Source organism: Anolis carolinensis, chromosome 3, assembly GCF_035594765.1.
Source record: "Anolis carolinensis isolate JA03-04 chromosome 3, rAnoCar3.1.pri, whole genome shotgun sequence".
NCBI lineage: Eukaryota > Metazoa > Chordata > Lepidosauria > Squamata > Dactyloidae > Anolis > Anolis carolinensis.
Window position 1 is genome coordinate 41,673,888 of NC_085843.1, and position 203,512 is coordinate 41,877,399.

Consider the following 203,512-nt stretch of genomic DNA (forward strand, 5'->3'; position numbering starts at 1 on the left):
AGCAGATTCCTCTCTGCTACCAAAAAGCTACAGATGAGTAACTCAGGCTGTTACTCCTCCGTGCAACGAGCGAAATCCGGGTCCAGGCACATCAATCAGGATCACGGTGGTCAGCAGGGTCCCAGTCCGGTCCGAGGTCGAAAGCCAAGTGCGGGCGTCTAAAGTTCCACGAGTTCCACCGATAGCCACAGAAGGGATAGTCCAAGGTCGTAGTCAGTCAGTCAGTCCAGCGTCAATCCAGAGTAGGTAATTAATGTCCGTCAAAAAGACGACGGAGGTCCAAGGCATCCAGCAACGAATCACACCCGTCTTCAGGAAGTTCCCCAACAAGAGCCCAAACGTTCGTCCAGATTACCTTGCCCAACGCAATTAGCCATTGATCCTAAACCCCATTTTATCCCAGTTCATAACTCCTCATCGCTGTCAGCTGCTATCCTAATTCCAGGTGCCTCATCATCATCATCCTCATCAGAGCTAAAACACCTTTGACTACGCCCCACAGCATCCCCAGCTGCGGATCCCGCTCCATCCCTCCAGCCCGTCCATGGGTCTGATCCTGCAACCCGCCAATCGCCTCCCATGCTATCAGTGCCGGTGACACCCAAATCCTCCCTCACACGAGTCCACTCCATGTCATCCTCCTCTGAGCTAACCATCTCTTCCTCCATTCCCTCGGTAAAACCCTCAAATGAGTCTTCATCTGTTGGTTCTGCAAATAAGTCCCGGAGCCGTTTCCTTTCACGCTCCTCAAAAGAGTCTGACTCTCGAGGAGTCTTACGACCACGTCTCCTAGTACCGGAGCCAGAAGGCTCAACCATAACACTATCCCCTCTCACAAAGGCCTCCTCCTCCAAAGGTGGGGACACAGCAGTGACCTCCTCGGCTACAGCGTTACGGTGCCCAGAAGTATCCAACTTCAATAAAGAGCGATGAAAGACGGGGTGGATCTTAAAAGAAGGTGGCAAGCGCAATCTAAACGCCACAGAAGAAATCTTCTTAACAATAGGGAAAGGTCCCAAATACCGTGGTGCAAACTTTCCCCCAGTATGTTTAATATATTTAGAGGATAACCAAACCAGATCCCCCTCATCTAACTCCTCCCCTGCTTGTCTATGGTGGTCTGCTTGAGTTTTCTGCGCTGCCTTAGCTTCTAATAAAAACCGACGAGCAACATCATGTAAGGCAGCCATTTCAGAGGAGCGGTACACCGGATCAGGGGAAACCACATTAGTCGACGGCGCCACCCCTCCCCGCGGATGGAAGCCATAAGTTAACTCAAATGGTGTGTGTTGACTAGACGTATGCACAGCGTTATTATAAGCAAACTCAGCCACCGACAACCATTTAACCCAAGCACTCGGTTGTTCTAGACAAAAACAACGCAAATACTGCTCCAACAACCCATTAACTCTCTCAGATTGTCCATCCGTTTGTGGATGAAAAGCAGAGGAGACATTCAACTTGGTTCCCAAACACTCATGGAAATGCCTCCAAAAACGAGACACAAATTGAGGAGCTCTGTCAGACATAATAACCTCAGGAGCCCCATGCAAACGGAAAATATGCTTGGTAAAAAGTAAAGCCAATGTAGGAGCTGCTGGAATCGTTGAACAAGGTATAAAATGAGCCATTTTAGAAAATAGATCCACCACCACCCAAATACATGTATAACCCCCTGACCTAGGCAAGTCAGAAATGAAATCCATAGAAATAATCTGCCATGGTCTCTCAGGAACAGGCAATGAAGATAATAATCCCCTAGGGCGCCCGACAGGCGTCTTGCTCTGCTGACATACTGCACAGCTATCACAATAACGGAGAATGTCCTGTCGCATTTTAGGCCACCAATAATTTCTGGTAATGAGTTGTACAGTCTTAAACCTACCAAAATGCCCAGCCATCAGTTCATCATGATGTGCCCTAATGACTTCCAACCTGAGTGCACCCGCCGGTACATAAACTTGTCCATTACGTACCAATACTCCCTCCTGGTCCTGTAAATGAGGCAGCACAGTACGAGTCCCTACCGAAAGCAATATGAGTTGCTCTTGAGTCCAATTGTCGTTCTTTTGAGCCTCTAGAATTTGAGTGTGTAAACCAACCTCATTTTCTACCACGCATAAAGAAGCAGTAGGCAATATTGTCTGACGCACTGTTTGCTCGCAAGTTTTAAACTCAGGTTTACGAGATAAGGCATCCGCCCGTAGGTTTACCTTCCCTTCCACAAACTGAACCTTAAAGTTGAACCTAGAGAAAAACAAGGCCCATCGAATCTGGCGTTGATTCAATTTCTTGGCAGTTTGTAAATGTTCTAAGTTCTTGTGGTCAGATCTGACCACAATTTGATGACGTGCGCCCTCTAACCAGTGCCGCCACACCTCAAAAGCCACCTTTATAGCCAACAATTCCTTTTCCCAGATGGTGTAGTTTTGTTCAAAAGGTGTTAGTTGTCTGGAGTAGAATCCACAGGGACGCAAGGTCCCTGATGAATCCCTTTGAGATAATACAGCCCCCAACGCATAACTAGAAGCGTGTGCTTCTACTATGAATGGTTTATCAATGTCTGGATGTATTAGTATATTATCAGCTTGGAAACTAGATTTCAACTGTATAAACGCATCGTGAGCCTCCCGTCCCCACACAAACGGTTGCTTCTTACGTAAGAGTTGTGTTAAAGGCACAGTAAGTTTAGCAAAGTTTGGAATAAACTCCCGATAGTAATTAGCAAACCCCAAGAATCGCTGTACATCTTTTTTAGACTTGAGTTCCTGCCAAGAGTTGACTGCGTCAACTTTGTGCGGGTCCATTTTTAGCTCCTTTCCCGAAACTACATGTCCCAGAAACTCAACCTCAGACACGTGAAACACACATTTGGAGGCCTTAGCGAAAAGCCCATTATTCCGTAAATGTTGTAACACCTGCCTTACATGCTGCTGATGTTCCTTTTCATCCTTAGAGAAAATTAATATATCGTCCAAATAAACCACCACAAATTGATCAATTAAATCTCTAAATACATCATTTATGAATCTTTGAAAGACAGCAGGTGCATTGCATAATCCGAAAGGCATCACACGGAACTCGTGACATCCGAAACACGTGTTAAATGCCGTCTTCCATTCGTCACCTTCCCGTATTCTAATCAAGTTATACGCCCCCCGTAGATCAAGCTTAGTAAAGATCTTAGCCCCTTGCACTCTCGATAGTAATTCTGAAATCAAAGGTAGCGGATATCTATCACGAATGGTGTGCTTGTTGAGAACCCGATAGTCGCATACTAATCTAAGCTCCCCTATCTTTTTAGCCACAAAGAACACAGGTGCAGCAGTTGGAAAGCTAGATGGGCGAATAAACCCTTTGGCTAGGTTCTCGTCAAGAAATTCTCTCAAGGCTTGTCTTTCTGGTACCGTTAGAGCGTACAACCTTCCTGCTGGTAACTTAGCGCCTTCTACCAATCTAATCGCACAATCGTATGGTCTATGAGGCGGCAACTTATCCGCTTCCCTCTTACAAAACACATCTTGAAATTCCCTATATTCAGTAGGTACGCCCTCCATGTCAATCTGAGAAGTATTTAACGCAAAACATCCCTGCCTTTTAAAAGCTATAGTACGCTTCACCCAATCCACCTGAGGATTTACTAAAGTTAACCAATCCATTCCCAGGATTACACTGTATCTTGGTAACCGTGTAATGTCCCATACAAATTCTCCAGTTACTCCTTGTACCTCCCACGTTATTTCTGCGGTTTCACGATTAACCACCCCAGACTGCAGTAGTTTCCCGTCCGCTCCTTCCACCCATATATCGCATGCTTTACGTACTGTAGGAAGCCTATGTTTCCTTGCAAACCCAACGTCCACATATGAGACCGTAGCCCCTGAGTCCAGCAGTGCCAGAGTAGAAGCAAGTTCTTTTCCCCCAACAGATAAAGAAATGGGTACAAAAACATGTTTCTTCCCCTCAAGTGACTGCTTTATTAGCCCTAATGCGTTGGACTCACGTCGCACTAGGGCTGACCTTTTCCCGAAAGCTGAGAAGGCTTAACGTTACAATTTCTAGCAAAATGCCCAGCAGTCCCGCAATATAAACATAATCCCAATTGCCTTCTACGGTCTTTTTCCGCCGTTGACAATTTTCTAAACACCCCAAGTTCCATAGGCTCCTCCCCCTTTGCCACAGGTGCCCTAGGCGCAGATACAGATGGCGCATACATAGCCCTAGACTGTTTACGAGATTCAAACCGGGCGTCCAAACGCAAAACCTTAGCCACCAAGGCGTCCAACTTTCTTTTCGGGCGTTGGGCAATCTGTCATAGACAGAACGCCACCAAATAGAGTACAACACAGTTTATTAAAGTTACAGAACACAAAAATGCCCGTAGAAAACAAAGGACTAGGCAAACACTTGTCTTCAGTGTGAAAAGTAACAGAAACAGCTCCGTTTGAACTAAAACGGTTTGAAGGAATAAACCGGATTAAACAGGAGTTTAATCCGGATTAACTCAAAAGTGCTTACTTCAGCCTGGCAGTTTAAACAAACAAAAGTTGGTAAACAAAGGTCAAAATGAACATCAAAAGCTGGCAGCAGATTCCTCTCTGCTACCAAAAAGCTACAGATGAGTAACTCAGGCTGTTACTCCTCCGTGCAACGAGCGAAATCCGGGTCCAGGCACATCAATCAGGATCACGGTGGTCAGCAGGGTCCCAGTCCGGTCCGAGGTCGAAAGCCAAGTGCGGGCGTCTAAAGTTCCACGAGTTCCACCGATAGCCGCAGAAGGGATTGTCCAAGGTCGTAGTCAGTCAGTCAGTCCAGCGTCAATCCAGAGTAGGTAATTAATGTCCGTCAAAAAGACGACGGAGGTCCAAGGCATCCAGCAACGAATCACACCCGTCTTCAGGAAGTTCCCCAACAAGAGCCCAAGCGTTCGTCCAGATTACCTTGCCCAACGCAATTAGCCATTGATCCTAAACCCCATTTTATCCCAGTTCATAACTCCTCATCGCTGTCAGCTGCTATCCTAATTCCAGGTGCCTCATCATCATCATCCTCATCAGAGCTAAAACACCTTTGACTACGCCCCACAGCATCCCCAGCTGCGGATCCCGCTCTATCCCTCCAGCCCGTCCATGGGTCTGATCCTGCAACCCGCCAATCGCCTCCCATGCTATCAGTGCCGGTGACACCCAAATCCTCCCTCACACGAGTCCACTCCATGTCATCCTCCTCTGAGCTAACCATCTCTTCCTCCATTCCCTCGGTAAAACCCTCAAATGAGTCTTCATCTGTTGGTTCTGCAAATAAGTCCCGGAGCCGTTTCCTTTCACGCTCCTCAAAAGAGTCTGACTCTCGAGGAGTCTTACGACCACGTCTCCTAGTACCGGAGCCAGAAGGCTCAACCATAACATACCATATAATAATATTAATTGTATATTACATATAATATTACAGTATAGTGGTATAGTTTAATATAGTAATATATAATGCTAATATTATGTTATGCTAATAATATAATATATTGTATATACATACAGCTGCTCTGAGTCCCCTTCGGGGTGAGAAGGGCGGGATATAAATGTAATAAATAATTGTAGTAAATGTAAACGAATTTGTTCGTTTTTTTTTTCAAATGATAATTCGGCCCCTCCACAGTCTGACGGATTGTGGACCGGCCCTCTGATTTAAAAGTTTGAGGACCCCTGTTCTAGATGGTCCAATAAAGCCTTTCAGCTGGATTTCTCTGCTGATAAGCCATAGCAGTTTTACATTTACAGACCAAGGGGAAAACGGCTTCGCTTTCTGTCTGCTAGTCATCAGTGGCCCCAAATAGAAGTATCTGCTAACTGTGTGTGTGTGTGTGCCTTTTGTTGGTCATTCAGCAATAAATGCTTAAGATTGGAAGTCTGACATATGATTCATAAGCAGCAAGAGAGCACAGCAGTACGGAAAAGCTGATAGCTGTAGTTATGAAAGCTGAATGAGTCACAGCTGAGCTATTTTTTCATAAGCATTTGCTACCCCCCAAAATTGTTGTTTATATTCTCCTTGAGGATTGGGAGAGGAGAGGTCATTCAGCTGAATAATCTAAAAGGCCTACTGACTTGCCTGGAATGTGCTAAAATGATATCAAATAGCAGGCAGATTATCTGGTAGTTTATTCATTCTTTGCATGCCGTTTCTACCTCATCCAGCATCACATTTGTTCCCCCCATTCTTCTGGAAGCATTCCAAGTTTCAAAGGGGAGCACTCACTTCAGGATCTAGGAAATCCATGAATTCAAAGGATTTAGGTAGCATCACTGCACATATGTCATCCTGATAAGCTTGATGTGGGCCAAAAGTTACATTTAAAAAAAAAATCACAATACCATAGCAGTATACTAGGAAATAAATATTCACTGTGTGTGAAAAATCAAATCCAGTAAATGGGGCCCAAAAACATAGCATAATATACAGTATATATCAGACCCCTTTGTGATTTTGACCCACCCTGTAGAAAGATTTGCAAGGGTGGGAAATATTTGATCTCCAGGGGTTTGGGAAGTCACTACCTGGAAACCCAGCCAATATAGCCAATTATAAAGGTAATGAAATCTATAAACTGGAGAGAGGAAGACAGAGAGCATAAAACTAGAGTGGGGTGGGCCAAATAAGAACAAATATTTAAATATTATACAATACAATACAATAACTTTATTACAGTCCATGGACCCACAGCTGTTATATATTAATAGCAGAAAAGAACAACATAATTTGAAACTCCTATTGGGCCAGGCTTTAGCACAGCAGGTTAATCACCAAGCTGCAATAATCTTGCCAACCAGAAGGTTGACAGTTCAAAGCCTGGGTCAAGGTGAACTCCTGCTTTTTAACCCATCTTCTGCCAATGTAGCAGTTTGAAAACAAATGTGAGTAGATAAATAGGAACTGCATTAAAAAGCAGGGAGGTGTTTATTTAGGCTCAGCATTTCAATCAGAAAAAGGAGGAAGTTTACGAACAAAAAAAGCTCTCGGCAGGAAGATGGAGCAACAGCAACCCCAGTGGACGGAACAGAACACAGCCTCCAAAAATGCCGAAAGATGAGAAAGCCTATATACCTCTATCTGTTATCTGTCTTGTCATTGTTATAATTGGCACTGAATGTTTGCCATATATGTGTTCTGTGATGCTCCCTGAGTCCCCTTTGGGGTGACAAGGGCGGAATATAAATGCTGTAGATAAATAAGTAAATAAATAAATAAATGAGTAAAGGAACATAATGCTAAAGCTGGCTGCAACTGAATGTTAAGAAAATAAAAATAATGACAACCTATGATTGACATAACTTTAAAGTAAGTGATGAAGACATTGAAATAGTTAACTTCTTGCTGTACTTTGGCCTGGTCATTAACCTTTTCATTGGCCACCCACAACTATGGAACCACCTGCCGTCAGCTAGATCAGGTGTCGCAATTTAAGACACAAGTGAAGATCTTTCTCTTCCAGCCAGCCTACCCTACCCAAACAGTTTTAATGATTAATTTTAAACTTCCACGCATGTCTAACTTTTGTTTTGTGTATTTTGATATGTATTTTATGTAAATATGTTTTAATATGTATATTCTAGGGAGTGTTTTTAAATGATTATGTGTTTTGATTATGTGTTTTAGCAATGTTGTAACCTGCCTTGAGCCATGAGGAGAGATGGGTAAAAAATAAAATTATTATTATTATTATTGTATGACACAGCAAACAAGATAGATATGCTGGTTTTCGTATCACAAAATCACAAGTCGAACACTTCCCAAGTGTCTAGGACTGTGTGATGTATTTTCGGATGATGCGTGCAGATCCCAGTAGGGTGGCCTTTTGCAGTTGGCAGATCATAATTTTGTCAATGTCTATTGTTTCCAAATGCCGGCTGAGGTCTTTTGGCACAGCACCCAATGTGCCAATCACCAACTGCACTGTGATTATTATTATTATTATTATTATTATTATTATTAAAATGGAAACTGCAGTCAATAAGTCAGAAGACCAGTTATAAAGGAGCTAGATAGAATGCACAAGAGTACAGATATATAGTTGGGCCTCAATTTCCACAGGTTTCACGGCCACAGTTTTGATCATTTGAGTTTGAAACACAGCCACCAGATGTTGTTGGATTCCAGTTCTCATTAGTTACAGCCAGCAGAATCAGTGGTCAGGGTGATATGGAGTCTACAGTTTCTTTATACCCAGGGTATCAAATAGAATAGGATGCTAAATAAATAAATGAAATGTGTTTGCTAACTGCAGGATATGTACTAAAATATTATATGTAGCATATTGTGTTTCTATTTCCTTTTCCATATGTTGCTGTCTGTTTTCGAACTGTGAAGCTGGTTTCCTGTTTGTTTCAATGGAGCTCCAATTGGCTTGTACCACGAAACTACCATTGGACCACGTTATGGCCAAGTTTTATGCACGCACAAAACAGGCTGCAAACCTCACATGTGCACCACCCAATCTCCTGGTTGTTGTTACTGATAAAACTTACCAGATGTTTTGAAAAGCTGTTTTCCTAGTTTTCCTGTATTTGAAAAATTGAATTGATTGAAGTTAAAACTTAATTTTATTTTTAGTGCTCAACCATAAGAATTTGTCAAACATAATTACATTGAGACCCCCCCCCCCCCCAAATGCTGAATTCCTTCTCTATGGCTCTGCTCTCTGATTGGTTTACATTTGTGTGCATATTTTTTCAAAGATACACAGAAATGTATGCATTTTCCACATATACAAAGTTTTGTATGTTCCACATGGATTAAAATGTGCCAGGGTACTTTTTAGAAAGCATGGAATTTCTTTTGCTGATTTTTCAAATGTATACATGTTCTCAGAAACGCTTTTTTATCTTTTGCGGAATACATCACAAGCTCAAAAATATATATGAATTTCAAACTACAGACTATGTAAGACATTTTTAGATGTTTGCACTGCATAGATATGTTTATCAAATATTACTGCTGATAGATACAAAAATGTGTATTATCTCAATCATATGTACTTTATGCAATCCATGTTTCATTTACAATATTCTCTGAAGAACACTCATCTTTCAGAAACACAGAGTTTCTTGTAAATTTGTTCATCATTAGATATTGCATTTGCTGAAGATCCAACCATCTGGCAAAGAAATTTGAAAGAAAGCCTCCAAATGTACAAATGGAACTCAGATTAGTGAGAATGAAAGTTGCAACACACACAGGGTGGAGTGTTTTTGCCACGTAATACATCAGAGTGGAAGGGTTACTGCTGATTCAATTGGGATCATATGGACTTTGAAAAGTGGGAAAGGAAAGATAGAACTGAACTAAGTAGTTCTACATCTGTCTTTGCCGGAACCGGTAGGCCTTTAACTGAGGAAGTACCCATTTCCATCATTAAAATGCATGATTACAGGAAATGCCCTTTTCCCTTCTGCTTTCTGGATATATAAAGTCATGAATCCCAAACTAGCACTGTGATGAAAGCATAGCTACAGAGTATGTTGTATTGCATGGAGTATAATTTTAGCTGATTGTACAATCAGTATCTGTTTGTTCTGGGGTTTTTTTAAATTTAAGAAAAATACAGTTGTATTATATAGAGAATAACATGATGCTTTTTTCATGTCAGGAGCAAATTGAGAAACAAGTAGCTTCTGGTGTGAGAGACTTGGCCATCTGCAAGGACATTGCCCAGAGGACACCTGGATGTTGGATGATTTACCATCCTTGTGGGAGGCTTCTCTCTTTTTCCCCTCATGGAGCTGGAGCTGACAGAGGGAGCTCATCCACACTCTTATCGAGTTGGATTCAAATCGGCAACCTTCACGTCAGCAACCCAACCTTCAAGTCAGCAGTCTGCCAGCACAAGGATTCAACCCATTGCGTCACCGGGGGCTCCTAACATAATGCTGCTTACATATTATTCATGGGCAACTTCAGGTGTTGTTCACTAGAGCTGCCATCTGCTGTAGACAACATTATGAATGGTGAGGGACTATGGGAGCTGCAGCCCCTACACATCTGGTTAGTCAGGCTTGTCTACCCAGCTGATTGACTGTTTCCTGTTGAATATATATCTGTAGGATTTCCTCTCGTTTCTGAAGATCATACAAAGAGGCATTTCTGCTAAAGCAAAAATACTTGATAACTGAAGTGAGGGTATTTTGTACAGCATACTTCAAAACTCGTAAAATGAAATTGTTTGATAAGATTATTCACCTCAGAGGCAAAGGAAAGAGCATTCAGTTTCTTGCTATCAGCCAAGAGGATCAAAAACCTGTGAGAGAACCTCTCTCCTCCCTGGAAGAACACAATATGGAAGGCCAGCCTTGTCTCAGTCTGAAGCTATGGATGAGTTGCTATAAGTACCTCACTTCCCCCTTTCTCTGCCAGCAAGAGCATGCCTTCCATTGCCAGTTGACTGTTTGGATTCACTACAGGGGTGAGCAGAAGATGAGTAATTCTTGATATTGACTTCCATAACTGGATCAGTTCCATTCAGGTTTCTGAATTGCACTGCTGGAGTGTAAAACTCTATCAAATGTAACCTCTCCCCTCACTGGTCACCCTCCACAGCTATTCAGTGGTAAGGAAATAATGAAGGGCAATCAGGCAGGGCAACTATGGCACCACCCAAGATGTCTCATAGGTCTTCTGGGGCTGTTTGAATGGCCACTACTATCCCTCTGCCATCAAATGGCCAAGAGCAAGTGTCCCAGTACCAGGACAAGTAAAAGCACAGAAGGACAGAACAGATGGTGGTCCTGAATGCTACCATTTGCACTGATCATAGAAATGCCTATGAAGGTGTACAATATTTCACTACAAAAGCCATCTTGAGGTTTAGAGGAACCAAGTTGTTGCTGGACATATTTTGGTATCAAGTTAAGCACTTTGGACAGTTCCTTCAATGTGAAAAAAGGACTAAAATCAAGAATGGGCTCACAATCCCACTCGTAAGGAAATCATTGATTGTCATTGTGTGAGGGATGGGATTATTGTGTGTGCATTCTTATTTATGTTTCTCATCAGCATAGTATATTACATTCTAATTGATAGATGCTGAATTTACAGAATTTAGGCGATCCCTCATTGTCCAAGTATGATGGCTTTCCAATTGTAGTGTCTTGGCAGTGGATCCATAGACGACTGTGGAGCCCTATTCTTGACCTGCATGTTCTTTCACAGTGAGGGCATTGGTTTCCAGGTGGAAGACAGTCCCGATCAAGGTTGGCATGACGTGCCTTCCTCTTGGCATATTTCTCCCTTTTGTCCTCCGTTTGTGCCTCTTTGAATTCCACAGCACTGCTGGTCACTGCTGACCTCCAGCTAGAGCACTCAAGGGCCAGGGCTTCCCAGTTCTCAGTGTCTATGCCACAATTTTTAAGGTTAGCTTTAAGCCCACCTTTACATTTCTTTTCCTGTCCACCATCATTCTGCTTTCCATTCTTGAGTTGGGAATACAGTAACTACTTTGGGAGCGATTGGGCCTTCGGACAATGTGACCAGTCCAGCGGAGTTGATGGCGTAGGAGCATCGCTTCAATGCTGGTGGTCTTTTGTTTCTTCTACATAGCATGCTGACATTTGTCCGCCTGTCTTCCTAAGAGATTTTCAGGATTTTTCAGAGGCAATGCTAATGGAATAATTCCAGGAGCTGAGTATGACGTCTGTAGATCATCAGTGTTTCACAGGCATATAACAGGGTTGGGTTGGGAGGCCAATAGCTTTATAAACAAGCACCTTGGTCTCCCTCAAACACTCTCTCTTCGTTCGGAAAAATGCTGCACTCGCAGCGCTCAGGTGAAGTTGTATTTCAGAGTCAATGTTGACTTTTGTGGAGAGGTGGCTGCTAAGGTAGTGGAAATGGTCAATGTTTTCTAATGTTACACCATTAAGCTATATTTCTGGCATGGCAGAGGGATTTGCTGGTGACTGCTAGAAGAGCAGTTTGGTTTTCTCAATGTTCAATTTGAGGCTGAGCGTCTCGTATTCTTCTGCAAAGATGTTTAGAGTGGCTTGTAGGTCTTATTCTGAATGTATACAGACTATGTTATCATCTGCATATTGTCACTGTGTGGGGGATGGGATTACTGTGTGTGCATTTGTTTTTATGTTTCTTACCAGAATTGTATATTACATTCTAATTGATACCCACTGGATAAACACACACACACACACTGTATATTTGTATGTTGTCACATTGTTCCATCATATGAAGGGTGAAGGGCTATGCTTTCTTAAACCCTGAAACATTCTTCTTATTAAAGGCAAACCTTAACTGATTATCCATGAGGGAGACTCTTGGCTGGCTTGGTGTGTGGCCAGGGGGATAATGCTGTTGGCTTCCTCTGTCTTTGTTCTCTAATAGAACACATCTGCTGAAGACAACTGAGACTGCAGAGGTCTTTCTTGGACTGTCCAAGCTGGATCCTAAAGCTGAAATTGAAGATTTAACCATTTCCAGCCTAAAATCGTGAGCAAGGTTGTCAGTGCTTTCAAAGTTACCCATGAAGTCATTAACTAAAATGAAGCTTTTGAATGAAATAGAAGTTTAAGTGGCCAGTACCTAAAATTCTTATAAAGGGATATCTGTCTTGATTTCTTCGGCCTTTTAAGCTTCCATACCTCACAACCTGTGAGGATGCCTGCCATAGATGTGGGCGAAACGTCAGGAGATAATACTTATGGAACATGGCCACACAGCCCGAAAGACATGCAACAACCCTTTTAAGCTTTTCCTTAATTTTTTAAAAGTGCTAAAGTTACAGAAGTAGTTACGACTGAGTCCTCCTGAGAGCAAATTGTGGCAACTTCTGACTGGCTAAGGGGCAAGCAATAACTACAGTGATATAGTACAACCAAGATTCATAGTGTCAAAAGTACCAGAAAGTATTTGATTAGCTAGGATTTTTTGCTCTGTTTAAATTTCTTTGCACACACTCTCTCTGCCTATGTGCCTCGAGTCTCCTGTTGACTCCAAGAATGTCATAGATTCCTTAGGCTAGAAATACTCAGATGTGGTTTTGCCACTTCCTTCCCCTGAGATACAACCAACAGCACCTGGTGTTCACTGGCAGTCATCTGTCCAAGTACTAATCAGGGTTGCCCCTGCTTAGCTTCCAAGATCCGACAGGATCTGATGTTCTTAGTGTGCTACCAACATAGTAGCCTTTTGTGTTCCATTTGGAATCATGGATATTTATCGTATCAGAAGCAGACCGAGAGTACAGTTGTAATGTATTTAAATACACAAACAAAGTTAAAAACTTGGCATTATACTAAATGTCCTTTGACCAGTAGCTGGCCACTTGGAGTGTCTCTGGTGTCACTATAAGAAGGTCCTCCATAGTGCATGTGGAAGGACTCAGACTGCATTGTAATAGGTGGTCTGTGGTTTGCTCTTCTCCACACTTGCACGTCATGGACTCCACTTTGTGGCCCCATTTCTTAAAGTTTGCTCTGCATCTTGTGGTGCCAGAGCGCAGTCTGTTCAGCACCTTCCAAGTCGCCCAGTCTTCTGTGTGCCCAGAAGAGAATCGTGGATGATCAGTGGGCACAATCTAGTTTGCCATAGAAATCTTATCTTAGATCCCAATTATTCCAATAGAAATACATTGAGAAAAGAGAGTTGTATCCAGACTAAATCAGCTTAATTTAATTTCTCTTGAAAGATATGGGACATTGAATCAGAGTTACTAACTTGTACTATCAATTTCAGTTGGATCTAAATTCAACCATTTTAGTTCAGGTACAGCTCATTGTTCCAATGTTGCCAAAGATTCTGGGTGGGAAAAGAGGGGAGACTTTTGTAATTCTGTAATTGAAGTACTTTGATATCACTTTAACAGCCATGGATCCATCTTATGGAATCCTAGTATTTGTAATTTCAAGAGGGGAATTTAAAAGTCTTTGCAGGAGAGTTCTAGTGACTCATAAAACTCCAAATCCCAGGTTTCCATAGAATGGAACCATATCCACTATAAGACTGTATAGTGTGAAAGACAAGGCACATAATGCTTTAATAGGGTTTATGATTTATCTCAAATGTTTCACTATAATATCCCTAATAGGTTATCTGCATAGGGATTGGTCTCAGTCGCATCTGTTGATCTGGTGTGTGGGTAGTACTTCCTACTGTCACAGTTCTACCCTATTTTGTTTTGCTTTGTTTATTTGGCAGCCTACCATGCTATATATTCTATTTTAAGTAGTTCATTATAAGAGTTTGGCCAGAGGTGCATGTGAGTTTCACAGAGAAGGAAAAGTTTGTTCAAATCCAATCCTTCTAAGCAACCTCTGTTGCTTATGCATTTTAATTCCTTTTAAGTCACCTTTTAAAACATAATCTAGGTCATCTCAATCAAGGATGTGGTCTTTTTTCACCAGAGAATGTCTGCTCAGAGCTGCTAGAAGGTATGACTAGCGTCTGAGGCATTTCAAATATACGCTCCCCTTGGGAAGAGAAGTAAAACTCATTGAGGTCTGATGGAACTCAACCTGAGTCAAATTTGTGCAGCATGATGTAATTAAACCAGACAGGATTCTTCAGACTTTTTCTTTTAGCCTCTTAATTGAATCAGGAGTTACTCACATACATATTTGTGCTTCCCTTGTAAAGCCCAGGAAAAGGTGATAAACTCAAGAAAATTCTACTGTAATTGTCACCTGAAGAATTCTAATTATAATGGTGTCAAACTGCATTCATTTTACAATGTACATGCACACTAAGTCTGATTTTCAGGACCCCCCCCCCCCCATTTTCCTCTGCAGAGTCTCCATTCTCTAAGGCTACTCACACTATGTCATTTTCTGGATGTGAGTTAACTAGTGTTGTAGTACTTTGGGGAGTACCTCAAAGATGCTGCAGTTTTGTCTCCATAAAAACATCTGGCTTCTCACAATTAGAAAATGCTGCTTTTGACAAAGTAGAACAAGAAGACAATACCCCCCCCCCCTTAAAAAATAATTATTGATGCAGTAGCTCAGACTTCCAAAGCAATTGCCCTTGAATGCCTGTAAGACTCAAGAGACTATACAGTAGTGTAATTCCTAGCCAGTGAAGTCAGCACGTAACCATAGCAGCCTTGCTGGGAAAGCCGCACTATACAAAAGAACCCAATTTGAAAAAGTCTATTGCCATGTATGACACATATAGAACAGAGGGGGAGAGCAGTCAGTTACCAGATGAGCCATAGTGTTAGAGGCAAGGTTAAGAGACTTTAATAGGGCTGGTGTAATCATGAAAAAATAATAAAGTAGTAATTCCAGGAAGCACATTCTGAGTGGGTGGCAGCATGGTAGTAAAGGAGAAAGTACTTGGAACACCTACCTTGAACCCACATCCCTAACCAAGCTAGCTTCTGGCTTTGTGATACAAAGCAGCTAGATTTTTACGCATATTCCTTTTCTTTTGGTACCTTCGGTACTTCCAGGAGCCCGTAATGGTAAGTGTCTTCCTGGTGCAAAAACCTATCTGCAGCTAAAGCAAGCGGGAGCTGATCTCAGCTCCTCTGTGATGTCTCAGGGACCCATGACCCCGCAGCCATCATAGATCAAACTGAAGATGATTTGGGCTTTTTCCCATCTCAGCAAGATTCTGTTCCATTCCAGATGTCCCCTGTTGACATTTTCGTGCCAAAGCCAATTACAGACGTCCTTAAAACAGAGCCTGGTTCCCCGGAAAGTGTTGTGTTTGATAGGAAGGCCTTTCTCAAAACACATCGCTCCCATAAGCAGTTTCTAAGACGAAGCGCGAGATTAGCGGAGAGAGATGATTGTAATTAAACCGTTTCCCTTGGGAAGTTTTGGGGAGGCAGGCATGTTGAAACAGCTTCGTTCTCTGGGAAGATTTGGGGAGTTAAACACCTGTTGGGGGAAGCTCTTGAACTTCCATAAAAGTTCTGCACTGAGCTTTCCCTATCGCGGTGTCAACGTGACTATTCAAAGAAGAACATCGACTCTTGTTTCCGAGCTTCTAAGCGGCCCTCCGGTGCGCTTACTCACGAGTAGACTGGGAGTTGCGTTTCCACTCCTGATCCAGTTTGGACTGCGTTTCAGATCCACCACGAACTTACCTTGTCTAGCCTCGAATCCTTGTCTGGACTTTACTTCAAGAATCTCCCTGTGAATCCTTGCTCTTTCCCCACTCAAACTTCCAAAGAGTTTGAGTGTGTTTTGGTTATTGGATTATAGACTTTGGACTCTAATACTGGACATATAACTTCATTTATTTGGACTATTTTTGAACTTTTCTAAAAGGACAATTGCTTGACTATATACTCTGCATATTTTTGTTTTATTCTTTTATTGCATTAATAAAGATATTAGATTGATTATTGGCCTCCGTGTTGGTTTCCAGTGATTGCGCTGCTTAGGGGTGTTACATCCTCCCCCCATTCTGCATCACAGTTGAATCTTTTTGATTTTCCTTTATTTTCATAATTTTTTTATTTAGCGGGACTGACTGAGAGTTGGAAATCTGAGGGACAGTAGGTGGTGTGTGCACACATGTGTTCGGGGGCTTGGAAGGTCACTCTTTTAGCTTCGTTTTCTCCTTCCCTTCTTCTCCTTCAGAAAATAGTTCTAAAAGATAATAATTATAATTATTAATAGTAATCCCAGAAAACCTTCTACCTCTCCTCTAGAAAAGAAAGTAGAAACAGTTTCAAGGAAGCAAAACCCCAAGCAGAAAGGAGATTACAGCCTTGCAGGCAAGTGAGGGGATTTTTAAGGTAGTCCAGGGAGGATAGCCTGGCTGAGCTCCAGGTCATCGCTCTTCCTTCCCTGGACCTCCTTAAAATGCCTATGTTGGAAAGCTGCTCTTCATGCTGCTGGTACTGGCCCTGGGAGAGAAAGGCTCGCGCCTACCCCTTCTCTAGAGCAGAACAGCTTTAAGAAGCAGTAAACCCAGTCTTCTCCTTTACAAACAGAAGGGAAAGGATCTAGAAACTTAAGAGTGGTAACTTCGATGTTTTTTAAAAAATCCAAGTCTTAATGAATAATAGTTCCCTCCATAATGGGCTGGATAGAGTGCTTTCTTAACTCTGTTGCTGACAACTAGTTTCCCTTGGAATCATAGAGTTGGAAGAGGCCTTGTGGGCCATCCGGTCTAACCCCCTGCCAAGAAGCAGGAAATCGCATTCAAAGCACTCCCAACAGATGGCCCCCCAACCTCTGCTTAAAAGCCTCCAAAGAAGGAGCCTCCACTATATTTCGGGGCAGAGAGTTCCACTGCTGAACAGCTCTCACAGTTAGGAAGTTCCTCTAATGTTCAGGTGGAATCCCCTTCCTCTCTTTGACTTCCCCTCACATATTTATACATGGCTATAATGTCTCCTCTCAACTTTCTCTTCTGCAGGCTATGGATATGGAGGGCTCCCGGTATCCGACAAGCAGAAACAGATAGTGATTCACCCGAAATGCACAAGCCTAGAAGCAGCCACTATCCTATTGTCAGTGCTGGAGAACAAGCCCAGTTGAGTTGCCTCTTGTATGCGAAAAAGGGGGAACACCATAGTCATGTTCACCACAGCAGCAAAATAATTTGGGTTGGCCTAGGGACTGACCTTGGACATTTTCCCAGCAAACTAAGACAATTTTATTTAGGTAGAGCTTTGATTTTTAATCATAGAATCATAGAGTTAGAAGGGACTATAAAGGCACTCCTGTCCAATTCCTGCCATGCTGAATACATACTACAAGCATTCCCAATAGGTGACTGTCCAGCCTCTGAAGGAGGATATATCACACACTGAAGCAGCCTATTACATTATTGAACATTTCATGGTAGTACAGTGTTTAACAGTATACTGCGTTTTTATTCTTCTGTGTTTTAAATTATATTTTAACTATCTTAACCATGTGCCTTTTAAAATAGATTTATTTTATTTTATTTTATTTTATTTTAGAGCTTGAGGCTGAATTTTTATTATAAAGTTTTGTAAGCTATTGTGAATCCCATCCTTGGAGAAAAGCAGGGTAAAAATTGAACAAACAAATAAGTAAATTGGACTACATCTTCCATATCGTCCTGCTCCTTTGGTGATGCTGGATAGGCCTTTTGTGGGATCAGGCCAACAACATCTGGAGAGCCACACGTTGCCTGACCATGCTGAATGGAATGCATTAGTGAGAGAAGAATCTATTCACTGCCAGCTAATTCTGGCCTATCTGGCCAATGTTATCTTAAAGGAAAAATATTTATTCCAGACTTGATGTGTTCATATCATTAGATCAGTTTCTCCTGGAGCAGAGATCACATTGTGTATTTGTGTGTTAGCAACCTGAGTCCACAAAGCTGATCTCATGCACCTTTTATAGTGAGGGAAAAAACCATCATCTACCTTTTCAGTGTTATAAACCTAAAATCAGTTGAAGTCTCTGAGTGTCAAAAATTCAATGGACAGTTTATTTTGAAGATCTGGAACAGGCAGACCTGAAAACCTAATTTATACCTTTTGAGATATATGGAACCAAAGTTCTAGCTGTATAAAAACTGGGGTACATGCCTACAGCTATGTTTCAGTTTTTAAAAGTGTGTCAAAATGCTTATTTTTAGGGAAGCTTTTGACACCAGCACAGCCTTCCCCCTCCAACCCCCCCCCCTTTTCCATCCTCTGGGTAGTCACAAGGGTTTTTTAGTGGTATCAGCATTTGAGATACTAAAGGGTGGTTGGGGAAACACACAATTTTGATATTAGAACAGCATATTTGTAGTAAACTGTGCAACAGATAAACTTTGATTGGGAGAGCTTAAGATTGTACTTTGATGCTGTGATAGTCAAATACTTGTCTACAATAGACCAGGTAAACAGCAGCTGCCTCCAAAATCCCTTCCTTTGAATGTGCAAATAGCAAAGCAGAGAGAAAAAGGGGAGAGAGACAATCGACTTGGATCAAAGTCTCCCCCCAGTAAGTTAAAAGTCTACAGAGCTGTAAGTTTGGTCACCAAAGTGAAAATCATAAGAAAAGTGGAGTCTGATTAAAGAAAAAGTCATCCCTGGGTATTTTCCTGCTTCTTGCAGGGAGTTGGACTGGATGGCCCGTGAGGTCTCTTCCAACTCTATGATTCTATGATTCTATGTACATTTTGGAATCAGCTTTTAACTGGTCTCTAGAAGAGCCCCTGGTGGTGCAGAGGGTAAAACTTCTAAGCAGCTGAACTTGCGAAAGGCCAGCAGTTCAAATTCGGGGAGAGGGGTGAGCTGCCACTGTTAGACCCAACTTCTGCCAACCTAGAAGTTCAAAAACATGCAAATGTGAGTAGATTAATAGGTACCGCTCTGGCAGGAAGGTAATGGCACTCCATGCAGTCATGCCAGCCACGTGACTTTGGAGGTGTCTATGGACAACGCCGGCTCTTCAGCTTAGAAATGGAGATGAGTACCAACTCCCAGAGTCAGACACGACTAGACTTAATGTCAGGGGAAAACCTTTACCTAACCTTTAGAACAGCGTTTCTCAACCTGGGGGTTGGGACCACTAGGGGGGTCGTGGGGGTTCAGAGATGTCGCCAAAGACCAGTATTTTCTGTTGGTCATGAGGGTTCTGTGTGGAAAATTTGGCCCAATACAATCATTGGTGGAGATCAGAATGCTCTTTGATTGTAGGTGAACTATAAATCCCAGGAACTACAACTCCCAAATGTCTAGGTTTATTTTCCCCAAACTTAACCAGTGTTCACATTTGGGCATATTGAGTATTCGTGCCAAGTTTGGTCCAGATCCATCATTGTTCACAGTGCTCTCTGGATGTAGGTGAACTGCAACTCCAGAACTCAAGGTCAATGCCCACCAATCCTTCCAGTATTTCCTGTTGGTCATGGGAGTTCTGTGTGCCAAGTTTGGCTCAATTCCATCATTGGTGGAGTTCAGAATGCTGTTTTATTTTAGGTGAACTATAAATCCCAGCAACTATAACTCCCAAGTGACAAAATCAATCCCCCAACCCCACCAGTATTCAAATTGGGGCATATTGGGTATTTGTGCCAAATTTGGTCCAGTGAATGAAAATACATCCTGTATATCAGATATTTATATTGCTATCCATAACAGTAGCAAAATGACAGTTATGAACTAGCAACAAAAATAATGTTATGGCTGGTGGGTCACCACAACATGAGGAACTGTATCAAGGCGTTGTGGCATTAGGAAGGTTGAGGGCCACTGCTTTAGAGTATTCAAAATGTTTTTATTTGCTTATTCAATGTACTTCTGAGGACCACCTCTTTATGAGTCCCACAGTTTATCCAACCAATTGGACTATGCTGGCCTCTATGCAGAAGAAATCTGGGAGTGTGTTCCAAAAAAGTAACTTTTCAAGCTCTAGAATGGTGCGTTGGTAGGATTAATGATTGCAATATCACTTCTCTTTTATGTTTTGTTTCAAAATTGAGATTTTAGGAAGAAATCAATGTCTGAAAGGCCATGGGAGGGTTTCATCACATGACTGCTTTAAGTATTGTGAACTGTTCACGTGTAAATGAAAAAAGATAAAACTTGGGGAGTGTGGAGTATTCGTCTGACTTCAGATTAGGTTTGTTCTCTCCCCCACTCATACACATGTAAAGCTATTTCATGCGACTGGAATGCATAGTAGTCTAAAATTGCCATACATTGGGGATTTTAAAATTGCCAATGCATTTTTGTGTTTGAAACAGACTTCTGTAATATGCATCTATTTCCCCACACCCCCGTGACTGTTTAAATGAAACCCTTCTGGTTCAGAATGGAATAGTTTCACAATAACAATAATATTTTTAAATATCAGAACTTTTCACGGTGGTGTGGAAAACATGTACGTCTTCTCAGACATGATATCTGTTCTCCGTTTTCTCAACTGAGCCATTCTTCAGTCCTCACGCAAGGTCATTAATTTTGTTTTAAAAGCACCTCTCACATAGTTGTTGGGTTGGAACCATCTAAACAATGTGAGTTGGCACAGCCAGGCTATAAATTTGGGGTATAGGAGGCCTAGACCATATCTGGTTTTCTCACCTGGCCACATTTCTTTCTATTACATGCCAAGCTACTATAACCCTCTATACTCCTCATCCTGGCTCTATCTGTACTGCTAGAGGAGAAATCTAACCATTAAAACAAATGGGATTAGTTTTGCTCCAGATTGTGAGTCAATCTGAAACAAACATTTTGGACATGTTTGCGTGCTCCCTTTCTCCCACCCTGCCTTGCATTCAGTTTTGTGGAATCATTTGTCTCCAACTTTTAATTATATTTTCTAGTAGATTCCAGTGATTGCATCCAAGCAAATCATTTATATATTGCAAGTTTATGTACATGTGTGCACATGAGAGAGGGGAGTTTTTAAAGTGGATCATCCCCCATCTTCATTGAGTTTGCAAAAGATCTACCACCTAATCTTCAGTTCTTATTTTTTATGTGGAAGGCACTCCTGCCAGTTGTGAAGCTGTGCTTTTTGTGCCAAACCTGAAGTGGCAAGGGGCCAAACATTCATTTCTAATATAAAGTTCAGGGATGGTCATTTCTCATCAGAGCCGGTCCAACAATGAGGTGAATTAAGCAGTCACTTCGGGCGCAAAACATATGGGGGCGCAGTCGAGACTGCTTTTTCTGTTGATTTCTTGTAAAACATGATGTTTTGGTGCTTAATTTGTAATATCTTAATGTAATTTGATGTTTAATAGGCTTTTCCTTAATACCTCCTTATTATCCAACATTTTCGCTTATCCAACACTTTTATTTTTCAGTGATTGGTTTGGGGGGGGGGGGGGTTGCCAAAATTCTGTTCGCCTACACTTGAAAAATACCTAGGGCCGGCTCTGTTTCTCATTCTGCTCACTGGAGAAGCTAATATCCCTAGAAAAGGATGGAAGAGATATGATGTAGAGGATTGGGGATTTTAAAAATACATAATAGAGAGGATTTTTCAAATTGCCAGAATTGCAGAGGCTTTTATTTCTGCTGCCACCAAAATATAGAGGATTCGAACTCGCTACCTCTACTAATGCTGCTACCAATGTTTTATTCTGGAGCCTCTTATATCTTAGGATATTGAGAGAGACACATGAGACACTTTATGTGAGAAAAAAGTTGTTTATTTGTATTTGAACTAAATATGCATAATGGTTTCATTAACGTTGAACAGTAAGGATGCTTAGCAGTTTCATTAAAGGCTTTTCTCTTCAAAGGATAGTTTTATAACTTGGTTTTTGTGGAAATATGTTGCTTCACAAAGGAAACACAAACAAGACAATTTAAACTTTTAAATCCCACTTCTCCTGGGATTTAACACCGACACTTTAGACCAGGGGTCCCCAAACTAAGGCCCGGGGGCCACATGCGACCCATCGAAGCCATTTATCTGGCCCCTGCAGCGGCAGCTCCCTCCTCCTCCGCCCTCCCTTGCCTTTGCTTGTTTATAATGGTATTTTAATTATTATTTAATTAATAATTAATTATTAAGGAGTGATTTCCTAGTGCTTTTGGTGCACAAAAGCAGAAGGGGGTGGACTAAATGGCCCAAGGGATCTCTTCCAACCATTATTATTATTATTATTATTATTATTATTATTATTATTATTATTATTAACATTGAGACCGTATTTATTCCTTTTTTTTTTTTACTTCAAAATAAGATATGTGCAGTGTGCACTGCATAGGAATTTGTTCATTTTTTTAAAACTATAGTCCAGCCCTCCAACGGTCTGAGGAACCATGAACTGGCCCCCTATTTAAAAAGTTTGGGGACCCCTGCTCTAGACGATAGAGCCACATATAGTCCTCAACCCTTCCTTTTCTGAAAGCTTTAACTATATTCCACAAAGAGGCTTCCTTTTAAAACACAGTTCCCAAAACTATATCTCTATCTTCTCATTTCAAACGTCAACCCCCAGCTGGCTGAATTCCAAAAACTTACTCCCAACCGACTGACTTTTAAACTCTAACTGAATTATGTCTCTAGGACGGCGTGATTTTAATTGACTGTTAGGTTTTAATGTTATTGTTTAACTTTAATTTTGTAAAAATGTTAATATGTTGGATATGTGTTTTATATGTACTGGACAAGTGCCTGTGTAAGCCGCCTTGAGTCCACCTTGGAGTTGAGAAAGGCAGGCTACAAATGTAGTAACTAAATAAATAATAAATAAAATTCTCCTGGCTGCCTAGCTCCAACTGTCACTTTGGCTCTGCCCATCTCCAGTTGCCAAGCAACTTCTCCTCATTTACATCAGTCAATCAGACTGCACCCACTGCGATGGCTGCCTAATCGCTCCTCCCCCTTGTTCTGCTGAGCTGTTGCAAGTAAGGCCTGCCAAATGGCCGCATACCAGCACTGTTTGCCAAATGGCCGCACACCAGTCCTGTAAGGTAGGCCACTTACCAACCCTGTAAGATAGGCAAGATCCATTACATTTGATATCTCTGAAACAGGAAGAATGTACCTAAAATCTTCTCCATGGACGGTCCTACCAATAGGTAGAGCAGTGGTTCTTGACCTTCGTAATGCCGTGACCCCTTAATACAGTTCTTCATGTTATGGCAAGTGACCCCCAACCATAAAATTATTTTCATTGCTACTTCATAACTATAATTTTGCTATTGTTATGAATCATAATGTAAATATCCGATATGCGACAGTATTTTCATTCACTGGACCAAATTTGGCACAAATACCTGATACGCCTAAATTTGAATACTGGTGGGGTTGGGGGGTGATTTTGTCATTTGGGAGTTGTAGTTGCTGGGATTTATAGTTAACCTACAATCAAAGAGCATTCTGAACTCCACCAACAATGGAACTGAACCAAACTTGGCACACAGAACTCCCATGACCAACAGAAAATACTGGAAGGGTTTGGTGGACATTGACCTTGAGTTCTGGAGTTGCAGTTCACCTACATCCAGAGAGCACTGTGTACTCACACAATGAGGGGATTGATTTATCATTTGGGAGTTGTAATTGCTGGTATTTATAGTTAACTTACAATCAAGGAGCACTCTGAAATATGTGTTTTCTGATGGTCTTTGACAACCCCTTTGGCACCCCCTCCAACCCCCTGCCCTCAGGGGTCCCGACCCCCAGGTTGAGAAACGCTGAGGTATTGTGATCATTTTGGGCAGCAAATGCTGAGAAAGCTATTCTTCCTGGGCTTCATACTCCCCCTCCCTTCAGTTCATGGATGAAAAGTAGGGCACATATGCCCAGTCACATCAGAGGATGGTCAAGATGGCAAAAGTCATAAAGGAGTTAGAACTTGCAAGCTAATAGAAGCTGCAACTGTTTGTTTTTGCCCAAACCTACTAGGAAGGGAAAGATTCTGCCCCCTCCAGTGAGTTAATAGACTGTAAGTTGACTATGAAGGATGTAAGTGGGATGTGGAGAATTAAAACAGGAACATTTTTAAAAAGCAGCTGAAAAAAATGGGATGACAGAAGATTAATTGGGACTGTCCCTGCCAAATTGGAAGAGTATGAGACTTCATAGTTGAACCTTCTGACACACAAATTGTGCTAGATTTTTCTAAGCTAACCTTTCCTCCCTTGTGTATTGTAGGCTTCTCCAACTGCCAGTGTTGAAAGCAAGATTAAACTGTCAGTCTAGCTAGCTTTTCTTTATGACGAATGGAGAGATTACCAACTTATCCTTCACCTCATGTGTGACAATATCATGGGCTGGTCTTCATCTTCTCATAAGATTTTTTTCCCTTCTAAGTGTACTGTTATTCCCACATTTTTACATTTGTATTAACAACGCAAAACATGCACTTTGGCAGATATCTTGACAGTAAGCAAACGAATATAGTAAAATTCCAATAACTTCTTCCTACAGAAGACTCATTGGGGAGTGAGGACGTGGCTAAAGATGGGAATGTGTACTTAACTCCTTCCTTCCTGCCATTTCCATGGAATGTTTTTAACAATCCATTTTATTTGTTGAACTCTTCTCAAGGCTAAAACATACTTGGAAGCCTGCAGTACAAGAGTGGTCAAAAGAGAAAAAGGAGAGGGTGGAAAAGAGGGTATGCATTTCTCTCTTAACCAGATCTGCATTCAGATTGATTCCAGCCACAGTAGCACGTCACAAATAAAAATTGCCTGTGGGTTTCATATTTGCAGACATTGTAATGTTTAGATCAGCAGGGAGCAACGCATGGCCTGCTGGCCACATGCACGCCTCCAGCCTTTTGTGAACTTTTCCTTGAGTTCTTACCATCTTCAACTTTCCTCAGGTAAAACGTGTGTGCCAGCTGCACCTATACCTTGAAAGGTCTGATCTGGTCATGGTGGTCCATGCCTGTGTCACATCTAGACTGGATTACTGTAATGCACTCTATGTAGGGTTGCACTTGAAGACGGTTCAGAAGCTTCAGCTAGTTCAAAGATCTGCAGCCAGGCTGCTTACTAGAGTTCCGTTCATTCCCCTGTTGCGGCAACTTCACTGGTTACCAGTCCGCTACCAGAGCAATTCAAGGTGCTGTTTTTAACCTTTAAAGCCCTGAATGGTTCAGGCCCAAACTATTTGTCTGACCGCATCTCCTGATATGAGCCTTGCCCGAGCCCTACAATCTGCTAGAGAGGTCCTGCTCTTGGTCCCACCCCCGACTCAGGTGTGAATGGTGGGTACAAGGGAGAGAGCCTTCTCGACAGTGGTTCCTTGGCTCTGGAACTCCCTCCCTAACAATATCAGAATGGCCCCCTGCTTTCCTTTAGAAAGCAAATAAAAACATTCCTCTGGAGGGAAGCTTTTGGGGAAGACAATGAGCAATGATAAAGCATATTAAATGACAATGGATTTTGACATTATGGCAATGAGTTGAAGCTGGAGTTTAATTACAGCTGGTTTTAATTATTGTTTTATTATGTACTATAGTTTTATATGATGTGTTAAATTTTTGTATCTGGTTTATATTTATTTTGTATTGTCTTAAACTTGTACGACATAGAACTGCTGCCAATATTAGCCGCTCTGAATCCCTTAATAAGGGAGAGTGGGTTGGGCATAAAACAAAGTAAATAAAATAAATAAATAAATAAATAAATAAATAAAATCTTCCTCACATTTCCATGACTCATTATTGAATAAATGGCCACTGTTATAAAAGAGAAATTTGAAAAGATGATGTGATGGCAAAACACACATTTTTGGGAAATACTAAATTGAAGTGACTAAAGTTACCCGTGTCATACTGTTGAACTTACACTCCACATATACTTGGCAACAGATTTTAATTATTACTCAAAAACTGAAGTTCTAAACCATATCCTGGGATTCAAAGTAGTCAACATTGGTTAGTGATGGTAGGGGGATACTTTTTGGCCTAAAAATTGCACATCCCTCCATCAGCATGGCCAATGACTATTGTAGCTGAAGAAATCTGGGAACTGTAGTGCAAAAAAAAATCATTTTGGTACTCTGTGAAAGTCGTGCTATAGTGTAATGTGAGCATTAATCCAAGATTATGCTGATCAGTCTAAATCAAAGAAAAATGCTAGGTACAAATAAGAATAAATATAATGATTACAAGGGAACAACAGCAAATTAAACAGAGTTTAAAAAGCATTTGAACTGTGGTGTTGAAGGAAAATTCTTGAGAGATCCAATAAGTCTATACTCCAGGAGATAATGCCCGGCTGTTCACTGAAGGGAAGGATATTAGAGGCAAAGATGAAGTACTTTGGCCACATCATGAGAAGACAGGAAAGGTTAGAGAAGAGAATGATGCTGGGGAAAATTGAAGGAAAAAGGAAGAGGGGTCGACCAAGGGCAAGATGGATGGATGGTGTCCTTGAAGGGACTGGCTTGACCTTGAAGCTGAGGATGGCTGATGGCTGACAGGGAGCCCTGGAGTGGGCTGGTCCATGAAGTCATGAAGAGTCGGAAGCGACAGAACAAATAAACAACAACAAAAGAGGTACAACTGTAACAACAAAGCAGCAATAATAATAATATTTAGAGACCAATATATTCTCTCTAGAACTCTGTACTGAAGTCCACAGTTTGCGGTTTCCCATATTCTTGCTCTTTGCTATTCATGGACTGATTTGCTAGGAAAAATAATACCAGTACAGCTTCTAAAAAGTAAAACCCTGGCATGAGCAGAAAGTGGCTATGCTGTTCAATCTCAGACATGACAAGAAGAGTTTTGCCAGAGTGGAGACTACGGATTCTTGTAAATAAGTTTACAGTACATCTTAATGCTCTCAATTTTCTGCACTTCATTGTCAGTCAATAGGATTCCTGGATCACAGGCAGCTGAATTTTGCCTAGCTGGCTGGATATTCTTTATACAGTGGCTTGGCACTCTCAGCTGTTGACTACTGTGCATCTTCACTTTTCTTTTAGATGCTTCCAAAAAGGGAGGGGAAAGCTTTGCCCTCTGGTCACCTCCAAAACCAAGCTCTGCTTGAAAAAACAAACAGAGGAAAAAGTGTATCTTGTTTCAGGTTTGAAATGCAGCTTTGATTCTCCTAGGATGTTGCGAAGCAGTATGGCATTAAAGAAAGAACTTTTTCATTAGTTTATTACAGGTACCTTTAAACGACACAGACTAGCCAGGCTGACCTCAATGCAAGAAAAAAAATAGGAATGATTATAAAGAATTTTATCTTCAAGTATCTTTATGACAATGCAGTGATCAGTAGGAACCAGCATGTGTTTCTCAAGAAGAAAAATCCTGCCAAACTAATTTTATGTGCCCCCCCCCCCCCCGCCCCCAGTTAGGCCACTAGTTTAGTAAATGGTAAGAATGCTGTGAATATCATTTACTTGGATTTCAACAAAACATTCGGTAAGGCCACGTCCCCCATAATATTTTGATGAGTAAACTGATTGCATGTGGACTAGATGAGAACTCTTTCAAATGTGTCCATAATTGCTTGGAAAGCTAGGCAGTTACCTGCTAGAAATTCTGTCGAGTAGGGAGTTGGATTCAATTTCAAATACTATTCTAGCTCTATGATTCTATCTTAATATTGATAGGAACTAAACAAAGTTTTATGCTATAACTCTTCCTTTTAGCAAAGTGTCACTTGGTCTTTGAAGACAGTTGATGAGAGATCGCTATGTTTCTAAGCTTAGATACAAAAAGAAAAGGAAGAAGTAAACTTTAGGTTGGGGAAAATGGTGGGATATATATTTAAAAAGCAGCATCATGCAGACAATATAATTTCTGGTTTCTATGCCTGGATATGAAAGCCAGGCAGGGAGAGAATAACCTAATTTGAAATATAGTACTGGATGAGAGTTCTATGAATAAGGTGACAATTTTGTCCAATGTGAAATGTCTGCATTTATTTCAATATTGTGGCATATGCATCCACTTCAGATGCACCCACAGAGTGAATTTGGTTGCACAGTCAGTGTACAGCCTTGCCGTTCCAAACAAGTGTTGTGTAGTACAATCCATGCAAAGCGCCAGATGCAGAGTCTTGCTCTGCACAACCCCAATATCATCATCATAGGTAACCAATCTGTAGTTGGCTCTGTAAATTAATGTGATTTTTTGTGCAGACTCTAAGTCATCATATAATTTTTGTTTGACTACGTTTGGTTCAATTTATTGATGTTAGGTTTAATTCATTGATGTTAGGTTTAATTTGATGTGAGGTTTTAACGTCATTTTTATAATTGGGGTTTTTCATATATTAGATTTTCTGGGATTTTATGTCGGTATTTTTTTGTTTTTCTAGAGCCATTTAATGTTTGCCATTGTATATTGGAATCCGTCCTGAGGCCCCCTGGGGAGATAGGGCAGAATCCAAATAAAGTTTTTGTATTATTATTATTATTATTATTATTATTATTATTATTATTATTATTATTATTGTTGTATGACACAGCAAACAAGATAGACATGCTGGATTTCATATCACAAAATCACAAGTCGAACACTTATTATTATTATTATTATTATTATTATTATTATTATTATTATTATTTGTTGTTGTTCAATTGTGGCCAAATATAATTGTCTTCCAGTGGTGGAGTCTTGGCAGTGGGTCCGTAAGTGACTGTGAAGACCTATTCTGGATCTTTCCCATCGAGGATGTGTATTTCCAGAAGAAAGGCAGTCATGACAAGCATTTGCTTAGCGCACCTTCCTCTCAGCATTTCTTCCTTTCGCCCTATATTCATACCTATCTCCTCAAAACCTGTATCACCATTTGTAACCACTGACTTACACTTACAACACTTGAGTGCCAGGACTTCTCAGTTTTTTGGTGTTTGAACCAAATTTTACTATGCTGCAAATCTGTTGCAATTACATACAGATGTGAAATATGCATGAGTTAGAACAAAATGAAAATGCAATGTTTCCAGCAATTAAAAAATAAAACATCTGATAAGAACTCCTGAGCTATTCAGGTTCAAGAATTACTATCACCCGGTATTTGTTATGAAATCTGAAGCTTTTACAAGCTGTAGCAATCAAAATTGGAGTAGAATCATATCTTGTACATTCCAGAGTCTTAGGTGAACTTGTACGGGTTCTTGCAAAGATAAGAGCTTCTTCTTGCAAAACGGATATCAATTTTGAATAAACCAAATGAAAATCACCTTTTTGCACTCAAGTCCTTCTTCTGTTTCTGACCGTCTATGTCCCCAAACCATCCATGTTTGCAGAAAAGAAGCATGGGATTTATTATAGCATCCAATTGGAAACACAAGTGACTTGAGGATATCAGCAATGGTGCTTGCCCTGAGCATCAGGTCACATGTTAAAAGATGCTTTTGTAACCAGAAAGAAACAGCTGCTGTGACTAGACAGACAACAAACGGCATGTTTCTGAATTCAAGTCCTCAGAAAAACAACAGCAAGTCAGCAATCCTAAATTAAAAAAATCCTGAAAAACAAACAAGAACGATTTGGTTTTGAAGTCAATCAGGAACAAATTCTTCTTTAGCAGTGGACTTCACCTCCTGCCAACAGCAACATGATGAAAATGAAATGAGTCTTTTCATTTTTTGAAAGGAGTCATCTCAGACTGGAGCAGTCAGTGCCATACTCCCTCCAGTCATGGGATTAAATTAGATGGGTGCATCTGACACCACTTTCCGCCTCCAGGTGTTTGAAAAGGATACCATGGAAATCCAAAAATAGATTTCACATTCCAATCCAGTTTGCTTTTAAGGAAAGAAACAAACCACTGTAGGTGGGGAAAGGAGGGAAATGCAAAGAGACTTTTCAAACCCAGGGAAAGGAGTTTGTTTACTAATGGATGAATGTAATTCTCTGTTGTCCAAACTCTGACACTGACATGATGTGCTGAAAGACTTGTATTGAATGCTAATGTCTTGAGGATTAGGCTTCAAGTGATGATGCCAGAAAAGGTTTGCATATTATAATAGTTGGTGTCCCTTTGATGGTGAGTGCATGTGTGCAGTGGCTAGCAATTCTGACTGAGGAGTAAAAGTAGCAACTAATGTTTTATTCTAAGAACTCCATAAAAGTTGTGATAGCTGTCGAAGGGTGCATCTACACTATCAAATCAATGCAGTTAGACACCACTTTAACTACTTCAATATGGAATCATGGAAGTTGGTGGGCACCAACAGTCTTAAAAGCCTGCAAAACCACAATTAAAGTAGTCTCAAACTGCATTAATTCTACAACATAGGTGCACCCGTAGTGTGCTAAATGAACAGTGAGCTCAGTTGTTTCACTTTTACTAGAAGTGAAAAAATAAGAGATCAGAAGGAGTGGGAAGATCCTTACTAGCTTGCATGTCAGAGACAGATGGATAAGATCAGGAGACTCTGGATCACTGAAAGCTACTTAACCTATCACTTCTGAAGACATCTTTAACTCTTTTATGTGCTGAATGTTGCTACATTTCCAACAGGCTTTCCCACCATTCCCTTATGAGAAGAGGCAAAAAAAACCAGAATGTATATGGAGGATTTTTTTTTAATCACAAAAGGGGGTGGGGTGAAATGTCTATGGACAGTATTGCCATACATCAATATAATAACAAGCCCAACTAACCAGAACACTTTCTAAGCTCTGTATCCCACCTGAAACTGATTTCCGGAATTCTTAGGTAAGCATGGTTAAGTAATTGGTAGCATGGGAGAAAGGATGCTGGCACTTTCCCACAAGACCAGATCCAATGTATAGAAATCAAAATATTTTTAAAAGAAAAGGCATTATTAGTTCATTATCATTCATCATGTGTACCTACCAAGAAGATCAACCAAAATGGTCAAAGGTTTAGAATGAAAGAGGAACACAAGATGTGAAATAATGGAATAGTAATGCATTTTCTTTTGAAAATTGTAATGCCCAGAACTGGACACAGCAATCCTCAAATGGAATACTGCATCCAGTTCTGAACACCATAATTCAAGAATAATAATATTCTTTATTATATATACTTTATTTATATTCTGCTCTATCTCCCAGAGGGGACTCAGGACGGATTACAGAACATAAACATAGCAAATATTCAGTGCCGTTATACAATTAACAAGAACAGACAATACATAAACAGAGTTAACGGCTTTTCTCATCTTTTCAAATTCCGGCATCTGGTGGCTGTGTTCGATTCATGCCATGGGGGCGGGGGGGGGGGGGCTCCATCTTCCATGCTGAAGAGTTTTGTCGTCCTTAGACGTCCTCCTGCTCAAATCACCGGCATGTCCTTATGGGCGCCTTTTATTACCTCCCCGCTTTAAATTGGTACCTATTTATCTACTCGCATTTCCATTTTCAATCAGTTAAATGGGCAGGGAGCTGGGGCTGATGGCTGGTGCTCACCCCGACCTAGGCTTGAACTGCCAACCTTTTGATCAGCAGGATTTTCTGCAGCTTATAGAGCACATTGCGGTAATCCAAACAGGATGTAACCAGAACGTGGACCACCGTGGCCAAGTCAGACCTCCCAAGGAACGGGCGCAGCTGGCGCACAAGTCTTAGTTGTGCAAATGCTCCCCTGGCCACCGCTGAGACCTGGGGTTCCAGGCTCAGCAATGAGTCCAGGAGAACACCCAGACTGCGAACCCGTGTCTTCAGGGGGAGTGCGACCCCGTCCAACACAGGCTGTAACCCTATTCCCTGTTCAGCTTTGCGACTGACCAGGAGCACGTCTGTCTTGTCTAGATTCAGGCCCCTTCCACACAGATGAATAAAATCCCATATTTTCTGCTTTAAACTGGAATATATGGCAACATGGACTCAGATAATCCAGTTCAAAGCAAGTATTATGAGATTTTCTGCCTTGATATTCTGATTTATATGGCTGTGTTGAAGTGCCCTCAGAGGATGAAACTGGCAAAACTATTTCTGAATATTCCTTGTCTAAGAAAACTCTACAAAAGTCATAGAATCGCTGTAAGTCTACAGTTAACTGGAAAGGACAAACACACAGTTTCTCACATGTTTCTGCACATATTTGCAGAGATGACACGATAGTATGGACGGAGGTTCAGGAACTGCTGTGTTAATGATGTTGCTATAGCAGAAGGGACTCTTCTGTAAAGTAATGAACTAAACTACAGCTATGTACCATGTTTTTTGCGTGTGCATGTTTTTGGCAGAGGAAAAAAATGACCGAATTTGGAGGAGCAGCCAGAAAAAACAAAAGAGGAGCCAACTCAGCATATAAATCTCACTAGTAGGTTATTTTAAGTGAGATGATATCAGAATTTAACAGAGGAACAGATTAACAAGGCATGATACATTCTACTTTGCAACTATGAAAGTGAGTACACTGAAAGATTTGATGCAGATGGATTTAAGATTTTTTTCCCTCCCTTTCATTCATGGGTTCTGTTCACATTGGAACAAAAACTGAATTATTCGTCCTTCCTTATTGAAATCACTACAGCACATACTTCAACAGAAATTTTGGAGGTAGTTTACATAAAAATATATTTAAAAATAGATATAAAAATAATGAAAAATAAAAGTAAATAAAATATCAAAAAGGCAAAAAATACTGATTCAGAATAATTATAAAATACAAAAGGGCTTAATGCAATATTTCAAGAATCGAACTTTCAGAAGTTTCATCTTTTCCTCCACCCTCCAAAACACCATTCTTGATGGATTTGCAGGCCTCTAAAGTTGATTTTAGGATTGCATTATGAATGGACTGCAGTGTGTGAGAGATTTATTGCCAAAAAAAACCCTAACAGATAGATATTAGGGTTCTGCAGTTACCAGGGTTTTACTGTAATGCAAACCTACAATACAAGCACAGACATAATCTAAAAGAACATCAACCATATTGTGTTGTCGAAGGCGTTCATGGCTGAAATCACTGGGTTGCTGTGAGTTTTTTGGGCTGTATACAGACTGGAAAACCCACAGCAACCCATCAACCATATTGATTTGATTTTGAATGTAGACTCCTGCCATGATAATTAGAGTGAAGGGTCTTGATTATTTCTCTGAGCTTAATCAGTCCTATATAGGGATAGAAACTCCTTCAAGTATGACTCCTAAATTGTTAAGAGTTCTCTGTTAAAGGAGAAATGATTATATGAAGTTCTGCTATGTTTGCATTTTTAGCCTTTGCATTATTTTATTTGACTGATAAATTGCTGGAACACTTAATTGTTTGGAACTGTTTTTTGTTGGCAATCTGTGCCATTTTGATGGTCTCTCATTTGCTTGAGAGTTTCATTCTGTGACTACTTTTGCTTGATTTCAAGGATTTCTCCTGAGTTGCTTCAGCGACACACAATTGTTTTAATATATAGTTTATAAACTTCAAGATTCTATTGCTGATGTGCATTCACTTAGAAAATGCTAGATATGCACAGCACAGTTTACTATTGCTTTTTACAATAATCATTCACAATTGTGTCTATTGCAGTTGATTATCCCATACTCCAAGTTTTCATGGTTCAAAATTGGAATGAGCAGCTTGTCTATTTGGAAATGAAGAATGGAAAACTCCTGTACATGGAAACCTGGTACGGCTGGGTTTCTTCTCACAGGAGATTTGTAACCATGTTAGGTTGAGAAGACTTTGGACCTTCTTGTTCAATGTGAAAAGGTCTAACTGACTTCCAAGCACTTTAGGATAAGGTGTTGTACTTTCCTTGGAGGAAACTTGTTTGGATGAACCAGAGGAGGCTGTCAGCTCTGTTGTGATAGACAGAGAGCTTGATCCACCCTAGGCAGCACCTGCAGATCTGGAGAAGGAAATTGAGACTTTGCATCCTCTCATATGGGGACAGCTTAAGTACCAGAAACAAACACCAGAAATGTTTTTTCCACCTTACATAAACAATGCCCATCGGTGAAGCCAGCTGAGGCAATTTACTGCTGTCTATAAATTAGCTCAGTCAAGGGCATTCTGGCAAGAGGGACAATAGACCCATGCCTCTTGCTGATGCTATGTGATTTCCCTGGCTTCCTGTAACTCTGACACTTGGGTTAACTTTTGACTAATCTCTGTGACACCTCCCTTTTTGGTTTGGACTTGTCTCAGGACTGTCCTTCATTTGAATTTGGGGTGCTTTGATGATCCTTCTGCTTATGATCAGTGGAAACCTGAAGCCACCATGGGCCTGTTGTAGGCCACTTCTACACTACCATATAATCCAGAATATCAAGGCATATAATCCATATTATCTGCTTTGAACTGGATTTATCTGAGTCTACACTGCCGTACAATCCAGTTCAAAGCAGATAACCTGGATTGTATACAGGTAGAAGGGCCCTTCTCTACTGCTCCTTTATTCCAGGTTCAGATACCATATTATCTGTTTATCCCAGGTTATCTGGCAGTGGGGATTCATATATTCCAGTTTAAAACAGATATTTTGGGATAAGATTCTAGGATAAAGGGCAGTGTGGAAGGGCCCTTAGTCTCTGGTGTCTGGCCTCTTTAAAATACAACACATTGGGAGCTGGGTCTAAGTGTGTACTCATGTCCATGTCACCAATGTTAGCTCTACAAATGTATAGAAGCAGGGCTTCTGTATCCTTACTTGCACCAAGGAGACACCTAAAAATGTCTTTACAATTTTCTGATTTAAAGAAGGCAAAATGTGCTGCCATCTATAACTCATTTTTCATTTTGGGGAGGATTTGTTACCTTTTGGAAACAAACTCCACATTAGTGTTAAAGTCTGCAAAGGGGTTTGGAACAGTCATTCAGTTGAATCCAGCTACAAACCCCTCTGCAGACTTTCACACTAAACGTTCAAGGAAATCTGATGCTATGAAGTGTGTGTGAATATTTGGAGATGGGTCATACACCCACATCTGTACCACCCATTTAGTCCTCCACAGCTTTCACATCAATACCTGAACAAGGGTAGTAGTCTGTGTTTTGAAGGCAGTAGATACGGTTGTACTGCTGGATTCCTGTGGAGAAGAAAACTATATTGCACTGACTATGGTGGAAGGACTCCTTATTGTTTTTTCTCACAAAAACTGTCAAATAACATTAATGTCAAATAACATAGCTTGTAAAGAGACAAAAAACATTACATCAGTTTTTGTTCAGCTTCTGCAGGAGAAGGTTTTCCTTGGAGTCATACATTTGGCAAGATTTTGTGATGGCAAATTGGTGTCCCATTAGGGGTAGATTTATTCATTTTGCATTTCCCTTTGCTTTTTTTTTTTTACACACTTTGCCCTCTTTAGATGTGTGTTCTTGGAACTTCCTTAAATGTATTTTCCTCTCTGTATGTGTAACTGTCTCTCAGCTTTACTGAAATCTTCAGTAAGACCTCCTCTGTTGAGGCTGTTTTAGTGCCTTCTTTAGACAGCCATTGCTTCATTACACTATGTAACACAATGTTTATTCCTGGGTTATAAATGTCATTTCCTAATTGGTTCTATCATAAAAATTTGAGAAAAGCTTATTAAACTGTAAAAAATAATTGCACTGTTTTGAACTGGATTTTATGGCAGTGTAAACTCATAATCCAGTTCAAAGCAGATAATGTGGAGTATCTGTTTTGATAATCTGGGTTATATGGCACTGTAGAAGGGGGCAGATGGTATTTCTCCAGCCTAGCATACAGAACAAACTGCTTTCTCAAGGTATATCTACAATGTAGAATTCGGTTTGACACCACTTTAACTGCCATGCCATCTATGACATGATGACAAGTCTTGGGCAGCAATGGCTCCCAAAGTTACCCATTTAAGGTGGAATCAGGTAACAAAGAGGGATGTGTTATTGCCCCTACCTTATTTTCCATCTTCATTATTATGATACTTCATCTTGTTGGTGGGAAGCTTCCCACCGGAGTGGAAATCATCTATCGGACAGATGGCAAGCTATTTAATCTCAGCAGACTGAAAGCCAAAACCAAGGTCACAACAACATCTGTTATAGAACTCCAATGTGCTGATGATAACGTAGTATGTGTGCATTCAGAAGAAGATCTACAAGCCACTCTAAACACCTTTGCAGAAGTATACAAGAAGCTCGGCCTCTCATTGAACATCGAGAAAACCAAAGTGCTCTTCCAGCAGTCATCAGCCAATCTCTCTGCAATGCCAGGAATTCAGCTTAATGGTGTAACATTAGAAAATGTTGACCATTTCCGCTACCTTGGCAGCCACCTCTCCACAAAAGTCAACATTGATGCCGAAATACAATATCGCCTGAGGTCTACGTGTGCAGCATTTTTCTGAATGATGCAGAGAGTGTTTGAGGATCAGGACATCCGTAGGGACACCAAGGTGTTTGTTTATAAAGCTATTGTCCTCCCAACCCTGCTCTACACCTGCGAAACCCCTGCTATATGCCAGACATCATTCAACTCCTGGAAATATTCCATCAACGTTGCTTCCAAAGAATCCAGCAAATCTCTTGGGAAGACAGGCGGACAAATGTCAGCATGCTGGAAGAAGCAAAGGCCACGAGCATTGAAGCGGTGCTCCTACACCATCAACTCTGCTGGACTGGCCACGTTGTCCAAATGCCTGATCACCATCTTCCAAAGCAGTTATTGTACTCCTAACTCAAGAATGGAAAACGGAATGTTGGTGGACAGGAAAAGAGATTTAAAGATGGGTCAACCTTAAAAACTGTGAGTGGAGGGCTTAAGGGAGAAATGTGCCAAGAGGAAGGTTTAAATGGGACTGCCTTCCATTTGAAAACCGATATCTTCACTGCAGAAGAACATGTGAGTCATGAATAGGTCTCCACAGCCACCTACACATCCACCGCCAAGACTCTACACTTGGAGGACCATCATCATCAAGCTACGAGGGGTCGCCTAAGTAAGTAACTGCCATGGCTTAATAATAGGGAATCTTGGGATGTGTAGTTTGGTGTGGCACTAGCACTCTTTGACAGGCTAAAGCAGGGGTCCCCAAACTTTTAAAGCAGAGGGCCGGTCCACAATCCTTCAGACTGTTGAGGGGCCGAATTATCATTTGAAAAAAAAATACAAACAAATTCCTATGCATACTGCACAGGTCTTATTTGTAGTGCAACAACAACAACGAAAGAACAATACAATATTTAAACATGAAAACAATTTTAACCAACATAAACCTATTAGGATTTCAATGGAAAGTGTGGGCCTGCTTCTGGCCAATGAGATAGTCAAGTTAATTAGGATTGTTGTTGTTGTGTGCCTTCAAGTCATGTCAGAATTTGGCCGAGCCTAAGTCTAAAATTAATTATTTATTTACTGCATTTATTTACTACATTTATATCCCACCCTTTTCATCCCGAAGGGGACTCAGAGCAGCTGTATGTACATACAATATATTATATTATTAGCATAGCACAATATTAGCATTATATATTACTATATTGAACTATACCACTAAACTATTATATAATATGTAATATACAACATATAATTAATATTATTATATTGTATTACTATTAGTATTATATTGTATAACATAAGATTATTATCAATATTATATGTACATACAATATATTATATTATTAAAACTGATATAAAAATATTATATTATAAAACTGAGGGCGGGGGCCAGGTGAATGACCTTGGAGGGCCGCATCCGGCCCCCGGGCCTTAGTTTGGGGACCCCTGGGCTAAAGTCTAAAAATCTTGCAAAACAACAATTCTCATGACTCCATAGCATTGCACCATGACAATTCAAGTGTTGACAAAATGCACTAATTCTACAGATACACCCTCAGATCTCCAGCAAGCATGCTATGGTACTTTAGACCAACTATTATGTCTTGATTAATGTTGTAAATGAAATTACTTCAACTGAGTATCATCTGTAGACCCAGAATTACAGATTTCAGGTCCCACTTGGATCTTTTGAATTTAATTGGTTTTATGAAAATCATGCTAGCAAGCAAACTGAAACACAGGTCTGCAGCAGGGTTTCACCTAGCTCAGTGGTTCTCACCCTGTGGATCCCCAGATGTTTTGGCCTTCAACTCCCAGAAATCCTAACATCTGGTAAACTAGCTGAGATTTATGGGAGTTGTAGGCCAAAACACCTGGGGACCCACAAACTGGGGGGGGGGGGAGAGGGAAAATGGAGTCTGGATTATATTTAAGGAGACGGTATGCTGTGCTTGACTGAATGCAATGCATGCTCCACTACGGGAGATTGTCTGGGAATGAAATTGCATACAGGAAATATCCATGAATATGAACACTCAAACAATTGATATGCAACCATGTAAGACCACAAAAGTTGGAATAGAGGTAACACTGAAGAAATGCTGCTTGAAGAGTCAAGCCATCCCCTATGTGATGCATGTGATGTCTGAAAGCACCATCAGGGTGTTTTCCGGTGTAAAGCTAAAACTGTCTCTTAGTTAACCTCATGGCAAACATAAAATGCAGAGCATTCAGGATATATGTCTCATTTCACTTCCACATCCCACCCACATCTTAATAATAACAGCACAAGAGGGATGCTACAGAGCCATTTACCATTATGTGTGAAAGGTTTCAAACTATAAAACTTTAGGTGAATAAAAGGTCAGATCTGTCCAAATCATTTCCTTCCCAAATGGACCAAGGGTGTTTCTATTACCCTGTGCTAAAAATTGAGGTGATGTAACATTGAAATCTGTAAAGTAATTTGCAATGTTTTTGGTCAAGCCTGTTATCGAGCAATTTAGGGCAGCATTGAATAGTGAGATCCAAGCAGCTGTGAGGTAAGCCTGGTGAGAAAAAGAAGCCAGTAATTTCCAGAATATATCTCACCAAGTCCAAGCATAAGCCACTGAGGTATTTTATTTAATTTCAGCTGAAAGTGATGCCAGCCTGCGATAGTTCGCCAAAATAAGCTGAGACACATAACATAGCAAAGTATGCACTTTTGTACAGTTTTTTAGGTTCAAAATTCCCACCGCCCCTGGCTGGACCCAGCCTTGCTGTGATTGGCAGTGGCTCCCTGGAGAGGTGGGAGCTTGGCGTGCCTTGTCCAATGAGAGAGTGCCTCCTGCCTTTAATATAAATTCCTCTCTGTCCAATGATGAAAGAGAGGATGGCAGGTCTCTGAACAATGGCGGAGGTGATGGCTGATGATGAGATTAAGTTTCCCTGCTGTGAGGGGAACAATAACCCTGAGGAGTCTATTGAAACTCTTATTGTTCTTTTACATGTACAGTCTCTGATGAAGCCCACTGTCCCAAACACTAAAACTCTCAGATAAGTACAACAGAAAATATTGCTCATATAAATGTCCATGTCAAAACTTCAAAAAGTGTGGAGGTCCAATTGGGACAGCAGATCCGTTTCTATATTGCACACCTTCAAAGATTTCATAGATGTGGCCTACTAACATTGGTATATGGTCAAGATAGTAAAAAAACCCATTAATTAGGAGGAACACACAAGCCAAGAGATCTTGCAGTAGTTTGCTTTTGCTTGCATCTTCAGGGAAGAACAAGATTTTGGCCTCTTTTCTTCCCCCTTTACACTCTGACTCAATTTGCAGCAATTGAAATAATCTGAGTACAAATGGGGAGAGGCGAGAGAGAGAGAGAGAGGGAGGGAGGGAGGGAGGGAGGGAGGGAGAGAGAGAGAGAGAGAGAGAGAGAGAGAGAGAGAGAGAGAGAGAGAGAGAGAGATTCATTTTCTTTTAAAGCAGCTGAAAAAGCCGAACAGCAGAAGGTCAATAGTGACTGGACTTGCCGAATCTGACAGTTGGAGGATATGATGGTTGTCATGCTGCAGAATCACTTCCCGGCTTGAAATGTAAAACTCAAGTCTAGTCCAGATTGAGAGATGTTTTTAATCTCTGATTTTTTTAAACCAGGAAATATGAACTAGACAAAAAAAACAAAAACAAAAAAAAGCGCACATACACAACAGCAAAGTGGATGGGGAGGGCACAGCTTTTTTGCAGTGGCAATGCTCCTGCCAGTGCAAATGTCCTAGGAGAAAAGAAGGGAAATACAAATAGTTTCAGAAAGCAGAGTTAGGTTACAATCTTGCCACAGGATATTAGGAGCTTTCCTGCTTCTGCCCAGAAATTACTGCCTTGCTTTCAAACAGAAAGCTTTCATTATCTTTAAAAGAAATATTTAAAAAGGCACTAGGACTAGAAGGAATGGGAGTATCAAAAATGAAATGTCGGGTGAACAATGAATTCATTTTCACCTTTAAAAAAAAAAAAGCTCTGGGATATTTGATTTGTGTCTGCCAAAATAGCAACACACAAGTGTCTATGTGTCAAAAGGGAAACTGAATTTCTCCCATCGCCCACACTCCCCCTTTTAAGTGTTATATCATTCTAGTGCTGAATCCAAAGAAACTTGCTTATGGCAGCCTTGTTTTCCGAGTACCCTTAATGTCTTTGGATGGTGTCATAATATAATATGTACACCATGGTGATGCACAATGTTTAAAATTCACAAACACATTAAAATGTTTACTATTTTATTTAAGCAAGCTTTTAATGTATATGCTTTTTATTGACCATGTTTTATGTACTTTAAACTTTTGTATGTATTAAAATGCATTATATAACTTTAATTGTTTCAACATTGTGTGGTATATGTTTTAACTTATTGGTTTTGGAAGCTTCCTTGGGTCCTGCTCAGGAGAAAGGCAGTGTCAGAACCCTGCTACTAGAGCCTGGATGTGGCTCTGAGTTTCAGGGTCACTGACATTGATAAGACACCTGCGTCCCAGGACTCGGAGGAGAAACGGCTGATGGACTTGGCGGGGAATTTGCGCGGGGTTTTACTGAGCGGGAAGAGACTGTTCAAATGAGGGGGAGGGTATATAAAGGAGGGTTGGCCGGAGCCTCCCATTCTTGGCTTTTCTGATGTTCATGTTTCCTACAGTAAAAGTTCCTGGTGATACCACAGAGAGTCTCGTGTGTTCATTCAGGAGCGGCTGTGGTGAGCTGACACTAAGCCAAGAATACGGACACCATCCCGCTGTAGCGGTGAGGTGTAACATGCAAGTGGAGGATGAAGAGCTCTTGGGCGCCGGAGGAGGAAGGTCGGAAAGGGCCACTCCCGAGACGGACGCTGAGTTCCACCAGCTGGCGGCCCTGGCGTCATCCACCGCTTATGCCCAGCCAAATGGGGTAACCCAGAGGCGCGGAGTGGTGCGGGGAGATAGCACCGGAGGAGAGGAAGGTTCACCTTCCCCAGGCCCGCAAAAGATGGTGTTTCTGGAGGAGAGGATGTCGGCGATGGAGACCACCCTGGCAGTGATGTCGAGGGCGATGGAGCGCCTGGCGGTTTTGGCGGAGCCGGAGCGAGGAAGGGAACTCCGGGCTAGCTCAATGTGGGACGTGAGCATGGGAAGCAGCCAGGGCTTTGCAGACCTCCCAGCACCGAAGGGAAGGGAAATGCGAAAGGAGCCCGGTGCCCGGCCCAAGATCCAAACGAGCCTGACGCGGGTGGAGGAGAGTGACGACGAAGGGGAAAAGCCTCCGAGAATCCCGGCTACGCTCCCAACTGAGACCCTGGTGCCCCTGGCGAATGCCGGGCGTGGCACAGGACAAAGGGAAGCAGCAGCGGGGCCCACTGGCCCGCAAGGGGGCTTGCGACGGGCGGAGAATTGGGGATTGCCACCACAGGGACCCCTACCGAGACGAGAGGAACTAAGGATCGAGTTTGGGGGAGAGTCCTCTGAACTGGATTTTTTCCTGACCACGGTGAGGGGCTATATGGAGGACAATGCCCACACTTTTAGAACGGAATCCAGCCGGGTACGGGCCATTGGTGCAGTGTTGAAGAGGGGAGCGGCCAGCTGGTACGTTCAACTACACGCGCGGCGCGACCCATGTCTGGGGTCACTCCGACGCTTTATGGGGGCCCTGGAGACCCGTTTCCGAGATCCACTGGAGCAGATCCGGGCGAGGGAGGAGTTGAAGACCGTCTCCCAGGGGCAGAGGTCGGTATCTGAGTATGCGGAGGAGTTCCAATGCCTCGCTGAAAAGGTGCCGGAATGGTCTGCAGTGACAAAGATAGAACTCTTCAAAGAGGGGCTCAGGCGGGAGATCCTCTCCTGGGCGGTGCATCGTGATGAGCCTGACACACTGCACGGATGGATTCAGCTGGCGGGGCGCATCGAGACATCGCTGGCCCAGGCGAGGAGGCACCGAGGAGGGCTACAGCAGCGGCCGCAGATGAAAGAGGGGAGCCGGAAGGAGGGATCAACCCCAGCCGGGAGGAGAACGGAGCCGACAGGGAACGTGAGCACCAGCAGGAGGGGCTGCTTCGTGTGCGGCCGTTTGGGCCACAGGGCTGCCGAGTGCTGGCAGAGAAAAGGGGAAGGCGGAGGCCCGCCCAAACCAAGAGCCGTGGCAGGGAAACGCGCCGAGGAAGAACCACCGATGAGGCACCACTCGGGGGGGTTGGTAAGTCAGGACAAAGCCATGATAGTGGTCCCCATTCAGCTGGAAAGTGGCAGCAAGCAAGCAACCTGCAAAGCATTTGTGGATTGTGGATGTTCCAGGAACATCATCTCCCCTGAATTAGCCGAGGGATTGGGATGCGAAAGAACGAACCTAGAATCCCCAATAGCTTTTTCGCAGTTGGACGGATCCACAGCATCGGGATCATTAGCTAAGTACAGTGCCGAAGATGTAAAGTGCAAGATAGGGAGTTGGGAAGGAAAGGTGTCATTTGTGATATCACAAATAGCCAGCTATAATGTTATACTAGGCATGCCATGGCTGGGGCAGGCCAACCCGCAAATCAACTGGGAGGATAAGAGCATGATCTTCAGGATGAAGTTGGAAGGAGGGAGCCAGGAAGTGGAAAGGGAGCCGGGGAAAAGGGGGGAGGAAGACTCTATCAGGATAGCAGAACTGGCAGATAAATTACCCCCAGAGTATCGGGATTTTGTGGACGTATTTGATGAGAAGGAAGCAGACAGTTTCCCACCGAAGCGGAGAGTTGAAGTGAAGATAGAGCTAGTCCCAGGAGCAGAGCTTCCTAAGGCAAAAATATACCCAATGTCGGCTAGGGAAAAGGAGGAACTGAGAAAATACATTGATAAAAACCTAGCGAGGGGTTTCATAGAGCCTTCAAATTCCCCTCTAGGGGCGCCTGTGTTGTTCAGGCGCAAAAAGGACCAAACGCTGAGGCTCTGCATTGACTACAGGGGCCTGAATGCAATCAGTTCTGGAAATAAATACCCCCTACCTTTAGTGAAGGACTTGATCGCCCAGTTATCGGAGGGACAGATATTCACTAAATTGGACTTAATTGAAGCGTACCATAAATTGCAGATTAAACCAGAGGACAGGTGGAAGACGGCCTTCTCCTGTGCATTCGGATTATTCAATTATCGTGTGCTCCCGTTCGGTTTGTGCGGCGGAGGCGCCGCGTTCATGCAATTAATCAACGAAGTGTTGCATCCATTGTTGTACAAGGGAGTCTTTGTTTTTTTAGATGACATATTGTTAGTATCTCGGACTAAGGAGCAACACATAGAACTAGTCAGGGAAGTCCTGCAAAAGTTGAGAGAAGCAAAACTGTATGCGAAGCTTGCCAAGTGCGAGTTCAATAAAGACCAGATAGACTTTCTGGGGTATAGGATTTCCTCCCAGGGAGTGGCGATGGACCCTGCGAAGGTAGAAGACGTGAGGGGGTGGGAAGCCCCCAAAACACGGAAGCAGCTGCAATCCTTCCTAGGGTTCGCAAACTTCTATAGAACATTTATCAAGGACTTTGCGCGCCTCACTTTGCCATTAACGGATTTGTTAAAGACTAAAGGTAGGGGAGAAACAGCCAAAGTGAAGGCCCCAGGGGCCAAACTGACCTGGACAATAGAATGCCAGGAAGCTTTCGAAGCCCTTAAAAAGCGTTTTACTGAGGAGCCTGTCCTACAGCACCCTGATATGTCTAAAGCCTTTGTATTACATTGCGATGCGTCAGACCGGGCATATGGGGCAGTTCTGCTACAGAAAGACGAGGGGGGGAACCTGAAGCCATGTGGCTATCTGTCAAAAAAGTTTAGCGATACAGAAAAAAACTGGCCGATTTGGGAGAGAGAAGCCTTAGCGATTCTAAAAGCACTAGAGTGCTGGAGACACTTTCTGGAAGGAAGTGGAACACCGTTTGAGGTGTGGACTGACCATAGAAATTTACAGTATCTAAGATCCCCTCGTAAACTATCAGCGAAGCAAATTAGATGGGCCCAATATTTCAGCCGTTTTGATTTCAGACTCAGATTCTTCCAGGGGAAACATAATATACTCGCTGACGCTCTCTCTCGGATGCCTCAGCACGGGGGAGGAATTCAGGAATCTGAAGGGAGTATTTTTCTTGATAAGCAATGGGGCCTGGCAGTACTAACTCGAGCACAAGCGGCCAAAGAAAACAAACGTACTGCCATTTCCACGGGGGGAGGAGAAATATGGGAGGAAGAGTTGAAGCGAGCGTATGGAATGGACAAATGGTTACAAACAAACAAAGAAAAGGGAGAATTGTGTGGGGATTTGGTGTTTGTAAATAAGAAATTGTATATTCCTGAATGTTTAAGACGAGAAATGTTAAGGAAGTACCATGATAACAAGGGTGCGGGTCATCTAGGCCCCACCAGGACTATTAAACTGTTGGCCAAACAATGCTGGTGGCCCGGAATGAGGAAAGACGCCAGGGGATACGTCACGCAGTGTGAATTATGTGCAGAGGGAAAAACACCACCGGGGAAGCCCCAGGGGCTATTGCAGAAGGTGGTGGAGCCCATGAGGCCATGGGAATGCGTAGCCATGGATTTTGTAGGCGAACTACCCCCCAGCAGAGGCCACAGATACATTTGGACAATATTGGACCTATTCTCAAAACAGGCACACTTTGTAGCTCTGCCAAAACTCCCTTCAGCTGAAAAACTTGCTGATTTGTATGTGAAGCATGTATATCGCCTACATGGGTGTCCCGACAAGATAATTAGTGACCGGGGAGTCCAATTTACTGCAAAATTTTGGGGAAAATTCTTACAGCTGTTAGGAGCAGAAAGGAACCTGAGCTCGGCCTTTCATCCCGCGACCAACGGGGGGGTCGAACGTACCCAACAGACACTGTGCCAATTCTTAAGGATGTACACCAATTATAGACAGGATGATTGGGCGGACCTTCTTCCGTTTGCTGAGATGGCTTTTAACGGGGCCGTACATTCGGCCACAGGTCGTGCCCCATTCGAAATAGTATACGGACAGGAGGTGGCACCTTTCCCCAGGCTACCCGAGTGGAAGGAAGGGGAGGGCCAGACCGACGAGGAATGGCCGGCCAAAATCAAGCAAGGGTGGCAAACCGTGGTAGAGGCATTGCGGGAAACACAAAAGAAGTACAAGCTCTTTGCGGATCGTAGGCGCCGAGAGGGGGACAAATTGGGCGAAGGAGATCTGGTTTGGCTGAGCACAAAAAACCTGAAATTGGGGTTCCCATCCAAGAAATTGGCTCCACGCTATATAGGGCCATTCAGGGTAGCAAAAAGAATAAACGAAGTGACCTATGAGCTGAGGCTACCAAAGGACCTAGGAAAGGTACACCCGGTATTCCATTGCAGCCTGTTAAAAAAGTATAAAGGAACTCTGGACAGCGGAGAACAATAGTTGTGTTTAATCTTTTCCTTCCAGGACGAAGGGGAGGAGGACGCCATGTCAGAACCCTGCTACTAGAGCCTGGATGTGGCTCTGAGTTTCAGGGTCACTGACATTGATAAGACACCTGCGTCCCAGGACTCGGAGGAGAAACGGCTGATGGACTTGGCGGGGAATTTGCGCGGGGTTTTACTGAGCGGGAAGAGACTGTTCAAATGAGGGGGAGGGTATATAAAGGAGGGTTGGCCGGAGCCTCCCATTCTTGGCTTTTCTGATGTTCATGTTTCCTACAGTAAAAGTTCCTGGTGATACCACAGAGAGTCTCGTGTGTTCATTCAGGAGCGGCTGTGGTGAGCTGACAGGCAGCATATAAAATACTTAAATAAATAAAATATTATATGCAAGACGTAATAAATATCCCTGCAGCAGCACTGGTAAATGGTGGTGGTGATGATGATGGATTGTTTTTCCTGGAGGTCACAGAAAATGGTCTCTGCATGGCTTCTTGACCTTGTCACATGTGCTGCCAAAATTGATGTGAATAATCCCATCCTGGTGGCAGTTGCACAGGGGTCTGAGGACCAGCCTCATCACAAGCCTGTTTTCAGTGGCCCGACCCATCTTTCCTTATAGAATGATAGGGAGACTGCCGTTGTGCGCCACCACTATTTTTTTTAGCAGTGGTGGCAATTCAGCCACATAAGTAGTTCTCCAGGATGTGATGGGAACCATTAGGTTCCATAGCTGAAGACAAAAAATACAGTTGCTGCTGCTGAGAGCAGATACGTGTCCAAACGTCCTTAGTACTGTTCAATTGTGTTTACTCACTGTTTATGGGAGGGTGGATATTTACTTAACTGTTGTTTTGCTTTAGTATTAGAATTTACTCTTGGCAATTGTTTGGCCCTTTCCTTTTCCTAGAAATCTAATTGATCTGATGTTAAATTAAACATAAGTGCTAAAATTGACTATTAATTTTGGCGAAGAAAAAGCAGACATATGGTCCTGCCCTAAAACACTGCTTCTTAAACTAGGGTTCCTGATCCTAAATAGTGTCTCCTTAGTTCAATATGGGGCCAAAAAAAAAATGGCAACAGTGAAAAAAATTGAACACCATCTAGACATTTACACAAATCTGTTAGCAACAACTTGTGTTTACAGTGGGCTGGGCACCTCAGGAAATGCTTCAGCTCTACTTCTTACAAAGACAAATCGGCCTGTTTAGCAAGACTTGTAAATGTTGATTTATTGTCAGTAAATGTTTGATTTATATCCCTATTATATATATCTATCATATTTTTTGAATGATAAGATGCCATCAATTGTAAAATATACCCCAATTTCAGCACAACCACCAACAAAAATACATAAGATAAGAACTGCAATTCTAAGATGCATCCCATTTTTAGAGATGTTTATCTAGGAGGAAAAGTAAGTCTTAGAATTGAAGAAGTATAGTATATACCCAGGGCTGCATGAAAAATGGGGATGATAGGAGACTAACTGAGATTGTTCAAGATAATTGCAACACCTGTGCAAGGTGCCTCCACAGCCCCCACTGCCTCGCCGTGTGGCTACTTCAACGTCCTCGCTGCACAGTCGTTGCAACACCTGTGCAGAATGCCTCCACAGTCCCTGCTGCCTTGCAGTGTGGCTACTTCAACAGCCTTGCTGCCCTCCGCCTGGCCGTTGCAACACCTGTGCGGGGAGCCTTCACAGCCCCCGCTGCCTTGCCATTGGGCTACTCTATCATGCCAGCCTGCTGCGGGGAGTCTCCACGGCTCCACCACCCTGCCGCCCGGACCATTTCTGCCCCATTGTTGGTGCATCAAGTTCAGGTGTGTAACTTCGTTTTCGGGGTTGCCCTTCTCACCTGCTGCCTGCCACTTTTGGCCTCTTTTATTCCATCAGCCTACTTCGGTTGGGATTGAATGTATGCTTTTAAGCTGTTTTATTGTACTTATATATTAACTGTTTAAATTGATATGTTATATTTATTATTGTATGTGTAATGCGGCATTGAATTTGCCATGATCTGTAAGCCACCCTGTATCCCCCCGGGGTGAGAAGGATGGGGCATAAATATAGTAATAATAATAATAATAATAATAATAATAATAATAATAATAATAATAATAATAATTTTAGATGGTTGGAGAGCATTATGTTGTATAGACTGGACAAGTTAAATTCAAGAGAAAACATGATTTCATCTATCTCACACTGATAGTCCTGTAAAACCGTGCCACTCTCTATTATTTCTACTGTGAAGTGCCAATCCTCATCTCTTGAAAGAGAGACAGTTAAATCTAGGAGCTTCCAATATTCCTCCTAGTTCTCTTTAGTGTATGTTTGCCTTTGTTCAGTTCTTCCCACTAACCTTTGGCTCAACTTATTAAAATAAATTCCTCTACCTTCTTAGGTTTAGACCGCATCTCTCACTTAGTTGTCAAGGAGCCAAAGTAAGCATATTTAATTCTTTTCATCTCCCCTCATAAGTCAGTCCTCAAGTCATTCAATTATCTGTGTGGCTCCTTACAAAATGAGTTAAACCCAGCACTTTAAATAGTTTTGGCTGTTGTTTTCAGTAACCCCCTCCTTATGTCTTATTGTGTAGTTCTTCCCCTGATAAACTATACTTGCAGATTTCCAAAATTTAAAACAAATTTAGCAACCATAAATACTTTTTGTATATGGAAAACTTTGATAAGCACAGTCTGAAAGAGAAGGGGCTTCTCCATATGATTCCACAATATTGTTACTGGTAGACAGTTCCTTCTATAGAATCTTCTGAAACTCGCTCTGAAACTCATTTTAATTCTTCAATTTTAACGAGTATATGTGTTTTAATAGTAACTATGTTTATGTTTTTATAATGTTGTGATGTATGGTCTTCTTTGTTGGTATTTATTGCTTTACCTATATTGGAAACTGTCCTCAGTCTCTTCCGGGAAGATAGAGTGATATACAAAAAAAGTTTGATTGTAGTTGTTGTTCTGTTGAATTCCTCAACAATGTCAGTAATACAGAACTTTTAAAAAGACATGAGAAGACCAGGGAAGAACATGGTCTTCTATGGTCTATGTGGCATAATACTTAAGAGCACTGGACTGACATTTGGAAAATCCAGGTTTTAGTTGTCTACTCCATCATCATATCTAGGACTTTGGGATAGCTGCTAATTCTCAGCCTAATATTCTGCATACAATTGCTGTGAGGATAAAATTGAGAGCAAGAGGAGTACCATGTAAGCTGAAGGAAAAATGGAATATAAATATAAAGGGCCGGGCTGTGGCGCAGCTGGCTAGTAACCAGCTGCTATAAATCACTACTGACCGAGAGGTCATGAGTTCGAAGCCCGGGTCGGGTTAAGCCTCTGACCATTAATAGCCCCGGCTTGCTGTTGACCTATGCAGCCTGGAAAGACCTGCACCTGTCAATTAGGGAAATTTAGGGACGCTTTATGCGGGAGGCTAATTTACAACACCATAAAACTGCCAGCAAAACACGAGGAAAGGAATGAGGAAGTACAGCCACTACTGGACGATGAAGCAACAGCTCCCCCTGTGGCCGGAATCGTGAAGCTGGAAAAATGTTAAAAATGCCTCTGAGTCTGTCTAATGAATGTTGTTTGTCTGTTGGCATTGAATGTTTGCCATATATGTGGTCATTGTAATCCGCCCTGAGTCCCCTTCGGGGTGAGAAGGACGGAATATAAATACTATAAAATAAATAAATAAATAAATAAATAATACAACTATCATCTAAGTATGGTTTAGTCTGAGCTGCTAGTATTAAGGATTGTAACTTAGGGTTACAAACTTATTTCCTATGTTGTCATGAAAAAGGGTGGGGATGAAGTAGAACTCCCCATCAGAGAATTCTGAATACCTCTTCCAAAACTACAAATTTCAGGATTCCATAGGCTGAAGCCCTGGCATTTAAAGTGGACCCATAACATTATATGTGTACAGCATGAAAAGGCCCTGGTAATAATTGTGTGTGATTTTTCACAATTAGCTTTATGAAACTCAGATAAATGGGACAATGAATGAAATAAGCTGCCAACATTGCAATAGTATATTCTGTCTACATATATGGGACATGCAAACATATACCCTTATATGTGAGACCTGGGAAATTGACTCCTTGTGCCCTGCTTTCAATAATGCAATAATGGCTTCTCCAGGGTCATAAATTGGGAGCAGTCATGACTACGATGGTCCAATTTCAGCAGGAAGCGCCATCCTTCCTTGCTTCGTTCTTTTGAACTGAAAGAAGGGGAAATGTTATTAGTCACTTAGAATTTCCTGTCTTGTAATTATGGCTGTATCTGCCATGCAGGATGTGATTTTTTTTTTTGGGGGGGGGGGGGACAGAGAATGTTCTCATTACACAAGAGGTGTGTTATTATTCAACAACATTAAACAACAGAGAATGTTATTATTAAACAACATTTTAACCTGTATTTTTAGACCCATGTTCTTAAAAATACAGACATTTCCACAAGCAATATTTTTGGAGTAACAATCAAATTTTATTCATGAAATACACATAAAATAGCAATTTCATTCATTTAGTTCCTTTAAAAATCATTGTTATTATTTTGTTACTCCACCCTCCAGATAATGCATTGTGTATAATGATGAGTTCTGAATATGTAAATCAGTAAAGGAAATGAAGGAGAATTTTGTCTGGTCTGCATTCTAAAAAACGGATTAGTATGTGAATTGGAACATAGTAATCCTTTGGCCATTTCATGATACGACATAACTCACTAGAAAAAATAATACTGCTTGATAAGATAGAAGATAGTAGGAAAAGAAAAAATACCACATTCCAGATGAACAGGAAGCTTATTCAGATGGATAGGACTCATCCCTGAATCTGCAAAACCCGAACAGTGCTGTTGATGATAGAATGACATAGAGGCCTCTCCATCCATAGGATCACCATTACTAGGTGGCAGTTAACAATCACAGACCAGACATTACTTTCAATTTTATAATGTATACCTTGACTCAAATTGTGTACATAAGTGCATACAGTTATTTACAAAATGTATATATTAAGGAAAATATATACAGTGAGTATATGGACAATAACAGCACAGTAACTCAGCTTCTGAGAATCCTTCTGGGTTTTCTACAAGGCAATATTCAAACAGTGACATATGGAAGCAGCCAGCTGAATGAGAGTATGAATGGCCCATGATGAATTTATGTATGGTTTGTGCTTTCTTCCAGCTGGGGGTTGCTTGTTCACCCTCTCTGTCAATTTGCACTTTGGCAAGTGTTAGTGGAAATAAGCCAACAGACACTTACCAGACTTAACTTGCTTGCACTCTTTTATTCTGTAGGGCATTGTAGATGTCACACAAGCATGTCAGAAGATTGCTAATGTTTAATTACCATAAAACAGGAGTGAAAAAATTGAAAATCCAGCCCAGGCAAATGAAATGAGGTTAGTGAACCTGGAGTAATTTTAGCTAGGACTGCAGATAAGAAAGGCCAAGTCTGGTAAACTTTGCCAAACCAGATCAGCTGGGACAGAGAACAAAATACTCTGGGTTGAATGCGAAGTACAGAGGTTTATTACAAGTTGGCAAAAAGGAATGCAAGTACCAAGCAACATCTCAAAATGTACAAGCATACCTTTTATACCTTTTTGGCAGCTATTCAGACTTTGCATGCCTCCTCCTGATTGGCTGAGAAACAGGCTAATGCAGGGATTGGACTGAGGTTTCTCTGACATCACAGACAAGAGGGGGGATCCCCATGGCAGGAAGAAAAACACCTGATTATTGGTAGGTTTAAAGGTCCAATCTGTTGTAGAGACACCCTGTGTGGATGGTATGAAACTGAAGAGGATGATGACGTGGGTATGCAGATGATTCCTTGATTGATTTAAGTGTCCAGTTCTGAGAAGACAAAGTTACAAGATCTGGAAAACAAAAGGTGGTAATCTTGGGTGATCAGAGGCTTGGCTGCCCTTTCAGAAGGCTAATGTATTCATATTTGTTTTAGCCTTCCCTTCAGTGAGAACTATAAGCCTCCAGTCATATTTAAACAGACAAGCATCATGAAATAAACCCATCCCCGGTGATAAAGGGATTACACTATGTAAGACTATTTTTTTCTCTGGATTATAAATGTCATTTCCTAATTGGTTCTATTATAAAAACATGGGGAAAGTTTATTAAACTGCAAAAAACTTTGTTTTCGTGGGACATCCTGAAGCAAATTTTGCTATTGTTTTCCAATGAATATCTCATAGAATCTCAACCAATTCAACATAGTTTGTAGCAGCCACAAAATGAAATTTCTGGAGTATAGCAACTACCTTCAAAGTAAGTACTGCACAATTAAACAGTCAAGTGAAGTCACTTGTCAAGTCAACACAATTAAACAGAAAATAACATTTTCAAATCAGGAATGGATTTTCCCCCAATTTTGTTACATAGTGTTTTCTGTCTCACATACATCCATAAAGAAACTGATATTATCTAGTTTGGAAGACCGCTGGAGGGACATTTCTGTTTGATCTCTGTTCTCAGAAGCTTATGTAAATGGGGGGCACTGGGGGAAGTAAATGCCTTGATAGTACATTTGATACAGATTTGTATATTTGATACAGAAATGAAGGCTGAGACATGATAGCCATGTATCAATATGTGAGGGGAAATCATAGGGAGAAGGAAGCAAGCTTGTTTTCTGCTTTCCTGAAGACTAGTACGCGGAACAATGGCTTCAAACTACAGGAAAGGAGATTCCACCTGAACATTAGGAAGAACTTCCTCACTGTGAGAGCTGTTTGGCAGTGGAACTCTCTTCCCCGGAGTGTGGTGGAGGCTCCTTCGTTGGAGGCTTTTAAGCAGAGGATGGATGGCTATCTGTCATTGGAAAATCGATAAAGGATCTGCATTTCGCTTCAGGAACATTACTATCAGCCAAAAGAACATGTATAAAAATGTCAGTTTTAATGGAGAGTTTCCATACCTTCTCTACAGAACTGAAGAGAAGCAAGAGCTGATGGAAAATGAAATAGCATCCAGAAAAAAATGAAACAAAGATTTCAAAAGTGAATGTTTACATTCCTTAAAGACATGAAAGTGTGGGATCTGCTAGAAAGAATAGAAGTAAGCAGATCCTGGGAGAAAAAACAGACCACATTGAAAAAATATTAAAACATATCTCTATAAAAGTTGCACACCAAAATGTATCTCTATAAAATAAAAAAGTAAAGGTTTTCCCCTGACGTCAAGTCCAGTCATGACCGACTCTGGGGGTTGGTGCTCATCTCCATTTCTAAGCCAAAAAGCCGGCGTTGTCCGTAGACACCTCCAAGGTCATGTGGCCAGCATGACTGCATGGAGTGCCGTTACCTTCCCGCCGGAGCAGTACCTATTGATCTACTCACATTGGCATGTTTTCGAACTGCTAGGTTGGCAGGACTCTATAAAATACATATTAAAATACACAAAACAGAGATTAGGACACACATTTAAAATTCATGTTTAAAGACTCTCTAGGTAGACCTGCTGGAAGAGATAGGTCTTTACGTGGTTTTTAAATTCCAACAGTTTGTTTAGCTGTCAGAGTTCTTTCTGCAGGATGTTCCACAGTCATGGGGCGGCCGATGAAAAGGTCCTCTGGGTGACGGTTGCCAGTCAGGTTCTGGCTGGTTGAAGACTGAAGTATACGGGATAGATTGTATGGAAGAAGGTGATCCTTTAGGTAACCTGGGCCCAAACCAAGTAGGGCTTTAAAGGTCAAAACCTACATCTTGTACTTTTATCCATTTTGTGTGTGTGATGGCAGAGCTTTTACTTATAACAAACTTATACTTGTTATAGAAGCTTGTACTTATTATAACAGCGCTTAAACAAGCATGCAATCCAAGAACAGAGCAATTTATCAATACATTCTTCGTTGACTGCATGTCTTTGGCAGATAGTACTGCTCAGCTGTAGGCCACAATGGAGAATGAAATCCAGATCTCTGCGGTTGACAGAATGTCTTTTTTACAATATTATGAAAAACACCTCTCACCAGTCCAATGATAAGGCCAGGAAATACATGAGCATAGATTCTTCCATTTTGCAGTGAAATAGTTCTCATCTTGGGAAATAGTAAAATAAAATCCCCCTTATCACTGAAGGGATAAGCAAGTTGTACTTTTTGGTTGGAATGTATTTTAGAAAACAGTCTTGGGTGAAGTTCTAATGCACATATTACAGGTTTTATATATGATCGAAAACTGGAATGGAAATTGTGCCACTCATCGCCAGAAGAAAAACTGACCTAAAATTAACCATTACAGACAATCATGCTACGAATTGTCAGAAGAATTGTCCATTTTAGTGTCAACATTTTTATCTCTATCAGTTAAGCAAAATGTATACATGTTTCTGCATTGGATTTCCCTGATTTTTTTTTTCACATCAGGAGCAACTTGAGAAACTGCAAGTCACTTCTGGTGTGAGAGAATTGACCATTTGCAAGGACATTTCCCTGGGGATGCCTGGATCCTGTGGGAGGCTTCTCTCATGTCTCTGCATGGGAAGCTGGAGCTGACAGACGGGAGCTCATCCCGCTCCTCGGATTTGAACTGCCAACCTTTCAGTCAGTAATCCTGGTGGCACAAGGATTTAACCCATTGCGCCACCAGGGGCTCCTATTTCCCTGATGAATAGAGAGCAAAACTGTAAATATTTTCCCCTTTAGCCTTCAGGAAGAAAGTTAAAACATGGCTATTAGACCAAGCTTTTGGAGAATAACTGCAGTGCAATAAATGAACAATGAATTTGTGCAATGATAATTTGGAATGGCCCTGGACTATGACTTTGGATGTATGTGATTTTAATAATTGTTGTTTTTATTAGTTTTAATTCTTTGTTTTAATGTGTCTTTACCAATTGTATGTTTTTTAAGGCATCGAATTGTCGATATGTGAAGCTGCTCTGAGTCCTTCTCAAGGTTGAGAAGGTTGGGGTACAAATATGGTAAATAAATAAATAAATATTTGACAACAGACAATTGACAAAGGACTTGTGAGTAAATTGATAGTGTCCAAATTGCTGGTGTAAAGCTACAATGCTTAATTAGGCTTTCCTGTGTAAAGACATTTGTACTTATGAGTATGTTGTGGAAGCAAAATGATAAAGCATCACATGACAGAAAGTAGGGAAATTACTTCTGTGTCTATATACAGGCAGTCCCTGAGTTACAAACATCTGACTTACAAACGACTCAGGGTTAAGAATGGGGGTAAGACAACAGGAAGTGAGAGAAATCTACCCCTCAGAAGGGAAATTCGCTCCTGAAAGAATTATCATGGGGAAAAGAGGTCTCCACTGAGGCTTTCGCACCAATCTCATTTTCACAATAAGCCATTTTTTTCAAAATCCAATGATCACAGGGACAGAAAGTGTTGTCTGTGAAAGTCTCTGTGTTGTCTGTCCTTGTTAATTGTATAATCGGCATTGAATGTTTGCTGTATATGTGTTCTGTAAGCCGCTGTGAGTCCCCTTTGGGGTGAGAAGGGTGGGATATAAATACTATAAATAAATAGGATGGTGGCGGGATTGAAAGAAAAGCCTTCTACAAAGGCAGTACAGCCTGGGTCTCTATATCCAAGGATTCAACTATCCACTGCTTGAAAATGTACACATGTATTTTATCCTGGGAAGTAGGCTTTGATTTTGCCGTTTTAAATAAAGGCACCATTTTACTACAGCCCAGTCCTGTCCATGTATACTTAAAAATAACTCTTCCTCCGTTTTTTTTAAAGTTGATTCCTATTAAGTTGTTACTTGCACTCAAGTGCACTATGCTGTTTTAAACTAGGAGGCAACCCTGTTTAATTGGTTTGAAAACCACAGTCATGTTTCCAAAATTGGAAAAAAAATTCAACCAGTGTTTATTCATCTTTCTGATACTTTGGGTGTATTTTCAAATAAGGGACCCTCTTTGCCTGTTGTGTGACTAAATATTTATATAGTTATCTTTGCTTCCCAAATACCACATTCAAGTTGTAGCAAAAGTTTCTAACAGTCCTGGCCAAGAGACATTTTGTTCTCCCTACTGACATCACACTTCCAGATGTCAAACAGATGCCAAGGAAGAATGCTGTTCGTGCACAAACACCATCTATGCCAGCAAGCATAGAAACTTTTAAGTCACGTGGTCACCGTAAACATTCATTTTCTTCTATTTATTAATTTAAATATTTATATCCTGGCCCATAGCTGAGAATTTCAGTGTGGCATTTACCAAGAATAATGCCCAGACAGGCATTGCTATAATGCAATATCTACTCTAATGGAGCCCCTAATAACGCAATAGGTTAAATCCTTGTGCTGGCAGGACTTCTGACCAAAAGGTCAGCGGTTCAAATCCAGGAACAGCTCCAGCTTCCCAAGTGGAGACAAGAGAGAAGCCTCTGACGGGATGGTAAAACATCTGGGCGTCCCCTGGGCAACGTCCTTGACAGCCAATTCTCTCACACCAGAAGCGATTTGGAGTTTCTCAAGTCACTCTTGACATGAAAAAAAATCTACTCTAATATTATAGAGTTGCAGAACAGTGGTGGTGTCACTATTGGTGTCACACAGTGTCATCCCCATGAACATTCTTCTGTACCAAACCAGACCACAAATTTTAAGTAAAATACCATCAAATATGACAAAATCACTGACTATTAAAAATAGCAATCAAAATAACAGAATTACAGGGACTGCAGTTTAGCAAGACCCAAGAACTGTCTGGCTCCTAAATGTCCCTTCCTAAACTGCAAATCCTAGGAGTCCACAGGATGTTGCCCTGGTAAATAAAGTGCTATAAAACTGTCATATGATAAGGACCTATATGTCTACTTAATTTGCTGTCTGGATACTAACTATGAGCAATCAAAGGATGGACAAATCTCCAAACATTCTTGACAAAGTAGGAGAGCATCCTGCATAATAAATGTGTTGGGTAAATGAAAATATTAAGAGTACGAGACAGGATCCAGCTGGATATATTTGGGGCTGTTCCACATTACACAATGATAGTCTTATAGTAAAGTTCCTCTTTAATTGCATGAGGTACTACAGTGAACCAACACACATGATGGGGAGAAGGGCACATTCTCTCACCATCAAAGGAAGGCAGTGGTAAAACCTCTCTGAATAAAGCTTACCAACACCTTATGGTATGGTTTCCATAAGCCAGAATCAACTTAAAGACACATAATATCAAGGGGCGTTAGATCTCTCTTGCTGCACATTAATTATTACACATTGTAAGATTCTCCAAGATGTTGTCATGGCAGTTAAAATGGAACTAAAGCACTATAACTGTGGAGTGTAGATGAGCCTTTAGTGAAGAACTCCCTGAGTGTTGGAAATAGCAACCTTCTCAAGCCTCCACTAGTTATACATCATGTATATAATTGAGATTGCTTATTGTATTGTATACGTGTGTATTGGTATGCAATTTTACTTTCACTCTACTGTGGGAGAAGCTACAGACCATGTGATGAGAACTGAGCTTGTTCAGGACTTAGACTCCATTTTAGAACAGTTCAATTTAGACTTCACTAAGAACTGTATGCTTCAGACTTCAATGCAGAAACAGTATGCTGTACAGAAGCCATTAGACTCCATTAGACTATGGACTGCTGCTTCTAAGAATGATGTCCTGTGTTATCTACACACAGAAAGTACTTCAAATCTGGATTAATAAGCAAAGTACCTGTATCCTGAATACATAAAGTCTGTGAGTAAACCAACTATGCTACTTTTAAAGAAGTCTGCTTAATTTTTGTCTCTTGAGAGCATGATTTAAAGGCAAGTATGTTTTAAGGAAGAGTAGGTGTTTTGGGGCAACTAAAAAGAACACTTCTGAAACTCTGCTGATTATATATATGTTTGTGCATTGGCTTATCTTTGTCCCTAACCATTAAAAGGCATACCTAGATACATCGGTTTAACAGCTGAGAAACCTAGTTGCCTTGCGTGAATGCTGGAGATTTCATTTTTCCAAAACTGAGTAGATTCAGGAGGTGATTTTCCTTTCTTAGCACCTCCTGTGAGGCCACACAAGCTGTTCTCCTGATCTCCATACCTTCTTCTTTGCACTGAAATTTTCTGTGGAGGATGTCCTAGCTCCCCAGAGGAAGTCTCCTCCTGGATCTGCTGTGGGAATTCGTCTATCAGCCAACCAGATCCTGGCAACGGCACAGTTGGTCCCAAGACAATGTGTTGTGATAACCAAACAGGAGTCTTCACACTTGACATTAAAAAGCTCCATCCTCCAAGACTGCATCCCAGCTCATGTTAAGTGAGAACATAAGGAATGCGGTGTTGTTTTTCCATAGGACTTGCCAATTTAAGTGAAAAAATCCAGAAAGAAGGAGATGGGGGAAGGGATGGGGAGCGGAGATGCCAAATCAGCAGGGCTGTGAGAAGAAGAGAAACAGAGGACATTCTTCTGTTTATAAAGGCCAGCTTTCAGATCTAATGTAGTTTTAAATCTAGGATGTGCGAAAAGAATAATGAAACCTGCAATAAGAGGTTTTCCATTTGCATTACTTTTCCAATACAGGGTGTTATTGAATGGTTTGAATCCAGCCGCTTTTGTTCACTGTGACTGGAATTGGCTTTGCAGCACACACACAAGTATACTCTTTTACACTGCTGTATGCTGTAGGCTGTGTTTCAGAGGACCATGCCTAAGAAAAAATTCATGAGGTTGCCATAAATCGACAGGTGACTTCAAGGTACATATGCACATCAAGAAGCTGATAAGGTATGACTTAAGATATACATCCACGCAGAAGGCATTAATCACTGGTAGAAAAACACCCTTTAACATCCCTTTAATCCAATTGTAAACAAGATGTATGGCCAGCAGAGTTTTGGTTCACTGAATGGAATAATGAATACCAAAATGGCCTGGTAAGGCAACTGCCTCAAGTTGATGAACAGAAGTGACAGTCTCCAGCCAAATTACAATCACCTGGATTTCATAGCAGTGAAAGTGGAATCGTAGCACTATCATGGTGGCATGTAAAAGGATCATACTCTAAAAAAGGAAGGAAAAGACTGGTCCCAGGATATTTGTGTTGGATTTCTCTTAAATTGTGACAACCTCTTTAGGTTCCTGCTAAGGTGTTTAGTATGTTGCCTTCAATAAAGTTGAATATTTCAGAAGTGGAAAGTAGCGTACACACCTTCAAGTCAAGGCAGAGTGTGCCAAAATCCAGCCAATTTTTTTTGGCATCTAAGGCAGCATGCAGAAACACACCACAACTCAGGCAGTAAAATTACAACAGCAATAATTCATTAAATAGCTAGGAATTTGCTACCTTTCCATGGTACTTAAAATCAGATTCCCAAGGCTGCTGCTCTCTTGCTCTGCAAAAAGTTGTACTGTGGCCCCAGCTGAAGTCAATTTGAGGTCCTAAGCTCTTGTACATGAGCACTACCTCCACACATGTCCTTGTAAGGCATTTCACACACTGTTATTTAAATTCTCCTATTTGAGCAAGTGCACCTTATCAGGAAAGCAGCCAGGCGAAATAATTTAACATGCCATCTGGGTGTTCCAGTGCAGCAAGTTACTTTTTTTGAGACTACATCTTATGTCTTTTTGGACTCAAAACCATAACTCTTAATGGTTACAACCCTTAGAATACTGTAGCAAGCAAAAGCACTCATCACAACCGTAGGGGAATTTGAGAGTTGTAGTCAAAGTAACTGTGAAAATATTTTGCTTGGAGAAGAGAAGGTTGAGAGGGGACATGGTAGCCATGTTTAAATATTTGAAATGATATCATATTGAGGAAGGGGCAAGCTCATTTTCTACTGCTCTAGACACTAGGACATGGAGCAGTGGATTCTGTCAGGAGGACTTTAATGGTTTGTTCCTTCATGGCAGGGGATTGGACTGGATGGCCCTTGGGATCTCTTCCAACTGTCTTTCCATGAACTCTTCTAGGTTCTGTATTGTAGTCCCTCCAGCTTTCATGCTGCTGCTGCTCAGTCGTTTAGTCGTCTCCGACTCTTCGTGACCTCATGGACCAGTCTACGCCAGAGCTCCCTGTCGGCTGTCACCGCCCCCAGTTCCTTCAAGGTCACTTCAAGGATACCATCCATCCATCTTGCCCTTGGTCGGCCTCTCTTCCTTTTTCCTTCCATTTTCCCCAGCATCGTGATCTTTTCCAAGCTTTCCTGTCTCCTCATGATGTGGCCAAAATACTTCAGCTTTGCCTCTAATATCCTTCCCTCCAGTGAGCAGCCGGGCATTATTTCCTGGAGGATGGACTGGTTGGATCTTCTTGCAGTCCAAGGCACTCTCAGGATTTTCCTCCAGCACCAGAGTTCAAAAATGTCTATCTTCCTTCGCTCAGCCTTCCTTATGGTCCAACTCTCGCATCCATAGGTTACTATGGGGCATACCATTGCTTTGACTATGCGGACCTTCGTTGCCAGTGTGATGTCTCTGCTCTTCACTATTTTGTCAAAGTTGGCCATTGCTCTCCTCCCAAGAAGTAAACGTCTTCTGATTTCCTGGCTGCAGTCTGCATCTGCAGTGATCTTTGCGCCTAGAAATATACATTCTGTCACTGCCTCCACGTTTTCTCCTTCTATTTGCCAGTTATCAATAGGTGTAGTTGCCATGATCTTGGTTTTCTTGACGTTTAACTGCAACCCAGCTTTTGCACTTTCTTCTTTCACCTTGGTGATAAGGCTCCTCAGCTCCTCCTCACCTTCGGCCATCAGAGTGGTATCATCTGCATACCTAAGGTTGTTAGGTATCAGATTAGTCTGGCATGATTTGTTTTTGATAAATCTGTGTTGACTATTAGCAATGGCTGCATTTGTTTCTAAGTGTTTGCAGACCACTTCCTTAACAATCTTTTCCAGAATCTTGCCTGGTATAAACGTGAGGCTGACCGGATGTAATTGTTTGGGTCGTCCTTTTTCCCCTTCTTGAAAATAGGGACCACATTTAGTAAAAGGTAAAATTAAAGATTTCCCCTGACGTTAAGTCCAGTCATGTCCGACTTTGGGGGTTGGTGCTCATCTCCATTTCTAAGCCGGCGTTGTCTGTAGACAACGAAGCCGGCGAAGAGCCGGCGTTGTCTGTAGACACCTCCAAGGTCATGTGGCCAGCATGACTGCATGGAGTGCCATTACCTTCCCGCCAGAGCGGTACCTATTGATCTACTCACATTTGCATGTTTTCGAATGGCTAGGTTGGCAGAAGCTGGGGCGCTAACAGCGGGCGCTCATTCCGCTCCCCGGATTTGAGCCAGTGACCTTTTGGTCCGCAAGTTCAGCAGCTCAATGCTTTAACACACTGTACCACCGGAGGCTCCTGGGACGACATTTGCCCTCCTCCAATCTGCTGGGACTTCTCCCGTTCTCCAAGAACTCTCAAATGTGATTGCCAGTGGTTCCGAAATAATCTCTGCTAGTTCCTTCAATACTCTTGGGTGTAATTGATCCGGCCCTGGAGACCTGAATTCATTTAGAGCAGCCAAGTATTCCTGGACTACTTGTTTCCCTATTTGGGGTTGGATTTCTCCCAATCCTTCGTCCACTCCATGTTGCTGAAGTTGAGGACAGCTTTCTTTTTGTGAGAAGACTGAGGAAAAGAAGGCATTAAGTACTTCTGCTTTTTCCCTATCCCTTGTCAGCATTACCCCATCTTCTCATCGCAGAGGCCCTATCGCCTTCTTGTTCTTCCTTTTCCAACCGGTGTAAGCAAAGAAGCCCTTTTTCTTGTTTTTAATGTCTCTGGCAAGCCTGAGCTCGTTTTCTGCTTTAGCCTTGCGGACCTTTTCCCTACAGGAGTTGGCTATTTGTTTCATGGCTGAATAAGAGTCATAGGACTTTATCACATGCTCGCGCCCTCCCCCCAAGTCTTGTTTTGCCAGCAAGTGTGGCGAAACTACAGATGTGGTGACGCTTCCCCCATTACACGGGAGTAATGTCGCCCTTCCCCTGTTGACGAAGAAGCATCCTAGGACACTTCCATGCTGGTTGGGGGCGGTGCCTCTTCCAGAAGTTGAGGGACATCGGGTGTACCCATCCGTCCTTCAACTGGCTGGCAAGTGTCCTAGGATGCTTAAATTGGTAAGTGTGATGAGGCCCTAAATATATTGTCTCTTTTCTTCTGCCTTAAGAATAGACAGGATGTAAGTGCAATATGATAGCAATTGTATTCTATCTATACTTAAGGTGTTGGACTACAACGCTGGAGACCAGAGTTTAATTTCCTACTTGGCTCATAGTAACCCACTTTCAACTGCAGAAAACTCTTTTAGACTCACCATAACAAATTGTACTGTAATTTAAAGTTTATACTCCATTGGTAATCTTGGTTTACTATCAAATTAACATCTGAAAAGACCCACATATAGAATATTGTATAGAGTATGGTAGGTAAACAAAACACCTGTATAATGCGGCATGATCTACAATGGAAAACATTAAAGCAAACTGAGGGCCACACTGGATGCATTATGAGCAATGCTTGGAAGAAATCTATCATGTTAGTTCACTATGTCTAAATTGTTGTACTGGTTTCAGTAGGTCTACTCTAACTTGGCAAAATGACTTATTTATTTACAGTATTTATATTCCGCCCTTCTTACCCCGAAGGGGACTCAGGGTGTATCACATTACACATATAAGGCAAACATTCAATGTCTTAACATAGAACAAAGACAGAGACAAACGCAGCTCCAAGCTGGCCTCGAACTCATGACCTCTTGGTCAGAGTGATTTGTTGCAGCTGGCTGCAGCTGACTGCTCACCAGCTTGTGCCACAGCCCGGGCTTCATCATTTTTATCTTTTGCAGCATACTAGGATGTTGACAGGGCTACTTCTGGTGGGGCTCCGTCTTGGCTTCACCCTGGAAGCATCCTAGGATGGAGCCCTGAGAACATGGGAGGCTTCCCTTGTTCTTATATGGTAAGTTGGGGAAAATGTGTTGAGGGTGGGGAGCCAGACAGCACTGGTTTCTCTTGTGGGATGGGTAAAGAGGCAATGCAAGAGATACAGGGTATGGGGCGATGGTTTCCTCTGCTTCCCCATGGATGCCCCGGCTGTTTCCCAGCTTGAGGATCTTAATGTGATGAGGGCCAAAGTCCGGATTGAATTTATACTGGGCAGCTGTACCATTAGGCAGAATGAGGCAACTGCCTCAATCAATAGTTTCCAGCACCATTAAAATGCAGCAAATTGTTATTGTTGTTGAATTGTCACTGCCAGAAAAGTGGAGAGGTTTGTGTGAGATTTCCTGCCTCACATGGCAAAATCTTCTGGGTACTTTCCACCTTGATCAGTTTAAATTCCCTTCTTCAGACACAAGAAGATTGTGGGACAGCCCTCACCCAATCCCAAACTCCTTAATATTTTCCTTGCGCTTGGGTCCCTTTATAAAACATCAAAAAGAAGGAGAGGGATTCGGAAAAGGAGCCAGAGAGGGGAGAAATGTTTCTCAAGTATAGTGTTCCCAAAAGTGATTGATGAGGGTGCGCAGTCTTTGAGACGGCCAAGAAAACTCTCTCCTTTCTCCCTCCAAAAGTGTGTGCCAGTGGGAAGGGACTGGCATGTTCTGCTGATCTGAAGCTCATTCGCTCCCTTCCCCCCCCCCCCCTTTCCTCCTCCTCCTCCTCCTCCCCCCCCCCCTCCCCACCACAACCCCATTTCCATTTCCAGTGGCTGGCTGCTGCTGTTGTTTCAGTTTGGGTTAGAGCTGGGCTGAAGTGATCCTGACATTTCTGGGAGGTGATCCAACAAAAGAAAGGGGGAGTGGGTGAGAGAAAAGAGTGAGGCAGGAGAAAGGAGATCAGTCAGCTCAGGGAGAGCTAGGTGAGGAGAAACTGTTTGCTCAGTATCACGTTTGTCTCTCTCTCTCCTACTTCTGTCTCACTTCTGCCTGGAAAACCTATTAGCATTGATGCTCAGCCTCTCTGGAGACAAAGGAGCCCCTCTCCATAGAAGAGGCCAGTACTGATGGGGAGGGTCGTGAAACTTTAAAAGAGAAAGAGCGAGGGAGAGACCAAGCCACCAGCATCCACAGCCCCAGCACTCCTCACACCAGAGCAATGTGCCTCTCTGTGGCTGCGGAGGAGAAAAGGCAGAACTGTGGCTAGATGGAGAGAAGCAAGGGTCCTTTAGGAAGTTCTCCTTCACTGCCCCCAATCTGGTGAAGAAGAAAGAAAAAGCAAGCCACAGTGAGCTGCACTTTCCCTGGAGGAGCTTGTTCCTAGTGGAGGGGAAATTGTTCTGTTGCTGGCATCACACCCCGATGGCAAAGCTCTTGGTATAAGGAAAGTCTCAGGGAGGAATCGCTTTTGGAAGGAGGCATTTGCTGTGTGGGTAAGTCTGGACACCCCTTTGTTGCTTTTGTGAAGTCAACTGATGCATACAAAAAGCAGGAGTCTTGTGGCATCTTAAAGATGAATAAGGTTTCATGGGCTTTGAACTATTTTCTCAAGTGCACACGTCAGTTTGGTATCGGGTTAGATTTTGGTTCCAGGATCTCATGTGCATCATAAAATCTGTGGGTGCTCACTTCCCATTATAAACCATGGTCTAGTGAAATTGCAAGATCAAGATATGCTTTTTAGATTTTATTTGAATATTTTTAAGCTTTTTTTTCATGTCAGGAGCGACTTGAGAAACCGCAAGTGGCTTCTTTGTGAGAGAATTGGCCATCTGCAAGGATGTTGCCCAGGGGACGCCCAGATGCTTTGATATTTTACCATCCTTTTGGGAGGCTTCTCTCATGTCCCCGCATGGAGCTGGAACTGATAGAGGGAGCTCATCCGTGCTCTCCCGAGAATCAAAAAGGGCAACCTTTAGATCAGCAACCCAACCTTCAAGTCAGCAGTCCTGCCGGCACAAGGGTTTAACCCATTGCGTCACTGAGGGCTGAGGAGGAAAAGAAAGGGGCCTGAGGCTGTTAGGAATTGTGGGAGTTGAAGTCCAAAACACCTGGAGGGCCCAAGTTGGCCCATGCCTGGTATAGATTCTATGGCTATTATATCTGTGGGATGTCAACAGTTGTCCCTTGATTACTGCATCAGACATTTTTCTTCTAAGACTCTTTGGACAAGGAAGCTTTCCTGTTGTACCCCTTCATTTGCCTGCACGCTGAGAGAGAGCACAAAACAGACCTGATTTCATAACCTAATCTGAATCTAGTCAGTTAGTCTCCATGCCTATATGGCTTTGTTAGAGCTGTTCCAGATGTGGCTGTTGCCACACCTTTGCCCAGTCTGTATTACAGGGAACAACACCTCCCCACTTTGTAACCCTCCCTTATTTTTCCACAATTTCCTTTTCCTTGCCACAGAAATGTCATTAAGGAAGAAAGTGAAGGGAACAGCCTCACCACACCTTCTAATAGCTAGCATGAGGCCCCTTCCATCTGGAAAAGCTTTTCAAGACAATGTTCTTGTTTTTTATAGGTGTTATAAACATTTCAGAAAGATCGGCAATCTTTTTCCTGAGGAGAATTCATAGATTAATCACTGGATGCATGTAATTTATGCAGTACCAGTTATGCAATGGTAGCCAATGGCTTTAATATCAATTGGGTAATGAATCCACTCCAGTCTGAGTCTGAATTTTAAGGCAACTATCCATTGTGCTGAATCCTATTCCCTGAATAGATTCAGTCCCTTACATATGTCCATTGAAGTCTGTATTAAAACCTGAGAGAGGTTTCACTTTCCCATTGTCATGGGAATGATCAACTGTGATTGCTGGTATTGTCAATAACATTATTCTTCCCCATCCCCTTTCTATTTTTAAAGCGAGTCCCACCATGAATTGGACAGTGTTTTTGAGCTTTGCGGTACTTTGGGCAGCATGGCTAACATGTGGCTCAGAAAGACCACTGAGGCAAGCTGATAGAAGGAGTCTAGGAGTCAAAAAAGTACCTCAAGGCCACAGGGGACGTAATACTACTAGACTGTCTTTGCAGACAAGAACTGAAGCATCTCACAAACTGTTTAGTCCTTCTGGGAGGTTTCGCCAGCGGCCCCTTGTCAAAAGGGATTCTTTGGAGCCCAAGAGCCCACAAGCAGGCCCCATGCACCCATCTCCTGCTCAGGCAAAGTATGCCAGGACTCAATTACGGCCAATTCAAAGACATAAGTCAGAAATGGTTAGGGATGAGAGCGCATCCAGCACGTTTCGGTCACGCATGGTGCGTTTCCCATCAGGATCCAGTTCTCCCAACATTCTTGCTAGCTTTGCTGGAAAGAACAGAGTCTGGATCATCTCTGCTCCTCACGCCTCTGATGGATATTATCGGCTCATGATGAGCTTGCTGAAAAATGATGTGTACTGTGAACTGGCCGAGAGGCATGTGCAGCAGATCATCATGTTTCACGAGGCAGGTGAAGAGGGCGGCAAAGTCAGGAGGCTCAGCCCTGAAGGAAAGATTATGGAGCAGCCTCTAGATCCCAGCCTCATTCCCAAACTCATGAACTTCCTGAAGCTAGAGAAGGGGAAATTTGGCATGGTTCTGCTGAAGAAGACACTGCAGGTTGAGGAGAGATACCCTTATCCAGTCAGACTAGAAGCTCTATATGAGGTCATTGACCAAAGCCCCATCAGGAGAATTGAGAAGGTCCGTCAGAAGGGCTTCATCCAGAAGTGTAAAGCAGCAGGAGTAGAGGGCCAGGTTGTTGAGGAAGGCAACAATGGTGGTGGTGGTGGTAGCAGCGCGGGAACGACATCAAGTGGTGGGCAGACCCAGACTTTCTCCAAGAAAGAAGAAAACAGGAAAAGCAGCATCCAGCCAACAAGGGTTAAACTTTCAAAGAAAGTTGCAGCTACCACAGTGCCACCACCTCCCCCTACAACTAAAGCCACTGCCTTCCCTCTCCTGACCACAACTCCCAGGTCAGTCACCAGAATAACAACAATTGCAAGCAGGCCTGCACCTACCACCACTATCACTGCTCCTGTTACCCAGAGAACATGGACCACAAAATCACACACATTGCTTCCCACGGCGCCTGTGGCTACTCCTGCTCGAGTCACAGAGAATTTCTACTCTCCTGTATGGAAAGAGAACCGCAGAGAAAGGCATCCAGGCCACACACAGAGAAAGCCAACAGCTACTAGGAGACCCAGCAAAGCTGTTCATTATGACACTTCCACGGAGATCCCGACACCCTCCTCAGAGTACTACACAAGGGCAAGTGCTGGACGCTATAGGGACAACCGCACAGACAGGAAGGAGTACAGCACCAGGGATCCCAGTGTCACATCAGGTCAAAACAAGCCTGCTAAAAGCAAGCCACCTAAAAAGAAAGCCCAAGACAAACTGCTGAGCAATGAATACGAGGATAAATATGACGCAGGGCAGCCTGCTGTTCCCCGCTTAGAGGAAGAGGTGCCAGGGAGGAATATCCCACCCAAGAAAGGGAAAGATCCCAAGAAACACGATCGCTTAGATAAAGCTGAGAAGAAGAAGAAAGAAAGAGCTGACAAGAAAAATGAGAAGCAGGCCAAGAAGGACAAAGCTGCAAAGAAAAACAAGCAAGAGAAAGAGCGTAACAAGAAAAACAAGAAAGCAAGCAAAACGGAGAATGAGGGAATCCTGAAATCCAATGCCAAGTCTTTCACACAGACATCCAGGAAGTCCGTCTTAAACCTTTTGGATTTATTTGAAGGCAAAAGACGTCTCCTGGTGAGTAGATAATACATGAATAGCACTCAAAGTCTGTCTACAAGTTAACTTCTTAATGAACCAACCTCTATATTGACAGAATACCCTTCTCTTGTCCTGATTCTGTCAACCAAAAGAGGAAACCACTGTATGGTTCTGAAAGGTTGTGGTGGCTTCTTGACCTCATTTCCTTCCTTTTGAAAGCCCTGTTCTTCATTTGGTACCCTATGATTTCTCCTAATTACACTCAGGAGAAAGTAGCTGCTACTATAGCAAGCAAGTTCAGGAAGACAGGAAGCTGAGAGGCAGATTGAGTGCACTGGTTGCAGCAGCACCAACATATCAGTAAACTCATGAGGTTGGAGTGCAAAAGCGTCCTGCAAATTGGTGTTGAATTGTCCCTTAATAAGTCATCTGTTGTTCTTTAATAGAGTATATATTTTCTTTTTCATACAGAAAAATAGTAGAATTTCAATACTGAAAAAGAAAGAGATGGGAGAAAATTTAGGGAAAAATAAATTCTGTGGAACAGAAGTTAACTAGTTAGGGACAAAGGTGGTTCATTGTTAATCTTAAACCAAAGATTAATCCATTAGTGCTAGCAAAAAGGAAGAAATGGGACAGAAGGAGATGAGTTTCATTAAAATAGTAAGGGTCTTTACTAAAAGGAAGTTACCGTAGTTATGATTAAATGTTATAGAAGGATCTTGGCTGCTTGGAAGCACATTCCTGGATAATAGTGTTACATTAAGTGCAGTGTCGAAGCTCCAGTTTAATTGAGCAATCCAGAGAATAAAGTGGAGACTCAATAGTAAAAGAATTGTTCAGTGGGTTGCTGTGATTTTTTGGGGGGGGGGGGGCTGTATGGCCATGTTCCAGTAGCATTCTCTCCTGATGTTTCAGCTGCATTTGTGGATGGCATTTTCAGAGAGGCCATACAGCCCGAAAAAATAACAGCAATCCAGTGTTTCTGGCCATGAAATCCTTCGACAACAAATTGTTCGGGTTTACTTAATGAGGACCTGAAGCCCATTTTCTCAATATCACTAGCACATCAATAAATATAGGGGCAATTATGTTTCCTATTATCCACAAGCTCTCTATGCTTCTTTCTGCTGCCATACTTAACCTGGATTAATTATATTTCTAAGGGTACATCTACACTGTAGAATCAATGCAGTTTGATGCCACCTTTTCTCTGCTAAAGAGTGGCGGTGGCTCAACGAACTACAGCTCCCACAATTCCACATCATTGAATTATAGCAGCTACAGCAATGTCAAACTGCATTAATTCCACAGTGTAGATGATTCACCCTTAGTATGATACAGTTTAGGCTCTAGGCCAGACTGAAGATGTTACTGTGGTGTGATGAGATTGCATATAAAATACAGCTGTCCTGATTTATGACCTGAGATTTTTTTTAAAAAAAGATAAAAGCCAACTGAAATTAGCAAATTAGTAATCCCATTCCCAGATGCTGGACATGTTACATTAACAATGTGCTGCTCCATTAGAAGCATATGGGCAAATGCAGAAGTATCAGATTTCAGGCAAGAGGAAGAGTGCTGTTGTGGCAAGGAATAGTCGGAGTCTTGGAGAATCTAGAACATTGCTCAACAGTGATGCCTTTTGACTTGCAGACTCTTTTTGTCATATTCCAAATGTGGGCAGGTTAATAACATGATATATTATATAGGTCTCCTAAGACATGTGACAAAACATTTCTTTGTTGCAAAGGCTTTCCCGAAAAGTATCCCTATGACCCCATAAATGAAACCCGGTTTCATTGTATTAGAGTTCCTGGTTGTGTTGTCACTGTTTTTGTATATGTTTGTACTCCCAGTTATTCCAGCTGACATCTGTTCACAGTAATGTTGATAACTTCTGGATTTTGGCTTCATGTCAAGTGTTTTTGGCATTCTTCCTGAGCCTGAGCATATCTGTTTGCAAACATATTTTTTACAGTTTTGTCTGAAAAATCCATAGAGTTGCTCTTCTGCTTATATTTATGATGAATATTTGCATTTTAAAAGTTGAACAACCTGGGTTTTGCAACTTTCAAAATGTAGAAATTGTACATATATTAGCCAAGCCATCCACAAAATTGTTCGAAAAGGACACAAACCAATATGCCCAGATGTTTTAATTGGTAGAGAAATTTCAACTTGATATCATGTTATTTGGAGCTTATAAAAAAATTTTGGATCACAGCTCCCAGACTCCCTAGTCATAATAGCCACTAGATATGTTTATTGGAATTGTGGTGTCAAATATAACTTTTCAAGCTCTTACATGGACACTATAAATGTTAACCTTAGCAAGAACCAATGTCTGGGTTGCCAAAAAAACAAAAAAACAAAACAAAACAAAAACAGGTTATAGCCCTGCAGCCCTTTTAAAAAGATGTCTCTGCCAATTCCACCAGTGGCAGAATTGGCTGAATTCCTATATGTGGCTTTACCGCTTAATTAAGTGGATTTGTAAGTAGATTTAAATTGCATGAGCTTGGGATCTATTAATATTAAAATGAGTGACAATCCACTTCATATTCTTAGCCTTGTCTGCACATGCTACTTCCCTTATCTCACAGGAACAATTCCCTTCCATTTCAGACACCTTAACATATTTTAATAAATTCAATTCATTTTAAATTTTGAATTTGCCTCTTCATTGTTGTTGACATTAATCCCCAGACAAAGTCTCCACGTTATTAGAAGCTGCATGAAAGGCAGACATTTCAGTGGGTTTCCAGGCCTGGTTATATAAGGAACCTGAACCTATTGGATTCCTACCTTTCAACAAACTGTCTAGGACTGGATCTACACTGCCGTATAATCCAGTTTCTGAATCCATATTAGCTGTTTTGAATTGGATAAGTGTCTACACTGCCATATAATACAGCCCAAAGCAGGTAAACTGGATTCAGAAATGGGATTATATGGCAGTGTATATGGGACCAAAGGTACTTACTTACTTACTTACTTAGTCAATCCCTCGTAGCCCGAGGTTAATGGCCCTCCAAATGTAGTGTCTTGGCAGTGGATAGATAGGTGGCTGTGGAGACCTATTCTTGATCTGCATGTTATTCCGCAGTGAGGACATCGGTTTCCAGGTGGAAGGCAGTCCCGGTCAGGGTTGACTTGATATGCCTTCCTCTTGGCACGTTTCTCCCTTAAGCCTCCATTCATGCCTCTTTGAACTCCGCAGCACTGCTGGTCACAGCTGACCTCCAGCTAGAGCACTCAAGGGTAAGGCTTCCCAGTTTTCGGTGTCTATGCCACAGTTTTTAAGGTTGGCTTTAAGCCCATCTTTAAATCTCTTTTCCTGCCCACCAACATTCTGTTCTCCATTCTTGAGTTGGGAGTACAGTAACTGCTTTGGGAGACGGTGATTGAGCATTTGGACAACATGGCCAGTCCAGCGGAGTTGATGGCGTAGGAGCATTGCTTCAATGCTGGTTGTCTTCGCTTCTTCCAGCCCACTGACATTTGTCCACCTGTCTTCCCAAGAGATTTGCTGGATTCTGATGGAATCTTTCCAAGAGTTCAGTGTAGACAGTCCATGTTTCGCAGGTGTATAGCAGGGTTGGGAGGACAACAGCTTTATAAACAAGCACCCTTGTATCCCTACGAATGTCCCAATCCTCAAACACTTTCTGCTTCATTTGGGAAAATGCTGCACTCGTAGAGCTCAGGCAGTTTCAGCATCAATGTTAACTTTTGTGGAGAGGTGGCTGCCGAGGTAGTGGAAATGGTCAACATTTTCTAATGTTACACCATTAAGCTGTATTCCTGGCATTGCAGAGAGTTTGGCTGATGACTGCTGGAAGAGTACTTTGGTTTTCTCAATGTTTAATGAGAGGCTGGGCTTCTTGTATGCTTCTGCAAAATGTGTTTAGAGTGGCTTGCAGGTTTTGAATGCATTCAGAAAAAGACCAACAAGCCACCAAAGGTGGAAATACTTTTAGGTTACAATTAAGGGTGACTCCATGCCCTGAGGTTTCTGAGCCAAAACCTGAGACCTAGGAATTACTACAGTGATGTCATTAAGCATTATGCATTAAGTACCAATGACAGTTGCCTTCAATTTGTCATTTGAGCATGGGAAGGGGGTATGCTTGGAAATTAAGACAGAAGTCTCCACTAAAGAGACTGGCTCCAGGTCAAGATAAAATGCCAAGATTGTTTTCTTTCTCACCTAATTAGTGACATGGGTCTTACAGCATTTAATCTAGTTTAGATGCTTCTAGCCAGAAGGGGCATGCAGAGCAGAATGGAGGATCAGTCCTGGTGCAACCTGTGGAGGAAGGAGGAAGTGTCTTTGCAAGTTGCAGCAACACATTTCTAATGGCATGGCTATTGTGATTGAGATTTTAATAATTAAACTGGAGATTTGCACATACATAGCCCTTTCCTCTTGTCTTGAGCTAAACCTATCAAAACTGGAGAGTTTACACTGTTGTTTCCCAGTTGTAGACCATGAAAAGTGGGGGACTCAGACCTTGAGATCTGGCAGCTCTTGTAGGAAGTTAATTCTTGAAACTTGTGAATTCACATGCATGTATGTGAATTTACGGACAAATTCATTTCTTTGAATACTTCTAGCAGACGCCATTCTCAAGAAACTGGTCTTGAATTTCAATCTGTAGTCCCAGCATTTAGAGTTGATGATGGGTTCAGATTCAGATGAAGTCTTTAATCAGTACAGAAAAGAGTTGTCAAATGATCAGGAAAAGAAATATCTCGCTATGCATGAAGGCTGAACTGTGGTCTGATTAACCAAATAATATCAGGGTAATTTTTTGAAGAATGAATGCAGTTCAAGACCCTATTAAAGACATGGGAACAGAGGCCAGACAGTAGACTTATCACTGGCTTTGACTTCCTGACTTCCACCTCCTGTTTGTGTCTGCGGTTTTCCTTCAGGCCCATCTTTTTTGGCTCAGATACATAGCTTTGTTTGCTACTCTGTTGTGTGGAAAGAGTTGAGCCTGGAATTTTATGAGTAGCCTTTTAATCCCACTTGGAAAGGACAAAGCTGTTCTGTAGAATATCTTGTAAAACCAGAGCTTGGAAAAGTTACTTTTTTGCGTTATAATTTTTAAAACTTCACAAAACTCTGGTCAGCTGTACTGGTTCAGTGATTTTGAGAGCTGTGATCCAAATAAGCAAATTTTGAAAACTTTAATTCCCAGAAATCCCAGCCAGTTTACCAGCTGTTAGCATTTCTGGGAGTTGAAGGCCAAAACATCTGGGTACGCACAAGTTGAGACCCACTGCATTAGATGGTACCTGGAGAAGAGACAGCTGGAGAAAGTCCATGGAGTCCTGCCTAAATTGCTTGTCCCTAGGTTCTCAACGACTGGAAGTGTTCTGCACATATATTTTCCTTGTGCCCTGATTTCCACAGCCTCTAAAATGCTTTGATCCACATGCTGCAAAGATAGGTCTTTCGTGTCACATTTAGTCATTCATATCTGTAAACATGAATCCCCAGCATAAGATCAATTTATGGTATCATTGCTAGAGAGGATGACAGCCAAACTTGTTAATTCAAGCCTTTGCACAGAAGTTTCCAACTTACAACTCTAGAAATTCAAGGTAGCTTTGCTAGTTCATTGATTTTTAAAAGAGCCAGATTTGGCACCCCAATATGTCTGTAATTTAGAGATACTAAAATTGACCTTTTTGGATCATAAGCTCCCAGGTCTGTCCATAATAAGGAAATTTTCCAATTTCTGGTTTACTCATGTATCTTAGGTAATTTAGACTCACGTCATCTGATGTAATCTAGACTTTTTAAAACTTAATATCTTATCTTTTTATTGTGGTATTTCCATGCTCTGTATTATTGCCTGCCTTCCAAAATCTGACCCCTGTTTGATCATGTTATATTTGCTTTATAAATGATAATTAAATGGATGTGTCTCAGGCGTTACCCAGATTCTGGCTTCAAACTCATTACGCCTCAGCAGATTTTTAATAATCATCAGTTTTTGGTGAGACCCTCAGCCAGGATTTTGATTTGGGGGGGGGGGGGGCTGGGATTGGGTTCGGGGGGGGGGGCTAAGTCTGAGTGAGTAAGTGAGGATCTACCCTAGCAAACCTTTTGTATCGTTATCCCAATAGCCCCATGCATATGGGATATATTGAGCATGGTGATAAGATCATGATATGAGTAAACATAACAGTTTAAATAATAAATGTAAGGCCTTCTCTCAGACCACCCTGAGAATTCCCCCCCCCCCCCCCCGCTACATGCCTGGGTGACACATTAATGTCTGATTTGCTCTTCTCTTAAGAGGAAGTAGGTACTTTACTTTGCTGCTGAATGAGAAATGAAAGCCAGAACTGATAGTGTAAATCTCTAATTGCAAAAAAGTCAATTGCAATGACTGGTTAAAGTTTAAACATGTGTTGAAACATTTTCTCTGCCATCTTATTAGGTGATCACGGCACCCAAGGCTGACAACAACATGTATGTTCAACAGAGAGATGAGTATCTGGAAAGCTTTTGTAAAATGGCAACAAGAAAAATTTCAGTAATCACCATCTTTGGCACTACAGACAACAGCCGCATGAAGATCGACCACTTCCAGCTAGGTACATTTTAATATTTGTTTAAAAAAAACCCATATTTTTGAGTAAGACAACTATGTAAAGTAAGGTTACAAGACTTCAGAGAGTCCTTTTGTTGTGGCAGACTACTTCCCTTTCCCCCCTTTGTATTTATATGGTTGGATGGGGGTATTTCTCTTGTTTACTTTTCCAAGGCAGCACATTGGCATTCATGGAGTAGTTCTGCCAGTTTATCAAGTCAAGGAAGGAGCAGAAAGCAGAAAAAGTATGACTTGATCACACCAGGGGTCAAAAGGGCATTTGGTTCACAGCTACAAACATCTCCTTTCCCCACATTTTTAATGAAAGAGTAGCCTGTGTCACATGTTACTCACATGAATAGTTTAAGTAAGTTGGAAAAAGCTGTGGATTAACACTTTGACCCCACACCTTCAGTGCATGGCCGCTCCTCCTGGCCTTGTCCTCAACACTAGCATGTTACCATGGCCATCTGAGATAAAGAAGCCTTCCCATATTGGCCTCTATGAGTGGAAGCCTTGCCAGAGTTTGGAAGCATATGTAAACAAAACTTTCATGCTTATCCAGAGACACGTGGAAAGCACCTATAAGATTGACCATGCTGGTTGATAGGAGTGGTAAATTTTGATGTTTGTGGTTCTTAACCTATTGTGTACATCCATACAGGTTAATATCTCCCATCCAAAAAACTTTGGGCTAGAAGTGTTCCATTTCCCATATTTCGGAACACATAATGAGATGTCTTGGAGATGGGGCCGAAGTCTAAATATAAAATTCACCGTTTTTCACATACACAATACACAAAAATACTTCAGAATCCAAAATTGTCCACATGGGTGACAGACATTATTACACCTTTCTGCTTTTTCAGGAAAAAAAACCCCCATTTTTTTTGTTTGTTTTGTATCCCAATTGTTCACCTCTCCCATTTTTCTCCAGCCTTTTAATTTTTTAAGAAATATCTTAATTATTCATCATTGTCTATAAAAGCTTATGCTACAAACTTCATTCTGCCATGAGTCTCAAAGGTGCCTCAAGAGCCCTTTGTATCCTGGTACAGACTAACACAGCTATGCCTTTGAATAAATAATACACAGTTAACTATAGAGATTTTATTTGAGTTAGTTAACAGTTACACAATTAATAATACTAACCTGATTTCAGTTGAAACATTCCATTGAACAGTGCTTATTTAGCTCATTCTTTTAATAGCTTAGTAGTAATACATGAAAAATAGCACTGTGTGCGTCTCTCTTTTTCTTTTCTTTTGATTTTTGAATAATCAGTGCAACAACATTAAAATGAAACAAATCTTATTTTTCCTATAAAAATAATATTACATTGCAGAAGTATTACATGTGTGGAGCATTTTTTTTTAAAAAAACTGAGTGTCACGTTTATAACAATTCACATCATTTGTTGCTCACAAGGAATGAGTAATGCATTTATCATAAAAAAAATTAACAACCAATGAGTAATGTGTTGCTTTGTAAAATAATGAGTCCAAGCTCTGCACAAGCCTTACAGATGTGGTTCGGCCTTTGCTGCCATATAAGCTGTAAATAATTATTCTAGGTTTTGAAAGCAAACCCTTAAAGGAGAAAGAAAACACTGGGTGCCTTTTAAAAGTTTAGCTCGAGTTACAATGCAGTTTTGTGGAACTTGGGAAGTCCCTTCCATAAGCAGAGAGGGAGGTCCATCTTTGAAGGTCCTCACTGGACAAGAGTGGAGCTTTCCGCTAGGGTGACCTAGTGCATCTACACTTTAAAATTAATACAGTTTGAAACCACTTTAACTGCCATGGTTCATTGCTCTGGAATCTTAGATATGCAGAAGCACTCTTCTTCAGAGCAGGCAAAAAGCCTTGTAAAATTACAACCCCCATGATTCCATAGCATTGAGCCACAGTAGTCACAGCAGCCATGGGCAAACTTCAACCTTCCAGGTGTTTTGGACTTACTCCCACAATTCCTAACAGCTGGTAAGCTGTTAGGAATTGTGGGAGTTGAGGTCCAAAACACCTGGAGGGCCAAAGTTTTCCCATGCGTGGATTAAAGTGATGTCAGACTGCATTAATTCTACAGTGTAATTCACTCCTTGTTAGTTGTAAATGTAGAACGGGGCATTCTAATCTTGTATCAGAGAAGCCTTGGATTCATGGAGCTAGAGCCCTTTCCTTTTTTGGCCATTTACATTCATAAGATCAAGAGAAGACAATGTCTCCTCCTCTGGGGCTGGTGTGGTTATTTTGAATCTTGCTGGAACCCATTGAAATTTAACAACACAAACAAACATTACTAATTTGCTCTCCACTTTCTGCCTTGGATAACACTAGCGCAGAAAGCTTATGGTGACCCTATGGCCAGTGTAATGTAGTGGTTTGAGTGTTGGCAGAGGCGGTCCAACCGCCAGGCAATCTAGGCATTTGCCTGTGGCACCATCGTCCCAGGGGCGCCATCGATGCCCTCGGGAGGGTGGCGCCACCCCCGCCTCCTTCACCTTCGGGACGGGCCTTCCTGCCGCGGCCTGGGCCTTGTCGCCAAGTGGCCCGCGCAGCCTGCCCCCACCATGCAGCCCACGCGGCCTGGCCAAGCCTCCTGCCCCATGTGGCCTGGCCCTTCCCACCGCGACCTGAGCCTTGCTGCCATGCGACCCGCACGGCCTGGCCTGGCCTCACCATGCACCCCATGCCACGCGGCCCCGCCTCCCATGCCACATGGTCCCGCCCCCTGCACCACGTGGGGGGAAGGCACAAAAATTACCTTTGCCTACTACATTAAAATACCTAATGACGGCTCTGAGTGTTGGACTAGATTTGAATCATCACTCAATCATGGAAACGCCCTGGTGACCTCGGACAACTCACACTCTCTCAGCCTCAGAGGCAGGCAAGGTTAACCCTTCTGAATAAATTTTGCCAAAAAGGAGGGAAAAAACATTATATGTGTTGTCGAAGGCTTTCATGGCCGGGATCACAGGGTTGTTGTATGTTTTCCGGGCTGTATGGCCATGTTCCAGAAGTTTCACCCACATCTATGGCAGGCATCCTCATATAGGTTTTGCATAGGAGTGCTTTAAGTCTGAAATGATTTGAAGGCATACAGCAACAAAAAAGGTGAACCTATCTTGCCAAAAAGAAATGTTTCTGGGTAAGGTGTTTTTCAGAAGGAGTTTGTCTTCGCTTTCCTCAGAGGCTGAGAAGGTTGTTTTACCCAGAAGCAAGCACTGAAGCATCATTTACAAGGTACCTTCATGTAAACAATGCTTCAGTGCCTCTTTCTGAGAGAGTAACTTTTTTAAACCTTCATTAGTTGTGATAATGGAGGTGATAGCCTTGGTGGATGCATCTGAGCAAGAGGCAAATTGAAGAAGGTGGATTTATGCCCCTTTTCCAGCTATCATCATTATTTATGGAAATTGGTGGTAATGTTGATTTGTTCAGAATTTTGGATTTTTCAACAAACATTTCATTTTCTTTTCAGACAATGAGAAACCTATGAAAGCAATAGAAGACGAAGATCTTACAGACCAGCATCTCATTAATGAACTGAGGAGAGAATATGGGATGACATACAATGATTTCTTCATGGTGCTGACAGACACTGATATGAGGGCCAAGGTAGGAGCGTATTAGCAAAATCACAATAGCTGGGCAGTAACTCTCATAATCTCTTACAATTAGTCATTTTGACTTGGGAATCTGGGGAATGAAGTGTTAGGCCAAAGATCTTCCACTCCTATTGTAGATAATGGAAGATTCAATACACAAGTGATAATAGTCTAGGATAGAGGAGAGCATATGACCAAATTCTATTACCAAAGCAGGAGAGAAGAGTTGAGTTGAGAGAGAGAAAGAGAGAATTTTGTCCTTCAAAGCATTTTCAGAAATGTTCAACTGTACTCAGATAGCATATGTTCAAGCTGTGGCCTTGAATTCTACCCCAGTGGTCTTACAAAATGGCTGAGGGTGCTCATGAAGCCCTCTACAGCAGCATGAATTTGGCTTTATATATGGATTACACTTCTATTCTTTTTTCCACCATAGAACTTAAGAGATCCTGGGTGACCACCAGTTCAGATACTGACTATTATTTCAGCCATTGGTGATTTTTCACATGTCTTCAGATGTCTTCAAATCATGGGAACATTCAGTGTTAATCTGTCACTATGTATTATTTTTCACCAGTGCACTGTAATAGGAGAGAAAGGAGCTAGATTTGTTAATTTTCCTAATATTTCTTTTTGCAGCAATATTATGAGGTGCCCATAGCTATGAAGTCTGTGTTTGACTTGATCGATACTTTCCAGTCTCGCATCAAAGATATGGAAAAGCAGAAACGTGATGGCATTGTCTGCAAAGATGACAAGAAACAGTCACTGGAGAACTTTTTGTCAAGGTATTTCCTTAAAGCTAGTCCAAAACTGTTGTCTGTTTCTTTTGTAGCGATTAAAAGCTTGGCACACTTTGGATTTGCGTTCACCTTGGTCTATGCTTAATCAAGATCTTTGGATCCCCAAAAATGCCCCATTATCCCAAATGTGTGTCTCCATGGTGTAGAAGATGGATAGGCAGACTTTTAGCATTGGTGTATTGGTCAATTCTGAACTGAGGGTGTTCATTGTGACAGTCTTCAGAGCTCCATTACCACAGAGAGTCCAAAAGTGCAGACTGTTGTGTTGACTCATGCCAATAGGTTTTGTGAAGTTATTGAATCTTATTTATGCATTCAGGATCAAAATTATTTGAATTACAATGAAAATAGCTCATAACAGTGCACTGTTGCTGGGAAAATCCCCCTCCTCAGCAACTGCTATGTGGATAACAGCTAAGCTCATAGGAAACAGAAAATCTTGAGGCATGGTGACTGCTGTTGTCATATTCCCAGCTCATCAAAACCTGACTCCACTCCCTATTGGGTTTCAAACTCACAAAAATTACTTTTCCCCGTTAAAACTCAGAGGTCCCCCCCAATGGAAGTCATGGTGGACACATGGTAAGAGTTAAAGAACAGTGTGCTTGCCACTGATGATGAGCTGAGCCCAGGAATTTGTGGTCAGTACCAGAATCATATTCATTTTATTTTTTCACCAAAAATCCACTTCTATGATGAAAGCCTATTGAATTTATATGGCTTTTGCATTACCCACATGTGGGATCACTGCTGCTTGCTTTTGGACACGTGGAAAAACACAGCTTCTACTTGCACACTAAGGTCTCAAATACCTCAGTAAACACACATTGAAAATAATCATTGAAAATATCATACCACCCATGTCAGGATCCATTGGAAAAACACAGCTTCCACTTTTACAATACGATCCTGAATGCCAGGGTCCATTGCTCTCAATTCTGCTGTTAGTTTCAGTTCCGTCAGTAGTGCTTTGCTTGTCTATTTCCACATGATAGGGGATTAGACTGGATGGCCCTAATGGTCTCGTCCAACTTAATAATTGTGATTCTACAGTAGACCTGTCTAAATCAATGTATTTAACGATGTGTTGACACAATATTTTTGTGAGGCAGAGTAAAAAATGTCATTGCTTGCCTTCAGCTTGGAACATAGGGATAAATCCAGTATAGTAATAGCACTAAAACATTGGCAAGCCAGAATCTCTGGGGTTCAGTGTGGCTCTCCTCACCTTTCGCCATTTCTATTGGATTCCACTGATAGACCAAGAAACATCTGGCCCTGAATTCTGCCCATAGTACCCCAAGAGCATTCAGGTTAATTTGGCTCTTGAAGCAAAAAGTCCTAATAAGCACCTCCTTCCTTTCTTTCTTGACAGTACAATACAATACTGTACCAATTAATCCAAAACCTGAAAGCAGTAACCTGAGAGAGCTGGCTTTCTCTAGGTTATTAATAAGCCACAATGGTTACATTACTAGGTTTTATATCATCTCATATTATTTCAAGTGCAATGTTATTTTTCCAGTAGAAGCACCTCTAACATTGTCAGGTTTTCAAAATAGCAGTATGTGGCAGCTGAAATTCAGGGTGTAGGGGGTTCTCAGTCAGGCGGTTGCTATTAACAAGAATGTGTCCTATCTACCATCTATACTTGTGTATAAGTCAAAAAACATATTTATTTAATTATTTATTTCCATCATTTCTACCCCGCCCTTCTCACCCGAGGGGACTCAGGGCGGCTTACAAAACTGGCAATTAATATCGATACACTATAATACAATAAAATAGAACATTAAAACAGTTAAAACAGTTATAATATACAATATACAAAGTCTAATACAGTGCAAAGTGCTTATGCCATTCGTCCACCAGACCTTGTACAAAAACCTTATTCTAGACCAAGGCGAAGCCAGTAAAAACTTATTCTTTAAACGCTTGTGTGCATAGCCAGGTCTTCAGTTTCTTTCTGAACCCCAGAAGGGATGGAGCCTGCCGGATGTCGCTGGGGAAGGGAGTTCCACAGCAGAGGAGCCACCACTGAGAAGGCCCTGTCTCTCGTCCCCACCAGCCGCACTTGTGAGGCGGCTGGGATTGATAGCAGGGCTTCCCCAGATGATCTTAAAGTTCTCGTAGGCTCGTAGGAGGAGATACATTTGGACAGGTAACTTATTCAAAATTGTCACTGCCATTCTGATCCACTTCAAGCGCCCCAAATAGCTGGTGCCCCATATTCTTCCACCTCCCCCATGTTGCTGCTAAATGCCTCTTGGTCTGAAAAAGAAGACGAGGAAGGATAGAAGGCTGCCTTTCTTTCTCCAAAATCCAAAATAGTCCATATGGGTGGCTGGGATAGTGCCACCGTTGTTTTCTGATCATTCCATGTACACAAGCTTTGGTTCAGGCACAAAATTAGTAAAAAAATATTGTGTATAAAATGACCTTCAGGCCATGTGCATAAGGTGTATATAAAACATCAATTAGCTTCATGTTTAGATTTGGCTCCCATCTCCAAAAGTATCCCATTATGCATATGTAAGTATTCCAAAAATCCAAAAAACACATCTGGTCCCTAGCATTTTGAATAAAGAATATTCAATCCGTATGATCACATAACACCCAGCTGCCCAGATTTAGCAGAGACAGTCTCATTAATTTTCTGTCTCCCCACTTTTTCAATTGCTTTTAAATTGTCCCATTCTTTCTCCCTTTCTCCTGCTTTTCCATCTTTGTCTTCAGATTATTTAGCTTCTGCAAACTGAGTTCAAAGAGGAAAAATAGACTGTACTTCATTAACTGAGCGAGTGGAGGGTAGGGTAGAATCTTATTCTTCCCAGTAGCCTTAGGCAAAAACAAACTTCTACAACCTACTTTGTTCTTTTTTATTAATCACTTTTGCCATCTTCACACAATGATGTTGCTTAGTCACATGTGTCTGGTTTTCATCTATGTAATATTATAGTATATGCTGAAAGAACTTGGGAAAAATACTTTCCAACCAGCATGGCCTTGGTGGAAAGGAATGGTGGTGTGTCAGTGCTGTAGTACAAAATTGTTGTTGATGTTGTTGTTGTTGTTTTCGTCATCCCAAAGTTCTGGCTTGTTCTAACCTGCTTTCAGAAGAAAAGTGCTTCATACTTGTGGGAATTTTCTGTTTGTGGTATGAAGAGCCATCTATAATCCTATTCTATTTACTTTTCAAATACCAGTCTTGGGTAGGGATGAGCAAAACATTCTTATGCTTTTTATTTTATATTGTGGCATGCCTTGAGTCCTATGTGGAGAGAAAGGGAAAATATAAATGAAACAAAATTTAAAGTGAACGTACATAATTTGCTCTTTCAAATCAATGTGCAAGCTAAATTACACTTAAACTTTAATACTGATCACTTTCCCCACAATGTCAAAATGTAGTTTTTCCAGCCCTAAAACGCAGTTAATATATTATATTATATTATATTATATTATATTATATTATATTATATTATATTATATTATAGAACATTGCACATACAATGTATAAACTGGAAAATACACATTTTAAAAGGCATAGTATTTTTTGTGCAGACTTAAACATTCATGTACTGATGCCAGAAGAGCAGGCTACAAAATTAAGATTGTAAACACAAGAAACTGAGCACAATAGAAATTGACAGACTTTTCAGTCTCTAGTCTTTTGAAGAAACATAATTGGGCGACAGATATCTGACCTAGACAATAATGAGCCTGTGTTTCTAGAAAGAGGAAACAGAGAACACTGTTTAGAAATCTAATAATTAAACTAAAGTGCAAAGAGAAGGAAATACAGGAAAAGAATGTCTATAAATTAAAATGATAATGATGATGATGATGATAATAATAAAATAATAATAATTTTTCCTATACAATGGATATAAGAGGATTACACATAACCAAGATACTTCCTTGCCATTTTCAGGGGCTGGCAGTGCTAAATTGTTTTCTTTAATTACCTCTTCTTTTTGAATGGAAACAGCAGGAGTGACAGCATTTCTCAGCCTCCACTTCTCAAGACACAGAATTCAAAATAAATGATGTTGATTGTTCTTAGTTTGTATGTCAAACCCTAGTAAAAGGAACAATTTTGAGGACCTGCAGGACTCATGAAGTACCTGCTGGACTATTTTAATTCCAAATATACTGCACCATGCATCCTATTCCAAAGAACAGAGGTTATCATCATTTCACAAGATGGACGAACCTAACCTGTTGTTGTATGCCTTCAAGTCATTTGCAACGTATGACAACCTTAAGACGGACCTATCACAGAATTTTCTTGGCAAGATTTGCTAAGAAAGGATTTGCCCTTGCCTTCCTCTGAGACTGAGAGAGTGTGACTTTTTATGGTCACCCGAGAGATTTCCATGGTTGAATGGGAAATTGAATCCTAGTCTCCAGAGTCATAGTCCAACACTCAAACCACTACATCATGCAGGTTGCTGATGAACCTATGACCCTCTAGATATTGGTAATCTTCAGTTCCCATTAACCCTAAACAACTTGATCACACATTCTCTTCTGTTGCTCTACTGTTATCTATAGACCTTATCACATGCCTTCATGCAATTTTGCCAGCAAGAGTGACTCCGGTGCCCCATGCACCATTTCCCTCATCACACAGGGGAAGCACCGCTCAACTGGCACAAAAGTGTGGTGGCTCCATTGGAAACAGCATAACACGAGAGCCTTCCTGTGTTGATGAAGAAGCGTCCTAGGGTGCTTCCACGCCAGTTGAGGGCAGGGCCTCCACTGGAAGTTGGGTGATGGGCTGTGTGCTTATCCATTCCTCAACTGGCTGGCAGGCATCCTAGGATGCTTAAATTGGTAATTGTGATGAGGTCAGAAGAGTAATAGTTAAGTGTCAACTCTTATGGAACTACTGTGGATTTTCTTTGACTGTAATAGACATTAATGGAAATGGGTGGTACTCAACTAGTATAACTAATAATACTACCTAGGCGATTCTGGAACCTATAGTCCAAAAAGCAACTTTCCCCAGTTCTGATATGGTTTATCTCAGCTGTCAATGCTCTTGTCTGTTTTGATGTGGGTTTAGCTCTTCATCCTTTCCAAGTTCTCAAGGAGTCACCATTCATCTTTTGTATGTCACTTTTTATCTCTACTTCATTTCCTGAAGACATGGGAGGGCAATGGAAAATTAAACCCCCAGAAAAACTAGAGAGCTTTGAAAATACCACCTTGCTTGCTTTCAAGGAAGGGAAAAAAGAAAACATTGTAGAAGGCCAACACAGAAAGGATTGCAAAGGCGTATCGTCTGTAAGGATAGCAACATCTGTAGTCATTTAAGAGGCCATTTCCTGCTATGGAAGTCCTCTTGTAGCTCTATACATTTCTCTAAACCTTGTTAGCTTAGGTTATTCTATGGAAATTGAATATTGTTTTGAAAGTATAAAATAACTTCACATAGGCTTTCCAGTCTTTTAGCTACAAATGTGTCGTCCCACCTGCCAACTTTTTCTCAGCCAGGGAAAGAAAAGGTGATCCAAGTGGAGCTCATGGGGCCGAGTCGAGCCAGATGGAAAAAAAGTATCTTACATTCAAATTAGTTCAGCCTGTCTAGGAAAACTTGATGTATTTGCTGTTTTTACAACAAAACGTGATTACCTGAAACTTAAAATGGTTATTTTTAAAAGCATTTAAGAGTTATTATTTCCTCACATGTGCAATCTGATCCACATCCCTCTGAAACTAAAGAATTTAGATTTCATAGCCAGGTGTTATACTCAATTTAATATTATTCAAAATTGTTTATTGGAGAACCATCTGAATGTTTAGCATGGTCCTGAATACTATTATAAAAGCAGCTTATGATCAAAAGTAAAGCTCATAAGATTGGAAGCAATAAGACAAATCCTGATTGTTGCACAATTAAGTTCAAAGCATTTAAATCTCTTCAGGTTTCAAAAGTTGAATCATTATTTGAAAAAGAGTTTTCTAGCTGTATTTAACTGTGGTTATAATTCATTCTTCTTATTTATTTATTTATTTATTTATTTATTTATTTATGATATTTCTATCCCACCTTTGTCTATCCCGAAGGGGACTCAAGGCAGCTTTACATATAGGCAGCTATTCGATGCCTTTAAAACAATACAAAATTAAAATCAACATTTAAAATAGAATAATGAAATACAATTAAAACAATTATAGACATTTTAAAAAAACGCATACAATCACATTTAATCACATAATCCACAAGCATATTCTGGGCAGTTCCTATAGTCATTACACGTTATTCCATATCTGTTTATTGCAAGTTATTCTTGATTTTTAGCAGAAAATAGCTTTCTGAATGTGGTTTACCAGGCTTGTTCTAAAAAAGTAATTCAACTCCAGTGAAATTCATTATTTTATGGGGCAGTGTTTTAGGATTCCAAATGTTGCTTACCTTCTAAAAACAAAGTTCAAACATCCTGTAAGTAAGCTCATAGAGGAGTTAATGGACATAAAGATAACCTGCGGTGTGAGATGATTAAATAAGAAGTCAATGAATTTTTAAAGTGTGTTTGTATTTCATGGAAAAATCATTTTGTAAAAAAATATATAATTAAACAATTAAAAACATCAAAATAAATATAATACAAAAAATCAGGATGCTAAGAAATAGTTAAGTCATTTTAAGGGGCACTGTACAACCCCACCTTCTCTATCTGCAAGATAGGTATCCATGGGTTTTGTTTTTTCGCAGCCAACAAAATATGTTCTCTTTAGACATTTTCAAAGTTCTCCGACATAACTCTGTAGAATTCTTGGGCCAATCATGCTTCACTATTATCCATGGTTTTCATGTATCCACATAAAGTTGAGGAACATCCCCCTCATAGATAGAAGGATTATGTTGTTGTTGTTGTGGTTGTTGTTGTTGTTGTTATTAGATACACAACAAGATTAGTACACAGCAAACAAGATCACTATGCTGGCTTTTGTATTGGCTCACACGTTGGACACTTCTCAAGTGTCTAGAATTGTGTGATGTATCGGCGAATAGAGCGTGCAGATCCGAGTATTATTGTTATGTTTATTTATAACCTGCTTTCCCCCCCTCATATCCATAACCCACAAACCCCTGAATTTGTTTTTTTTTAATAGAAAAGCAGAATTGTGGATATAAAGGGCATAATTCCAAAGATAATGTTTGTTGGGGGAGCTTCTGGACAATGAATAAAATAGGGTTGTTGTATGTCTTTCGGGTTGTGTGGCCATGTTCCAGAAGTATTCTCTCCTGACGTTTCGCCCACATCTATGGCAGGCATCCTCAGAGGTTGTGATGCCTGCCATAGATGTGGGTGAAACGTCAGGAGAGAATACTTCTGGAACATGGCCACACAACCCGAAAGACATACAACAACCCTGTGATCCCGGCCATGAAAGCCTTCGACAACACAATGAATAAAATGCTCACCTCCCGCAAACACCTAGTTTGCTTGGCCTCCTCTTTGGCTGGCTTTGAACGTTCCCACTCTTGCCCTCTATCTTTTCACCCTACAAAGCTTCCCATACAGCAGTCTCGTGTCCTGCCTGGCATAAGGCTTGGGAATGAGTTGTCTGAGCATGTTCTCCCTTTGTTTCAGATTCCGATGGAGGAGGAGGCTGCTAGTGATATCTGCTCCTAATGATGAGGACTGGGCTTATTCTCAGCAGCTTGCTGCCCTCACTGGGCAAGCCTGCAATTTTGGTAAGTAATGGTTTCCTAGCCATTCTCTGTTCTTATTAAAAAATAAATAATGTATGGTTGTCTCTCCACATATTCAGGTTTAACTTTTGCAGATTTGATTATTTGCACATTTCATTATATTCTCTCTGCGAATCTCTGGGTCTTCCAGCACAACTCTGTGGTCAACTGCTATTGGAAACTGACTACAAAGTCATGCTGGAACTCAAAGAGTGCTCACCAATGCTTCCGCTTCATCCTGGAAAGAAGTGACGAGTGGAGTGGCGCAGGGTTCCGTCCTGGGCCCCATTTTACGCAACGTCTTTATTAATGACTTAGATGTAGGGCTAGAAAGCATGATCATCAAGTTTGCAGACGACACCAAATTGGGAGCAATAGCCAATACTCCAGAAGATGCAAGTAGAATTCAAAATGATTTAACAGATTAGAGAGATGGGTCAAAACTAACAAAATGAAGTCCAACAGGGACAAATAATTAGGCAGAAAAAAATGGAGAACAAGCTCTATGAGGAACGGCTTAAAGAGCTGGGCATGTTTAGCCTGCAGAAGAGAAGACTGAGAGGAGACATCATAGCCATGTATAAATATGTGAGGGGAAGTCACGGGGAGGAGGGATCAGGCTTGCTTTCTGCTGCCCTGGAGACTAGGATGCGGAAGAACGGATTCAAACTACAGGAAAGGAGATTCCACCTGAACATTAGGAAGAACTTCCTCACCGTGAGAGCTCTTCAGCAGTGGTGGAGGCTCCTTCTTTGGAGGCTTTTAAGCAGAGGTCGGATAGCCATCTGTTGGAGGTGTTTTGAATGTGATTTTCCTGCTTCTTGGCAGGGGGTTGGACTGGATGGTCCACGAGGTCTCTTCCAACTCTATGATTCTTTGAAAGATGTAAAAATAACTCGAGAAAACATATCTCTAGGAATTTGTAATTCTCCCAGTGTGATTCTTTAGTCACTTTCCAGGAAAACGTGGTCATGGAGCTATCCTGTGGGACCTACAAATGCTTAGAAAAGTATTATCTCAGGTTAAAAAAGGCGGTATTGTTTTATAATCCGGGCGGCAGCTAAAAGAGGGTGCTAGATAGTGAAAGATAGTTAATTTCATGGAGGGGGGGGGAGTTGAAGGAGGGTTAAGAATCTTTCAACCATGGGACTTATCTAATACCCACTTTATTAAAGCAATGATTGGCAACTACACTGCTGATACAGGCCACTTTTGGCACAATGCTCCTTCCGATGACTTCAGAGTTTATTCTTCCCAATGTAGGAGTGATGTGTTATAATTTGCTTTTGTTTGTTTGTTTGTTTGTTTTAGCCAATTGAGAGGTTATGGCTACTAAGAAAAACAAGACTGCCACTTGGAGCTTAGAAAAGTTACTTTTGGGACTCCTACTCTCAAAATACTACAACTAGCATAGACACTGACTAGATTCTGGGGGCTGTAGTCCCATAAGTGACACGGCCAAGTTGTATAATGAGTGCCTAGTAGGAGAGCAAGATGCTTAGATGACTTCAGCAATCCCCACAAGTGGACTCCAATGTACAAAGAAATTAAAAGATTGGGAACTAAGCTGCATAGATAATTCAGGGGCTCTCAGCATTTCTTTGTCTATAACATCTTAAATACCAGCAACTTAAGAAGGGATCATGACCTTTCTTTCTGCCTGTAGTTTTTGTGTGAACAGCTTGAATCAAGTAATGAAGATTGAGAAGTACCTTATGTTTGACCCTTGCAAAATAACAGTTTCTAATTAGTTATCAGTGTTTGGATTATGAGGGAATCTTAGAGAGGACATAATTAAATCCACAAGTTCTCTAACATTCACTAAGGTCAGTTTCAATGTAATCATAGTTCCTCTATGACCTGTTGAAAACAAGAACATTTGAGATGGGAGTGTAGCCAAATCTCTAATGCAAAATTCTTAAATCAATGCCACATTAGTTGCATGTATTGCATGCTGGAAAAAAGAATAATGGTGGTGAACATGTATCTGACTTTTGAATTACAACGTTTACTTTTCATTTAACAGATATGTCTTTTATTACTGTGATTGACTTCTTCCTTTTACAGGTCTCCGTCATATAACTGTCCTCAAACTTTTGGGCCTTGGAGAAGAGATTGGTGGAGTGTTAGAATTATACCCAATCAATGGTGAGAAATGCTTTACAACTTGTAATAGCCAATCGCAAAAGGCATATCTCTGTATTACTTTTGAAGTGTACTACTACAGTGTGGATATTTTTAGAGTCAATACAACAATATATTCGAAAGCAGTGGTTACTAAAACAATCTTGGACTGTAGAACGTAAATAGCAGCCATATATGATGCAAAAACATAACCACATCTCATTCAAGTGCCAAAAATACAGCCCATTGTAGCAAGAACTAAGAGTGTCTCAGCTCTGGAATTTTTCATAATCCTAGTTTGTCTAGCTATAGTAAACAATTAGAAGGAAACAAAATATGCCTCTTGTCGCATCCCAAGGCTGCATAGGCACCTTGAAAACCACACTGGAGCCCAGAATATAAGCAATCAAGCTGTTTATTGTAGAATATAAGCAAGCACAAGCAAATGAAGTTCAAAGTCAATAGGGTGGATTAAAATATAGTTCAAAGTCAATAGAGTGGACGAACCACCCAGCAATATACTTATCTGTCCTTAAACAGAAGTACAAGAAAGTCTATCGCAGATATAATCCAAACTGGAACTGTGCTTAGTCCCACAAGAGTTATCAAAGGTAGTCCGCACAGAGTTCCCTGTACAAGCAGGAAACAGCAGGAAGCCACAAGAAGCAAGAACCAAACTCAAGGTAATCCAAGAAACTATAATCCACAAGGCAAAGAATCAGGAAGGTCCAACTGGAAACAAGGTTGACAAGACAGGAGATACTTGAAATCCACAAGGCAGGAACTTGGCTTGAAATTCACGAATGCAAGAGCATGAAGAGAGATCTTTCTCACTTGAATTGCAAAGTTGACACCTCTGCCAAGCAAAGGAAGCAAGGAATATTTGAGTTTTCAAGGCTATCATTCCAATGGGAGCTAGGGAGTGCTGTTCTTCTCATGAGAAAATGCCTCGTTAGTGAGTCTGTGAACCAGACACTGACTTCGTCTCAGAAACTCCCTTTTGGTTCGCCTTTGCGTAAACATCCTTCTCCTGTCAAAATCATCAATCTGCTCCTCCGGGCTAACAAGCCCATCTGGCTGAACTGTCCTTGACTGCCCATCGGAATGTTCATCCCTGGTTTCAGAGTCCTCTGTAGAAACCAATTCAGGTGTCTGCAACTGCATTGCAGGCCTACAATCAAAGTCTTGGATGGGGCCAAAGTCTGATTCTGACTCCAGCTCAGGCTGAGCTATGCAACACCTCTACTGCAACTTTTAAAGCTCATTTTGTATGTTATTTATTTTTCTGTCTCCTGATGGCGCTAAATTTATCTAACTTGATTAAAAGTGCACTCCTTTACCTCCTATCTATTTAAATGTGTAAGTTAAATTGGACTTATTTCCAGAGAAATGTACACTCATCCAAATTGGTTATTTGTGCCAATTTAATGTTGCTTCTTATCACTTCCCTGTCTTCTGACTTAAAAAAACAACAACCTTGATTAGAAAGGCAGCATATTTTGTTTAATTTGTGGATTCCTGTTTGTAAGGTGGGTTTTGACATTAGATGTGGGTGTGTCCGACCCCTTGAGATGCCCCAATTATGTGTTCATATTACTGCAGTTTTATTTATTTGTTTATTTACCCCATTTGTTTCCCGCCTTTCTCCACCCCAAAGGGGACTCAAGGCGGCTAACACAGGCACTTATTCAGTGCTTACAAAACGCATATCAAACATAAAAATATTTAAAATATTGACAAAATTAAAATTCATACAATAACATTAAAAACCTGACAATCAATTAAACTAACGCTATTTTCACATGGTGTTCTGCTTTCCCCCCTTCCATCAGTGCTGTCTTTTTTTTACAAAACTAAAGTTATGGTGGTAAATGGAAAGGAGGCTATTGCTATATTTGTTTCCTCAAGATCATTGAACACATACACTACTCACAACTAACGTCTGCCTCATAGATATTTCAGAACTGGAATGGAAACTCACTTGCTTTAAGCATTTTTGGAAAGGCAAAGCACTGGGATTCGGCGTTTCGGTTCCCATGGTGCTAGCAACCTTATCCCATGGAGGGGCCAGGACTGTTTCTCAGTGAGTTTTGGTCTCGTTTTCAGAAAGACAATCATTTTTCCATAGGTAATGCTTTCTCCACCACTGGATTGACTTTCCTATTAAAAATCAGAACTCGGTGTAAAAAACAAATAACAGAAACCCTTGTTCCTTTCAGAATATGGTCAGCATAGAATAACAATGCTAAACAGGACAGAACAGTATGCTTATTGACATAGCAATGTTTTTTGACTGCTAGGAACAGCAGATTATTGAAGAAACTCCCTTGACAACTAGGTTTAAGTCCACCATGGTGTGAAAATGACCAAAATAGAGATACTGTATGGTGTAGGAATATAAAAGAAGTGTTGAGCACATTTCAGAATAACACCTTGCCTGTGTATAATTTAATGCTGATATTATTTCTGATTCCCACCTTACCTAGGGAGCTCCAGTGTAGACAGAGAAGACCTCCCTGCTCATTTGGTGAAAGACATCCGCAATTATTTCCAGATCAGCCCTGAATATTTCTCCATGCTTTTGGTTGGAAAAGACGGGAATGTCAAGTCCTGGTACCCTTCCCCCATGTGGTCGATGGTGATCGTCTATGACTTGATTGACTCTATGCAGCTTCGGCGACAGGAGATGGCGATCCAACAATCCCTTGGCATGAGATGCCCAGAAGATGAATATGCAGGGTATGGCTTCCACGGTTATCACCAAGGATATCAGGACGGTTACCAAGACGATTATCGTCACCATGAAGGTTACCACCATGGATACCCTTACTGAAATTAGCAATTTAACCTTTGACTGGACAGTGCTTGGAAATCTTAAACTTCGCGCCATGGAAATCTTTTTATGGCCATTGAACAGTTTTCTTGCATTCAGTCACAAGATTTCATAACTATTGGACTTTGGCCTTCTCTATAATATGCATATCCGTGAAGCAAAATAGGTCAAACTAGTATCACTGATGGCTTATGGAATAAAGACTCCTTTGTATTTCAAAACCCTTTTAAATTGAGGGTTTTATCAGGTGCTGTGTATGTATAGACCCCCCTCTTCCCCCCAATCCAATGATGAACATTGTACTGTAGGCACGATATAAACTGTACAATAGACACTAATACTTATATAAGCTTTCTTTCTTCATTTGAAGAGGGAAGATATTTATTGGAAAGTTGTGATTTGTGATTTTTATTTTACCTCTGAAGAAGTGAAATAGATTATATTAGAAAATCTACCCTCCCCCCCAAAAAAAGATAGCTTTTGAGAAAGGAATGCAGAAGAGATTATTTAGAAAACTGAGTGCTAATTGATTTTAATGATTTTTTTTACTAAAAGGTTTGTGTTTATAAAATTCACAGAATAATAGTTTTACCAGCAAAATATCAACATGCTAACATCACTACAGCAATACTGTGGAACATTTTCACAGTCTCTCGATTTACAGATACTGTTTTTCTTCCACTGTAAGCAGGAAGAGAGTCAGGTCAGGGAAGGGTTTGCTTTAGGGATAACAGAGGTGGGGCTGAAAACATTTCCTGAATAGGCATGATTCCTCCCTAATGACTATCCTGCTTCCATATGGAAAGCTTTTACAGAGCTTCTTTTGGGAACATATTGCACACAAGAAACAAAACAAAAAGGGATAGATTAGTGGGAGAACAAGGGGGCTTTAAGCAGGAGTGGGCAATTGTAAAGGGAATAGGGTCCAGTCCTTGCCACATACAGTGGCATATGAACATTGTGTTGCATTGTACCAAAATCAATGTCACACCAGTTCTGGGCACTATTTTCAGCAGATAAAAGATATTGGGTTTCGAGGAAGAAGTGGGAAAGACAAATCACCATATTTGCAGATAGTTTTCTTGAGCTATGGATCGAAAAATTACCTAATTCAGTTCAAATGAATTGAATTATTCACGAGCACAATCATGCACTTTGCCTGTCCAAAATTTTAAACCTCATCTTAGGGCCTTTCTACACTGCCAGATAATCCACATTATTTGCTTTGAACTGGATTATCTGAGTCTATGCTGCTATATAATCCAGTTCAGCAGATAATCTCAATTTTATACAGCTGTGTAGAAGGCGTCTTAGCTGTGCTTAAAGAGCTGCATTCCTTGGATTTTCTCCAAGAGTTATCATGTCAACTCGTTACATATTAAAATAGTGGAGTTCAATGGCCGAGGTAATACTTTATATGCATAAATACAAAAGTTCAGTCCATGACCTAGTCACTCCCCTTTTGAAAAAAAGTGGCAGACAATGGGAAAGACCTTTGCTAGAAAATCTAGAAAGCTACTGCCTGCATTAGTTTAGATGAAAAGATATTCTGATCTGTTTTAATACAACTTTTTATGATTGTTGTGTGTCGAGACTCAAGGATTATTACAGAGGGTGTGTCTACACTGTAGAATGAATGCAGCTTGACGCCATTTTAACTGCCATCGCTCAGTCTTTAGCACTCTCTGCCAAAAAGTGCTGGTGCCCCACCAATCTAAAATCTCAGGATTCCATAGCATTGGGGCATAGCAGTTAACATGGTGCCAAACTGCATTAATTCTACAGTGTAGATGCACATTTGGCCTCTCAATAAGTAGTGCCCTGCTGGTTGATTGTGCTGTATCAGGGGTCCCCAAACTAAGGCCCGGGGGCCGGATGCGGCCCTCCAAGGTCATTTACCTGGCCCCCGCCCTCATTTATAATATAATATTTTTATATCCATTTTAATAATATAATATATTGTATATACATATGATATTGATAATAATATTATCATTATATACAATATAATACTAATAATAATACCATATAATATTAATTATATGTTATATATTACATATAATATTACAGTATAGTGGTATAGTTCAATAATATATATAATGCTAATATTGTGCTATGCTAATAATATAATATACTTTATGTACATACAGCTGCTCTGAGTTCCCGTCGGGGTGAGAAGGGTGGGATATAAATGTAGTAAATAAAGCTAGTAAATGAATAAATAAATAATTTTGGACTTAAGCTCGCCCAAAGTCTGAAATGACTTGAAGACACACAACAACAACAATCCTAATTAACCTGACTATCTCATTGGCTAGAAGCAGGCCCACACTTCCTATTGAAATCCTGATAGGTTTATGTTGGTTAAAATTATTTTCATTTTTAAATATTGTATTGTTCTTTCATTGTTATTGTTGTTGTTTTGCACTACAAATAACATATGTGCAGTGTGCATAGGAATTTGTTCGTTTTTCCCCCCAAATGATAATTTGGCCCCTCAACAGTCTGAAGGATTGTGGACCGGCCCTCTGCTTTAAAAGTTTGAGGACCCCTGTGCTGTATAATAACTTAGCACTTGTCCATCAAATATACTCTTTCGACTACCCCGTAAGAGTGACATCCTGATGTACAAAGAAGCATATCAGAAAAGCTTTGGTAAATTTCTGCTTTTTAAAGTAGGGAACACATTCTGCCAGTGCCACTCAATGACACATCCCATGTGAATTTGTAAACTGCATAGTAAGGAAAGAATAGTTAAATTTATCTTCTAACCCAGTGCTTGCCAAGGTACCTTATATGGGGGATCAACGATTCTGTTTTTCCAGTGTGCCAGAGGCCAGTACCATATTTGGGTACATTGGTTACAATTGCTTGCTTTCTTTCCTAGAAATTCTCCAGGGATCAGCAGCTGATTATTGATTTGTAGACTGGCATTAGTCCAGAGATGCCATTTTGAGTTGTGCTATTCTTACACATTTTGGATTATATATGACTGTCTTTACCAAAACTGGGTTAGAAGCTGAAAGGCCTATCATGGTACAGAAACAGCACCAACAAGGTAGGAAGTAGAGACTGTGGATGTGTGAAAATGCACAATAATCCATACAGCTTCATTGGAATTCAGAAACTCTACAATGGCCTGCACATGCAACTTATGGGAAAACTCTTTCCTGATTTGACATTACACACTTATGTTCTTGTTTGTATGCACATCAGTTGTTTGAAAAACAATTTTCATTACCTTCCCAAATTACCAATTTAGCTCAGATTCATCCCCTCAATTACTGCATCCTATAAAACACCACAATTTAACAGGAAAATGTTTCCCAGCTTCAACAGGCCACCACCAAAGTACGAGATTCAAATTCTGCATACAGTATCTATTGTAACTTGCCAAAAGAGTGAAAACACCTTTTGTTTTTACAACTGAGAAGTGATGATTTTAATGTTTTTCATTGGTTTCATGCACAATTCACAAGTAGGGAGGCTTTATATATGGTTTCAAGTTCTTCCTATAGTTACTTAAGCAGCAAAACGTGCTAGACAATTATGCACATGACCATTTATAAGAGGAAATTGTATGGAAATATCTAAGGATAACATCTCTGCTTTACTTCCTTAACTGAATGAAGAAATTATGCCAGTGAGGATAGCTATACTTCTGGCCAAAGTGAAGAGACCAAAGCAATTAAAAAAAACACATTACACATGCAGTGGGAAGCACTAAAAGCTTACCGCACTATAGTAGTCCTAGTTCTGAAACTTTAAAGTTTTTAGTACTAGCTATTTCCTTTGCAAAACATGCTATACTGTTATAATGAAAGCAGCCAGAGTTGCAATTTGCAAGTAATGTATTTTTGCACTCCAGGTGAGATAATCACAACAGAATTCTCTTACAAGGCTGAAGTATAGTATATCCACACAAAGAAGTGTTACCTAAATAGGTCTTCCAGTAAATGTGAATGCAGGAGGGGACACACTCAAGGCAGAGAATCATAGAATCATAGAATCATAGAGTTGGAAGATACCTCACGGGCCATCCAGTCCAACCCCCTGCAAGAAGCAGGAAAATCTCATTCAAAGCACCCCCGACAGGTGGCCATCCAGCCTCTGCTTAAAAGCCTCGAAAGAAGGAGCCTCCACTACAGTCTGGGGAAGAGAGTTCCACTGCCAAACAGCTCTCACAGTGAGGAAGTTCTTCCTGATGTTAAGGTGGAATCTCCTTTCCTGTAGTTTGAAGTCATTGTTCCGCGTCCTAGTCTGCAGGGCAGCAGAAAACAAGCTTGCTCCCTCCTCCTTATGACTTCCCCTCACATATTTGTACATGGCTATCAGTACTTAGAAAGTACTTAGCCTCAATACCTAATTCTCCCTAACACAGGCTCCCCATGATTGCCCCCCCCCAGCTGCCTAACCACTGCTGGACTTGTATAGGTAGAATTATTATTTTTTAATGTCCAATAAAGCATGAAACATGGAGACATTTGCAGGGAAGAGTTAGGCACCAGAAGGATGCAGCAGTTCCCTCTCACTTGACAACTTCCCCTGCAAATGCCTCTGACCCATATTAGAGGGAAACAAGTCTCTGCCATGTATTCTATTCACCTTCCTTTAATTAACAAGCTGCAAAGGTGATACAAAACAAATACAAGCAAGTTAGTTCAAAGCAAAATCTTATTTTTACTTTGTTTGGGTTATATCCTGGTCTGAGCAAAGGAGGAAAAGCACGATACATTCAACTGAAGACATTGCTACAGATTTTAGGTTTCCTTTGCCCCATGATTAACAGAGTTGAAACCTATCTTGCAAGTTGTGTGTAATCTTCAGGACAATTTGATGCATCCCACAAGAAACCAGTGCAATTCATATATTATCACTGAAAACATAAATCTACTTGCATCATTAAGAAATTGCCCCATGAATTTCACCTTTGTTGCAGAACTTTGGAAAAGGTATATTAGTCTAGTCCTGTTCACAACTACAACGGAAAAAAACCACAAAGCCCATTAATTTTGTTCAGACATAGTGATTTATTTGATTTTGTGGCATAGTAATCTGGAATGTAAAACATTTCAAACAAAATGCAAAAGTATCCCATATTAAGTTAATCCCAGGCACTGGTAAAGAGTCAGACAGAGTTCCACAGCAAATTCAATATACCCTATGTTAAAACAATGGTAAGAGGTCACATCTTGTTATATCAGCAAGTATTGTATTTGCTCAATAATCAGTAGGCTATCACAATATTTAAAAAGATCAAAGCACACTTAAGTTCTATTACATAAATACAAACCATTTCAAAGTTAGTCTTATTAAAGAAATAAACTCTTATTTGTAATAGTATTGTTGAAGAAATACTGAGGCAAATTAAGGATTACTCTATTTAGACAGATGTTTTGTAGAATAATCAAAATCTGGCCTTTTCTACCAACCCACTGAAAGATAGGTGTCATCTCTGCAATCAGCAGCTGCACTTTATTTTGTTAAATATTACTTACTGGAGTGTTTATGATAACTGTTTTCAAGCATTCTGCCCCTAGAGATAGGAAGGACTGGAGGAAAAACAGAAAAATGGGGGGGGGGGGGGGGAGGAGGCACCAGAAAAATGCAGGGGGGGCTTCCCCCCCCCAGGACTTCCCATTCTATCCACTCCATAGGATTTCTGCAAAATAGGTAGCATTCTCCTGTAACTTCTTTTACAAATGTGGATAAGCAGCTTTATTATTACCATTATATATCTCCTCAGCTTCAAAACAGCTTATAAAACATTACATTTCACTCATCATACATACCAAAATACTTGCTGCATTAATACAATTTTTAGAATATGTTATTACAACTGTTCTTTCTTGCACTGAATTTTGTTCTCACCCTTTCTATTGTCTCCTTTGTAGTTTGGCACTGAGAAGTGAGGATCATAATGTTTGTTATTGGTTTCATGCACAATTCACAAGTAGGAAGGCTTTATATTTCAAGTTCTTCCCATAGTTACTTAACCAGCAAAAAGAGCTAGACAGATTTATGCACACAACCATTTATTTATAAGAGGAAATTGTATGGGAATACCTAACCCTATTTTGGACTTTAAAATCGTCCAGCTAGCATGGACAATGGCAATGTTTTCTTGAAGAAGTGAAGAATTGGAATAAAGAATTGTAAAAAAAAGAAGTTTTCCAAGCTCTAGTTTCAATACACACAGCAAGAAGAGCCGTGTATCACATACATAAAAAATAATAAGCAACACAACCAGAGGACAAAAGCCAGACTTGGATATTGCAAAAGTCAATCCAATCACCAGAGGAGGCTCTACAGCTTGTCCTTTCAAGTGGCAAACATTCCTGAAATCACTCTTGCCTGCAGCATATAGACACAGTGGCAAAGACAAGTTTAGCACGTTTAATGGGCAAAACACTCTGAAAAGTGATGAAATAATAATAATTTCATCCCTATATTTTATGTCATACAATAGTTCAAATACCTTTGTACCTTTGTAATGTTATAAGATGGGCACCTTAATAGCTCTTTGTATCTATTCTTTACTCATATCAGCTCTCAACTGAGGCATCAAGGTTAACCCCAACAGCAAGGGTATGACAGAATCAGTAGCCTAAGTAAAGTGCCGAAGAGTCAGTAGGTCTAATACATGTAGATGAAATTGTTCTTTCTCTGCATCAAAAGCCTTTGGGACTCCATTCTGTACTGATCATTTCTGTACTGATCTATGGAAAGGTCACAAGCAGCACACGATAAAGGTTGCCATCTCCCATTATTGCTTCACAGCATAAAAATACTTCCCAGTAATTTGGTGACCGTGGAGGTGGTATATACTGGTATCAGTAATCAGTAAGCCTCACCCTCAATTTACTTAAAACACTTAGATGTATACTGAGAAGTACAACTTATGAAAACCAAGTCAAAGCCCACCTTTGTGTGGAAAACATTTTAAAAATCCATTCTACTTGTCCGTCGTAATTCCTTGTCTTCACATTTCAAACTGCAAAACGTGACAAGAGCTGCCTGGACTTTGAGAGTCCAACCCTTCCTATAAGGCCTCTTCCTCTGAATCATGATCACTGTCTGGTTTGGTAAGTCTTTCAAGTTCTTCTCCATCCTACAGAAAACAAGAGACGAGAGTCAAAAGTTGACATCTAGATTTGGATTTGAATTTAATATATATTACGAAAGGTATCCAGCACTTCCTAAATTGATATTGAATCCTTTTTATGACACCTATTCTCCTTTTTCCATAATAATGGAAGTGAGGCTTACTAATAAGCACTGGTGACCTAAGCTCAATGGAGTATTTTTAAATACTTTTAAAGTTATCCAAGTTGGTCTTCACCACCACATTTTGTGAAGCAAATTCCAAAATCTAACAATATGCAGCATGAAACCACACTGCTATTTATCTGTTCTGAACTGCTCACCATTTAGCTTCAGCAGTTGCTCCCAAGTTCCAAGGTTATAAGGAGAGGAGAAAAGCTTCCCCTTACATTTTTTGCCATATTTCAGACTTGATGGTCCATGAAAAGATTCATTACAGAAAATCAAAGACTTGGGAAAGGTGTCCTTTTGGACTACAAATCCCAAAGCTTTCAATCACAGTCATGCTGGTGGGGATTCTGTGAGTGATAGAAAAGTAATGTTTTCAAATGCCAAAAACCATATTTAACCTAAACAACTTTTGGAGAAATGTACCTGTGTGTTGAACTCAACAGAAACCTAAGATTCCATTTGCTGATGCCAATAGGAATGAGTGCACAAACGTTAAAGAACTGCTTTCCTTGTCTGCACTGCCCTCTAGTGTCCAATATTTACAATCATGTACATAAAGCACAACTAAACTCAGTTAAATCAACTGGTTGAAATCAACATTACCTGTGAAGTGGACTGTGGGCTTGTCTCAACAGTGTATTGCCTTTTCTCAGCTCCACAGAATACAACGGATGTTCTTCTAAATGTATGCTTTAATAAGTATTTTTGGAAAATAATATAAGAATTCTTAAAAACCACTTTTTTTAAAAAATCACTTTTAAATCTCATTTTAATGTGCCCACCACAGTTATGACACAAAATTAACATTTTTGGGGCAGCTACAATGCTGCAGTTGAAAATCTTACATGTACAAAAGTCAAAATATGTTTGTTTGTTTATATGTATGTATATTTGAACAATTGTACATGGATCTGGGCCAGACTTGAAACACATACTCTGCATGGTCCAACTTAAAATACTGATGGATTTTGGGGAGGTTTGACAGAAGATAATGGGAGTCGTAGTCCACCCACATCTGTAACTTGTGTGAATCCCACTAATGATGGACCTAGATCAAACTTGCTACACATGCCCTTCATGACCAAACTTGAAATACTGATATACTTCATGGTAGAGGCTGATGAGAGCTGTAGTCCACCCACATCCAGAGAACCACACGATTTCCTGCCAAGACTGAGGGTGCGGTCCTCCTCCAAAATAGTAAGACAGCTCAGCCTACATGCTAGAATGCATCTCCCAATATCCTTGCCCCTCTGCTAGGCAGGTGGGAATGATGGGAGTTTCAGCCCATGAAGAAGGTTGAGCTATCTAATCAGTTAGGAGGACAGCCAGAACTTGCAGCACAGCCAGATGTGGGGCTGATGCAAGTTGCAACTGGCCAGAACCAAATGCAAGAGGCCAGTAGAACCATTAGTTTGCCATGAAATCCTATATCCCCAGAGGTCAGGATTTGAGAAACAGAGAAACTACTGCTTTGTGTTTTCTTCTGGTAAATAAGTTTACTCATTTACTCAAACAAGGTGACTGTGAAATACCTTTTTAAAAAACCATGGGACAAAGTCAATCCAAAAGAAAACACAGTACAATTGCTGCACGCATGTGAGGCAACTTAGAAATTAGCAGGAAAGATCCAGATGTAACCCCAACAGTCTACTAGAGGGTTGCCATGAAGATCATGGTTACTACCTGAGGGACAAAGAAAATATTGCTTTGTGTTTTAGTATGGTGATAAAACCATCCCCTACAATAATAAAACTAAAAGTTCTTTTTACTAATAAATACCATTACAAAATGCAATTCTGGAAAATGTCAGGTACATATGCTAGTATTACAATAAAATCAAGCGCTCTAAAGTGCTTTAGTTGGCAGCAGAGGTGGGAAAGGTGTTGCCTAGTGATCCTCAAGACTTTTCTTGAACTCCAGCCAACATAGTCTCTTTTGCACTTCCTTTGTTAAAGAGTGAATTGATTATAACAACTGGTTCGCTCACTCCAGTAACACAAACTATATTGGATATGGTCTCCTTCCTGAATCAGTAGGCATCCAGGGAGACTGCAGGGGAAACTAACACAACTGGGTTCACAAGCCATTATTTCCTTTCCCCTACACTGCTGGCCAGTTCTACAACAATGCATTGGCATTCTAGAGGTACTTCTTCAATGCAGGGAGAGAGAAAAAATCATTTCTGATGGTTTCTTCCACATCCTAACAACTATAGCTACAGTGTTTCTTCTCTCTGTGTTACCATTGTTTTCAAAAATAGATTCACTACAGTGAGGAAGTTGGTGGTGAACATTTGTAGAATTGATTGAAGGCCATACATTCATAGGTCAACGGTACTACTTAAACCACTGAAGGAAAAATTTCTATTAGTGTTAACAACAGCTATTCATATAATGGGGTCCTGAAGGGGACCCTTTCAAAGCCTTACCCCGCTGGAGCGCTCCCATGCACCTCCGCTGTGTTTGCTCCTCTCCCACTGAGCTGTATACTCCACACATCGAGGGCTGCTGGAATGGTAAATAAATATGGACAAAAGGACAACAGGAGCTTCCAGGAAGAACTCCAGAGAAGGTTTGAAGTCAAAAACAAAGACTGACACTGTGGTGATGATGACAGTTGTAACCTGGGCTGTCAGAACGTGAAACATGTTGTCCCGGAACTTCAAGATAAAAGCCACTGAGAGTCCCAGGAAGGCAGTGACAAAAATCAGGGCCACAGAGAAGGCATTGTGGCCATAGAAGAAACCACAGTATTCTATGCGACGCCTGTTTTCAGAACGCAAACTCAGCATCAGGCCATTAAACATCGCTCCAAAGAGGTACAGCTTGGTGTTTTGTACAAAGATGTTTTCGCTGAACTGCCCTCCTTCTTTCAATATCTTTTCATTGTAGATGTTGGCCAAGGCAGAGATAAAGCACTGTACCAGTATGAGCAGATGTCCTAGGCCAAGGTGAACTGTTCTTGAGGTGCCTATACCAGTTGTGACGTTCCAGCTCAAACTGGGGAAGGACCACTTTGCCGTACAGTTTCTTCCCCAGCATTCCTCCTCTGGGTTGGTGTATTGCAAGCAGCTGTTTGAATGGCTGAAAAAGATGTCATGATGAAAACCATGCACAGCCAAGCTATCCTTGTTGCTCCCTGTTCCTGTAGTCAGGGCTACAATAGACAGGAACAAAATCAGCAGAGAGGCCCATTGAACCCAGGAGACTTGCCGCCTGTGTAGAGAAGAGACTCATTCAGCATGTATGGACCAGAATGAAACGGCACTAATAAATCAATAATGATAAATACACACAAATGTCTATACAATGTCGAAGAGATAAGCAAACACTATAAAGGTTCAAAACATAAAAAGAGATGTGACATGTAAAGGCCACAGAAATAGTCAGGCCTCTCTGAGTATAGAGCTATCTTCTTTCTATGTGAAAAAGATAAGCAAATACTATAAAGGTTCAAAACATAAAATGTGCTATGTAATTTAGAGCATCATGTACAAACATTATAACCTGAGAGTTAACAACAATAATGAAAATAATAAGTACAGTCAACTGTTGTAATTCACAGTAGTATCTTCCAGACTGTAATGTTTAAAAGAGGGGAAGGGTTACCGCCCTTATAACATTTGTTTTCTTGACTGTGTCCCTGTTCAGAAGATTTCATCTCATTTTCTATCCCTGTGACAACAGGATTTTGAATGTTTTTGGGTTGTTGTGGAAACAAGGATTGGTGAAAAAAATCAGCAGAGACACCCTTGCTCCAGGATAACTCTTTCAGGAGTGAAATTCCTATTCTTACAGGGGTAGGTTTCCTCTCACTTCCTGTTGTCTCACCCTCATTTCTAACTAGAAGTTGTGTGTAAGTTGGATGTTTGTAACCTGGGAACTGTCTGTAATAGTTTTTATAAGAATATGGCTGTACTTGTTTGAGTATATACAACTCTTGTCTAAAATAGCATGACAGAGTCCCTCGAAAGCTACACTGCTGAATTTTAGTGACAACTAGAAGAAAAAATACTACAGTGAGTTTTAGTAAGGGAGGGGGCAAATTCATCCCTGGGCCTCCCAGAGTTTTGTACCTTGTTTTACAGGGGCAGCCTGAAGTTCTAGAATTAGATTTGCAAAGTGGTTAAATGAAAGCCAAAAAAAGAGCAAATAAGAAAAATGCACTCAAAATACTGCAGAAAACACACTACTGAAAATTAAGGGAATTATTAAGCCAAGTTGGGTCTGATTTAGGTTCAATAGGACGGACACACAAATAGATGTGTTCTAAACTGTAGCCTTAAACACCAGCAATCAGCATGGAGGGAACGGAAATTACTTTGATTACTTTGGCCTTACTTTATTATTGCATTAACAAGAACTAGACAGAATTTATTACCAAGAAAGGAAGCAGCAAAATGCCATCTCTATAGCTACTTACTTCAGCACTATTCTGAACAGGAGAGCCGTCGTTATAATGACAAAATTTGAGAACAACACAGCCATGGCCTAGTAAAATAAAAGGGAGGAGTCAAGGTACAAGCCAAATGCAACTTAGCAATAGAAAATCCACCAATCCAATCCAATCCAATCTTTTTTTAAAAAAAAAAATCAAGACAGCTAGCACTACGACTAACAGTATAACCATGATTTATCAACCTAATTAAAACTCATAATTGGAAAACCATTTCTTAAAAAAAAAAACAAAAAAAACCTCAAAATCAAATTGGGCTTTGATTTACTGAAATGGCTTTCTAGAAAGGCCCAAAAACTCTCACTTTGGAAAAATGGGGGAAAGAAGAAATAGAGCATTCCTCATGTTTTTCCTGAAATCTCTTTTTCCACCACAAATATGTTCTGAATGATGAAAACCTCTATGAAAGGAACAACTTCAGTTACTGAGACACTTGGGATCGCTTCACATTTACCTCACCATTGCTCCAATTTTGCTGGCAATCATCCTGCATGCCCTCCAACCCCAAGGAGGGAACGGAACAAGGTGGGGGAAAGGGCAGAAAAATACGGGTAGCTCCGTTGAAGCTACCCAAAACACAACTTACTTTGCATTGGTGGCGAGGAAGCGCCTTACGACGCTTCCTCGTCACTTCAGGGTTCAATGGGGTGGGGCCAAGCCAGCATCGTCTGAATGCCTTTGGTAGGTCCCGTCCCAAAAGAGGAGAAAGGGGCCAAAAGCCCCAAGTGTGATAAGATCATTAGTGAGGACAAGCAAAAACACTTGAGAAAGACTTGACTTTCCCAAGTCCTGGCTTGACTGTAATTTCACAGAGGCTACTTATAGGCACTGAACAAATTATCTCCTGATTAACTCTGGGGACAGATAGTATTTCTTCATTGTTGAGGTGTTACTTACTGGTGCGAGGTAGGACAACACATAGAAGACAATCAGATTATCGAGAAAATAAAGGAAGGCAGGAATTGACCACTTAATATAGCTATACAATTGCCTCCATGAGCTGCAGCCAAATCCACTATGAGAATATCCTCCTAGAAAAAGAAAACATTAAACAGAAGGAGGAAGAAACAGTTATGAGCACTTAGTGGCTAACATTTAATATTATTGTAAATTGCTTTATTAAAATACAAAGCATTAAAATTATCAGAAATCAGATATAACCTCAAATATTAAACTCTAATATGTTTTTCTCAAAGGATATTTCACCTGCATGAATTAAGCTATGATTTCTGAAAGCTGTTCTCCATAATGCTTTTGCTGGGGAACAAGAAGGTGCTATTGCATTTGTGCCCTGCTTGTGTGTATCTTGTTGGGATAAGGTTAGTTACTGCCCATAGATGGACTTTTGCTCTGACACGTACAGCTGATCTTTTTTCTTAACTTCACCAAACAGATTTGCACATTTAAGCATCTAATGAAAGTGCTCCCATCTAAAAACTTGGGAGATGCCAAAAATCGATTTTCAAGTACCTTCACATTAAGTATAGTACTTTTTCAACAACGTCAGAATATAAACAATGGTAAAGTGCAACTGGACCTCTAAGAGGAGGAAGAATGAAATACATTTATGGACGGGTCCTTCAGTGACAGGGAATATTTAAGTTTAGGTAGCATGCTACTAGTTACCAAAGAGACATAGTGGGAATTAGGCAGTAAATATCTTTGAGGTATGTTTCTCCACTGTAGGAAACTAGAATGGATGGAGATGTAATCTAATCCTACAGGGCCTTTTCCCATGCTACTAGGCTCACTGAACCACCTCTATTGGCTGCTAATCATGGGTAACAAGGGGGAAATATATCAATATGTATAACTTGTGAAATGTAATATGTATTTCATAAGAAGGATGCTATATTTGTAAAAGATTGAAGGTTACAGTTCTGCACATACTACGGCACTTATTTTGAAGGAGAAGTAAACCAGTAACCTGCTTCACACATCAAAGAGCTAGCAAGATAAATACTAACTGGCATGTTTGTTGAGTCAAAGAGGTTCTCAAATGTTAATCATTTTATTTAAAAACACAAACACATATCAATGTTAGGCCAGAAGAAAAGAGGGATTCAAAGGGGTAGAAACAAGTCTTTTATTATTTAAATGAGTATCCAAAAGAAAAAGAGGGGTGAAATATGAGCATTAAGCTTCATTGTCAAACAAAAAAAGCAGGAAGCAAATGAAACATTTAAGTGACTTCAAGGATTGTATTTTTTTAAAGTTTGTACTTCTCGAAGCAGCTGACCTTTACAACATGTCACTAACCACTTTTCTAAGTCCCTCTCTTTCAGAAATCTTCTATGACTAGAACAAGAATGGTATTCAAAAGACATGCATGAAACCTTAGATTCATGAACCGCTTCCACGTTTCTTTGGAATCTGAACATTTTAGCTACTAGTATTTGATGAAGTAATGAAAATGACTAGCAAGCATTTCACCTCATAGAATAATCATCTCTATTTGATACTTCTATAAATATGCATCTTATGATCATTTTATGTAGCCTACTGACTAGAAAACAGTATTAGTAATACACATCTAGAAAATCTGTGTAGCCCAGACAACTGTTAAAACCACTGAAATCAAAATGGCTCCAAAGGAAACATGGTAATCAAAGTGGTGCACTGCAGCCCTTCAGAGTGGATGAAAATTAAGTAGTGTGGTCTCTAGGCATCATTCATTTTTAAAGCAGGCCCATCCCTGCTTTAAAAGTTAATGTCATAGTGTGCTGCTTGTTATAAAACTTAAGGAAATAACATGGATCACTCTGTAAAATATATTTAACACAAAATCATAACTTGAAAAACAGATCGGGTCATTATCATCTTAAGATTACACTGCTTATAACTAATTAACTCCAACCTCTTAAGAGTTTTATAGAAATGTCATTCATTTGGTTAAAGGTAGGCTGGTAGACAATATGTTTGTATTAGGGGCACATGAACTCTAAGCTACAGAATGTTATATATTTTATTGTATTATGTCTTCTTTGAATTTGCAGTCTCATAAAGCACCACACATTCATTAAAACACTTATTGGAGATTTTAGAAACATTTTGCACAGGGAGAAGGGGGAGGAATTGCAAATATTAATTGCATGAAGTGGGCTTCTTCGGACCATAAAAGACATTTTAAGCACAACAGAAAATTTAGAATGTTGCTGCAGTTTTCAAAGCAAATGGACTGCTTCAACACGGTCACTTTGTACTGGGAATAAAGAACAAAGCCAGACTGATATATGTCATGCATTTCATAAATTACACTGACACACATCCAGCAAGTACAGAACCATGCTAAACATCGTCTAAAAAGCTACATGTAACAATTTACCTTTTCTAGTTACCCAAAGTGCCATTATCAGACAGAGCAGCAGTTTAACTAATTCTGAACACACATTCACAGTTGCAGGAAGGTAATCATATTTATTATCTGAAGAAAAACAGATTAAATTACTGTCATTAGAAGAATTGCTGTACACTTCTTATTTGCAAAGCAGCAACAGTTCGATAAAATACAATAATAAAATGTATGAAATATTTTGGTATTGTTTCTGAGTACAGAAAGTCAAAGTAAAAAAGATACTTTTTGATGACGTCAAAAAAGAATAGCATTGAGGCCTGATATTCAGCAAAAGGGAGGTTATTTGCCTAGGTTGGAACAAAAAGAAAGAAGGGATATTTCTGTGTCTACAGGACATGCCATGAAGAGCAGGGCATTTTCCTGAAGACCCGTAGTGGTCTGGAAGACTACTATGGGAAAATGACATTCCTTGGTAACCTGGTCCACTGTTCGACAGCCAATTAGTAGTTAGCACAGATCTTTTAGCATTGATATAATATGGGGTGTATATGTTTATGATGCAGGTTGAACATCCTTTTTTTGGAATTCCTAGATCCAAAATACTACAAAATGGTTGGCTGAGATAGTGATACCTTTGCTTTCAGTGGTTTAATTCACACAAAATGTTGTACATAAAATTACCTTCAGGCTGCGTGTATAAGATGTATACGAAACATTACGAGTTAAATCATGGGTCCCATCTCGAAGGTATCTCATTATGTACATGCAAGTACTTATTCCAAAAGCTGGGTGGAATCCAAAAAAAAATGGAACACTTCTGACCCTAAGCTTTTTGGATAAGGTTTTTTAACCTGTAACTGAGGCCAGTTGCTAACAAAGCTGCTGCATTCTGCATGACCTCTATCTTTGGAGGCAGCCTTAGTAGTGGGGTGTTAATATTTGATGTCACAGAAGGTTTTCTGGGTGCCTAAACTGGCCAACCACATGAAATAGGAGGCACATTAGACCGCCATCACCACCAACCCACCAGGATCCAAGTGAATGAAAATAAATGAAATGAATTCCCACAACAGTAGCTTTTGAAATGCTGTGTCTCTCTATGATGAAGAATAGCGGCAGAGTGTTACCCTGTGCAATAAAATCTTACAGAATAGTACGGCTTTTTATGGTTTTTGGAAAATATGTGGATTTTCGTGGCCCGTGAGGTCTCTTCCAACTCTACGATTCTATGATTCTATGATTCTACTGGTGGCAACAGCTAATGTTAAGAGAAGGGCATATACAATTTTCAGGTCTTGTAATACTCAATCCTACCCTACGTTTACTTAAACTGTTCTTGCAGAACGGTGCACTGAGGAAATAATTAAGATTAGTACATAGTTCTAATAGATTAGGACTACACAGTCTGATAACAAAACCTCATATCATATGCTCACAGAGAATCTGAAGGTCATATCTGCATGCTGACAAATGCATACCTTCATTGGCAGAGTATTTCATCAGAAGGATACGACTTGACCCCAAGGCAACAAAGGTACCTCCTAACAGGAATGTATGTAGAGTTGATCTGAACAATCGCGTAGTCTGACTGCCACACTTGGACTCCATTCTGTTGCCTTGGTGTCAGTGGCCTTTGAACAGTAAAGAAGAAAACTTATCAAGTAGGTCTTTTCAGAGAAACAACACTATACGTTTTATTACTTGGAATGCTAATTAGGATCAGGGAGGGTTCAGGGGCTATTTTTCATACACAATAATCTATTGCAGGTTATTACCGGATTTGTGTTCACTAAAATTGGAGGTGATTGGAAGAGAACGTCCAGTTTCTGAATCATTGGTTTAAAATCTAAAACAAAGTGTAATTGTACAGAAGAAAGAATTGTTTCAGGCATGGATGATTATGAGATGGGTACAATGTGAAACTGAACAAAATTCAGCAAAATGACATGTCTTTCCATGCATCTGTGTAACTACACAACCCAAATTACAATACTTCTATACATCTGTTTAACTGCAAAACATAAATAACATTACTTTCCATGCATCTGTTGCAGAATTACTTTTTTATTTTTTCGTGTCAGGAGCAACCGGAGTTGCTTCTGGAGTGAGAGAATTGGCCATCTGCAAGGACGTTGCCCAGGGGACGCCCGGATGTTTTGATGTTTTTACCATCCTTGTGGGAGGCTTCTCTCATGTCCCCGCATGGAGCTGGAGCTGATAGAGGGAGCTCATCCACACTCTCCCCAGGTGGGATTCGAACCTGGCAGCTTTCAGGTCAGCAACCCAACCTTCAAGTCACTTAGTCCACTATGCCATCTGGGGGCTCCTTGCAGAATTACTAACACAATGAGATGATTTTACATGGATAATAATAATAATAACAACAACAACAACACTTTATTTATATTCCGCCCTTCTCTCCAAGGGGACTCAGAGTGGATTACACTATATAAACAGATAAGGCAAACATTCAATGCCTTGTTACAATGAAATACAATGAAACACAAATACGCAGACAAATGCAAAGGCTTCTCCTTTCATTTCCAGCTTCTGGAGGCAGTGCTCATCTATGGCTCTGGGGGAGGTGCTTATCTCTGTTTCCAAGTCAAGGAGCCTGCGTTGTCCGTTGACACCTCCTGGTCATGTGATCAGTATGACTGCATGGAGCGTCTTTTTGCCTTCCCGCCAAGGCAGTACCTATTGATCTACTCACATTTGCATGTTTTCAAACTGCTAGGTTGGCAGGAGCCAGGGCTAACAGCGGGAGTTCACTTCGTCCCGCAGATTTGAATTGCCAACCTTCAAATCAGCAGTTCAGCACCACAAGGGTGCCACCGCAATGGGTTAAAGTACTATGAATGTGGAGACTTGCTTTCACACATACAGTTTTTCTTATTACCTTGTACATTCATGCATATATCAATCAGTCAATCAATCAAAACTTTATTTGTATCCTGCCCCACCTCCCCGTGGGGACTCAGGGAGCCTAACAACATGAAATAATAAACAAAGCAAATAGACATTATAAACAATCAATCATAAAATAAATCATCATAAAAAGTCAATAATACACAATTACACACACAACATTAAAACAATAAAACAATGTTAAAAGCCATATCCAAGGTTAAAAGCCACATCCAGAATTAAAAGCCATCTGTCTAGAAAATGTAGTAAAAAAATAATACTTGTGTCAACTTATCCATGGGTCAATATATTGTACTATACATCACTTTTTATTAAAAATAGGAACAGCCCCCTTCTCTGAATAGAGGGGGAAAAGGCAAGAGCTTAGTCTGTCTTGGGAGAACTGTGCTGTCGAAGGCTTTCATGGCTGGAATCACTGCGTTGCTGTGAGTTTTCCGGGCTGCATGGCCATGTTCCAGAAGCATTCTCTCCTGACGTTTTGCCCACATCTATGGCAGGCATCCTCATAGGTTCTGAGCCTCTGAGGGTGGCTGCCATAGATGTGGGCGAAACATCAGTAGAGAATGCTTCTGGAACATGGCCATGCAGCCCAGAAAACTCACAGCAACCTTGGGAGAACTGTTTAAGCGATATTTATTTCATTGTTTTAAAAATGCATTTTAAACAAATTCTTTTAATAACAACTATAGTTTAATTCTAATTTCAGTATTTCAAAAATGTTTTTAATTGCATTAGGTTTTAGGTTGTGCACTGCTTTGGGTCCCAATCTTGGGGGGAAAGCAGTGTACAAACAATAAGCATAAACAATAAATATAAACAAATACATACCATAAAAACAAATAAGTAAACAATAAATAAAAAATAATAAACAAATCTGTCGTCTTCCCAGCTCTGGGGCCTTGTGGCTTGCCACAGATACTTTCTTATCTTCCATTTGGACTTCTGGAACCCCATGAATTGAACTACAAAATGGGTAACAGCCAAAACTTGTCTATTTTCCCAGGCTACTGAAGGTGAAACTCCTCCAAGAGAAAGACCTTCTATTATTGCTTAACAACTGAAATCAAAGGGGAGTTTATATTTCATAACATCCCCCTCTGTGACTTTTAAGGGCTTGGTTGGTTACCTGACAGCAGCGCCTCTTCTCTCTGTATACATCGCCTGCATCAGCCTTGGCTGGTTCTCACTTATCTACGCATGCGCGGTAAACTTCTCTCCCCCCCCCCCCCCCACCACACGCCTTTTTCAGTTCCCCCTTTTCATGTACGCATGCGTAGAAATGGGGAAAAGTCAGTTCTACTGAAGCCGGAGAGTGCCTAGTTTATAGAGGTAGTAAAATATAGAGTGACAAACTTGGGAAAGAAATTGTCAAATCAGATATGGGCAAATCTGGGCCCTCCAGGCGTTTTGGACTAACAATTCGGGTGTTAGGAATTGTGGGAGTCGAAGTCCAAAACACCTGGAGGTCGGAGGTTGCCTCCGCCTGAACCACTTTGTTCCTATATCTATAGTGACACCCATGCTAGCTGCGGTCTCAAATGCGCAGGCGCAATCCTTTTCCAGCCTAGCCAGAGGGATGAGGAAGCCGGCCGGGTCACGTGACGCCTCAACTCGTCAAGCAGGCGGTGGGCGGGGCTTCGCGCGCGGCGGGGGCGGGGCCGCGCTGGGTGCCTGCCTGTCTGCGCTTTCCCGGAAGGAAGTGGCCCTCAGCGGCTGAGAGTGGTACGGAGGAGTCGGTGCGGCAGGATGCAGAGCGTCATCAACACGGTGAAGGGGAAGGCGCTTGAGGTGGCCGAGTACCTGACGCCGGTGCTGAAGGTAAGGCCCCGCCCCACGGAAGGGAGGGAAGGACGAAGGCTCCTCACCAGGCATGGGCAAACTTCGGCCTTCCCTCCAGATGTTTTGGACTTCAACTCCCACAATTCCTACCCCTGGAGGGAAGGCCATAGTTTGCCCATGCCTGCTCTACATGGTCTAGAGCAGGCATGGGCAAACTAGAATGGCAGACAGAAAGCCAAAACCAAGGTTACAACAACATCCATTATAGAACTCCAATATGCCGATGATAACGTAATCTGTGCTCATTCAGAAGAAGATCTACAAGTTACTCTAAACGCCTTTGCAGAAGCGTACAAGAAGCTTGGCTTCTCATTGAACATTGAGAAAACCAACGTGCTCTTCCATCAGTCATCAGCTAATCCCTCTGCCATGTTAGAAATACAGCTTAATGGCATAACATTAGAAAATGTCAACTATTTCTGCTATCTTGGCAGCCACCTCTCCACAAAAGTCAATATCGACACTGAAATACAACATTGTCAGAGCTGTGCAAATGCAGCATTTTTCCGAATGAAGCAGAGAGTGTTTGAGGATTGGGACATCCATAGGGATACCAATTTGCTTGTTTATTAAGCTATTGTCCTCCCAACCCTGTTATACTCCTGTAAAACGTGGACTGTCTACAGACGTCACATTCCTGTGGCCTGATTCCACAGAAAGGTTTTAACTTGTGAGCGAAAGGCTAGTAAGCAGGGGGCCATTCGCACCTCTCTGGGAAGGGAGTTGCAAAGCCGTGGGGCCACCACCGAGAAGACCCTCTCTCTCTCGTTCCCACCAACCGCACTTGTAATCGTGGTGGGACTGAGAGAAGGGCCTCTCCTGATGATCTCAGGACTTATGTGGGCTGGTAGGAGGAGATGCGTTCCCTCAAATTTTATGCAGCCAACATGGAAGGCTGCCAATGGAGGAGGCTTCTAGTAGAAAAGGCTCCTCGTCTTCTCATTTATTTATATGATGTCATCACTATTATAATCATCATCATTATCAACAACAACTCAAGAAGGCTATACTGGAAGAGGTTTATCTCCTCATTTATTTATATGTCATCATTTTAATAATATCATCATCACCAACGCAGGAAGCCTATCTTGGAAATGGTTCATCTCCTCCTCCTCATTTATTTATATAGTGCCATCAGTCTTAACAACATAGTAATGTGATATGACAGGACAGTACACTAATATATATTGTTTTAAATGCCTATTTATGTTTTATCTTGATTGCTTACAATGTTTGACTGTTGTTTGATTTATATTCTTAACATGTTGGAAGTCACTGGGTCCCCACTGTGGGAGAAAAGTGGCATATAAATAAAGATTTATTATTGTTATTATTGCTATTATTATTATTAATGGTAGTAATTGTTCCTTACCTACCTCTCCCCATGGACAAAAGCAAAGAACAATAGTATATTAAAATATAACATATACAATGAATTAAAACATGTACAGTGTAACCCAACTAAAACATCATTTCATGCATGTATGTATGTGTTTGTATAGGGGAGGGGGGAGGGAGTGAGATAACATATTAAAACAACCACTACATAATTTAAAATTCATAAATTAAACATAATCTGAATAGGCCTGCTGGAAGAGACTGCTCCCTGGCCCCATTTACACTGACGTATAATGCAGTTTCAGAATGTGGTTTAACTTAATTAAACTGGAGTATATGAGCCTTGTAGAGCTACATAAAACTATATTTTCACAACGGCCTCTGTTATAGGTGGAAGAAATATATTTGTGAACTCTAAAATCATACAGAATGGATACTAGCTGTAATTGATTTTCAAAGATGGGAAATATTCTTTTTCTTTTTTGAAATACAGTTCTCAGAAATGTAAGTGACTGACTAGGATATTCTGGAAAATGTACCATAATCCAAAAAAAGCAATTTTCTCACCTCTGATGGTGTGTCATTTAAAGGAGACAACACCCCTTTTAGGGAACAAATAACAGCCATTATTTTAGTCAAACTTTATCTAGAAGGTGGGAAGCACCCTGGTGAAATGGGTGCTTGAAACTTTATTTTTTTTGCCCAAAGCTAGCATTTCTGAACATTATAGACACCTGATATGTTTGGTCGGGGTTGTCAAATATTTCAGATTGACCAGATTTTATAAAAGAGAACTCCCAGTACAGAAGCAACAAACATCTTCCTGTAATGCTTCCTCTTTTTTTGTTTTTTTTTTACAAAAAAAAAGCATTCTCTTTTCATTTTGCTCAGTCTATAGAATGCCCATAACCTTAGTTTTTAAAGTTGTGAGAGTAGAGGATAACTTGAACCAGTATTTAAAGGCAAGAGAAAAATGGATTAGAAGCTACATTAGTTGAAAAATGAAGATGATGCTTTGAAAATGACAAAAAAGCAGAATGAAAGAAATGTGGAAATTGTGTTGCTGCTGGATGATATGGGTATAAAGACTTTGTGGTTTGGAGTCTTTTCTCTGAATTATTACAGGGATCTTGTGACTTTGTCATAAGATACAATGGGAGTGAGACAGGGATGCACGTATCTGCAGTGTCTGTGATATGACATCCATGCAAAGAAGTGTGCTCTGCTTTTTCTTTTTCTTTTAAATTGAAATATGAGGATGGGTCAAAAGGTTTTCCTCCTGTGTCATAAAAACGTTATGAATGAACATATAACAGCAGAAGTTGCTACATATCATAGCCAGAACTATCTTCTACACAAAACTACCATTTAATATAGTCACCATCAATTTGGACCATTGTTCAACCCAGGCATCAAAACCATTTTGGAAAAAGTCATGGTCTTGCTTCGTGACCCATGATTTTAAAGCTGTTTCAGCGTCATTCAAGTTATTGAATCTGAAACTACATAGGTTGTCCCTCTGGCATAAATATGGTCTAAAATTATTATGGCACTCCTTGTAAATTGGTGTAGGAAAACGGTGGCCCTGGGATTCCTAAGATACTGTACTGTCTTGAAGTCCCAGACCCATCCTATTTGTAGCTTTCAGAAATCATCTTGTTTTAGAAGCTCTGTTAAACAGATCCTAAGGACCACATGCACTGCTTAATATAAAAATATTCTTTTCAAATATAAAATGTGGACATTTCTGGTTCTTTGTGGTTGGGTTTTTATGGGACAGTCTGTGTCTACCAGAGGAACCAGGGGCAGAAAACTGACCTGTGGATCTACCAAAGTTTCTTCTTTTGTAGCTTCATAATTATCTTAGATGTAATGAACAACAGATCTTTTTAGGATACATTGTGATAAATCAGGTTTCACTTTATTGTAATTCAAGTGAAAAGTATGAGTAATTGTATATCCCAAAGGGACCAGATGTTCTCTGATCTTCGAAGCTAAAGAGGTCAGTTCTAGTTAGTACTTTCATGGGAGACTGTTAGTGAATACCAATTGCTGTATGCTATATTTCAGTGGAAGGCCTCTGAGTATTCCTTGCCTAGTGAGAGTCATGGGTCACCATTGGTTAACAGGTCACTTGAAGGCAGATACAGTGTTCCCTCACTACTTCGCGGTTCACTTTTTGTGGATTCCCTGTACACAGAGAGAGAGATTCCACAAGTATAACATATTGTTTTCCAGGAAATGCTTCAATGCCCATTTAGAAGAAACTGCACATTTATGTTTAGAATGTAACAAATCGGAAGTATACACCTCCAAAAGATGATGTAATTCTTCAGCCATTCAACAAACCACTAAATTGTTTGAAAACTGACATAACAGCAACATGGAGGGATGTGCCCTTGTCAGCCATCTTACCATATTTATTGACAGAGTTAATAAATGTGGGCCGTATAAGTCCCAACAAACATATAGAAACATCTTAAACCAACAGTGAGTTAAATATTCTGCCCAATTCATTTTTTGAATATTGTTAAGTAAAGCACAGCTTTGATTTGATTTGTTAACCCTGATGAGAATAGTTTCCTTTTGGAACCTGTTTTACTGAATAGTTACCAGAAAGGCTAAACATTGAAGCTTTTTTCCTCATATGTGAAAAACCCAACTTTACAACAGCATGCAATGGCTTATATTTCCAACAGGATTACCAAGACGATGTAGGTTTCTAAATATGTTTCATAACATCCTAGAGATAAGACATTGAGGTTTTACATTACATTGTATGACATGCTCCTTCTCACATTTGAATCGCAAAGCTATGAACAAGGACCTGGTCCAGGCTGGAGGGGATGTTCAAAGGTTTGGCAAATGTGTTTCAGTATCTGCTAAAATGAACTAGAGACTATTGGATTAGCAATTTCCTAGGGGGCTTTGAAATTCTATAATGATTTCATCGCTGGCTTTGATTACTGTGATTTTTGGAACACCAGCGATAAAGATACTGATAACTAGCTACTCTCTACTGAATTGGAGAAACTAGTTCTGTTTCTGTGATATAGGTATTATTAAATTGTATGATGTATGATATCCTTTACTTTTCTAAAGTAAGCTCTACAATTTGATGACACTAAAGGAATCCCTTGTCAGAAATTATGGACGGAGGCATCCTTTCTCCAGAAATCTTTGGTTTGAAATGTGTTCAGATATCTTACTATTATTGTTTTCTTTTGCTGCAGGAATCAAAGTTTAAAGAAACTGGAGTCATCACTCCTGAGGAGGTATGTGAGTAATTATTCACATGTTTGCTGAAATAACTTTTGAAAGTAGTGAAATATTTACTACTTGTGAAAGTTGCCAAATACTTTCTACTTTTGATCCTCAAAATGCAGTCCTTGATTTAAGTGCATTTTTCAAGTTAGAAAAACTTAAAGGCCCTGTTACAGAATCTGTTAGCTCCTGTTAGTGCAACCTAGAATTGGGGCAAAATTCTAAAATCTGAATGATAGTTAACAGCATATTTTCCTAGAATACCCAAACTATAAAAACAGCAATTATTTCTTTGCCGCTGCTAAATGTTCTATGCTTCTTTCATTAATTTTGGGGAGGTAGGATTAGGGGGACTGCAGACTAGTTTGTCTATGAATGATGATTAGACCACAAAACTATTTTAGTGTTACAACTATTTTAAAATATTTTATTGATGTTAGAAAAAAGCTGACTTCACATGGCTTAATCCTATCAGCTGTTTATGGCATAATGATAGAAGTTTGGGAATGAGCTCACTGAAGTATTGCAAAATCCCAATCTGTTTTCTCTTGAAAGTTCTGCAACATCAGTTAGCATCTATCTTGAGCAATACTGTCTTAGACATTCTTCTACCAAATCCTATACTTTCCCCACTGTATTTGCACATCACAAATGCCAATGTGTGGTTGGGTGAAATTAAACTTGATGCAGTGTCCAAAACCATTTTTGATAATACAGTAGAGTCTCACTTATCCAAGCTAAACGGGCCAGCAGAAGCTTGGATAAGCGAATATCTTGGATAATGAGGGATTAAGGAAAAGCCTATTAAGCATCAAATTAGGTTATGATTTTACAAATTAAGCACCAAAACATCATGTTATACAACAAATTTGACAGAAAAAGTAGTTCAATACGCAGTAATGTTATGTTGTAATTACTGTATTTACGAATTTAGCACCAAAATATCACGATATATTGAACACATTGATTACAAAAATGGCTTGGATTATCCAGAGGCTTGGATAAGTGAGGCTTGGATTAGTGAGACTCTACTGTATATCCCATAGTTTGTAGTTGGATTCTGAGATTGGGCTTGTTTGAGCCATGGTGTGTTGTGACTTCAGAACTCAAAAATGGCTTGTTTTTCCAACTACCTTATTTGAATCTCTTCTCACTAAGGAAATCATTGCTAACCCTTTCCTTGTAAGCATAGAAAAGCTTCACAAACACAAGCTCTTGCCCCTGTGATTCTCCCCCCCCCCCCTCTCCATTTAGAGATGAAGAAAACAACGTTCTAATAGAAGCTTATTTTCCATCTAGAAAAGATAACTGGGTCTTCATTTAGATTCCTTAACCCCAGAATGAAGCAGCTAGCCCCATAAAGAATGTATTTTAATGTGAAAGGTTTGAAAAAAGCAAGATTTTAAAAACGTAAGTCTGTGTACATTTGCTCCTTTCAGAATACAGTCCGCCATTTCAGTGTCTTTTTCAATAGATCGGAACATCACCTTGAGGCATTATGTTACAGCTTTAGTTTTCACTACAGGAACTTAATATATAGGACAGTACATCTAGGTTTACTTTTAATCTATCTGCGCATGCCAAGTCAATGGAAGATCTTTCTCTTTGTGCTAACCAATAAGCTTGTGTCAATTTACTGACTTGCCTCTCCCCTGTTTGTGTGCCTCTTAGGGTGGGCCCTTGCTACTTTGAAATTTAACCCACAGTTTCCATTTAGAGAACTAAATTGCAGCAGTTTAGCTTTGTTTGTTTTGCCTCATTTTTGGTGATAGCAAGATCTTATATTAGAGAAGTAAAATCTGTTCTTATCCAAACATTTCATTTTGTGATATGTAGTGAACTGTTTGAATAAAAGATATGTCCCTATCCAGATCTGGGGCAGAAGTAGCTGCATATGACTTTCAGAGATAGTTGCCACTGCAGTAAACAAGAATATAAATAAATGGTGTTTCTCTCATTTTAAGGCAAAACAGAAAATAGAACACATTATATGTGATCGGGTTATTTGCTTCATGGTTATTATAACAGACGTGCCCAAAAATTCATGATTATTTCTGATTAAATTTTCAAAATATTTAATGGATATTAATAATCTGTTCCTCTTGGTTTGTATACTAAGTAAACAGAAGAGAATATGTATGAGTAGGGGAGACTCACTAGTTCATGAAGGAAAAGTGAGAGAAACGCAGAAGGAAGAACTGAATTATCTGGCATATGCCTTCGCCTCCTTGTACTGGGAATGAGAACACCTGAAGAGAGCTTTGGTGTCAAGGACAGAACGCCACAAGATTCAAAGTAACAGAGTTTATTAGATTACAGAACTCAAAAATGCCCGTAAAACACAAGGGCCAGGCAGTTTTTGCCTTTAGGAGCAAAAAGGGGCAAAAGTAAATGTTCAAAAGATAAACCGGATTAAACCGGAGTTTAATCCGGGTAAAAACAAACTGCTTGCTTCAGCCTGGGTATAAACGAAACGAAAGCCAAGGAACAAAAGATACAAAGAATGCAACTAATTGGCAGCAGATTCCTCTCTGCTGCCAACACTGTGCTTAGAGTAACTTGCGTCGCTCCCCCACACACACAGCAGACAGGATCTCCAACACGAGTAAATCAGCCAAGGATTGTAGCAGTTGAGTAGACCAGTTCCGTTCCGTAGATCAAAGCCAGAAGCAGACGTTTGTAGTTTTTCCAAGTCCAAGAAGGGGGGAAGACAAGCCGTGGTCAGTTCAGTCCGAGTTCTCAAAGCAGGAGATGGCGTCCGTCAAGAAGACGACGGAGGGTCAAGCTAATAAGAGTAAGCACAGGTTTGCACAAACAAATGCCCACACAATCCCTCCCGCCGTCTGACCCTGGATTCCAATCAACTTACGTCACAGCACAGGAAAGCACACAAGTCTTCAGGGAAGCGTCCCACACACACACGGATCCCAAGCGTTTGCCCAGATTACCTTGCCCAACGCAATTTGCAATTGCTCCCAAGCCCCATTTTATGCCAGTTACAAATCTTCATCACTGTCAGCTGTCCTCCTTAACCCGGGCGTTTCCTCATCACTTTCCTCGTCAGAGCTGGAACACCTCTGACTACGCCCAACAGCATCTCCAGCTGTGGATCCCGTCCCATCCCTCCAGCTAAACCATGGGTCTAATCCTGAAGGTCCCCATTCATCTTCTGTCCCATCATGGCCAGTGGCACCCACTTCCTCCCTTACCCGAGTCCAATCCATCTCATCCTCCTCTGAGCTAACCAGCCCCTCCTCCATTCTCTCCGTAAACCCTTCGAAAGACTCCTCGTCAGATGGTGCTGCAAATATGTCTCGCAGTCTTTTTCTCTCTCGCTCCTCGAGAGTATCTGACTCTCGAGGAGTCTTACGCCCACGTCTGTCAGTAACAGAGCCATGAGGCTCAATCATAACACTATCCCCTCTCACAAAGGCCTCCTCCCCCGATGGCGGAGAAGTGGCAGTGATACCCTCCGCTATAGCACCACGACGACTAGAGGTATCAAGTTTCAACAGCGAACGATGAAAGACTGGATGGACCTTTAAACTAGACGGTAAACGCAAACGAAACGCAACAGAAGAAATCTTTTTAACGATAGGAAAGGGACCCAAATACCGAGGCGCAAACTTTCCCCCAGCCTGTTTAATATGTTTGGAAGATAACCACACCAAATCCCCTTCTTCCAACTCCTCCCCTGCCTGCCTGTGGCGGTCAGCCTGAGTCTTCTGCGTTGCCTTAGCTTCCAACAGTAAGCGACGGGCAACATCATGCAATGCAGCCATTTCCGAAGAGCGGTACACAGGGTCCGAAGAGACCACATTGGTCGACGGCGCCACACCTCCCCGTGGGTGAAAACCATAAGTTAGCTCAAATGGCGTATGCTGACTAGACGTGTGCACCGCATTGTTGTAAGCAAATTCCGCCACCGGTAACCACTTTACCCAAGCCGTGGGTTGATCTAAACAAAAACAACGCAGATACTGCTCTAAGAGCCCATTAACCCGTTCCGACTGTCCATCCGTTTGCGGATGGAAAGCTGAAGACACGTTTAACTTAGTCCCCAAACACTCATGGAAGTGTTTCCAAAAGCGTGACACAAATTGCGGAGCCCTATCTGAAATAATCACCTCGGGTGCTCCGTGCAAACGATAGATGTGCTTTGTAAATAGTAAGGCCAACGTAGGGGCCGCCGGAATGGTTGAACAAGGAATAAAATGAGCCAGTTTACTAAATAAATCCACCACCACCCAAATACAAGTATAACCCCCAGACTTAGGCAAATCTGAAATAAAATCCATGGAAATGATTTGCCATGGCCTCTCCGGAACAGGTAAAGACGATAACAACCCTCTAGGGCGCCCAACAGGCGTCTTACTCTGCTGACAAACGGCGCAGCTGTCACAAAAGCGCAGAATGTCTTGCCGCATCTTTGGCCACCAGTAGCTCCTGGTGATAAGCTGTACGGTCTTGAACCTGCCAAAGTGCCCAGCCATGGGTTCGTCATGGTGGGCTCTAATCACCTCCAACCTGAGGGTCCCCACTGGTACGTAAACCTGCCCCCTACGCACCAATACCCCGTCTTGATCCTGGAGATGCGGCAGTATGGTACGGTTACCTGCAGAGAGCAGCATCAGTTGCTCCTGAGTCCACACATCATCCTTCTGAGCCTCAAGGATCTGGTCATGTAACCCAAGCTCATTATCTACAACACACAGAGAGGCAGTAGGCAAGATGGTCTGACATACTACCTGCTCATTGGTCTTAAATTCCGGCTTGCGGGATAAAGCATCGGCCCGCAAGTTTGCCTTCCCCTCCACGAACTGCACCTTGAAGTTAAACCTGGAGAAAAACAAAGCCCAGCGGATTTGACGCTGGTTTAACTTCTTTGCTGTTTGCAAGTGCTCTAAGTTCTTGTGATCAGATCTGACCACGATCTGGTGCCGTGCCCCTTCAAGCCAGTGCCGCCACACCTCAAACGCCACCTTAATCGCCAACAACTCCTTCTCCCATATGGTATAGTTCTGCTCGAAGGGTGTTAGTTGCCGCGAGTAAAATCCACAGGGACGCAAGGTCCCTGAGGAATCCTTCTGAGACAATACAGCCCCCAACGCGTAGCTAGAAGCGTCCGCTTCTACCACGAACGGTCTGTCAACATCAGGATGGGTTAGTATGTTGTCCGATTGAAAACTAGACTTTAGTTGAAGAAACGCCTCGTGAGCTTCCCGCCCCCACACAAATGGCTGTTTCTTGCGCAGAAGCTGCGTCAAAGGTACCGTGAGCTTTGCAAAATTCGGAATAAACTCCCGGTAGTAATTAGCGAAACCCAAGAACCTTTGTACATCCTTCTTAGACTTCAGCTCCTGCCATGAGTTGACGGCGTCAACCTTATGTGGGTCCATTTTAAGTTCCCTACCTGACACTACATGACCTAGGAACTCCACTTCAGGCACATGAAAGACGCACTTGGAAGCCTTGGCGAAAAGCCCATTAGCCCGCAGTCGGTGCAGAACCTGCTTGACATGTTGACGATGTTCTTTCTCGTCCTTAGAAAAAATCAAGATATCATCCAAATAAATCACTAAAAATTGGTCAATTAGGTCCCTGAACACATCGTTCATGAACCTCTGGAATACCGCAGGAGCATTACAAAGCCCAAAAGGCATGACTCGGAACTCGTGGCATCCGAAACACGTGTTAAATGCCGTCTTCCATTCATCCCCTTCCCGTATACGGATTAAGTTATAGGCCCCCCGCAGGTCAAGCTTGGTAAAGACCTTAGCCCCTTGCACCCTTGATAACAGTTCCGAGATTAAAGGGAGCGGGTACCTATCCCGAATGGTGTATTTGTTTAGGATCCGATAGTCACAGACCAGCCTAAGTTCCCCAGTCTTTTTGGCTACAAAGAATACTGGTGCCGCAGTTGGAGAACTAGATGGGCGAATAAACCCCTTGGCTAAATTTTCATCTAGAAACTCCCGCAAAGCTTGCCTTTCCGGTACAGTCAAGGCATACAGCCTCCCTGCTGGCAGTTTCGCACCTTCTGCCAACTTGATGGCGCAATCATATGGCCTGTGCGGTGGTAATTTGTCCGCTTCTCTTTTACAAAATACATCAGAGAACTCCCCATACTCAGCAGGCACTCCCTCCATATCAGAATGAGTAACATTTAGAGTGCAACAATCCTGCCTCTTTAAGATCACTTTACGTGTTGCCCAATCTACTTGTGGGTTTACTACAGCTAGCCAATCCATCCCCAGGATCACATCATATCTAGGCAAGCTCGTAATATCCCACACAAACGTTCCCGTTACTCCCTGCACCTCCCACGTTACTGCTGAGGTTTCATGGTTAACCACCCCAGTCTCCAGCAGTCTCCCATCTGCTCCTTCCACCCACACGTCGCATGCCTTGCGCACTCTAGGAATGCCATGCTTCTTAGCAAACTCAATATCTACATAGGAGACCGTAGCCCCTGAGTCCAGCAGTGCCAAAGTAGAAACAAGTTCCCTTCCCCCAACAGATAATGTAATGGGTACGAAAACATGCTTCCTCCCCTCAGTTGACTGCTTGAGGAGCCCTAGTGCGTTGGACTCACGTCGCACTAGGGCTGGCCTTTTCCCGAAAGCTGGGAAGGTTTCACATTACAATTTTTGGCAAAATGCCCAGCATTCCCACAGTACAAACACAAGCCCAGCTGCCTCCTACGGCTCTTTTCCTCTGTAGACAGCTTTTTAAAGACCCCAAGCTCCATGGGCTCTTCCCCCATCACCACAGGTGCCCTGGTTACATGCATGGGTGGCGCACACATTGCTTTTGAGTGTTTACGAGCCTCGAACCTTGCGTCTAAACGCAGCACCTTAGCTACTAAGGCGTCCCAGCTTTCAGCCGGCTCCAAGCGTGCTAATTCATCCTGGAGCATATCACTTAACCCGGCAGTAAATAAAAGCATGAATGCATTTTCCCCCCAATCCAGCTGGTGGCGATACAGGTTAAACTTATTTAAGTAATCCAAAACAGTCCCCTTTCCCTGTTTCAACCGATACAGAGCCCACCCAGCGTTCTCCGTGCGGAGAGGATCCCCAAAAGTATCAGTTAACAACTTTTTGAAATTATTCAAATTGTCCTTGACTGGGTCATTTCCCAAAATTAAATTAGTGGCCCATTGTCCTGCGGGACCGGTCAACAAACTCAAAATAAAGGCCACCTTGCTAGTGTCTGTAGGAAAAGCATGAGCACTGAGCTGAGAAAAATAAAGCTCCACTTGTGCCAAAAAGGTTGGCAACTTGCACCTGGTTCCGTCAAAGCGTTCAGGAGTCAAAACATGTCCTTTCACAGCCTGAGCTGTTTGGCTAACGGTAAAAGCCGTTTGCAATTGGTCTACTTTGGCCCGTAACTCATCCATCGTCTTCCTGACGGGTTTATTGCTGCAATAAACTTTTTATGGGCGTTGGGCAATCTGTCAAGGACAGAACGCCACAAGATTCAAAGTAACAGAGTTTATTAGATTACAGAACTCAAAAATGCCCGTAAAACACAAGGGCCAGGCAGTTTTTGCCTTTAGGAGCAAAAAGGGGCAAAAGTAAATGTTCAAAAGATAAACCGGATTAAACCGGAGTTTAATCCGGGTAAAAACAAACTGCTTGCTTCAGCCTGGGTATAAACGAAACGAAAGCCAAGGAACAAAAGATACAAAGAATGCAACTAATTGGCAGCAGATTCCTCTCTGCTGCCAACACTGTGCTTAGAGTAACTTGCGTCGCTCCCCCACACACACAGCAGACAGGATCTCCAACACGAGTAAATCAGCCAAGGATTGTAGCAGTTGAGTAGACCAGTTCCGTTCCGTAGATCAAAGCCAGAAGCAGACGTTTGTAGTTTTTCCAAGTCCAAGAAGGGGGGAAGACAAGCCGTGGTCAGTTCAGTCCGAGTTCTCAAAGCAGGAGATGGCGTCCGTCAAGAAGACGACGGAGGGTCAAGCTAATAAGAGTAAGCACAGGTTTGCACAAACAAATGCCCACACAATCCCTCCCGCCGTCTGACCCTGGATTCCAATCAACTTACGTCACAGCACAGGAAAGCACACAAGTCTTCAGGGAAGCGTCCCACACACACACGGATCCCAAGCGTTTGCCCAGATTACCTTGCCCAACGCAATTTGCAATTGCTCCCAAGCCCCATTTTATGCCAGTTACAAATCTTCATCACTGTCAGCTGTCCTCCTTAACCCGGGCGTTTCCTCATCACTTTCCTCGTCAGAGCTGGAACACCTCTGACTACGCCCAACAGCATCTCCAGCTGTGGATCCCGTCCCATCCCTCCAGCTAAACCATGGGTCTAATCCTGAAGGTCCCCATTCATCTTCTGTCCCATCATGGCCAGTGGCACCCACTTCCTCCCTTACCCGAGTCCAATCCATCTCATCCTCCTCTGAGCTAACCAGCCCCTCCTCCATTCTCTCCGTAAACCCTTCGAAAGACTCCTCGTCAGATGGTGCTGCAAATATGTCTCGCAGTCTTTTTCTCTCTCGCTCCTCGAGAGTATCTGACTCTCGAGGAGTCTTACGCCCACGTCTGTCAGTAACAGAGCCATGAGGCTCAATCATAACATTTGGTCTAACTTGGGAATCCAGCTGCAGTTTACAAGGAAGTTGTGTGGCAGGCCCTTTCAGGCAAAGTTCCATGTATGTGTTCAGATCTGTGGAATTTATTTCTGGAAGTGGAAATGCATAGACCGATCTAGTATTGTTAGGTAGTGATTTCATATGCTTTATAAATGTTGGTGAAACTCTCCATATGTCAGATTAGGCAGCATTTTCCCCTTTTGTGTTTGGCAGTTTGTGGCAGCCGGAGACCATTTAGTTCACCACTGTCCAACTTGGAAATGGTAAGTACAAATATCAACAGAGAGCTCATCACAGACGTTTGCAGATGACTGAAATGCTCACTTTTTGGAAACCAATAGTGTTTCTCTCACCATGTCTGAAGCGATGTGTTATATCTAGACACCAATATCCTGCTCCACATTTGAGAGAGAAAAGTGTTGTGATTCAAATATTGGAATAACTATGCTAGGTTAGACCAAAAGCCCATTCACACACTGATAATCAAGCTGCCTGAAGAATCCCAGCTGAACGTGAATGCTGATCAGGGTCCTTCCACTTGAGCTTCTCAGAACTGATACATAGAGGCTTATATACTTAGTAGTACTAAAAGAAACCCATCACAATGCCAATTAGAGCTGGCCATCAGTTTGGATGACTTAGAAACAAATTAATGAAGAATATGATTAATGACCCATAGAAATAAAGTAAATAAATATCCAACTACTATTTAAACTTGCCTCTGTAATTTTAACTTTGTATTTACTAGCAACATAATAATAACATAATAATAATAATAATAATAATAACAACAACAAAAACAACAACACTTTATTTATATTCCACCCTATTTCCCGAAAGGGACTCAGGGCGGATCACAGTACACATACACGACAAACATTTAATGCCGTTTGGACAAACAGGACAGAACAGACAGAAAGGACGTATGTTGTGTCGACGTCCAGCTATGGTGTCTTGGAGGTTGTGCTCGAATCCAGCCACGGTTGTGCTGTCGCTCCATCATCTATGACAAAGAACCATCAGGACTTCCTCCTTCCTTTTGGTCGCTGGGCATTTTCTGATCTTTTTCTTTTATGGTGTCATAAAATATTTCCCCCGCTTTTTTTTTTTTTTTAAAGGTAAAGGTTTCCCCTGACATTAAGTCCAGTCATTTCCAACTCTGGGGATTGGTGCTCATCTCCATTTCTAAGCCGAAGAGCCGGCGTTGTCCGTAGACACCTCCAAAGTCATGTGGCCGGCATGACTACATGGTGCCCTGCTTTTTAGCGGTACTTATTTTGAACTGCTTATGTAAACAGTGAGCTGGGCTGGCAGTTGGGTACTCACTCCGACCCAGGGCTTCACACTGGCAACTTTTTGGTTGGTAGATCTTATTGCTGCTGGTGATTTACCAGCTGTGCTAAAGCTGGTGATTTACCAGCCCTGTGCTAAATTAGTAATTTTACTAATACAGTAACAGTGGTGTATCAGTAAAATTGGTTTCCTTTTTGTGTGTTTTCAGGGCAACTGGAGAAGAATTAAAGGTCAAGGCTTATCTCCCAGCAGATAAACAGTTTTTGGTCACTAAAAATGGTAAGTCGAGTGTTAGTTTTGTTACTGTCACTGATTCTCCACCAACCATAGGCCTGCTCGAATGTGTCCTTGTATCCAGAGTTGCAGCTGAACTTTCTGCAAATTTGTTGTGCTTGGTGGAAAAATCGTTACTTTTAATGAGCAAACAAGGCATCAGGAATCATGGAAGGTTTTCTCTATATTCCTTTTTAATGTGATTTTTTCACAGTTGTTGATGGTAAGAGTGATGATGACTCTTAGTGGCCTTCGAGAAATACTGCACCATAATGTGTATGTGGTCTAAGAGCCATGTGTAATGTACTTGTATCATTCATGCTAGATCTTCCTTATTTCTCTGTAGTAATCACTGCTGTAATCATATTACGGAGTGTTAATGTTTTCCTAAAACACTGCTCTACTCCAACTGTTCTATGACCTTGCAAATGCAGCTTCCAGTGATGCATGCTCTGAGTCCTAGGTATCCATTACTGTTTCATTCAGCTGTCAGCTAAGTTGGTTTGAGCTCTGTGTGTGGCATATTCAAATAAAGAAACATCTTTGATCTCCAGAGCCGTTGCCTGTATTTAATTTTGACTAAATGCATCCCGCAGAAACATGTGCTAAAATAAATGACATGCATACATAAGGATTAGGCATTTTCAAACTATCCAAAAACATTACAATAAATTCTTTCCAGCTGATTGTGTGAATGAATGCTATGTCCTGGTTTTTTTTTTCTAGTACCGTGCTATAAGCGATGTAAACAGATGGAGTATTCAGATGAACTGGAAGCCATTATAGAAGAAGATGATGGGGATGGAGGATGGGTGGACACATATCACAATGCAGGTAATATAGTTCCTTTTTTGTATATTTCTGTGTCACATTGAGCTTATAAAGTTTCAGACTGTAGTTACCATTCTTGCATACTATGAAAATACATTGATGTCCAACTATAGAAATAATTGTCATTATTTAAGTAACTTCACTGAACTTTTATGCATTTTTAAAAAGTACCAACCAAAAATTTAGAATCATGGTTCCCAGTAGTTGGGATTGAGAGGATGGGCAGCCGTGTGTGACATCAAGGTTTCAACATTATTATCCCTCATTCGAACTGTCTCTGTGCTCTCAACAGGCATTACAGGAGTTACAGAATCCATTAAGGAGATCACGTTGGAGAGCAAGGTATATTTTATGGCGGTGACTTATGTGATAGAAAGATTGTACAATAAAAATCTTAAAAGCATAGTTTATTTGTCAAGAGCAGCTTTTCTCCTTAAAAGCAAATTGATTATTTTCTATCTTTAAACAGTATACAAATACTTAATCTGAAGGACAGCAGTGAGTCCACCATATTCCTATGAACTGAAGACACTTGTTTACTGCAGTTAAATCTCAAGCATATTAAATATCTGCGATGTTTGAAATGGTTAATTCAGCATTTGCACACTATGGAAGTGTAGAAAGCTAAAGTATATTTTGGGCCACATATTATAGTTAAGTAGTAAAAATCCACAGGCCCAGCCAACCAGCTAACTTGTATCCTTAAGTGTGTATACTCGAGAACTACCATTGTATGAGAGATGCCATTGTATATATTGAGACTTGTTTTGGTCCTGGAAATACAACCTCAGTGGACGCCAGAGGCCCGCTGTATTTCATTTTAAGAGTCTTTCTGCTGGTGACAGCACAGTCTGGATTCAAGCTGTGCTTGATGCCTTCATACATTTCAATTACCATATTTATCAACTCACTCCCTGGTAGTGTTCAGAAAGTGTGTTGATCCCTCTTTCTTAAATGTCATACAATTTAGGAGGCCAGGTCTATTGTAATTTTCGTTAGAAATAACTATCTACCAAAGAGGGTGGATTGGAGTTCGTTTGGAAGGAATAACAGATGGAACATAGTAATAGAAACAGTATTTCTGTAGGAATCAAGTTGTATTTTCTGAAAAAAATATTTTTCTTTTAATGAGCCTGGTTGAGAAAAAATAAGTAATTGTATGCATAGTCAGCTGTTGCAACATGGCTAGTTCTAAAATAAAATAGAGCAGTACATCCATCTAGAGTACACTTTTCAGTCCTTGTGTGTCAAGGACAGAACGCCACAAGATAAGATATAACAAAGTTTATTGGAGTTACAGAACCAAAAATGCCCGTAAAAGACAAGGGCTAGGCAAACATTGGCCTTAAAAGTAAAAAGACACAAGGAAAACGTTCAAAAGATAAACCGGATTAAACCGGAGTTTAATCCGGGTTAAACCAAAAAAGCTTACTTCAGCCTGGGACTAAAACAAACAAAAGCTGGTGAACAAAAGGTTCAAAGGAATACAAAAAACTGGCAGCAGATGCTTCTCTGCTGCCAAAAGCTATGTTTGAGTAACTAAGAGGTTACTCCTCCACACAGCAAGCAATTTCCAGATACAAACGCAGCATTCAAGGGCAGAAGCGGTCAGCGAAGTTCCAATCCGGTCCGAAGGTCGTAAGGCAGGTACAGACGTTTGTAGTTCACCAGGTCCAACGATAATCACAGGAAGGAGAGTCCGAGGCCGTAGTCAGTCAGTCAGTCAGTCAGTCAGTCCAGAATAAACAGATGGCGTCCGTCAAGAAGACGACGGAGGTCCAAGCTATTAAGATTAAGCACAGGTTGCACAACAAAAGCCCACACAGTTCCTCCCGCCGTCTATGCCCAGTGTCCTTGGTAACTTACGTAGTCAGCAAACGAATCACACCCGTCTTCAGGAATTTCCCACACAGAGCCCAAGCGTTCGTCCAGATTACCTTGCCCAACGCAATTAGCCATTGCTTCCAAACCCCATTTTATGCCAGTTTACAGCTCCTCATCACTATCAGCTGTTACCCTAATTTCAGGCGTTTCCTCATCACTTTCCTCATCAGAACTGAAACACCTTTGACTACGCCCCACAGCATCCCCAGCTGTGGATCCCGTCCCATCCCTCCAGCTTGTCCACGGGTCTAATCCTGAAGGTCCCCAATCGCCTTCCATACTATCATTGCCAGTGGCACCCAAATCCTCCCTTACACGAGTCCATTCCATGTCATCCTCCTCTGAGCTAACCATCTCTTCCTCCATTCTCTCAGTAAAACCCTCAAAGGAATCCTCGTCAGATGGTTCTGCAAATAAGTCCCGCAGCCGCTTCCTTTCTCGCTCCTTGAGAGTATCTGACTCCCGAGGAGTCTTACGACCACATCTCCCAGTATCGGAGCCATAAGGCTCAACCATAACATTGTGTTTTGATAATGTAATACACGTCTAGTTTGCTGGTTACTTCCATTGTTGAATTCTACCCTTGAATAGCATTTATGTGTCCTTTCTCATGTTTGCCGCATGAACTCTGAATCTGTGCATTTCTTAGGTTTGTTTTTGTTTTGCTTTTATTCAAAGGACAATGCAAAATTACCAGAACGCTCTGGTTCTTGTGAAGATGAAGAGGACGACGAGGGCGAAGCAGCTGATATGGAAGGTAGACATCTTTTAAATGCAATGCATGCTTTGCAGAGACAATATTTCTGTGCGGTTCCTTCATTAATTTGCTATCATAAGAAAAACACTTTGAATTTGACTTGTACATAGGTGTTTTTCTCTGAAATATGTGAATTGGTTCCTGATATCCAGTTGCTTGAAACATGATCTCGAGAAGAGCATCAATTGTATGTCTTGTGAGCTAGGTGTAAATTAATGGGTTAAGAATACAACTGTAAAGTTATATGATTAATATTTGGAGAAATGTTACTGCTAGGAACTGAAGAGGGTTTAACCAAGAGATAGTGATGAGGAAACACAGAAGGAGGTGAGATGAAAATTTAGCTGGGATTTATTTTATTAGGTTTAATTTTATATCCGGATAATTTGTTTCACAGGTCCTCTTGATTTCCAGAGAATTGCTAGGTCTGGTCTCTAATAGTTCTTGTGTCTTGCATTCATGCTTTAAAATGCAGGAATGTGAATGGTACAGCACTAGCTAGAGAGGACTGCTGTCCAATGTATTAATCATTGTGATTAAATATCATTGCCAAACATGTTGAGGAGGAATGGATTCAGATATGGTAGATCAGTATGACACATATTTTGAAAAAATATAACTGCAAAAAGTCAATAGAATGGAAAAGAAAAAAAGTTAAAAGATCTTGTGCTAAATTATTTCACCTAAAATTGGGATTTAGTAATTTGGTGATGGCTTGCATGTCAATGGGACACTTAAAGTGCTAGCAGATAAATTAGACAAAGAAAACTCTTATGACAGTTATTCTAGAAGACAGAGCAACTAAGGCAGATAATGTTAACAATGACATTGTAGTCTTCATATGCTACGAAAACTGTATTTCACTGATAATTACCAATGGAGGTAGTTTCCAAACATAATAAAAGGAAGTTAATTCAAAGATACACAATGCCCAGTTGTTGTGAAATTGTTCTAGAATTTATTATTATTATTATTATTATTATTATTATTATTATTATTATTATTATTATGTTTATTTATGCCCTACTTTACCTCTCCTGAAGGAAACTCAAAGTGGCTTACATTAAAAGTATGACCACATTTAATACATACACATATGCAATTATTATAACAGAATTAAACATAACGGTATTAAAAATGTACAGTTAAAATCCATTAAAAGCTAAAAACTAAAAATTGCCCTTTATATATTTTAAATATAGTACAGAAACTAATTCAAGAAAACATTTCCAGTAGAGCCCTGGTTAACCGAGGCTCTGGGTTTTCCAAGGCGCCGCCGGGGGTGCCCCTCCCTCTCCCTCTCCTCTCAAGTTCGAGAGAAGGAGAGAGGGAGGGAGGAGGAAACGCCTCACGATAGCTGCTGCTTAGCAGCGATAGCGAGGGGCTTCCCAAGGGGCGAGGCCTCATGGAGGGACGTCCCTCTGCGAGACTTTGACCTAGGCAAGCCCCTCGCCATCGTTCCTGTCTAGGCAGCAGCGATGGCGAGGGGCTTCCCAAGGGGCGAGGCCTCACGGAGGGACGTCCCACACAAGACCTTGGCCCAGGCAAGCCCCTCGCCATAGCTCCTGCCTAGGCAGCATCGATGGTGAGGGGCTTCCCAAGGGGCAAGGCCTCACGGAGGGACATCCCTCGGTGAGACCTCGCCCTATCCGAGCCCTTCAGTTATCCGAGATGGAGCCCACCCCTTTATCTCAGATAACAGGGGCTCTAGTGTACTTGAAATGCTAAGAATAGTACTTCCTTCATATTTAACCATTTTTTAAAATCCATAAATTAATATGTTAGCCTCCTTAGAGGTTGCTGTTCCATAACCATACACACACCCTGAAGCCTGAAGTGTTTGCTTGTTCATTTATTTGAGCTTAGCATCTTTTTGGGCCCTCTACTTCCTATTTCCTCAGCTCCATCTTGACAAGTACAGTAGAGTCTCACTTATCCAATGTAAACGGGCCGGCAGAACGTTGGATAAGCGAATATGTTGGATAATAAGGAGGGGTTAAATAAAAGCCTATTAAACATCAAATTACATTATGATTTTACAAATTAAGCACCAAAACATCATGTTAGACAACAAATCCTCAGAAAAAGCAGTTGAATATATGGTAATGTTATGTAGTAATTACTGTATTTATTAATTTAGCACCAAAACATCATGTTTTATAACAAATCCACAGAAAAAGCAGTTCAATAAATAGGGCCTCTGGAAGTGTAAGGAGTCAGATATGGAGAAATAAAGCAGCATTAACTCAACAGTTTTTCTTCAGGTTCAGTCCTACTTTGTGAGCATACTGTAGTTTTAATCTCATCTGCTTTCCCACTGCCCTGGGGTACTTGAGTGCTTAGGATATGAATGCCTGACCATAAAGCAGAACCAAAATAAAGGACAGGTATTATTTCTCTAAAAGGGAAAGAAGCAATATTATGTGAACACTAGAGTGAAAACAGCCATCCCTTCCTATAAGATGAATGCAAGAATGTTTTGTAGCTCATTCAGGGCTCTCACCATTTCCTGTTCAGCGCCTGGCAAATGGAGCAGCCGACTAAGTGTTGCTGCTTAGAGAAGTTTCTCTATGCAGTAACATGCAGAGCCCCCCCCCCTCCTGGCGAGTGGAGTAGCTGGCTGCGTGTTGCTCGGCAACAACATGCAGATGGCCTTCCACTCCTCCCAGCGACTGGGGAAGCCAAGTGTTGCTGCTTAGAGAAGTTTCTCTAGGCAGTAACATGCAGGGAGCCCTCCGCTCCCAGCGACTGGAAAAGCCGAAAGTGTTGCTGCTTAGAGAAGTTTCTCTATGCAGTAACATGCAGATCCCCCCCCCCTGCGCCTCCCGGGGAGTGGAGCAGCTGCCTGCGTGTTGCTAGGCAACAACATGCAGACGGCCTTCCACTCCTCCTGGCGACCGGAGAAGCCGAAAGTGTTGCTGCTTAGAGAAACTTCTTAGAGAAACTGCTTAGAGCAACATGCAGAGGGGGCCCCGCTCCTCCCAGCGAGCAGAACAGCTGATTGAGTATCAGCAACATGCAGAGGTCCTCCCGCCCTTCCCAACGAGTGGAGAAGCCCGCTGCATTTTGCCAGGAAGGGCGAGACGCGGCAATGCAGGCTGGATGCTCCGATGGGAGAGGCCTGCTGTGCTAGAGCAACCACTGAGCTGACTTGCGTCGGATAATACGGTACGTCGGATAAGCGGAAGTCGGATAAGCGGGACTCTACTACCATCTTTGGTGATCTTCTCAGCCTTCTGGCTTTTTCCTAAAACCCACCATTCCCACTACCAAATGTTTGTGAGCATTTTGTCAAAAGCAGCTGACAATATTTTTCTAAATATGCATATTATATTCACCACAGTATCATGGCCTAATGGCTTTTTATTTGTTTTTAAATGTTGTGGCCTACCCTAAGAGGATTAAAAAGCAGACGTACCTAAGCACTGAATAGTAAAGTCATTTCTTTATATTATTCTTTCAGAATATGAAGAGAGTGGATTATTGGAGACAGATGATGTAAGTGTGCCCTGTTCACTCGGCTGTAGTTGTGCCTCTTTTGACTTTACCTTAGGTTTTGTAAAGCCAACCTTAAAGTGGTATCTGGGACAAAGTTTTAATAATATAATATGATTTTATATCACCATTTTAGTGTTGAACTCTGTGGGAAATGGATAACTGCCAATTTCTGAGTTAAGTTGTTTTTTTAAATCTTTCATAGGCAACACTGGATACAAGAAAAATAGTGGAAGCTGCCAAAGCTAAAGCTGATGTTGGAGGGGGAGAAGAAGTTATTCTACAGACCAGGACGTATGACCTTTATATCACATATGACAAATACTACCAAACACCAAGGCTTTGGTTATTTGGCTATGATGAGGTATGGTTTGCTTTATCCTTAATAGTTAAATAAGGGCAGGGAAACTGGCCACGCAGGTTAGGTCTCATAAAACCTAGCCAGTATAGTCAATGGTGAGGGATTATGGGAGCTGCAGTTCAAAAACTATTGGAGGAAGGCAGTTGTCTGCCCAAAGTTAAATGGATTAGAGGCAAGCTATAATAAGGAAAACTAAAATAAAAAATGAAAGACTACATCAGAGATAATGAACACTTTTGGCAACAGTTGTAAACAAACTTTCTGTACATCTACTTCAGTGTGCAGTATGCAATTCCATTCTGTAGTGGCTGGTTCAGACAGACACCCTGTGAAATCCTGTCAACTTCAAGTGTTATTTTTGTTGCACATCCAAAGGATAACTTCTCACCTATGTGTGGGGGTTTCCAGATGTGTCTAAACTACATCTAAACTATATACTCTTATATATAGTTTAGATGTAGACTTTACAATAAATTATGCTTGGAGTTCAAGTTCTGTATAAATTGTTACTTTACTGGTGTATTTGAAGACTGTCCTCTTTCATGTCCTTTGTAATATGTTACTAATATTGATAATGTTTATATTTCAGTTTTTTTCTCTTGCTTTTTCTCTTTTAGCAACGGCAGCCATTAAGTGTAGATCATATGTATGAAGACATTAGTCAAGATCATGTCAAAAAGACTGTGACAATTGAAAACCACCCCCATCTTCCTCCACCTCCAATGTGTTCAGTTCATCCATGCAGGTATTTCTTTAGGCTGCATTAAAAATCACCTGTACTGTATGGGTTTTTAATGAAAAAGTTTGGTTGCAGTGTTTATCTAAATGAGAAGATTTGTGTGCATATGTGTTTAGTATGATTTAGTAACCACAGTAGCTTTTTAACACATTGTTTTTTCATAGGTTTCACTGCTACTGAAAGTCTTCTTTTTTCAGTATGTAGCTCATGCTGCACATAGCTCTTGTTTATTACAGGACACTATTTCTGAAGGTAAAAATCCTTCGCTCTTGCTGTTTGAAAGACTTATTGAAGTTCAACCACTTGGGATCTTACCCAGTAAACTTGTCTTTCTGGTTTCTCATTTATCCAACTCCCCAGAAGGTGGCAGAAAATGTTATTTGGGTTTTTTTTCCAATTCCGCATCTATTAACACAAGTTGTCACACCTTTCCAGATATCCTGGCAGCACTTGCATTTTGTTGTCTTTCTAAAGTTTTGATACTCACATGGAACACTTCTAATATACTGCCACTGACTGAAAATGCCACAATTCTACTCTTGAAAACAAACAAGCAGCATTTAAAAAAAAAACTGAAATAATCAGTTTTCCTGGTTTGGTAGAAATTAATTAAACTACTTTTTGCTTCACTTTTGAAGTTGAACTCCATGTGTCTTTACCTTACCATTAGGAGTTGTATTTTCTTGTCATTGTGATTGCAGGAATAATCAGTTCATGTGTGCTTTAAGGAATACATTAATGTGAACACAAGGGTGGAAAATGCTTACTCTAAATCTGTTAGACTCACACTTTCTGACCATAGGCTATGCTATCTGAGATTGATGGGACTCGGATTACATCTGATTTGGATAACTGTAACACACACAGTTTGTGGGGCTGCCTTTGGAATGTGTTTGGAACTGCTGCTCAAGGATTATATTCTGAGCAGAATTCAAAGGCTTTGGCCTCTATGCCCTACACTGCTTGGGGTCAAGATGTGCAGGGGAAGACTTTCTCTTGCTCTGACCATTATCTCAGGCACATTTGCTAAGGACACAAGAGAAATCCCTTCCCCAGGAGGTCTGGTTGTCTTCCTACTGGCAGGTAGAGCCCTTTTTGTTTTAGGAAGCATTGGGGTGTTGGTGTAGTATATATGACAAATAAAATTTTGTGAAGCAGATATCGTGTTTTCATTTTGTGTGTGTAAACATCTTTTAATCTATTTGTTTTTAATGTGATTAACTTTCGAATTAATTTTTAAAATTATGTTGTGCTTTTAAAATGTACTGGATTCTGTGTTGCGAGAAAGGCTGGATATAAATTGCTTCTTGGTATCTGTTTTCAAAATTGTAAAAATGGTTTCTGCAGTGTGCTTCTTAAGAATTCTGCTGATAATATAGTCTGTGGTAGTTCAGGTAAAACATGGTGACTTCCTTTCTGGAATTTTTTTGGGTTTTGTCTGAATCCTTTGTCACTCCTCAAATGCTCTTAGAATTCTTGTTTTTAGTCAGCTGTTTTAATATAGAACACTAATGGGTTTTTTTTTTTACTCTAACGTCACTCTGTTTGCATTAGTCTATTGCCACAATTTGCCCTTTTATATTCTGAATATTTTGCTTACTAAATACATGAAGAAGGGAACACACTAGCTGTGCTCCTTCTTTGTATGCTTCAATTGCTCTCATGGTAAACAAATGCCTCTTTCAACTTGGTTGCTGTTAGCAGAAGTGCCTACATGTTGCCTGTTGCCTTACAGCCACTGTATGAATCTTAGAGCAGATAGAGAATACTCAGAGGATGTTTGCTATTGCCTTCCTCTGAATATAGCCTGTCATATCTGATATTTCCTAGAGTTTTCTCTTCCAAATGCTAACCAAGCCAAAAACTTCAAGTAAAAAGGTGGCATTTTTGGTCCCACTTTTTTCCTTTGGCTTCAATCACCACTGAAATGCTGGCTTCAAGAACTCTGAAACGGAATTCAAACCTAGGGCTATTAGACAGAAATTTGGTCTTACTAAAGTGTACGTTGATGGTTTTGTTTTCAGGCATGCAGAAGTAATGAAGAAAATAATTGAAACGGTGGCAGAAGGTGGCGGAGAACTTGGAGTTCATATGTATCCTTTTATAAAATCTCACTACTGCTTCAGTAAAATGAATCATTATTCCTTTTTTCTTCAGACATCATCCAGGTAAAGTACAACATTTTGGCTCTAAACTCTTTCTTCCCTGTTCCACGTATCTCCAGCGACTTTAATGTAAACATACAGGCAAATAGCTGCCCTTGGGAGCGTGTTAACTGAAAGGATGGAGAACTGCTTTAGAAAAGGTTTCAGGATTCATTTTAAGCTCATAATTGCTGCTGAATGGCATTAGATACTACCATCTAGGAACTCTTCAGTCAGTCCAAGGTTTCTATTCCTCTTGACCAGAACTGGACTAGTCCTGTGTCTACCCTTACAAGGATATTAACAGAAACAATGGTAGAGGAGAGAATCTTCAAAGGAATATGTGTATTGTTCAGCAAATATCCAAATGCTTTACTAGTTGCAGTATCTAATAAAAACTCATTGTCAAGTAGACTTGTCTACACAATGGAAAGTTCTACATTGCCTATACAATTATTGTACTATAGATAGTGTTATCTTGATTTTTCCTATGAGATAAAGTAGTGCTGGATTCTCAGAAGGGGCAAGATGCTGGAATACCTGCAGTAAGTAGTAGAAGGAGAGGTTGCTTTGTGGCCTTGCAGTCCAAGCAGAATTGTAGTTGTGAATCTGTTGTGTTTCGTTTCCTTAATTAAACAATCAGGTACCTTCTAATTTTTTTGAAATTTGTACAAGCAGTCATTCCCACAATAGAATATGACTACACAAGACACTTTACAATGTAACTGAGGGAGGGAATGTTTATGGTAATTATTGATCTTAATTTTTAAAAAATTACCCGTACATGTGACTCATTTGTTTATCCACCATTGTATACAATTTCTGTAATGTACCATTTCTATCAAGTTTATGCATCAACATCAAATTCCACTACCAGCCTTACTTTTTAATAAAGACCTTTATGTGTAAAAATAAATCACTTTCATTCCTGTTCCGTGAGTACAGAGGTGTTTTGTTTTTATTTTTGACACAGTTCAAAGACAGCCCAATTGTGTTAGTCATCAAAGCTATCTGTTTATTTATTTACTTACTTACTTCACTTGTATACTGCTTTTCTCACCCCAGGTGGGGGACTCAAAGCGGTTTCCAAACATGTTATGGCATATTATGGCAAAATTCAATGCCTATGTAAAACTGCAATGACATACAATCAGTTAAATCATAAAAACGCAATAACATTAAAACATTGAGTTAAAAACATATTATTTTAAACATTAAAAGCACATAATCCCAAAATCAAAGTCCAGTAATTTAACAACTTCAATCAAACAATTCTAAATACAATGTGCATTTGTTTACAATTCAAAATCTGACTGTATTAAATCAATGCACATACTAATTTTATTGTATTTGATTGCTATTGGGATATAATTATAAAGATATACTAGAAAATACATACCTTTAATTGAAGTTGATGCAGACAGGAATGGTGGTAGAGAGCGTGAAAAGGCAAGAACAAACAATCCTGCAGCTAATAAACGATGTAAATCTGATACAAAAAAGTGTTGCAAATGTTTCAGACAGTTGCTACAATTCAAGACAAACCTATTCAGTAGATTTTAAGGACCAGAAGAAGTTAATCACCACAAGCAAATGTTACTGTTGGCTGCTGTACATCCAACCCAAGATGATTGTTTCTTAAATCCAGGCAACATTGCAGACCAACTTGTATGATTCTTTATGGGTGATTAAACTGAGTTGCTTGGGCTTTTCTCCTCTTCTTTGCTGGGTGAGAAGTGAATGCAAGTTCTTTTATACGAGGGTTGAATGAAAAGTAATGCCTCCCCTTCATAACTTCAACAGATGGCAGTACTGGTATGCGGCAGGTACTGGCTTGTTCAGTAGACTCTCCTCTACAGTTCCACTTGGCTGGAAGCCTTAGCATTGAATGGTTGTGTTGTTAAAGTGTGAAGTATGGAACCCTGCGCAGACGGTTGGTCTATGCAACTTAAGCAACGTGCAGTCATTGAATTCTTGACATTGAATTCTTGTGATGCACATTTATCTGGATCGTTAGTCTTCACTATAGTCTTCTCTCCTCTTTCCAAACATGAAAATGCACACTTGATAGGAGAAGAACCAAAACAACATTCTCTTGAATAGTCTGTGCAAAGATATCTACCATCACTTGTTCACTGCTAAGCCATTTATATCATGCCATCATGGTGCTATACAAAAATTGAATTAAAACATATATCCTCACTGAAAGTTCACGATCTAATCAAAAGGGAATATGGAAGCAGGAAGAAATACAAAAAGTTCAGATATACATGGGCTGAATGTATAAAAATTTATAAGGATAAAATGAAACCGGAATTCCAAAACCTTTTGAAAACAACTTAAGTTCTTAACAAAATTAAAATAATTGAAGGAACCATTCACAAATATTTGGGACTATTGTTCCAAGAATATGAAGTGACTTAAAAAATGGCAGGCAACTAAGAGAGGCAGCATGGTGTCAGAACCCTGCTACTAGAGCCTGGATGTGGCTCTGAGTTTCAGGGTCACTGACATTGATAAGACACCTGCGGCTCAGGACTTGGAGAAGAAACGGCTGCTGGACTTGGCGGGGAATTTGCGCGGGGTTTTACTGAGCGGGAAGAGACTGTTCAAATGAGGGGGAGGGTATATAAAGGAGGGTTGGCCGTAGTATCCCATTCTTGGCTTTTCTGATGTTCATGTTTCCTACAGTAAAAGTTTCTGGTGATATCACAGAGAGTCTTGTGTGTTCATTCAGGAGCGGCTGTGGTGAGCTGACACTAAGCCAAGAATACGGACACCATCCCGCTGTAGCGGTGAGGTGTAACATGCAAGTGGAGGATGAAGAGCTCTTGGGCGCAGGAGGAGGAAGGTCGGAAAGGGCCACTCCCGAGCCGGACGCTGAGTTCCACCAGCTGGCGGCCCTGGCGTCATCCACCGCTTATGCCCAGCCAAATGGGGTAACCCAGAGGCGTGGAGTGGTGCGGGGAGACAGCACCGGAGGAGAGGAAGGTTCACCTTCCCCAGGCCCACAAAGGATGGTGTTTCTGGAGGAGAGGATGTCGGCGATGGAGACCACCCTGGCAGTGATGTCGAGGGCGATGGAGCGCCTGGCGGTTTTGGCGGAGCCGGAGAGAGGAAGGGAACTTCGGGCTGGCTCAATGTGGGACGTGAGCGTGGGAAGCAGCCAGGGCTTTGCAGACCTCCCAGCACCGAAGGGAAGGGAAATGCGAAAGGAGCCCGGTGCCCGGCCCAAGATCCAAACAAGCCTGACGCGGGTGGAGGAGAGTGACGACGAAGGGGAAAAGCCTCCGAGAATCCCGGCTACGCTCCCAACTGAGACCCTGGTGCCCCTGGCGAATGCCGGGCGTGGCACAGGGCCAAGAGAAGCAGCAGCGGGGCCCACTGGTCCGCAAGGGGGCTTGCGACGGGCGGAGAATTGGGGATTGCCACCACAGGGACCCCTACCGAGACGAGAGGAACTAAGGATCGAGTTTGGGGGAGAGTCCTCTGAACTGGATTTTTTCCTGACCACGGTGAGGGGCTATATGGAGGACAATGCTCACACTTTTAGAACGGAATCCAGCCGGGTACGGGCCATTGGTGCAGTGTTGAAGAGGGGAGCGGCCAGCTGGTACGTTCAACTGCACGCGCGGCGCGACCCATGTCTGGGGTCACTCCGACGCTTTATGGGGGCCCTGGAGACCCGTTTCCGAGATCCACTGGAGCAGATCCGGGCGAGGGAGAAGTTGAAGACCGTCTCCCAGGGGCAGAGGTCAGTATCTGAGTATGCGGAGGAGTTCCAATGCCTCGCTGAAAAGGTGCCGGAATGGTCTGCAGTAACAAAGATAGAACTCTTCAAAGAGGGTCTCAGGCGGGAGATCCTCTCCTGGGCGGTGCATCGTGATGAGCCTGACACACTGCGCGGATGGATTCAGCTGGCGGGGCGCATCGAGACATCGCTGGCCCAGGCGAGGAGGCACCGAGGAGGGCTACAGCAGCGGCCGCAGATGAAAGAGGGGAGCCGGAAGGAGGGATCAACCCCAGCCGGGAGGAGAACGGAGCCGACAGGGAACGTGAGCACCAGCAGGAGGGGCTGCTTCGTGTGCGGCCGTTTGGGCCACAGGGCTGCCGAGTGCTGGCAGAGAAAAGGGGAAGGCGGAGGCCCGCCCAAACCAAGAGCCGTGGCAGGGAAACGCGCCGAGGAAGAACCACCGATGAGGCACCACTCGGGGGGGTTGGTAAGTCAGGACAAAGCTATGATAGTGGTCCCCATTCAGCTTGAAAGTGGCAGCAAACAAGCAACCTGCAAAGCATTTGTGGATTGTGGATGTTCCAGGAACATCATCTCCCCTGAATTAGCCGAGGGATTGGGATGCGAAAGAACGAACCTAGAATCCCCAATAGCTTTCTCGCAGTTGGACGGATCCACAGCATCGGGATCATTAGCTAAGTACAGTGCCGAAGATGTAAAGTGTAAGATAGGGAGTTGGGAAGGAAAGGTGTCATTTGTGATATCACAAATAGCCAGCTATAATGTTATACTAGGCATGCCATGGCTGGGGCAGGCCAACCCGCAAATCAACTGGGAGGATAAGAGCATGATCTTCAGGATGAAGTTGGAAGAAGGGAGCCAGGAAGTGGAGAGAGAGCCGGGGAAAAGGGGGGAGGAAGACTCTATCAGGATAGCAGAACTGGCAGATAAATTACCCCCAGAGTATCGGGATTTTGTGGACGTATTTGATGAGAAGGAAGCAGACAGTTTCCCACCGAAGCGGAGAGTTGAAGTGAAGATAGAGCTAGTCCCAGGAGCAGAGCTTCCCAAGGCAAAAATATACCCAATGTCGGCTAGGGAAAAGGAGGAACTGAGAAAATACATTGATAAAAACCTAGCGAGGGGTTTCATAGAGCCTTCAAATTCCCCTCTAGGGGCGCCTGTGTTGTTCAGGCGGAAAAAGGACCAAACGCTGAGGCTCTGCATTGACTACAGGGGCCTGAATGCAATCAGTTCTGTAAATAAATACCCCCTACCCTTAGTGAAGGACTTGATCGCCCAGTTATCGGAGGGACAGATATTCACTAAATTGGACTTAATTGAAGCGTACCATAAATTGCAGATCAAACCAGAGGACAGGTGGAAGACGGCCTTCTCCTGTGCATTCGGATTATTCAATTATCGTGTGCTCCCCTTCGGTTTGTGCGGCGGAGGTGCCGCGTTCATGCAATTAATCAACGAAGTGTTGCATCCATTGTTGTACAAGGGGGTCTTTGTTTTTTTAGATGACATATTGATAATATCTCGGACTAAGGAGCAACACATAGAACTAGTCAGGGAAGTCCTGCAAAAGTTGAGAGAAGCAAAACTGTATGCGAAGCTTGCCAAGTGCGAGTTCAATAAAGACCAGATAGACTTTCTGGGGTATAGGATTTCCTCCCAGGGAGTGGCGATGGACCCTGCGAAGGTAGAAGACGTGAGGGGGTGGGAAGCCCCCAAAACACGGAAGCAGCTGCAATCCTTCCTAGGGTTCGCAAACTTCTATAGAACATTTATCAAGGACTTTGCGCGCCTCACTTTGCCATTAACGGATTTGTTAAAGACTAAAGGCAGGGGAGAAACAGCCAAAGTGAAGGCCCCAGGGGCCAAACTGACATGGACAATAGAATGCCAGGAAGCTTTCGAAGCCCTTAAAAAGCGTTTTACTGAGGAGCCTGTCCTACAGCACCCTGATATGTCTAAAGCCTTTGTATTACATTGCGATGCATCAGACCGGGCATATGGGGCAGTTCTGCTACAGAAAGACGAGGGGGGGAACCTGAAGCCATGTGGCTATCTGTCAAAAAAGTTTAGCGATACAGAAAAAAACTGGCCAATTTGGGAGAGAGAAGCCTTAGCTATTCTAAAAGCACTAGAGTGCTGGAGACACTTTCTGGAAGGAAGTGGAACACCGTTTGAGGTGTGGACTGATCATAGAAATTTACAGTATCTAAGATCCCCTCGTAAACTATCAGCGAAGCAAATTAGATGGGCCCAATATTTCAGCCGTTTTGATTTCAGACTCAGATTCTTCCAGGGGAAACATAACATACTCGCTGACGCTCTCTCTCGGATGCCTCAGCACGGGGGAGGAATTCAGGAATCTGAAGGGAGCCTATTCCTAGATAAGCAATGGGGCCTGGCAGTACTAACTCGAGCACAAGCGGCCAAAGAAAACAAACGTACTGCCATTTCCACGGGGGGAGGAGAAATATGGGAGGAAGAGTTGAAGCGAGCGTATGGAATGGACAAATGGTTACAAACTAACAAAGAAAAGGGAGAATTGTGTGGGGATTTGGTGTTTGTAAATAAGAAATTGTATATCCCTGAATGTTTAAGACGAGAAATGTTAAGGAAGTACCATGATAACAAAGGTGCGGGTCATCTAGGCCCCACCAGGACTATTAAACTGTTGGCCAGACAATGCTGGTGGCCCGGAATGAGGAAAGACGCCAGGGGGTACGTCACGCAGTGTGAATTATGTGCAGAGGGAAAAACACCACCGGGGAAGCCCCAGGGGCTATTGCAGAAGGTGGTGGAGCCCATGAGGCCATGGGAATGCGTAGCCATGGATTTTGTAGGCGAACTACCCCCCAGCAGAGGCCACAGATACATTTGGACAATATTGGACCTATTCTCAAAACAGGCACACTTTGTGGCCCTGCCAAAACTCCCTTCAGCTGAAAAACTTGCTGATTTGTATGTGAAGCATGTATATCGCCTACATGGGTGTCCCGACAAAATAATTAGCGACCGGGGAGTCCAATTTACTGCAAAATTTTGGGGAAAATTCTTACAGCTGTTAGGAGCAGAAAGGAACCTGAGCTCGGCCTTTCATCCCGCGACCAACGGGGGGGTCGAACGTACCCAACAGACACTGTGCCAATTTTTAAGGATGTACACCAATTATAGACAGGATGATTGGGCGGACCTTCTACCGTTTGCTGAGATGGCTTTTAACGGGGCCGTACATTCGGCCACAGGTCGTGCCCCATTCGAAATAGTATACGGACAGGAGGTGGCACCTTTCCCCAGGCTACCCGAGTGGAAGGAAGGGGAGGGCCAGACCGACGAGGAATGGCCGGCCAAAATCAAGCAAGGGTGGCAAACCGTGGTAGAGGCATTGCGGGAAACACAAAAGAAGTACAAGCTCTTTGCGGATCGTAGGCGCCGAGAGGGGGACAAATTGGGCGAAGGAGATCTGGTTTGGCTGAGCACAAAAAACCTAAAATTGGGATTCCCATCCAAGAAATTGGCTCCACGCTATATAGGACCATTCAGGGTAGCAAAAAGAATAAACGAAGTGACCTATGAGCTGAGGCTACCCAAGGACCTAGGAAAGATACACCCGGTATTCCATTGCAGCCTGTTAAAAAAGTATAAAGGAACTCTGGACGGCGGAGAACAATAGTTGTGTTTAATCTTTTCCTTCCAGGATGAAGGGGAGGAGGACGCCATGTCAGAACCCTGCTACTAGAGCCTGGATGTGGCTCTGAGTTTCAGGGTCACTGACATTGATAAGACACCTGCGGCTCAGGACTTGGAGAAGAAACGGCTGCTGGACTTGGCGGGGAATTTGCGCGGGGTTTTACTGAGCGGGAAGAGACTGTTCAAATGAGGGGGAGGGTATATAAAGGAGGGTTGGCCGTAGTATCCCATTCTTGGCTTTTCTGATGTTCATGTTTCCTACAGTAAAAGTTTCTGGTGATATCACAGAGAGTCTTGTGTGTTCATTCAGGAGCGGCTGTGGTGAGCTGACAGCATGGTGTAGTGCAGGTATGGGCAAACATCTGTGAGGAATGAAGTACAAAAAAGTATTGAAAAAACAACTGAATGCCATGCATTTTTTTCACACGATAGAGAAAAAAATAATAAATCGTAATAAATGCATGTTGGCAAGAAGGCCTTGGAGAAAATGAGCAATTCTTTCCTTGCTCTGTTAATGTTTCACAAAACATTCATTGCTTGAACCTGTGAGAGATGCATCATAACAGTAACAAGAAAATTCTGGAATTAAAACATACTGGATTACTTAAAAGGAATAGATAGATATCACCTTTCTTATATGCCCTGTTATATAGCAACAAGAAAGAAATATTATTACAGTACTATGTTCACTATGAACCACATTTCAAGATTACAAGCTTTGGGGATTTGTAATTAAGAGCCCCCTTTCTTTCCAATTCAAGCCAGGCCAGCTTCTTTGAATTAGGAAATGAGGTTACTCAAAGGAATGCTGACTGTTGAGAAGGTTTCCAGGAAATTGGCCCCTTCTCCCTCTTCTTGCACCTTGAAAAAAGAGGAAACAGCTGTCTTCCACCAACTTGGCAACTAACGTCAATAGAAAATACATTGCAATACGTGAAAATAATGGTCATTTTGGATGTCTTCTAACGGAATGATGAGAAAAATCTTATTGGCACTGCTTCTGCCATGGCAAGGAAGTAATCATTTCATGATCAGTGAAATAAGTGGAGCAAATGCAAAGGCAGATTAATGCTCTGGGTCAGTAGAACTTTTCCATGGAGGTCAACAGATTTATATCCCCATGACTGCCAAAATTTGACATAAACCAGGGACAGAGAACTATACCCATCCAGACCTTGTTGGATTACAACTCCTATCAGCCCTAGACAACACAGCCAGTGGCGAAGAATGGTGGCAGGTGTAGTCCAACAACTGGGTGACATACAGTACATATATTTGAAGACTACTAGCAGCAAAAATTAAGAACCTCAGTATATGGACTGATTTATGTATTTAGTTCAACATGTACTGCTATGTGAAAGTCTCAAAGAACAGCAACGGAGAGGATCTATACCTGCTCAAGCAGTGCTTTTGGTAATTTTCTTGGCTCTTAAAATACTTTTGGAAGCATGAAGTCTGTAGACTGGAAGGACTACTGATTTTTTAAATTAGACCAACCCACATATGTTATGTTCCTTCAAAAGTCCTACCTAGACTGACAGTGCTTGATAAATATTAACTTCTTTATGTTTGCCAAAATGATAGGGAGGAAATAAAACTATCTTTTCCGCCTTTGGCCAGAACAGAATGTGCTCAGTGGGCACACTGCAGTCCCAATTGATTTTCTGAGCACTAACAGAAAACATTGCACAGTTGTCGTTTTTACTAAACTATTACTTTATTCTATGAAATTTTTGATGATTTCCCTTTTTACTTATGCATCCATCTATCTACCATATATATTGAAAAGAGCCAGGATTAGGAATAGGTAAAGGTTTCCCCCTGACAATAAGTTGTGATCAACTCTGGGGGTTGGTGCTCGTCTCCATTTCTAAGCAGAAGAACCAGCATTGTCCGTAGGCACCTCCATAGTCATGTGGCCAGCATGACTGCTTGGAACCCGTTACCTTCCCACCAGAGTGGTACCTCTTTTTCCACTCACATGTGCATGTTTTTGAACTGCTAGGTTGGCAGAAGTTGGGGCTAACAGCGGGAGCTCACTCTGCGCCCTAGGTTTGAACTGCCAATCTTTCAGTTAGCCAGTTCAGCAGCTCAGCAGTTTAACTCGCTGCACCACCAGGATTAGGAATACTCCTTTCTTATTCCAAGCCTTTGTAACTTACAGATAATGAAAAGGCTTCTCACTGTCATTTAATCCTTTTTCAAAGTTTTATACAATTATAAAGTACTGTCATGCTGATGCAGGACTTGTAAAAGCTACAGCAATTCCCACAATTAATCAAATGGCATGGTTAAAGTTGGCTATGCTGGATGGTGGTACCGAGAGTTATAGTAAAAAAAAAAAGCTGGGGATGAGACACATATCTGATCATGTTTACCATGGCTACTAGCAATCATTTCTCTGGAAATTGTCTTGTTTTCTCACAAGTGTGTGTTTTGGCAACTTGAGCAGTACTTCACAATTTTTATTTCTGTGTAAATATTCAGACTCCTCTGAGAAAAAAAATAATCATGGCCTTTTAAATTTAATTCTGAAGTTTATCAGGAATTATTTGCATTCACAATTGTGCAGCCAAAAAGCTCATCTTGCCTTCAGGCTACTGTTTAAAGCAGGCATGGACAAACTAAAACCCAATGCGCCCCCTGGGTGCTTCCCTCAGGCCCTCCTCATTTTCCCTATTCTCTCGGCATAAGGACATGGTGGCCAGCTGTATCCTCATGTCAGAAAGACTGGGGAGGAAGACATGCAGCAACGGTGAGCCCTCTGGAGCATGCTCAGCCACTGCATGTCTCGCCCTCCAAGCATAAGAATGGTTGGACTGTCCAGGAGGACGGTTCGATGAAGGCATGCGGTGACTGAGAGCCCTCCAAAACACTTTCAGCCACCACCTGTTTCACCCTCCTCTCTCCGGGAATAATGGCAAGAGGATAGCCCGAGGACTGGGGACTGGGGGAAGGGGATGGGGGGATTGGGGCAGTCACCGCAAGTCCTGCCTTCCTTCTGGCATAAGGATGTAGTGAGCAGCCCCGTCCTTATGGCAGGGGGACAACTTGAGGATGACCGAGGCCCTGCTCTGCCCTCCCCTGCCCCCCCCCCGGGCCCTCCCTCTTCCGCCGGGCCCATAGCCAAAAAGCCAATAGCCAAAAAGTTTGCCCATGGCTGGTTTAAAGCAAATATGAATAAGGCATATTCCCCAATGATGTTCTTGTGACTGTTAGGTAAAGGTAAAGGTTTCCCCTGACGTTAAGTCCAGTCATGTCTGACTCTGGGGGTTGGTGCTCATCTCCATTTCTAAGCCAAAGAGCCAGCGTTGTCTGTAGACACCTCCAAGGTCATGTGGCCAGCATGACTGCATGGAGCTCCATTACCTTCCCGCCAGAGCGGTACCTATTAATCTACTCACATTTGCATGTTTTCGAACTGCTAGGTTGGCAGGAGCTGGAGCTAACAGCGGGCACCTCAAGCTGCTCCCGGGATTTGAACCTGTGACCTTTCGGTCTGCAAGTTCAGCAGCTCAGCGCTTTAACGCACTTCGCCACCGGGGCTCCCACTTCCATAATCCCAAACTGACCTTTTTACTAGCAAAAGGATAAATTGCTATCCCTGAGGTCTCCAGGTACCTTCTAAATAAGATACAAGACCCCTGCAGACTTTTTAACAAGAAATAATACAAAAGCGGGATTTCAGCAGCTTTGGGATTTCTTTGTTTTATCATTCAATATTGCAAGGGTTCTTGGGTATAAAGTGGCACCAGACCAGCTATATTTGCCCATTCTTGGTTTAGAAAATAAAATAGTCCCTCAAGTCAGCCCTTTCCTTCAGTATTGTGTCCCACATCTTTTCTAAAGAAGGCTGTTGTGCCTGCTGACCATAGAAAAGCTTGCCATTGCCTTGCATCCCTTCCAGCTCATGTGGTCAGTGGTAGGACTAAGCCACCTGCCCTGCCTTGTAGGCTGGGAGGAGCTCCTTCCCATTCATTGGCCATCTGAAGAAGCAAAGCCCTGCAGGAGGGAGGAGAACAAATCCAATTCAGCTGCTGCTTATCTCTTCTGGGAACCTGTCAGCACTGGGAGGAGGAGAGCAATGACCCAGGCATTACTAAAGCCACTGTCCCTTGCAACACCAGCAACAGAAGAGTCTCTGAGGAACTTGCAAGCCGCAGCAGTAAGAGTTGCCCAAGCCTCATGTGTCTCCCAGCACATCAGCATCATTGGGAACTTGTACCATGGCATTTCTTCCTAAGTATCTCCTCTTGATGTTCCTGGGCTTTAGTTGGCCAGGTCTGAAGAATTCCAGTGTATTAGCAGCCCGGATCAGAGAGCACTACATAGCAGCTCAGGTTGCCAGCTGGAACTACAGTTCGCTGCTAGAGGAGCCATCCAGGTAATAAAATGCGTGGTGGGGTGGGATCAAGGAGGGCTGATGAAGCTAGCTATATAAAGGAGAAGGCATGCTGTGCATGATCTATGATTCTGGCTTTTAGATTGGAGCAGTTTTAATTGTTTTATTTTAATTGTATTTTCTTAGTTCAGGTAGAAAAACAATATGTATGTGTTACATTTACAATTTCCTATGTGCATTCCCCTTGCTTGGCATCATTAAAATTACTCGGCACAGGTAGTTTTATATGTTTGATGGTGTGTTCTTGTGTTTGTGATGATTGTTTATATAGCACCACCAATGTACATGGCGCTTTACAAGTAAACCAGCAAAAAAAGTTGGTCCTGTCAAAAGTTGTACAGTCTAAAAAATATGTGTGTATCCACACATACATATTTTATTCACAGAAAATGAATAATAAAAATATTAAACTATACAATCCATTGTAAAACAAACTATCCATATAAAATATAAAAATGCAATATAATATAAAGCAAACTGGAAAAAATGCAAGATTGAGGATGATGCCCAGCCAAAGAAGAGGAAACCCTTAACTGGATGAGAAGCCTAAGCTTCCTAGAATGCAGTCTCAAGCAGCTGGTAAAAAGAAATAAGGGCTGAAAGGGGAAAGCTAGGTTATGTAGGGCTTTGAAAATTGAAACAAGCTTGTAAATTGTAAAAGCAATGAGCAGTCAATGAAGAGATATCAAAAGTGGGGTAACACTATTGAAATGAGAGGCCAAATAGGTAATCTTAGTAGCGGGAGGGAATGTTGAATGGAAGCCACAGGAGAGAATGGAAGACCAGTTAAAAGACAATTATAATAAGACAGGGAATGACCAAGGCATGAACTAAGGTTTAGCAAAGGAAGCAGAATGGAAAAAAATGCATTGTTATAAAGGGAAAAAAATGATTTCACTAAAGCCTTATTGTGAGGAACAAAAATCAAAGGAGACTCAAAAAGAAAGCTGATGTTACATGCTCATATATTTATATAATAGCTTGAGCTATTACAGTGTTATACTCTCCTGTTCCTTTGTTTTGTAACCCAGTTTTGATTTATATCATTTAATTTACTTTCTATTGTGTTTTTAATTTGTGTGGGTTTTTTAAAAAAATTGCACACCACTTTTGGTGTATAGATTGGATATGGATGGGAAGCACATTCAAAATTAATAAACAATAAAGTACAATCCAGGAAAAAAAAGTTGTAAAAACTGACCAACAGTCTCATCTTTGGGATCATTTTTTAATTGAAGAGTGGCATTGTATTCCCTTAACCAAGCTACCAAAATTCTTTCAATTTTTTTTGTTTGCCAATGCCTCTCCAGCTTTTGCCCTTTAATCTCTCCACTGTTTACAGAACCCTCGTCCAATAACTTAATTTCTCCTTCTTTCTTGCCTTGTATCCTGCTGGTTGCACTACTGGAACATTTAATTCAATTATTCTACTCCTTATCTATATTATTATTATTCCCACCTTTCTCCCAGAGTTAGGGATCAAGAAGGAAGGAGGACAGACAGAAGGAAAGCAAGCAATCATAAGATGCAGAGTTTTAAAACAACCAACTCTGCATCATTTGTAGTAGCAACCAGTCAGTTTCTGTGTACTGATCAAGGTCTTTCTGTATTTTCATAAATGATTCCCTCAGGAAATAATATTTGCCTCCTTCTGCACGTGACTCTTGTCTATTTCGAGGTTCATTAGATGTCTATTGCTTTGTCCCTTCACCACATGAATTCAACCTTAGCAAAGAGAAAGGATTTGAGGCAAGGGGAAATGATTACAGAAACTGTGAAATAGCCTCCTAGAAGTGGTTGATGGAAACAAGTTTCTGACTCCCTTCAAAAGTCATTTCTAAGGACTCATCAGATCAGTGTAGGAGTCTGTTTCCATGCATTGCGGAAACAGAGGCCCATGGGAATCCCATGGAGGCCGTCACCTTATATCAGGGCACTTTCAGTAGGACTCCATGGGGTTCACTTTCTACAGTGCAATGAAACAGAGCTCTATATCCGTCTTCAGGAGTTATTTTTACCCAACTCCAAACAACTCTAAGATGGGAAAAAGCAGAAGAAAGACTGGCAAAACACAGAAAGGACTCAGGGTGGCTGGCTATCTCAAAAAATGGAGAAAGATGGGAGGGAATGGGGTAAGATGGTTCCCTCCATTTTCCCCTGTTTCCCCCCTAATCCATCTTAAATCTGTTTCTTCCCTGTATGGGTTTTTTATATAAAGTTTAAACTACCCTTTTCATTTTAGAGCGTCAGATTCAGATTCCCTGTTTAAGAAAATTATTTACACAGAATATGAAACAGATTTCAAAAAAGAAAAGCCAAGAAGTGCTCTGTCAGGTAAGCACAACAATATTTTCGGACTTCAATGCCATCGTTGTCATAGCGTAATCTCTCTGTTTTTAATACATTCTGATTAATCCACTGTCTCCCTACTTTTCCAAATACTTTTAAAATATAAATTTTTCTTTCACCACTTTCCCCCTTTCTCCTTTGTTTACTGTAGTTGTTGCAAACTAAATTCAAAATGCAAAAATACTTTGCACCCAATTAACTCGCAGATGAGTTAATTTAGCCTTTCCTAGTAGGCTCCGGCAAAAACAAACAGCTGTGGCCTCTCCAAACTTGTGTGTTCTTCCTCATTAACAATACTTGATATTTTAACTACAGTCTGATGGTGTTTGGATATCTGTGTCCTAATTTTCATTTGGGTAATGTTGAACACTATGTAGATAGCCTGCACTACTTTTTTCAGGTTGATGGATTGACAATGAAAGTGGTGATTCTTTATAAATTGATTCAAGCTATAACAACCAAGAGGACAGTATTATTTTCTTGGACAATAGTGTCCCAAATCTTCAGCATTAGCAGTTCATTTCAAAGGTCTTGTGATCACTGTACAGATCCCTGGAAAAAGATATTTCCAGTGCTTTTTCCAACCATACATCTCTACAATAATCCAGTTCAGAAGAAAGCACCCCTTAGTATTGGCATTATTATAATATATAATATATAACATGAATGATAACACTGACCTGTGATGAAACCCAGGTGGGAATTGAACATCTTTAAAACCTCTCACAACAAATGTTCCAAATCTATAGAGACTTTTAAAATTATCAATGTCACAGATAACCAAATTTATGTACTCTAGCAAAATACTTTGTTTGAATGTGATTCATAAATTCAGACAAATTGTCTTGTCATAATATTGTATACATGAAAACATAACTAGCCAAAATCTTCACTATTCATGTCTTGCTGTTGCTCTATGTGTGCCTTTCTTAAAGGTTCTTTTGTATATTACCAAAGAAATTGGGTTGTGGTTTCCTCTTTTCACTTCTACATTGTTCTAGAATGTCCTGTGTTTGTAGAAAGACAGAGTGAGTGTGCTTTGCAATGACTAACACATTACACTGTTCTCCAGAGTTCAGAAGTGTATGTTTGAATAGTAGGGTACAATTACTAACTAAATAAATGAATAAAATACTAATTAACGTCCATACAATTTAACATATTATATGATGCAGTTTCAGTTAGGACCTGTGAGGTGGCTACAAGATAGGCCCTGCCTATCTTTGCGATCACATCTCCCCATATGAACCAGCGTGGGCTCTAAGATCTGCCAGGGAAGCCCTCCTCTCACTCCCACCACCATCACAAGCGTGGTTGGTGGGGATGAGGGAGAGATCCTTCTTGGTGGTGGCCCCCTGACTTTGGAACACCCTCCCCAGAGAGATCAGGCAAGTTCCTACACTGTCCTCCTTCCGTAGGGACCTGAAAACCTGGTACAGTAGAGTCCAACACTCGCTTATCCAACGTCCTGGATTATCCAACACATTTTTGTAGTCAATGTTTTCAATACATCGTGATATTTTGGTGCTAAATTTGTAAATACAGTAATTACAATGTAGCATTACTGTGTATTGAACTGCTTTTTCTGTCACATTTGTTGCTAAACACTATGTTTTGGTGCTTAATTTGTAAAAGCATAACCTAATTTGATGTTTAAGTCTTTTCCTTAATCCCTCCTTATTATCCAATATATTCGCTTATCCATTGTTCTGCCGGCCCGTTTATGTTGGATAAGTGAGACTCTACTGTAGTTCCAGCAGGTTTTTGAGCATGATTACTCCCTAGGCCCCTCCCTTGGTTGCCAACTAGGGCCCAGCACTGCACTTTATCCACTTCCCTGGCCCTATGATACTCTGTTGCACTAGTCTTTGCCTAGCCCTTCAAAGTTGACCATATCCATTTTGAAATTCTGGCCATTGGTATTTTGAGCCCATCTCCTGGAGTAATTTGAAGCTGGATTTCAAATTTTTGTGGTTGCTTTAGCAGTATTGAAGGTTTTGTTTTATGATGTTTAATTTTGTTGTATGATCTCCTTTTTGGCAATTGAATGTTTTGCCTTATGTTGGAAACCGCCCTGAGTCTTCTTGGGGAGATAGGGCGGTATATAAATAAAGTTGTAGCCCATCCAGATCTGGGGCTGACTGAAGTTTCAGCCGGCCAGATGTGGACTTGTTGGAAGTTCTAGCTTTCTTCTTGGCTACAACTACCATAATTCCCATCCTACCTCACAGGGTAACAAGGATGTTGAGGGCATTCTGGCATGTAGGCTGAGCTGTCTGACTGGTCTGGAGGTTGGCTGCACCTTCAGTCGTGGGTGGGAATAATGTGGCTCTCTGGATGCGGGTGAACTACAACTCCCACTATCCTCTACCATGGTCTGAAGTCCACTAGTATCTAAAGTTGGGTCATGAAGGGCATGTACATTAAGTTTGGTGCAGAGCCATGCCCTCAGTCACAGGTGGGATTCACACAGCTGTTCAGATGTGCATGGACTACATCCACTGTCAATATCTCCCCCCCCCCCCCCCCGCTAAAAAAACCCTCATCAGTATTTTAAGTTAATTGTGATTTGTATTTGTGTCAAATCTGATCCAGCTTCATCAAGCCATGTAGGAGCCTTTGTGGTTATAGTGTATATATGTGTGTGTACACACACACACACATTTTTTGACTTTTATATAAAGAGGTTTTTTTTAAAAAGCTTTTATTTGTGGGGCTAGGACTTATGGGGCCAACACTACGAGCTGAAGTGGGAGACACCCTCATCATCCATTTTAAGAACCTTGCTGAGAAACCACTGAGCATCCATCCACAAAGCACAGCATACCACAAACACTCGGAGGGTAAGTGCTACAACCACATTGATAGATAATTCGGTCACTTTCTGCCTCTCGGTTAATCTAGATACAATTTCATACATGAGACTAAACTTAGCTTTTAAGACAGGTTTGTGTTTAGACAGAAAATATCTTAAAGCAGTAGAGTGTTATCAGAGGGAATTAAGTATAATACATGTGAAAAAATGGAAAATGTTGCTTCTTGATGATATTCAAGTTTACCTTAAAATAAACCAGGGGAAAGAGAGAGTTATAGAATAGATCTACACTGCCATGTAATCCAGTTTCTGAATCCAAATTATCTGCTTTGAACTGGATTATTTGAGTCTATGCTGCCCTATAATCCAGTTCAAAGCAGATAATCTAGATTCAGAAACTGAATTATATGACAGTTTAGATGGGGCCATAGCTGCAAGTTCTGGGTTTAGCACAAGTGGGCTAAACTACATGTAATACTTAACCTTCATCTACTATATAGATCAAAAAACCATATTTCTTTGCGTGAATTCTGATATATTAAATGACACCCTTTGGAACTGAAATGTATTTGAGGGGATAAAACAGTACCTTATATCCACAGGAGTGTGGGTGTAGAATGAAAGGTATTCCATAATACTCAAACACCCAGAGCCAGAAAACATGTTTATCTGCGGCAGAACATTTGTTCTGAAGTGACAAACTTCCTTTTCTCCAAAATAAATAAACAAAACCAATATAATGTCTGAGTCCAGCAGTGCCATTGTGATTCCCAACTGAAAACAAAATAAATCTTTCCATGAAACCCCCCTGCATTGGAAACAAACATAACCCCTGAAGGGACACAGCCCTCTTTGTATATTTTTTTAGGAAAGCCTAGCATTAAAGGTATCATGGTGTGATTTCCCTCTGCTGTAGTCCCTGCTGCGGGAAATACGGGAAATACGTTCAAAGGCAGGCAGTTAATCAGCATGAAATGCTAAAACAAATGGGAATCAGAGTTCTTTAGCCATACAGTTTTTAGCCATACAGTTTGCCTTGTGACTTTCATTAAGCCCTTTAATCTTTTTCCATTGTTTTGAAGGCTGACTCAAAATATCATCTCGTATTCTACCAAAACTCTACTAATTTTGCAGCAGTGTTTGTCATATGGACTTGCTCCCTAATAGATTTTCAAAAGAATTTGGTAGACTAGTGTTGGGGGCCTTAGATAACATGTTTCAAGAAGAAGATCAATACAATCATTTTATGGACTTGAGAGCCACAGTTTCATTTACACTTGGCCCAAAAATATTTTCCTGAAAGTGTTTGTGAGCCTCCCTAGGTTCTGCAGTGCAATTATATGAGATACTTATAATATACAGTACTTATATAGGGTTTGCTCTTATCCATGGTATCAGGTATCCACACAGGGTCTTGAAAATCATCCCCTGTGGATATGGGGTTGTCTTGCTCTCTCTGAAATACAGGCCTTGAGATAAAAATGAGTCATGTCATCTTCTTGGTTTGAGGATGTAGGTACCAATGACACCGCTAGGCATACTTTTCAAAAGATCACAAATGATTTTCGAGCTCTGGGAACAAAGCTAAAACTGTATAATGTACATGTGATCTTTTCATCCCTCCTCCCTGTTGTAGGACACGGCTCTACAAGGGCCGGAAAAATAGTACAGGTCAATAACTGGCTCAGAAAATGGTGTCAAGAGGAGCATTTTGGCTTCCTTGACCATGGTCTACTCTTCCAAGAGGATGGACTACTGGCAAGCGATGGGGTGCATCTCACACAAGTAGGAAAACATCTTTTTGCACACAGACTCACAAACCTCATCAGGCGCACTTTAAACTGGATCCACTGCGGGAGGGGAACAACAGCCTGGCGAACACTATATTACCCACGACCACAGGGAACCACCGAAAGGCTAAACGGAGGGCTGCACAAACACAGCAAGGACCAAGTACAGAGAGCACAATAATCCCAAATAAACAGTTCGAGGGGAGGTCACAGGGGCTTACATGTCTTTACACTAATGCTCAGAGCATGGGAAATAAGCAAGACGAACTCCAACTCCTAGCACAGCACCACACATACGATGTCATAGGCATCACTGAAACCTGGTGGGATGACTCCCATCACTGGAATTTAACCATTGAGGGCTATAACCTCTTTCACAGAAATAGAACAAAGGGGAGAGGAGGGGGAGTAGCTTTATATGTCAAAAACAGTTACGTTGCAGAAGAAATGCAAGACTGTAATCCGGGAAACCAGCTTGAAAGCATCTGGATAAGAATCAAGGGAACCGGGACTCAAAAAGATCTTGTCGTGGGTGTCTACTACAGACCTCCGAGTCAGGATGAAGGACTTGATGAAGCCTTCTGTCAACAGCTGACGAAACAGGCACAAAGAAGAGATATAGTAGTCATGGGCGATTTCAATTATCCCGATATCTGCTGGAAAACAAACTCAGCCAAGAGTACAAAGTCCAACAAATTCCTCACTTGCCTTGCAGATAATTTTATGGTCCAGAAGGTAGAAGAGGCAACAAGGGGATCAGCAACTCTTGATCTAATCTTAACAAATGTGGAAGACCTGATCAATACAGTTGAAGTGGTTGGATCCTTAGGGGCAAGTGACCATGTGCTCCTGCAGTTTGCAATACAAAGGAATGCTGAAACTAAGACAAGTCAAACACGCATTCTGGACTTTAAGAGAGCTGACTTCCAAAAAATGAAGGAATTACTGAGCGGCATTCCATGGACGCCGATATTAAAAAACAAGGGAGTTAAGGATGGATGGGAGTTTTTCAAAAGTGAAATACTCAAGGCGCAAATGCAAACAGTGCCAACAAAGAAGAAAAATAAGACAAGTGCAAAGAAGCCAGAATGGATGTCCAAAGAACTTCTAACTGAGCTAAAGCTCAAAAGTGACATGCACAAGAAGTGGAAAAGGGGAGAAATCACCAAAGAAGAATTCAAACGTATAGCCAACACCTGTAGGGAAAAGGTTCGCAAGGCTAAAGCGCAAAATGAGCTCAGGCTTGCCAGGGACATAAAAAACAACAAAAAAGGCTTTTTTGCTTACGTTGGTAGAAAAAGGAAGAAAAAGGAGGCGATAGGGCCATTGCAAGGAGAAGATGGGGTGATGGCGACAGGGGACAGGGAAAAGGCAGAACTACTTAATGCGTTCTTTGCCTCGGTCTTCTCAGAAAAAGAAAGTCATCTTCAACCTCAGCAACACGGAATGGACGAAGGATTGGGGGAAATCCAACCCCAAATAGGGAAACAAGTTGTCCAGGAACACTTGGGCTCTCTAAACGAATTCAAGTCCCCAGGGCCAGATCAGCTACACCCAAGAGTACTGAAGGAACTAGCGGAAGTTATTTCAGAACCACTGGCAATTATCTTTGAGAGTTCTTGGAGAACGGGAGAAGTCCCAGCAGATTGGAGGAGGGCGAATGTGGTCCCTATCTTCAAGAAGGGAAAAAGAACAACCCAAACAATTACCGTCCGGTCAGCCTCACATCAATGCCAGGCAAAATTCTGGAAAAGATCATTAAGGAAGTGGTCTGCGAACACTTAGAAACAAATGCGGTCATTGCTAATAGTCAACACGGATTTACCAAAAACAAGTCATGCCAGACTAATCTGATCTCTTTTTTCGATAGAGTTACGAGTTGGGTCGATACAGGGAATGCCGTGGATGTAGCATATCTAGATTTCAGTAAGGCCTTCGACAAAGTCCCCCACGACCTTCTGGCAAATAAACTAGTAAAATGTGGGCTAGACAAAACTACGGTTAGGTGGATCTGTAATTGGCTAAGCGAACGAACCCAAAGGGTGCTCACCAATGCGTCGTCTTCATCATGGAAAGAAGTGACAAGTGGAGTGCCGCAGGGTTCCGTCCTGGGCCCGGTTCTGTTCAACATCTTTATTAACGACTTAGACGAAGGGTTAGAAGGCACGATCATCAAGTTTGCAGACGACACAAAACTGGGAGGGATAGCTAACACTCCAGAAGACAGGAGCAGAATTCAAAACGATCTTGACAGACTAGAGAGATGGGCCAAAACTAACAAAATGAAGTTCAACAGGGACAAATGCAAGATACTTCACTTCGGCAGAAAAAATGGAAATCAAAGATACAGAATGGGGGACGCCTGGCTTGACAGCAGTGTGTGCGAAAAAGACCTTGGAGTCCTCGTGGACAACAAGTTAAACATGAGCCTACAATGTGATGCGGCAGCTAAAAAAGCCAATGGGATTTTGGCCTGCATCAATAGGGGAATAGCGTCTAGATCCAGGGAAGTTATGCTCCCCCTCTATTCTGCCTTGGTCAGACCACACCTGGAATACTGTGTCCAATTTTGGGCACCACAGTTGAAGGGAGATGTTGACAAGCTGGAAAGCGTCCAGAGGAGGGCGACTAAAATGATTAAGGGTCTGGAGAACAAGCCCTATGAGGAGCGGCTTAAAGAGCTGGGCATGTTTAGCCTGCAGAAGAGAAGGCTGAGAGGAGACATGATAGCCATGTACAAATACGTGAAGGGAAGTCATAGGGAGGAGGGAGCAAGCTTGTTTTCTGCTGCCCTGCAGACTAGGACACGGAACAATGGCTTCAAACTACAGGAAAGGAGATTCCACTTGAACATCAGGAAGAACTTCCTCACTGTGAGAGCTGTTCGACAGTGGAACTCTCTCCCCGGGGCTGTGGTGGAGGCTCCTTCCTTGGAGGCTTTTAAGCAGAGGCTGGATGGCCATCTGTCGGGGGTGCTTTGAATGCGATTTCCTGCTTCTTAGCAGGGGGTTGGACTAGATGGCCCATATGGTCTCTTCCAACTCTACTATTCTATGATTCTATGATTCTATGTGAATTAGTTGAGATGAATGTGGAAATGGTTTCATAATTGCTCCAGTGTGAACTTTGGGGATCACCACAATATTGAGCAACTTTATTTCATGCTTTCGGGGGTCAATCTGGTGACCTGAGAGATGTCACCAGAAGGCTCAATGAAGAACCACTTCCTATGCGCAGCTTCAGCATTTACCACAAACACTGTAAAGAACGTATATCCTGAGAAGGCTGTGAATTAGCTCATAAACAATTCATGCCTTCCTCTAATGAAGGACAGAGTATTTCAAACCACACCAAAACTCCCATGATCCATCATCCGAAGGGGAAATACAGCGTAGAAAAGCAATCAGGGTCAAGGGGTGACGTTCCAAGCCTGACATTTCTTTGTTCAAAATAATTTCCTCTATACTGCAATCCTATCTCTGAAAGGATGTTTACTGTTTGAAATGTTGTGGAACAAACAGCTTTCACAGCATTTATGAGATGGACCTGAGAAATGGGAGGCAATGGAAGGGCTATCATGGTTTATGGGGATGCATATACAATCAACTCTCCACATTCACTGGAGCTAGGGGTGAAATACCCCCATGAAAGTAGAAAAAACAGTGAATTTAAAAATGATTTTTTTCACCTCGGGCTGAAACTACACTGCCATATAATCCAGTTTCTGATCCCAGATCACCTGTTTAGGACTGGATTATATGAGCCTATACTGCCATATAATCCAGTTCAAAACAGATAATCTGGGATCAGAAACTGGATTATGTGGCAGTATAAACGGGGCCTGAGAGAACACCTCTATAAGAATCTCGAAATCTTTCAGGACAACTCTACAATCAACTTCTGCAGTCCATTTTAACCAAATCCATGAATAATCCAGTCTGCAACAGTTAAACCCACAAATGTGGAAGGCTGACTTTGAGTACATAGCCAAAATTCAGTTTCAGAAGCATGCATCATTATTATTATTATTAAGAAACATCATCATCACCATCATCATCATTTATATCCCTCTTATATAAATTGTTATATAAATTGGCACTGTATCTATAACAGCATCCAAGTTGGAACTGATCTGAATGACTTTATCTACAAAGTGCAATGCAGATTCTTCACAGTGGGGAGGACCAGTATGTAATAGCCCTCTGACCATTTGAAACAACTCAGCTGGGCAGTTATTTGCAGATGCAATGGCAGCGGAATAAACTATTTCTCTGCTACCTCCATTGCTGCGGAGTAGTATTTCAAATACTCTCTAGCCCATGTTTGGTCTGATTTGCTTTGAGTTCTCCACCAACGTCACTCTAGTCTCCGTTTCACTTGCTTCATCACCACCAACTCCTTGGAAAACCATGGGGCTGGTTTGGCTCTGCTCTGTGAGAGGGGATGTTCAGGAGTGATTGTGGCCACCTCCCTGACCATTTCCCCATTCCAGAGATCAGTCAGAACTTTGACAGAATCATCTGCCAAGGCGACAGGAAAATCCCCAAGAGCCATCGGGAATCTATCCAAATCCATAAGCCTCCTGGGGCAGACCATTTTAATCAGTACTTCACCCCTGCAGAGGTGAAGTCCTAGTGAATCTAAACGTGACCAGGTAGTGATCGGTCCATGACAACAGAACTGTGACAAGTTCCTCCACACCACAATCACCATCATCCCATCCTTCACAAAAAACAATGTCCAAAGTGTGTCCAGCAGTACAAGTTGACTAGCAGTACAGGTTGACTAGCAACTCTTACAGTAAAATGAGCTCTTAGGTTCAGCAAGAAAAAAGTAAATCAGATAAGAATCAGGGAAACCATAGTGATTTGCCAAATCTGTGGACTTTGAATCTTATCTGAAACTATGGACAGTAGCAACTGAACTCCTGCCTCTTACCTTTCCCCATGCACACTGTTTACTTGACATTTGAATGGATTAGTACCTTTATTTTGTTAAGTGCTTTACAGGAGTTCAGTATTTCCCACAGATAAGACAGAAGGAAGTGAGAATGAAAGCCCAGATAGTGCAATATATTTCCTGTTTACTCATCAAATAAAATTTCTTGTTTTTGGCATCTGGCCCTGTTTTGCCTTTAGAATGAATTTGGGATAAATATTTTAATTCTAACTTTTTTGTTCTATAATAATCCAATGCAGTGAGATCTATTTTGAAATTAATATGCCCTATTACATTTCTTTAAAAACGGATAGTTGCCTTCTAGTTTCAGAAAGCAATGCAGAAGCAGAGAAAGGTTTTAAGCAATATGTTACCCTAAAGTCAGTCCTCCATATTTGCTAGAGTTAGGGAATAAGATCCCTTGCAAAATTGGGGGAAATCATTTTAAAATATTGGTTTTACCTGAGAGATAAAAATTATAGCAGAAGTTTACTGAGGGACCTAGAGACTCCCAGAGAGATCATATTAATCAAATCCATGAATAATCAAATCCAAACTATGGAGGACCAACTGTAGATTAAAACTACAACTGTGGGCACGCTTGCATGAGTGTGCACTGCATATGCACACTGCAGTGATCCTTGGTATAATATTGCTTATGCTATACTGTAATTCCATTTGTCTTCCCTAAAGACTTGGCTTTCAATTATGTAAATATTTCCCTTGATTCTTATGTAAAAGGTTGGGCAATTCCTGTCCTCCAATTCCCTTCCTCCAGAATCTTTGAAACTATTGTGTATGTATTCCATAGATTCAGCTTCATCAAGTGCTTAATGTGGAATTATAACCCTAAACTCTACCTTAGGGTTTGAGTTAATCAAAGGCTCTTTCAAGAAAAGAGAAAGTGGTATACTGTAAATACAAGAAAAAATACTTCCTTAAAGCAGAAATATATATATTTTGCTTTGGCACCCTGCAGTTCTTCTTTGTGTGGATTGCTCTGTCACTCTACTATAAGGGGCATCAGTGTATTGCTGTCTGAAATGGCATACTACTTACATGTGAGAATAGGAAATGACATATTCTTCCAAGTAACTCAAGGGGAAAAAACACCAAAACAAGGTTCCAGTAAAAGTAACAAAAAATCTGAAAAAGGGTAGAAGCTTAGTATTTACCCATAGCAAATATTAATGGAGGGTTGTTTAACTACAAATGGATTGTGATATGAGAGCACCCCTAGTCTGTATGTGGAATTTCTTAATTAACAAAATTGCAACTCCTCATGGTTTCCTCTCTCCTTTGTCACTGAAGGTTCATCACATTTTGACAGAACATCTCCAAACGAAAGTGTGGATGGCGCTGTCCCTCCTGGCCAGATGCAGAAATACACGTGGGAGGTCACTGCAAAAACTGGACCTAGACAGGGCGATCCTCCCTGCCTCACATATGCCTACTACTCACATGTAAACATGGTGCAAGACTTTAATTCTGGCCTCATTGGTGCTTTGTTGATATGTAAAGAAGGTAACACAATACTTTTAAGTTGTAGAAACTAAACTTAGTACTTGTTCTGACTTGTCTATAATGTGCTAAACATCTACTCCACAGATATTCCAGTTTGTAATCTTTTATTTGGCACTGCGTCTTGACCTCTTTGACAAAGCAGGCCCATTTTGACATGATATAACATATCTTCTAGCAGACCTTTACACAGTGTCCACTGAGTTCTCAGACTGGATATCAGACTCTACTGTAGAAGCAATATATTGCTTTCTGGGATTTGAGATTTGTTTCAATATAAGAAATAAAGCAAAAGTTGGGCCTTTGGCTACAACTCTGGAGACCAGTGTTTGAATCCCCACTTGACCATGGAAATCCACTTGTTGACTTTTGGCAAGTCAAAATATCTCCGCATCCAATTAAAACAATAGCAAATTTCTCTGAAAAAAATAATGCCAAGAAAATGATAGGTTTACCTTAGTGTCGCCATAAATTGGAAATCCAACAATGCTTAGTATTGAAGAGTGAGGCCACCTTCACTGCTCCATATTCCAAGATCTGATCCCAATTATCTTCTTATCCCAGATTATCTGGCAGTGGAGACTCATACCCAGTTTAAAGCAGATAATCTGGGATCAGATCCTGGGATATGGGGTAGTGTAGAAGGGGTCTCAAAGTGAGCAGTAGCAATTGGCCCATATAGTTTGAGGGATCTGAAGCATCTTCTCTCCCTGTCAGTCTGACTCCTCTGTGATGTAAACTGATACTCTTAAATATATTTCTCCATTTTTTCTTCTTCCCATGAGTCCTCTCTTGACCTTCCAAAATGTAGCTATCTTAGATTAGCTCCCTGAGTAATTTTTCTATCTTAGAATAGAGTCCCCTTCTACACTGCCACATAAAATGCAGATTATCTACTTTGAACCTGATTATATGGCAGTGTAGACTATCTCATGTAATCCAGTTCAAAGCAGATATGAATTATCTGATTTGATAATCTGGATTATATGGGAGTGTAGCTCCACCCTAAGAAATCCAGACATGTGCTTAGAATCACAGTTGGAAGAGATCACAAGGGCCATCCAATCTGACCTAGCACCATTTTAAAAAGAAAACAGATCTAGGGCTGATCAGAATCTAGATGGCAGATTCTTGCATGTATACCATTTAAATTCCTTGAATGATAACATATAAATAAAACAATTAGTAAATCTATTTATAAGTAGAATCATAGAATGATAGAGTGGGGAGAGACCTCATGGGCCATCCAGTCAAAACTCTGTCAAGAAGCAGGAAAATCGCATTCAAAGCACCCCTGACAGCTGGCCATCCAACCTTTGCTTAAAAGCCTCCAAAGAAGGAGCCTCCACTACACTCCGGGGCAGAGAGTTCCACTGCTGAACAGCTCTCAAGTTCTTCCTAATGTTCATGTGGAATCTCCTGTAGTTTGAAGCCGTTCTAGTCTCCAGGGCAGCAGAAAGCAAGCTTGCTCCCTCCTCCCTATGACTTCCCCTCATATATTTATACATGGCCATCATGTCTCCTCTCAGCCTTCTCTTCTGCAGGCTAAACAGTAATCTTCGAACAGAATGGCCATGCTTTGGGATTCTGTGAGTTTCAGTAACAAAAGTAACATTTTCCAAACTGTGGATGTGAGAAATCTAAAATACATTATACAGCTTAATTATTTATGGGATTCCTTTCATATCCTTGTTTTATTTATGAAACTTTTTCGCTGTCCTATAGGACAATGTCTTTTATTGTTTGGGTGTCCCCCCTTTTTTTCCTTCTAGGAAGCCTGAATGAAGACGGAACACAGAAACAATTCAACAAAGAATATGTGCTGATGTTTGCAGTGTTTGATGAAAGCAAAAGCTGGCAAAGGACAGAGTCCATAATGTACACAATTAATGGCTATGTAAATGGAACACTACCAGGTAAAGCTTGAGCTTGCCCTAGTTACCTTGATCCAACGTTAAATGGATTTTGTATTTAAAAGAAAACATTTTGAGGAACTCTTCTTTTTGTTGTAGATGTACAGGCCTGCTCTTACGATCGTATTAGCTGGCATTTGATAGGAATGAGTTCTGGACCTGAGATCTTCTCCATACATTTCAATGGGCAAACCCTGGAGCAAAATCAGTACAAAGAGTCAACGATAAATCTTGTTGGAGGTGCATCAACAACAGCAAACATGTCTGTGAGCAATACAGGAAGGTGGTTAATATCGTCTCTTGTTGCAAAGCACCTGCAAGGCAAGGATATCTTTGTTATATATTTCATTATGGGCCTTATTTATTGTTAGTCTCACCAAGTGATATGCAAACCTTCACGAGCGGGGGGGGGGGGGGGGAGAGGCAAAACAAGAAAGAAAACTAAACATTAAGCAGATCATGGTGCAACTGCGATTGCTGCATTCATTCAAGAAGGTCCTACAAATACAGATGTAGCAGGGTATCCCGGTCCAAACTCAAATTAGACCCTGTCAGTATGGCTGATTGACAAAACAAAGGGAATTGTTGTCAGGGACCACTTGCAGAAATTCATTTTTTGTATTACGTGCTCAGAATTCTGCAGGAATCCATCCCACTACATAATTATACTACCACATCCCATTTTAACAGCTTTGAAACATTTATTTACTTCAGTTCACTTCTACTTTGCCTTTCTCACTCCGCAGGGGACTCTAGGCGAATTACATAATCTGGCAAAATATCGATTGATTGAACCAAATCAAAGCTTCAAACAGGACTCAGGAAATCCAAATGGTGTTTGATATTGAAAAATTGCAATTGAGGGAAATGTGGGGAAATTGCTTACTTGAACTATTTTGATGTAAACAACTGATCAAAGTACCATATGGGAAGATGATTGGAAAGAAGCATGGGAAAGAGGGTGCTTGAAGGTGATGTAAGAGGTGTGAATTGATAGGAATGAGTTCTGGACCTGAGATTTTCTCCATACATTTCAATGGGCAAACCTTGGAGCAAAATCAGTACGAAGAGACAGTTGTTGTTGTTGTTGTTGTTGTTGTTGTTGTTAGAGGTTCATCAGCAACAGCAAACATGTCTGTGAGCAATACAGGAAGGTGTATTGTTGTACTTGCAAAACCTCTAAGAACCTCAACCGAGCTGCACCTCAGCTACTACCCTCAGATCTCATTTATTTGCCAAATAATGTCTGTGTGGCTTGGTCTCCTCGCTTCTCATTGGGAAATCGGCCTCGTGGTTTTTTCAAGGGTTTGCCTTCTTAAAGGGGTAACACAACCATGTATCTATATCAATTTTTGATTTTGATACATAAGGAGTGAAAAAGATATTCTTAGGAGTTGTCTTGTCCCACTTGTTCGTTAAACAAAGTCCTCCAATTTTCCCATTTTAAACATCAGAACTATACAATGTATAACTTTTTTACAGGCTGACCAGTCTGAAAGCCAACAAGACACAGAAACATTTCCTAACCATTACTATACAATGTGGAAAAGTTTCTTAACAAACATTATCCCTATCTCTTTTTCAAATTAGCTGGAATGCATGGCTATCTCAACATAGAAGACTGTGGAAATCCAGACACCTTAACAAAGAAGTTATCTTATAAAGAACTGAGGATGATTAAGGACTGGGACTATTTCATTGCTGCAGAAGAAATTGTTTGGGATTATGCTCCAGAAATCCCTGACAATATTGATAGGTAACTTGGTGAGAAATGTTGGTTGAGAGACAATAGTAAAATAATTCCTTGTTCTTAGAACTCTTATGTTCTGCCATTCTGGATCTTAATGCCAAGATCTCAGCATAAACCAAAGGCTTGGGAATTGCTTAAATGACATTGGCACTTAAGCAATTTATGTTGGTTCAGAAACATAATGGATGTTCTATAGAAGTGTTTGTAAATACTGTTGTTATTTTCTATTTATTGTGAAGTCTTGAATGCATTCAGATGGCATGTTCAATATACTGACAGCCACTGTATGCCAAAGACAGGAAGATACTCCATCTGTTTTCTATTAACTATGATATATACTGTTTGAACTCTAAATACAGTAGAGTCTCACTTATCCAAGCTAAACGGGCCGGCAGAAGCTTGGATGAGTGAATATCTTGGATAATAAGGAGGGATTAAGGAAAAGCCTATTAAACATCAAATTAGGTTATGATTTTACAAATTAAGCACCAAAACATCATGTTATACAACAAATTTGACAGAAAAAGTAGTTCAATACGCAGTAATGTTATGTTGTAATTACTGTATTTACGAATTTAGCACCAAAATATTACGATATATTGAAAACATTGACTACAAAAATGGCTTGGATAATCCAGAAGCCTGGATACGCGAGGCTTGGATGAGTGAGACTCTACTGTAGAGACTTCCAACCCCACAGTCAGATTTAGGTAAAAATTAGCTGAATATTTTACGTCCCTCAACCATCTGTGTGTGGTGGGTTTGGTTCAAATGGCAATTCTGTGCCTATTAATGAATTTTAAGAGTAAGTAAAAGTTATATATGCCACACTATTAATGAATTTAAAGGTAAGTAAAGGTTATATTTTCTGGGAGTTAAGTCAAAGGTTTTAAGGAGACCAAAGATACATATTGCTGTTTTTTGTACTACTGTCTCTGTTAAGGACTGAGCCAAGGTATAAAAAATATTTTAACAATGGGTTGCTGTAAGTTTTTGGGCTGTATGGCCATGTCCCAGAAGCATTCTCTCCTGACATTTTACCCACATTTATGGCAGGCATCCTCAGAGGTTGTGTTGGAAACTAGGCAAGTGAGGTTTAGATATCTGTGGAATGTCCAGGGTGGGAGAAAGCACTCATGTCTGTTTGAGGCAAGTATGAATGTTGAAATTGGCCAGCTTGCTTAGCATTGAATAGCCTTGCAGCTTCAAAGCTTGGCTGCTTCCTGCCTGGGGGAATTCTTTGTTGGGAGATGTTAGCTGGCCCTGATTGTTTCTTGCCTGGAATTCCCCTGGTTTCTGAATGTTCTTCTTCCCGCTGATGTCTTCTGTTTACAAATTTAACATATAGAATTATAAACTGTAGCCCTATTTGACCTCTTTACTAATTGGAAATCATTCTCTTTCTCCATATTTTGTGACAGTGTCCTGACAGTGGCATCTTATCCTGAATATAAGGAATCCATCAGTACAATCAGATGCTCATTATTACAATGAACCATAATGTTTCATTATCTGCTTAGTCAAAGCTTTGGTTTATTTTATAAACCAAAAGTTGATTTTCTTCTAAAATTCTTTTGTGTGGTCCATTATCTAATGTATATTTGCGATGTGCATAGATCTTACTAAAGTGTACTTTTCTTTTTCCACTTTCCAAGAAAATTCAAGGCTCAGTATCTGGAAAATTTTTCAAATCTCATTGGCAAACAGTATAAAAAAGCTGTCTTCAGACAATATAAAGATGAAAGCTTCAGCAAACGCATAGACAAGGTTTGGTCCAAAGAACGTGGAATTCTGGGTCCTGTTATCAGAGCTCAGGTCAGAGATAAAATACGAGTAAGTATTCTGAAGATCAAGTATAAAGTACAGAATTTATACACAGCGGTAAGACAGGTATATTATATATATTATCTAAAAGTCTATCTATTTGTATTTATATTTTGCTGGATCCAGCCTAAAATATTTACACATATACTTATTGAAGTCTATGGAATTTAAAGTTATCACAGTAATTATTCATATTGATTTCAGTGGGCACTGATTGTAACTAATGTATATGGCTCCAGACCTTTGGGTGCCCTGTACATTTGGTTCTTCTGATATGAACCTTTGTGTATCTTTCTTATGTTTATCTAATTAACAAAATATTTTTTTTCCTGCATGTGCAACCTATGACCTCTTAGAGCACATCCAGGGTCAACCTAGACATAATACTAACCATGTTGATTCCCCAAGTTGGGTTTGCCTGTATGCGTTATTGGAAGCATTGGGCCATGTTTCCCCTCCCTGAGTGATGATCTTCCAATGAATCACCATATTATGGTTTTATATACAGTTTGAGTATCGTTTACCTGAAATGCTTGGGACCAGAAGAGTATTGAATTTAAAATCCCCCCCTGCCAAATTTTAGAAAGGGCTTAAACATTCATATGCATATACAGTCAAGTATATGCATGCTAGTGAGCCCCTGATAGCGCAGCGGATTAAACCCCTGAGCTGTCGAACTTGCTGACGGTAAGGTCAGCGGTTCAAATCTGGGGAGTGGAGTGAGCTCCCACTGTTAGCCCCAGCTTCTGCCAACCTAGCAGTTCAAAAACATGCAAATGTAGGTACATCAATAGGTACTGCTTTGGTGGGAAGGTAATGGTGCTCCATGCAGTCATGCCGGCCACATGATCTTAGAGGTGACTACGGACAACACTGGCTCTTCGGCTTAGAAATAGAGATGAGCACCAACCCCCAGAGTCGGATACGACTAGACTTAATGTCAGGGCAAAATCTTTAAATATGCATGCTTATACATTCATAATTAGATATCTTAGAGAGGGGACTCAAATCTACCACGAAATTCATTTATGTTTCATATACACCTTATACATCACCTGAAGGTAACCTTTTACAATATTTTTATTAGTTTTGAGTGTGACACTAGTGGGAACCTCTGCCTTTTCTCTAACATTTGCCTGTGAAAGGGAATGCACACGTGATGGCTCGTGGCACTCTACGCGTCCTCCCTCTTTCCCCCATCATACCACGTTTTAGCTCCAAGTGATGAGGTGGAAAGTTTGTATATACCAGGCATAGGCAAACTTCAGCCCTCCAGGTGTTTTGGACTTCAGCTCCCACAATTCCTAACAGCCAGTAGGCTGTTAGGAATTGTGGGAGTTGGACTCCAAAACACCTGGAGAGCTGAAGTTTGCCCATGTCTGGGATACACTCATTCATCAAAAAACAATGTGTCGCCTCAGCCACCTATGTGGACAATTGTAGACTATTTAAGAATTCATGATAAGAGATTCTCAACCTGGATTTGAATCAAGCGGTCTTGCAATGTTTTCAAGGAGTATATTACGTTGCTTGAAACTATGTTGCTTGAATTAAGCCACCTTTAAAATAATGAAATGGAGAGGAATGGCAATGCATGTAAGACATTTTTATTAGATTTTCTGTTGCATTCAAGCCTATATTCCGTTTCTTCTTGCTACTATTTTTGAAGCAGAAACTAGCCATTCTTGATATAGAAGTTATCTTGACATAATGTAAAAACCCTAGGTTCTCCTATCTTTAAGTGGAGCAAATAGTGCTCTGGGCCGCTCTTTCCTCAGATCTGGCCATAATATTGCTCCTTATTCATCTTCTTCCATAATAAATAGCAAGAAGTCCACTCTCTGAGATCAAAGGGAGTGACATACAGAAACAATTAAGAAACAGCTGCGATAATGACAGGGCTTCCCCTTGTAAGAGATCGCTGCTTATAGTAATGCAAGTAAACAGCACACATTGTGCAATTTTAAATGCTTTTTATATATAAACTGATGTATTTTGTTATTTTCTTGTATGCTGTTCTATAGATGCATGGAATAGTTGTGTTTTTGCTGAAATCTTATATAAAGGCTGGTATTATTTTTTCTGGTGAATATATTTTTCCCACCTGTATTTTAAATAGATCGTATTCAAAAATATGGCCAGTCGCCCCTACAGTATTTATGTGCATGGAGTGACCCTTTCAAAAGAGGCAGAAGGAGCTATTTATCCTTCAGATTCCAAAGGTTGGTCATTCATATTTTTTCTTACCCATATTCATGTCTTACCTCCACATAAGCAGCATGGTTATATTTATTGAAGCATCCTTCTTAGCAGTTCCATCCAGGCAACTGGTTTCATTGCTATCCAGTAAATTAAAAACATTAAAATAACATAATTTAACTGCTTTTGAGCTGGCTGTAAAGTTATAAATAGGTAAAAAGAGTAAAGGAAAACAACAGGCCAATTAAACAAGTGGCATTGGGGCTATAGTCCAGGCAGAGAGTGCACAGAAAAGAAAACTTGACTTTGAGTAGCGTCTATTCAGCTTCTCACATTCTACATGATAAAATTAGAATAATATCCCACAATTATGTAAGTTTATACATTGTTCCAGAGGGAAAATACATTTTTATATGTAGCCAGGAGTACAGAAAGGGTCTAAACCTCCTTTGCCGATGGTGTTTATGCTAAACTATCTTCTGCTGGAGCCGCCGGTGGCACAGCGGATCAAACTGCTGAGCTGCTGAAGTTGCTGACCGAAAGTTTGGCAGTTCGAATCTGAAGGGCAGGGTGAGCTCCCGCTGTTAGCCCCAGCTTTTGCCAACCTAGGAGTTTGAAAACATGCAAATGTGAGTAAATCAATAGGTACCTCTCCGGCGGGAAGGTAATGATGCACCATGCAGTCATGCTGGCCACAAAACCTAGGAGGCATCTACGGACAATGCCTTTGGCTTAGAAATTGAAATGAACACAAGCCTGCAGAGTCGGACACGACTAGACTTAATGTTAGGGGGAAACCTTTACCTTTACTTATCTTCTGTCACTTGTTAATGTTGCTGCTGTTGCATTTATGTTTACTGCAGAAAATCTCACTCAGGGTAGAGCAGTCCAACCAGGGGAAACTTACACATATAAATGGATTGTGCTTGACACGGATGAACCTACAGCAAAGGATGCCCAGTGTGTCACCAGATTGTATCACAGCTCTGTGGATATGACAAGAGACATTGCCTCAGGACTAATTGGACCACTTCTCATTTGCAAACGCAAAGCTCTTGACCAGAAGGGAATCCAGGTACTGTATAAAACGAAGAAACTGAGAGAGAAGACATTGAGATGCTACTTCCAGATTCAGAGACATTTTGCCTTTATAGTTCCAATCTTGTTTGAAACTATTTGGGATAAGATCTTGTTGAACTCAATAGGGCTTATTTTTAGGAACACTGAAGAGAGTTGTCAATCGTGGGAGAAAAGATGTACCATTAAGGCAAAGAAATGCAGAGCTTTAAGGAAGAGGATCCTATTAAATCAGTACATATGAGGGCGTAAGAGCATGATACGATATTGCTAAATACTTACACCTATACATCCCCAGTGTTGGAGATGATTTGGACCTAAGTCATGTGTGGGAATCATGTGGCCTATCAGCTGTCTTTGGCCTGCAAGTCCTACAGTCCTAACCAGCATATCCAGTGGTGAAGCATGCTGGGGATTGTAGTCTAATAGCAGTCGGACAAGTGCATGAAGTCACCTCTAATACTGGGGGATACACATTTGATTTGAAGTAGGTGATTGGTTGATTCTAAATTGGTTTTTTTCAGGAAGCAGAATACATTTCTTGTAAAATATTTATCTGGTGAGCTGAACTTGCCCTACTTTCCTCATTTATAGAAGAAAATGAAATACATTTTCAACTTACAACTGACTCATACTAGTTAAGAGCGGGGGTGAGACAACAGAAAGTGAGAGAAATCTATCCCTTAGAAGGGAAATTAACTCCTGAAAGCGTTATCATGGGGAAATGATGTTTCCATTGAAGCTTTCTCACCAATCCTGGTTTCTAAAAAAAGCCAATTCTTTCCAAAATCCAGTTATCATAGGGACAGAAAGTGAGGTGAAGTCTTCTGAACAGGGGCACAGACAGCAAAATAAAAATCACAGGGGGTGAAAATAGAGAGAAGGGGTTTGGCAGTGCTTCTTGATGGAGGAATTGCAGATTGCTAGAACAAATCAGATTTTTTAAGCATTCGTGGCCTCTTTTTATATTTGTTGGATTACTCAGAGTATTCGGCCATGATTTCTCCTTTATTTAGAAACCTTTGGTGAGATATACTTACCTGAAACACATTTTTCTCTCTATAGTGATTTCTATAACCACCTAGTTATTTTTTCTTTCCTGTTGATATAATAGGATTTTTACTCTCTGATTTAAGAAAAAATAGGCCTTCTTTCAATACTCATAGGTTTACATATGCCTGTAGCTGGGAAAGAGCAGGAAGAACTGTCTATCTCCATGTCCTGCTGATAGGCTTCCCATTTATTTATTTATTTATTTATTTACAGTATTTATATTCCGCCCTTCTCACCCCGAAGGGGACTCAGGGCAGATTACAATGCACACATATATGGCAAACATTCAATGCCATCAGACTAACAACATACAGTATAGACACACACAGAGTCAATTTAATATTTCCAGCTTCATGAGGGTATGCTCAATTCCGGCCACAAGGGGAGCTGTTGCTTCACTGTCCACTAGTGACACTGAGTACTGTACTTCCTCATTCCTTTCCCCATGCTACTGGCAGTTTTTATGGTGTTGTAAATTAGTTAAATTAGCCTCCCGCATAAAGCGTACCTAAATTTCCTAGTTGACAGATGCAACTGTCTTTCGGTCTGCTTAGGTAAATAGCAAGCTTGGCTATTTAATGGTTGGGGACTTAACCCGGCCCGGGCTTCAAACTCATAAGTATTTGTTGGCTGCTGTACAAAACAGGATGCTTTGATTTTGATATATCAGAATTCTTCCTGTGCTCCTGAGGATAAATTTGTCATGTACTTGCTTTTTGCTATGTAAATCACAATTCTGAGTAGGCCTTGGAACATAGAGTTGAGCTGAGAGATTTAACTATTTATTTACCACAGTTTTGGCATAACTCCTTTCTCAGAAGTTGCTGTTCATATTTCATGGAAAGACTCAATTGTTGCCAATGAATTCTCCATGGAAAGGTATTTTATACATAAGCTCCAAAAACTAAACAAGCCTTTTCACTGGTCACTGGTATCAGATGGTAATAGAGGGAAGACCATAGTGTTTGGAAAATCACATGGAATACAAAGCTGTCCATTAGGACCCCTGATCCTTGTCTGTTTAGGATTTTACTAGTAAGCACTAACATTTGAATTGCACCTTGAAACAGATTGGCAGCTGCCATAGCTTTTAGATACTCTTAGGATATGTACATACAGTCCTTCAAAATTTTATTCTTTGGGAATACAACTCCTAGAATTCCTAGCCAGCATGGCTAGTAGCCTTGGCAACAAAAGTTCATTGACACCAATGGATTCTGTACCTTGTAGTCTCACAGATGAAAGTTGCGTCACAACTGTGGTAAACAAACAATAGACATGCTTGATGGGCATTTCTAGAAGCTAGGATTTCTGGGAGTTGAAGGTCAAAACATCTGGGAACCTACAGGTTGAGAACCACAACTCTAAAGATTAGAACACAGAGCGATGGATTAAATTGCAGGAAAAGAGATTCCGCCTAAACATTAGGAATAACTTTCTGATGGTAAGAGCTGTTTATCACTGGAATATGTTGCCTTGGAGTGTGGCAGAAACTGGATGGCCATCTGCCAGGAATTATTTATTTATTTCCATTTATTTCCAGCATTTATACCTCGCCCTTCTCACCCAGGGGGACTCAGGGCAGCTTACAACAGTTGGCAACATTTAATGCCAAGAACATAATAATAAAACAAAAACAGTACATATAATCAATTAAAACTATAAAAATCTATATATATAAAAGAGTGATGGCATCACGGCGATTCACAAAACAACAAAAGTACAGGCCCCCCAACCTCAAAATTTGACAACACAACCCATCATCCACGCCTCAAGGTTGATACAACAAAAAGAAAAGAAAAATGAAGTCCTAATTAGAGGGAGAGCAATAATTTTTTTATCCAATTGCTGCCAGTTTAGAGGGCTAATCTCTGCCCACTTGGTTGCCTAGCAACCAAGGGACAGCCAAGTTTCAGTTAGGGGACAGGCAGATTTAGGCCTCACTTAGGCTTCTTCCACAGATTATCTAATTTGCACTGGATTATATGGCAGTGTAGACTCAAGGCCCTTCCACACAGCTATATAACCCATTTATAATCTTATATTATCTGCTTTGCACTGGATTATCTTGACTCCACACTACCATATAATCCACTTCAGTGTGCATTTTATACAGCTGTGAAGAAGGAGCCTCATATAATCCAGTTCTGAGCAGATAATATAAGATTAGAAATATACAGTAGAGTCTCACTTATCCAACGTAAACAGGCCGGCAGGATAAGTGAACATGTTGGATAATAAGAAGGGATTCAGGAAAAGCCAATTAAACATCAAATTAGGTAATCGTTATACAATTAAGCACCAAAACATCATATTATAAATTTGACAGAAAAAGTAGTTCCATGCGCAGCAATGCTATGTAGTATTTACAGTAGAGCCTCACTTATCCAACACTCGCTTATCCAACGTTCTGGATTATCCAACGCATTTTTGTAGTCAATGCTTTCAATATATCGTGATATTTTGGTGCTAAATTCATAAATCCAGTAATTACTACATAGCATTACTGTGTACTGAACTACTTTTTCTGACAAATTTGTTGTCTAACATGATGTTTTGGTGCTTAATTTGTAAAATCATAACTTAATTTGATGTTTAATAGGGTTATCCTTAATTCCTCATTATCCAACATATTCGCTTATCCAATATTCTGCCAGCCCGTTTATGTTGGATAAGTGAGACTCTATTATACTGTATTTACAAATTTACCACTAAAATATCACAATGAATTTAAAACACTGACTACAAAAACATTGATTATGAAAAGGCAGACTGCGTTGGATAATCCAGAACATTGTATAAGTGAATGTTGGATAAGTGGGATTCTACTTTAATATGAAATAATTACTGGGATAGAATAATGCAGAACAATATAATCTCTAAAACCAGGACAGTAAATAAACAGGGGAATTCCACACAGGAAACAATCAGGGCCAGCTAACACCTCCCAACAAAGTATTCCCATTATCAAAGTCTGGCAAATCCTGTTTTCTCAGGGCCACAGACAGTAGAAGCACATAAAATATCGCAAACAACACCACTCTGAAAACAAGGGAATTCCAGACAGGAAACAATCAGGGCCAGCTAACACCTCCCAACAAAAATTCACTCAGGGAGGAAACAGCCAGGCTTTAAAGCTGCAAGGCCATTACATCCTAATCATTTTTTCCTAATTGCAGCATTCATACTTGCCTCCAACAAACAAACAAAAAAAAACCAATCAGAAATATTGTATATTCACAACCTTTAGGAAATAATATCCCCTGATGGCGCAGCGTGTTAAAGCGCTGAGCTGCTGAACTTCTGGACCGAAAGGCCACAGGTTTGAATTGGGGGAGCGGAGAGAGCCCCCACTGTTAGCCCCAGCTTCTGCCAACCCAGAAGTTCGAAAACATGCAAATGTGAGTGCATCAATAGGTACTGCTCCGGCGGAAAGGTAACGCCGCTCCATGTAGTCATCCCACATGACCTCGGAGGAGTCTACGGACAACGCCGGCTCTTCGGCTTAGAAATGGAGATGAGCACCAACCTCCAGAGTCAGACATGACTGGACTTAATGTCTGGGGAAAACCTTTACCCTTGACCTTAACTACCACCAATTCCTCAATACTTTATTTCCCATACCACCATACTTCGCCACAGCAACGCGTGGCCGGGCACAGCTAGTCTATATATATAAAAGAGTGATGGCATCAGGGCAGCGGACAAAACAACAAAACTACAGATCCCCCAACCTCGAAATTTGACAACACAACCCATCATTCACGACTCTAGGTTGATACAACAAAAAGAAAAGAAAAATAAAGTCCTAATTACAGGGAGAGGAATAATAATTTTTGTCCAATTGCTGCCAGTTTGAAGGCTAAGCTCCGCCCACTTGGTCTCCTAGCAACCTACTCAGCCCAGGGGACAGGCACAGTCAGGCCTCACTTAGGCCTCTTCCACAGATTATCAGATTTTAACTGGATTATATGGCAGTGTAGACTCAAGGCCGTTCCACACAGCTATATAACCCATTTAGAATCTTATATTATCTGCTTTGAACTGAATTTTCTTGACTCCACACTGCCATATAATCCACTTCAGTGTGCATACTAAACATAAAGACAACCATACAACAGACATTCAATATCACCACTACCTCAACAATTTCTCACCAACACCACCAGAAAATGCCACAGCAACGCGTGGCCGGGCACAGCTAGTACATTATAAAATGCTTTGATTTTGTGTTCCTGCATGGCAAGATGCGTTTGGACTGGATAGCCCTTATGGTTTCTTGAAACTCTATGATTCTATGATTCTTTAGTATGCTACCAGAAACAATGGCATGTCTTGATGTCTTACAGAATAAAGCTGATGTGGAGCAACATGCAGCATTTGCTGTGTTTGATGAAAACAAGAGCTGGTATTTAGAGGAAAATATAAAGGCATACTGTAGCAATCCATCCGCTGTTAAAAGAGATGACCCCAAATTCTACAAGTCTAATGTCATGCACAGTGAGTAAAAAGACCGAAATAACCTCTTCACTAAAGTCCAGAATCAGTAATGTTCAGTCAACCATTAAAATCTATTATTTTTTAGAAAAATAATATAGTTGTGCATTAATTACACATATTTATAAGCTTCAAACTATATACTGTAGACCAGTTTCAAAACCACTCTACAAGTTTGGACTGTGAGTACTTCCAGTACCTTTAATGGTTGTTCAGAAGAGGAAGTTTCAGCAGGTGCTGCTTGTAACAGCATTTCCCATTACCGAACTAACAGTGAAATCCCATCTAAATAAATAGGTCTGGCTGAGTGGGGAACCAGTCTTTCATGAAAGGGGTTCAACAGCCTGGGAGAAGTCACCAAGGGGACCTTCTCACATGTGCCTTTGGAAATACAATAGAGTTTCACTTATCCAACATAAACGGGCCGGCAGAATGTTGGATAAGCGAATATGTTGGATAACAAGGAGAGATTAAGGAGAAGCCTATCAAACACCAAATTAAGTTATGATTTTACGAATTAAGCACCGAAACATCATGTTATACAACAAATTTGACAGAAAAAGTAGTTCAATATGCAGTAATGCTATGTAGTAATTACTGTATTTACGAATTTATCACCAAAATATCATGATGTATTGAAAACATTGACTACAAAAATGCATTGGATAATCCAGAACGTTGGATAAGTGAATGTTGGATAAGTTAGATTCTACTGTAGTGGGAACTAAAGGAAGTCTTCTCCAAAAATCTCAACATATGGACACGTTCATGTGGGGAGATATGGCCCTTCAGCAGTCAGTATCCAAAAAATAGTAGAATCCAAACTTCCTTGGTATTTCCCCATGTAACTTGTAAAATTGTTTTATGTCATGGATTATATATCCATCCAGATGTTTTTGGACTGTCACTCCCATCAACTTTAGTTAGCATAACCAACTGTGAATAATGATTGAGCTCTAGCGTTGCAACATTTGGAAGGCCAAACATAATTATCTTTATGTGAAAAGACAGCTCCCATTCTTCAAGTATACAGTGGTAAAAAAAATGAGTGACTATAACACAATCCTTGTAATGTTGATAAAACTGAAATGCTCTTAATATTTTTTATTTCTTTTTAGATATTTAGTTGAGTATTCTCTTGTTATTCATGTTCATCTGCAAGTGAAAGCCCATTTAACTCATGAGAGTTGCTTTAGATAGGCATGAATTGTTAATTGTGTGTTCTTTTGTTTGTTTAATTTTAGCCCTTAATGGCTATGCAACTGACAGACAAAATATCCTGGGATTTTGTCAGTCTGAAACTGTCGAATGGCACCTCACCAGTGTAGGCACACAAGACGAGATTGTACCTGTGCATCTTGCTGGTCACACTTTCCTGAGCAGAGGAAAGGATCGGGATATTTTAAATCTTTTCCCCATGAGTGGTGAATCGGCTACTGTAACAATGGACAATCTGGGTAAGTTAGAGATCTATGGCTGAGTATTTATTTGTTTATGTACTTGCAGTATTTGCTGTTTGATCTGAAACTAGGTGTGGTCCATTCCTCAGCTGTCACTACTTTCCCACTCAGGCTTCTTGGGCAAATGGAAAAGGAGTTTTGCTGTGGGGTGTTTTCTTTAACTCCTTCCTTTTACTGGGGGATGGAATATTATTTGTTTATTTTATTGATTGTTGTGTTGACACGGTTTTTAGTTATTGATACTTGTTTTAACTTGTTACATTTTGTTTCTGTGTTGGGCTCGGCCCCATGTTAGCCGCCCCAAGTCCCTTCGGGGAGATGGTCATGGGATAGAAAAAGAAAGTATTATTATTATTATTATTATTATTATTATTATTATTATTATTATTATATCCCTAAAGATGGGCCCCTGGTGGTGACGCAGTGTGTTAAAGCGCTGAGCTGCTGAACTTGCAGACCGAAAGGTCCCAGGTTCAAATCCCGGGAGCGGAATGAGCGCCCGCTGTTAGCCCCAGCTCCTGCCAACCTAGCAGTTTGAAAACATGCAAATGTGAGTAGATCAATAGGTACCGCTCCGGCGGGAAGGTAACGGCGCTCCATGCAGTCATGCCGGCCACATGACATTGGAGGTGTCCACGGACAACGCCGGCTCTTCGGCTTAGAAATGGAGATGAGCACCAACCCCCAGAGTCGGTCACGACTGGACTTTACGTCAGGGAAAACCTTTACCTTTACCTACTATTCCTAAAGAATCCCCCCTCCACCAGGACATTGATCATTTGTGGAAATGTTGTAAAGCACACCCTCCTAACAAGGAGTTACATTCAATTTTATTATTTTATTTATTTATTTACACTATTTCTATTCTGCCTTTCTCCACCCCGAAGGGTATTCAAGGCAGCTTTCTGCATTGCTTTAGGAAATATACACATTAAAACTAGGGAGTTCCTTTTCAAACACCCTTTATTGTGAATAGTGTATGGATCCGTGGTAGGGAAAATGCCTTCCATGGACCATGTGTGGCCTCCATCTGCTTCTTCTACTCTTCCCTCCTCTCCTTCTCCGTCTTTCTCACTAAATCCTATAGAATTGCACACCTCAACTCCCTACTGTAAAAATATTTGGATGGAATGAAAAAATGTCCCCAAATGTAGAGTAGAATTATTATTTTCTTCAAATTTATGTATTAATTTATCTTATTTCTACCCTGCTTTTCTCTACTCTGGAAGGGACTCAAGGCGGCTTACATATAGCAACTATTAGATGCCTTAAAATACATCCAAAAAGAGGCTTAAATTCAATTATATTAAAATTAATACATATTAAACATTTAAAACATTATATTCATTATTAAAATCACATCATTCGAAAATCATAGTCCAAGGCTATTTTGACGTCAATTATACATAATTCCCAGTCTATTATTGCTCTGTTCTACCATCTTTACTGACACCTAAACTCCCCTAAATCCCAGAGGCATAAATCTGGTGTTAGTAGAATTGCTTCTAAAGAAATGTCCAGGTATATGGAGTTTGTTTTTTTTTTAAACAGAGGCACTGAATCCAATTCAAAAGCAAATATAGGTTATTTGTTTATTTACCATATTTATACTCTGCCCTTCTCAACCCTGAAGGGGACTCAAGGAAGCTTTACACATTGGCAACTAGTCCATGCCTTAAAACAATGTACAATTAAAATAAACATTTTAAAATAGAATTTAAAATACTTTAAAACATTTAAAAACATTACATTCACTATTAACCAGGCTATCTGCAATCGTAATTATGTGCCATTCCAGTAGTCATGGTATATAATTCCATATCCATCTATTGCACTACAATTGTTCTTCAAAGGCTTAATCCCAAATACATGTTTTTGTTCTCTTTCGGAAGGTCAGGAGGGAGGGGGCTGATTTAATATCACTGGGGAGGGAATTCCACAAAAACCACTGTCTCTCCTTCCCTCCAATCCCACCTGCAAAGGAGACGGGACCAAGAGCAGGGCCTCCCCAGATAATCTTAAACTCCAAGATGATTTATAGCGTGAGATATGTTCAGACAGATAAGCTGGGCCAGAAACATTTAGGGCTTTATAGGCTAAAGCTGGCACTTTGAATTGTGCTTGGTAGCAGACTGGCAGCCAGTGGAGCTGACATAACAGGAAGGTTGTATGTTCCGTGTACACCACTCCGGTGAGCATTCTGGCTGTCACTCATTGGACCATTTGAAGCTTTCAAACAGTCTTCCAAGGCAAACCCATGTAGAGCATGTTGCAGTAGTTTATTCGGGATGTAACCAGAACTTGGGCTACCATAGCCAAATCTGATTTCCTAAGATAAGGGCTTGTATATACTGCCTACAGGTCATGTATTGTCAATTCCATTGTTCAGTATGACAAATGTATTTTATGTATTTGTTAATATAATGATAAATTAAAACAATAACAATAATTTTAAAGACTAAAAATATTACATCATTTATCAGTTTACAATTGGACAGTTTAGAACCAGTTAGAACAATTTGAAATTATGCAACCACAGCAGATGCACAACCTGAATAAAATAATTAAGGCCTGAAGGCTTTAATAAAAGGCCAAGTGTTGACTTAAAAGTGATCCCAATTTAGACAATAGTCAGGCGTTCAGGAGGAGGGAATTCCATACATAACTTTATAGATAATCTGAATTACAGATACAGAATAGGTAATCTATATTATTTTACATCTTCAGGAACTTGGCTTTTGTCGTCATGGGGCTCCAGGGAGATGAATAATGGTATGAGACTAAGATTTAGAGATGCCAAATGTGATGATTATGAAGAAGAAACTGAAGATGACTTTGATGAAGAAGAAGTTGCTGTTGTTGATGCAAATGTGGTCAGTTTTGCCCCTGAGAAAAGTGAGCAAACAAAAGACAAAAAGGAGAAAGAAAACAGAGGTGCCATAGAAGATGATGAGGAAGAGGAAGCAGCAGAAGAAGAGGATGAAGAGCAACGCTCATTAGCTTCAATGTTGGGTCTTCGAACATTTAATAGGCAAATTGCTGAGACGGAAGAGCTGAATCTCACTGCGCTTGCTATGCAAGAAGATACAGGCAGCATCACAGCTGTGAGTGGTGGAGGTGATGATGATGATGATGATGATGATGATAACAAATCTGGGAATTTACATCTGGTGGTCACAAACAGCAGTGCTTGCTTGCATGGTGATACCTTGCAGGAAACTCAAAGTTCAACTTCAGTCGAGTCTTTCTACCCAAAGCCCACAACTTTTTTAGATATCAAGATGGAGAATATCTCCTTGCCATTTGAACAAGCCCAAACCAACCATGAAAAGAATGCCATTCAGATTTCAGGCAGTTATAGCCAAACAACTGAGCCTGGATGTTTAAGAACAGTTGAAGCGGTCCAGCGCAAAGATGGAGCAGAATTACTGGTTAGCACCAGTGCTCCCATTTCAGTGCCCTCTTCAGAAAATGAAAAAGAGGGAAACGCATCTGGAAGAAATCCTTCAGAAGGAAAGCCAGTTTTGACAGAGGCCACTTTGATTGCCCTTAAAGAGATGTGTGCCTTACTCTTTCGCGTCAAACAAAAGAGAAATATTTCTACTTCAGACAACACCACTTTCAATATTGCATCTCTTGCCACTTCTCCTACACTAAGCACATCCAGCGCATTCCAGATCAAAACTGATAATCTTTCACATGATTATGATGAGGCTGAAGAAGATGCAACTCCTGACCCTCCCACAGTCTCAACTAATTCAACTTTTGTTGTGGAAGGGTCAACGGAAAATAATAGTTCCGAACAACAAGCTTCTTCTGAAGTATTTATTGCCATTCCAACTGCAATAAATACCTCCCGTTTAGGTATGTTAGAAACTGGTCACCTTTCATATGATTATGATGAGGCTGAAGAAGATGCAAATACTGAGCCTCCCAAGGTTTCAACTAATTCAACTTTTTCAGTGGAAGAGTCAGTGAAAAACAATAGCTCTAAACCACAGCATGCTTCTTCTGAAGTATTTACTGCTATCCCAACTGCAGTAAATACATCCAGTTTTGATATAGTAGAAACTGATCACTTTTCAAATGAGTATGATGTGTATGAAGATCCAGTTTTAACTGTGGAAACATCAGAAGAAACAAATGATTCAAAACCACACCATGCTTCCTCTGAAACAGACCTCTCAGATATTCAGAGCCATGGAAATTTGACTTTGGATGATGGGATAAACAGCTTAATTTCTACTCTCAATACAAAAACTGTCAAGAGTTGGAAAGATCCATCTGACTGCCCAGGACAAAAGTGTACCCCTAAAAAAACAGAGTATATATGGAATGTAATCTCTGAGAAGGAAAGTTATGATACACAAGCAGCTCTCATTAAGGATATTAACAACAAACTGCAGAACAGCTCCAGAAATATCACAGCACACCCAGAAAATGCAATATTCATTAATAAGAAAAACAAGAAAGCATATAAAGAAAATTCTCTTCCTGAATTAGGTCAAGCAGAAATAAACAACAAAAACAAAGTGCTGAATGAACAGAGATATGAAAATAGTTCATCTGGAACTTTCATAAAGATCCGCCGAAAGGAAAAACCCACAAATAGCTTAACACCAAGAACGTCCAAACCTCTAGCAAAACTTGGAGACTTCAATGACACCAAACAGAGCAAACCCATTGTTACAATAGGCCTTCCAGCTGAAGATGGAGATTATCAGGAATATATCATAGACGACACAGATGATGAAGACAGTACTAGTGATTCTTTCGAATACCAAATGGTGCACTATGACAATCCATATACCATGGATTCCAGACTGGATACTAGTGCAGCTCGTAACCCTGATGATATAGCTAAAAGCTACCTACGGTCTCTCAACAGATTAGGAAACTTGAGGCAATATTATATTGCAGCTGAAGAAGTTTTCTGGGACTACGCAACGAGGAAAAGGTTTGATGGGGTTATTTTCCTTTCATCACTACCGAATTACCCTTTTTTATTCAATATCTTATTATTGCTCCCAGGAAGACAATAGTCTTGTTTACAGTTATAGAGCTGGAGGGGAACTATCTTCTCTTGTTGTTGACACATGTGCCTGTGAAAGCAAACACTTGATGTAAATGAGACAATGCATCACTCCCCCAAATCATTTATTGCTACTCTTAGGATTATCCTCAGAGTAAACACATGTCATTTAAAAAGTGTTTGGCCATAGATGGCACACTTTTCTGGCCAACAGCCTCTCTGGGCCACCCATTTTTCCCACTTCTGAGCAGCTCTTCAAATAATCTGATCATACGATCTCCAATCTTTATGGATTGGTTTCTGTTAGGTTTAAATGCTTCCTTATTTACTCCCTCCTGGGAAAAATGGGCATGGGAACAGCTCCTACTGAGTCACAGGGCCCTTCCACACAACCATATAATCCAGAATATCAAGGCAGACAATCCACAATATCTGCTTTGAACTGGGTTATGAGTCATATAATCCAGTTCAATGTGGATTTTATACAGCTGTGTGGAAGGGGTCACAGTGGGAAGAAAGGGTATTTACAGAACAGAAATGTGAATAGTCAGGGCAACACAATGTGAGTTTTATGACATCCAGGTAACATATGAGAGCATTTGAGTTTGTGCAAGATACATATTCATATATAAATTCACCCATTTTTCCCAGATGAAATTACCAGGTGCTTGAAATCAAAATTATGTCTATAGAAAGGTTGGTAGGGTTTTTTAACTCACTGTTTTTTCTCTCATAATGCTTCCATGTTCTCAGTACAGTGAGAAGTGGCCAAAGCAGGACAGTGTACAAAAAAGTGATTTTCCGAAGTTATCAGGATAACACGTTTAGGATACCTCGTGTTGAAGGGGAATATGACGAGCACCTTGGCATCCTAGGACCTGTCATTAGAGCAGAGGTTGATGATGTGATAAAGGTCAGCCCATATTCCTGACATTTTTGAAACTGAGGTCTATAGATGATTTAAAAACAACTTTAAAACTAAGAGATGTGTAAACTTTGAAGACTGCATTTCATTTGAATACTGAAAATATAATAATCAATAGAATATTTTGCTTTTTATAGTCAAACTCTGGAGTTGAAATTACTGACAGATATGGGATTTGTTTTAAAATATTGTGGTAGGGTACCCTTATTTAGGATCTCATGGTCTAATCTGAGCTCAAATTTGTACCCAGGAGCTCAGAGAATAAAGGATACAATTTGTAAAAAAACATATAAAGCTTTATTGGACCTATATTTGTTTTCTTGTCCCAACTAGATTATATCAATTGGATCAACTGCTAAATGGTATATTAATCTCATTGATTCAATGGGTTTGCTTTAGCTGGGAATAGGAATTGAATTAAGATTGTTATTTCTGGGTATTATATCAGTCTATATGTAAGTGATACAATGAGCATGCGTCACAATTATTCCAAACAACAACAACAACAACAACAACAACAACAATAATAAATTTATTTTTGTATGCCACCTCCATCTCCCTGGCAGGGGACTCAGGGTGGCTCACACGGGGAACAAGCCCAATATAATCACATAAAATCATAAAATAACAATTCAGACAACACAATTTAAAAACAATTTAAACAGGTCAAAAGCAGTTATCAGTCATGTGTCCAGTTTACAAGTTTTGGGGATGTCATAAAATGTGAAAAATTTCAACATAAAGTACAATAATTAAAACCGAAGTCTTCTGCCTAGACATCTCAGAAAAATATTGGATATAAGGAGAGGCATCAACGATCACAACAGTAATATCAGCAACCACATTAGCTAGTTTAGATGTAACCCAATTTCATTTAATTTCACAAAACCACAGTTTTTCTCTTTGCATTTGTTTACCTTGACAAGTAGGCATAAGTATAGATAATGGGCATCCGTACTTTGTCTAGTTATTGGAAGAATGCAACCAAGAGTCTCTTGACTGACAAATTTTTGGACAGATAATTTTGACACATTTTAGGCATTCTTCCAAATAATCCAATGCTATTTATGAATCTAAATTTTCCTCTTATGTCACCTGTTAGTCTGTTGCTAAACACATGGCTACTGGGTGCTCTTAGGTTTGGGGTTTTATCTGTTTGAGGGACCTCCCCTGTAGCACTTTATTGTTATGTTAGGTTATGTTTCTGTAAAATCCGTGATTCCTCTGGAATTGCTGATTTTCCCCTCTTCTGTATAGAAGGTTCGGCTAGATATGCAATGGCATTCAGGGAATTGGAAATACTATTACTGTACTATGAGACAGAGATAACAAAATTGTATCATAGGTCAAACTTCTTATGAGACCAGCCTGGACAAGACTTCCTAATATATTGTGAATGTAACAATCTTACATAAACCTCTTGTTACATAGAAGTATGTAACAGAAGGATTTCCTGAATTTCCATCTTGATTTTCCATTTCAGAAAAAACATAGGAAGGAGTGAAGGAGGAAACATAAAAAATAGATTTCTTTTCTTAATAATATAATAATAATAATAAAAAAACTTTATTTATACCCCGCCACCATCTCCCCAACGGGGACTCGGGGCGGCTTACATGGGGCCATGCCCAGAACAGTACAATATAGCAAAATATAAAACAACATATCATAATACAATTAAACAATACAATAAATAATCATGTACAATGCAACACATTTCTTCCCATTTTGATAACTTTACTTTTGAATGTGTGAAACTGCCACTAGTAAAATGTTGCATGATGGCCCTGAAGCTTCTTTCCACCACAAACCACACGCTGTCCAGGTGATCCAATGTAAGAGTTTATTAAAAGCAGAATATAATAACAGCTGAATATATGAAAAACAAGCAAATATAAAAAAGGGAATCAGAGTTCAAAAAGTTATTTCTATAAAAGCCAAAAGCCCAAAAAAATCAATTCAAGGAAAGTCTCTAAAATAATTCCACAGATATATTCAAAGACAAGGTACATAAAGACAAGGCAGGCAAAACTATGCCTCACAAGACCAGAATGCAGGAACAGCTTGGAAACTTGAATACATGAAATCCAGGCTCATAAAACCAAGAACTCTTCACCTGAATGCAGAGTTGCTCTCACAAAGATTATACCAGTGTGAACCACTTTTAAAAAGCTCTTGAAGTCCTGGAGGTTGATGGCAACCCATCCATTCTGGGCTTTAGTTCAAACTTTAAATGAAATATCCCATGTATTGAATTCCATCCCCAAATAGGATCAGAACCATCCGTTCAGACTAAAAGCAGTTGAATGCACTGTTGCATAACCCACTGTTATGAAAGCCTACAGACACCACTACTACTAAAGCAGGTTAATTTAGCAACTGGTGTGGATAGACAAAGGGGAAATTATTATTGGCTGAAGGATGATTGATACTTAATGTGTTGATCGGTACAGCTAGCTAGATAGACAAAGAGGAATTTATCCTGAAACAGAATCCCACAAATTAACTTCGGCCCTCGCTAGCAGCTTCAGACAAATGTGATTCTGCAGGAATGTCCTTTGAAACATCTATCTTCTAACTCAGGGGTCCCCAAACTTTTAAAGCAGAGGGTCGCTCCACAATCCTTCAGACTGTTGAGGGGCCAAATTATCATTTGGAAAAAAAACCGAACAAATTCCTATGCACACTGCACATATCTTATTTGTAGTGCAAAACAACAACAATAACAATGAAAGACCAATACAATATTTAAAAATGAAAATAATTTTAACCAACATAAACCTATCAGGATTTCAATAGGAAGTGTGGGCCTGCTTCTGGCCAATGAGATAGTCAGGTTAATTAGGATTGTTGTTGTTGTTGTGTGTCTTCAAGTCAATTCAGACTTTGGGCGAGCCTAAGTCCAAAATTATTTATTTATTTATTCATTTACTACATTTATTTACTACATTTATATCCCACCCTTCTCACCCCGAAGGGAACTCAGAGCAGCTGTATGTACATACAATATATTATATTATTAGCATAGCACAATATTAGCATTATATATTACTATACTGAACAATACCACTATACTGTAATATTATATGTAATATATAACATATAATTAATATTATTATATGGTATTATTATTAGTATTATATTGTATAAAATGATAATATTATTATCAATATCATATGTATATACAATATATTATATTATTAAAACTGATATAAAAATATTATATTATAAATGAGGGCGGGGGCCAGGTAAATGACCTTGGAGGGCCGCATCCGGCCCCCGGGCCTTAGTTTGGGGACCCCTGTTCTAACTGATCAGGATTCACCCTACAAAATTCGAACCCAGCACAACTCCATAATGTTTTAAAGCTTGGGAGGGGGATTCCCCATTGAAGTTGTTTTTGCTGATCACTGTCCCTTTTACTTTGCAGGTTCAGTTTAAAAATCTGGCCTCCAGACCATATTCGCTCCATGCACATGGACTTTACTATGAGAAATCATCAGAAGGCAGAAGCTATGATGATGAGTCTCCAGAATGGTTCAAAACAGATGATGCCATCATGCCAAATAATACCTATACATATGTCTGGTATGCAAATAAACGTTCAGGCCCTGCAGAAGGTCAGAGAGCATGTAAAACCTGGGCCTATTACTCTGCTGTAAACCCGGTAAGACAAATGTTACACCAAAAATACTTTATACTTTTTCGTCTAAGACAAATAAAATGCACACTTTGTAATCTAGTGATGCATATATTTGTATTCCAGCTTTATATGTATTCTGATGTTCAAGTATGTATATATCCCTGATTTGAAATAAGCTGCATATGAAACAGGACTTAAAAATATAGCATACCTTCTGTGATATATTATTAATTTATCTACACCAGAGTGAATTGGACAAAAGCTTTCAAATAAATCAGTTTTAATATTAGCAGTTTGCTTATCCAGAAATCTCTTCTCCTGTTCTAAATTATTTTGCAGGAGAAAGATATTCATTCTGGCTTGATTGGGCCAATCTTGATCTGTCAGAAAGGAATACTTGATAAGTACAACAGGCCACAAGACATGCGAGAGTTTGTCCTCCTTTTTATGGTCTTTGATGAGGAGAAAAGCTGGTACTTCGATCAAAATAGGAAAAAGTCTCAGGCTGAGAGACGTTCAAGAGCCCTGCAGAGCCACACCTTTCCCGGTATAGATGATTTCCTTCCTACTCTAAAGGGTGCTACTGGTGACAAATAGTCAAGAATGACAGAAATTGGTATTTGCTAAAGCTGACCTTCTGTAGATATATGTATTCAGGAACATCACATATATTACAACACAGCAGTGCATTTCAAGTATGAGTTCTTCGCCTGTGTGTTTGACAAGTCTGTGTGTTATGCTGGCATCATGTACAGATGACGTTTCATCCTGTTTTATAATTTGCTTATATATGTTCAGTTCTAAAAATAGAACTGGAAACTCTTTAAAATGTAGACCTCATCTTCTAATTAATATGGGATTATATTTGTGATATTATATAATAATGGGGACTGCAGTAGCAGTTGGGATGACTCCAGTATTTATGGATGATGATGATTTTTGTTCAGTGCCAGTGTACAGTGGATGCACATGAATACATTTACCTGATTATTTGATTATCTACTCATTGAATAGCTGAAATTCAAAGATAGGCAAACAGTTAATTACAGCTAGACCACACTCACTAAACCAAAGATGTAGGTTACCACTAATTCACATAAAGCTTTTGGTGTTCCAGGTTACCATTATACATGCATTGAAAATCTGATTTATTCTCTGAAGATACTGTTAATACATTTAACTGGACAATGGATATATTTGAAGTTTATTTGATCTCTGGTCACCTTCTCTTTTAGGTATAAATGGGGTCCCTTACCATCTGCAGGGGTTGCGGATGTATAGGGGTGAAGAGGTCCATTGGCATTTGCTGAACATGGGGGGCCCCAAGGACATTCATGTGATTCATTTTCATGGCCAGACATTCATGGAACAAGGAATAGAAGATCACCAACTTGGTGTCTATCCTCTTCTTCCTGGTAAATATAACCAAATTCATGCATTGGTCTCAGAAAATTAAACACCATTTTCTCAAAGCCCAGAATGTCTTCACACACATCTAAATTATTGCATTTCTAGAGTGTTGGGAAATAGGTTTTAAAATTAATTTAAGAATGCTAGATGTTAGGAACTAATTTTCTCATTTTTATGCCTTCTCCCAATCTGGATTTTTTTTATCTATGTGGGCTATAGTGCCTCAATATAATTGTTGCCTGGAAAGTGTGAAAGTTCAACACATCTGGAAACTGTGAATAGCATCTTACGACTTCTTCACTTATGATTTGTCACTGAACTGCATATAGCTATTTTCTACCCCCATTTTGCTGACATGTACACTGTTCACTTGCCCTTCAAGTGTCTTGCTTATTAATGGTTTGGAAGAAGCGATATCAAACATTTCTATGTATGTATGTATAATTATTTCTGCTAGACTCATAATGTTTCTCAAACTCTGCTCCTCCAGGCGTTTTGGATTTCAGCTCCCAGAAATCCCAGCCAGTTTACCAGCTGTTAGGAATTGTGGGAGCTGATGTCCAAAACACAACAGCTTCAAGAAAAATGCAGGTGGGAAAATCAACTTCTGTACATGGCATTCATTGACCTCACAAAAGCATTCAATACAGTGAATTGCAGTGCTCTCTGGACCATCCTCCAAAAAATTGGATGCCCTGACAAATTTGTGGACATCCTGCAGCTCCTCCATGATGACAACAGTCTGGGACAGCAGTGGCTTCCGAAGTAATCAATTTAAGGTGGAATCAAATGTCAAGCAGGGATGTGTTATTGCCCCAACCTTGTTCTCTGTCTTCATCGCTACTGCACCTAGTTCATGGGAAGCTTCCCACTGGCATGGAAATCATCTATCGGACAGATGGCAAGCTATTTAACCTCAGCAGACTGAAAGCCAAAACCAAGGTCACAACAACATCTGTTATGGAACTCCAGTATACTGATGATAATGTGAACTGTGCCCATTCAGAAGAAGACCTACAAGCCACTCGGAACACCTTTGCAGAAGCATACAAAAAGCTTGAGCTCTCACTGAACACTGAGAAAACCAAAGTGGTTTTTCGGTGGCTCCAAACCAATGCCAGGAACACATTGTCATGTTGTCTCTGTTGTATCATGTCCCAGCTGGACTTTGCTGCCCATCCAGTCGCATCCTATACACTCCAAAGCATCCAAGAACTGGGCCCCTTCGCCGCTGTCATCTTGTTGATGTTGTTGCTGCTGCTGCTGCTGGTAATATTGCTATTGTTGCACTGTGGTTTTTTTTTTATTTTTAATAGTTACCAGCCAATCCCCCTGCAATGCCAGATATACACCTTAATGGTGTAACATTAGAAAATGTTGACCATTTCTGCTACCTTGGCAGCCACCTCTCCACAAAAGTGAACATTGACACTGAAATATAACATCGCCTGAGCTCTGCGAGTGCAGCATTCTTCTGAATGAAGCAGAGAGTGTTTGAGGGTCGGGACATCCGTAGGGATACCAAGGTGCTTGTTTATAAAGCTATTGTGCTCCCAGCCCTGTTAAACGCCTGCGAGATGTGGACTGTCTACAGACATCACACTCAACTCCTGGAAAGATTCCATCAACGTTGCCTCTCTTGGGAAGACAGGTGGACAAATGTCAACATACTGGAAGAAGTACAGACTACCAGCATTGAAGTGATGCTCCTACGCCATCAATTCTGCTGGACTGGCCATGTTGTCCGAATGCCTGATCACTGTCTCCCGAAGAAATTACTGTACTCCCAACTAAAGAACGGAAAACGGAAAGTTGGGGGATAGGAAAAGAGATTTAAAGATGGGCTTAAAGCCAACCTTAAAAACTGTGGCATAGATACTGAAAACTGGGAAGCCCTGTCTCTTGAGCGCTCTAACTGGAGGTCAGCTATTACCAACAGTGTTGTGGAATTCGAAGAGGCACAAATGGAGGGTGAAAAGGACAACGTGCCAAGAGGAAGACACATCAAGCCAACCCTGACCAGGACCGCCTTCCATCTGGAAACCGACGTCCTTGCTGTCCTTGAACATGCAGGTCAAGAATAGATCACAGTCACCTATGGACCCACTGACAAAACCCTACTTGGACACAAAGACACAGGGATGATGATAATGATGATGATGACAAAGACCAGTCAGTGTTGGTGTTATAGAAAATATATTATTGACAAATAACTAGTACTTAAATCACACAGGTGGATGTCTATGTCTATATTTATATATATACACACAGAGAGAGTGTAATTTGATTAATTGAGGATCTGCTACTTTGCCTGTGGTTCTTACTGTATATTATTGCAACATCAAAAATGTGAAATTACTGGTAACTGTTTAGTTGTCTACATTATCCTAGTAAATGGTTGGGAAACTATTGCAAAAGGATTAGAGCACCTTCTATTGCCTTTTGAGATGTATTTGCTAACTTCCTCTCTCTGTTTCTTAACTGAGTTCTCTGACTGAGTAGAATGAATAAAGAGCAAAGGGACTGAAATGGGCCACTAATACGTTGTTCTTTTGTTCAGGATTCAAACCTATTCCATTTGTATATCATTTGTATATACAAAAATGCACATATAGTGGTGAATATAAAATGGGGAGTTAAATTCCCTGGAGGTTCTTTCTGGGTTTTTGCCTTCCACTCAAACATTTTATTTTTCTTTTTGACATAAAATCCTGCAAGCTCTCTTATAGTAAATATGCACAAATAAAGCCCATTTTAACAATATATTTAAAATGGTCATTTACTTTTTAAACTATCACTTAAAACAGGCATGAGCAAACTTGGACCCTCCAGCCGGTAGGCTGTTAAGAATTGTGAGAGCTGAAGTCCAAAACACCTGGAGGGTTCAAATTTGCCCAAGCCTGATCTAAAATATGTTGTTGAAAGCAAGAGCCTCATTCTACATGATGATATGAATGGACCCTGAGAAGCCATACACAGAATTCCTGTCCTGTACATGGTGCTACTTCTCACTCTTATCATAACCTTGTCAAATACATGATTCCTGACTTAACCTCCTGGCCCTTATTTATAATAATCACGGATCCCCCCTCACCCACACACACATTAATCCTTTTCTTTAATTGACCGTCCTTTTCCAGGGTCAAAACCTTGGGGTTTTCTCCCGTTTTTTTTTTTGTTTTGTTTGTGAAATCTTATAAAGCAGGGATTATATACTTTCTTTTCCCTAATCACATTCAAAAAAGTCCCTAAAGAGTTCATAGTGGAGATTGGTGGCTCCAATGTTAGGATGGTGATGAATATCCTCCAGGTTTATTCCAGATTTTCAGGAAACTATTCAAGGTATGGAACTGTTTAGCCAGGTAGATTCAACACATTCAGTCTAAAACTTGGTGCTGATTCCCATTCCTCTGAAATTGGACCCACTTACTGTCATCTATGAGAACAACAGCAACTACAAATAAAAAGAAATCTTTATGATGAGAGGATAAACTGCCAAATGCTATGAAAAGTTCACATGGAGACATCTCAGGATGTTTTCACAGCGCTCTCTTAATAGCAATATTGTCTCTTTTGTGCAGTGACTTCTCATGTTGTTTGCCATCGCTTTGCTCCAGGAGTAACCTTGTGCTGGATATTTCATTCCTATTAAGGCAGGATGAGAAAAAGCATAGCAGAAATGTTGTGTTTATATGCCACCTCCCCTCATTACATGACCACAACAATCAATCTTCTGCAATTTAAACACATCAGAAATGTCCATGTGCATTTCTTTTCTAGGTACATTTACTACTGTTGAAATTATACCATCAGTAGCTGGCACATGGCTTTTAGAAACAGAAGTTGGCGAATATCAAGAAGCAGGAATACAGGCCTTTTTTACAGTTATAGATGAAGGTAATTGGTCTTAATCTTACAGGTGTGTAAACTTCAGTGCATGGCTAGCAGGCCAAGGGGTGTTGTGTTGGTTAATTCACTGGTTCCTTCAATGTGGAAGTTGTAGGTGGGTGTAACTGTTAACATAGACCCTGATTGATGGGATTTCTAGGGAGATTGGGGTCATGGCTGCTGTTTATATATCGTTTTGGTGTTTTCTGATTGTGTCTTTAACCTTTCCCCTCCCAAGCTTAATATGCATAAGATACAGTGCCTTTTCAGTGACATATCTCCTTGTCCCAAACCTGTCCCAAACTATAAGATTGTTGTATCAGTTCCCATAATTTGTGACTAGCTAAAATGAAAGCTTGATCTCTCTCTACAGGCTGCAAGCTGCCTATGGGTCTGGCAAGTGGTATTATCCAAGATTCGCAAATCAGTGCTTCTGGTCACATAGGTGAGTAATTTCACAGACCTAAGGAATGTGAGTCATGAGGTTGAATGCATCTTATTGCATGGTAAGTGATAATGTTTATTCTCGCCTCTGGAACTGCATTGACTACACATAGAAACTTTAATAAAGACTCCCCTTTTGCAGAGAGTAATTAAGGTGCCCCAGTATTTTCACTTCTGTTGTTTTCATTGGGAATACAGTAATTCATACTGCCAAAATTGGCAGAGAACAATGCAAATGTTTTAGGCCTCCTAGGCATATAATCTAGCATGCACTTAAAGCATTTCCCCTGCCCGACGTTCAATTATCACTCATTTATAATTGATAATTGGCAACCAATAGTACTTAATATTCCATCAACATTTCCTGCCATGAATGAATCTGTATCACTAGCTCTTGTTCCATTTGAAATGTAGGTAGGCAAGTGAATGATAAGAACAACAACAGTAGCAAAAACCCCTCCATAACTTGTACCTCTTTTTTTTACGAGAAATCTTCTCTTTGTTCCTCTTTAGACTACTGGGAGCCTAAACTGGCAAGATTAAACAATACTGGAAAATACAATGCTTGGAGCACTGAGAAGAAGGAAAATGAACACCCCTGGATTCAGGTATAATATTATCACAGAAACCAGGAAGTGTATCTTACGAGCATAGATTTAAAATCACTTGCTTATTTAAAGGTTAGGCAAAGAAATTCCTTTTGAATAGTGATATGATAAGCTCTAGATTAGAAGCATTGACAATGACAGTATGTCTGGGCCCCTCAATTAAAACTCTCTTTAATGTGTCTTTTAACTTAGCATGGCTTCTAGATTCACCTTGGGGACCCATTGGCTGGCTGTAGAATACATACACCAAAAAGTCACTACCTAACCTAGGCAATGCAAAGCCATATTAGTGTCTTTATTCCCATCAATATGGAGTTGCTCTAACTATATTTTCTACTGCTGATGAGTGATTGCCAAGTTTAGGGTTGAGTCAACTGTGCAAAGACCTTTAGGAGTCTCTTCTTTGTGTTCTTCCATTTTTGCCCAAATTGTATAATAACTGTTCTAAAAATTGTGGTTGATTCTGTAGATCAGTGGTTTCCAACCTTTTTTTGACCAGAGCCCACTTTGACCAGGGCCCACTTGAACAGGGACCATTTTGACCAAGGACCACTCTCCAACATTAGTACTAAAAGGGTTACAAATAAGTTTTTGTTAGATTCAGTTTGGTTATTTGGGGTGCTGATTCAAAAATTGCATTGGATAGACCACATCAACTCTAGTTTCTGATACAGAACATATGTCATCCAGTAGTCACCATCTGCTCGCCCACAGAAAACCATATTTAATCATCTGTAGCTGATGTGGTCTATCCAATACAATGGTCAGCTCTGTAGAAAGGAGTGGAAATAAAATTAATAAAATAAATGAAGAGGAAAGAGGTTCGTGGACCAGATTTTGTTCTCATGGCTCACTGCCCATAGGTTGAGAACCACTGCTGTAGATGAAAGTGTTATTGACCAATAGTGATACAGACATATTTAAATAGTGAAATATTTATTGCTTTAACCTCCTTTGTGGAAAGAAGGGTAAATGCTAATGAGGAAAGTATAAATGGGCTTCTGCATGCATTTTGTTCAATATTGTCACTCATTGCTGTCAAGTCAAATTTGACATATGGTAATCCCGTATAATTGTGACAACTCTAAGAATCTTGGGCCCCATCTACACTGCCATTATAATGAAGATTCTTGAGCCCCATCTTGGGCATTATGTGGCCAGCGTAGACTCATAATCCAGTTCAGTACAGTTAAACTGCATTATGTGAGTCTACACTGACCATGTAATGCAATCCATTCTGCATTATAATGGCAGATAGGACTTTGGCCATCAGTTGCCCTGCTCAGATCCTGGCGTCCCCTGGGCAACATCCTTGCAGACGGCCAATTCTCTCACACCAGAAGCGACTTGCAGTTTCCCAATTTGCTCCTGACACGGGAAAAAAATGTCATGTCCAAATTACAAAAGCCTCAGTTTAGGCAGCATATCTGTTTCATTTTATATTTGGCTGTAAATTGAAATTATTTATTTCATAGTGAATTTCTCAGTCTTTTGTTCTTCCTAATTATGGTCTATCTTCTCTTTCAGTGTGTTTGTTTTGCAATTGCATTTTAAAGATATTGAAGTCACAACTCAAACAGCCCAATATAACCAATATTCAATGCCTGTTTACTATTTGCATTTATTTGGCCAATGTGGGAACAAAATGTAGCACTAGAAAGGCCAGCAGGCTCTATGGATGTTATTAAGTTCTAATGACAGCAATCTTTTTAGAAAATAAGATAGAGCATATGCCTCCATTAAACAATGCAATTGCTTGTATTTGAAACCACTTTTTTTTTTGCTCTGCAGGTGGATCTCAAAAGACAAGTCATACTCACGGGTATTCAGACACAGGGAGCCATGCAGATTCTGAAACACTTGTATACAACAGAATATTTTATTACCTATAGCAAGCATGGGAGGAAGTGGAATGTATTCAAAGGGGACCACCCAGGGACACAGAAGGTCTGTATATTCAATCTATATTAAATAAACATTTGTTCTTATATTCTGCTTAGAAGATATGGAATCCAAATTGTGGAATGCATGTATTGGTCATTGTGCAGTCTTTAGCAACCTAAAAATACATTTTTCTCTTCATGATAGAAAAAAGTTTATTGGATATATCAAGGCGGCAAATCCCTTTTTTGCTGTACCCCACCCAAATATCCCCAAAATCCTACCCAATTTTTGGGGGGTTGGGAAATCACACCAAAATAGTTTAAGCTGCTACATAATGGCAGAAATGTGGTATTTTGCTTTGATTTCACCCCCAAACTCCAAATAACCTCTGAAATAGCTGGCCAAATTTTGACCAAAAGTAGAAGTGATATGATACCACTTCTAGGTCAGTGGAGACATACTGATATTATGACCAATAGGAAACAACATAGAATTATCAGAGTTTGTGATAAATGTGAGACTAATTTGGGTGTTTACCCTTATGATACAACAAATGAACACTGTGTATCCATTTAAAGAACGCCTTTTTTCCTTTAGCTTTTTGAAGGCAATTCAGATGCACATGGAATAAAGGAGAATCGCCTTGATCCTCCTATTGTTGCAAGGTATGTTAGGCTATATCCAAACAAGTTCTACAACAGGCCAACCCTTCGTATGGAACTCCTTGGTTGTGAAACAGCAGGTGAGACATGAACAATGTCATTAACTGGGGGATATTTTCATTCTGGAGGTCAAAATGTTTAAAACAAGCTAGTATGGATAAATACTTAGACTTGATGACTCAATTTCACCTGCCACATTTTATAACTTGACAAGAAAATGTAATTGGCAGTAAATCTTAAAGATTCATTCTTCTTTAGTCCAATCTGGAAGAGCTCTAAGTTGAGGGTTGAATCCATGTTTTGTGGTTCTTAGAGCAAACTGATTGAAATGGGACTGCCTAATTAATGTATGTCCCATTGGTTTTAATAGTCTATTGTATGGTCAAGTTGTCCTTTTTGTTTCACTTGGTTTACTGCAACTACTCTGAATTCACCAGATCCTGTCTGATGCTTGGAAGTTAAGCAGGGTCAATTCTGGTTGGTACTTTAATGGAAATCTGCTAATGATACCAGGTGCTGTCTGCTATATCAAAGGCAGGCTGGCTCAGCATCTGACATATAGTATTCCTTACCTAAGAAAACCCTATGTTATTCATAGGGTCACCCTAAGCCAGTTGTTCTCAACCTCTCTAATGCCGTGACCCCTTAATACAATTCCTCATGTTGTAGTGACCCCCAACCATAAATTATTTTCGTTGCTGCGTCATATCTAATTTTGCTACTGTTATGAATCGTAATGTGAATATCTGATATGCAGGATGTATTTTCATTCATTGGACCAAATTTGGCACAAATACCCAATATGCCCAAATTTCCCTTTGGGGAAGGGATTTATTTTGTCATTTGGGAGTTTTAGTTGCTGGGATTGATAGTTCACCTACAATCAAAGAGCATTCTGAATTCTACCAATAATGGAATGGAACCAAACTTGGCACACAGAACTCTCATGACCAACAGAAAATACTGGAACGATTTGGTGGGCATTGACCTTGAGATTTGGAGTTGTAGTTCACCTACATTCATAGAACACTGTGGATTCAAACAATGATGGACCGAACTTGGCATGAATATTTAATATGCCCAAATGTGAACACTGGTGGAGTTTGGGAAAATAGACCTTGACATTATATATGTTTTCTGATGGTCTTTGGCAACCCTTCTGACACCCCCCTTGCGACCCCCAGGTTGAGAAACGCTGCCATAAGTCAACAGGTGACTTTAAATATACATGTACACAGTATAACCATTGCTAAATCTGGATCCAACTCAGTCTCTTGTTGTTTCTTTTCCCAATAAATTTCTCCAAACATTCTTGTTCTATATAGATTTCCATCAAGTTCAATGTTTCTTTGATTTCGTCTAGTGTCTAATTTCTGTATGCAGAATCTATAGCCTTCTAGGGGTTATCAGACGTTAGCTTCCCTTTGCTTCTACCAGCATGGCCAACAGTGGAGTTTAACAATGCCTGGAGGGATATTCTGCCCAAACCCCTTTGTTGCTTATGAGTTCTAACAAGGATGTTCTGATTTTGACTTGATAGACTGCTCTTTGCCCTTGGGAATGGAAAATGGAGCTATTGAGGTATCACAGATCACCGCCTCTTCTTATAAGAAGACATGGTGGAGTTCATGGGAGCCATCTCTTGCCCGTCTCAATCTCAAAGGACGAACAAATGCCTGGCAAGCGAAGGTAAAGACAGGTCACCAAAATGGAAGGTTGTGTGGCTATTTGTTTCCTGCTTATGGAAACTCTTTCAATGAGTTTACACTATGCAAAACTGTTTGCTACAAACAGCAGCTAGTGAATATGCAGTGGCACTGCTTATGAACCATTCAGTTGACCAGTTTACTAAGAATTTAATCAGCAGAAATGGAGTGATTGGGACAGTCATGATGGAGGATAGTAGTTAAGCATGTAAAAATGGTATACCATAGATAAATTAGTCATAGTTGTATCAGTGCAGCAATCAGTGGATCTGAACCTGTGGGTCCCCAGGTGTTTTGGCCTACAACTTCTAGAAATCCCAACCAGTATACCAGAAGATAGGATTTTGGGGAGTTGAAGGCCAAAGCATCTGGGGACCCACGGGTTGAGAACCACTGCTCCAGATGTTGTTGAACTGGCAATCCTGGTATTCTTCAGTATTAGCTGTGCCGGTTGTGGTTGTTGGGACTTGCAGTCTAACAATTCATGCCTCTTGCTTAGTGTGTAGAATAACTACATGAAATAAGGTCAAAAAGAATGCTATATAATTTTACTGTGGTTCAAATATTTGTCATTAAGTTATAAAATATGTTGCCTTTTGTCCTGAGAGATTACTGCATATATGAACTTGGAGCCTGGAATGCATTCATTTTGTTTTCTTTCTACCTTGTTTATTTTTTCACGTTTTCTTTCTGTTTATGGCTATTCTAAAGCCGAAAAACAACCTGACCAGCTTCAAGTCTTTATTCTGAATTCAGTTTTGAATAAAAAGATACTCACTAAATGATCTGATCTGTACATTTATGATATTTATCAGAGCTGTATTTCAGTAGTGGTACAATGATTATTTTATTGTATTAATTCCACAGTCAAACAACAACCAGCAGTGGCTACAGATTGATCTCCTTCAGTCTAAAAAGATAACAGGCATTATAACCCAAGGGGCAAAATCAATGACTACTGAAATGTATGTGAAAACATTTTCCATTCTTTATCGTGATGATGATTCAACATGGAAATCTTACATGGATGGTTCAGTTTCTGCAGCAAAGGTATTGAAAGGTTTTGTAGGAAAAAATCCATATAAAAGACCAGTTTCAATCCACTTTTAGCCTTAACATTTCTGTCTGTTATTTTTTCCATTGGTGTCTCCCTTCAGTTTGTTTTGATGTTCCAGGTAGAAATCAGTGGCTCAGATTAGGAAATAGTTTAAGTATTGTGATTTAGCATGAGTTATTACAGCAATATGGGGACTACTAAACACTAGAAATGGCTCCCATTATATGAAATTAAACCATGCAATTAAATCTGTGATCAATGCTTTATTGTCAGTATGACAGGCCGCTTCCAAGACAGTACCTATAATTTGGGAGAGAATGGGTTAAAAAGGGGATGGCCAGATGACATTTGTGCTAAGTGCGCACTCAATCGCACCAATGGAGGGAAAATCCAATTCAAAAATGTCCTCTTTTATTCCAGCTCTAGGAAAAAAAGAGGATTTTCCTATGACTGTGTGGTCCTGCAGTCATGTAAAGTTCAGGATTTCCCTCTTTACCCCCTGTGGAGACTGCTTCCTGCCATGTGCAGGTTTTTAAAAGCCCCAAAAAGCTGATCAGCTGTTCGGGCTCCCATGGCGACACAATTGATTTCCAGCTGGTTTCAAGAGAGGAGAAGCGGAGAGCCAATAGAGGGCTCTGAAAGTATTTATTTTAAACTTTATAATATTAAATAGATTGTGAATAAGCAATTGGGGAAAGAGGGAAATCCGGTGGCATTAAAAAAATCCTGCCATTATGCTCTGATGCATATCTGAGCGAGGACCTGCTCTGAGGTCCCAGGTTTCTTTGTCTTTCTTCTTAAACCCGCGTTTTGGCACTGTCTGGAAGCGATCCATAACTGTACTTAACTGTGAGCCTATATACTTTTCCTTTGTCGGGTATCTGCCATTGTCAACCCAAAGGAAGGAGAGAGATGGAGAAGTAGAGGGTGTGTTGTAATAGCATTGGGACATACTAGTAAGGCAATTTGTGGGTCAGAGCCTGGGAAAAAATCTTGGGAGAGCCATTGTGAGTCAAAGCGGATAGGCTACTGACCCATCTTTTAAGTACTAACATCATAAGACAATCATATAGATTTATATGGATTTAAAAGATAGTATTGTATGAAGTAGATGTGGGAAGTAGTCTTTTGGGGAGTCCACTGTGGACCAGGAAAAAAAAAACCTTTTAAATTTAAACAAATCTCTCTTGCCCCAAACCCTGAAATATGCTTCTAAGGCTATTTCACAACAAACGGTCAGGATTTTTGCAATATTTCCATCATCCTAAATAACATTAATGAGCTGCCCATTTCTTTCCCTCCTGGCAGGATTTTTGGACTCTTACATTTGAAATGAATCAATTAATTCAGAACTTTTAGTAACTAATTGTTTTTTGTTTTATTGTCAGGTGTTTTCTGGAAATGTTGACAGTGCTGGACAGGTTAAGAACTATTTTGAACCGCCCATATTTTCCCGATTTATTCGTGTTGTTCCCAAAACATGGAATCAGAGTATTGCACTTCGGATTGAGCTCTTCGGTTGTGACGATTTCTAAGGTTTAGGTTTACACTGCCAAAGCAAGAAACCCCAAACTTTGAAATGTGTTTATACCACCTCTGTTTTAAAAGGAAGGGAAGCCAAAACAAAATAAAGTGGGTGTACCATGACTATATTTTGCAAATTCAAGACTCTTCAGCTGTTGATTCCAAACAGCTTTAAAAACGTAATTAAAAGACAAATGACAAAAATTTAATATGATTAAAAAGACAAGAAACAATTGTATTTATCATTTTATCCTGAAAATATGTATTTTAAAATGCTATGTCGGTTTCTGCTTTCCTACCATTCAATAGCAAATTACTGATTATATTTTGTACTTATCTTGTTTCTGAAGTAATGTGAAAAAAATACAGGATTATTCCTGATCTGACATGCTTGGGGCCAGAAGTGCCTTGGACTTCTTTGGATTTTGCGTACATTTGCTGCATATATAAGTCTGATCCAAGTCTAAACACAAAATTCATGTATATACACATTACACATAGCCTAATGGTAATTTTATACAGTATAATAGTTTAATACGTTTGTACATGAAACAAAGTTTGTGTACACTGAACCACCAGAAAACAAATATGCCATATCCCAGCCGTCCAAGTGGATAATGCCTGATTTTGGAGTATTTTGGATTTCTGGGTAAACTAGGAAGGGAAGCAACCTATATTTAATGAAAGAGGAATGAATATGGATAATTATGGTGCCTTTTTATGTGAACACATTACTTTAGCCAAGGATTTACTTTCAGTGTCCATTAAGGTTATGTGGTATTTTACATTTCTTTTGAAGCATGTGATCTACTCGTTCTCAGATTGGATTGTGTCCAATTCCACCTCATTCTCATTGGAGCCATTGCCTCTGCCACTCCAGCCAAATAGCATCCTTGAAGTGATTTGCCATTGCTTTTCTTTCTCCACAGGCCCACTGCCGCCTTACTGGCTAACACCTTCCCAGCAGAGCCAAGCTGTGAAAGTTGCTTGCTCAGAATGAGGTGCCTGGCCATGAATTCAAGAATGAGAAGGTCGAGAGGACTACCCCCCCCCCCCCCCCCACTGTTGATCCCTTGGCTGGGTGCCTCATTCTGACAGTGGCTTCCCCTCTGTTTGGCTGGGAAGGCAGCTTCAGTGGTGACCCTGAGCAGAAATGAAGGCAATCAATTTTCTCAAACCACTGTAAATGCAAATTTAAAATAATAAAGGAATCATTTATCAGTGTTGTTTTTATAATGATGAAGGATGAATTTTCAACAAAACATTGACTCAGGTCTGGGTTACAACACTTTAAATATTTTCTTTCCTGTTTGGAATTTGTAGTCACTAACAGCTCATATGCCTACTAGAAAGTAAATGAATAATTTTAATTTCCTCAATTAATACATGCATCCAGAATGTTAGTAGAGGGCACTGAAGAAGCAGATGCTTTCACAGTACATTTTATTTTTAACTTTATACACTTAAGAATTAAATAACACAATTAATACAAGTTACACAAAAATAGCATTTAGTACATTTATTAAAGGGTTTAATTTGATAGTGCTTGGGGTACAGTTGCAGCTGGATCCTCCTGGAGCTTCTGGCGGCTCCAGAACAGTGAAACTTCAATAGAGCAGAAAATGTTTTTAAAAAATACAAGTAAAATCATATATTTTGCCTGAAGTCATTCAAATGCCTAAATTAATTTGGGAGGGGGATGCGGTGGCTCAAAAATATATCGGGCCTATCATACTACACTATAACAGTTCTGTTATTCCACTTTAACTGCCATGGGAATATTCTCTGGAATTCTGTGGTTTGTAATTTAGTGAATCTCAGGTGTACTAAGTTCTAAATGCTCTTCCCCAAACTATAAAATCCCAGCATCCTATATGAGGTAGTCATGACAATTAAAGTGGAATAATGGTGCTATTAAGTGTACTGTGATAGGGCTCATAATCTACTACTATTATCACTGCTATTGTCATTAACAATTTCTCTCCTAAATTTTTGGTTAATCATGAATACATTATTATTTTGGCTTAAGAAAAGATTCTTCAATGTGACTAAAAAGGAAATAAAGAAAAAATGAGGCTATTGAGCAGCACTGGTTAATGTAAGCAATCAATTGGTTATCAAAATCTCTTTAAATGGACTACAAGTTCCTTGTGTCATTAACAACATTGTTTGGAAGAGGAAAAAAAACAGGATCTCTATCCTTTCAAACCAAATTCTGAAAAAAAAATTCAGTAGAGTTACAACTTTGATGTTATTAAAAGTGATGTTTTCAAAGAGGTTAAAACAGAGCTGGGAAAGTTTTGTGCCCCCCCCCCAATCCTAAATTTGAAAAACATTGACCAAACAGAAGATTATTTTGTATTTGTCAGGTTTGTTTTTTATGCAGCTGACATGCTCTGAGTAATTGTTGTTGATGCTTGATGTATCATTTATGATGAGATCACCAGGTCCTGACTCTGTGACATCAACAGGTACAATCACTAGATCTCAAGGCTTTAGTCCTGAAATCCCAGGGCCTGGAATGCTTTTGATCTAGCAATCCTTATGCTGAATCAAATTATTGATGGGATCATTACACTTGAAATTTCAGAATAGGGGCTTAATCATTGTAGCACATGAGACAAAAGTAGACTCATGCATGACTAGCTATGACATGCCGAGAGTGCCTTCAGCAGACACCGAAACCAACTTGTTCTGAAGAGAAAGATATCAATCAAGTTCTGAGGTTAACTCATTCTGCTTTCATCTTCCTTGCAAAATTCAGCTGACATTAGTGGGATAGCAAAGAATTAAATCCACTTGCTAAAACACAGCTAGGGAGGACACACTGAATCAGTTCAGAAAACCTGACTTAAGTAGTTCCTGAACAGGTAACCTCCTGATCTGACTACAGTATTGCAATGTATTATCTCTGGGATTGTTAATAAAGATGATTCAGAAGGGGCAACTACTGCAAAATGCAGTTAGTCAGAATTGCTAAAAGAAATCTTGTACCACTAGTTTTAAAGGAACTGCACTGACTACCAATACGTTGCTGGTCTGAACACAAGCTGCTTGTGATGGCATCTAAAGGCCAATGTGGGACTTATATACTTAAAAGAATGCCTTTCATTATGCATATCTGCTTGAAGACCGGAGTCTACGGGAAGTATCTTCGTGTCCCATCGCTAGCAGTAGCAATACATTGTCTGAGGATGTGGGAAAGAGTCTTTTCGGTTGTCACAAACTGGCTGTGAAATGGGGGCCCCTTAGAGGCATAACTGGCCCTGACAATGGCCTAATTCCAGTATTATGTAAAACATGGATTTTATTAAGACTCCGAGCTTTCAGTGTGTAAACGGTAAAACCATTCAGGGCTATAGCATCAATAGCCTAAGTGTCTTGTAACAATATTACATCATATCGAAAGACCTAATATTTACAGTCCAAATTACAGTAGAGTCTCACTTATCCAACATAAATGGGCCAGCAGAACAATGGATAAGCAAAAATGTTGGCTAATAAGGAGGGATTAAGGAAAAGCCTATTAAACATCAAATTACAATAGGATTTTACAAATGAAGCACCAAAACATCATGTTTTACAACAAATTGAAAGAAAAAGCAGTTC

General features: G+C 40.8%; 4 protein-coding genes and 1 long non-coding RNA gene across 7 annotated transcripts; 3 read left to right on the forward strand and 2 right to left on the reverse strand.

The window, feature by feature from the left end:
* The first annotated feature begins 63,662 nt into the window (after positions 1 to 63,662).
* ccdc80 (coiled-coil domain containing 80) lies at positions 63,663 to 91,688 on the forward strand. Its single transcript, XM_003219194.4, has 8 exons — positions 63,663 to 64,313; positions 65,756 to 67,644; positions 74,070 to 74,226; positions 77,703 to 77,839; positions 78,469 to 78,617; positions 86,240 to 86,343; positions 88,408 to 88,488; positions 90,951 to 91,688. The coding sequence occupies exons 2-8, from the start codon at positions 65,767 to 65,769 to the stop codon at positions 91,295 to 91,297; spliced, it is 2,853 nt and encodes a 950-aa protein (XP_003219242.2). The 5' UTR covers positions 63,663 to 64,313; positions 65,756 to 65,766; the 3' UTR covers positions 91,298 to 91,688.
* A 4,619-nt stretch (positions 91,689 to 96,307) lies between these two features.
* On the reverse strand, positions 96,308 to 110,525 carry slc35a5 (solute carrier family 35 member A5). Of its 3 annotated transcripts, XM_008107856.3 has the most exons (8): positions 110,380 to 110,525; positions 107,804 to 107,956; positions 106,356 to 106,454; positions 103,928 to 104,061; positions 102,998 to 103,065; positions 101,004 to 101,790; positions 99,176 to 99,262; positions 96,308 to 98,408 (listed from the first exon to the last, which is right to left on the reverse strand). In XM_008107856.3, exons 2-8 carry the CDS (start codon positions 107,931 to 107,933, stop codon positions 98,340 to 98,342), a joined length of 1,374 nt encoding a protein of 457 aa, XP_008106063.1. In that variant the 5' UTR covers positions 107,934 to 107,956; positions 110,380 to 110,525; the 3' UTR covers positions 96,308 to 98,339. The 3 variants fall into 3 exon arrangements, with proteins under 3 accessions (XP_008106063.1, XP_062830852.1, XP_008106064.1); XM_062974782.1 differs by lacking the exon at positions 106,356 to 106,454; XM_008107857.3 differs by lacking the exon at positions 99,176 to 99,262.
* Positions 110,526 to 110,900: 375 nt separating this feature from the next.
* atg3 (autophagy related 3) lies at positions 110,901 to 137,030 on the forward strand. The gene is made up of 12 exons (XM_003219238.4): positions 110,901 to 111,071; positions 115,664 to 115,705; positions 124,528 to 124,577; positions 125,816 to 125,886; positions 126,607 to 126,714; positions 127,004 to 127,053; positions 129,274 to 129,352; positions 132,816 to 132,850; positions 133,053 to 133,211; positions 133,826 to 133,953; positions 135,972 to 136,040; positions 136,735 to 137,030. Exons 1-12 carry the CDS (start codon positions 111,000 to 111,002, stop codon positions 136,814 to 136,816), a joined length of 945 nt encoding a protein of 314 aa, XP_003219286.1. The 5' UTR covers positions 110,901 to 110,999; the 3' UTR covers positions 136,817 to 137,030.
* On the reverse strand, positions 127,981 to 128,939 carry LOC134297383 (uncharacterized). The gene is made up of 2 exons (XR_010004103.1): positions 128,578 to 128,939; positions 127,981 to 128,494 (listed from the first exon to the last, which is right to left on the reverse strand). It is a non-coding gene; the product is annotated as an uncharacterized LOC134297383 (long non-coding RNA).
* A 10,586-nt stretch (positions 137,031 to 147,616) lies between the features above and the next one.
* Positions 147,617 to 201,124, forward strand: f5 (coagulation factor V). The gene is made up of 25 exons (XM_016992591.2): positions 147,617 to 147,916; positions 150,177 to 150,268; positions 153,004 to 153,126; positions 161,138 to 161,350; positions 163,120 to 163,263; positions 163,360 to 163,581; positions 164,851 to 165,016; positions 166,666 to 166,843; positions 168,954 to 169,056; positions 169,897 to 170,108; positions 175,513 to 175,663; positions 176,905 to 177,117; positions 179,848 to 182,077; positions 182,906 to 183,065; positions 186,508 to 186,744; positions 187,060 to 187,267; positions 187,956 to 188,135; positions 191,911 to 192,027; positions 192,392 to 192,463; positions 192,976 to 193,070; positions 194,862 to 195,017; positions 195,552 to 195,696; positions 197,157 to 197,305; positions 198,190 to 198,372; positions 199,768 to 201,124. The coding sequence occupies exons 1-25, from the start codon at positions 147,759 to 147,761 to the stop codon at positions 199,912 to 199,914; spliced, it is 6,054 nt and encodes a 2,017-aa protein (XP_016848080.2). The 5' UTR covers positions 147,617 to 147,758; the 3' UTR covers positions 199,915 to 201,124.
* Positions 201,125 to 203,512: the final 2,388 nt, after the last annotated feature.

Excerpts from the sequence above, each read along its gene's own strand:
- ccdc80 (XM_003219194.4), top strand. The coding sequence starts at position 65,767 with ATGAATTGGACAGTGTTTTTGAGCTTTGCGGTACTTTGGGCAGCATGG. Across the intron at positions 67,645-74,069 it reads AAGGCAAAAGACGTCTCCTG|GTGATCACGGCACCCAAGGC; the intron begins GTGAGTAGATAA and ends CCATCTTATTAG. Across the intron at positions 78,618-86,239 it reads CTGGAGAACTTTTTGTCAAG|ATTCCGATGGAGGAGGAGGC; the intron begins GTATTTCCTTAA and ends CCTTTGTTTCAG.
- f5 (XM_016992591.2), top strand. The coding sequence starts at position 147,759 with ATGGCATTTCTTCCTAAGTATCTCCTCTTGATGTTCCTGGGCTTTAGT. Across the intron at positions 147,917-150,176 it reads CTGCTAGAGGAGCCATCCAG|AGCGTCAGATTCAGATTCCC; the intron begins GTAATAAAATGC and ends TTTTCATTTTAG. Across the intron at positions 163,264-163,359 it reads TGTAAATGGAACACTACCAG|ATGTACAGGCCTGCTCTTAC; the intron begins GTAAAGCTTGAG and ends TTTTTGTTGTAG.
- atg3 (XM_003219238.4), top strand. The coding sequence starts at position 111,000 with ATGCAGAGCGTCATCAACACGGTGAAGGGGAAGGCGCTTGAGGTGGCC. Across the intron at positions 115,706-124,527 it reads GAGTCATCACTCCTGAGGAG|TTTGTGGCAGCCGGAGACCA; the intron begins GTATGTGAGTAA and ends TGTGTTTGGCAG. Across the intron at positions 129,353-132,815 it reads CGAAGCAGCTGATATGGAAG|AATATGAAGAGAGTGGATTA; the intron begins GTAGACATCTTT and ends TTATTCTTTCAG.
- slc35a5 (XM_008107856.3), bottom strand. The coding sequence starts at position 107,933 with ATGGAGTCCAAGTGTGGCAGTCAGACTACGCGATTGTTCAGATCAACT. Across the intron at positions 104,062-106,355 it reads ACTTTGGGTAACTAGAAAAG|GAGGATATTCTCATAGTGGA; the intron begins GTAAATTGTTAC and ends TTCTTTTTCTAG. Across the intron at positions 98,409-99,175 it reads GCCCACAGTCCACTTCACAG|GATGGAGAAGAACTTGAAAG; the intron begins GTAATGTTGATT and ends TGTTTTCTGTAG.